The sequence below is a fragment of the Haemaphysalis longicornis genome, unplaced genomic scaffold (assembly GCF_048455015.1).
Source record: "Haemaphysalis longicornis isolate Haplotype H1 unplaced genomic scaffold, Haemaphysalis longicornis Haplotype H1 scaffold_13, whole genome shotgun sequence".
Taxonomy (NCBI): domain Eukaryota; kingdom Metazoa; phylum Arthropoda; class Arachnida; order Ixodida; family Ixodidae; genus Haemaphysalis; species Haemaphysalis longicornis.
In genome coordinates, this window is record NW_027526233.1 from 96,235,645 (window position 1) to 96,496,119 (window position 260,475).

The 260,475-nt window shown below is 48.4% G+C and overlaps 7 protein-coding genes, 1 non-coding gene and 1 pseudogene across 22 annotated transcripts in view; 4 read left to right on the plus strand and 5 right to left on the minus strand.

Annotated features, from left to right (window-relative positions):
• Positions 1–48,263: 48,263 nt before the first annotated feature.
• Trnal-uaa (transfer RNA leucine (anticodon UAA)) lies at positions 48,264–48,347 on the minus strand. Its single transcript has one exon. It is a non-coding gene; the product is annotated as a tRNA-Leu (tRNA).
• An 89-nt stretch (positions 48,348–48,436) lies between these two features.
• On the plus strand, positions 48,437–64,836 carry LOC144164419 (uncharacterized). 4 transcript variants are annotated; one of them, XM_077694951.1, is made up of 4 exons: positions 48,437–48,598; positions 54,304–54,522; positions 57,905–58,072; positions 64,456–64,836. In XM_077694951.1, exons 2-4 carry the CDS (start codon positions 54,334–54,336, stop codon positions 64,513–64,515), a joined length of 417 nt encoding a protein of 138 aa, XP_077551077.1. In that variant the 5' UTR covers positions 48,437–48,598; positions 54,304–54,333; the 3' UTR covers positions 64,516–64,836. The 4 variants fall into 4 exon arrangements, 3 of the variants coding, with proteins under 3 accessions (XP_077551077.1, XP_077551074.1, XP_077551075.1); XM_077694948.1 differs by lacking the exon at positions 48,437–48,598 and adding an exon at positions 48,605–48,835; XM_077694949.1 differs by lacking the exon at positions 48,437–48,598 and adding an exon at positions 48,605–48,785.
• Positions 64,837–70,159: 5,323 nt separating this feature from the next.
• Positions 70,160–72,548, minus strand: LOC144164184 (uncharacterized; annotated as a pseudogene).
• Positions 72,549–103,092: 30,544 nt separating this feature from the next.
• Positions 103,093–123,550, minus strand: LOC144164422 (uncharacterized). 4 transcript variants are annotated; one of them, XM_077694957.1, is made up of 8 exons: positions 123,325–123,550; positions 123,100–123,225; positions 118,590–118,656; positions 117,824–117,956; positions 116,433–116,545; positions 107,073–107,184; positions 105,432–105,957; positions 103,093–103,439 (listed from the first exon to the last, which is right to left on the minus strand). In XM_077694957.1, exons 1-7 carry the CDS (start codon positions 123,492–123,494, stop codon positions 105,782–105,784), a joined length of 897 nt encoding a protein of 298 aa, XP_077551083.1. In that variant the 5' UTR covers positions 123,495–123,550; the 3' UTR covers positions 103,093–103,439; positions 105,432–105,781. The 4 variants fall into 4 exon arrangements, with proteins under 4 accessions (XP_077551083.1, XP_077551085.1, XP_077551084.1 ...); XM_077694959.1 differs by having other exon boundaries at positions 116,489–116,545; positions 123,325–123,549; XM_077694958.1 differs by having other exon boundaries at positions 123,100–123,220; positions 123,325–123,394.
• Positions 123,551–134,069: 10,519 nt separating this feature from the next.
• LOC144164420 (RNA-binding region-containing protein 3-like) lies at positions 134,070–137,706 on the plus strand. The gene has a single exon (XM_077694952.1). It carries the CDS (start codon positions 134,309–134,311, stop codon positions 135,728–135,730), a length of 1,422 nt encoding a protein of 473 aa, XP_077551078.1. The 5' UTR covers positions 134,070–134,308; the 3' UTR covers positions 135,731–137,706.
• A 2,223-nt stretch (positions 137,707–139,929) lies between these two features.
• On the plus strand, positions 139,930–170,432 carry LOC144164421 (uncharacterized). 4 transcript variants are annotated; one of them, XM_077694954.1, is made up of 10 exons: positions 139,932–140,554; positions 142,202–142,342; positions 144,805–144,875; positions 147,954–148,103; positions 152,139–152,268; positions 158,160–158,216; positions 162,218–162,449; positions 164,843–164,912; positions 165,737–165,808; positions 169,104–170,431. In XM_077694954.1, the coding sequence occupies exons 1-7, from the start codon at positions 140,104–140,106 to the stop codon at positions 162,241–162,243; spliced, it is 1,026 nt and encodes a 341-aa protein (XP_077551080.1). In that variant the 5' UTR covers positions 139,932–140,103; the 3' UTR covers positions 162,244–162,449; positions 164,843–164,912; positions 165,737–165,808; positions 169,104–170,431. The 4 variants fall into 4 exon arrangements, with proteins under 4 accessions (XP_077551082.1, XP_077551081.1, XP_077551080.1 ...); XM_077694953.1 differs by having other exon boundaries at positions 165,740–165,808; positions 169,104–170,430; XM_077694956.1 differs by lacking the exon at positions 162,218–162,449 and having other exon boundaries at positions 139,930–140,554; positions 169,104–170,432.
• Positions 170,433–175,504: 5,072 nt separating this feature from the next.
• On the plus strand, positions 175,505–209,955 carry LOC144164424 (uncharacterized). 5 transcript variants are annotated; one of them, XR_013321193.1, is made up of 7 exons: positions 175,505–177,001; positions 179,027–179,290; positions 179,815–179,881; positions 190,385–190,447; positions 195,492–195,618; positions 202,894–203,369; positions 209,598–209,954. XR_013321193.1 is itself a non-coding variant. In XM_077694961.1 (7 exons), the coding sequence occupies exons 1-7, from the start codon at positions 175,545–175,547 to the stop codon at positions 202,928–202,930; spliced, it is 2,094 nt and encodes a 697-aa protein (XP_077551087.1). In that variant the 5' UTR covers positions 175,505–175,544; the 3' UTR covers positions 202,931–203,063. The 5 variants fall into 5 exon arrangements, 3 of the variants coding, with proteins under 3 accessions (XP_077551087.1, XP_077551090.1, XP_077551089.1); XM_077694961.1 differs by lacking the exon at positions 209,598–209,954 and adding an exon at positions 185,229–185,307 and having other exon boundaries at positions 202,894–203,063; XR_013321194.1 differs by lacking the exon at positions 179,027–179,290 and having other exon boundaries at positions 209,598–209,955.
• Positions 209,956–215,520: 5,565 nt separating this feature from the next.
• On the minus strand, positions 215,521–241,933 carry LOC144164425 (uncharacterized). Of its 2 annotated transcripts, none has more exons than XM_077694965.1 (2): positions 241,527–241,933; positions 215,521–219,025 (listed from the first exon to the last, which is right to left on the minus strand). In XM_077694965.1, exons 1-2 carry the CDS (start codon positions 241,831–241,833, stop codon positions 217,437–217,439), a joined length of 1,896 nt encoding a protein of 631 aa, XP_077551091.1. In that variant the 5' UTR covers positions 241,834–241,933; the 3' UTR covers positions 215,521–217,436. The 2 variants fall into 2 exon arrangements, with proteins under 2 accessions (XP_077551091.1, XP_077551092.1); XM_077694966.1 differs by having other exon boundaries at positions 241,624–241,761.
• A 4,313-nt stretch (positions 241,934–246,246) lies between these two features.
• The window catches only part of LOC144164427 (uncharacterized), a 16,999-nt gene continuing 2,770 nt past the window's right edge, over positions 246,247–260,475 (minus strand). The window contains exons 2-4 of the mRNA XM_077694967.1: positions 259,716–259,968; positions 252,667–252,755; positions 246,247–249,084 (exon numbers count right to left, since the gene is read on the minus strand). Coding sequence (XP_077551093.1) covers positions 248,987–249,084; positions 252,667–252,755; positions 259,716–259,968 — 440 coding nt within the window. The 3' untranslated portion in view covers positions 246,247–248,986. The remainder of the gene's footprint in view (positions 249,085–252,666; positions 252,756–259,715; positions 259,969–260,475) is intronic.

Sequence of the window (260,475 nt, forward strand, 5' to 3'; positions counted from 1 at the left end):
GTAGCCACGTCGCTCATCAATTAAACGCCTCCTACAGAACCGCGAAATGTGCCCGCGAATTCCGCAGTAGAAACACACCGGCCGGTTGAAAGAGGGCTGAGGGCGCTGCGGTCGCCATGCTGGATAGTAAGGCTGCGGCCCAGGGACCGGGTTGTCCGCTGCCACATAGCCAGGAACTGGTTGGGAGGGGGCGCCTGCCACGGACAGAGGCGGCCTGCCAGCAACTTCGGAATAGGATGGCGTGACTGGAGGAGGGGTAACATCTGCTGGGAAGTCTTCCGTGAGTACATGCGGCAAGCTCCTCTCTAATGATATCTCGCAGGTTAGGTGTAGACGAGTAGGGACTGGTAGAAGAGACGTGCACAGAGGTGCGGCCGTCAAGTTCTTCTCGGATGAGTTCGCGTATTAGAGCTCGGAGGTCCTCATCGCCGCTGTTCTGGGCCATGGTACCCTGTTGGAGACGGAGCGACTGAAGGTTGTCCAGGCGTTGGCACGTTGTCCTCACATCCGAAACGGTAGTCGGGTTCTGAAGGGCCAGGGCATTAAAGGCGAACTGGCCGATCCCTTTCAAGATGTGGCGTACGCGATCAGCCTCCGTCATGTCTTTGTTGATCTTTCGGCACAGGGCCACAACATCTTCAATGTACGACGTGTACGTCTCACAAGGATGTTGGAATCGTCCCTCCAGCTTCTTTTTCGCGATGTCTGAGCAGGCCGAGGAAGAGCCAAAAATCTGGCAAGCTGCGTGGTGAAATCGTTCCAGTCATCAATGCGGTGCACATTGTTCCGGAACCACGTTTTGGCCACTTCGTCCAGGGACCACGAGACGTTTTCAAGCTTCGCGCGGTCGTTCCACCTGTTAAAGGCGCTGACGCGTTCGAAGGTATCAAGCCACTCGTCAACGTCCTCATTACGAAGGCCAGCGAACATCGGTGGATCCCGCTGGCGGCTGGTGACGAAGTACGGTGGGACGGCGGCTGAGCCCGCCCCACCGGTTCCGCTGCCGGTTCCACTGCCGGTACCGCTGCCGGTTCCGGTGGCACGTTCCGCTGTCATAGGCATGGCGTCTCGCAGCAAGCGACGACCCGAACGGAGCTCCAGGGGTGCACTCAGAGATGGAGGACGAGGGATCAAGACGCACGCTCCACCACTTGAGAGACGACGGTTTGCGTGGCCGTTTGTTGTTGTTGTTGTTGTTGCGTCTTTAGGTATGGCACATACCCAATCAGGGGATCGGCCAATCAACAGAGGATGGTTAAAATGAATGGAATTCTTTTCTAATCACGCGACTTTTAGGAAAGATAATTTAGACCGGTTTGAAAATTTTTTGAGGAAAAAGGAAAAAAAAAACCTGAAAAATCAAAGCGAGGGTGACCAATCGCAATCATAAAGAGAATCGTTTTGAATTTTCAATGTAGCGCAGGAGGGCAGAGCATACATCCCGGCGGCAGAACCCCGTTTCGGATGCCCCGAACGATAGAATAGCCGGCACTGTTAGGGATATCCCCAAACTGTTGAGCGGCACCTCCAGGGACTGACGTCTGACTCGGGAAAAACGTCGGCATGTCAAAAGGAAGTGATCGACAGACTCGTCTTCGTTGCAATAGCTGCACAGGGCTGTTGGCGCCAGACGAGACCTGTGCAAATACCTGTTTAACTTGGGTACTCGACAACGTAAGGCTGTAATAATCACCTCTAAGTTGCGTGAAGGGCACCATTCAGGTTTCCATGAAAATTTAAGATGATTGAAATCCCTTAATGATAATAAAACCGATTCTTGCTGTACTTGGAGTTTCAGCATCCTACGGTACCTAGCTGCTGTTATTAAAGGTGTCGGCTCTACGACGTCTACTACAGGCCCAGAAAGTGCTACCCTTGCTAGAGAGTCGGCAGTCTCGTTGTATGTGATCCCTGCATGACCAGGAACCCAAAGAAGGTGAATTTCAGTGAAGTGAGGTGGCAGGAGTGACCGAAACGTCCGCAGAAGGGGAGTGTCTTTAGGGGAAGAAAGGGCTAGGCATACAGAAAAAGAATCGGAAATTATCATTGGAGATGTAATTGACACATCCAGCTTTCGTAGCGCCAGGACAATTGCCAGGAATTCCGCAAAGAATATGGGGATAAAATCACGCAGACGAACCGAAAAGGTCCAGTTAAGGGAAAGGGAAAATATTCCGATACCGGATTTTTCTTCTCGTTGAGAGGCATCTGTATAAATTATAGCACCTGGCTGCATAGAGGCCAAATTATCTTCGAGAAGGCGATTGAGTAGCCGGGCTGGTAAAAGTTTAGCATTTTTGGGGAAAATGTTCCGGAAATTGATAGAAAGAGGTGAACTCCTGTCAGTATATGGAATAATCTGATTTATTGCTACACCCAATGGAGAAAGGAAGCTCTGTATCAAAGTGCTTTGTGGACATAAGGACCTGGGCCATTGGTGCACCATAAACGCACTTGGTTCTGCAATAAAAATAAACTGCTCCCTGTTCACCTCAGAGCTATAAGCTCTCAGAAAAGTTTCAACCGTCAGAATCCGGAACCTATTAAGCAGAGGAGGAACGCGCGCTTCCAAGTAAACTACTGCATTTGCTGCATTCTTAGGCAACCCTAAACAGCAGCGAAGAGCCTGGCGCTCCAGAATAACCAGACGATGAAGCTTATACGCGGCGCACCCAGAGAATAACACGCACCCAAACTCTAAAATGGGGCGAACGTACATTCTATATATCATAAGAAGGGTCTCTCTGCGCATGCCCTTCTTCCTATGACTGAGACTTCTCAACATCCCAACAGCACGTGCACCTTTGGCCTCAATGAGGGCTATATGTGGGGTCCAGTCAAGTTCACTGGTGTAAATAATCCCGAGGTACTTTAAAGAAGGAACCTGAGGAATTATGCACTGTCGGTAACTGAGAGTAATGTTAACAGGACCTGAGATTGGAAAAACTAATAAGGAACATTTGTTCACATTGATAGAGAGACAAATACTGTCCAACCACGAGGCAATAATATTCAGATAAGACTGCAATAATTTGTGAAGAGATTGAATGTCAGGTGCAGATGCAAAAAACGCAATATCGTCGGCATATACACATGTAGAAACACCAGAAACCACCGGAATAGCGCTTACAAGGATGTTAAAAAGAACAGGGGAAAGGACCGCCCCTTGCGGTACGCCCCTAGACTGTGGCCGCTGTGAGGAGGTAACATTAAATTTTACACAACTGAACTGCCTGTCTCTCAGAAATTCACAAATCCAAGCTATGATATACCTTGGGAAGTTTAAGACTTGTAACCGGGACAACAACACAGGGTATTCGACGCTATCAAAAGCTTTTGCTACATCTAGGGTTACTAGGGCCGAAAACTGGTTAGTGCGACGGGCAAGTTTAATCCGGCTTTCAAGGTCCATATGCGCACTCCAAATCGAACACCCAGGGCGGAAACCAATTTGTCTTGGGCTAAAGATTCTAGAACTGGACACCAATTGCATTATGCGCTGCTGCAAAATCCGCTCGATTAATTTAACCACATTAGATGTCAACGCAATAGGCCTGACGTTTTCAATCGAGAGGCCCTGACCAGCATTCTTAAGTACCGGAAGTATTTTGGCGAGACGCCAGACATCGGGGATCCATGCATGTCGAATAGAATAATTGATCATGTTAAGTAAATGATTGGGAGCCTCGTCAAATAATAACTTCAGCATTTCAGTTGTAATGCCATCTGGGCCAGGAGCTGCAGCAGTCAATTTAGTCATGACGTCAGCGAGCTCTGATAGCGTTACCTCTATGAAGTCGTCTACCACGTCTGGCGGAGTAAATGACATCGCTAAGAAGGATGAAAAACGAGCTTGAAGCCCATCAGCTATCGACTCTAGGGACTCTGAGAGTTCACCTGACGATAGCACCACGGAGTCTGTATTATCTGGAGAGGGTACTGCTTTCCGCGATCGAAGAAAGCGAAAAAGCGCACGCTTATTGTTAGGCTTGGAGAGACACAGAGATCGATCTGTGTCATAAGTCTGTTTAGCATTAGAAACAGCGCGTTTGAATACCGCTGAAAAATATTTGTAGTTGCACCAGTTAAGCGGGGATAGGTTACGGCAAAGTTTCTTCCAGGCCGCCTTTCTACGTCTAAAGCAGCGCGAACATTCTTCGTCCCACCAGGGACTCGGCAATACTGACTTCTTCGACATCACTTCAAATAATGACGACTGAGCTGAAGAGGAAAGGGCGGAACAAAGGCCTGTCGCACATCCAGCTTCATTTTGTGTGACCAGAGAGGACAGGGACTCCTTCAGAGAGGTTTGAAACCTTTTATAGTTAACAAAAGAACGGATCTGGCGGTTAACGGAACGGATGGGACACCCAATGTCAGAAACTATTGGGATGTGGTCACTACTCGACCCGCCATCAATGGTCGACCAAGAAGGCACTGAAACACCTCGAGAAGATATAGTTAAATCCAAAACAGATTGCGTTTGTCCCTTATGGTAGGTTGGAGAATCCGAATTTATGCATGTTAAGTTGTTATCTGTAATCCAATCCAACAAGCGATTACCGCAAGAATCCGTCCGGAAGCCCCAAGTAACGTGGTGGGAATTAAAGTCTCCTGCAAAGATAATGGGAGGTACAGCCGAAGCAATAGCCAAATCAAGTGGTTCGGAATCAACGACGCCACTAGGAAAGTACACGTTGGCCAATGAGAAGGGGAGGCAACCAGGTAGCTTTAATTCCAGCACTAAAATTTCACAGTCTGGGCGTTGAAGTTGGAAGGACACCTTAGCGGTGTGGGCAAACTTTGTAGATATCAAACTTAACAGACCGCCACCTCGGGTTGGCCTGTCTAGTCGAAAAGTGCGGTAATTATAAAGTCCAAATTTTTGGTTGCTACTAAGCCAGGTTTCCTGTAGCAAAATTACGTCTGGGGAAAATTGGGAGCACAAACAAAGTAAATCCGCAAAGCCTGCCGATTCGGAGCGACAATTCCACTGAACGACTTTTAGAACCCCTATGATTCAGAGAGACCGGCTGCAACAACTGCAGCTTGTAATATCTGATTCTTGGGCTTTGAAACAGATTTACCTTTCTTGGATTTTGCTTTTGGCTGCACTTCCAGGGTTTCGGTACTAGGTGATCCGGAACGTTTACTAGACTGAAGAACAGTCTCCATAGGCCAAGCCTGAAGCTCCATGTCCGAGTCTGAAGAGGGCGAAAGGGGAGGAATATACTCGTTGTCGGCCGTAGGACCACGAACAGACGAAGTACCGGCCTCAGCGTAAGTAGGATGTTCCGAACCACGCACCGAAGTAGCGAGAGTAGACGAGACTTTAACAGAATCCGAGGCAAGATTAGCTGCTGAGAGCAGCGGACCTTCAGGGACGGTGGAAACTTGCTGGATCACTTGGGGAGAGGGGGTACACAAAAGGGGAGCGGGCTGCAAATGTGGCGCCAGCTGAGTCACCACTGTGCGAGACACGCACTCGATTATGGTGGAAGTTAACTGGGTGATTACTGAAGAGACACCCTTCTCTACAGCCGCTGCTACAACGGAAGCAAAAGCTGGGTCAGCGAGGGAAGACTGTTGGAGCTTGGCAACGGCTTGTTCAACCGCTGCAACAATGGTATTCACTACGGCTGCATCAGCGAGTGATGGAGAGTGTTTGGCTGTAACTCCAGCATAACCATGTGTCCTTTCTTTGACAATTGTAACAGCATCCCCGCGCGAGCAGCGACGCTTACCCATGACCTCGACAACTTGGACTTCTTGAGCTCTCGCAGGGCAATTAGAATAGTCAGCTGGGTGTGCCGCTCCACACAAACAACATTTGGCATCTTGGGCAGTACATAGCTCGACAGAATGGCCGTTTATTCCAACGCTCGGGACAAGGAAGAAGATCAAGCGGTGATGATGATTACTTACAAGTGATGATGATGCCGAGCCCATAGGGGCTAGCACTGATGATAGTGGGTGATTACGAAGAAGCGCCGGTAACATAACCCAAAGTACTGGGAGTGTAGTCACTGGGTCTCACAATATTCTCTATCCCAAATGAAAGGGCATCACTTAAAGCACCTTGACGAGAAACGGTTTTGCTGATAACGCCCTAGACCTTTTTAAATCGAAATTTTTATATCTGCGAGCCGTATGTGTCCCTCCCAAAAATGATGCTGGCAACCATGACATAGAGTAGCTCGGCAATATACTTTTGTCTGCATGCGAAATGAAAAACAATATTTGAAAACTTGTCCCCAGCTAAAAAAGTTTGAATCGCAGGCATTCCTGTACCGTTATGTGTTTTTTAATGCAACGGTCTATTGTGCACGCATGCGCCATCTGTTGGGATAGACGATAGGTAGAATCTGATTCATTGATTGTAGGGTTTAACGCGCCGACGCAACGCAGGCGATGAGGCGCGCCGTAGTGGAGCACTCCGGATTAATTTTTACCACCTGGGGATCTTTAACGTGCGCCGAAATCTCGTGCACACGGGCGTTTTTGCTTTTCGCCTCCATCAGAAAAGCGGCCGCCGCGGCCGGGAATCGAACCCGCGACCTCGTGCTCAGCAGCGCAACGCCTATAGGTAGAATCTGGCTTCGCGTTCTGGAGGTGAGAAGTTCGATTCTCCCCGGGCGCGACGGTTTTTTTTGTTTGTTTGTTTTTTTAAGCTGCCGGTGGCGTATTTGGAAACCGAAATCAAATATTTTGGCAGAACAAATGCCTCTGCCTCAGGCAGAATCGTCAAAGCTCCTTCAGTGGGTCTGTTTACTAAACGCTGCCGTTGATTCTGGGCATTGTGGCTCAGTTAGCCACACTAAGAGCAACCCAGCGGTGGCGGCGGCGTGTCTTTAAAATTTTCAAAATAATGTTTAGAAATACATGCACAATTTAACCTTGTACAAATCCTTATGTTAAATAGTTTTCAATACGCAAATAAACGTTTCAGCAGTTACAGTAGCTGCTAGGTTTGCAGGTCACGTGACAGGGACACGTATTGTAGTGCCAAGTTTCGACACAACGAACCGCCACCCTTCTGATTTCAGGTAGTTTGCTGCCAAATTAAAATTATTTCCGCCGATTTGTTTAGAAATTGCTTGTAGTTACCGGGCTATATAAAACGCTGGCTTTCATATGAGCTAGAGAACTTATACGCGATAAAAATCGGTTGTCTGTCCCTTTAATGAAGAGCAAAACGCAGTCCATTGGGAGCGCCTTATATGATCGTATAGCACCGGATAGCGCATTTTTTTCTGGGGAAGGTGGTCTTGAGTGTTGGATCGTCCTTTCTTCCCTTAAGCTGCCCGTCGGCTCTGCGCCTCGCGGCACACCGGTTCTTCAGCTTGAAATTTGGCGCTGGGAAGTGTCGCGGTAGCTTACGTATTGTTGTTGCCTTCTCTTTACTTCCTCACATATCCTTGAACAGGTCGTCTGATACAACACTTAGCTCCTCTCTATACCCGTGCCATTTGACAATTAACACGGGCAGTTTTCACTTCACTGTGGTGGAAGATATCAGCGTTATGAAGATGGGAAAGTGGTCACTGCCCATATTGTCGGGCGCTGTGCAGCCCTGGATCTGTATATCACTGGTATATGAGAGTGCGATAAATAGGGCTTGCCGACGCAGGCGGTCGGAAAAATGTGGGAGCCCCATCATTCGCAACACACACGTTGAAACAGTCCATGACGTTGATATGATGTTTGCCCCTTGAATCCGTTTTTTTTTTGTCACCCCACATACAATAATGGGCATTAAACTCCCCAGAGATGATCCTAGGGGCGGGACAGCGATAACACAGCTGTTCTAAGAGAAGAGAACTCCGCAGTCGCTTGGTCTTCCTGGGCACGCACACACAGATGCAACCATAAGTCTGTGCTTGTTCAGATGAATGCTCACCACAGCCACTTCGACTACGTTCGAGCAAAGATCCCTAACCTGCAAAGATACATGAGTGACCTCACGCCGTATGTACAGTGAGGCACTGCCATTCGGAAATGTTTGGAGACACAAATTTTTGTGAGCCACATAGCGAGGTATTGATCTTCTACCCGGTAATCCAGCTTCCGAGAAAGCCAGGATAGGGATCGGGTGCTCTTAACAAATGCAATACTTTTGACAAGAGGACATGCTACGCCAGCACAGTTCCATCACATAATTACGGGCACTTTTCGTTATACTTTTCCAGAGCTACGGCTTCAGGACGCCATATTATTGTTGCAGGAACGGAACCCGAGGCTCTACAATGTCTGGCTCAAAGGAGAGCACTGCCTCCAGGATGATTTGGTTGTGCCAGAGTTTATTGACGCGAGATACTACCAAAGAGGGAGCGCATATTATAAACTGGGTTTCCACTTTTTGCCGCTTCCTGTCTATTATGGCGCTCTTTCAATACTTGACAGTACTGAGCTCTTCTACGCTGCTTTGTCTCTACATCCTCAGGTGACTAGGAGGAACTGGCGGCGTCAGTAACACTGAGCATGTTGAGTCTAGGGCACGGTCTCTTATATTTGCAGGTTCTAAAGGTGACAACGCTGGGAATTGTTGTTCATCCAATGGCTTCGGAGCTTCTGGAAGGTGTTCCGACCCAGAGATGAGCGCCTTCTGTCGATGTAATGCACTCACTCTAAACGGGCATCAACTACAGCTTGCTGGATAACCACCACAATTTGTACAAGAAACCTCTTTTTTCAAGTCCACAAAATCGTGTGAACCTCCGCAGCGCTTGCCGCTCTGCTCACCACTCTAGAATTTGCCGCCTAAAACAGCGCGGAGGTGACTCCGTATATCCGGCCACACCACACTTGGAGCCTCTTGAAGCCAAGGTTGATCGCCTCTGGACGTTCGGAGTTCGGAGCAAATGTAAGCACAAGCGCGTTGGTCGGGAAGACTTTGCAGTTATCGGGCGAAGAATTGTCTGGACGCACAATGCTCTTAGGTAGGTTAGAAACTCCTCTTGCATGGTCCACTCCGGGACTCCTCTAATAACGCACGCGTTCTGCACATAAGAGTGTAGAATTCGAGCAGATACAGCAACACCGCCCAAACGGTCGCATCGCAATCGGGCGTTCATTTCTTTGGGCGTCACGCCAAGTAGCAAGGCGCCTTGAGCTATGATCCGACTGCGGTTGGGTGCTCTGCCCAGCAAAGCCGAAAGAGCAGAAAGACTGGTAATTGGATTTGCACGCCTGAAATCTGTGCCCCTTTCCACGGTAGATAACAGAACGGGTATGCCAACAGTTCTCTGGTTCCGATGGCTCACAACCTTGAAGCCCTCCTTGTCTACGTCGCCCGTCTCCGCAGCGGTATCATCACTTGCACCGGTAACTGAAACGTGCTCCGTGGCCGAAAAGAGCGGTATCAGAATCGCCGTTTTCACACTGATTAGGTCGCCAACAAGTTGGCTTAATTGTTAACGACCACCTCTGACTTTATTATTTTCATTTTATTTATTAGTTAGTGCCTTGCGTAAACCATGCCTGTGGTCAAGTACGAAGAGCACCACATTCAAAACAAATTGTTTGACAACGGTGTTTGAGATACATATTTACAAAACGGTAGTGAAACCTGTAAAAAAAGAAAAACAAGGACATGATAACACGCCTTGGCGGGAAAGGCATACACCAGTGAAAGCGGCAGGGCGTAAATGCTAAAGCAGTGCAATAGGATTTTTTTTTTCGAAATCGGCAACATCACGAGAAGAAAACACTTCTGCAGGCAAAACATTCCATTAATCGGTTGATCGGGAGAAAAATATTTTATAGTGTTAGTGCGAACGAAAATTGGTGTTCAAGTGGTCGCCTGGGTGCATCTAGTATGGCGAAATAAACGGGGCTGTGCGTAAAATTCTGGAATATTATTGAATTCATGTGAGATAAGTAAAAAGAGAAACTTAAGCGCCGCAGTCTGTCTCCTCTTTGCCAGGGTTATTATATTGTTGTTATCCATAAGAAGGGAAGGCGACGTACTCCTACTATAAGAGTTGTAGATAAATCTGACAGCTCTTCTTTGTACCATTTCTAGTTTATTAATCTTTTTGGTCGCTGGGACCTTCTCAAAGTGGATTACTGCAATGGAACCCCATGCGTCGCTTAGCGATTACACCTCCGTGAGGAGGCTGCTGTTCTTGAAGACATATTGGGAGGAAAAGCGAGAAACGCCGAAAATAAGAGAGCTGAACTGGGCAGCAGCTGACCAGCAAGCGTAGCCTTCTTCCTTTGTTTCCAGCATCGACACGTTAGGCCATCAATAGACCTTATGCAAAAACTGGCGCCCTCTTGCGGGAACCGCGTGCACTTCCGCCATGTTGGGGGATTCCCGGATCTTGGGATACCGCTGTGTACATGATAGCCCGGAATTAGCGACGCGCACGTCGGCATTTATTGTTGTCCACACACTAAACTTTTTTACACCCTTTTTGACCGAAAAGGGTGTAAAAATCTTGTCCCATGGCTAACACCCTTAAAAGGTGTTTTGGCAAAAAAAGGGTGTATCGATGAAAAAATGGTGTTGAGCTCAAAACCTTTAAAAAATGGTGTTGAGGATGCTCAACACCCTAAAACAAGGGTGTTGAGTCTCACACCCCCCTTTTTTTGAGGTGATGGCATGCGCAGATGCAATGTCAAACGGCGGAACGCGCAGCATTCAACACAAACAGCCAATACGTACAAGTTACAGTGGGAATACGGGATGCAAGCGGTACAGGGAGTGCACACTTACTTAGCCATACATGTGCTGTTCTTGCTTTTATACCCAGCAGAGGAAAGCCCCCAGATGGAGTCGGTGGGCTTGTCGCAAAAAACTGATATTTTAGCGCTAATTTTGGAAGTATGGATTTTACTACGAGAATATACAAATCAACACGCGGATTTGCAAAAACTTTTTAATTACGCGGTTGTTTTTTTGATCCGTAACTTATAGAATTTAATTAAATACCATACAAATCTTCCCTGCCACCTCAACACCCTTCAAAAAGGGTGTTCATTATTTCAACACCCTTTTTCCCAGAAGGGTGTAAAGCTACAAATTAGGGTGTTCGAAACTAAGAAAAAGGGCGTAAAGAAAAAAAAGGGTGTAAGAAAAGACCACCGACGATGAAAAAAGGTGGAGAGACCTCCAATTTTGGAGGCATTTTGTACCTGTTTACACGGGTGGACTGAACATTCTCTACAAGCGGGGGGGGGGTTGTACCTCACGACGTTTACAGCAATATGAATTGGCATAATTTATTACCAGTGAAGCTATTGAAGCTTCAGGAGGTAGTTTCGGTGGCATTAGCAAAAAATACAAAGAAAAAGAACTGGGGCACCTGTACCACCGCAGATAGGGTATTATAACAGTGAAGTCGGCTTTCGAGCTTGTTAGAGCGTGATCACAAGGGGCGTATGCGTATGCGCACCTCTTACTGTACCATTTCAAAGGTACTAGTCTTTTTTGGATTCTAAAAAGTAAAAAAATTCGCGCAGCTTGCAATAGTGGTTCAAGGCTGGAGAAACAGCAACGCTGGGGGCCGACTTACCTTGTTTCCCTCTTGGATCTCCTGGAAATAGGGAGGGGGGGAAGGAGGGCACACTGGAACAGCCTTGTAAAATCCGGTTAAATTTGGCCTCATCCCTGAGCGGTCATTCTGGCTTAGCAAGAACATTGTAAATCTTAGCAAAGATAACAAAATTTAGCAACACCGGAAGAAACTAGGTCGGCCCCCAGCTCCGCTGTTGTTTTTTTGCAACTGAACACCTATTTCACACCGTTTCAACAACCTACAGAAAGCCAAGCGTGTTGCAGTTGGTAAACATCCTTTTCACCACACGACTACAGTCTTCTTAATTTTGGAGGTTCAAATTGGTGTTTCACGTGCCAAAGCATAACTTGGCGCATGTGGTGCAGCGAATAAGGAAACGAGCGATCATTGCATAAGAGCAATTATTTTTTTTGCGCTTGGAAATTTCTTGTGAGTAGAGGAGTATATGAGGGGATGTCTTCTTCTTTACAGTGCTATTATGCATCCGAACATGGCCTTATTCAATGAACAGCTGAACACCTTTTCCACACCCTTTCAACACCCTAAGAAAAACCAAGGGTGTTGAAGTTGATCAACACCCTTTTTTTGAAACAAAAAGGGCGTAGAGCTAGGAAAAGGGTGTTGAGACTCAAGAAAAAGGGTGTAAAGGCCTCCCAACACCCTTTTTCCACTTATGCTACACCCTTTTTGGCTAAAAGGGTGTAAAAAAGTTTAGTGTGCAAGATGCCCAAATACTCCCGTGTAACTTGCTGTCCACAAAGATGATACGAGAACGACCACGTAAATAGCGGACACATCTTTTTTTTTCTCAACGGAAGATCGCCGCTGGGGGGCCGCGCCGAGCGGACGTGTTCCAAACGTGCTCCAGTTTTTTTTCGCAGGTTCTGCCGTTTTAAGCGACGTTGGCCCTTCTTCCTGTGTTTACCCGTCTTCATGGACATGTTGTGACCCCGCCGAACCCAAAATTCGGCCCTTCGGAACCACCACGCGTCCCAGTCTGTTTCCCCGAACCGTCGGTTAGGCCTAACCCAACGGCCTCCACGACGTGTTCGCCTGTACCGCCGGCCGAAGCTGTCGGCGTGGCGGCTGCTTGTGTGGCTTTCGCAGCAGCTGCGGATGGAAAGTCTCCCACTCACTCGGACCTCACTCCTATGCACGCTGAAGACGGACATACTCCTACCATGGACGGGAAGGCGAACTCCAACGAACCTCAGCTACCCCAGACTTCTTTCACTCTACAGTCATCGGACGTGAACGCCTATGAAGGAGAAGAGCTCGAAGACAACGGCATGGAAGAAACCGAAGAGGATGCCGCCACCGAGGAGGCTGAAGGCTGGCAACGAGCTCGCCTTTCCAAGAAGCGCAGACCTATGCGCACAGACAGGGTAAGTCGGTCACGCCACATTCTTCATTTGAGACCATTAGCCACACTTAAAATCAAATATCCCTCGACATGCCATAGCCAGTGTAATTGGCCGAACAGCGCCAAGTGCAGAGCTCGCCGAAATGGCCGCCGTTACCTTCGATGACGCCGCTAACAGTGCGCACATTGCTGTATGCGATGAAGGCCACGCAACCCGGCTCACCAAAATCAACCATCTCACTTTTCGCCAGAACAGGAAGTTAGAAACCATCGAAGTAGTCATTGGACTTATTCCCTCATCTAAGAACACCATCAGAGGAGTCATCCAAATAGATCCAAACGATAGTAACGAAACTATCCACAGTTGGATTCGTTGCGAGCAGGCTGAAGTACTTCGAGTGCAAAAAATAGGAAAAACAGACCGAGCGATCGTTACTCTTGACTGTACTACTCTCCCCCGTGTGGTGAAATATTATATGGAACTCGTAAGAGTCACCGAGTACCGTCTCAAACGGTTAGTGTGTTTCAACTGCCACTGTTTGGGCCACATGGCCAAATTCTGCCCATCCCCCAGTGTGTGTACGGAGTGCGGCCGTGCTCATGCACAAGAAGACGAATGTGAATCTGCACCCTTTTGTGTCCCGTGCCAGGCCGTTGGTCCTCTTGCTGTAAGCAAAGTCTGTCCCAGCCGGCTTCCAAAGAAGGAGGAAAAGTCTCCAAAGGCCGATTCACAAAAAGAGTCTGAGGCAAATCGTGGAACAAAGCAAACAAGCCGTCCCAACAATAACAATGTTTCCTGGGCAGCCACTGTCACAGGACACCAGCAGATGATTGGTCGTAACCCCACCCCCACTTTACGAGAAAACCACCCGGTCATGATCGAAAATATTCAACTCAAGAAGATCCTTCTAGAACTTCGTTCAGAACTTCAGGCGATGTGTAAAGAACTCACCTCCCTCCGCAAAGCCAGCACACGGCGTCAATCTGTTTCACCCCAATCACGTGGCACGGAGTCGGTGCGCCAAAGCCGTTCGCGCACCTCTCGTCGCCCCGCAGCAGATTCTTCGCAGATAGCAAGCAGAAAACCCACGAGCTATGTCACTGAACAGATGTTGAAACAACGGGAGGCGCAAATCTAGTTTGAGGTGTGCAAGGAATGGCAGAAAGCCAGCTGCAATATTGCAGACTTACAGGGGCAATACGCCATTCTTAAGCAGTACATGCAACAGGTCATGGACCAAATGCGCAAGTTTCTTGAGACGGTCGCCCCTAGCGAATCCAAGCGCAAGAAGAAGCAATGTTCCTAAATGAACTCTTTAGTTCCTCCTAATCGTATTATAATTCAATGGAACTGCCGAAGCTTCGCTCAAAATGGCCCCTTACTGAAATCACAGGTATCCTCCACCCGACCTCTAGCCCTACTGCTACAGGAGACTAGAGGCCCTAGCAAAATTCCTCACTACACCACCTACATGGACCCCAAAATCCCACATACTTAGAGATAAAGCCAAGTCTCCCTCCACCCCTGGTCAGGCGGCAGTTCTGGTGCACAAGTCGTGCCATTCAGTTCAACATCGATGGGATAAAGCAAGCAATACAAATCGAGAAGTAATTATCGTCCGCGTTCAACCCCCTAGTGGGAAACCTGTGCTTATAGTCTCGGTATATTACAGACCTCAATGCAACTCCCGGGCTAGGGATTCCTATGACTGGATATTGCATATATTTTCGCTAAACTTTTCTAGTCCAGTTATTATTGGAGGCGACTTCAACGCGAAAAGTACTCTCTGGGGTTATTCACACTCCGATCTACGCGGGAAACTCCTAGAAGAAGCACTGGAGTATAGCCCCCTCCGACTCGGCAATGAGCCTTTCCATCCTACCCGGATAGGTCTCCACAGCTCACACCAAGACACCACACCGGATCTAACCCTTACCACACCCGGAGTCATTAAAAAATGGCGAACTCTGGATTGTACATGGGGCAGTGATCACTTCCTTATTCTGCTCCACTTGAACAGCCAAAAATTCCGCTCCAAGACTGCGTACACAAACATCAACTGGGATCTTTTTCGCTCGCAATTCCACGTGAGCGCACAACCTGAGCTGTCCGAGTTTGTTGCCTCTGTGAATGAAGCGCGTATCCTTTCCACGGAGACGGTAACAAGCACAGCTGAGGTCAACAATCCGGACGCCCACATGCACAAACTGCTTCGTACCGCTGAACGCCTTACCAAAAGGTATAGAGAACGCGGTAAACGTCACCAAGACCTTATGAGACTAAAATGCCATTACAAAGCTATAAACGAATATCAAAAAATCCTGCAATCTGAAAACTGGCATAACCTCTGCGAACGACTTGGGCAAGAACGCGGTCTCTCACATCTGTGGAGCCTCTTTTGGGGCCTGAGTGGACGGGCGAAAGTAAAACTGCCGATTCTAGAAGTAATGTGCCTCCATACAAACTACTCTCAAGTGGAAGATACTCTTGTGAAGACTCTCTTCCCGCACGCCACGGCTGACATCTCGACCCTCTTAACTCTGCCTGAAATCGATATACGAGCACCGCTCGCGGAGCTCGACTCTCCGTTTACCGAGAGCGAACGGCATATAGCCATCTCCCAAGGAAAACCCAAATCTACACCGGGCCACGACCAAATAAAATGGCAAGACCTTCGAAATCTTCCCTCATCGGGTCAAGCGGCCCACCTAACTCTCATCAATCGATCCTGGGATACTGGGCAAATTCCTGACCACTTGAAAATGAGTATCATCCATCCCATCCCAAAACCTGGCAGATTCTCAAAAACCCGAGAATTTCCGACCCATCGCATTAACTCTTGTTATTTGCAAGTTGACAGAACGTCTCATAAACAACAGGCTTCAACACCACCTGGAACACACAGGATGGTTCCACCCGGCTCTCACGGGATTTCGCCCCAATTTAAGCACCCATGATTACCTCTGGCTTCTTGGTCGAGTCATAAACCGGACATCCCGAAAGAGCCTGCCCGACTACGTCCTGGCCCTTGATATGCACAAGGCATTCGATAACGTCAGCCAAGAAGGCATCCTGCAAAAACTAGCCGCTGCCTTCCCCAGTCAGAAGGCTCAGAGGTGGATTCCTGGCTTCCTAACGCACAGACCCATTCGCCTAAACCCAAAGGAAGCAACACCGACTACCTACTACCTTGACAGAGGAGTTCCCCAAGGTTCAATTCTCGGACCTTTACTCTTCAATCTGGTCATGAATCGTGTAGCCCGCACCCTTGAAGTGGACTCAGCGGCCCGTTTCGCCTTCTATGCTGATGATATAGTTGTGTGGACCGAGGCTGCTGATTATGACTCAAAAGAATCTGTGCAGGCCGAACTCCAGGCTGCTGTTTTTAGCTTGGAGCGCACCCTCTCCCGATTCCAGCTGCAATTATCCCCCAACAAGACCGAATTTCTCAGCGTCGACGGCAAGAGATCGACCAACCCTGACCAAGTTCTACACCTCAATATCGCCAATTCTATTCTTGAATCAAGAAATGGTACCATCAAATTACTTGGCCTCCAGATTAGCAGCTGCAATAGCCCCACTACATGGATCCGTCATCTTCGGACAACATGGCGCTCCACCTTGCACCTCATTACCCGTCTATCAAATAAATACGGCGGCAACGCCAAGACGCCTGTCTCAAGCTTGCGCGCGCCGTTGCGCACGGCCGGCTGTCTTACGGATTTCCGTATATGAATTCCGTCCCCGGCATCTCAGGGAACTAACCATATTAAACAGACACCTGATTCGTACCATAACAGGCCTACCACTCCACACTAGGACGGACGTGCTAGAACAAGCAGTGCCACTTCCTCTGATCACCAATCTAGTCGAAGAAGTCAAGCTGCGATTCCAGAACCACTTCAAATACATGCCACAGGGACGATCCATTCTTAAATGGGACACCTTAAACAGCAATTTTGACCCTGAAATCTTTCCTAAATCCATCCCACCTTGAGAGAGACCTGCAATCGGCCCTATCCGACGACGACCCATTCCCCGACGTCAACGAGCAGCTAGGGAACAGTACGTCCGCACTCTGGAGCAAGTCACACACATGCTCAAGCGCATAACAACTAAGGCAAGGGGCATGGGTGAATCCGATACACTCCGACTCGTACAGGCGTTCGTCATCTCGCGGATCACTTACGCAATACCCTATGCTCTGCTCTCAACAACGGAATTGAAGACACTGGACACCATTATACGAAAAGCCTACAAGCAGGCTCTGAGCCTACCATTCAGCACCTCGACAGACAAACTGCTTCGTCTCGGACTCAACAATACAGCTGATGAACTCATAGAGGCACATCTATCCCACCAGAGGGCAAGATTAGGCACTACAGAAACCGCAGATCCATCCTTTCGAGACTTGGACTATCGATTCCGCTTCAACACCCAACACCCCAAGTCACAGACATCCCGCGTGATATCAGGCGCCACATTACAGTACCTGTGCTACCGCGAAACATGCACCCAGTGCATCACGCCGACCGCAGAGAAGCAAGAGCCCGTGCTATCTCAAAGCGGTATGGAAGCCATCGTGCCGTGGCGTACACGGACGCGGCCCTCTATCCCGGAAGGTGGGCCTCAGTTGCAACAATTATTATAGGCCAAGAGCACCGCACCAGCGTATCACTGGACCGAGCCAACCCTCTACTCGCCGAGGAAGCGGCCATTGCCTTGGCGCTTACCCAAACTCAGGTTGAGACCGTAATTACTGACTATCAACAGGCTTGTCGCAACTTTTCCAGCGGGAGAATACACAAAACTGCACTTAAAATACTTCAACAGAAGCCACTAAGAAGACCCGCCAAGATAATCTGGGCGCCTGCGCACATTGGACTCTCAGGGAACGAGATTGCCCATCTCACAGCTCGAGAATTGACCGGCCGAGCACCTGAAGAAGAAGATCTGCGTCCGCTTCCTCTCGTCTCGTTTCATGAGATTACCACGCACTATCGGCTACAAAGACAAACGTACGACCCACCGCACAAACAACTACCCAAGGGTCACGATAGAATACTTCGTGCCCTGCAAACTAATACTTACCCCCACCCTAGCAGAAACCACTACATATCCCCCCCCTGTATCCCCGTTTGTGCCGCTTCTCCGGGGAGTTTGGAACACTTTTTCACATGGTCGGCGGCTGTACACAAAGCCCACTTGACCCGCCCAATCCCTTCCACACCTATGAGCTTTGGGAGAGCGCCTTGGCCAGCTCTTCCCTCGACGTCCAGCACAAGTTGGTGGAGAGGGCAGAAGACGCGGCCCGTGCCAATGGACTCCTGGAATGAGGAGGCCACACTAAGGACTCTTTAATAAGAAACAATAAACATGTTTAGTCTCTCTCTCTCCGCACTCTGGTCAATGACAAAGCCCACGATGAAGTTGATGTATTCACCGATGCCGCTATCCAAGACATAACAACCGCTGTTGCTTGGACTTACCCCGAGGTTCCGCAACTAGGTGGTTCTCGCAACATTACGAACACCTACGGCCTCTCGGATGAAGTGGAACTCTTTGGAATTCTGGGCGCAGTTCAAAGCATCCAGACCCATTGTTCAACCATCCACACAAGAAGTTCCGCATCATCACTGACTCGCACGTTGCCCTCCGGGAAGTGAATAGGACCTTCACGCCTAACTCTACGGCCACGAACATCCTCTACTTAGTACGGGACCTGTCTCATGAAGGAATCACGATACGCATTGTCTGGACACCTGCCCACACGTCTGGAGCGGACGGCAACCGAACGGCGCACAACGCTGCCCGGGAGTGTTTACTAAATCCTCCCACGGTTCTCGACACCACTCCAGCACAATCTGACCCACCGAGCACAGTTCAACAACACTGCCAACAAAAACTTCGTCAAGCTAGAGCTCTCAGTCGGCAGCGGCTAGCCGAAGCCTCACCCCCTGGTTTCCTCGCACCACTAAAGACCCTTTCAAGAACAGGAGAGGTCTTCGCGAACAAAGTTTATGCCAACTCGGCCTATACCCCTGATGTGATATCGAAGTGGACGAACCCAAGGCGTCCCTCCTTACCAAGCTGCCGCCACTGTGGCAGCAACGAGAAACCCAACCTTTTCCACCTTATTTGGTCATGTGCAGCCTTCTCAGACGGCCGTACGCAGTTGCTAGCAAGCGCCACGGTTGCGACGTCGGCGTTAGAGCATGTCGAGTATGTTAGGGTCAACCCAGAAATGTTAGAAAAAATCACAGACTTTGCCCTAAAAAATGGTCTCTATAAGATGGTTTAATGGCTGACCGACTACCTGTTCAAGTTCACCAGTCACAAATGAACTCCGGTGCGCATCCGTCTTGCCCCACCAACCGTAATGTGCCATCAAGAACTATGCCGGACACCGCCTGCCCTCAGGGGAAGGCCAGTGTGTGTGTGTTGCTCCAACGGAACCTCGAGAGACAGCTACAGTGACCGCTACAGTGAAGCTTGAACATTACTTAGTTGTACTACTACTTTCCCAATCCTACTTTCCATTCCCTACCCACAGGGCTTTATAGCCTCCTCCCTGAAATAAAGTCATTCATTCATTCATTCTCAACGGAAGCATGACTCGAGCCTTGCCTGAAGTCGCTTGCGGGTGTCGAATTCCTATCGCGCAGTAATATTGTTGCGTGGCAAAGACGCGTAAATTGGAGCTATTTATAAGTCAGAATAAGCTGGGAAGCACTGAATTAGGCCGCAGCGCGAGTCCGGGTCCAAGCGTTGTCATCCTCGTCGTCTTCTATCAGCGGCGCAGCGCCCACCGCATGTTTGGCGCGAACAGAGATTGCCCCGTCACATGACCCCCGGCGGAAGAGGCACCGTCTCGGTGCTGCCTAAGGAGAATCGGTCGGCAGGGGCTGACATGGCTTGAGGCGGGCGACGTGGACAACACTGCTAGGCGGGACAGTAGAGGACGAGGCCCAAGTAGAGACGGTAGGAGCAACCTCATACGTCACATCTGTGACGCGACGCAACACTTTGTAGGGACCAGAATAGGGTTGGAGCAGTTTTTCGGACAGTACGTGCATGGGACCAGAGCAGGACGAGAGATCCCGGAGGAAAGTGGACCGCGCGGTGACGTTCGTCGTACTGTGTCTTTTGTGAGACTTGCGAAGCAAGAAGGTGGTCGCGAGCCAGTTGACGAGCTTGAAGGGCGCGAGTGAGAGCATCGCGAGCGTATTCAGAGGAGCAGGCAGGAAGGAGCGAGTCCAAAGGCAAAGCCGGTTCACGGCCAAACAATAGATAAACCGGACGTGTCATGGCGGGAGGTGTTGTACGCGAAAGTTACGAATAGTAAAGCAAGGTCCCAGTCTCGGTGGTCAGAAGACACGTACATAGGCAGCATGTCGGTCAGCGTCCGGTTCAAGTGTTCGGTGAGGCCATGAGTTTGCGGGTGATAGGCCGTGGCAAGCTTGTGTTTCGTCGAGCAAGAGCGGCGGATGTTGTCGATAACTTTGGACAGAAAGGTTTTCCCGCGGTCAGTGAGAAGCTGGCGGGGAGCGCCGTGGTGCAGAAGGACGTCGTAGAGAAGAAAGTCAGCCTCACCCGGAAGAACGGCTCTTGGGGAATGTCGATGGGTTGAAGTTCTCCAGAAGGAAGTGTGGGAGGCTTTTTCCGACGCTGGCAGCTGTCACACGAGGCAACGTAGCGGCGTACAGATTGGTAAAGGCCAGGCCAGAAGAACCTACGCCGCACTCGATCATAGGTTCTGGTTATCCCTAGGTGGCCTGCGGTGGGTGCGTCGTGTAGCTGGTACAGGACGGTCGAACGCAGGTGGCTGAGCACAACGGGGAGGATGTCCGGACCGTCAGCACGGAAGTTATGGCGGTATAAGGCGCCATTTCGTAGGGTGAAGTTGCGCGTGGAAGAATCGGGTGATGAAGAGGTAAGGCGTTGAATGAGGGAACGGAGCGACGGGTCACGGCGCTGCTCGTCACCGATGTGAAGAAAGTCAGATATTGCGAACACGCAAGCGACATCAGAAGGTGGGGTGGCCTCAGGAGGCTCAACAGGGTGACGTGAGAGGCTGTCAGCATCCTTATGCATACGACCCGACTTATAGGTGACGGAAAACGTATATTCCTGCAGGCGTAATGCCCAGCGACCAAGACTTCCGGTGGGGTCTTTCAAGTTGGTAAGCCAGCACAGCGCATGGTGATCTGCAACGACTTTAAAATGTCTGCCGTACAAGTAGGGACGAAATTCTGCGAGGGCCCAGACAAGAGCAAGGCACTCGCGCTCTGCAATTGAATAATTGCGCTCGGACTTTGACAGCAAACGGCTGGCGTACACAATCACGCGGTTTTGGCCGGCTTGAAATTGGGCTAATACGGCGCCGATCCCGTGGCCGCTTGCGTCGGTACGCACTTCGGTGGGAGCGGAAGCGTCGAAGTGACCCAAAATTGACGGTGACGTTAGGAGGGAAATCAAAGTGCTGAATGCTTGGGCTTGATCGGGACCCCATGTAAAAGTGGCACCGTTCTTCAAAAGGTCCGTAAGAGGACGAGCGACGTGGGCAAAATTTTCTATAAAACGGCGAAAATAGGAGCAAAGTCCGACAAAGCTACGGACATCGTGAGTCGAGCGCGGCACGGGGAAATCGGTGACGGCTCGAACTTTGTCGGGGTCGGGCTGAACTCCAGAGGCGTCGACCAGGTGCCCAAGAATTGTTATCTGGCGGTGGCCAAAGCGACACTTCCTGGAATCTAGTTGGAGACCAGCGCGTCGAAATATTTCAAGGATATCTGACAGGCGCTCCAGGTGTGTCTCAAATGTGGGTGAGAAGATGATGACGTCGTCTAGATAACATAAGCACCTGGTCCACTTAAAACCGCGCAAAAGAGAGTTCATCATTCTCTCGAATGTGGCCGGAGCATTGCACAGACCAAATGGCATAACCCGGAATTGGTAAAGGCCATCAGGGGTCACAAATGCAGTCTTTTCGCGGTCTTTCTCATCAACGGCTATCTACCAGTAACCAGATCTCAGATCAATCGACGAAAAGTATCTGGCACCATGCAGGCAGTCGAGGGCGTCGTCTATGCGCGGAAGCGGATAGACATCTTTTCTCATGATCTTGTTTAAATGCCGATAATCCACGCAAAAACGCCACGTGCCGTCTTTCTTCTTGACTAAAACGACAGGGGAAGCCCACGGACTAGAAGACGGTTCAATGGTGTCCTTGCTGAGCATTTTCTCGACCTCTTGTTGGATCACGAGGCGTTCAGAATGAGATACGCGATATGGCCGTCTTCGCACCGGTGCTACATCCCCAGTGATGATGCGGTGCGTCACAGCGTGTGTCGTACTCAGTGGACGGCTGCATAAATCGAAGATGTCTTTATAGGACGTTAAGAGAGAACGAAGAGCGTCGGCGTCCATTTGCGAAAGATCGGGTGCGATCATAGCTGCGACTTCATTCGCTGGGAGTGATGACTGCACAGTGGGACCCAAACAAAGCGTCACGGGCTCTAACGGGGTAGTAGAGGTATGTTCTTCCAAAGGGCACAGTGATGAAAGTGCCATTTCTTTCGGTGAAACTTGAGGGAAGGAAGGAACCGAAGTTGAGAAACGGGAGACAGGTCTTGTTGTCAACAATAGTGACTATAGTATGCGGCATAGTAACATTGCGTGACAAAAGCACATCCAGAAGAGGTGAAACGACGTAGTCGCCGTTTGCAACAGGGCAGCAGCGTGAGCCCGGGGTCAATGTTGTTGTTGTTGTTGTTGTTGTTCCTTGATATTATTGGCGCATATCCAATCAGGGGATCAGCCAAAGATCAGTCGTTAATTCGAATGAGGTTACTGCCTAGGTGGATGATTCAAAGAAAATTAGAAAAATTTGGAAGCTTTTTTTTTCTTGTGTTGGAGTAATTGAGTTTGGTATTTAGTCAATATTGAAACAAAAAAGGAAATAAATAAATAAATAACTAAATAAAGAAAAATAAGAAGAACAAGGAGAAGAAGAGAAAGGGAGAGGAGGAGGAGAATAAAAAAAATCAGAAATGGATGATTTTGGAGGGCTCAGGTGAGGTGCCAGAATAAGATGCAAATTAGGTTGTAAATCTTTTGAAATTTTCTATGAAGCGCAGAAGAGCAGAACAAACATCCCGGCGGCAATATCCCGTTTCTGAAGCCCCAAATGATAAGACAGCCGGCACTGATAATGCCAACCCCAGGCGATGAAGCGGCACTTCAAGGAGCTGACGTCTGAGGCTTGAATATCGTCGACATGACAAAAGGAAATGGTCGACAGACTCTTCTTGATTACAGTAACTACACATGGCAGACTGCGCCAGACGAGACCTGTGGAGGTATCTATTCAACTGGGGCACACGACAGCGAAGGCTCGTTACAATCGCCTCCAGGTCGCGTGAGGGGCACCAATTCGGATTCCAGGAGAATTTTAGATTAGAGAAATCTTGCAATGACAATAAGACTGATTCGTGCTGCCCTTGCAGCTTCAACAGTCTGCGGAATCTTACGGCGGCTAATAAAGGCGTTGTCTCAATGACATCGACAACAGGCCCGGAGAGTGCTACCCTTGCCAGTGAATCCGCGGTCTCATTAAAGGTGATTCCCGCATGCCCAGAGACCCAAAGAAGGTCAACTTCAGTAATATGAGGGGGCAGAAGGGATCGAAATGTCCGTAGAAGATGTGAGTCTTTCGGAGAAAGTCTTTCGGAAAGACTTTCGGAGAAAGCCCTTAAGCCTACGGATAGGGAATCTGTAATTAAAAGTGGAGACGACACCGATATGTCAAGCTTACGTAGTGCCAAGACAATTGCCAAGAATTCCGCATAGAATATAGGGATATAATCCACCAGACGAACCGAAAAGTACCAATTTAGGGAAGGGGAAACTATACCTATTCCGGATTTTTCATCTCGTTGAGAAGCATCTGTATATATGATAGTACCTTGGTGAATTGAGGACAAATGATCTTGTAGGATACTATTGAGCAATCGGGCAGGTAGCATTTTAGCATTTTGGGGAAAGATGTTCCGGTAGTTGACCGTTATCGTATGACCCCTATCAAGAGATGGAAGTATGTTATTGAGCGCAACCCCTAATGGAGACACCAAGCTTTGTGCTAGAGTAACTTGCGGTCGATAGGACCTGGGCCACTGGGCCGCCAAAAACACAGCTGGCTCAGCACCAAAGATAAATTGTGCCCTGTTCACCCCCGCGCCATAGGCTCTCAATAAAGTATCCACAGTGAGTATTCGAAATCGGTGTATCAGAGGGGGAACTCGGGCTTCCAAATAAAGTAACGCATTAGATGCGTTTTTAGGTAGCCCTAAACAGCAGCGAAGAGCCTGGCGTTCCAGAAGAACTAGGCGATGGATCTTATACGTAGCAGCACCCGAGAACAGAACACACCCGAACTCTAAAATAGGCCGCACGTACATACGGTATATCATCAGAAGAGATTCACGGCGCATTCCCCTCTTTCTATGGCTGAGGCGCCTGAACATGCCCACAGCACGTGCTCCTTTAGTAGCTATACGCTCTATATGTGGACTCCAGTCAAGCTGGCTGGTGTATACTACCCCAAGGTATTTTAAAGAATCAACCTGGGGTATGAGGTGCTGACGGTAACAGAGAGTGATATTAAAAGAAAAAGTGGACTGAAAAGCTAGCACAGAGCATTTCCTGGCATTTATAGTGAGAGAGATGCTGTCTAGCCAGGAATCTGAAGTATTCAGATACGACTGCATTAATACATACAGTTCGTTTATGTCAGAAGCAGACGCGAAAAACGCGATATCGTCGGCATAAACATAAGTCTTGACACCCGAAACCAAAGGGACCGAGCTTAACAGGATATTAAAAAGAACCGGCGAAAGGACAGCTCCCTGTGGTACACCTCTTTTCTGCCAGTGCCGAGAGGAACAAATGTTACCCCTCACGCACCAGAACTGCCTGTCCTTTAGGAATTCACACAGCCATGCTATAATGTATCTAGGGAAATTTAATTTCTCTAAGCGAGCCAATAGCACCGCGTACTCCACGCTGTCGCATGCTTTTGCTATATCCAAGGTCACTAGAGCCGCAACCTGTTTATATCGACGGGCAAGTTTTATATGACTTTCAAGGTCGATGTGGGCACTCCAAATAGACCAACCTGGGCGAAATCCAATTTGACTTGGACTGAGGATATTATACTCAGACAAAAATTTCATAATTCGGTGAAGCAAAATCCGCTCAATTAGTTTTACTACGTTAGAAGTCAGAGAGATAGGCCTGATAATATCAACAGCGAGGCCCTGACCAACATTCTTCGGTATAGGAAGTATTTTAGCTAACCGCCACCCATCGGGAATCCATGCATTCCTGAGAGAATAATTAATCATACTCAGCAAGTCATCCGGTGCCTGATCGTATAGTAGTTGTAACATTTCAGTAGTAATATGATTCGGACCAGGGGCCGCAGCTGGCATTTTCGACATAGCATCGAAAACCTCCGCATGCGTAATTTCTGCGAAGTCCTCTACCACTATAAATGGAGGAGACGAGGTAGCTAGAGAAGACCGAAAACGCATTTGCAGACCCCTAGCAATCAGTTCTAGAGACTCGGAGATTTCACTGGAAGATAATACTATAGAGTCTGAATTTTCAGATTGGGAAACCGCTTTCCTTGACCGAAGAAATCGAACAAGGGCCCGCTTATTAGTGGGTTCAGAAAGAATTGAGCAGCGGTGACAGTCGTAGGCCTGTTTGGCATTAGAAACTGCTCGTTTGAACATCGCGGAATGATACTTATAATTGCTCCAGTTCAGCGGGCAATGGTTAAGGCTGCCTTCCTGCGTCTAAAGCAGCGTGTACATTCTTCATTCCACCAGGGGCTAGGTGACACAGCTCCCTTAGACCGAACTTCAAATAACGAGGACTGTGCCGAAGTGGTTAGGGCAGCACAAAGATCCGTCACCCGTCCAGTTGTGTCTTCTGCGGACAGAGAAGATATGGCCTGCTTAAGAGAGATCTGGAATTTCTTATAATCTACAAAAGTGCAACTTCGCCGGACGAGAGAGCGAACAGGGCACTGAATATCAAACAATATTGGAATGTGGTCACTGCTAGTCCCGCTGTCAACAGTAGACCATGAAGAAACTTCAACACCCCTAGAACAAATAGTTAAATCTAAAACCGATCGAGTTAGTCCCTGTATGTAAGTAGGAGAACTCGAATTTATACATGCCAAATTGTTGTCCGTCATCCAATCTAGCAAGCGAAGACCGCAGGCATCCGTTCGGTAACCCCAAGAAATATGGTGGGAATTTAAGTCTCCCGTAACAACAACGGGAGGTACAGTCGCAGCAAGAGCGAGATCTAGGGGTTCTGAATCAATATCCCCAAGTGGAAAGTAAACGTTCCCCAAAGAGAAAGGAAGACAACTAGGAAGTCTGATCTCCAATACCAAAACTTCACAATCTGATCTTCGAAGCTGGAAGGATACTTTGGCCTTATGAGCGAAGTTTGTTGAAACTAAAATCAAGAGGCCACCCCCTCGTGAAAGTCTGTCTAGTCTGAACATGTGGTAATTACATAAGCTAAAGCTTTGATTGCTATTGAGCCAGGTTTCCTGAAGCAAGATTAGATCTGGATTGAACTGGGAGCTTAGACAAAGCAAGTCCGCGAATCCGGCTGTAACAGATCTGCAGTTTCATTGGAGGACTTTAAGGGACCCTATGACTCGGAGAGACCCGCCGCTGCAACTGCAGCGTCTAATATGCTTTCTTTGATCACTGTTCGCGGTTTATTTTTCTTGCTCTTTGGTTTCGGTTGAGTGCCTAGGGACCCGGTACCTGGAGAGCCCGATCGTTTACTGGAATGAGAGATTGAACCCAGGGGCCAACTTTGACATTCCATGTCCGAGTCTGAAGTGGGGGAAGCCGGAGGTAAGCACTCCGAGCCAGTTTTGGGATAAGGCGAGGGGCCTGCATCTGAACAAGGAAGCTGCTCGGATTCATCTCTTGGAGGTGTGACAACCAGTACATCGTTATTGGAACTGGGGGCAGAACACTCTGCAGGGGGTAACAAACTGTTCGCAATAGAGGACACCTGTGAAATGGTATTTAGAGGAGAGTTGAACGTGGCCGGAGCCAGCGGCAGGAATGGCGCCATCTGAGCCACTACCGTCCGGGACACACATTCCGTGATGCTAGCTGTTAACTGAGTCACAACTGAGGACACAACTTTCTCCACAGCCGCTGCTATAAGCGAAGCAAAAGCTGGGTCAGCTAGCGAAGGCTGTTGAGCCTTGGACACCGCTTTTTCAACTGCCGTAACGATGGCGTTCAACACAGCGGGCTCGGTCAGCGATGTAGTCTGCTTGGCGGCTACCCCAGCGTAGCCATGCGCCCTTTCTTTAATAATGCCGAACGCTTCCTTACGTGAGCAGCGGCGCTTTTCTATGATGTCAAGCATTTGGGCTTCTTGCGCCCTCACAGGACAATTGGAGTATTCTGCTGGATGACCAGAGCCGCACAAACAGCATTTGACGTTATCAGAGGAGCACGAGTCGGCAGAATGGCTGTCACCGCACGAACGACAGCGGGTAGACGATTTGCACGCCTTTGCAGTGTGGCCAAAACGCCAGCAACTGAGATACTGAAGAGGCCGAGGAGAGAGGCGCTCGACTCGGTAAACCAGAGGCCAAACTTTAATCTCAGTGGGGCATGAGGAGCCCACAAATGTGGCGATCACGGACTCTGTTGGGACCCTGTTGCTATCCACAACGCGGCTGCAACGGTACACTGATGTCACTCCTGCCACCGCAAACTCATCGAGAATCTCGTGCGGAGTCATCTGGACATCGACACCGCGAATAATGCCCTTCACGCATGCCAGGTGGGGGGGAACAAATGCACTCACCTGGTGAGAAGCAAATGTTGTGCATTTGAGGAGGTCTGCCACACAGGTCTCATCTGATGACTTACAGAGGACGCCGCCCTTCCCAAACGGCCGAACCTCGGATATGTGTTCAAACCTCTCGGTAGCAGCCCGAAGTGCCGCCTGCACGATCCGGGGGTTCTTTAACCGGATGGCTCCGCCGCTCACTGGGACCAGAGCTACCGGGATGCAAGTCACTCCACTGCGCTTTAGAGTCTCCACCGGCAAGTCCTGAGGTCGAATGGAGGCCGCCCAGGGGGAACTCCCCCAGCGCGGCGAGTCACGAGACATCCCTGCGCAGCTAAGTGCACCTGGAAGGCAATAAAGAGGAGCGACAAACGACCAAAGAAACGAAAACCGCCTGACGGTTGGCCGATCACCTGAAGCACCAAACCCCTAGGGCAAAACTACGTCCTAGCAAGCAACCACGCTGGCAGACACGTCAGCCGCTGGCTGGCAATGACACTTCTTCCTTCCTAACAGTCCTTTCGTTGTCGTTCTCGTCGTCTTCTATCAGCGGCGCAGCGCCCACCGCATGTTTGGCGCGAACAGCGATTGCCCCGTCACAATATTAGACAATACAGGTCCACTGTTGACATGTCGACCTTTTGGGTACAGCTTGACGCACATCGGCAATGAAAACAATACAGCTGTTCGTCATCTAGAACAGTCAACGTCACGCACGGCCCCTTCCCACTGAATACCTCTATCCCACAAAAGAAAAAAAGAAGCGTTCACAAACGATAACAATGCTGCGCAGTGCTTTTGTCTTTTGGAGGCACGCAGCTAAGCCACTGCCATGGGGATGTCTGTCAAGCCATTCATTCCTTCATTTCAGAGACGGCTCGTCTGCCTTGTTAAAATGATTCTGATCAGGCTCTCTCGCTCCTCTTTCTCGTTCTATTTCTGTCTTTAACCTATATACTAAATTCTTTCTTCGACTGCACCTTTTTGCCTATCTGGTTTTTAGTAATAAAAAAACTCTTCTTGGCCAATCCCCCTGAGTGGGTATGCGCCACTTTATGGGCCACCACCACCACCACCACCGCTTTTTCAGGAGTCACGAAGCACGATATTTGGCTTTCCACAACTGTCGGTAAGATGCTCACCCACCAACAGTTGCTTGGCAAAGCTGGCACACTGCATTCCAATTCCCGGACAGAAAGCAGACAGCTTACCAACAGTCAAATTACACGCCTGAAGCAACAGAAACTGGGACGACACAACGGCTCCCACCGCAGGCATGCCACCGCAGCCGAAAGCCTCGTAGCACGCGTGTTAACGCAACCGCATTTTCGCAAAAAGCTACTAATACATTGTTATTAGAAACTTTACGCAATTTAAAAAGGAAACAAAGGCATATCCAAAACTGGAAAATTGTGCAATATATTTGAATTAAACAAGTGTGTTTGCTACAATACGAAAAACAGCGGCGCCGGCGTCGGCATTATCTTTTAATTTAGGTAGTACTACACGCTATTTTTCGTCTTAAATGCATTGTTAAAGGCATTATTGAACGTATTCAACCAGTGGGAACCTTGTACGCTTGATTAGCCTGAGATGATAAGCTTTGTTTGATGCTTGCAGAGCGGATAAACGAACACAGTGCCACTCCGCCTTGGTCGGTAAGAAAACCAAAAGATAAGCGGCGATGCGCTTAGGCATACGAAACATGTTTGTTCAGGCGTCGAGCACACCGTATTGCGTAGATAAAAATAAAAAAAGAAACTAACACATGAAGCCACGCAGTAAATCCTCTGACGATGAAATGGAAGACCGCAGGTTCAGAAAGTTGGGCTGGGAATCTCGCATGGTTTATCTGCACCTCACGATACAACGGCTTATGACGCACACGGCGCACTTTCATCACAGTCACCACCACCCACGCAACCCAGCGAGGGGTTATGTGGTAGCACAGCTCAGCGAAACTTTACCACGGCGCAGCAGCGACAGTGTATCCCAGCTTGTTAATCGCGCACAGTGACCGACATTTTTTTTCGCTCAGCGGATCGGCTAGGCTAGAGCATGACTTCGCAATGGATGCGGGCGTGGATTGGAAAATTTTTAGGCGCCTAACGTAATCATCTCAAAAGCGCCCATGTTCCCCTTTACAGTTTGGAAGTTTTATAGGTAGATCGTAAAATTTATTTGGAGCAGCTCCGTTGCTTCCACTGCCCCTGCAAAGCGTGCAGCGGATGTGACGGCAGCGCGCCGTCGACGTCAGAGATGTCAGCGGCCCCGAAGGCCACGCCCCCGTTGGAAAGTAGACGAAACGTAATATCGCTTCCCGGCCATGCCCGGGTGTGTCAGTACACATAACAATGGGTATAACACATACTGAGTACACCGTTAAGGGCGTTATTTTTCCCCAAATCTAGATTCGCCTCAGTAGGTATAGTTTAGAACAAAGTCTGAAATTACCTCTAAGACATGAAATTACTTCGAAGAATTTCCGAAAGAATCATTTTAGTCTTTGAGTGAAACTATACCAATACTCCTCTACAGCACAAATAACTCAATCATGTACGGCGTCCATAGACGAAAGCAAACAGAATACGCTTTTCGGCAAAGCCAACTTCCCCACGAATGCTCTGTAGCTCTCAGTCTAACTGACGATTTTTAAAGGCGAAAGCCTGATGTTCCCCATTGGGCGAACAACCGGCGTTGTTGTTGGTGAAGTTGTTGTTATCATCCTGCACAGAAAACGGCCGCCGCGGAAAATAATAAATAAAAAAAAATCCCCGCAACTCCCCGAGGGGGATTGTGAGGATGCAGAAATGCATTGGGTGCACCGATGAGTGTGATGCGATTAATGGCGAAGAGAGAGGTGAGAGTGTGAGCGTAATCATTTATTTTTTTCTTTTCCCACACCCGTCATTTCCGCTTCGTTATAGAGAAGCGTCTTCGAGACCGCGTTGAACGCAACCGCCAACTGCAGAGGATCGTTCACGTCAAAGTCGTCGGGAATCGTTTCGAACTCACCGTCAGCATTATCAACGTCGTCTTCCTGCGGTTCCTCTCGTTCGCCGCCGTCATCGAAGTGATCGAGCCGACTCCAATCGACCAGAACGTTGATGGCGCGATACAGCGGGGTGTGTTCCAGGTGCTTGAGCCAAGCCAGGATGTTGCCGCGCTTCACCAACCCGCGCTTGTACGTTGCCGGACTCATCAGCCTCCGCTTGATGTGAACGTCGAACTCAACGCCCTCGGGTACCATGCGAGGAAGGCACCGCACAACCTTCGATACGTCGATGGGCACGTTCACCGCCTGTCCCTTGATTCCAAACTGCCCGTTGCCTCGAGTCAGCCGCCTGATGCTCATGAAGGGGAGTCGAGGCGCGATGAGCCGCTCTTCGACTGGGTTCAGATCGGGAAGATGCGCCGGCCGAGGAGGATAACGGTAGCCAAAACTCACGCAGCCCTCCTCTTCGCAGCTTTGTCTTCTTCTCCTTCTTCTTCTTCAGCGGTTCCCCTACGGGAAGATGACGATGGTGGTTGAACGCGAAGCTATCTCGTGATGGATTGTTTGGTTGGCCAATCCCTAGGGGCATCATGCCACAATCATCATCAGACGCGCTGCGCACGCCGGCCAAGGGACGCACGACAACCCCCGACTATGATGCATTTCTGCGTAAAACACATTTCCGAGCGATTGGGAATCGAGCCTGGATCTCCGGAGTATGAGCTGAGTGCGTTACCACCGCGCTACCACAACTTCTTTTTTTTTTTATTGCCGGACTTCGACATGCACAAAAGCAACAGATTGCAACACAAGACAACACGAGTTACCTAATACAAAGCCACAATCTGGTTCTTCCCGCACAATGGCGCAACACTGAGGGAACACTGGGCAGCGACCACTGCATCCTAGAAATTCTGGTGCCGCTCCGCTACGGGGGGCGCCGCCCCTACGCTCCTCAGAACACACACGCCGTCACGGAATGGAGCGAGTTCAGAGCCAAGCTCAAAGAATACGGCGAGGAAGACACGGCAGAGAACGACATCGAAACGTGGACCCAGAGAATCATCGAAGCGAGGAAGGGCGCAACCACGTCGATCGAAACCGACGAACACCTTCCCCAAGTCGACAGTCACCTCGCACACATGCTCGAGGCAAAGCAGTCCCTGCAACGGCGATGGAGGGCCCAGAAGCACAACCGTAAGCTACGCAAACGCATCGCCCTACTCAACATCGCCAGCGACCGCCACAGCGCCGCCCTCTCACGCCAGCAGTGGAACGCAGTGTGCCAACAGGCGGACGGGCAGCTACACAAAGGCCGCCCCTGGAACCTCTTACGCCACCTACTAGACGAGTCCAAGAGAAAGGGGACGCAGCGACACTCGCTCCACAGAACGCTGCACAAAGCAATCAAAGATCAGGGTGAGGCCGAGTTGCGTAAAAGCCTTGACGCCAGATACCTGCCGTCCACGCCACGGACCCCACTCCCTGACTACACCGGTGCGGACAACCCCCAACTCGACGCCGACATCGAGGAATGGGAAATCAGATCCGTATTACAAACGCTCAACTGCAGCTCTGCAGCCGGCCCAGACCGCGTCACCAACAAGGAACTCCGCAACCTGCCGGACACGACAATCGCAGCCCTCGCCAAGCACTACAATGCCTGCTGGCGCGCAGGCACCTTACCTAAGGCCTGGAAGACAGCGAAAACAGTCCTCATACCTAAGCCCGGCAAGCCCCCACACACCGACAACCTCCGACCCATCTCGCTCACGTCATGCGTCGGCAAAGTACTCGAGCACGTGCTGATGAACCGATGGAAGAGATACCTAGAGGACAACGAGCTCTACCCCCACACCATGATCGGATTCCGGGAAAAGCTGAGTACACAAGACGCCATGCTCCTCCTGAAGCGAGACATTTTAAGTGCGAATGCACTTTATAAGCGACCCCAAACCATCCACCGCCGGCGTCGGCGGCGGCGTCGGCGTCCGCAGTGCTCCTCTATATTTAAAAAAGAAACAGCATCCGGCGCCAGGTTTCGATCCGAGGACTTTGCGGCCGCAGCGCGACGCTTTACCGACCAAGCCACGGACGCGACGGTGACATCAGTGTTAGTGACGCGTCTTATATCTTTAACGCATTCAAACTACGTCGTCAGCGGCGTGCGTTGGCGACTCAGCGGCGTTATAGCGGCTTGATAACTGCGTGGTGTACACGTGATACTACAAACCCGATGGAAGAGAAGGCGGCGAGGCGGTGGGCTGCGGGGGCCGAGCGCAAGCGCCGCAAGCGGGCCGACAACCGTGCATTCGCACTTTCACATTCTCCCCCTCGGGGAAATGCAGGGGAATTTTGGATCGCCCGCCGGGGTGCCGGGACACCTGCGCTGTGCTGGGCCTAGATCTCCAAAGCGCATTCGACAAGATACACCACAAGGCCATCCTGGAGCAAGTATCGGCACTCCACATGGGAACGCGAGCATTCGCCTACATAAAGGACTTCCTAACAGAACGCACCGTTACCATCCACGCCGGCGACATCGAGCTCACCCCCAAGACCCTCGGCTCTGAAGGCACTCCCCAAGGCTCGGTTATCTCGCCGCTCTTGTTCAACTTGGTCATGATACGGGTAGCCACGGCCCTGCACACTGTTCCCGACATCCGGCACACCATATATGCCGATGACATCACCATTTGGACAAGAGGCGGCAGCGACGGTCAGACCGAAAATGCACTTCAGCAAGCAATAGAGGCGGTCGAGTTCAGCCTCGAGGGCACAGGACTCAAGTGCTCTCCTGCGAAGTCTGAGCTGCTTATCCTACCACCAGGACCAAACCGGAAAGATGGCAACGCCGCAGCCAACATAGCACTACATACACGCGACGGCGGAAGCATACCCCAAGTCCCTAAAATCCGCGTCCTCGGCATGCACATCGAAGCGCACAGACGCAACGGATTCACAGTCAACAAGCTCCTCACCAAGATCACCGCGGCCACGCAGCTGATCCGCCGGGTCTCATCGAGACACGCCGGCATGAAAGAAGCACATGTACTGAGACTCCTGCAGTCTTTCGCTATCAGCCACGTCGCCTACATAGCCCCGTACCACAACTGGAGCAAGGCCGAGCGTGAGAAAATTGACGCGGCAATACGCAAAGCCTACCGAACAGCGATCGGCCTCTACCAGCACTCACGCACAGACCGGCTTCTCGACCTCGGCGTCCACAACACTCTGGCAGAAATAGCAGAAGCCCAAAACACGTCCCAGATAGCCCGGCTGTCGACCACACGCTCTGGACGACACATCCTGCAACAAGTGAATATCAGGCCCCGCAACCAGCCCGCCGAGGGCACGACCACCCTATCCGAACCCATGCTCAGACTCCTCCGAGTCCGCCCACTTCCCAAGAATACGAACCCGGAACACCATCCAGAACGCCGGCTGGCTAGAGCCCGATCGCTAGCCTCCACGTACGCCGCGGATAACACCGCATACTACGTCGACGCGGCGGAAGACCGCGCCCGGCCCAACTACTACACGGCAGTCGCAATCGCAGCATCTGATGGAACAATCCGCACGGCCGGCAGCTTCAAGGCCACGGACTCGCATCACGCAGAAGAGCTCGCGATCGCCCTCGCCGCGACCGACCCTCGATGTAGAACGATACTCAGCGACTCACGAACAGCGATCCTCCGCTTTGCGAACAACACAACAAGCACCAGTACGGCCCGCTTCCTCCACAGGACGGGCCAAACCCGCCAGCACCCGATCTTTATCAGTTGGTATCCTGCACACGTGGGACCGCTCGACCCGGAGGGGCGGATCCGTAACCGGAACGAGGAGGCTGACCGCGCAGCGCGAGGACTTACGTACCGCGCGACGCACACCAGCCAACACTCGGACCGCAATCGGAACAGCCAACTGCGAGCCGAAGAGAGCGAACCAGTACCACTGGAGACGTACGGAGACATCCTGAGATGGTACCGCCACAACAGGCAGCGACTCCCTGCCCCACACCCGCAACTACCGCGCCGCGAAGGCGTGCTATACCGCCAGCTACAGACGGACTCAATCCTGACACCCGTGCTCGCCAGATACATCTACCCAACGCTATACAACACCGACCGTTGCATCATCTGCAAGACCGCCCCCGCTACGACAGCGCACATCCTCAACGATTGCACTCACCTACAAACACACTCTGAAGCACAAGAATTGCCACCAAAAGTGCGTGAAGCCATCACCTCCTCAGACTACAACACACAACTCCAGGCCGTCCGGCAGGTGGAGGAAGCCCTGACCCGACAGCGGGAAGGACCTGCGGTGGCGCAAACCATTACGGGCTCGACCCGCCCGGGATCGGGGCCGACCCCCACGGCCTAATTCACTCTGCCGGACACGCAATAAAGTTTCTCTCTCTCTCTCTCTCTCTCTCTGGTTCTTCCAGATGGTGTTGTCATTAAAAAGTCATTTCAGTGCGGTCAGTGGTTCCACGCGTGCCAACCATTCAGGCGCATACTCTTGGACTTTAAGCCCTTCAACATAAAGCGTCACACTCTCACGAAACAACTGTTGCGCCGGCCTAGCATCCACATCACCGTGAAGCCATGCCATGCGCACCCTCCAAATACTGTACAGGCCCAGTAGCATTAGCATATCGTACGGCACGCCCTCTTAACTTTCGGTTGGGAGGTACCGAATGCCGTGTGGGTTCAACTGAAATTCTTCGTGGAATGTTGGCTGTAGGACTTCCCAAAAGTGGACTGCCATCCAGCAGTGTATGAGCACGTGGTCTATTGTTGCCGGTTGCTTACAAATTGTGTAGTCTGTACCCCACATAACTTCAAACCCCTTATCTTGAAGCCACGTTTGAACTGCGAGTGTCCCGGTATGGAGTTTAAAGAAATAAGACTTCGCCCCACCCTGAACTAGCTTCCTTTTGACCCTTTTAAGAACATCTTGCCCTGGGCCTGCAATGTACAATGTTCTGTACCGTGGCACAAGGAATAGGTTATCACATAAGTCCTTGTACAAGTTTTTTGCGGGAAATATCTATCACGTACTGCACTGGAAAGCGTGCCGTCCAAAATCGTATCGCCAACACGATTTCTCTAAAATACCCGAAAATTCTCCCCTCCATCCTTCTTGTAGACACCACAAACTGCGGTAGCACTTCACCAAAAGCGCACCTAGCACACGGTTCTTAAAAAAGGGTGTGACAAGTGTGTGGCGCCCCCCATCCCTGATATTCGTTGGCCGCTAAGTTCAGTGGCCCCACCAGGCTCGGTGGGCAACCTTGTGTGTGGCCGGGCAATAAACACCTCCGAGCACGGCTGCTCGGGGGTCAGTCACCGTCACCACCAGCACGCTGCATGTCGTCTCTCGGCTGGAGGGTACCCCTACCCTCCCAGGTTCACGAACGCGGGACTAAATCGTGACACTGGCGACGAGGATGGGATTCGTCGCCACTCGTCGCCACTGACACTGGCGACGAGGGAAGAAGCCCGCGGAGCGGCCGAAGCCACCGTGAACGCCGCCACCGAGAACGCCGAGACACCGCCCCCTCAAGCCAGCCGCCATTACGCCATGCCGCTGTACGGGAGGCTCGAGCCGTTCGAGGGTGAAGGGTCCGCCTGGCCGGTCTACGAGGAGCAAGTCGGCGTGTTTTTCCGGGCGAACGACACACCCGAGGCAAAACAGCGCGACATCTTCCTGGCCAGCTGCGGGACCCGCGTCTTCGCTCTCCTGCTCGACCTGCTCAAGCCGGCCACGCCGCACGAGAAGTCGCTGGGTGAGCTGCTCGCGACGCTACGCTCGCACTACAGCCCGGCTCCGTCGACGTTAATGGAGCGTTTTCGCTTCAATAACCGGAGCCGCCGAGACGGAGAGACGCTCGGGCAGTTCGTCGCAGCGCTGCGAGGGTTGGCGAGCGGCTGCGCCTTCGGGGAGCAGCTCGACTCGCTGCTCCGGGACCGTTTCGTCTGCGGCATCAACGACCCCGCCATGCAGACGCGACTCCTGGAGCTTCCCGACCCCTCGCTGGACGACGCCGTGAAGGCAGCGCTGGCGATGGAGGCTGCGGCCAAGGGCGCGGGCGAGCTAGCGCGTGCGGCCGGCGCACCGTCGGCGGAGGCGGCGGTGAACAAGATGGCGGCACGGCATGGCAGGTGCGTTCGCTGCGGTGGTGACCACCCCCCCCTCCCAGTGCCAGTTCGCGCAAGCGGAGTGCTTTGCGTGCGGAAGAACTGGGCACATTGCTCGGGCGTGCCGAGGGGGGACGACGGCGGACGGACGGAAGCAGCAGCCGGCGCCGAGCACAGGTTCCGCGCCAGCCCACGGCCGAGGGAGTCGGCGCAAGGGTAGGCGGCGGGGGCGTGCGGCAGCAGCTTCGGGTGCAGCGGCTAGGCTTCACGCCGTGGCCGAAGACCCGCAGATTTTCGACATGTGGCACGCGGCCACAGTGCAGCCGCCGGTGCCACCATACTGGCTGACTGTCGAAGTCTGCGGGCGCCCCATCTCCATGGAGCTGGACACAGGGGCCAGTGTGTCGGTCATGGCCGGGAAAGCCTTCAAGCGCACCTTCCCTGGCGTGGCCGTCGAGGCGTCGGGCGTCATGCTGCGCAGCTACTCCGGACAGCTCGCCCAAGTCGAGGGTCAAGCCCAGGTCAGCGTCCGCCTTGGCGACAGGGAGGCCACCCTTCCCCTGTACCTGACCAAGGGGCCGTCACCGACGCTGCTGGGCCGGAACTGGATCCAGGCGTTGGGCGTGAGGCTGCCGGAGTACCAGGAAGCAGTGCATGCAGTGGCAGACGTCCCCGGCCTCCTGACCAAGGTCGAGGCCCTGTTCCAGCCCGAGGTGGGGACATTCACCGGCACGGCGGCAAGCATTCAGGTGCCAGAGGGAGCACTGCCCCGTCCAGCCCGACTGCATGGATGGTGTCATCGGGCAGCTGCTGCACCGGCGAGAGGCCGGCACCAACGGCGGCGGGGTGCTGGGCACCAACGGCCGCCTGCTGCACCTGGGGGTGCTGTGTGCCAGGGCCAGCGCCCAACAGGTGGCGCAGGCTATGCGTCAGGCGCGGCTCGACGACAAGGCCCAGTACGCGCTGGACTTCAGGATCATCGACGGCGACGTGGGCCTGCCGCACAACTCGTTCCACACGGAGCCCCTGCCCCACAGCTGCCTGTGCGTGTACGCCAGCCAGCCGGGGCTGGAGTACATCCGCGAGAGCCTCGAGAAGACCCTGCTGGCCAACCTGGAGCAGGAGGACCGGCTGCCCTTCCACGGCCTGCCCCTGGTCATGGTGTTTGCGGGCCAGGGGGACTTCATGTGCGAGGAGGGCATCAACCGGGCCAAGAGCCTGCAGTGCCCCTTCGGGGACGACGGCGGCGGCCTGGACCCCGTGCGGCTGGAGCAGGCGCTGTGCGCGCTGGTGGAGAGCATCGAGCGGCTGCACATCTACCAGGCGCTGCCCGCGGTCGCGGGGCCCCGGCTGGACATGCGGCTGATGCTGTGCATGCTGTGCGGGGACCCGTACGCGCCCGAGTAGGTGCTTGCGCCCCTGCTGGCGCAGCCGGGCTGCCTGGCCACGGGCCCGCTGCACTGCCTCAGCCTGGACTCCTTCAAGGGGAGCCAGCTTCACCGACCGCTGCCAGCACAGCACCAGGGGCTGGTGCTACTCGCGCCACTGCGGCACCACGCGCAAGTCCTTCGACACCGGGAAGGCTGACAGCTGGTGCGAGTGTGAACCAGGCAGCACCTAATGCTGCCACAACGGCCTCGACACCTGTGCTCCGGCGGAGTGAGAGACTGCGGAGACCTCCGGACCGGTACTTGCCGGGGGGACAGGTGTTGTTTTGTGTTTGTGTAGGACAAGCAAACTTGGGGGTGAGGGGTGTGACAAGTGTGTGGCGCCCCCCATCCCTGATATTCGTTGGCCGCTAAGTTCAGTGGCCCCACCAGGCTCGGTGGGCAACCTTCTGTGTGGCCGGGCAATAAACACCTCCGAGCACGGCTGCTCGGGGGTCAGTCACCGTCACCACCAGCACGCTGCATGTCGTCTCTCGGCTGGAGGGTACCCCTACCCTCCCAGGTTCACGAACGCGGGACTAAATCGTGACAAAGGGTCGCTTGTGTCCCCCCGAAACAGAACCCGATTACCTAACTGGCGCACGAACAAATGCGCCAGTCCCAGTCTACCGTCTCGTACACTTCTAAAGAGGTTTGTTCTTGCACACCTTCCCCACGTCGACGACCATGTAAACACTGCAAATATCCGCTGCAATTTCTGAACATTCATACGCGAGCAACGCATCACTTGCATTACAAACCATAACTTTGAAACAAAAAATAAATGGCATACATTTGCCCTGGCAAACATCGACAAGTTGATCCCTTTCCAGTTTCTCCTCTATCCCGTATTTGCCGTTGCACACACCAGTATGGATCAATATCCCTGTAGTTCTCGAGTGCTGTTCCAAGATACTTGACCGGTTTGTTTTCCCAACTGACACCTGCAAATAAGCCTGGTGTCGTCGGCCAACTGCCATGCCAGACCCCAGGCACTTGGACCAGTTCACCATACTGCCTGACACCATACTAAACGCTTTGATCCTCTACAGCAATAGTGACACTTCCTTTGTCTTTTCAGAATAGTGCGATGTCGTCGGCGTAGGCTAACAATTTGACTTCAGACTGGTGCAGCTTAAAGGAGCCGTGAAGACAAAATACAAGTGGGGTTTATTACAAAGACTGCTTAGCCCCGATAACAATGATACCAATATTATCGCAATCATCGAACAAATAACGGAGATACTGAAGAAAACGTGTGAAGCAGTCGCGACCCCCTAACCAATTTCCCGCAACTTTTCTATGACGTCACTGAAACTTGTTTGTGCAATTGGCGGCCGCCTAACTGACCTGTCGCGATGACACGTCTGTAATGGGGCCTCTAGTTTAATTTGACCGCATCACTTGAATGCTAACGGGCAGTTAACGCGCTGAAAATTGCGTTTTATTGTTGGCCCCTATGACGTCATTCTTGCACATAACACGTCACTGTGGCGCAAAATCTGAAAGTTTTTAAATACTTCTCGCGTTTTTTTCGTTAAAAAAACGTCTTTTGTGGCTGTAATGTAGCTGAGTGAGATACTGAATTCTAGTTCTTTCAAATTAAACAAAGTTGTATTTTCTCTTCATGGCTCCTTTCAAACCACTGATTTGCTCGTTTCCCATTATTTTCAAACACAACGTCTCGATGTAAAGACAAAAAAAGGGTGGGGGGGGGGGCTTGAGGGCAGCCCTGGCGCACCGAATGTTCCACACTAATCGGGGCCCCCAGACTTTCCTTAACTAGTGGATCAATCCTGTACGCCAGAACTACACCCTCCTGCACACAATCGAACGCTTTCTCGAGGTCGAGTTTAAGAACTGCGACCCCGTCACGTGTCGCGTCGCAACACTCCAGTACGCACCTATCTTTATGTATATTAGCAAATATTGTACGGCCCTTGATACCACATGTCTGGTGTGATCCGATTAGTTGCTGAATTACTGTTTGTGTTCTCTGGGCAAGCACTTTCATGAAAATTTTATAGTCTACATTGGATTGGTCAAGGAAATGGGGCGGTATGATGTAACTTGCTTGAGTTTTTCAGCTTTGTCGGTTTTCGGTATCAATATCGTGTGTGCCTCGCTGAAAGACGTGGTAAAGACTTTAGTTTGAAGGCCTCGTTGAACAGTGCGGCTAACAGAAGCGCTAACACGCCTACATATGCTTTATAGAAAACCCCGCTTAACCCATCTGGGCCAGGGGACTTGCCCGGGTTCAGGTTCTGGATTGCTTTTTAGATGCGGGGCATCTCTTGGTCTGAGGCGCGTCCCTCCTGCGTCGGCGTCGGCGGCGTCCGCATGCCACCTACGCATGCGCGACTATCCTCCGCTCTTATCTCCGACAGCTGTGCGCAACACTCTCACTCCGTCTCATTATCATAAACAACAGCTGCGTGCGCGCGCTTCGCCAACACCCTCTTGCCTTCGCTCGCTTCGCTCCGCTCCGCTCCCGTCGCGCAAGTGCGCGCATGCGCGACTCTCCTCCGCTGTCTCCTCTCCTTCAGGCGCTGTGAATATAAAGCGGGTAGCGGGCTGCGGCGGTTCAGTCAGCGCTCGCTCTCGTTCGACTTACTTCGCGTCACATCACGTTTCACCCGATTTAGAGAATCAATCCAACGGAAACACCAATTGAACCCCCCCGATGCGTCGCATCACACCAGGGTTCCCTCGGGGGAAGATGGGCGTAATTTTTTACTTCAGCGGTTATTTCCTGTTCTTAATCTGTGTTTAGTTTCATCATCCAGTTTGGGTAATGCACTAACAAATTCTTTTTTAAAAACCTCTAAATCAACCTTTCGGCGACCGCGGCGGCCGCTTTTCTGATGGAGGCGAAGAGCAAAAACGCCCGTGTGTACGAGATTTCGGAGCACGATAAAGATCCCCAGGTGGTCAAAATTAATCCGGAGCCCTCCACTACGGCGCGCCTCATCGCCTGCGTTGCGTCGGCGCGTTAAAACCCCACAATCAATCAAACCTTTCGGCGAGCAAACAGTTGTTGGTAGAATTCAAAAAACGCATGCTCGGTGTCCTCTTTCTGTGTCACTACTCGGCCTTCCCAATCCATCTCGCTAATCAAGTTACGTCGAGCATGCGCCTTTTCTAAGCCAAGCGCCCGCTTGGTGGGCGTTTCGCTTGCGGCTAGCTGATCCGCTCTTGCGCGCGCACGTGCACCGCGGTAGCGGTCTGCATCCAGCACCTCTAGTTCTTGCTTTATTTTTTGGATGTCATCTTTAAACAGACCTGGCGCGTTGCACTCTTCACCAATAAGCCTTTCCAAGTTTGATCGCAGCGTATTTTCTTGAAGCTTTTGCTCATATCTAATACAACTAGACGTTTCAATAGCCTTTAGTTTTATGCTTTGCTTACATATCTCCCATTGCTCGCCTATGCAGTTTTGCTGCGGTTCTATTTCTCGGATCCTTTCGTTCACACTTTTAAATGAAGAGCATTTCTTAGCCTCGCCTCTTCCTGCGTCGGACGGCGTCCACAGATCCGCGTCCGCAGCAGGTGCGCCTCTCCTCCTTCCCTCCTCTCTCTCAACAGCAGCTGTCGCACGCATGCGTCGTAGTCAGCCCGTTCGCTCCGTCGCGGTCTCGGCGTAACAGGTGCGTGATAGCAGCGCGGTGGGGCGTGGAAGGGCGCGCGCTGCTTGCGCATGCGTGCTCTCCCCCCCCCCCCGTACTGCTCTCCCTCTACTGCGCGCGCTGCAAATATAAAGCGGCTAGCGGTCGCTCGTGCTTCAGTCACTGCGTTGCTCGTTCCTTCCTTGGTTGACGCTCGCTGCACCCTAACTAACGCGACTTTACTCTCCTCTCTCTACCCCAAACCAACACCAACGCAACTACGACCCAACTACCCACCCTAACGCGACTTTACGCGGCGTTAACGACCCCCAATGCTCTGCATTTACTCGTGTTCCCCTCGCGGGAAGGCGCGGGAATTTTTTTTATAAAGTCCTCATCATGAAGCAGTTTGCTATTTAATTTCCACAAATCCCATTTGAATGAGTTCTTTTTGCTTTTTATACCCTAGTGTGCACACTGCACACTACGAGGCAGCTTCACAATATAGTCTTCACAATTGTCAATTAGACCAAACGGGACGTATATTCGGTCCAATCAGGCGTGGCTCGTACCTTGAAAATGCGTGTACGTTACTTGCCTTCCTCCAACACGTTGCAAGGCGTGGAACAAGAGTTAGCCTAGTACGTGCTCGCTGACGACAACTCGCGTGACGCGTGAATAGAGAATGTGCACACCAGCCGCGGAGAGCTACGATTCTGCGGAAGGTGGGGCTGGAAGTGTCGCAGTTGTTTGTTATAGTTATTCGCGCCAAAAGACGAAGTTTTTGATAAGTAGACAGCTCGATCTCCACGGGGTCCTTACTTACCCCCGTGTTAGCTAAGTGCGTGTGCCCCAGTGTTTGTGAAAGTGATGTGTGCAAACTGTGTGCGAAGCAGAGAGCCACCGCGGCTCACATCCTGTGGCACTGCAGAGTGAAGCAAAGAGAAGCAAGCAAGATGACGTTTTCGCCGCAAATTGAGGCGGCGATGAAAACCTACGATCAAGAAGCACAGCTCCAGGCCGTGCAGCAGGTCTCGGCAGCTCTGGAAAGGCAGCGACCGAGAGAAACTGAGGGGAATGTGGGAAGCACCCTCAGGAAGGGGGCGGAGGCCCTCTTGACCCGAAGGAGTAGCAAGTGAGCAAGGGCTCGAGGAGCACGACGCCCGAGATAGACGTTATGGCCGCGTCGCGGTGAAGACCCGTCTTCCTAGTGGGGAGACATCTTAACCGACTTAACCGAATGAAGTTGTTCTCTCTCTCTCTCTTCAAAGCCCGCAAGTAGACTTAAAGAGACCGACAAATACTTTTCTACAACATAACAAAAGCCTTGTGATGCCTCAAGGAATCAATGTAGAAACTGTGAGATATGTGAGGGGTTCCTCGGGGACCTTGCCAGCACTCTGGGGTAGGCCCCCACGCTAGCTCCCGGCGGGTCAACCACGCGGGCTCCCATGCCTACGGCAGCCCAGCGAGGTTCGCCGATACGAGAACACAGTAGGCAGTAGTGCCGAAGCACAGCCGTTTATTTGGGGAATCCCAAATCATGCGAGCACAAGGCTCGACGGAGTTCACGAATCACGCCGTCCGGGTCGTGACCGAGAACGGGAGGCAGGCACTCACGGCGCGCGACAAACAAAGCTCCCACCTGAGATGCATGTATCCGCCGACATCGCCGCGATGTTCCGCCGAACCAGCCCCGACCGGGTCTCGAGCCTCCGACGGGACTCCCCCGTCTCCCGCGCGCACACTTTCGCGCCGCCCGCGCCCGCCCGCCTATGCCCACACGATGATGATGATGATGATGATGATGATGTACACACATCGGATCGGTGGTACCATCTCTCGGGGGACGCCGACGAACCAGCGGAGCGCCGGACCGGTTTCAGCGCACAAGCGTCTCTCCCGAAGCGCGCGCCGGCTCGGGATCGCGGGCCGTGGTTCTCCGCGATTTCCACACTCCTCCCCCCTAAAGACTGGACGCCCTTTGAGCTCAAGTGACGCCACATTACACACGTCACCACGCCTCAAATCAGCAAACTGCCACCAAACGCCACTCCATGCCAGTCCACACCAAGGTTCGCCACACGATGCCGTCGTCGCGATGCTCGCCTCACAAACCCGCAAACACATTGCAATGGTTCCGAGTCTCTCGCGGTTGAGCAGCACAGCAGGTTGGCAGGCCCGGGGGTAGCCTGCAGCCGCAGCCGACGAACGCCGGGGTCGCGCTGTGATGCGACCCCAACTCCCAGCTCGAGGCGGTGACAGGAACGGCCTGTAGTGTTAAATTTCGCTGTGAATAGAGCATTGCTTGGTGTAGCACAGGGGAGTGAAGAACCGCCGCTCTGTTCGCGCTCAAACTTGCCACGAAGGTCGCAATTTGTGGTCTATTTTGTTTGATACCGGGAGCAACGATGGTACTTACCTGTGTATTCTGAAAATAAATAAAAACGATTTTCGCCTACGGGAAAATGGCGGCTGATTTGGACGTGCGAGCCAGAGCATAGCCTCCTCTATAACTTCTGTGCCCGCGCAATCGGTCCCTCAACGCCGTCCCCGCTTCTCTCGTTGTACGCCGCGGCGCACCGCTAGGGGCGCTCGCATCCCATAATAGCTCCCGCAGTGCTCGCTGCAACAGCAGACGATCCGCTACGCCGCGGTTTTCCCGCCGCGCGCGAAATTTGTTTACCGTATTCGTTCGAAAGCTTTGCTTAGTTGTGATATTATTTCTAGCGTGATAATAATAATAATAATAATAATCTTTGTTGCACAGCACTGAATACATAAGCGGGCGAGCCCAAGCAAAAAAAAAAAAAAAAAGCTTGGCAGTTGCTGCCCATTACGGACGCAGCGATACGCATTTATTGTCGTCTGCGACACAAATATTGTCGATGCTTGCTCTCCAAGTGCTTTGCTAATGCAGCGCTTGTCGAGACAGCCAGGCCAGTGCCATGCGCATGTTCTTCAAACTTTTCGTCGACCCGGGTAAGTTCTTAGTAAAACATATCGTTAAGAAACGGCGCTTGCTTCAAGGCATAATACTTAAACGTGGTATTTTTGTTCTCTGCAGCACTACCAGAAGAAAGGCGGCTGTCTAGGCCCCGAACGCTGCACAATGCCGTACTGCTGCGTACCGCTCTGTAAATCATGGAGCGGCCGGAAAATGAACTGGAGTGTCGTTCCACGAAATTCCCAGTGACCAAGAACTTCGCGAAAAGTGGCTTAAGGTGATCTCGAGAGACAACTGAACCCTGAATAGCACATCTTGTTATTCCACTAGTGTTTGTAGCCGACACTTCGACGCGAAGCCGAAACCATTTGCTGTGATGAATGCTTCGCCCTAGTGACGAAACCCAACTGTTCAGCGCCATCGGATGCCTTAATTAGGCACCAGGACAGAGGTGGACTCCTCTACCCGTCTGCTTAGCTTGTGATGGTTCTCCATTGACTAAAGAAGTACGTTGAGGTTTTCCTCGCGAAAGCTAGGAAGATGAACCAGCCACTAAAGGCTGCCGTTAACAACGCCGCGTAAGTAGTTCAGAAACGTGAACAACTGAAGTGCTCAACCCAAGGCCACCATAAAAAAACTCGTGAACCTTGTGCTCGTCAAGTTTTTCCGGCCACTTTTTGTGAACTTCGCGACGAGTGTGACTGACAGACACGACATTGCAAAAGTATTGCATGCGAAACCACTGCCTCGGAAAGTGCTGAAGCTGTAAGCGCAAAATCAAATAGAAAGCTCGTGTCACCTTCTGATTAAAGGTTTTATGTTCAAAATCTTGTGTAAGATTACTTTTTACTGTCGACGGATAACCCTTTATGAAACGGAGACGTTTTAAACCCTCATCCCCGCAAGCGTGCATAGGCTGCGTCGTCTGCTGCTATTATGGGATAGGCGCGGCTTCTGGCGGCATGCTCCAGAACTATGAGGGACCGACGCCGCCTCTGTATTCCGCGCCAACGCGCGGGCACAGAAGTTATATAGGAGGCTATGGCCAGAGCAAGTTGATGTTGGAACGACGGAACCACCTGCAGAGTGAAACGCACGTTTGGGATTCACGTACGGAGCCAAATGGGGCAGCAGACGATCAGAAAATGCTCCTAGAAATGAGCTAGCAGACGATCAGAAAACCCGGTTTTCGAGCTCGCACGTCCAAATCGCCGCCATTTTCCCATGGGCGAAAATCGTTTTTATTTGTCTTCAGAATAAACAGGTAAGTACCGTACCATTGTTCCCGGCGTCAAGCAAAATAGACCACAAAATGCGACCTTCGTGTGAAGTTTGAATGCGAACAGAGCGGCGGTTCGCTCAGGAAATTTTTTGAAGTGTTCCAATTACTGTCGCAACACACTGTAGGTCTCTTCGATTTGGCCTGCACTTTCTGCACGAGTTCCGAATGAGTTCAGCCAGTTCAGCGCAGGCGCCGCCACTGCAGTACCGGTCCTGCACTTTTGTCGTCTGCTTCTGCACCTCCTCTCGGGGAAGTGCAGGGAAATCCGTGAACTCATCCTGCACTCTCTGCACCGTCGGTAAATCGAAGAGAAAAGTGCAGGCGGTGCGCGCTGCGCTCGAAAATCGAAGAGTATGTACAGGGTGTTGCAACAATAACTGGAACACTTTAAAAAATTTTCCTGAGCGATCCGCCGCTCTGTTCACGCTCAAACTTCACACAAAGGTCGCATTTTGTGGTCTATTTTGTTTGACACCGGGAACAACAACGGTACTTACCTGTTTATTCTGAAAATAAATAAAAACGATTTTCGCCTATGGGAAAATGGCGGCGATTTGGACGTGCGAGCCCGAAAACCGGGTTTTCTGATCGTCTGTTAGCTCATTTCTAGGTGCATTTTCTGATCGTCTGCTGCACCATTTGGCTCCGTACGTGAATCCCAAAAGTGCATTTCACACTGCAGGTGGTTCCGTCGTTCCAACATCAACTTGCGCTGGCTCGCACGTTCAAATCAGCGGCTATTTTCCCATAGGCGAAAATCGTTTTTATTTATTTTCAGAATAAACAGGTAAGTACCATTGTTGTTCCCGGTGTCAAACAAAATAGACCACAAAATGCGACCTTTGTGTGAAGTTTGAGCGCGAACAGAGCGGCGGATCGCTCAGGAAAAATTTTTAGTGTTCCAGTTATCGTTGCAACACCCTGTATGTATGTATGTATGTATGTATGTATGTATGTATGTATGTATGTATGTATGTGCGCGTATGTATGTATGCACATGATGATGATGGGTACATCCTGACTATGAGCTGCAAATCGGGGGTCGAGCCCCGGGAAAAAATGAAAACTGTCCGTTTCCGAATTCAGTAACTGTGCACTAACAAATTACGACAACCGAGTGAAACTCAGCCATGATACATGGTTGTCCTAGCGGCCAATTACAGTATAATTTTTCCCAAGGTACCTACATTAGAATGAGGCGAGCACTTTACATTCTACGCGGCTCTGTCGACGGGCGAACGTTTGGTCAGAACCTAGCCGTATCCAGCTTCGCTGTAAGAAACCGTTGGCGCAAGCTTGCATTTCTGCCGAGCGAGACGTAACAACATTTTCTCACCAGGATACATGTCGAACTGTACGTGCGCAATCACATGACTACGACACTCCCTGTCCGCATGAACAGATATCCATATTTTTTAAATATTTTTGCTTTAAATTTGTACCTCCACGGCCCATATACTGGATAACTATGTGCCTTTGTATCTCTTAAAATTTTTATTCCCTCCTAGCATTTTGCTTTTGGCTTGATCGTTCATAAATTTTGCAGGATATTTTTTTATTAAAAATGTGCAATGATGCATCTGACAATCTGATATTGCCCTTTCCCGTGTGTTGGCTTTATGCTCTCAAGCTTTACCTATGCTCCACCTCGAGTCTGTAAGGTTTTCCTAAAGGCTGCGTCTGCTGTTCCAAATAACATAATAAAACTCCAATGGGTGCGTCCTGGTGAGAGCAGGCAGGCTTGGTCGAGAGAGCCCTTTACAGATCGCACTGCCAAGACTGATAAATTACTCACCACACTTTGAATTATAGATGACGCAATGCCGAATCCATCCCACTCCTCCCTTAGAAACAGGCCACAAATATCGGAGTGCAAATAAAGCCGGCTGCACCTCAAACTCCCCTGCCATAGCAGATACGGACAAACTTTTGAGTTGAAAAACGCGCGCAATTAATCTGCTGAAAAGCATCCCTCACGCTCTTGCGCCCCGTGCTATCAGAAGAAATCCGCACCTTGCCAGATCATTTCCATCCTATCTGTTCACTGGAAAAAAAAAAAAATGTATGTCAGAAGTGGGGTTCGAACCCACGCCCTCTTACGAGGACCAGAGCTTAAATCTGGCGCCTTAGACCACTCGGCCATCCTGACAGGGACGACAGGGATGCATTTCGAGTTGTATATAAGCGTTAAGATACCATTTTGTTATGTCATCTTGCGTGATTGTTGCTGTGGTGTGCGCCACGCTGTTAGTTGCCACCGGCCGTTTCGTGCGTGTCACGCCGTCCGAACCCAGTCGAGGAGCTGTTATCAGTCTGTTATAGGTGGCATTACTGCTTCCGCCACTCACGCCAGCCACAATTCGGCGCATTTGAGCGCAGCTGCGGTCGCCAGTGAAAAAGGTGAGCGGTAAATGTGTACTGGCAGCTGTTCATTTGCGGTGGTGCCAGCACAGAGCGGCATCGGAGTTGTTTTTGTGGTGCTGTTGCTTTTGCCTGCGGTGACCTGCGGCCGATGAAGCCGTGCCCCTGAGGGCAAATATCGTTGCAGTTCGTATGAAAGCGTGCCTGCTGGACGGGCGCGGTCAAGGTAGAGCGTTGCAGACTTGGAAGAGTCATTTGTTGCTTGCATGTGGAAACGTGAGTGTCAAAGTATCCGGCCAACGTCGGAAAATGTGCCGGCAGAACAGTGTACTCGTGTACTGTTGTAGCTAGGTTTGAATTTCGGCCCTTTTACGATGTAGCCTAACCCTTCAGTGCGGTGTTTATGTGTAGGCCTGTAAGGGAATCGTTGGCCACGGTGATAAGCTAGCGCCGGTTTTGAGTTTTTCAGTAGGAATAACTGTAGGTTTTTAGGTCGCACGTGGCGTACGAACGTTATCGAAGTTCGTCTGATGATAAAGCCGGCGTAGCCTTGCGTCAGTGGGCGAGCATAGTTTTTGCACAGCTTCAATTCGTTGACATGGTTGGTGAGTGGTGCTGGGGCGTCAACGCTTGCGCACACAAGCGAGGGTGGTTTGAACGAGTGTGTGTAGTTGGTCGTGGCACGACCGCTGGATTCTCGAGAGCGCACGCCAGTTTACGTCCAGCGGCCCAAATTCCTGTTCCGTCGTTAGAGATGCGTCGCTCAGGAGTGATCCGGTTCTTTTGAGCCGCTCTTTTTGAAGAACGAGTGAGCCGTGGCTCAGTAAAAGTGAGCGGCGGTTCTTTTGGAGAGAGGGAGACCCTTCTCGCCCCCTCAGTGATCAGTGTCGAACGGGGCGAGCCACAGCACTGCAAACCATGGAGAAAGAGCCAACGGAGCCTAAAAGCCGGGTCAACGCTCTCTCGCGCCAGCTATTGCCGGCGCGAGAAAGCAACTCCACTGCCGGGCCAGCTGGGGCTAATTTTCCAAATTTCTCCAGCGCCCCCTGTCGTGGGAGCAGACAATTCGAGCCAGGAGAACCGGATGCAGTTTTGACCCGTTCATCGGCTCTTCCGGTGAGCGGATCCGCTCAGTTACTGAGCGAAAGAACCGAAGACCCGGGTCAAATGAGCCGTCGCTCTGCGCCATCTGTTATCGGCGCGGGAAAGCAACTGTACTGCCGGGCCGGCTGGGGCTAATTTTTCAAATTCCTCCAGCGCGCCCCCTGTCGTGGGAGCAGACAATTCGAGCCAGGAGAACCGGATGCAGTTTTGACCCGTTCATCGGCTCTTCCGGTGAGCGGATCCGCTCAGTTACTGAGCGAAAGAACCGAAGACCCGGGTCAAATGAGCCGTCGCTCTGCGCCATCTGTTATCGGAGCGGGAAAGCAACTGTACTGCCGGGCCGGCTGGGGCTAATTTTTCAAACTCCTCCAGCGCGCCTCCTGTCGTGGGAGCAGACAATTCGAGCCAGGAGAACCGGATGCAGTTTTGACCCGTTCATCGGCTCTTCCGGCTCTTTCCGCTCAGTTACTGAACCGAAGAACGGCTCCCGCTCTTTTCGAGAGCCGCTCCTCGCGAAGCGGATCTTCTGAGGCGCCATTTGGGAACCGCGATGGCGGCGGCGGTGAATGACAGATCGGGAGGCCGCAATGGCAGCAGTGAACGAACTGCGTCTGTATTTTCAAAGTAATAGGAGAATAAACTCCTGTGACCATATAATTCACTAGAATCACTACAGTTACATTTGTGCGTGTAGCTGTTGTCCGAATCAGGAACGAGCCGCATCTTCTTAACCGCTCAGTTCCGCGGCGATTATCGGCTCCCGGCGGTTCTTTGGCAGAGCGGCTCTCCTAAGAACCGACGTTCAGCGGCTGCTCGCTCGATTAGAGAATCGTGCTGAGCATGGCTCTGAAGGAGTCGTGTCGGCACGTTCCGGTAGAGTTATTAGAGGCGTATCGGCCGACCCAGCTGGGTCTTGTGTGCAACTTTCGCGTCATCTATTATCGCTGCCAGAAAGCGGACCCGTCGACCTCGCTTCGAATAAACTGAACAAAGTGTTGTTCACCACCACAATATTAAAATTAGTTTCTTGTATTATGTCCAGAATCATTTTTTCTGGCGTCACAGCTCACTAGTAGAGATCATATTTGTGAGGTTATAAAGTTGACAAAAAGTTGCATTTTCTTCTATATATATCGACCGAGAGTGATTCTGAAATACCACTGACACATAAAAACCTTTGTAATGATGGTGAGGCGAATTCTTTTCAGCACAAATACAGCGGATGTTGTTACAAAAAAAATGACTAAATAACAATTGAGTAATAGTTTAGATTATGCATGCTTAACACAGGTTACAAACCTAAATGAACCGCTGAACCGTTCAAAAGAACCGGTACACTTCAGTGAACTGAGCCGTTCTGAGCCGCTCACTGAAGTGAGCCGTTTTGCCCATCTCTATCCGTCGTAACGCAGAAACTTGTACTTCCGTGGGTACTCGACTCGGTGCTGTGAATTCTAGCTGTTTGTAGGATAGGGGTTAGTTCATGGGCTCTATGCAGGCTAGAGCACTGCACGGGCCCGGGCCGGCCCGAAAGCCCGGGCCCGACCCGGCCCGCGGGCCGGGCCGGGCCGGGCCGCCCGAAGTCGATTATCGGCGGGCCCGGGCCGGGCCCGGGCTCAGTGCCGCGGGCCCGGGCTGGGCTCGGGCTCAGTGCCGCGGGCCCGGGCCGGGCTCGGGCTCGACGCCACGGGCCCGGGCCGGGCTCGGGCTTGAATTCACAGGCCCGGCCGTTAATAGTTCCGACGGGAAGTGTAGAAAATAGCATAAAATTGAATATTCTGAGTGTACTTTTACGCGCTTCTTGATGTTATTATACACATTGTTTTAAAAACGTGTTTTGCTAGGGCTGATAGTCATTATGGTGTAACTTTAATGACATTTCATGTACAGCATCAATATTTTATATTTTGGTGTATAACATATCAAAGATACGGTTCCAAGGAATGCCCTAGCGGGGAAGGAATTAATTAAGCCACCCTGGAGCTGTGCACCTATGTCTATGTACGTGTATTTTAGATGTCGAACCAATCTAAATGCGGCTGCCGTGGCTGGAAATCAAACTCGCGTGCTAGAGAAGCGCCACCACTTAGCAACCACTCCAGGGAAAATATTTCAACGCACGCACATATTCGTGGATTCAAATGGACAGCAAGAAATTTCATTAATACCAACTTGTGACCGAAACAACCACATGAAGTTGCCAAGAGTCTGGTCATCAAAGGTGATGGTGTCTCTCGTGTAAGAATACGAGCTATTATTACACCCATGTGGCGTGAACTGCAGATGATGTGAGCTAAACTACGTGTACTTATAAACCCTTATTTTTTGCGTTACAATTCAGGGCGGGCTTGTACAGACTAGATGCTCCGTCTGATTTCCCGCTACGAAGACACTCGACCAAATATAATAAACAAATGTTCTTCAACGTCTAAGACCAGGCCTGGTCACACACATGCGGGCCCTCCCTAGGCTCAAAAAAAAAAGACCGTGCCCTGGCTGAGCGTGGGCTTGATTCGACGGGCCCGGGCCGGGCCTGGGATTGAAACGACGGGCCCGGGCCGGGCCTGGGCTTGAGACGATGGGCCCGGGCCGGGCCTGGGCTTGAGACGACGGGCCCGGGCCGGGCCCGGGCTAGGCTCACTTATGAATGCCCGGGTCCGGGCCGGGCCCGGTCTCGGTGTTACGGGCCCGGGTCGGGCTCGGGTTTCAGAAAGCAGGCTCGGGCCGGGCTCGGGCCTTAAAATCAGGCCCGTGCAGTGCTCTAATGCAGGCGCAAGTGATCAACGTTTCTTTGAGGGAAAGATACCCTTCTGGCGGGAGTTCAACGAAAAAAATCTAAGGGTAGACGACCGGTGAAGATTTTTGGCACGCGGCATTACGCACAATTTAGGGAGAAGGTATGAGCAAATTTTATCTTTCTCCAGAGGTGACGGCGGTCATACCTAAACGCGCACACGTTTTCACTTTGGCGACTCAACTTGGCAGTGGTGTTTGTTAGTGACTACTAATTCATTTCAAAGCTAATGCAAGTCATTGAGATGTGTAAGCTTGAAGTCTGTCAGCTTTTGAACGGTGTGCGGCTGTGGTGGTGATTGGGTGCTAATAGCATACGCATGCACACTAGGTTGTACGTTTTGATTTGATTGTAGGGTTTAACGCGCCGACGCAACGCAGGCGACGAGGCGCGCCGTAGTGGAGGGCTCCGGATTAATTTTGACCACCTGGGGATCTTTAACGTGCGCCGAAATCTCGTACACACGGGCGTTTTTGCTTTTCGCCTCCATCAGAAAAGCGGCCGCCGCGGCCGGGAATCGAACCCGCGACCTTGTGCTCAGCAGCGTGGGTGTACGTTTTCTAATGCCTCCCACTTGTATGACGAATCTTGGAAGATTTTGTTTGCGAACACGAAAAATACATGGAGCCCCAGCAGTATAAGCTTTGCTTAAAAAATATTCCCCTTGGTGAGTTCAGCCGTGGAATTGCCAATGAAAGCTATACAGCTTTCTGTGAAGCTGGAAATGTGTGTTGTCAACATCCGACCCCCCTCCGCTGTGAGTTGTCGATTCATTATGCGTCTTTTGCTGGCTGGAGCAGCTTGCTGGCTTCCAAGGTGGTTATACCCCTGTCACACGGGCACTTTCAATCGCGATTGAGTCGATCCGGATCGGGCGCATGCTACACGGCAGTTTCAATCGCGATCGAGCTTGATCCCGCTCGAACTCGATCCTTGTTTCTCAAGCGCAATCGAGGCTTCCAAGCGCGATCGAACAAAAGCGGCGATACTCTCGTCCCTGCTCAGTAATGACACAGAAGGTGAAAACTTCAACTAACGCCACAAACTGTGTCAAATATTAACTTGACCCAAATGAGCATGAGGTAACATTTACATAGTTACGTATTCCTACTACAGCGAGAAGTTACCAGACGTCGGTCGCAAGTACATTGGTTAGCGCCATCTGACGTACGCCAGTGCAACCGGTGCAACTTTTCGATCACAATTGAAACGGGCCGTGTAGCAGCGGCAGTGCGTCGAGCGCGCTCGAAAACTCGATCGCGATTCACTTCAATCGCGATTGATAGTGCCCGTGTGACAGGGGTATCAGTCCCCTCGATAAAGCAGTTTCCCGCATTTACAATTTCAACCTGTTGTGTTTGTAGCTGAGTGTCTATGCCGTGATTACGTGCATACTGGAGTGGGTGAATCTTTTATTGCATCAAGGAGGGGATGTGGAGCTTCTGATCAAGCACCGTAGGCAAGGAGGGTGTTCTTGTTGATGTTTGGGCCGGAAGTCTTCAGCGGAGTCGGCCCCGGCTAGACTTCTCCTGCCAGACCGCTCTTAGCTGCAACAGTGGCAGTTTCTCATAATGAAGATTGTTCGCCTAATTCAGTGGTGTGGGGTGTTTGTACTGATGTTTGTTAGGCTTTCTGGGCAATGTTTGGCAAAGTGTGGGCGTGTCCATACTGGGGGGTGGAGATCTCATTTAGCGTCAGTGTTACAGAGGGTGTTTTGCACGACTTTATGTGATGTACAGAGCGTAGGCTGCATTTGCGCATAGTTTGTTGGTGGAGATGGCTTCAGATCCGCTGCAGAAGATTATGTATGCTGGGCGAGGAATTAGAACTCTGTTGGCTTTCTCAGGTGCGGATTCCTGGCTGCCCGTGGTTGCCGATGGACTCTGTGGCGAGGCTGGCACCGCAAATTCTACAGTCAAAGGTCAAGTCTGCGGGGGAGGTCGGCTCGGTCTCTACGGTCAACTGGCTTCAGGGGCAGTCGATACTGCTTCCTGTGCCACAATGCTACCGTGGTTCACTGCACCTGGCGAGTTGCTTCTCGGCGTCGCCACTTGTGCCACATCAGGTGCGTCATCTGTTGCATCATTCAACATGTGACCAATAATATGACCAATCTTTTGCCTTATCCACCAGAAAACAGCCCATATCAGACAGTAAAACACACAGAAGGCAAAGTTTTTCGCCCATTATTTGCTCGGCCGTTATCAAAACCGTAATTTGCAGTTAAGTTAGGACTCGCGCATGTGTTATGCGTGGCAGTCACATTTTGGATTCAGCTATACTTCTAGCAATAATTGCGGCTAGTTTCGTACATAATGCAGTACAAGTGCTTTACCAATCCGAACTTTCTCGCAGCAAAGCAATGTCACTTTTGCCAAGACGTTAGCGAGAAGCTGGTGCCACTGTATTATCCTTGCAGAGAGGGTTTGTGAGACCTCTCGTCAAGATGCGAAGATAGAATGACGTTAATGAGGAGTGAGCCTCGGCCTTTGCAGTTCATTGTACCACCATTTGATCGCAGGTGAATGTCTTATCGCTTCTCGGCCTTTTCACTAAGATCAAAGTGCTCTCTCACGAAGCCAACGTGTAGGTGAGTGAATGCCAATCCACAATTAAGCTTTTCCTCCCTTTTTTTTTCTAATCAGGTTTCAGTGCACAATAGCATCTAGAAAAGACTCCTCAAGGAACAGATGTTTTCCTCTTTCATACAAGCCCTCAGTTAATAAAACTGCACAAAAAAAAAAAGCGGGAATCTTTCAGGGAGGAGATCTTGAAAGAACATAATTGCTATTTTCATAGCCTCGTAGCTCAAATTTTTCCGTGGTGTTAATGTTACCGAACTACTCCAACCAGTATTCTTGGATAAAGTAAATAACTTCTACAGTGCGGTCCACTGTTAAAGGGAAACGGCGTTCGCGTGGCCGCTGCACTCCGTGAAGCGCCAGCGCCGAGAAGTGGCGAGAATGGGAGGCAGCCGGCGCATGCGCACTGACCGCACAAAGGCAGGAGAAGCCGCTCTGTTGTCTGCTACGGCGCCTCGCCGTGCTGCTCAGATTCTTGGAATGCGAAATTCCTTGGCTATCGCAAGCTGAACGGCCCGGAGAAGAGCCGTAGCAGACAACAGAGCGGCTTCTCCTGCCTTTGTGCGGTCAGTGCGCATGCGCCGGCTGTCTCCGATTCTAGCCACTTCTCGGCGCTGGCGCTTCACAGAGTGCAGCGGCCGCGCGATCGCCGTTTCCCTTTGACAGTGGACCGCACTGTACATATAATTGTTTTTTATGTTTTATATTGTATATGTTTATTCATTAATATTGTTTTATTATTTTATATTTTATTTGATTTTTATATTATATTTTATTTTATTTTAATAATTTTATGCACATGAGCGGGACAAGCAATTCAAGAATAAAACAAATAATTGATCTGCACTTAACATCGTCTAATCCACGTACTTACAATATGGAATGATAACGATATTGCCCGAACGCTTGTTCTACATTTACAACACAACACTTCAAGCACGAAAGCACTTCACTCACTTCACGTCAATCTCTGAATCAACTTTGCGCGCGTTCTTGCCGCCTGCACTTGAATGCTCGCAATCTCGTGCTGGTTCAGGAACTTTTTCCAAAAGTGCATCCGTGTCGCTGGGTAAAAGTTCAAGACGCGGTCACTAACCTCTTCAAAGTGGGCGTTACGTCCAACCCAGGCTATTGTGTTCTGGGATAGCTCCTCCACGATAACCCAAAAGAGGTCGCCGAAAACTTCCTTTTATTGCGGAGCAGTATATGTCCAACCGCCCCAGTTTTCATTCCGGTGAAGCTGATTTACTCAGCGCTGCTGGGGTGCTCCACCTCGCCCCGCCGACAGCGCTTTAAACAACTGCTGTTCTCCTCGCCACCACTGATGCCTCTTTCACAAGCCACACAATCATCTGATAAAGGCGGTAGCGCCCTTATCAGGCGTTACCGGAGCAACTTGCCCGCTTTAAACGCTAAATGTGAGCCAATAATCCTTTTTCAGCATGAAAGGCTTTCCGCATGACATTTGCACCCGCGTATTTCATGCTTAAAGGAGCCATGAAGAGAAAATGCAAGTTTGGTTCGTTCAAAAGATTGCCTAGTTAGAACTTCACTCAAATAAGCTACATAATTAGGAGAAAAGGGAATGGCCATGCGGCCCACTAACTCATTTCCCGCAGCAGAACCTATGATGTCGTACGAGACAGCCCTGCGATTGGCGGAGGGCGGCAAAAGCAAATTAGGCAGAGCTTATAAGCTTGCCGAACGAGCTATTTGCGCCTACATTGAGGGCACATTTATTGTAAAGCCCTAAGAATGGTGGGACAAACAGTGGAAGTTACGAAAGCACACGTGAACACGGAAGTACTGATGCGTACTGCTGTTGGTACTGCGCGCACTGTGCTTGGTTAGATGCACAGCACTGCGGGGCTTTGGGGTTGTCTGAGACGACACTGGCTGATTGACGCAAGCGACGGTGTCTTACGTGGCCATATTTGTCGAGCGAGCACCATGTTTCCCGAAACGATTATTTTCTCCGGAAACAAAAACAAGCCATGTTTGAATACGGTCACAAACAAACCGAAGGCAGAAAACTGTTGTCGCGGTGTGGTGGTGCCATCTGGGTTCACTAATGGTAAGCAAGCCTCGCTTCCACACCCGGACACGACTTGGGAGGAGCAGAGTCGAGTTTGGCCGTGCCGCTCCACACCAAGTTTAGCTGAAAGACCTGCTCTCATGATGTCATTGCAAGCGTCGTTCAAATGCAGGTTTTGGCGTGAGAATCAAAATGTTAGCTTAAATTGATTAATTTCGCAGTGAGTAAAGCATCTTTTGCTTCCGGACAAACGCTGTGGGCACTGTAGAATACAAAATCTTTTGAATAAAACAAACTTGTATTTTCTCTTCATGGCTCCTTTAAGCACGTCGGAGCACGAGGTCGCAGGTTCGATTCCCGGCCGCGGCGGTCGCTTTTCTGATGGAGGCGAAAAGCAAAAACGCCCGTGTGTTCGAGATTTCGGCGCACGTTAAAGATCCCCAGGTGGTCAAAATTAATCCGGAGCCCTCCACTACGGCGCGCCTCATCGCCAGCGTTGTGTCGGCGCGTTAAACCCTACAATCAATCAATCCTTTAAGCACGTGTCCATCACCGGTTGCCGGTTTATCAGAGCACTGCTTGGTGGTGAAAGCTATGGGGCGTGCATGCACAGCTAGTCTTCATGTCGCTACCGATGGCATGCACGTTGTGCTGGCGGGAAATTTAAACGTGGAAGTCTCGCGGCTCAAGGCGACCTGCCAGCTGTCCTCATTGGTGGAGCGGTTTGGGTTTGGGTTGGTGTGTTATGCAGACAATGAGATGCCTACGATGAGGGACGCAAATGGACGGCAACACAGTTGTCTGCTAGAATAAAGCTGGATTCCTTCCAGGTGCCGTTGGCTCGGAGGGAGAGCAGCGGGAAACGAAGGAGTGTCTGCCGGAACGGAAGCGCGAACGGGTGCGAAGACAACAGAAAGCCGCTGACGCCGCCGTTTCCACTGCAAGCTCCAGCTCGCCGAGTAGCTTGGAACCTCTCCTGGATGCGCAGCGACGTTGCCGTGAGACCATAATTGTTTTCAGCTTTGAAAGTGACAATTTTGGCGGTACCTTTCACTTGTAAGCTTGCACACATACTTGGTTGCCGGTTTATCAGGCACGCGCAGATGTAGTTTTATGCTCTCCCTGATGACATGTCCATTGTGCTGGCGGGAGGTTTAAACGTGTACGTTCACCGCCCCATTGCAAACCTTCCTCCGGTGTCGTCAGTGGACGAGTGGATTCGGTTGGTGTGTTACGCGGACAGTTAGATGCCTACCACGCAGGAGGGAAATGGACAGCTCCATGCTTGTCCTCTGGAATTAATCTCAAGTCTTTCAAAGTTTGATTTGGCTAAGTGCTAATTCTCCAATCGCAAATTACAAACCGTGTTTTGTTCTGTGCATTTCGTGTACTGCGTCGAGCTTCGCAGGCCATCTTCTTCACCGAGTGGAAGGGCACTACTTTTTCTGTCCTCTTCTCAATGACACATTTGATGCCATCAAGCATACTACCACAGGCATACGACCATAGGCACTTGCAGTAGCCGACTTGCCGTTGCAAACTACACATTTTTCAATCTGTGGAGCCTCCTCTGGTGGATCCAAAGGGAAGAACGAGGTGAGCTCACCATTTCTGCTATCCAGCGGGATCACACGCCCACGGGCAGGCATTTGCATAGATTTCATGTCGTTAACAGTTACAGCTGACCCGTCAGGAGCCGTATGCAAATCATCTGAGTCGTCGCAGTGGCCGACCTGGGATTCATCCTGGGCTTGGGCGGCTGCTCCTTGGGGTTTTCCGCTTCCCTCCCTCCATCTCTTCTCTCACGGCTTCCAAAAATAAACGGGGAGATTCGGAAACGCCTTTGGGACAGCATTTTTGGTCAAACTCCACTTTCCACGAGGGATTCTACTCTTTTTTTTTTTCCCCTCAATGACGTGAATGTACGTCTTGTCGATGTCTTGTTTGTGAAAATGCAAATCCCATACCCTTGACTTGCTAGTAAGGCTCTTGTACGCACGTGGAATCGCTGTATCCCACGTGGAGTGCAGTCCTTCGTCGCTTGGTGCACAAAAGAAATGCCGCTGCGAGCGGTTTGGATCATTTCTCTAGCCACTCGTGCAGCCGGGCATGCAGCACGTCGGCCTGTCTCTAACAGGGAAGGTTACGGCCCACACTTTCCCAAAATAAACTACAACACCAAACAGCAATCGCTGACTAACCATACCGCATTTGCGACGAGACTATACTGTCGATACCAGACGATGTGACCAGCCTGTCCAGGCTGCCGCGACGACTGGCAATCAGGATCCACTTGCGACTGCAGTGCTACCGGCTCCCGCGTGAGGTGGCGGTCCCGTGAAATGAGGCGTAGTTTGGCAACTGAACCTATCTAGTTACGTTGAGTAAAGGCACTCTGTCGCGGAGTTGCGGGGTTTTTCCCATCATCATATGGGGGCGCCACCTATATTTGGCATCGTGGCTGTGCCGGTAAGCCAGAAAGTAACACAACCAAGGAAAACCAAATACACAGGGTGGCCACTATGACTACACTCGATCCGCCGTGGCCTACGCCTTAACCACCTCCGACCCCGAACTTATAACTCGGGCAGCTGTACGCGACACGCGAAACACTCTAGAGGCAAACACTTGTTTAAACCTCGACAATGCAACAACAACAAAAAATACTAACACGTACGCAACACGCAAAACACTCTAGGGGACAAGCATCGTTACCCCCCCCCCAACAACAGCACTTACTATAAGAAAAAATCTAGCAGCTCTGCAAGCTGTACCCGACACGTGAAATGCCCTCAAACATCGTTACCCTTGATAACGACAATTACGACACCCAGCTCACAAAAAACCAACTCTCAGCTCGTTAGCTACGAGTGACGCTAGAAGAAACCCAAAGGAGGCGGATATCTTAATCCCATCCAACAAACAATTACGAAGGGGAGGCGCGGCAAAAGAAAATCTCTACGAGGCAAGGAGAACCCGCCGATTCACTAGCGGAACGTCGCGACGAGGTGGAGCCAGCCTCGCCGGGCAGCCGCTTACGTGTTTCGGGGATTCGGGGTGCGGCAGCTGGTCGGCCATGGGACTCGCGGCGACGGGCGAACTCGAGCGTTAGGCCGTAGTCGTTCTGTTGCGGGAGGGCCTGGCCGGCAGTTTGTGACAGTTTGTGTGTTTCATTACAACACGTGCAATGTAGCCACTGACATCATAACAGTTGCTGATATTGTCGGGAGGCTTGCACGAACCTTTTCCACCTTCAGACGCTGCAGATTCCACTTCATTGCAACCCAAAAGCCCCTGCTTCTGCACACGACATTACCATACCCAATTCTGCCTAAGGTAATGGAGTTCCTTTTTTGACGAGGCTAGTGAAGCGGTTCTTACACATCTCTACACCTCCATCTCTCCTCCTCCTCCAAGTAATTCTCTGTCTGTGTATAGATAGAAGCTGCCCTAGACGTTTGAAACTCTGGTGTGCACATGCAGTGATTGGCCAAGTGTCCATTTCCCCCGCAACTGATTGTACGGCTGCTCTGTGCTCCTTGAGTCGGTGGTTTAAGCACCGCCCTGTTAGGCCGATGTAGCGTTTGCCGGTAGATGTCTAGTGTCTCTGCCGTCCACATTCTTCCCCTGTGTTGACTTGAGTCGGGTAAAATTTTAGTGAAGCCCAATACAGCTCAGCGTCTCCGGAGGCGAACCAGTCGGGGGTGTCCTTAGTCCAGGCATCCCTGGATCTGGTTGCGATGGAATCGGGGTGTGTGGGAGCATCTCCATACGATGTGGTAGAAAGTGCTTTCTCATAGCAAAACTTGTGCTGTGGCGAGTGATAGGGAAGGGACGGTCAGGTCAGGTTTTGTGAGGGAAGTCTTGAGTTCGAAATTGACGGAGAGTGATTTCATTGCCCTTTTTTGCGGAGTGAAGGGGGGGGGTAGCATTTCAAGTTCGAGCCGCTTCATCTCTAGCTCATCTGCACAAGGTTGTGCTTCCCAGGGGTGAGACAGCTGCGCATATTGCGCAGTTTTGATACAAGCGTGTTTTCCTGTGCCAGGCTGCTCCAAAAGCTTGAAAATCGCAAAAATTGCGCCAAACTGCTCCAAACCAGTCTGAGAGCCAAGAATTTTAACGCTTCCGCTTTCTTTCTCCCTAGCTCATCCTCTGCTTTGTTTTTCTTATCTTGCTCCCGTTCTTTCATAAGCTCCAGGCACTCTGAGTGCTCACCGTCGTCTGCCCCCACTGCTTCGATGGCCTCGATGATTTCTGGCTTTCTTTTCTCTTCGCCCAAGCTTAACCCCAACATTTTTGCCAACTCTAGGAGTTGCGGCTTTCGTAGCGACTTAAAATTCACGTCTGTCTCGAGTGCTTTACCCCGACGCACCAAAGTAACCTCGCGTCAAAAGAGTAATGCACTTTACCTCACTCGCTACAGTTTGTAAGCAGAGCCTGGTAATCCCTCAATCAGAATGGCGTCGCACTCACCAAACTTCACCAAACTTGGCGTCGCACTCACCACTCACCAATGGCGTCACCACTCTCCAAACGCGATCGCAGGCAAGAAACTGCGATCGCGCGTTTCCCTATATGAGGCAGTAGTCGAAGCTCAAAAAAAAAATAATAAAAGGTGCCTATTGAGGTCACATGGATGCCTGGTACTCTAGGTAAGAAACTTACCACAGGGGTCCTTCGTGGCACCGACGTCTACTTTGTGGTTGTTAGTGTTGAGGCGAATAGCCTTGAAACGAACTTGTTCCACCTTCTTCACGCTGTACTGATTCAACTTTGGGAGCTGGAAACCATTGAGGCTTTTCGTAAAAAGGGTAGGGTACTGGTATCTTTTTGGACATGGCAAGCCCATTAATCGCCAAGCAAAGCAAGGAACGGGCAAGCGCAGTCTTGCTCTCAGGTTCATTGGCAGACGTGGCCAGCAAAGCAGTCTTGGTCCTTATTGCACCGAAGCTTTGGCTTTAGGCGCATTTTGTCCGCTCGAAGAACCAGCCTTTGACTGGTGCGCATCAAGCTTGTCAAGTTCAGCTTTCAGCAGAGCTTGGTTAAAGTTATTGATGCCTGTTTCTCTTGAACTGCGTTCGATGTAATTTTGCGGGGTTTTTTGACATTGGAGCTTAAGCGCCATTTCTCTCCTTGCATGCTGGGCTCTTGCGTCTGAAATTGGTAATCTGGTTCAGTAGAGAGGCAGTGGGGAGGTGCCTCCTCGCTTTTGCTTGGTCACGGATGTACTTTGGGTCAGCGAAATGGCGCTCATCCTTTAATCTCTTGAGTTCCGCTTTGTGGTGGCCAGCCGTCTGGCAAAGCCTTTCTGCCTGCTTTTTCAAATCTCCCCCCCCATTCTGTTCAATTTCGCTTACTTCGTTGCAAAGAGGCTGGATCTTGCATAGACTTGTGTTGCCAATCTGCGCCCGTTGCACGAGTACAACATGTTGCCCCATCTATCGCACTTCTGCATGGGTCATTCACTGCAGCTTCATTACCACTGTTAGTGTACGTGTCTCCTCAAGGACACAGCGGTCAATATATCTCAATTTGACCCTTCAGTACCTCTGCCTTTTTCAAACCTCTTGTTTTCTTGTTGGCCCGTTTTCTTTATATTCACACCCTGCAGTTGATTGCTTCTCGGATGTTTTCGCTCGTTATTTTTTTTTTTTTTTCCGAGGGGTGTGATCTTGGGTAGGACAGATAGTCCGAAAGTGCAGACGGAACAGCTCTTTTCGCCAGGCGGCACCGTTTCCCCTCGGGGAGGTCCGTTTCTTTAAAGTGCTGGCTACGTTCCCTTGAGTAGTTAAACGTAGTGTTAAGCTCCCAGTCTTCCCTTTGAATTGCTCTCATCCAATGTTGTCATGCCGTCTTGTTTGCAACGCGATGCCCTTCCGAAACTGGCCGAACCTCTCGACAGCCCATGTCACAGCCAAAGCCTCTTTTTCCATTTGACTTTAGCGGCTCTCAGTATCCGTTAGAGAACATTAGGTGTAAGCAAGCACTCATTGTTCTCCCTATGGTTGATCTTGAAGCAATACGGTTCCGAGACCGTGTGAACTTTCGTAGCCTGACACAAGTGTGGGAGACGCATTTAGTCATGTGGACCTTTCAACTGTGCAAGCTTTTGAGCTTGTTGAAAGCAGCTTGCTGACACGGTCCCCAAAGCCACGAGTTTGTCTTTCGCAGCCATGCCCTGATCGGTGCTGTGATGTCGGAAAGATGAGGAACGAAGCGGCCCACATGGTTCGCCGTTTCCGGCAGTCTTGGGGCACCACTGACATCCGATGGCGTTGGCAGCATGCCGCTAGCACAGCCGTATCCGAAGCCGGAACTAACCAAAGCTGCCGGCCAGTGGCAGCAGCAGCAGAACATGTGACCCCTGTGAGCGGAATTTTTGCGCATCGTTGAAATTTAAACGCGAACAAAAACAGGCACAAGGAAGGGGACATCAGTGATGCATGTTTACCAACTAGCTTGTCCCCCCATTCTACATCAGAATTGTTGTAGCCCCAAGACGAGCACATTGTTGGTGTGCCACTAGGTTGCAACGAGTTAAAGGTGGAAAGTTGGGCTGGTTGGTTAGATGATAGTGGTTTCATTTTACTAGCGCAAAGGACGGACCACACGAGCAAGAAAATCACAGGACGAACGCTAGACATCAACTGAATTCATTACAAAGTACACATACACACTATGACAACGGCGCACGTGCCAAGGTTAATCTTTGCTGTAGGAACATCACTTCTTTAGTGGACAGTGCCACAGAAGGGGCGCTGGTACACTCGTCACCTTCTTGATCAATGCAATATGCCTCGTAGATTGCACGTTCGCGTTGGGAGTGTGACCTGCGCAGGACCGGTGTTTTTTTTTTCGAATGCTGGAGTGCATTTGCACTTGGGACAATGGTCGGCCAAGTGCCCCCCCTCCCATTACAGCCAATACTGCTGAGCGATGCTCTCTAAGTCTGTCATTCAGGCATCGCCCCGTCTGGCCAATGTAACATTTACGGCAGGCCAGCGGAATGCGATAAACTACACCAGTGCTGCATGGCACAAAGCATGTGGCGTGCTTGTTTGAGCACTCAGGTCTTTTCGTTTCGCTGTTGACTTTCGCTTTTGAAAAGGTTCAGATGCTTCTGGATAAATTTAGACAATGCTCCCTGTGACGACAGTGGTTGTCGTTAACACGGGTTTCATGAACGATAGATTACATGTGGATTACATGTCTGTCAAGATGGCGTCTTCGGACGTCGGGAACATCCGGGTACAGCCTGAGGCGATGCATCTGACGATGCGGCTTTCGTCGCATCCCCTTTTTTTTGTTTTTATAAATCGAGTCTCACAACTGGCTTGACGACTGGATCTGCACTTCCTCTAATCCTTTCTCTTCACTGCAGTGCGGGGTCTCGTCAATGTCACAGCTGGTCTGGTTGGCTGATGCCAGGAAGTCCAACTGAACCATCTTTTGTGGATAGCCTTCTCTAAGTCCAGTTGCAGCTCATGCTTGCGACACATTCAGCTAGAAAGTGACGACACAACAGACCTGTTCTTAAAAATGTGGTGCAGCTGCAGGTCTCATCTACCACAGATACTTCGTGCAGTGCATCACTTGCCCCTGATGCAACCGTGTACCTATCCTCCGAGACTTGTTGCACATCAAGACTTGACGCCTTCAGTTTTTTTCCGTCTTCTTGCTTACCAAGTTGCAAAGCGTATGGCATGAGAACTTGCGCGCACATGCGTTCCACTTCCTGGGATCTGTTGTGCGAATAAAACGTAGTACAGTCGAATCCCGCTACAACGAAATTGACGGGACGTGCGAAAAATTTCATTGAAGCGAAAATTCGTTGAGGCGAAATCTGCCGCAACACACCACGGAAAGGCCAGAAAAATAGCCCCGTATGCTTCCGCATCATTGGCAGCATAATACAATGTTTAGAAAAAGGAGTGACGCGCAATAACGTCATGTTTATTCGGATAACAAAGATACCAATGGTTATCTGTTCTTTCACTGCACGCGAAGAACGCGTTGCGGAGTGGGGTGAAGAAATGCAGGCGCAAAACGTATTGCTGTACAACAAGGCGTGTCCACCGAGCTGATTACTTGCAGATAGCTGCTAGGCCATTGGAAGCCCCCCTCTCACTTGTAGCAGGAGCAGTGCCGTTATCTTATCATCTGACACGGCGCGGCAGCTACTGACCTTGGCAGGTTAGACGCGCGCGCTTGCATTTAACACAACTGCGCGCTCATGACTAAGATAGGATGACTTGGCTTCAAGACCAAACACGCAAACATGATTTTTGCTCTTGGCTATGAAGAATGGTAGACGGAAAACGGCAAGGACAGCTGCTCACAACGCATACATGACGGCGCCGCGCCAACAGCGGAGCACATTTGTGCGATTTCAACTGGATACGGATTGGCTGTAGCTCCGGCTTGGTGAACCGGGCTTGCGCCTCATGTAAAGACGGCCAGCCACATCGTTATCACCATCAAACAATGGCGTCCGCCTATGGGTTTTTTTTTTTTTTTTTTTTTTGTTGCGATGTGGTCGCACCGCGCATGTTTTCGGTGAAACTAGGCGTCCTGAATGTATAAAAAGTTACATAAAGCTGGCGCTATGCTTATTTTATTGTAAAATAATTGTTCAAACCCAGCCCAAATCATTGAAAATTTCGTTGAAGCGAAACCAAGCCTGACAAATGGTTCGTTGTGGCGAGGACTTTGTTGCATGGACTTCTATGGCTGGCTGACGGGGAATTGGAAATATTTCGTTGAAGCGGCGTTCGTTGTAGCGGGGTTCGACTGTACACGTTTTGAGCAGCGTGGTTTTGTGCGTTCCTTCGGGCTTCGAGTCGGCGAGGCTCAAACTGCTGTGCAAAGCTTCATGCAGTTTGCTGGTTGATGTCGGGACATTCTCTATCTTCCCATTGTGCGACTCCACGCGATTTGTAGTGTTGTTGCCACCAGTGAAGTGTTGGTCACAAATGTGTCGGGCCCATATCTCCGTTGTGTTCTCCCAGTTCTTTTTTTTATAGTAATCGAGTGCCTCTGGATTAGCAACTCTTTCAAACTCTTGCTTGCATTGCTGAAACTGTTTGCTGGTGGGAGCGTGCACCAAACCGGCAAAGCATGCAATAAGGGGGTCACGCTCCCTGGCAGATTTGGAAAAATTGCTAGCAGCAGTCCTAAAGGCTTTCGTCACATGAAACTGACAGAGCTGGATTGCCGGTGAACTTGAAAATGCTGCCTCGATTGCAGAAATTTCCGTGAAATCTTTGTCGACGATTACCACCTTAGTGTGTGCACTCTCCGGGTTTTCGTCATCAAACATGTCCAACAGCCGTGACGCAACATGTAGCTGCCCCCGCATGCCACAAAAGCATATGCCGCAACTTGACTACTGCCAGTTCCATTTTGGATTACAAAGACTAAAAGGGGCATACGGAGCTTGTTGGTGCGATAAGTAGCGTCCAGCAGCAGCACTTCGGGAAACGAACGAAACGCTTGGCGCATGTGTGCAGTTTGAATGAACAAAATCTGCAGTTCCTCGTTTTCATCAGTTACCAGGATGACTTTGCTCAATAAATTGGGGGGAAGAATCTGGCGGACGGTAGCAGATCCCGACAGCACAACTTACAGAGGCAGATACGGATCTCTGTACATGGAATTGTATCGACTAAATGGGCTTGCAAATTCTTTTTAACGGCCACAATAACGCCACCACCGCGAGACACTGTTTTATCTTTCCCAAATACAGAAAAGTGTTTAGCCAATGACGACTCGCAATCACTAACATCAGAGGAAAGCCGCGTTTCATTTCCAAGCACAATATCTGCCAAACATGATTCAGTGAACGAGCATAGGAGGTCCTGTTTATTAAATAGGCTGCGAAAATTTGCCAGGAGGGGGAGGATTGACAGCTTTGAAGACTAACGATTTTTCAGTCCCTTTTCTTTAGCAGCCGTGGCGCTTGACTCCTGCAAAAGTGTCACTGTTCCGTAGCAGGGATTCCGCGCCTCGGCAAGGGCACGACAATATTAGTTACCGAGTCGAGGTGGTAAAGTCGGCCATTCAGGACAAGCTTATCAGAAAGCACCTTGTATTTTTCACCTGGTTGCTTCGTTGCGTGGGCAAAGTCTCTGAGCTGTTTTCTGATTAATTGCATTCTTGGCGAAAAGTCCTCCTCGATCCATACACGTGGTGCAAATACGTCTTTCAGCTTCCATGCATTCTTTAGGATGTTATGTTTCTATTTAAAGTTGAGAAATTTGACAACTACAGAACGGACAGTTCCCGCTTCCCATTCACCTACTCTGCGTGCCCGCTCGATCTCACCGACGTGCATGTCCAAGTTTTCGCCAACAAACTTGGTAACCGTTTCTTCAGTTTCGGCCCACTTTTCCCGACTGGTCTCAGAAAGGCCCTTAAAATAAAGGTTATTGCGCCGTATGCAGTTGTCTAGGCCGTCAACAACAAGGCTCGATCGCTGAGTTTGCTTTGAGTCAACGTTCCCGAGCTGATCGCATGATTCCTTTAGAAGGGAGCTGACCCTACTGACGTCTACACGGAGGTCCCTGACAGAATCGGATTGCTCGAGCTCAAAGAGGAGTCTCTTGACATCCGTCGCATTGAGCTGGAGGTCTTTCAGTTTGCCAGATACCTCCTCCTGAAGTTTGTCGTTTGATGTTATCAGTTCCCTAACAAGTGTCAACACCTGGTCTAATTTCTCCGGCCCGGGGTTTGTTTCCACGTCACCAGCGCAGACAAGCAAGTGGGCCAGACAAAACAGGACCAGCGAGAACCTTGCCCCAGTACTCGGATGTCGAGTAAGACTTCCGGCTTGAAGCCACACCGGACAATCATTACGCGTGGAGCAACCGCCGGGGCGAACAAAGCAACCTACTCGAATACGGTACGTGCACAGATCAACGCCCATCGCGAAGCATTCGGCGGTCAATCGTCTACCTTTGAGCCACTTTTGTGAAAAGCATCATGCCAGGAGCTTGTGTTGCTTTGGAATCTTCATCTCCAACCCCCTTCAGGTTCAGGAAATGCCAGAAGGCAGCTGCAAGTACAGCGGTGCTACAATACTTCCTGCTTGGCCACAAGCTAAATACTGAAGGGGCTGTAGCACTTGACATTACACTGTGGATTATAAGACACGGTACCGCCTCTTTTTCACTTGCAATGTAACCACGCACAAGTGCTGGTAAGCAATTCTCTTCACTGGATAGGTCAGAGGGGCCTCAATACAGTACAACCCCGTTCACACGTTTTCAAACACCAGACCGGGAAAATACAACCGGGAAAACGAAAAAGCGAGGAAAGCTCCAAAAATAAATGAACGGATTAATGCTTCTGCAGTGGAAACAGCAACGGCTACGACACAATTAAAATATGAAGATTTAAATATAAACAAATACGTACAATTATAATATGACACGTAATTAAGAACAATGTCATTACGCATTGCACTGCTTCATGATTGGATAGGTCATAAATTAAAAAGTACGTCTGCTGCTGAAGGCACACAGGACTACGGCCACCGCAGTTTCCTGGAAAAAGAAGAAAAAGACGTACATTGCAGTGGCGTTATATCGGGTAGGATACACCAGACCGGGAAAATACAACCGGGAAAACGAAAAAGCGAGGAAAGCTCCAAAACTAAATGAACAGATTGTAGCTCTGACTCTTGGCGATTTATTTCTGCAACTTTGGCTTTCAAGCCTAAAAAAAAATCAAGAATGGAGGATTGCTGCCTTTTGCGATCGCTGCCAAATTCCGCACGTTTATCAATAGCCTGAAACGTCTCATTGCTGTCGGCGGCGCTGTCAGGAGTGACGTACCTGCGCAAAAGGTCTAGAGCTGGGACTGCTTCTCTAAAGCTTGAATCTGCTGTCTCCTCAGAATCTTGTGGGTCATACTCATTGTCATAGCAGGCGGGTTACGTATGAATAATGGCTAGTTCTCTCTCTCTCTCTCTCTCTCTCTCTCTCTCTCTCTCTCTCTCTCTCTCTCTCTCTCTCTCTCTCTCTCTCTCTCTCTCTCTCTCTCTCTCTCTCTCTCTCTCTCTCTCTCTCTCTCTCTCTCTCTCTCTCTCTCTCTCTCTCTCTCTCTCTCTCTCCCCCCAAAAAAATGTGCCGCACAAGGCTTTCACGCATGCTGACATAACAAAACACTCACCGTAGTCGGGGTACGTATGACTAATGGCCAATTTTCTCTCATGCCCCTCCGCCACGTTATCTCTCTCTCTCTCTCTTGCTCCTAGTTTGCTGCTTAATTAAGGCTTTCATAAAACGGAAGAACGCCGCCATCCTCATGCAACTCCTGCAGTACTGTACCCTTCTCCCCTCCACTTTCCTGGCACAGTTTGTCCGTCTACATCCTCCCTGTCAATGTTTCCAGGGGCGCAACAATTGAAGTGATGCTGTTCTTTTGCATTGCACATTCGAAGGTAATTATGACGCAGTGCCATAGCCCATACCGTTCTATTAATCGTGTTCCATTAATCGAGGTGCTCGGAGAACGTAGCTGCCTGGAAGGCGGTCGCGTATTTTGTAACAGGCCGCGAGTGGCTTTGTCACAGACATGGCATTGTCACATCACTTTCAAAATAACAATAAAACAAAGCCTACTGCTGGTGATAACATGCGGTAAAAACTTAAAAAAAAAATGTGGTGTTGCCCGTCGCTAGGAATCACAAGTCACAGATGTCATGCCCTTAGCTATGTATAGAAGGACTACTTATGTGGGTATTAATGTCTGATAACGGTACCTTTATTATAGTTAGCACTCCAATTTACTCGAGCAAACTTGTCATTCCCTTGGAGTTTGAAATAACAATGTTCACTTGTGCATTTACCTTGAAATGGTTGAAACATCATTACCGTCCCATGATCTGCTGGGGTTGTTGAGTTTTCGTTGTGAGTGAATTTTCTTGAGTCAACGAAGCCTTCAACTGCTCCTGAAATTAAATCAAAACCGAAAGGGTCACCATTGCAGCGAAAACAAGCATTCATCGTACATCAAGAAAGCTGCTATAACTTCCCTAAAATATGAGAAATAAAGAGGCTCTGATGCAATAAAATCGTATTAATTCAACAGGACTTGCAAAGTGCTAACTCACCCTCTGCGTTGACACTGAAATGCTCAGACAACTTCAATTCATCGAAGATGATTCCACCATGTGGACAGATTCTGTTCATTTCCTCTGTTTTCACAGTCGGTGCCTTGAAAAAAAAAACGTTCTCATTAAAGCCAAAGCCACTCTTAAACCGGATATAGCGCTGTAATCAAGTGCGACTCGGTAGAATGAGAATTTTTCGCTTGCGGAGATGCTCACATAGTTTAGGGCTTCTCATTCGCAGGAGCACGCATTCAAGGATCCACTCTTTTTCATACAACATCCCAGATGTTGACTTGCTCTTGCGGCCTTAAAACATGTCCTTACGACCAGCTGTTGCTTTAATTAAAAGCAAGCATTTAATGCACTCGTTCAGGACCTCGTCGGCAATTGCTTCATTTTCTTGCCGCATCCCTGCAAGTTCTCGCTCTGCATTTAGCAGCTTTTTTTGCGCGCAGTGCGCAAGCTACGCCGTGTGTTTGCGCGCCTTTTCAGACGCTTTGATGAAGCTCCCCGGTTCCGTCTCTTTCGGGGCAGCTGATTTTGCCGCAATTTCCGGAGGTATTTACAGTGAATGCACGGCTCTTTGGATTCGCGTCCGTATGCGCATTTCACGGAATAGTAGCTCTGCCAGCATACGAAACATATCGTTCTTCGTTGCCTGGCTTCGTGCCACGACCTCCACACAGCACAAGCGAGTTTGTGCTGTCAAGCACTGTCTGCGCTTCCTCCGGCGGCGAAGCAGTGCGCTGTGAGTAGAGGAGGCCCCTCAAGAACACACAGTGGCATAACGATTTCGGTTGGTTGGATGCTGTCTTGAATTTCGCCAACTTGGGCAACAGCATCTGGTCGGCCTGTTCACCGTCAAGCTCGCATAGGCCAAAGTAAACCGCATCTTGTTCGGTAGCAAATGTCAGCTTATTCAAGGATGAACTAGGCAGGAGGAGATTCCCGCAAACATGTTCTGCTGTCACGGCCTTCAGTACCTCTGCTCCAAGATGGCCGGCACCTTGCTGCTTCTTTGCGTCGGGTGTGGCGTCTTGTGGCAGTTCGCCTTCCGTGGCACTGTCGTTCACCTTTTGCTTTTTTGTAGGACGGCCACGCTGCTCACACAATTTTCTTTCTTTCCTTTTGATGGGTGCTTTTGTAGTGATGTACTCCGGCGCGCCGGGGAATACTGTTGGGGATACTGCGTCCTCTCTCAACTGCGGCCGACGATCCCTCAGTGCTTCAACCGCTTCACCGTTGAGGATGTGTCGGTATGTCTTCTCGACAAATCTTTCGTCGAAATGATGCTCGCAAACCACACAGTTGTGTGTCAGCTCCTCGTCAGCCCGTTTGATATTTCGGGCCCATTGCTCCCTTCTTGAGGCATCCTTCGGAGCTCTAAACACTGACAGCTTGTCTACGCATGACCTGTACCCGCTTTTGCAGCCGGGTACAAAGCGCATACTTGACCTGGACGACGGCGTTGTGTGGTTACATCCTCCAGCGAACGATCTCGTTCGGCGAACTAGGTGACTTACAGATCACAACGAAGCAAGAGAACGCGTACCGACGCCGCACGCAGTGCTCGGAGAGGCGAGCGTCGGCACTTCTCTGTCGACTGCAGCGCCCCTAGCGGCGCAAAAATTTTCATTGCAACTCGCGCACTCCTCCCTCGAGGCGCAAATGCGGCGCCCGTCACACTTCCCCCTTCTAGCCACCATATACCTGCTTTTGCGTAATCCGCTGAATGACCAGCTCTGAAGAATTGTCGACTGCCCGCGTTTTAAAATAGCCGTTTCGGTGTACCGAAACGGCACATGCCCTGTACCTGCAGCGTGAAGCTTTCCAAGGCGCTCCACTCACCGTGTCAGGACCTCGGGGGGGGCTACCGCACACTCGTAAAAGTAGGCAGTAGAGTAATGCGGGTAATATCTCCTCCTCCCAAAACTTCTTGTCAAAACTGATTCTTCCAACGGAGGTGTCACGACCTGGCCCTCCGTGAGCAGTGTGGACTACGAAGTCGCACCATAGCAGGCCTGTAACTGCAGGTAGTCCCTGCACCTGGTAGTACTAGGGGTGGCATTTCTTTATTGTTTCCTACAAGCTCACAGCAGAACTTCCTATCAGTGCAAGCGACCTCGGGTGTCTCTCCCTTGTGAGTGGAAGGGCGTTTCCCCTCGAGGAGCCCTGTGCCACTTGGCTCTCGGACAGTGCCATCAGGTGAGGCAGCCAGGAAAGCGTACTTGTCGTGGATATGTAAGCCTGGGGGCTCTACAGTGATGTCTACGTCGTAGACTCCTGGTCTCTACGTAGCGTCGAATTGCAACGGGCTCCGTTTCTTTCCCAAAGCTACGCGGATCCTCGTTTGAGGAGACGCTGTAGCTGTAGTACTGGGAAATTTTTTTAGCCGGACGTTGGGCTTCCTGCACTGCACGGCACGCTTAAGAAGGGATGCGGTCCCTCCTTTCCTCCAACCGCACACTGTTATCGACGTCGGAAACTGTCGCCAGGCACACTGCCTCCCTCGCTTCGACACACACAGGGGCACTGGTTTAGCGACGTGGGCTCGAAAGAGTCCCCTGTTTTCCGCGGAAGTGAGCTCAACCCTATCCGGGACAACAGGGGGGTGAACGGACCAGCGTTTTCTTGGCCGGCCACAGCCGCATGATCAAGAGTGTCGCCACAGGACGCCCGGGTTGTTGGTGTCGAGGTTGGTCCGCCAGGCCAGCAAGATCCCGAGGGCCAGCGGTTGGCAAGGGGCAGTTAGTGGTCCCTCTTTCGCTTCTCCAGCCTTGGCTGTCCAGCCTTCAGCTTCCAGGAGGAGGTCTCCTCCTGCAGTGGCATTGGGTTGGGCCGGTTGCGTCCTGCATAAAATGCACCGAGTTAACAAGCAGTAAGTGCAGTCAACAAGTGTAGGAGGGACTGGACAAGGACTGTTGGTGCCGATGAGATGTGCTAGACCTCCTTAAGCAGGAAGCATGCAGATTTCACATTCTTGACACAGTGGCTGGTTATTCGTGGGTATGGGTTTGGAATGTTCCACAACGTGGACTGCTGCTCACAGAAAACGTCACGGCCATGGCTAACACGTAATCTCTCGGCGCGAGATAGTAACGCAGTACATTTTGAACCAACAGTGAAAAGTAGTGTAGGGCACGATGTCGAGGGGAAATAAAGGATCCCCGGCCAGGACGGGTGTTTGTCGACAAGACAAAGCAGATTCTCTTTTGGCAGCACTGAATGAGACTCCACATTAATGTCGGAATGCTGATGGTTATCGAGCAAGGAGTGGTTGGTGTTCAAAATTCTGAGGCACGGGTGTGGCGTGGGAAAACCATTGCTGTATAGAGAACCGTTGGATTGCAAGTTTAAAAAAAAATACAGATTTTAAATACTGTTATTCAATTTTTGCCAACAGAAACATTTATGCTGCTAGTTTAAAAGTAATGGGCAGACTGCAATATGGTAGTGAGTGTCAGTGTAAGGGTAGGTACTTAATAGAGCTGCACGGGCAGTGACAAGAAATGAAACGTAGAGCTTCGTCGGCGCATTCCTGTTTTAATTGGACAACAGAACAGTTTTCAGTTTGCGTGTAGCTGTAAACACTGGCCTAGACAGATATGAGATCTGTTATTTCTACGCAAACAAGGTGAATCTTACCCATTTGAGGGATTAAATCCATAACACCGTCAGGCAACATTTCAGCAGGATACAGTTAGGAATACTTGCCCTGCAAGGGCATTTGCAGCGGGCTGCTTGTAGTGCGCCTACTTCATGGACGGGGGGACGCACGTGCTCTGGAAGTAGATGCCAGCTTCGGCCTCCCGCCACACCACATTCCTGATGAAGTGCTCAACTTTAAAGTTCCAGCCGCGAGACAGTTGTCAGTCCCAGAATCCGGCGGCCTCATCGCCGAAGTGCCGGTCTAGCTGCGTCTTGGTGAACGGAAGTGCGTCGCGGAAACCGATGTCCGTTAACACCTTCATTGTAACAACTACGAAATGTCTCGCACGCCGCAGAAGGCAGATTGCTTGCGCTAGCCATCCTTGCACTCGCAGGGACGCGTGAGAAACACGTATTCGGCGTTTGAAAAACGTATGTCCGTCGGCCACAGCAAGCGGAAAAAACATGCACGCCAACCGCGCTGCGAGCAGTGGCGGTCGGGGCAGCCTATTATACTGTACAGGATGTATACAGGACAACTGGACCAGCACAAATCTTCCAAATCTTTTTCCAACTTCCCCCCCTCCTAAAAATATATATATCGTTCTTTCTCCGCTGCACTGATCGCGCTGGCGTCCAACGCCTGTTGGTACACTTCGAAGCTGCCCCCAACGGCGGCGTGCGCTTCTTTCCATCAGACGAAGCTCCTCTCAGCGGCGACATGGATCGCAGCCGCAACGTAGGGCATGGCCAGCAAGGAGTGGGCGTACATCTTGATGGTACGGTCGGTGAACTCGTAAACTCCCAGAGCGATCGAACTCACGGTGCGGATGTCTGGCTGGGGGAGAGTCCAGTCCGCGCATGGCCGCCAGTCTGTCCAGTTGGTTCCTGGAGGCACGTGTGCCATGCGGTCCCCGACGTCTCGCCAGCACCTCATGATGATCGGCACCGGATCGTCGCGCGTGTCTCGGAGGGTCGTCGGCTGGTTGACAGGCTCAGTTGCAACCTCGCCGGGGCAGACGGGCCCTGTAGCCATCACTCCTGCATGATTGGAGAAGAGCGTCAGAGCGTCCACCGCCCAGCGCTCAGTCAGGTCGATCAGTCCATTTTTCTCGAGGATGCCGAGGAGTGTTTCGACATGAGATGGTCTGATCCCACTAATCCAGGAGACGCAGAAATCTGACAGATAGATTCTTCTCCGATTCAGGTTGTCCTGGAACACCACAGGCAGGGGGGCGTAGGGCAGGTAGTGGTGCACTGCTGTCAGGCCGAAGGTGGGATAGAACAGCAATGTCCACTTCGGGGCGGCCAAGTTGGCGGCGGTGGGGCATGGCACGACAACTGCGATGTTCAGTTCACCCGGCAGTGCCAACGTTGTGCCGTACCAAGAGAAGCACTGCACACTGGGGTACCCCTCCTCCATGCTGCGGGTGGTGATCCCGAGTGACAAGTTGCCGCACGGCCAGGGTGCGAACATCATCACGTACGCGGCCACAATGGCCATCTCTTGAGTGGACCAGACCGCCCACGGGATGATCAGTGGTTCTTCATTGTTAGCCACGGGTATTTGGGGGTCTGCGTAGAAGGTGATCGTGCCCCGTTGGCGGCCGGCATGGAACGGGAAGACCGGGCGCGCAGTGCCGCCACAATCCTCGAGAGCCAGGCCCGATGCGTTCAGGAGTCGGCGAAACCTGAAGCCTGGCTCCATCGTGGTGTTTGGCTCATGGACCTGGGCCTGTCCGCTCATGACCACTGTGCGTTCAGGGGACTGGCTAGCAAAGCACCCCCATCTGTGAGTCGAGGCCAGTTTCAGCAGCGCCAGGGCCATGGTAGTGCGAGGGGGGGCCGGGCTCAAAGCTACCTGCAGGACGTACGACTGAAGATATCCGGACATGAGAACATCAGGACGGGAGCCGATTGCCTTCTCGGGCCCCGGGAGAGCTGCGGCCACCAAGGCCTTGACATACTCTGTCATGCGCACAGTCATGCCGATGTTGCCGACGGGCGCGACCCCTATGACCGGGGGCCCCCAGGTTCGGTACTCCAACGAAGCACGGCATCCATTGCCCGCCAGAGGCGTGTGGTAGCCTACCATGACTGACTTGAGCTCAGAGTCCTTCATGAGCCCCTTCCCCGTCATCTTCTTGGGTACCACGCCTTCCTTGGCCTTGAAGTACTCCAGCGGTTTCCGTACCCCGTTGATGGCCCATCCGAGGATGTTGCCCTCTCCGTCAACGATGGCACAGAAGGGCGTCATCACGGCGACAGTACCAGTTGACGTCTCCAGATGCTTCCGGTTGAAGATGAGGGTGCGGGTCGTACCCGCCGATGCCATCGGGGACCAGAAAAACTCCTCAGTTTGTGTGCGCACAAACAGTCCACGGTTACCACAAGCCGCGACTCGAATCGGGCGGCTGCCCGCGTACTCGACGACGTAGTTCACCTCGCCATCCGATGGAATGCGAAAGTGATCGTTGCCAGTCTCAGCACACAAAGTGATGAGCGAGGCGACCAGCTGGGCGTCGGGTGCCATGGTCCTTGTCTGCAGCTGCGTCTGGTAGTACTCGGTAGTGTACGGGCACGCGCGGTAGATGTAGCGGTCGTTGGAGCCGGCAGGGAAGTAACTGTAGGAGAAGTCGAGGGTGTCGTTGCATCCGAAGTTCTGCCGGTCTGTCACTGTATTGTTCTTCTCCAAATAGACACGAGCAGATTCCACAAACGACCAGCTCGCAGACGAGCTCTTGAGAATCCACTCCTGTCTGGGCTTGGCTTGTCGCACCTCTTCAATGGTCTTGGGTGCCGAAACAGGCCCTGGGTTGGCCTCGACGTCTCCATCATCCGTGAGGTCTCGGACCCAGGTTGAGTCCGGCGAGGCGAGGGCCAGTCTTTCCAGCTGAGGGAATGCGCTGCAGAACCCCCTGAGAGCGGTGAACTTCGACACGTGATTAAAAACGCATGCGGCTATCCAGGCAGTTGCCCCCAATTCGAATGCTTCATTGGGGTCAACAAGCCACGGCGCGTCTTGTATCAGCAGGGAACAGGTGAAGCGACTGAGAACGTGAGTCGTGACGTAGGTTGCCAAACTGCCGACGTCTCTTGCCAGCTCGCGTATCTTTGCCCGAATCTCCCAAAAATAAAAAGAATAACCTGGGGAACAACACCCGCCCGAGCAACGCTATGGCAGGTTTGCAGCCAATCAAAAATAAATGAACGGGGGTTATAACCCAAACATACTTTTTTGTAGTAAAAGCCAATTTGTAGGATGCAAAATTAAATACACCCGCAAGAGTCAAGCCCACAGTATTATCTGTCCGCAAATCTCGGCCGAGGCTAAGAAACAGGGCAGGTAGTACCACTAGCGTCGATCGCGTCTTGCTCCAAAACGTGTCATGGTCCTGGAACAGCAGGGCCACCACTTTGTGCCGCACACTGTCAGTCCATGGCATCCAAGTGGTGGACACACTTGGGTACTGCTGCTGCACTTTGTGTTGCTCCACTCCGGGGATGCGCCTCCAAGTGTCCGGTCGCCGAATGAGAGGCACGGGGGCCTGGCCGGGCGCCTGCCGCCTCTTGGCCAGTGTCAAATTCAGCGAGGAAGTACCTCGGCGCAAAGTGAGCGAGGCGGTTAAGCCAGATGTCAGCAGAGGTGGGGTCTGCCAACAGCTGCCTCCCACTGCTGTGCTTCTCCTATGGAGGTGTACTGCGTGTTCATGTCCCCAAAATTTCCGGGATCTGGAAGCTGCAGCACCGCCCTACTAACCGACGAAGAGTTTTATACGGCGCGAGGCTCCTTTGCCTTTAAATCAGTGCCGATCGATCGCCAGCCTAGTACGGTAGCGCTTCGATCCGCTCGCTAACCACGCACAGCCGCTAACGGACAGCCTCTGTCCGGACCAGCCCACTTTAGAGCTTAGAAAATGTATGCCAGGGTCCTTCCCGTGACCTACAGCAAGGTTGGCAGCAAAACACCCTCTTCCTCTCACCGGGCCGAACGTCTATACCCTCAGTGAGAAAGGGGGAAATATTAAGCAGAAGAAGGTGCTCTGAGAATGTACCTGCGGGTGGTCCGCTACCTATGACTGAAAGGCAGTCTCGTATTTTGTGACAGGCCAGACCCACTCGAACTTGATCGGACGCGGCCCCACTAGTTTTTGCGGGCACCTCATGTCCGGGAGTTTTAATTGTCAGCAGCCCCTTTTACGGGTGAAGACGTTTCTGTGTTGGCATCGTGGACGGGTGCAAGCAGTACAACCAGCTCTGTGGTCAAACCTTACAGGCAGTTAGGCACAGGTTTAGCCTTGTTGTTTGGATTGAACACTAGACACCTTTTCCCTGTGGCCTCGATCTCTCCCTTTGATGCCATATCGTTTATAGTTGTGCCGAATACAAGGTTACTATTCAGACATGGTTAAACTGAAATGGGGCTAGACTCAGTGTTGTCGTCACTGCGGTATCATTTGGACACCTGGCCACGCGGAGATGTTCGGCAACGTTTGGGTAGGCACGCTCGCCCGCGATCTAAGCATCCGGGCACCAAACATCTCCCTGGAGAGGACCAATGATCGCCGCACTGTGAACAGTATAAAGATAGGTCTTTGGCTGCTGGAAAGAGCATTACTCCCGCCTCACCCTATCCTTCGTGTGCAGCAAGCACATCTCCTTCCGGACCCTGTAGCTCTGCTGCATTGTAGAAGCTGAGCAAAATAGCAGTGTGGTTGCTAGATTTTTTGGCCGTGTCTGGTATGATGCTCTGTGTGGAATGCGGGCTTTCTCTTATACTTCTATTTGGAACAAGTGCGGTCGCCCTTCAACGTGATTTATTATGGAAGGAATATGTTCACGAAACGAAACTGCTGCCAATGTGTGCAAAGCAATGTTGGCAAAAAACACTCAGTGGCAGCACCGTGTGGTAGTACAGTCTAGTCCACTTATAACAATATCCAAGGAAATCGCATTGTTATAATTGATAATTGTTATAAGTGGGCTTGGAAAAAAAGACTAAACAGAGACTGAAACATTTTATTTTCATGCAAGGAAGTTCGTACTGTAGTGTACTTATTTGCGGAAAAGAAGCCAAATGCAAAACTGGTGCACAATTGCAAAATCAAGGACGAAGTCAGTGTTGCGTGCATAAGCCACTGTCAATATGTCCATAGCCATAGAAGGTTCTCAAAAGTTCGTTTAAACATCTCTTGGAGAAAGCAACAGGTTGTCCTTTTTTACTGTGGACGTTTGCTGTAGAAAATTTTCAGCTGCTGGCACATTCGGAGCCGAACCATGTCTCCTGTTTTGGAGCGGGCTTGATTCCAAGGCAGCTGTAGTGGAACCATTTATATTTGCACTGCCTCCCACATTAACTCTTGCGTGCAGATCTTCATTAACGATTTACTCACCTTGTCTGTTGGCCAACCCAGCCACAGCAGCGATGACTTCATCGTACACGTCGACCACTGTGGTATGTACAGTGTCAGTCATAATCCGCCCCTTCTTCGAGTGCCCAATGGCCCTTTCAGCAATGGTGCGCGACGAGGATATTCTCCTTGATGTCGTCACTTCCTGACCAGACAGTTGCACTCGGTTTTTGGTGAAACTGGGTGTAATGAGTTGGCAGTTCTGCTCGAGGAACTCTTCAAGCGGCGGGAAAACCCTGTCAGCCAGGACTTGGTCGCCATCTTCACGGAGGCCCATAAATCTTCCTGTGCAAAAAAAAAAAAAAAAAAAAAAAAGTAAAAGTACACGGGGGAGGGCAATAAACATGTTGAGTCACTATGTTGCTAAGCTTAGCAATGCCAAACCATTTCTTTAGAAGGGACCAGCTAAGCACGAACCCTACTCGACTTCGTTGCGACTCGGGGATGCAAAGTGCGGATGACACGCTGACGTGAAGTGGAAGCCTTGTCAGGGCAGCCTGATTTCCATCATGCTCCTGACTTTTATGAGGGAAGGGAAGAGGTGTATAATTGTGTTTGGCTCTTTAAGAAGACTTCTCTGTACCGATAACGACGACGCCAACTTTTTGTACGCTTTGAGCAAATAATTTACAATTAAGGGGGCACACTGGGTTTAAAACGAGAGAGTTTATTTTTACAGTTATGATGATAAAAATTGGGGTTTCTCGTCTCTCACATGAGACGACGGGACACAGTACGTCTCGGTTACATCCTGCCAAGTCGCTCCAGTTTATGGTAGTGTTCTGCCCATACGCGGTGCCGTCCAGACGGTAGACGATACCGTACCGGAGCCGTTTTTTCGATCTGCCAGTGCTAAGCCATCATGCGGATCGACAGTTGAGCGTGATTTGAGGGTTATCCTGGGAGCGCCGACCATGAGCAGAAGCGGTACCACTGTCCAGAATCTTCTTTCGCGAAGAGAACGGATCAGACCAGCCCGTCACACTCTTTATGTTGTTCCTTGAGCGGTCACTCCCCCTTCATGTGGGATGTTTATATTTTATGCAACTGGATGCTGCTGCCAGACCACCGGGAATATTTTTGATTTCCACTTGACTTTTGTTTTGCCAGCACAGCACTATAAGCAGGTGATCTGTTCAATATTACGTCTCCACAACACGCTGCATGCCCCTTCCACACGTACGAACATTGCGTGAAAAAGTTGAGGCAAGTAATAGTCGCAGTTATCTTACTTGGCTGTCTAGCTGGCAGATGATGCTGTTGGCGCACATGACTGCCTGGTATTTCACCACATGACAGCGTTTGTGGCCCAAGGATGTTGGTCCACTGTCGGTCGGCAAATACGGCGTGCCGTCCCGTCAATGAAGGCCCAGCAACTCCCGAGTGGGGCACCCCTCTGCGAGGGAAAACCCTGCAGGTTTTGGGTTATTCAGTGGCGACTGGGACTGGCCTCAGTGCCAATAACCAGACGAGGGCGTTTGCAAGGAACATAACAAAATATCTGTTCTCGAACGAACACGCACACGGTAGCCAATTACAGGTCAAAACTAAACAACACCTACATAGCCCTAAGAAATGCCGAACCTGAGGAAAACACAAGGAATAGTCACCACCAAGCGTTCAGTTCAGGGCGAAGAGGCATTGTCGATAGGGCGATGTGGATTCTAGTGATGATTGCGAGGTGAGGCGGGGCCACGATGATGTCGCCACCAAGCTGGAACGCAAGTCTCGCTCTTGGATACTACTTGCCTCGGGCTTGAAACATAGTACTCTACTGATCAGTCTTGCTATGCACCCCGCTGTTCCGTCAGAGAGCTCGCTGTCTTAGTCAGGCTGGTGGCGATCTCTGTTCACGGGGTGTCTTTTCCTGAGGAGGGGGAGCTCCGGCTCGCTTCCTTTCCCCTTTGCTTTGCGTCGGCCACTCGGCCCCAATCTTACCAAAGAGTACGAGGGTGTGGGCATCTTGCTTGGCAAGTCTTGGGGAGCGTGGGGAGGAGAGGTCGGGGGCTTTGTCAGTTGCCTGGGAAAGTACTTGGTGCTGTCAGCAGATGGAGAAGTCCTTGGATGTTCCTCAAGCTTTTTTCCCCGGAGACGTTGAGGCAGTTATCTCTGTAGCGACCAATAGAAGAATTTAACAAAAGATGTAGGCCCGGAAGGGTTGTTTGTCAATGCTTCTGATGGTCGGGGTCATGGTCTTTCTCGCTAGGGCAGCCGCCGCATGGGCGTTCGGCTCCCTGATGGGGCGGAATGGCTTCCGGTGCGCGGGGGCGGTCCAACAGGGGCGACAATCTTGGGGGGGTTCCTGGTTCTTCAGTCTGAGGAGGGTTTGGGGGGAGCGGGATCTGGACATCATGAGGCAGCGCGGTCTCGTACTTCGGTAGTGTAACACAGGCTCGTCCACGGGGTTGCCGTTCGGGTCCGCCAGGGGGTCGTAGGGGTGAAGAGGTCATTCCGCATGATGGTGAGCACTGCCTTGAGCTCCGGATGTGTCATAGCAAAAGACGCAAGGGGAATGCAGTGCTGAATACGTGGAGAGTCTCGGCACTTTTTGCATTGATCACATTGCGCAAAGACACTGCGACTGGAGCCCTGCCCCGTGGGGTGCGGACTCGAAAGGTTTTTTGACGAACGATGGAAGTCCAGTCAAAGGGCGAGGAGCCGAAAGGAAAATGGGCTCTGGATCTTGGGAAGAGCCGGAGAAAGTTGCGTAGGTTTTTAAGTCGGGAAACTTCGAGCCGTGAAAAAGGTCGACTTAAGAAGCTCCCGGCGGGAATCGCATCGCAAGATCAAAAAACCTAGCGCTGCACTCCTGCGTTTGGGAGGATTTGGGCATGGCGGGTTTCAAGTTGGAAGATCCCGGGTTTACCTAGTGTGGGGAAGACGATCCGATAAGGGGCAGAGATACGGAGCCCGTGTATTTGTCCTCAGAGACCCTCGCATGGACAGCCTGAAACAGACGACCGTTAATTAGAAGTCCCCTCCGTGCACAAACAACGGTGATTTCTCACCTCGGCAAACTCTTGCAGTCGGGACGGATTCATTCATCGGTGACTGGTCATGTCTGAGAGCAAGTGCGCGAAATAGTACTCGATGTGCGCGAGCACCTTGTTCGCCACGCTTGAAATGATCCTGTCCCGTGGCACCCGAACTCCACTTCCAGTTGGCACAGCCTCATGGGGTATGCGTGGCACCACAGGGTCGTGCACAGGGCCTCCATGCCGTATACCCTTACACGTTCAGCGCTCACGAATTCCTCCGGCACTTCGAGCAGCGCGGAAAGCTCGTTGATGCCCTCCCAGTCAAAGCACTGGAACGTCGCCCGTCGGATACTGGCAACACCCAGCAGGCTCGGCCTGTTCGAACTCCGACACGAGGAAACAGATTGTCTTCTATCTCAAGCCTGTGAGAGCATTGAGCAGCAGTTGCTGTACGGCATGGCAGCGGTTGACAAAGCTCCCACGTGAAAGGCCACAGCGCACGATAACACTATTGGTTCTACGCACAGAACGCAAGGTTGTCCGCGAAACCAAAACACAGTGAGCTCGCAAGGGCGACGCCAACACTAGAAGCAAGGCGAAAGTCGGAACGGATTGAAGGCACCAAATTCACAGGTCTGAGATGGCAGTGGGCATGACACACGCACGACGCCATTTTTTGACGTCTTGCTGCAAATTTGGATGCGGTGACGCTTCGTCGAGCATAATCACGCACACTTGATCCTGTCTGGACCAATCTGTTACTGCACCTTTTAGAGGATTCATAACTGTGGGAATAATGCCGGGTGTCATTGGTTGTTTGGACAACCACTTTCGGAGAGGCCGCTGTTTACGGAGGAGGAGGAGGAAAATCTTTTATTGTTGGAGGTAAGGGGTTGAAAGTAGGAGAGGTGGGAGTCCTCGCCCATTCCCCCTCAGCCGTCAGCCAGGAGTCCTTGGTCCCTGGCGGCGGCTTTGGCCATCCGGACTACTTGTAGCTGGATGTCAGCTTCCGGGCTGAGCAAGGCTGCCTCCCACTGCTCGGGTGTGTTTATAATGAGTGTTCTGTGATCACTTTCATCTATTTTGGAGCAGGGCCAGATGATGTGTTCCAAATCCACTCTCTGCTTGCAGTGTTTGCACTTGTCGTCTTGTATGCCTGGGTAGTAATAGCTATGCAAGACTGGGCTTGCGTACATCCCATTTTGAATTCGTCTCCAAGCTGTGGCCTGCTGCTTGTTGAGGGTTTTATGCGCTTCCGGGTAATAAAGCCTGCCTTTTCTGTAATCAAGTATTTCTCTATAGGTTACCATGCGATCCCTGTCTGCTCTGCGGAAAGTGAGTGGCTCGGCAGTTGCATTGGTGCTGGCCTGGTCGGCGAGTCCTGGGGCTAGCTGGTGAGCGTTCTCGTTTCCGGGTAGACCAGAGTGCGCTGGGGCCGAAACTAGTTGAACGTTTCCGATGTTGGTAGTGCCGTTGCTGGAAGCTGGCATGAAAAGTGGGGAGCTTTCTGGTCACATGAAAGTTTATTAGCCATGAAGGGAACTTCTCGCCCTGTTTGCGCTGAACAAAATGTGTGCAGACAACATAGAATACCTGCTGCCCGACATTTTAGAGCCCGCGATATGAACAGTTGCTGCTGAGTCTGCTTGCTGCGTCGGCTATCTTGTAATGGTCTTCCAGTCTACCGTGGCCCTCGTAACCGGACGAGCACTTCGCACAGTCATTTTTGCTAATTGTGTGTGCCCAGGTTTCATGTAGTCCCGTGGTGTAGTCGATACAAATGTCCTACGTTCTGTGCAGTAGGCCGATTGGCGAGCCTTGTGCTGGCTTGCCTCTGAACAGGCCTTTGGTAAGTAAGACAAAACTCGGTAGAATCGAAATGCACTTCCGCTGCTCATGCACAAGCATACGTACTCGGAGGTTTAGTGCCCTTTTTGAAAAAAAACTTGAATGCAGCATGTTGTTGAGTAGCTTAAATAATCATCACTTATTCCGTTCGGTAGCGTAGGAATCTCAGCTGGTCATAGTGAGACCACCTGGATCGATTCGAGTTTTGTGTTCAACTTCGACGCCATTGCCGCTCTGCTGCTCCTCCCTTTGGTTGTTAAGTGTCCGCCGAAATCTATCGCGCAGTGTCGGTGCAGCAAACACTGGGAATGAAGCAGGTGACGACAATTATTTCAGCCAACAGTAATAACCAACACCAGACATTCTTTTCTCGAGGATTTCCTGGCAGCACGACAGCTGCGACGTAAGCCCAATGGGCATACTTATTTATTTATTTATTTATTTTGAACATACTGCTAGCCTAACAAAGGCTTTGGCAGGAAAGGGTACAGTAGTGAAAGATCAAAAACGTGCATGAACATTCAGACATTTTTCAACAAGAGTAGCAAGAGGCATTTGCCTTGATTGAAGCAATCATAACGATAAGGCCCATGCTGCGACATACACAATGCGACATTTTCTCGCGAAGCAAATTCAAAAGCGAAAAACAAGTGTACAATATTACGTAGTAACAAAGTAATAATTAGACAATCCGGACAGAAAAGAGTCACGGGACGTACAATCAACAAGTTCTTGGGGTAACATATTCCATTCTCTGATGGCCTGCGGAAAAAAGGAATACCTGAAGGTGTCGTTGTGAAATCTGTATTCTAGTAATTGTTTATTGTGTTTTGTTCTAAAATTCCGTGTATCGGAACGTGTTAGGAACCGGTTTTTGTCTATTTTTAGAGAATTGCTCTGGAGAAGAAACAGGAATTTCACTCGAAGGTACCTTGCGCGGTCACTGATTGTTGGGAGCCCAGCTAATCTTAACAGTTCAGTTGGTGAATCACGACGGCGGTATTTGTTATAGATGAATCTGGCTGCTCTTCTTTGCACACCCTCTAACTTTGCTATTGCACACTTGGTATGTGGGAACCAGCATATGACGCCATATTCGATGATAGATCGAACGAGTGATGTGTATGCAAGTAGCTTGGTTTTTGCCGAAGCGTATCGGAGGGACCGTTTGAGGGAAAGAAGCTCCGAGAGGGATTTAGTTGAAATGTATGACACGTGCTTGTTCCATTTGAGATCAGAAGAAAGAATGATACCCAAGTGTTTGTGTTCATTGACCCTTTGTAGTACACTTTGGTGAATTTGGTACGGAAAAGATAAAGGGTTTTTCTTTCTCGTGACAGACATGCAAACAGTTTTTTCTACATTTATCGTCATCTGCCAGTCCTGGCACCACTTGTCAATTTTTTTGAGAGCATTGTTCAAAACTAACTGATCATTCACGGTGTGTATTTCTTTGTAGATGATACAATCGTCTGCGAACATGCGCACTGTTGCTTCTATATTTTTTGCTATGTCGTTGATGAAAAGAAGGAAAAGAATAGGAGCCAGAACTGTGCCCTGAGGCACACCAGATAAGACGTCAACACATTGTGATGATTGGCCTTCGAAGTGAACGAACTGCTTACGTCCGGACAAATAGTCTTTTAGCCATTTGGTTAGAACGCCGTGCCCGAAAATGCTTTGCAACTTATAAACTAGTTTTTGGTGCGAAACGCGGTCGAAGGCTTTCGATAGATCCAAGAATACAATGTCGACCTGACCACGCTTATCAATCGTTAGGGCTAGGTCATGTACAGTCTCTACTAACTGAGTTACTGTCGACAATCCGCTCCTAAATCCATGTTGGTTAGGGTCAATTAGTGAATGGTTTTCAACGAAAGTTACGATGTGTTTTAGTATTAAATGCTCTAAGATTTTGCCTGCTGAACAAGTCAGCGAAATCGGACGAAAGTTAGAAGGATTTGAAGCATCACCAGACTTGTGTATTGGAATTATTTTAGCAATTTTCCACTCTTGTGGGACTTCGCATGTTTTTAACGATTTTGTGAAAATCAAGAGTAAGTATCTAGAAACCCATTCAGCATACCTTCTGAGAAAGGCGTTTGGAATATTGTCAGGACCACTGGATGTTTTTGTATCGAGACTGAGTAATAGAGACAGAATTCCTGCTTCCGTTATGGAAAGTTCACCTGGTACCTCACCTATGCACTGTGTGGTCACATTATCTGGGATAATGTTATTGTCGATGGTAAATACTGTTTGGAAAAAATTATTAAACTGAGTAGCCTTGGTTAAGGCTTCCGTTGGCAACAAGTTGCTTCGCTTAGTATCCTTAGATTTGAGATAGTGCCAAAATTTATGAGGGGCTGTTTTAATGAAGTTACTTAACGTGACATCCAAGTACTTTTGTTTAGCCGTTTTCACTGCTGTCTTCATCGTGCGAGACAATTCGCTAATTAGTTTTGAGTAGTGCATATGAGAAGTTCTTTTGTGTCTGAGCTTTCTGAGCCTTGAAATTTTGCGTTTTAAGTGTATAATTTCTCTTGATATCCATGGGCTCGATTTGCGTACGGTCTTAATTTTTTGGGGAATGAATTTTACGAGACAGTGGTGAACATTGGTCTTGAAAAGCATCCATAGGTCATTAGTTGACATTTTTTCATCGTTATGACACCGAAGGAATTCAGGATAAGATTCTTCTAAGAAGTCGAGGACACTGACGTCATCCGCGTTTGTCCAGTCATATATCTGGGTATTTTTCTTTCGGGCCTGTGGCGGGTTATATAGCATTAAAGAGCATGTGGTTGCTTTGTGATCCGCAATCCCAGTGACTGTTTCCCAAAAAATTGTGTTATCTGGAACACTGTCACTTAAGAAAGTAAGGTCTAATATACTGCTGCTGTTCTGAGTGACTCGTGTTGGGGCGTGTATAATCTGTTTAAGTCCAAAGTTAAAAGCAATTTCCAGCAATGCTTCTGCGCAGTACGAATCGGCAGTTCCGTGATCTAGTGTTGCCCAGTTTATTGAAGGTAAGTTGAAGTCGCCCGTGAGTATTATTTTTTTAGTTTCATGAACATAACGTTGCATATAATCTACCAGTGCGTGCAGTGTACTGCAATCGGCATTTGGGGGGCGATACATAACTCCGACGAAAAATACAAACCTCCCGACGCTAATCTTACACCACAGCGCTTCAATACCTTCAACGTCAGGCATGGGCATCGTTGGAATATCATCCCTCACCAGAATTGCAACACCACCCCCTCGAGAGCATCTATCTTTGCGCAAAACAATGTAGCCTGGTGGGAAGACATCGCTGCTCGGAATTCGCGACGACAGCCATGTTTCCGTGATTGTGACTACATGCGGGGAATGCTCGAGAAGAAATGCTTCTAATTCTTCTGTTTTGTTCACTACGCTTCTTGAATTAAGGTTAATTATAATTAGTTGCTCTGGCTGGTCGGGCTGTTCCCGTTTTTTGCAAAACTCATTTTCTTTCTGTTCATGGGTACTTTGTCGCCATTTTCTTCGTCCCAAACGAACACTTCGTCATTGATTTTAACTTTATCGAAGATCAGTTTGACTTTGTCTTTGTTGTCGCGATTCGACTTGCAACTGTCCCACAGCTGCTTCCGGATATTACGTACCCTTAGGGAAAAATCTTCGCTGACCGAGATGTTAGATCCTTTAAGTTTGGTGCAATTCTTGAAAATTTTGGATTTGTCTCTAGAATCAAGTAGTTTAAAGATTACAGGCCTGGTTTTGTTTTCCTTTTTAGCGCCGAGTCTGTGAATCCTTTCAATTCCGGAGATATTTACCTTAAGCGTATTTTCAATTAGTTTTACACGTATTTCATTTTCAAGGCTTTCTGTAGTCTCGTCGTCTTCTTCAGGAATACCGTAAACGATAAGGTTAGATCGCCTACTTCTGTTTTCGAGGTCGTCGACCTGCCGTGCTAGGTTAGTTACGGTTTGTTCCAAACAAACGATTTTGTCTTCTACCTCTACTACCCTACTCTCTATGTTAGACAGAGCATCCAGTTTAGCGTGAATAGTTGCCAGAGATTCTGTTGTTGCTTTGTTCTCCTGTTTCATTTCTTTGATATCGGCAGCTATTTTGCGCACTTCATTCATGACTTCTTGAAGAGTGGGGCCGGGGTTGGTTTCGATGTCACCAGACAATAGTAATAAATCTTTCAAAGAAAGAACATAACCAGTAACAAGTGAGCACATTTGCCATGGGCACGGCAGCACCACAAGAAAGACATTGCTACTACGAAAACATTTTCCATATTGCTTTCTCACCTGAACACAAAAGACGAAATGGTTGGTGAGCGTCATGCTCTCTGTGGTGCAGCCGTGCCCAATGCCGATGGTCGATGCGTTGCTCCATTTATACATAGCTGGTATCAGTTGAATCTCGGTTGTCGAAGTGAAGCGGTAGGGCGCGCTTTCCAGCCAGTGCATCCCGGTGAGGGCTGCGCCGGACAGGATGCGCACATTTTCGGTTCCATCGAAGCCAGCAAGGGGACGATCCCGCAGAGAAACTGGTGTGAAATCCTGGTCGAAGGCGTACTGGGGCAGCAAAGAACCGATGAATTGAACACAAAAGACGAAATGGTTGGTGAGCGTCATGCTCCCTGCGGTGCAGCCGTGCCCAATACTTCTTGGGCTTGTTCTTGCGATCCGGGTGCTTCGATTCCCAAAGTGGTACTTTGACAAACACTTTCAATACCAAAAGGTCGTTGTCAATTTCCGACAGTGGGAAAGTTTTGGTAGACATTGCTCAGTCGCTAGAGAATCTCAGAAGTTGTTGCGATTTCCGTGCGGTTCCGCGCCTATAGCCGGTGGTCATGTGACCAGCAGATCACATGACACTGAATGAATTTGTCGATTAGTATTTCACACCGCTTATTTATCAGTGAGCATTACTTGCTATGTGACCTGACGTGCGCTGATTTTATGGGCTCTTTAAGCCAAGCTATGTCGATGCGAGAGTGTGTCGATTTTGCACGTCCATGTGGTTGAGCCGTGATGGCACAGCAAGCAATGGTTGAGGCACAATGCCCTCAATCATTGCGGTCCATGAAACAGCGGCCACCATTTCCACTCACTCACTTTCGTTCTCTTAAAAGAACCGAGACATCATCATGAACCACTGCGATGGGGATGCATAGCAGCCCCCTGTGCACTTAGTTGAGAGAGAGAGAGAGAGTAAACTTCATTCAGTTTGCCAGGGGCCCGATTCTCCAAAACGGCGCCGTCGTTTCGCGTGTGACGTCATTTTGACGTAAAATTGGAGCAAGACCCCGGCCTTCCAAGGTGTCGGGGAGAACGGAGGAGAGGAACTAGCCAATCAAAGAGCAAGCTACGTTCCCTAGCGTTGTCCCTTTTGAGACTTCTAGGGAACGTTGCCCGTTGAGGTTCGAGACGGAGCCGCAACTCGCCACAGAGGGTGCGCGCCGCGACCTTGGAAAGGCGAAATTTGCGCGCAAACTCCTCGTCGCTCAGGGCGAACGCGTCGCGCGGCCTGTGTTGTCGCCTTGGCCATCGCATTTGTCGTCTCGGAGCTTGCGGAGATTGCTGTGCCACTAACGAGTGAAGCCCCGCCATGTCGAGATACATCATTTTAGGCGCGGTTTACGGCAGCGTTCTATTTACCGTGTACGGGCGCTGGGGCAGCTTAAGTGCGCCTGGCGGAAAAATGTGCGGCATATGTTTGTTCCGTGCGCCCGCGCTGTTATTATTGGGGCGTCAGAGTTGACAGACGGGTACATCCATCGGCGACAGCGTGAAAATGTTGGTTGAAATCACGCTAAGCTACGTCGCCGAACGATTTGGCGCGAACGAGCTTCGAGTTTTACAAAAAACAGGGGTAAAACAATTAGCAGACGACAAGGCGCGAACGCAACCGCCTCTGCACCGCGCAGGAGCCTCGCACGCTTTAGCCGTGAAGGGAGCGCCGTTTGAAACGACGCACTTCCCCCCGCATCGTTTCTGGCCGCCTTTCGGCGTGCGGTTGATTGACAGGTGACGTAATCAATTACGGCCTTTTGTCTTTCAAACCATATAAAACGGCGTAGTAAGTAGGTCACGGGCTATGAGCGACTGCTCCGCGGTACTTTTCCGGATGACGCAAGGCGTGACGACATTTTGCACACGGCCAATCACGTGCGCCCTCAAGGTCGCCGTTTCAAAACGAGGGGCAAGCGGCGCGCGCCGTTTCCTTAGAGAATTCGGCCCCAGCTGTGTTGCTTAGTCGTCGGCCGTGAGCCCCTGGGCTCTGGCAGCGTCCTCAGCCAGCGTGACGGCCCAGGCTGAGGACACTTTGTTGAACTTGTCGTTTTCTGTAGTGAATCCTACGTGGCTTCCTTCTCTGAGCCACAACCCCAGAGCTTGAGTCATTGTACCGTATTTATTTGATTATAAGGTGGTCGCCATATATATATATATATATATATATATATATATATATATATATATATATATATATATATATATCAGTGTGTCGAACCGAAAAAAATACGGGTTCGGTTACGGTTCAGGTTCAGGTAAATTTATTTTGTTCCGGTTCAGTTCCGGTTCGATTAATTTGATCCGCGAACCGGTTCGCGAACCGGTTCGGGGGGCTGAACCGGTTCGCGAACCGGTTCGGAAATTATAAATGACAAATTGCAACATCAAAATAAATTACAAATAAAACATCTGAAATCAGCACATACGAAACGGGATACATCGTAGTGGAAGGCTCAGAGATTTCTACCAGGAATGGTCTTTTTATGCGCACTCAAAGGTTACCTCACCGACGTTTTCGCATTCGGACTTCATCTAATTGGGTCCAACGCAGTGGCTGTAAAATCCGCGACCTCCTTAAAAACCCACTTACAAGTAGAACTCGCTAACTATCCCGCCACCTTGGCGTGTAAGCAATTGAAGGAACCGTGGGGAGAAAATACAGCTTTCTTTATTTGAACTAGCCTTCGGTAACTCAAATTAGACCCTTAAAGAACTTTTCATTAAACAAGATACGGAATATGAAAAACACTTCACCGAACGCAACGCCAGAAGGACGTAATAGGATAAATGTTAAAAAAGAAGAGTTCGCTGTCTCACAAATATGTTAGCTTCCAAGTGCCTATACGAAACCGGATGCATCGTGGTGCTGGCTTTCGTCAGCGGCCGCCACTCGCACAAAGCTAACTACACCGCACACTATATTACCTGGACGTCTAAAGGGATGCGGGAGAAGGTAATCACTTCTGTTCCAGTGACCATGTGGTTACTATGAGGTGCTGCTTTATGACGCAGGTTATTTTCTCGCAAAAAAAATTAATTGCCACTGGTTGATCTTTTTCAAAAATAAATACATAATTGTATTTAAGTGGCGTTAACATTGGTATCATTGTTATTCTTATAAAGCAGTTTTCTTTTAAATTCCAGCTAGTTTTTGTTTTCATGGCCCCTTCAACAGCTTCTGCAGCAATCAAACTAAGCACTAGTCTGCAACTACAAAAAGGTTAAGGATACCACAAAGCGTAGGACGACCCGGGAAATTTTCCATTTCCCGCTTTTGTTCTCTACTGCGCAACAAATTTGCAGTTTAGGCAAAGTCGTAAAATTAGAAACGCACGGAATGCGCAGGAGAATAAATCCCAAATTCCGGAGGGCACTCTGAAAACGGTACAAAACAAACGGCCTCCTGGAAAGATTACGACAGAAACGGAAGTTCGAAACGAAGTTGTGTATTTATTCACTCAAATCGTTAACCACGAAAGGATCATATCGCAATGAAATATCCCTTTCAATCCGTTATAGCCAACGTACATCTGACTGGCAAAACATTAGTTATACAATAACGCAATATTGGTAAAAACCAAACTTGGTATTAAGTTCGTTACAGTGCTACCGAGCTTTAAAGATATCCACAATTACATATAATTATACAGTTTCAACTTGGTTACCAAAACGGCCCGCAGGGTCAGGTGTAACATCATCAGTCGTGGATCATCACAATTGTTACGATGTAGCTTAAGAGGGCTGCTACAGATCCCGTGGTGACGGCGCTACTGGTGTTAAGAAACCTTTACGGTCAAACAATAGGAAATTTTAACATTGTTATTGTGCAGCCATATAAAATTGGCACTTTCAAAAAAAGTACTCACACAGCAAGGAAATTGTGTGACGATGACTACAAACCTCGAACCCGTCACTCTACGGCACAAATAGGCTGCACTGCACGACTCGGCGGACAGAACACGGCCGAATAAGCATCTGGAAGCATTATACTCAGCTGCCATTTAAAAAAATAGGAGAAAACATCCTGAATGCACATTTAAGGCATAGCACCACTCCCACTAACACAGACAAAAAAAAAAAACGACGACAAACAATTTTTTTGTTGTTACATCAATCAACAAAAATGCAGAAGCAGAACTGTTGCTATTTTACTTTTTTTTCTCCCCAGTTAGCACGGATCAGCAAAATATTGTCAAGAGTATTCTCTGACAAGTGAACGCGTTGAGGCGAAAGTATGAACTTTAAGCTAGAAAAAGTCCTCTCTACGCTCACTTGAGTTGCCGGGCACGCCAGCACAACTTTAGCCAGTTCATGAAGCTCGGGGCGTTCCAGTCGTTGCGTCTCCCAATAGGCAAGGACGTTTTCATCCTTCTTCAGTCTCTTTTCTCTTTCGAAGTCGCTCAATGCTGCCGCTATCGACTTCAGTGCTCTTCTTTTTTCGTAATTTTCAGCCACTTGTGACTTTTCCTTTTCCTTCAGAAGAGCGTCTAGTTCATCATCACTGCCTAGAGAGGATGTCGGACTTTCTCGGCAGTCGTTGGCGTCACGGCTGACGCGTACAATGCTAGCCCACGTGTTGCTCAAGTGAACGCGAGCTTGTTGCTTGTCGTCTTCAGACAGCAGAATGTTGTACCTCGGATCAAGAAAGACCGCCGCCCTGAACGCGTCATTCTGAAGAAGCAAAGTCTCCCTTGCCTTGAGTGCATCAACAACAGAGCGTGCAAATGTGGAATCCACTTTCCCTGTGTCTATAACGCATTTCATCCAAGCGCCGTAGAAATCACCGACTGTCAACTGTTGTGACTGCAGGGTGAGCGTTGTCTTCTTTGCCGGGTGGAGAGCTCGTACAATGCCCTCTATTCTACTCCATTCGTCACCGGAAAGGAACAAGTCACGATTTGTGGCAGACATCTCCACACAAAACCCCCGAAGTTCGAGCAAACGTTCCAACATATCATGGGTGGAGTGCCAGCGAGTTGGGCAGTTCAGGATGGGCTTCCTTAAGTTTAGTTTTTTTATCATCATCATTACATTTGGGCACCGAAGTTTCTTGCAAACTTCTCTTGCTTTCGCAACAGTGGCCTTGACGGAGGCCTTCTTCATCGCGTCGTCAACTGCTAGCTGCAAAGTATGCGCTGCGCATCGCACTCCCCTCAGTACACCAGGCCACGGTCCCGTGTCGTCGAACGAGTCATCACTTGTCAACAGCAGCTCGGCATTCTGATCCCCAGTGACCTCCCCTTCGTCATCACTTCCCGACTGCTGCTGCTGATCTTCCATGAGCGACTTGACTGACTTCACTAGGTTGGTGCCGTTGTCTGTAATGATGCTGTACACTTGGCATAGCTCGACATTGTACGCCGCCAGTACCTCAAGCAGGATACTCTGCAAATAGCCAGCTGTGTGCCCCTCCTTCAATTCTTTGATCGCGAGCGTCCGGAGGACAATTTTTCCATCGGAAACGAACTGCAGGTTGACACCAAGCATTGATCTGTCCATACGGGTGACACAATCAACTTTAAGCGATATCAGTCTTCCCTTCACTTGCTGCCGGATTTCTTCGCGCATTTCATCGGCCAAAAGAGATACTCTTGTCCGAATGTTTTCGGCGTTTATGACAGTCTTTGTGCTAAGACCATCGAGCAGGGGATCAAGAATTTTTCGGAAACCGGAGTCTTCCATCAGCGCAAACGGTCTGCCATTCACAGTGCACAGCTCGACACAAGCGCTAACAATTATTTGATCACTTATAGACACTCTAGCCGTGCCAGTTGGTAGCATAGCAGTGAGCTTCTGTTGCCCAGATGAACGTGGTCGTTTTGCCGAGCTTGCTTCTGCACCTGTAGGGGCCATGGAGGAGTCCGCAACGACCTTCCTGTAGATCTCGTAATGGTACCTCTGCAGGTGTCGTTGGAGATTAGCAGCATGGTTGCCCTTAATTTGCGCAGAACAACTTCCAACACCGCATTTTGACATCTCGGTTACATCATCATACGAGAAGTACTTCCTCGCTGTGTTTTTTCTTCTTCTGCCCATGCCGCTGTGTGCTGTAATATGAAAATTATTCTGGTAAATTTATGATCCTATTTGCAAGCTCTGTACTTGAAACATGTACTGGCTCTCAATAGCTACAAATGCTTTCCGAAAACTATTCTGGATAAACTCCTATATGGGGTAATAACCGACCTCATGGAGCTGTGCCGCGGTACCAAAACGCCCCGAATTTTCATCGGCCCCAAAACGTTAACACAGGAGAATTTACATTTTTCTTTGAAATCGCGAAAATTATACTGGACGAGAAATGTAGTGAACGGCCGCGGTCTTTCTTCCCTTTGCAACGGCGTGAAAGACTAAGGAAAATTAAACTGACTATTCTGCATGACAGCAACCACTCTGAAGCCAAATTATCATGATAAACCTTTATGCCTCTTGAATCGCTAGTAGTTCATTGGTAGCTGTTGTAAGCCATCGAAGGCTCATCGAAGTTTCGGTTCCCTTGAACAACTTGGGCTTACATCGCGGTCCATTATGTCACAATTAAAGACAACGAAACAGGGCTGGCATCCACTATACGCTGCTTCCTCAATGGCCACATACCTTCAAATATCGAAATGAATCTTCCCTATAAATGGAAATGAACACAGAATCCTTCAAAAAACGAAGGCATTCAATTTGCCGCCTTTCTCTAGACTACGAAACAAAGCCGTTGCATAACTTTAAACGATTTCACAAAGGCAGTAACTACCATATTTTAGCATTTGCACGCGTGAATGCGGAGTTCAAGAAGAAAACGTCGTTCAAAAAACCAAAATGGAACACCTTGACTTACCTCGGGTTGGGGCAACACACTCGTTGACAGCCTGACTCTACCGGAGCCGGCGCACGGAAGCAGATCCACACAGCGCTACAAGTGCTACAAGCGCCTGTGCTTCTGCCCGTAGGCAACCCTCTCTCTGCCTCGGCTCCAGTGCGGCGGGACTGCAAGGCGCCGTATTCCCGGGGACGAGCGGTGTCGGGCACGGGGAGTCGGAAAGCCAGCGCGAAATAAGTACAGACAGACGGTGTGTTTGTGAGAGAGAAAAAAAAAGAGGGTGCACACCCCAAAGGTGTACGGGTCACGGCAAGCGTACATAGAATTCGATTCGCTCTGGCGTGTTTATTCATGTATAATACGGACACCGATGAAAACAAATGAAAAGTAGTCGAAACTAGTAGTGCATAACGTTTATAAAAGCCTGTAGCGAATGCAAGCGGCAAACAACGACTGCCTGATGACAGGGCTGTCTGTCACGGGAGCTAACTCCAGCGTCGGCTGAGCTTTGGTTTGAGCGCACGCGCCCGCTTGAGTCCCATGGCTACGCTGGGCAGGCGACGGAAGCAACAGAAGCTCGGCAGATCCTTTGTCAAATTCGAAAGTACGCGCAGCTTCGCTTCTCCGCGAGCGACTAGGGTTTGTATCCCGATTTTTTTCCCCGCATTTATCGAGTTTCCGGTACGAAAACATACGGCATGTAAATCTTGACACTTCATAGCTCGATATACTCTGACCGGTGGCTGGGGCAGCGAAGAGCAGATATAATTCATGAACGCTCATTTCAACTGTAAATAAAATTTCTTTCTGTCCCTCAAACATTATCAAACTCCACAGCCTTTTCTTTTCTCATTCCGATGGAAGCAAGCTTCAAGAACTCGCGCGTTCTAGAAACGTGTTATGAAATGAGCACACCGCAGCATTTAGGATTTACGAGATTGTAGGAAAATGAAATCCCGTGACGCGATATTTTTTTTTTTTTTTTGCACAGCCTTCCAATTCTCTTTCTTCCGTGCAATCCGCGACCAGCGCAATACTGGTTCCTATGTCAAGATTCATGGATGCAGCGTTTATATTCCTAAGACTGAGTGGAGAAGAAAAATATGTAAGCGAGGTGTGTGTCAGTTGAAGGCACTTAAAAACAAATAGCATTGATAGCACATTCATTGTCAACAGCGCGTGGCCGAACCGTTTTGACATGAGCCGGTAACCGTTATTTTTTTTCCGGTTCAGTTCCGGTTCGGGTTCATCGCGATAACAATATAACGGTTCGGGTTCGGGTTCAGTTCCGGAAAAATACTGGTTCGGTTCCGGTTTTCGGTTCGGTTCGGTTCCGGTTCGACACCCTGATATATATATATATATATAATATGGTACTGAGCTTCGAATATAAGGCGTGGTATGACTTCGAGAGACCACAGATTTTTGAAGAAAAAAAACTCGCCTTGTATTCGAACATACGGTATTTGTGTGATGTAGGTGCACACCATTTTATGAACATTCCTGCCACTCACTGGTCTGCTCACCTGCTGTTTCAAATGCCCCGATTAGAGCAGCTTGAGTCTACGGCTGCGCCACTGGTCAGGTTGGGAAGGTGTGTGTGTGTGTGTGTGTCCCCCGCAGCATCGTGTGGCAGAAGATTTCTGGCTGGAGTGAGCAGGCACTGGGCCCGTCTGCAGCGTCGTGATCACTATCGAAAAACCAAGCATCCATGAATTTTTTAGTGAAGGAACACTGCAAATATCACATATGTATTGATGTTCTGCCTCACGTTTGCGTAATGTCTTGTTCTTGTTCAGCAATGTTGACAAGTGTGAACATTGACACCGGACTTAGACATTTAGATTTGGCTGTGGGTATATAAGACTATTGCATGCAGTTTGTTTCACTTCAGCCGGGTGGCTAAATCGAGTCACAGACAGACAGACCAAAATTTCTGGGTTTAATAACTAGCCCAAGCCTTTTCTAACACAGCCCTTGCGTTTGTTGTTGCAGGATTTCTTTCCACCAGTGCCTGTAATGAAAGGCGTGCGACAATGTGCGGCTGTCCTGATGACACAAAGGTGTTTGTGCTGTAGCGTGGCTTATGAAACCAGAATGGCCCTTTTGTTGGTAGGGCATAAGTCGTCATAACCATCTTTTGTTCTCTTTTTTTGGGTCGTTCACACAAAGAGAGTTCGTGATGTACTGGAAGACATCACTTGGGCAATTTATTCGCAGTGGAACTGAGCGTCACACGACTCCAGTAGTGGCAAAAGTGATGTTGCGGTGACACAATTGCTAGAAGCAGCAATCCAAAATGCGCACGCAGCTCGTGTCTAAACACAGCGCACCTCTGAGATCGCGTCGAGCGTGTCCTCGTTGAAATAGCCGAACAATTTGCTGCGCACAGTACAGGCTTTGTTGGGTGTTGAGACTTTCGTGATTTTGGATTCCTAATGTGGATCTGTGGTTCATTCTGTGGACTTCCTCTCTACGGCACGCAGCGAGGCGCACTGCAGTTCTCCAATGCAATCGTTTACTTATTCTGGGTACACCGTCTTTGATGCATCAGAGGTCGCCAGTTGTCGGGTCCAAAGGGGTAAACAAGACTCTGCCCACATGCGTGACTCCTCCAGTGGTGGTCTACGGCTCCGCCCCCGACGTCTGCAGCCGCAGCATAGGCTGTTCAATGCTGTCAAGCAGATCTTCTGCCAAGCCAGCATGAAGACTGTCGGGAACCAGGGTGCGGAGACGAATGATACGAGGAAGAACAGAAGATGAAGTGAGAAATTTCTGGAAGCTGGGGGAGTAAAGAAGAGGATGGAGAAGGAAGACGAAGAGCAGGTGGAAGGAGAGATCGTGATTCGAGGCGACCGAAAGAGGCGGGACCCGAGGTCTGGGAACCCGCAAGGCACCGGCGGCACTGCCTCGTTGGCCTCCTCAAGCAGTCGACGCGGGTGCTCCTGGACAACAGCGGCTCCTCTCCGCTGGTCTCAACCAGTGGCTTCGTCCCACTGGCCCCGTCACCACCTTCACGGTGCTGCGCTCGGGGAGCCACCTCAGTGACAACTGACGCCCGACTGCCTCAACGATCGGGTGCAATGCAACAACAGAAGGTGCGGTGGGAAAATGGCCTTTAGGAACCTATAGGGACCAATAGACAGAGCGTGAGGACACTATTGTAGTTTAAGGACTGAAAGCCATTTGGGGTTTTTTTCTGTGTGTAGTGTATTTCCAACACTTTTATTGTCTTTTCTCTCTTACCTTCACAGTACCTTTACCTACCTTAAAAGTCTCGTCTCAACTTGATCCCTTTGTGCCCGGAATCCGTTGTTTTGCCGAGGTGACGCGTGACAAAGACCCAAGTCCTGGACCTTGTCGCCTTGAACTTGCAACAATGAGTTGTATACCTAGGTATCATCCAGCACTTACGCCCCTTGAAGGAAACGTCTGCACCTCTCCAATTTCATCAATCTGGAAGACTGTGCCTACTACCTCAACTTCAAGACCCTCAAGTCTGTGTGTGTGCGTGTGTGTGTTCAGTGCATTCAGTGCCAACAACGGGAAAAAGTATCCAGTCTGCACGTCAGGCCATCGACCAGTGAGCTGCTTGCATTTCGAAATGATCGGCCGACTTCATTGAAGTGGTTTTAGTGCATGTGTGGTGAATAAGAGCACTGTAAGTGTTTCTTTGCACAATTTTTGTTACCAGTGCTTTCATTGTTTTATTAAGAGTGTATGAACATTGAGATGCGATTAGAGCGCTTGGCAGTCGATTGACAAATTTGGTATGTTCTTATGGAATATCTTGGAATGTTCATTTCCGGCTGAAATTTTTAATACACTAGAAACATTCGGGTTGCATTGACTGCCAAAATGTCCTGTAGCCTCAAAACTCTCTCTCTGCAATTTTGTTACATTGTGTAAATGCAAACTAACCTTCTGTAATTTTTTTTTCCCCGCTTTCATCTATTGTGTCCTATGAATAGACTTGTGAGGGATGTTGCCTTCTGAGAGCCATGTTTTGATTCGACATTTCCAGCCACCTTGTTAAAATACTCATAATGTGTTATACAAGTTTTGCTGTTTGAGCAACCATGAGCAACTTGGGGGTTTTTGTTTTTAGTGTTTTCGTGCGAGTGCTGCATTTTTGACGACTTCGTAAAACCTGCTGTAGTTGTCATATTCTCACCAAGTCATTGTCATGGTTACTATTTTGGGCTGTTCTTGTGTAATTGTAGTAGTCCCACGGTGTTTCCGTGCACTGTTTGCATTTATTTGTGTTATTTTGATTCTAGTGCGTTTTGTTTTTAATTAAAGAGGGAAGATGCAATAGTTTAAAAGGGGTTGTAATTTCCACTGTTTCAACAATTGAGCCTGTCTCCAGTGATGCTGCTGTCTTCCACTCTGCCTATAGGGAACAATAAATGATTCTTCAAGTTTTCCTTGTGTCCGGTCGTGTCTTCTTTGGCCTTAGCCCACGGTGGCCACCACACGGGCGGTTTGCGAAGGCACAGGAATAAAAAGATTAGTCGCGAGACACGCTCACTAGGTGGTAAAGGTTTTTAACCAAAAGCCAAGTGATAAAATGCTGTTCCATGGAATTTATGAGCTTTGAAAGCTTATTTCAGTGTTTCAGAAGGACTTCATTCGAGCCAGTAACTTTGCAGCATGCTTGAGGCGTTTATCTGCACAATTCTTTGCTGGGAGCACCAGTGCATTTATCAGCTTCCACCAAAATTTATGCTGTTGGACCACAGTTAGGCAACTGAAGGGTTTGGGAGCCTATAGATATGCAGCCTACTGGGCCTTCTTGCCATAGATGGCATCGATGCAAGTAAAACCATACGGGCAATTTCAAAATTGCTTTGGGCTTAAGAAGTGTAGGAGAAGCCTTCTTGGACCAAATATGCTTTCGTACTGACTGGCCAGGTCGTGACTGTGTGCAAGGATAAAGGACTGTAAACGTGAGGTAAGTATTCCCAATTTCAGTTGAGTAAACCAACCTAGCACATTTTATTGCATCTGTAATACGACATGTTAAGCGTAAGCCTGTTGGAATATTTGTCCTCGTTAGGCAATTACTGTCATAGGAGGCAGGCAGACGAAAAAAACGGCTGACTGAAACTTGCTGCGGTAAAAATTTACAATTTGGCACCACCCTCTGAGGGCTAGATAGCTCGCTTTATAATAAAGTTTTATACTACTACTACTTGGGGTATCTTAATGCTAATTTCTCTTATAAAAACGCAACCAGTGTCTGACGACCGCCCAGGTGTCTTGGCATCGTAGCAACACAGCCTGCACCATGCAGTTAAGACAAACACAACCAGGTAAGTATTCTTTTGTGAGGGGAGATGTGGCAAGTAAGACTTTTTTTATGAACTAAATTTAATGAAATTAGGAGCACCTATGTAATTTGCCACCCTCGTAATAAAGACAAATTTATTTCAAAATAGTCTTCTGCACTTTTTAGTTAATAAACTTCACAAGACTAGTTGCCTTCACAAAGACAAGATTAATTAGTCAAAACGCAAGATTGTTGCGTCGGTGTTGTGATCAGGAAGGTCTGTTCTGTGCAAGGAAGCTCCCAAATAAGTGCTTCACTTCTTTTGGGTATCCATGCAACTATGTCTCATTTCAGAAAGAAGGTGAAGCCGTCTTTGTTCTTTTCCAATACCTAAAGGATATAAAACAACAATCTAATAGCTTCATTGCACAGAATACACATGCCTGATCACACTGGGATCGTACGGATCGTACAGGGCAAAAACCTGGAGTCTCACTAAGAGGGTTCAACTTAAATTGAGAATGACTCAGCGAGCAATGGAACGAAAGATGATAGGTGTAACATTAAGGGACAAGAAGAGAGCGGAGTGGGTCAGGGAACAAACACGTGTTAAGGACATATTAGTGGAAATTAGGAAGAAATGGACGTGGGCAGGGCATGTAATGTGAAGGCAAGACAACTGTTGGTCATGAAGGGTAACAGAGTGGATCCCTAGAGAAGGCAAGCGTGGCAGGGGGTGGCAGAGAGTTAGATGGGCAGATGAGATCAAGAAGTTTGCGGGGATAAATTGGTCGCAGTTAGCACAAGACGGGGATAATTGGAGATTAATGTAAGAGGCCTTTTCCCTGCAGTGGGCATAGAAAGGCTGATGATGAGGAAGCCAGCTTTAGCACTGTTGCTAAGATGCACCACGAGTGACCTCCGATAAGTTTGAAAAAAACCACGTCACTTCCTCCCCACTCCTCCCAATGCGCTGGTGACCACCAGGGCCTCTCTTAAGCTCTCGTTCTTCCACGAGTTGAAGTCTAACGTTGTCCTCTGCCTCTTTATGTTCTTGTGCAGCAATGCTAGCAATCGTGAATCATTATGCTAAATACCAGCTAGCCCAACTTTCTCAAAGCAATACTGAATGTCTTACGGAGGCAAATCTGAAAACTAATGGATGTTTGCAATGTGCTTGCTAACTCGGGTCCACACCAGTTACCCAAAGTGATGGTGAGCTAGAACGTGCCTGTCCTCTGAGTAGAGGCATCAGCGAGGAAAAAATGCCCCTTCACTCTGCTTCCACTGACATTGCTTGCCACTGGCCAACATCTTTCAGCAACTTGTGAGTCTACAACTGGTTCCTTGCACCCGAAATATGTTGGGGAACCTGCATTTTTTAAAGCGAGCTTGCATCCCCTCACTGGTGTTGTCTGTATAGTCCACCCAAAATGCTCTGCACGAAAGCCAACTTTCTCTGACGATGATGATGATTGTGGGTGAAGTGAAAGGAAAATTAACACACTTCTCGTAGGCGAAATAGGGCCTGGGTCACTCATAATATGCCTATCCGATTGCGCCATTCCGGCACGTTTGAAGCACTTTGGAGTTGGAGAGGAGTGCATAAACGTGCGCAATTAGACACTGCAATCATGTACGCCTGTAACGAAGATGATGGTTGAGCACTAGGACAAGCCGTGGAGTGCCCGTATCAGTAATGCACTGGGGAGCACAATCGCAGTGCAGTAAACCGTCCCGACAGGAGATACCTTATGTGTATGGTAAGCTGGTGAACAGACAGACAGCGAACTACATGTAATAAAGCCACACTTGGGATGGTACACAGCTGACTCGCACAACAGACACACGGAAGTCGCCTTGGCTAGGCTACGGATAGGGCACGCCCATGCAACGCACTCGCATCTGCTCACGGGATCTTCTAGACCCCAGTGCAGCAATGCAAGGCACTCAACACCCCCGCTACACCCATCACACTTCTTGGCCGACAACCCAATGTTTTCTAACAAGCGTGTTTTTCAGTGTTTATCAGGCGTCAAGTTTTTACAGCTTCTTTCATATCATGCATAATCACACTGGCCCTATACACCAGCCATCATGCATTCGCTTCACTTTTGTTTTTACTCGACAATTTCATATTTATTTGCACATCTGTCCTCATCAAATAACTGTCTTTGGCACTCTTTGCACTTGTCGGCCGTGCGCCATTAAACTGAAAACATCATCATCAAGCTGGTGTGGTGTGGATCCGCTCGGTTCTGGGTTGGTTCCTACGGTGTTGGACTTGCTTTCAGAAAGCTTTGTGTTCCCCATTGCTGTCGTTTTGACACAGGGTTAGTTGTCTTTTTTCATGACATTCTGGCATGTTTCTTTAAGGCCAAGCCTCATGTGCTTCGTAAGGCAAAAAAAAATCACTGTGAGCAAGTGGATGGCCACAGTATCAAATGGACGCATTACCTGCAGTACTGCGAGTGAAAATTGGCACCCAATTTAAGCGGACGTGGAAACGAATATGTCTCAGGGTGCAGTGCAGACTCGTAAGCATTTGATTTTTTTGTTGTTTTTCTTGCATCACTAAGTTACTAGTTTTCTTTCACCTGCACTTAGCATCGATGTTTCTCAGAAACCGCCATACATGTCCTTAAAAAATAAAAATGTCTGCTTTTACTTTTTTGCTCTCCAACATTCTCGCTGTTTACTTTGCACAACAAAAAGGAAACAGAACGGCTTTTTCCTCCTCAACGTGTTGTGTCCTCACGTGCCTATGATCTACACATCTCTGGAGCAGAAACGTCACACACGATGGTCTTGGTTCTTGTGAAGCGTTGATTTCCACATGCATGCTCAGGTGGGTTCTCAGTTGTCGCTCTGGTGCTTGTCCAGTGTGTCGACATCAGGTGCCTAGCCAGGTTATTAGGCCTTGTTGGTTGAACCCCTGCTGTGGACGGAGTAGGCAAAGAGGACTTCTTTCCATTTTGTGGTGTTTTCCTGGACAAGAAAAGGTGGAGAACAGGGTTAGCAGCTTTCCAGGTTCTAGTTCAGATGCGACATATCAACCATTGAAATGCAGTTGGTTGCGCTAATGAGGCCATCTACAACAGCCTCGGTATGTTTGCTCACATTTGCTCATGCTTGCAGCAGACGCATGCCAATCGGTACATCCAACAGCTGTTCAAGAAGAAAATGAGGCAGTGCACAATTTGTTTATCAGCTAGAAGTGCCAGAAAAAGTTCACTGCTGAGAGCCCTAAGCATGCTTTGCATCCTCGTCCTCGGAGATTTTGCAACGTCGGACGCAATTACACTCCTACAAGCTGTACACCAAAACATTGTCAACCTTGAAATGGACGAAAATGGAAATTTTAAAAGCTAAAATGGCACCACAGCACGCGACGCGGCATCACTGGAGAAAAACTTGGGCGGTGTTTTCTGTTCTGATCTGCACGAGTACAGTAAGGAGCCCAATTACTGCTACATGGCCAAATAAGGGATCACTTCGGCCTGGGTTTCTCAAACAGATGGCGCTGATCATGACTGTCTTCGGACCTTCTGGGCTTTCCAAATAAACTGTTGCCTACTGAACTCCCTTCCCGGCACATTACGGTCGCCAGTTCACACTGTGTCTTGTGCCTAAGGGCTGGCTAGGCCATTTCGAAAACCAAGTTCCACATTTCATCTTGGTTTGACCATCGCTTGCAGGTTCCCCAGAATGCATCGGTGACGCACCCAGCCAGTGTAATAATAGGGAGCACTTAAAATGCCAGTGGTAACCTTTCCTATGTCTGTTGTGTTCTTGCCTATTCACCAGGCCTGCAGACTGGACCCAAGAGCCAGGCCAGGTCATTAAAAGAGCCTTCAGGCAACCCTCCACAAGAACACCTATTTTCGCTCGAACAGATGCTTCAAAAATAGTTTTTTCCCCGGGACTGTTGCAGACTGCAATTCGTTACCTCTTGATGTTTTAAAAGCAAAAGATTTTGCAGAAGCATTACAGCATCATCTTTTTTTCAAATTAATGTGTTCTGTCGTGTTGCTCTTGTAATACGTGTGTATAAGATGAATTGTTTCTCATTTATTTATTGCCTGTGTTCCCTTTCGTACTCGTTTCATTCCTATGTTTTGCATAAGCCCCTCCTGCTTGGGTCAAAGTTTTGACCTGCAGTATCTGTAAATAAATAAATAAAATAAATAAAAATCGCGAGTACATGTCTCTCTGTAGATGGGTGCAAGGGATAGTGTGCTGCACCCACTGCAAGAAAAAAAAAAGGGGGAAGAAACACTGCCCGTTCAAGCACTATTGCTCCTGAATCGCCCCTGCACTCCTCTTTCCCTAGCGAAAGACAGGCTGACTGTGGAGTAGGCGTGACTAGAACTGACTTTAGCCAAGAACACTTTGGATGGACTTTGGCAGTTCCAGACAAGCGGCTTTGAAAGAGGTAGTCGTTCTCCCTTACACGTTGTGGACACCAGTGAGAAATTACTGGGTGCCGGCAAGAAGCGGACTGATGTTTGCAGACACGTCTCAGAACCAAGTTCATCCATGATGGGAGCACAAGACGGCACTTGTAATTCCGGTGTTCCATGTTCTCAATGGGACATACAAGCCAAAGAGCACAAACACGTGCCGCAGAGGCTGAAAAGTGGAAAACACAGTCGACCACGGTTGGAGAATGATAGACAGAAAGGAGGACAAAAAGATTCAGCTTGTGCAGTTTGACACGTTGAAGCAATACCAGGGCTATAAGAACATGATGTAGTGGCTGAGGGCTCTGGATTAATTGCAATTAATTGGGGATTTTTGACGAGGGCCAAAACCGCAATGCTTGGAGGGTGTTTTCACTTTTCGCCTCCATCAGAAAAGCAGCTGGCACGGCCGAGATCAAAACCGCAATGTCTTTGGGCTGAGCGGCACAATGCCTTGGCCACTGAGATACCGCGGTGAGTAGCGGGCACGCAAAGTCGATAGGGAGGAAAGCCTCACCAGCAGGTCGGCCCGTGACAGGTGGCGCTGCGTCGGAGAACAGCAATGCTGCCCACATCACCCGACGACCCGCACTGGAGCCACGTTGCGAAGCACCCTCACTGCAACCAGGTTGGTTCTTGCATCACTGTCCGACGTTGACTGACACAGGAGCCACAGCAGCAGCAGCCGTCCAGCTAAGACGTCCTTCGACACATTCTCTCGTGCTTGTTTTTCGTCCAGCCACGTCCTTTCTCGTCTCTGCCCTCTCTTCCGCGAGACCTTGCGATAGCGTTTCCCATTTCCCTACCAAGGCACTACTGGCACAGTGGTCACACAGCACACCACCACTGCTGCTGTCTCCGGCAGGCCTAACGTGTTTTCAGAGTGCAGTTAAGCACTAACGTGCGCTGCTGTGGTGGTCTTGAAGCATCGGGGTGAAGGTCACTGCACTTTGTCAAAGGTCTTGTCCTGCTTTGCCCGAGACATCCAGGCGCTTGGCGAGACGCTTGGCGATGGCTGGCCACAAGGCATGGTAGGCTCCATACTGCAGGAAGAGAAAAAGGCCAGAACTATGCTGAAGAACCGAGCTGAAAAGGGCTGCTACTGAACAATGGATAACATTACGGCCGTCAAAGAGGTCACGGAGAAATGCCCAGAGTGTAACAACACCCTTTCAATGGCATGCACAGATTACAAAGAAAGCCTTTGATTGAGGGGGCCTTTGATTGGTGTCAGACGAGGGGACACCATTTCACCAAAAGTATTACGGCATGCCTGAGGCAGTACTTGGGAAGCTTGGTTGGGGATGCCAGTGATTTGAGTAAAAGAAGAATAGCAGAAAGCCCCACAGACATGCAGGAAGCCCCAGTTTTGGCCAAGGCAGGGAAATCCTGCAAGAGGTGGACGAATGTAGCTATCCTGGCCCATGGAAAGAATGACAGGGGTAGCAGCGCAGGACAGAAAGTGAGCGCAATGCAATTGGGAGTAAACTCAGTGGTAGACATATTCCAGTTCAAATAAAGAGAAAGAGGTGGACTTGCTGGGCTGGGCAAGTGATGCCAATAAGCGATTGATTGATTGATTGATTGATTGATTGACTGATTGATTGATTGATTGATGAATTCTTTTGTTCGGAACAAGCGGTGGAATACAAGCATAACAGAGTGGCTAATGAGAAACAGGACTAGAAACACACAAAAAACAGAAGACTTCATGGAGAGATGAGGTAAGGAAAATTCGTGGCAAAGAACAGATTTGGACAGAGCAGCGTAGGAGCAGTCGGAAATGTAAGGGCGAATTTTTCACCTCACAGTGGACATACATCAGTTCATGATGATTACATCCTTCTTCAAACGGTGCTTTTTTTTTTTTTGCAAGAAAATACTGTTAGCAGGCCCTCCACATGTTCACTCTGAGCAACTTGCTCCGTTTTTGGGGCATTCCCTTCTATAGCAGGATTACCTTCTTAAACTTCGTCAGTATAAATTATATCATTCACACAACGAAATGAAAACGCTTGCTTGCTTGACTTCACACCCCCTGAGCCACACGCAAATCTGGCCTTGCTACGACGAAACAAATGTTTATGCAATTTCTGTACAACAATGCCTGTCGCAGCAAATGCGCACACAAAAGCGCGAGACCGGGGTTTAAGTTCACCTCTTCTCGGCCGAGTACAGATACTGGGAACCACCGTGAAGTCTCCCCGGTGGCTTCCATTTGTGCGTGTGTTGCCTCTGCTGCTTCCGGCTGTAGGTCCCCCCTGCATCACCTGGCAAAAGAGCGAAGCAAAAAATTCAACCACCTTCGCAACCGAGATGCGAAGATTGAGGAAACAGCGCAGCTGGTGGTCTTCGCTAGCTCTGACTTGGCTTTCCCGAGGTCTGCCCCTTTCGTTAGAGAAAGACGATTAGAAAGCGAAGCTTTCTTCATGCAAACATTGTCAAATCGAAACCCACAACCCACGCTTCTAAGGTCCAAAACACAAACTGCCAAAGTCCGAAGCCAACACCCGGGCTACAAACCCAAACGAAAAGCTGAGCGCCCCCGAAAGCAATCATAGCGCAATTCCGACCATTGCAAGAATTTTTTTTCTTGACGCACGCACTCCCCACACCTCTTCGGCTCTTGCCTCCTCACTGCTTTCTCGCACACTTCTTGGCCTAGCACTTTCCCCCCTCCACTTTGCCGAACGGAGTTTTCTGTTAATTATTTCCACGCACACAGCTTAAGCTTTTAAACAGCTCTGCTGTGAAATATATGCCTAGAGTGAACCCAAAAAGGGGTGGGGGGGGCACCAATGTTCACACTCTGATGGGTAAGCAGGGCATGAAAGGCATTTGCCTTTTTTTGTGCGTGTGTGTTTGTTATCCATTACTGGGTGTTCTGAAAGAGGAAAGGGATTAACAGCATGGGTGACAATGCTGTTCACAGCTACTCTCTCGTGGTACTGCAAAGGAAGAGGTCGCACGGCTGACAGCAGTCAGAACAAAACTGACTTCTCACCCACTGGTTGAAAGAAAGGTGAACTACAATGTGGCTTAAAGGGGTCCTGAAATACCTTCCGCCGATGCATGGATGTACATGTACCCAAATAAAGCAATGTATTTGCAATCTCCTCCCGCAAAAATTTTGTTAAAGCGATGAGTATTAGCTGAGAAATCGTAAATCAAAAACGGCGCATTATCGTCGCTCCGCGTTTCCTCCTCCTTTCGACTTACTCTCCGTTGTTGACTGTGCGCGAGCCTTGCCTCCCATGATGCTTCGCTCCGCAGCGGTGACGTACTTCCGCTATTGCGCTGCTCAGACTGTCGTCTGCTACGGGCAAGCTTTGTTGACACCATGAATCCCGCACTCCGATCAAGGCTGGAAAAGCGAACGAAAAATCTTGCTGCATGTATGCGGCGGCCTGGCCTTGCCCTTTCGCGGTGTACGTTGCTGGCGGCACATGACCTTTTATCAGCGGCGAACTCGCAGCCGCGCGAGGAGGGTCATGCGCTCGTTCCCTTGATGCACCGCGCACTGTTTATCCAAAAAGCGCCGTATCAGATGTGGCCCCGCTGGTGCCGGATCTTATTTTGCAGCGGTCGTAATTCCTGCCGGCGGCATGTGAAAAAGTCATATTTAAACCGATACAGAACCCGTGCACAAAACGCTTCAATCATGTGACCAGTTTAGCTTGGGGTGACGCGTGGTGGAGAGCGGCAACGTTGGCAAAACATGCTCCTCCGCGGCTCTGAGCTTTCTAACGCTGGACCGAGCGCCATTTCTTTGACAATCTCAAACATCGGTTGCCTTGGCGACAAGGCACAAACCGCTTTAGAAGTCAGTTACGGTTGCGTGATCCCGGTTCAGCTTGGGGCCCCACTTCGCGACATGTGGGCACTGCAGGCGTACCACTCACTCCCATTGGGAAGTGCGAGATGCGTTTGGCATTACAGGAGGCGATGGTGTATGTGTTGTGGACGCCTTTGTTTCGCGATGAAATGCGACGTTGTGCTTCTGCGGGTGGATACCTCGCATGGGTATGTGCAGTGTGCGTGGCTAAAAGCCTGGTGCGCCAGAGTTAAGTGACTTGCTGTTCGTCCCCGCAAAGTGCGCGCGAGGTGAGTACCGAATTTACGACTGGCAGGAGGCAACCCATCCTCTGTCAATCGTGGTTCAGACTTTCAACGCATTTTGTGACATTTTGTTCGTTAGAAACGCATCTCTGGATTGTTTTGAAGTTGAATAAAATGTATGCGTCAAACCCGGGCCTTCGGCTCAGGGCGTTCTCTGCAATTGCACGAAAGAAGTGCCACGGGGATTCAACGCTTTCTTTATGGAACGTACTCAGGTAACAGAATATCCATGTCGTGTTATGGCCGTGTAGCATTCAATAAAAACGGTTAAGCGTTTGTTTTACACTTGTTTCGTTTGTCGTAAAATGCCCAAACACTCCGGCACTCCGCTGGCAGATCAGCCGGCGAGCCGACGCTGAGCAGACGACTCATCTCTTTGCCGGAAGTGCGTGAAAAAGCCGCCCAATAGCAGGATGTCTAGCTCATGACGAACATCTGGGAATCGGTGATGTAGACATGTGAAGATGGCGGTGTCCAAAAACACGAAGGAAAGGGTGAGAAAAAAACGACAAACTTAGCAACAAAAGTGTGAGCTTTCCGCTGCTCGTGAAAGAGTAATACAGTCGAATCCCGCTACAACGAAATTGGCGGGACGTGCGAAAAATTTCGTTGAAGCGAAAATTCGTTGAGGCGAAATCTGCCGCAACACACCACGGAAAGGCCAGAAAAATAGCCCCGTATGCTTCCGCATCATTGGCAGCATAATACAATGTTTAGAAAAAGGAGTGACGCGCAATAACATCATGTTTATTCGGATAACAAACATACCAATGGTTATCTGTTCTTTCACTGCACGCGAAGAACGCGTTGCGGAGTGGGGTGAAGAAATGCAGGCGCAAAACGTATTGCTGTACAACAAGGCGTGTCCACCGAGCTGATTACTTGCAGATAGCTGCTAGGCCGTCGGAAGCCCCCCTCTCACTTGTAGCAGGAGCAGTGCCGTTATCTTATCATCTGACACGGCACGGCAGCTACTGACCTTGGCAGGTTAGACGCGCGCGCTTGCATTTAACACAACTGCGCGCTCATGACTAAGATAGGATGACTTGGCTTAAAGACCAAACACGCAAACATGATTTTTGCTCTTGGCTATTAAGAATGGTAGAAGGAAAACGGCAAGGACAGCTGCTCACAAAGCATACATGACGGCGCCGCGCCAGCAGCGGAGCACATTTGTGCGATTTCAACTGGATACGGATTGGCTGTAGCTCCGGCTTGGCGAACCGGGCCTGCGCCTCATGTAAAGACGGCCAGCCACATCGTTATCACCATCAAACAATGGCGTCCGCCTATGAGATTTTTTTTTTTTTTTTTTTTTTTTTTTTGTGGCGGTGTGGCCGCACCCCGCGCATGTTTTCGGTGAAACTAAGCGCCCTGAATGTATAAAAAGTTACAGATAGCTGGCGCTATGCTTATTTTATTGTAAAATAATTGTTCAAACCCAGCCCAAATCATCGAAAATTTCGTTGAAGCGAAAGCAAGCCTGACAAATGGTTCGTTGTGGCGAGGACTTCGTTGCATGGACTTCTATGGCTGGCTGACGGGGAATTGGAAATATTTCGTTGAAGCGGAAATTTCGTTGAAGCGGCGTTCGTTGTAGCGGGGTTCGACTGTACTTGGCACAGAGGACGTTGACGACCCAATCTAACGGTTGCGCTAGTTCATTTAGTGTGCTCAAAATGCCTTTCAGGGCCCCTTTAAACCCCATGGGAGGATCTCGTATATGTGTGGCACATAAAAACCACCACGAAAACTTTTGCCAGAAATCAAACACAGGAAATGATTGTTGCACACCTGAAAGAACAATACCGGCCCATGCACTCAGCAGACCGGGCAGATCTGTGCTGAATGCCGTAAGGAATCAACTTCGTGTTTCAGGCACGACTCGAATCTTACAAAATGTAATGAAGCCATCTTTGAAAGAGGTCTTGAAACCGGTTTAAGCTAGGATCAAAGGAAAGTGCGGCCACCCAGCCGCGGAAGCACACAAACGTGCATTTCACAACATTTCTGTCAACAACCAGTTTATCGGGAAAGAAAAAAACATTTCGGCCAACCGCAATCCTGAGCGACAGTACTGGCAAATGTTTCATTGTGGTTTTCCGACAGACACTGACACTTCGTTTTATGCCACACCATATGACGTACTTACGTCCTGTGTACATGACAGTAATTACAAACCAGCCTTTCAAAATAGGGGTGTGCAAATATACAAAGCTCTCAAACATTGAAGCGCATAGCAAGATATTCAATTCTGCCTCGAATCGAATAATGCGACATGAAGATTTTGAACTAATTTTCGAAGTTCAATTTTCCAAGTTTGAAAACAGGCACCGGCGTTTTCCGTCTCTGGTGCCAGGCTTTCCTGCACTGCTCCTGTTGGTGCGGCCAAGTGGTGAAAGAAGGGTGGTAAGATCAACAAAGAAATAAAATCCCTAGTAGCCCATGCATTGCACCTGTTTACAGCTACACATTATTTACCTTGTGAGGCAAGACATTTAAGCATTCGAACAGTGGTCTACAGAAATTGCCAAAAATTTTGATCTCTTTTGTGCAGCTGACAGCAGGCTGGGATAACACGCATGTTGATGACTTCCAGGCTTCTCATTTCATGTCACTGATTTGACAACTCAGCTGCACTCGTGTCCTCTGGGCGCAGCCCTGAACCAGTACCGTGTTTTCGCGCGTATAAGCTGCCCCTGCATATAATACGCACCCCCACTTTCAGAACACCAGTAACGAAAAAAAGATAACTCCTCGTATGTTGCTCGCGCCTTTGATACGGGAAAGGCTGCACCAAAACTACTGCTCAAGCAACATATCACATACTACGTAGACAGAAAAAGCGCATATTTAGCAAGTAGAATACACTGACTGCAAGGCAAAACTCACACCTCACTAATAAAACTCAGTTGTTAGAGTGTGCACGTCCTTGTTATTATCCGCGTATTTATCCACACCCCTACTTTCCCACTGAAATTTTCATACTTTTGGTGTGGGTTATACACGCGAAAATACGGTACAGTTCTGAAATACGAGAAACAGGTCACCTCCAGACGTTCCCACCAAGCATTGGAACGGAATGGCAATCAGGCCATCCCGAGTTTAAAATTACCCACACGCTCGAAGTTTATGAGACAAGGTATGGTGCCATCTCGCTTAAAGAAGCCATGAAGACAAAATACAAGTTGGGTTTATTGGAAAGTCTGCTTAGTCCCGATAACAATGATACCAATATCATCGCAATCTTCGAACAAATAACAGAGATATGAAAGAAAATGTGTGAAGCAGTGGCGACCCCCAGCCAATTTCCCTCAACTTTTCTGTGACGTCACGGAACCTTGTTTGTGCGATTGGCGGCCGCCTTATAACTGACCTGTCACGACGACACATGACCGGACATCTGTAATGGGGGGCCTCTAGTTCCATTTGACTGCATCACTTGAATGATAACGTGCAGTTAACGCGCCGAAAACTATGTTTTATTGTTGGCCCGTATGACGTCATTCTTGCTCATAACACGTCACTGTGGCGCAAAATTTGAACGTTTTTAAATACTTCTTGCTTTTTTTCTGTTAAAAAAACATCTTTTGTGGCAGTAATGAAGCTGAGTGAGATACTGAATCTTAGTTCTTTCAAATTAAACGAAGTTGTATTTTCTCTTCATGGCTCCTTTAAAAAGAGCCTTCATCAAACTGGATGCAAGTTTCAGTCGTCTTTCTGCAGTGGGTCACACAAAATGGGTTCTACTTTCATAGCCAAGGGCCAATTTTATCACGATTAGTTTACAACACGAGACGAGGAGAGAGCAGTTGCACAACACGCGCGCAAGGGAGCATATTTCGTGATCTGAAAAACAGGCAATCACAGGAGAGTGCGGTTAGCCACTTCCGATGCTTAAATTGTCGGCCATGTCTTCACAAACGAGCTAACCTTGAAACCATGAAGCGAACACTGGAGAGGAGACAGTATCTGTGAAAACAACAAAAGTATTCCGAAGAACAGGATCGACTGACGTTTGATTGAAACGGCTTATTCCGTTGGACATTTCGTAAAGTGCAGACCAATCGCTATACGCGAGGTGAATTTCAGCATCAGAAGAAACGATTGGTTGAAGGTGTTCACTTCATTAATCAAACATCGGCCAATTCCCCAAGTTCACACAGCCTCAGCCCACGCTCTCACCACGACCATTAGCCACTAGCAGCGGCTCCAAAGAAAAAAAAACTGTACTCTCTGCACACTCTGTAAAGCGCAGCTACATACTGCACCCCGAGGTTTGTAAATTTGATGCAACGAACTTGGGCCAGCCACAAGAGCACAGGCGAGTGCTACCTTTGCGCCTGTTTGCCTACCCTGTTTGCATGTCTCAAGCAGCAACTTTCGGCCTGGTGAACGAGCCACCCACCGTGCAGTAAACTGTGCTGTGGTCAACTCCTGTGTGCTTGACCGAACTGGGTGCTAGCTTTTGACGCACTGGCCGTGCTTCTGCCATACCAATGGCCACGCACCAATGTTTGCTGGTGAAGGAACGTAACCCAATGCAGAGCTGAAGCCCAGGCATTTGCTTAAGGGTGTTCATGCCTTATGCAACAAGCTGAGGTCAGACAGCGAGACAAGCCAAGCCGGTGGCAGAAAACAGCAGCGCTTCGGTTCTGCAAGCAGTGGTTTTGTGTTCTGCAGCCACCAATTGTTGTGTACTTATGTATGGTGGCTACAAAGTTGATGCGTCAAGAGCTAGCAGGGTGGACTGTGCCAAAGAGCCCCTACTCATATTACCCAGAGCACAGTCAATGTTTCTGCTAGTGCCACACGTAGTGGTAATAAAACAATCCCGGCATTGACAGTCGATGCAACAGAAATTGCCGTCAGCTGTAGCCCCACCCCTTGCAGGTGTGCCATTATTCTAGCCTGCGGCTTGTGGGGGCCCGTGTTCCCCTACGCCTCGCCTGCACATGTTTCCGCGAGCTGGGAGCCGCCATTTTGGGTAGCCGGCGCGTCACGTAGGTCGTGTCCTCTTCATGACCCCGCGCGACGCGCCGAACCGGCTTGCCGCGAACGTGTGCGCGAGGGCGCGAGGGAAGGAGGACCAGTTTGTCACCTTCCTTAGCGCCACCCTCTCCCCGACCTGGGGAAGATCTCCTCTCCCCTCCGAGCTGACCTGCGGGACGAACGAGCGCTCCGGCGGGGAGTCGACTGGGCGATTTGGTCGGAGTCGGTTGGCTCGGCTGTGCCTACGCCGAATGCCCCGATGACGGTGAACCCAGTTGGCTCCACGGACTCTGCCGAGAGATTCTGCCCTGATCGGTCGCCTCGGGATGCCTCCCCTGCTCCCGCGGCCGTGATGACGGATATCGAGGTCTGAGCCCAGCGGCTAGAGCGAGCGACAGGAGCCACTGTCTCCCCGCGAGCGATAGTCGTGTTGTCTGGTGTATGCACTGTATCTGCCAGGCAATAAAGCCTCACTTTGGATTGCCGGAGCCTGTCTACTGCATGTGAGTACTCGAACCCGTGCGTGAGTCTTCGGATTCCGCAGGGCTAGTGTACGGCGCGTAGCGTTCTCTAGCAAAGCTAGCCGGGGTCCTCTGCTATCCCGTACGTTAGCCCACAGGCTAAAACACTTTCAAAGGACACAGGCATGCATTAAAGGGAAAGAATCAAAGTGCACCACTGCAACGTCACAAAGCCCTAATCGGGTCGTTTTGGGAATATATGCTGCAGTTGGTGCTGGAAGCGTGGTTTGGCACAAAAGCTGAGACAAGCTCGCAGAAGGCGTGCTCAACATAGAATTTCTTTTTTTAATTCTAGAAGGCGTAGGCAGGCCAATGTTGCTCTTGTCTGACAACTTGAGAAAAGAGACTAAAACTTGCCATCACGAGAAAAAAATTAAGTTGCTTATTTGTAAGCATACACTGAACAAAATAAAAAGAACAGCGTACAACTGATGTAAAAAAAATGAAGGAAGCTCACACTAATACACACGTATTGAAGGTAGTGAACCTGTACACAACCTTTATGTACATCATGAAGGTTTAAGCGCATGATTGCAGCTGATTTGCTTCATCATCGCTGCCACAAAGACTTTGACTCCATCATCATTGCTATACCGTATTTTCGCGCATATAACCCGCACCAAAAATGCAAAAATTTCAGTGGTAAAGTACGAGTGCGAGTAATACGCGGGGTTTTTCCTTTAGTGCAGCTTCACGGCAATGCGCGTTGTGCCGTGACGCTCCTACGTAGTGACACTGACTAAGCCTTCCCTGGCAGCGACTGCGCAAAACATACAAGGACAAGGAAGAAAAAAACAAGGACGAGCGCACTCTAACTTAAACTGAATTTTATTAGTAAATTGTGCCTTCGCTTTGCAGTAAGTACATTCAACAAATACGCTTTTTCTGTCTACATAATATGTGATGTGTTGCTCGAGCAGTAGCTTTGGTGCAGCATTTCCTGTATCAAATGTGCGGACAATACGCGAGGATTTTTTTTTTTTTTTCCAGCGGGCTGAAAGTGGGGGTGCGGATGATATGCAGGGGTGGGTTATACGCGCGAAAATACGGTAACTGCGAGCTGCTTTCATCTTTTTTGGAAGCGATACTCAATGGACGTGATCACCTTGGAGGGGCGTACACTTTGACGTGTCTTTCCCGTCCCGAGCAGGTGTTGACACGATTATGGCAGACGCTGGAGCTCTTTTTTTTTTTTTTTTTTTGACAATCTTGGCGCCAATCTCCATAAGTGGGTCTGCTTGCCTTAACAAACGTGCACCAGGGACACTGGGCGGTCATCGCGAGGCGCGCACACATGAGCGCTGGGCATTTTCTTAGTTTTGTTATTAACAGCTGCCGGCCGATCACCGAGAGGCCCACGCTCCCACGTGCGCGCTGGGAAATTTCTTGGTATTTTCAACAGTGGACACGAAAAATTACGATTTGTTAAACAGCTTCAATGTTAATATATTACACAATTTTTCTGCCGCATACACTTCCGAATTATTCTTTTGAAAGAATTAGTTAGTACATGAAGGGCAGGTCCTCACCGGGTCCGCGTGTTGTGGGACCCAACAAGTCCCCCATGAAAATGGAAAGAGCATTTCTAGCAAGAAATTGTGATTTCCGGCTTCATTTCTGACTAGATTATTAGATTCGAGCTGGAATCGACAGCGCCTAACTAGAAAGATTCTTAGTCTAGCTAGAGACGATTATTTCCAGCTTGCGGGGGTTTTTTTTCTTCCAGCTGGATTGACAAATGCTAGCTGGAAGTAAATCTCAATCCAGCTAGAAATGAACTAGAAACTGAATTTCTAGCTAGAAATTCCACCTATTTCTAGCTAGAATATTTCTAGCGAGAAGAAATTTCTGGTTCAATAATCCAGCTAGAAAAAACATATTTTTACCTGGGATGCTGAGGCACGTTGGAAGAACAAAGCAACGTAGTGTTGGAAATGCACACCTGCAAAGGTTGTCTGGCAGCCGACATCATGGGAGAACTTCAGCTTGCACTGTACACCTGGAAAGGAAGATGCGGATTAGCAGGGCCAAATGAACCCACAGCTAGTTGGTCACTAAATGAACGATCACTAAATGATCACTAAATATGTTCACTAAATGAATGAATGAACATTCTGATGATGCAGCTGCTCATTTGATGGGACACTGAAGTAAAGTCATAGACGTCTTATTTGGGCCTGAATTTTTCGTCTAATGCAAGTAATTCACTAGACTATTAGCCTGAAAGCACCTCATGCCATCTGCGGCCGCCACTCAAACTACCATAAATGCACGACACTGGTTTGCAGTGTGGTTTCACGCCTTTTCAGCCTACCAGAATTTTCACGCTCCCCTCTTCTGCGGTGAAGACCAACTTTTCGTTTGTTCAAGCACGCATCGTACAAGTTCAGTGTGGTGGCCAATTGTAGAACGCGGGCCTGTGAACTTGTGATCGTGTCGTCATCAACCAGTGTCAGAAAACTGGCCACAGGAACAATGCAGCAGAAATGAAGCATACATGCACACTCAATCATTTCTGTAAAAATGGAAAAAAAAAAAAAGACTCATAACACAGTTCTGACGCAGTTCTGGCATCAGACTGTGTAGCCTGGTCGAAACCAAACAATGTCTCGTCATTATTCGTTATCAGTTGCACAACAAGTGCTTTTTTCACCAACATATTGCAGACAACCACGGGACCGGTTTAAAAAACGCTTCCTCCTCGCTGCCCCACCAACACTCTTTGAAGGAGACAAATTGGTTGGGGTAAAAAAGCGATAGCACACCCCCACTAAGGCGGAGGTTGCGTTAGCCAATGTCACGCTTAATTAACAAGAAGTTTCAGTTGAGGGGTGCCTTGCTCACCGCGGGCAGCAATGGTCCCCACTGTGTTGCCTAAAAAATTACACGTGCCAGAAAATCAGTTTCAAGGGGTGTGGAATGGGGGCGGATTAGTAAATGCCCCCCCCCCTCCCCCCTGGATCTACCACTGCACACAATAAGCTTTTCAGAAGCACATGCCTTCACCTACCCATAACACAGCAGCTTGCTGCACAAGAATGCACCCCAGCACACTCAACAATGCAAGCCATCTTGGACAAACACTGCCTGTGTGAGCGCTGCAGCAGTACAAACTGCGTCCTGCATCCATCAGTTATACACACGGCACGCTGCAATCCTTCCAGACGAAACTAAGCTGTGAATCGGCACAGTCACATCATCTCCCTCCACAACATATCCCGCCTCGCACCCCACTTGCAGGACATCAGCCACAGCTAGTAAAGAACATGGTGCTCACCTCTGTTAATTGCACGAATCCGGAATTGTGTGCCCCTCCTCCGGAGTCCACTTCCGCCGCAGCGGCGACGGACTCCTCGTGTGGGCGCACTGCGGCGGCCGCTCCTCGATGGACTCGCTCTGGTCCGCAGGGCCTGCACAATGTTCGAGTTAATTGGACAAATGAAATCGACACCATCTGGCTTGGGCAGAAAAAATTTGCAGAAACCTAGCTGCATACAGATCCGTTGTAAAAACTAGCAGCAGCAACATATATAGTTATCGTCAAAGTATAAACTTCATCGAGAAATGTTACTGCTCCATTTATCCCAGGCTTTCCAAGACCTCAGTGTAGCAGGTGTGGAGAGGGCCTATTCGTAATCCACATCCTCATTCAGTGCACACTCGACACAGCACGATGCAAACACTTCTCGCAACTACACACAACACATTCCACTGCACCTATTCCCCTTTCCAGGCGATGATAATCATGGCGGTGACCCCATGATTCCCCGTTAGCGCATTTTTCAGTTCCTTTATTACTTCACATTTCTTATCGTGCACCTTGATAACCTGCCTGGCCCTTCACACCAGTCATTTTCGCGGCCGTTTGTTTTTGTATTTTTTTACTGAAATGTACCGTCACTTCACTTTCATAAAAAAGCTTTTCTTTGGTGCTCTTTGCCCATAGCCGGCCTTGTGTTATAAAAACACAATCATCATCATAACCTGCTCGATTTCTGCATTGTTTATGCGCAATGATTCCAATGAACCAAAGTCAACCTTACCTGCGCGCTTCCTCCCTGCCTCCCTCGTGTCGTCACACGGAGCTTCCTGGTTGGCCGTTTCCCGACCCTGCAAGTCCAACATGAGCAAAGAAGTTAGGAAAACTATTGTGGCTGACGTAACGTAACATAAGTACAGACGTGACTGAAGGTCGACGCTGCACAATCTTTTGGAATGCACTTAAAATGCCCTGCATGCAGGCTTGCTCACAAACAGTTTGCGGGTGCACTGTTATTGCCGCGGGAAAACAAATCACGAGATCGTTCTACAGCTGATGATTGCAAGGTTAAATGGGAGCCGTAAATTCATTCCACACATGGCGTGGTCATTAGAAATTTTGTGGTTCAGATGTATTACAGTAGAATCTCGATAAACGGAAATCGCTTAAACAGAATTGCTGCTTAAACGGAACAGCAACTTGTAAGTTGGTTGGTTTTGTAATGAGATGACGTAAAAAAACTGTCGGTAATCGGAACTAAAATTTCCGCGTCTCCGTGTAAACGGAACTGAAAATGGAACTTATTGTCAGACCAATTGCCATGAGCATCGACTTTTTCCGGTTCTGGCTGTTTCGTATTTTTATTTATTTATTTATAAAATACTGCAGGCCATAAAAATGGCCCAAGCAGGAGTGGGAGGTGGTACAACGATAATGATATGACCAATTACACAGTCGTACAGGTGTAGAGAAAAAAAAAAAAAAAAAACGGGAAAAATGGAAAAAACAGACAGGTATACAAAATATTCACAAGTAACATAAATCACACTTCAAAGTAATTTTCCAGAGATTTTATTACATTTGCAGACTCGAAAATATGGTGCGGCAGTTCGTTCCAGTCTGTTATTGTGCGAGGGAAAAAAGAGTACCTAAGTTGCTAGTGCGTGCAAACATAGGTGTGAATTTGTAAGAATGGTATCCTCTAGTAGGACGTGAAGGTAACGGAGTGAGGACGTGCGAAAGGTCCATGATGCTGTCTTTCCTGGATAGTTGAAAACGAAATTTAAGTCTCGCTAGTTTCCTTCGGGATTCTAAAGTTGGAATTTTGTTATTAATTATTAGTTCTGTCGGGGAGTCAGACTGGCGGAAGCGATTGTAAATAAACCGAACAGCTAATCTTTGGACTATATCAAGATTGTTAATATCTTTTTTAGTGTGCGGATCCCAGACTTCAGACGCGTACTCTAAACAAGGCCGGACTATTGTGTTAAATGCGAGGCTCATTGACGTCGTAAAGTCTAGTTAGTGGTCAGCCGTGTTAGCGTGATGAATAAATACAACATCGCAGTTCTTGCTCTAGTCGTGTGATCTCGAATCAAGTCGCCGAGGTTACAGGGCTCAGCTCCTGCCGCTTCGTTCGTGCCATCGTGGTGCTATTCAAGGTCTTGCACACTGCCATTCTGTCGACTTGACGTTGTTCACATATACAAACTTCTGTCCGCTGTTTATTTCATTCAAGCGGTAGATGACACTCAAGCTATGTCGGTGGTGGCCAGGTAGCGTCCTTTTCGGGGCAGCAGGCAACATCAAGTTGTCCTTCAGGCAGGCTTCGGAAGTGTTTTGAAAGGGGCGGGCAGTTGGAGGCTGAAGGCAATCGTGATGGTGATACTTTTTTTTAACTTACAACCACCTTTTGCTCCATTCCCGTTTTTCTGATGCGCAGATTTCATGCATGCCAACTTTTTGCTTCTCAGAAAACAGGCTCGTGGACAGGACTCAAAAAAAGGATACCAGGACAAAGTGCTCTTGTCTTTCCCTTAGTCCTTCCGGTTAGCGCATTTGGCTTTTGGAAGCCAATCTTCTAGAAGCGTCTTTCGGATCGACGTAATCTATAGCCCCGCTGCATTCATTGCCTTCAGTGAGGTCCCAGTCAGAGTAAGTATCGATGAGTGCTTTTCATCATTGGTGAGTTTCTTGCATGCGTGTTCAGGAAAAAAATCGAAGCCTTTTTCTTAAATGACAGACAACCAATTTTTGTCGAGTATATGTTCTCTATCCCAAATGAAAGAGCATCCCTTAAAGCACCTTAACGAGAAACGGTTTCACTGATAAAGCCCTCAAACTTTTTAAATCGAAATTTCTAGGTCTACGAGCTGCATGTGTCCTCCGAAAAATCATGCTGGCAACCATGACATAGAGTAGCTCGGCAACATACTTTTGTCTGTATGCCAGATGAAAAACGATATTTAAAAACTTGTCCCCAGATAAAAAAGTGTGGATCACAGGCTTTCTTATTCCTTTGTGTGTTTTTTTTTAATTCAGTAGTCTATTTTGCATGAAGGCGCCATCTGTTGGAATGGACGATAGGTAGAATCTGGCTTCACGTTGTGGACGTCTGCAGTTCGATTCTCCCCAGGTGCGTCGTTTTTTTTTTTTTTTTTTTTTAGAGTTGCTGTTGGCGTATTTGGAAACTGAAATAAAATATTTCGGCAGAAGAAACGCCCCTGACTCAGGTAGAATTGTCAAAGCTCCTTCACTGATTCTGTTTACTGAACGCTGCCATTGATTCTGGGCATGGAGGCTCAGTTAGCCATACTGAAACCAACCCAGCAGCGGCACGCATTATGTCTTAAAAATGTTCAAAATAATGTTAAAAAATACACATACAATCCAAACTTATACAAATACTTGTGTTCAAAGGTTTTCAATAAGTGAATAGACGTTTTGACAGTCATAGAAGGTGCTAGGTTTGCAGGTCACGTGACCGGGACACATTGTAGTATCAAGTTTCTACACTACGAACCACCACCCTCCCGATTCAGAAAGTTCAGTGCCAAATTAATATTATTTCCGCCAATTTGTTTATAAATTGCTTGTGCTTAGCGGACTATTTAGAACGCTGCCTTTCATTTGGGATAACACATACTCGACAAAAATCGGTTGTCAGTCCCTTTAAGATAAACACGGTTAAAACACGAAGCTTTCTCCCACGCAACCTGAATTAAAGTAAAAAATCCAAACTGCTCTGACCATGTTGCAATCGGATAGATGTCGGGTTCATAACATGAGGGCCCAGGTTGGATTTTGTGCTGTGTTGTGTACGAAGTTCCGCTGTCCTGGGGGAAGACCTATATTGGTCAAACCGGGCGCTGTTTAAATGATCGACTGCGCGAACACGTTAAAAACGGGCACTGGCAGCAACCTTGCCACACATTGTCACGACCACGGGAGCTCACCCAGATTCCACGATACGCATGTTGCACGAATGTATAAGGGTCAGCGTGAAATTTATAAAGCGTACCTCATTTACAACGCAGGCGAAGACTGCGTTAGTAAGCCTTCCGTTGAATTACGTGAATTACGTTGAATTACCACAAAGGAAATTCGTTATTTGGATTCATAAAAAAAAAAGAACCCCAAGTTGCACTGTTCAGTTGCACCTATGGCCACGTGTTAGATCGCTGCACTGGATTAGCGCTGCTCATTTTTGGTCATTGCACGTGTATAGATCCTGCGTTTTATGTTTGTTTGATGTACTTGCTTTTTATCATGATTCCTTCTCGCCTCCCTTCCTTGGGTATATTTCGCAAGGCGCAGAATAAACCAACCAGCTGCTAGTCAGCGCCGTGTGTCGTCGTCTCTTGTCCCGTCTTTTTTGCGCTGTTTTGAATCCAAGCGAGTTTTAAAACGGCGGCGCCAAACGAGTGTGGAACTTCGCGGAGCACTTCATGAACCGCGGTGGGGTTTTTGTCGGGAAAGGAGACTAATATATAATATAGTTAATTATATCCATTGACAGGTCAGTTTTTCTTCATTACAACAAGGCTTCAAATGCGTAGTTCTCTATGGAGATTTCGTTGGGAATTTCATTTACTTCGTTTATCCATTATTTAGTTATACCCCGTTACGTTTTATAACGAGGTTGGGGTGTATTCCAATTATTCGTGGCCTCAGGTAACTTTACTTCTAATTGTATTTTTTCTGTTATGCTGGGGTCAATCCTATGTTTTCTATCAAATGTGTCTTATTTTTATCAGATGTTCTAAAATTCCAGCTCCACATTTCATATTACACGTGATCACTACCTGCCCCTTACACCAGCTGTCCTTGCTGTCTTGATTGACCTTATTTCTGTTCTACTAACCAATTTTAGTAGTCACCTACTCACCTCGGTTGTCTAACCACTTTCTTGGCGCTCTTTGCCTCATCATCATCACGAATGGCTTCAAACTCAAATTAACCTATCCATCCGGCTTCTAGGTTAGCAATTTCCACAGCATTTTCATCTGTTGAGTTAATCTCTATAAGGTTGTTTAATTCACTGGTTCAGTCACCCCACAACTTGCTCAGTGTTCAGCTGAACAGTGGTGTTGAAATCCAATATACAGCGAGCGCCGCCTCACTCGGTAGTCATTCAAAACACACACACACACACACACACACACACACGCACGCACATGTGCACACACACGCACGCACACGCACCCACACGCACACACACACACACACACACACAGTGCTGTATTTCAAACACCCTCGGCAATCTATCGGTTCGGGCCTCGTTTTCTACTTACACACATGGGAAAATGCTGGGGTTGTAGCTCGGGCTGCAGGATTCCTCCGACTTCCGATTGCCGATGAAATGGCGACTACAGATCCGGGAGTGCGGCTTCGGCTCCCAGGCTTCCGCGCCGTCTGTCCTGACAGACACAAGGCACAAAGAAGCTTCCGGTATACTTCCATTCATACCAAAATCTTGCAAACTGCTGCAGCGGTTCTACGACCGCGCAGTCTCTTACCTCTCTCCTCGAACCAATCGTATCCAAGTCTCCCGCCGCTCATGCTGGTGCGCATATCGTAGTGATGGAAACCTGTAGAAACAAATTTCCGACGAGTTTGCGTAGCTGTTTGTGCAGTGCTGAACACAGCACAACTGCCGAGACTTTCCCGACTTCGTTTCACCAAACATATTCACGCAGGGCACCAAACTTGACAAAAAACTACTACCACAGAACAGGGAGGATTTTAGAGAAGCAAAGGTCTAGCTTTGCCTGTAGTGCCAGAAAAAGCGTAGTGGCGGCGTCGTGAACTACCCAGTACGCCCGCTTGATGGCGCTGTAAACACGGCTTTGTAAACATGGCGGATGCTTTTTGCACAGGCCGCTTGAGCTCCTTAATAACATGGCTGCCCTCGCACGGCGGCCGCCGGCTCGCTGCTCCACGGCCGGACTCGACTCTCCTCCTCCCGCGCGCGAAAGGGGCGTCGAGTCCGGCCGTGGCTGCTCCTGCTGGCTCCTGGCTGGCACGCTGGTCGCGTGTTTACTTGCGCCGCGCTAGTGAAGTGATGTTACGCCAGGTGACCAGATGGCCTCGACTGGCACAGACCACAGTGAGCAGCAAGTGAGAACAAATCGTTTATTGACATCCGCAAGTTTACAGAGGCCAGGACATCATTTCATTTCGATCGCTGCAATTGTACGTCGCTTTCGTGACAACATTTTTTTTTTTTGCCATAACAACTCGTTCACTTGCGCTAAGATTTCGAACGAAGGGCACAAATGAAGTATTGACGGCGACAACGGTTTCCTTTGCACCGTCTTTCTAGCGGAGTGCATAACACTCACCTTCTGTTTGAAGAATCGAATATTCTGGCCTCGACAGCTGCCTTCCGATGCGGAATTTCCCACATTTGTCATTCCACAAGCACTCAATTCTCGTGTTTTGCCAGTCCTCTCAACAACTGATGGACGCAAAAGCACATAACAGCAATAACAGTCACGAAACCGGTGCTCCGCGCACATTGAAACGGTCGGCCGTTGCAGCGGTTTCAATTTGAATTGGCGGCTTTGTGGTTGCGAATTCAGAAACAAGGTGGTGCACCAGTCGGCTGTTCGTAAAAAGTTGCGTACATTTTTGCTCAACGGATGTTTGATGCGGAACTTGTTAATAGTATTTTTAAATAACACATTGTAAGCGAACTGTGTGGGCTCTTTGAGTCACGGAATGAATGTTTTGTATTCTATACCAAAAGTAACATTTTGCCTGCGCCGTCTGGTGGGCTTGATGGTCGAAAACAGCGCTTTAGGTTGGTCAAGGTTGGTCACGTGGGGCGTCGATTTTTACGCCGCCTATAGGGAAGACAGGGAACGTCCAAGCTTGCGAGCCCTGCTACTACGGGCGAAAACCACTAACGAGGGGAGCGCCGAGTGGCGGCGCCACCCATTGAGCTGCCATAAGCTGCCACAGAAGAATAGAAAATATAAAAAGGAAAGTCGCTTGTTCTCGCTATTACAATATCTGAATGATCTGAATAGTGTTAAAAGTCTGCTCAATCATTTGTTTCCCCATGCATGACAAAAAGTTGGTACAGGCATAGAGTTTCTTACGATACAACTAGAGGGGAAACTGGCGCTGCGATCGTACGCCTCAATGGGCGTGATGGGTAGTTGTGGATTCGGATTGGCGCTTGATGGCTCGTGGAACTTACTGTGGATTTTAGGCAGTTTCGTTTTCGTTTTGGATTTGCATGAACGCATTTGCCTAGGCGGGGTGTTGGGTGGAGTGATCAAAAATACGTTTCTTCTTAAACTGCATGCCTCGCGTGCACTGACGCCGCCCTGAGTGGAATGTTTTACAACCTGAGTTGCGAATTGGGTGGGTTATCAATGCTTTGCCGCACAGCGAGCATGAAAACACAAATGACGGCGCTCTGCGCGGCGAAGTTGTCTGCTAATTAGGAGTTGCGGCGCTGCTCATTCGGCAGAGCAATGTATTGTAAAAGCTGACGCCGGTTGCGAATCGCTTGGAACAGCCACACCTTTCGTGCGAACGCCGGCTCCTACGGCGTAGAACAGCAGTACCGGCGGCTGATAGGAACGCAGCTTGATGGATGTCACTAATTCACGCAAGAATAACTTCTCCAAAGGTCATCTGTTTCTTTTTTCTTATGAGCACAAAACTTCTCTTACTATTACAAACCACCAGCGCCGAAACTTTTACAAGTAGTTTTTACAGAAGTCCGCGTCCTGCTGTAGTTGGCGGAAAATGGCAAACCTGCTCCACAAACCTTCTCGACTCCGCGTCTGCTTTTTATTTAAACGCGGCGTTTTATTTCGCACAAAACCATTTTTTCGTCACTAACGTTTTTGTTCGCCATGTAATTTGTAAACGGAGAACCGGGCAATAAGAGCTTTTTTGTCAGAAAACACAATTTGCGCAGCCATAAGGCCGTTTTGATCCTACGCAATCCGGTTCCAAAACTACCCATCATTCCCATTGAAGCGTAAGCGCCGCTGCCATGTTCGCGTTGACACTAGCGCCAGTTTCCCCTCTAGTTATTTGTATGAAACTCTATGGGTACAGGTACCGGTGCAGGAATCTGATAGGGGTAAAGCGAGCTCCGAGACCGTACGAATCGTGGGCGCTGACATGATACAATTTCCATGGTTGCCAGATCAATTGTATTCAGTCTTCTAAAAAGTTGTTCCGTAATTATTTAACTTAAAGAAAAAATTGAAGCAAAATAGTTACAAATAATTGCTTCAGTACTTAAAACTAGCTTTATAAAAAACTTTTAGTGTAATTAAGCTCTTATTAGCGGTGAAAGAGTAACTATGTAGTTCAGTTTTGGTTTCGATTTTCTTTAAGTGTGCTATGAAGTGGCGAGGCCCTTGCGCCTGACTTGCGTAGTGTGTGTGTGCAGCCTTCAGCTCAGATCTGCGTGCGTGCAAAACGAGTACAACTGGTACAACTCGGATGCACGCGCTGAGCAAGTGCGTCCCCGGGCGCTTGCGAGGCTGTCATTCTTTTTTCACGTTAAGCACCCTATCTATTGCCCCTGAACTGACGCCGGAACAGCGATTCTGATCTGACCTTGACTACCGCAAGTTCACTACAGGCTACGGAGTGGCAGCCAGCGATCGTTCCCGTTGGAAGAGAAATAAAAGGAGCTTTTATAATCGTTCGGTTCCAGTTGTTTTATTCATGCAACTTGTTAAAGCTCTTCGTGCTTCGAACTTTCGCGCAAACGTTCGTGAAGGTAGAACGAAAAAATAGGTAACGAAATGCGGTTTCTTTTTTAATCAGTCAATGTTCTCTCCTCGCGCGCTCTGTGAGGTAAATTACTGCCATTCAATACTGCGCATTCAGTCCCGCAAGCTTTCTCTTTGAAGTGGTGGAAAGCAGCTAGAACTTGACGAATACAGACAGAAAGGAAAACGGGACATGCCGCGGACTATATTTCGCTACTCCCTTGCATGCGATCGACGGCGCTCTTTCGTTCCTGTGCTTCAAAGCGCCGCGACTCACCGGAAATATCAGCGTTGGCCCATGCGATGTCTTTTTTGCGTGTGTCAATATAGGTTTTACATTGAGCTAAAGCCACAGTCAGTTCACTACACTTCGTTTGAAAAGCATTGAGCGACTCGCAAAATGTTACAGAACGGCAAATAAAGCGGCACAGCACAAAAATGCACGGAGATCATACGGATATTCATTTTCTGTGCACCCAGTACGGATCAGCTGACTCCTTGGCGTCCTCGCGCATGCGATCAGTCGCATTCGAGCTTGCGCGCAAGTGTTGCGTGAGCGTTGCCACATCTTGCTCAAATAGTCTCAGTACATACAAGTCGCACGTACGCTAAACCGAAAACACGTCGGTTACCTACCCACAGGAGATAAACTACGCAATGCTGTCGACGCCGCCCACCAAAATCCGCCTGGCCAGCGGTCCGCCATGTTACAATTTCTCCCGGCATGCTTCGCTAGCCGGACGCGGAAACACTGCAGTAGCACGTTGCCAGATTACAACCCATCGCTTTCGCCGTTTTTAGCAAGCAAAAGCTCATCTGGCAACATTCAAATCGTTGTATCATGTCTGCCACCGTGTGTCGTACGGCATAGAGTTTCATACTAATGAAACTAGAGGGGACACTGGCGCTGCAATCGTTCAACCCCCATGGAGCTGATTGTGTGACGTAGACTCGTGATTTTCGAACTTGGCTTAACTTGAGGCTTGACGATTGTTATATGTACTAGGCTTCGTACTTTTCCGCCCCGTCAGTTTCGGTTTCGGCGTCGAAAGCGTCGGTGGGTCATTCCGGGGCAGAATTGCTGTTGGCGTTCGATTCCAGCGGCTGCAGTGCGCAAATACTGCACGGCTGGAATGAATGGATACGGGAAGCACTCCACGCCGGGTAGTGCGTTCCATCCTAGCCACGTTCGTGACTACGCTTGCGATTATAACACGAGCACGGTAGCGCCGAAGACAAATAAAAATCCTTTATCAGCAGTAAGTATGTGTGCACAGCCGGTGATTTTTTTTTTAATGTTGCGGGAGCGTCCACCAGCGGGTGGGTCGGCACCCTATCGTGGGAGAAAGCGGCGAAACAAGTGAGGGTAGGCCGCTTGCATAGGACGATTCCGCCAGTGCAACCGTCGTCTGCTAGGCTGTTCCCGCAAGCACAACACAGCCGACACAGTCCCTTTCCGTTGCTGATCAGCTGCGTGTATTCACCTGTGTAACCAAGGCTCACGCGCAGTCGCTGTGACCGCCCGCAACCATGGACGCATATGGGGTGTTTGAAGCTGAAGGTAAAAACAATGTAATGAAATGAATACTCTGTATATGCAGTGCAATATCAGACAGGGAAAGAAAATGTACCTCTGCAACGGTAGAATGGCTTTACCTATTGCAACAGAACGTGGCCAAATGATTGCCTGGGGCCTACCAGTACTTTTGGGGCATAAACTATGGCTTACATAGCTATGTACTGGTGAAGCCATATGAGGCGATCACCGGCATGCATGCTTGCTATTCAATGAAGTCGCTGTGAGTCTACATTGGTCATAGTGTTCCCCATCCAGTGGCAGGTGTTGCTGTAGCAACTGTTTGCGTTAGTGGAACCCTGACTCAGCGCCTGGAGACAGGCATATTGAGCACAGAGAAAAAGTTGGCGACTGCACTAGGCGAGTACTGTGTGAATTTATTGTGCCAACAGCAAAGTGCAGAGTTCCGTTTCACTCATTTATAAAAAAGCCCTCACCACAGTCATACTCTGTAACACTAATAAAAAAAGCACAGCATTGCTTAATACATCAAAAACAAGAGTGCAAGCTTACCTTGAGGAAGTTGTTTTGAACTTTTGAAGGCTGGTAAACAGCAAACATGCAAACTATGCAGCGAAAATGAGTGAAGGCATAAGCATGTCGCATCAATCTATTTATTGTCCCATCCAAGAGCCAGCATTGCTTAATACAACAAAAGCAAGAGTGCAAGCTTACCTTGAGGAAGTTGTTTTAAAATTTTGAAGGCTGGTAAACAGCAAACATGCAAACTATGCAGTGAAAATGAGTGAAGGCATAAGCATGTCGCATCAATGTATTTATTGTCCCATCTAAGAGCCACTGTGAACATACCAGGATTTAGTTTGTAGCTGCCTACCAGCATTGCCATTTTCGCAACCAGCATACTGATGTACGCAGGCTGCTTTATGCAGGAATCAACAAAATGGTTACTGTAAGTGGCGAACAAATGCGACGTTAGGTTACGGTAAAAAGATTGCATGAAAGGAACCCTAGAAAAGCTTATAGCTGTAGAGCAGAAGTGTTTCGATCAGCATCTGCCAGCACAGTAGAAGCAGGGCAACAATATCTGATCAACGAACAAAACAAGGGTCTTAAAACAGCGTACACTCGGCATGACAATATACAGCCACAGTGAACAGCAGTGGGTGGATACAATCTGCAACTTGATAACAGCCAGAAGTAGGTGAAGCAGCCTTCTACCCCACTGATCAGAACCTTTTGAGCCATACTGACAGTGCAAGTTGGGAAAGGGCAGCTTAACATTTTTCAATCCATTGTTTGGGCAGACATCAATGGTGCATAAACAAAACACTGCAGCCACAACGTACAATGTAAGTTTTAACTGACATTCACGTGGTGAAAGCTGATCCCCTACGTCACACCTTCATGAATATGTTGCTGGAGGAGGTGGCGGCGCCACAAAAAGTTTGTGAAAGGTGCACAATAGAACCTGGCTTCAATAGAGATTTACATGGGCAGTGAGGACGCGCCAGCTCTCTCACAGTCATTGGCGCCACACACAGTCCTCCTCAGCAGGGTCCCTCAAGTGAATACCCCTTTGGAACACAGTGGGCTAAAATACCACGCAGAATACTTCCACTTCATTCTTTCAGTTCAATAAGCACGTACACAAGTCTTCAAATGGCTGCTCATAGTAGTTAAATGAAGTTGGTTTCATGCTGTGCCAAGGCTATCGCAAATGAAGCCACTGCTATAAGTCACATTTATGCATACAATGGATGGTTTCGAACAACTAATTTTCTTGCACCCGAGAAAAATCGTTTGAATCTTGAGTGCCTAACAAGCAAGATTCAAAGAACATCTTCCATGCACTACAAGGCACTTTCCTCACCACTTGTTTTTCTCTTTATTGTGCAGCTGAATGTACAGGATTGTTTTTACTATTTACATATCGTAGGCTGCAATCAACCTCTCCCCAAGCCCTTTTGCCTTTTCAACGGTGGCCCTTGCTAGAATTTTTGTGTTTTTGGCAGCTTGGTGGCATGCCTGCCTTGTCTTGCGCTGCTGATGATCCATCCAATGATCCTGACTTGGAAACTGGTTGCATGCCTGGTGCAGCTTCTTGTGTTGCCTGCTGTCTGCTCCTTGCACTGCTGACACAGCTGGGACCTGTATCGAAATGGATGGCATCATTGAAGGTTTTGCAAGACTTTTGTACAGATATTAAGAGCACAAGTATGTACTCTTAAAATCCAGCACACTAGCATGCTTATTTACAAAAGGGTTCCAGCAACATAACATATTTAATGACTCTGGCTTTCTCATAAAAACACAGTTACGATCAGCTGCGCGCTGCCGTGTTGACACTGAAGTCATTACTTAAACCAAAGAGAAGGCACATAAAATGAACTCACAGGACGCCAACAATGTTTTCAGAGGTTGTGCTTTAACAAGACATGACTTTAGCAGTTGGATTATTCAAGACTGAACAACCACACAAAATGAGTAAATGTTTTGAACTTAATGTGGAACAGCTACGGAACAACGAATGCATGAACACAGCTTGTGTATTATGAAAATGGTACCGCAGAGGCACTATTTAGTTGCTATTTAGGCAAGCACCGTCTGATCAGCAACATTTACGCTGTTTGACACCTTCGCACGTAATTTCAAACTGTTCCTGCGCTTCGGCACGCTTGTATAGAGGCACTGGAAAAAATAGAGAGCCTTCAATTTCACACGCGTACCTGGTTATATCTGGGCGTGAGACCTCGGTTAGACAGGTGATGACTGGTACTTGTGGGCGTGTAATGTACACACACGGTGCTTAGATATATCAGTGCGCGTTATTGGTCATCTAATAGAAACATTCTACACGGGAATTTTCACAAAATTAGGAACTCCCGTAAAATGCAGCCCACTGCTCCAGAACGCCCTGCATGCCTGCCGCTCTTAGCAAGACGAGGCCGTTTTCTGGAAGGTTAACACGAATGAAGTACGAGAATTTTTTCGCTGTGTGGCCTGATAAGATACCCTGTTTCCTACGTTTGTCGCTCTCAACATATAAAATTAACATTTGCTCACAGAAACAGCTCTACAGTGCGTCAAGACATCAAGAATACACGAATAGTACAACAAAGAAAGAACCCGATTAACCATCCGGTCAGTAAAACATCGTCTGCGTGTTAGCGACGAACAGAGGTGATATGGTCGAGTTGGCCGTTATGGCTTGTTTAAGGCACCAAAGCAAACGATCAGCTGTTACTCAGCGTCCTTTCACGATTTTGTCAGCATGCCGACCGCACGTCGGGTAAGGCGACAACAGTTACACTTATGAGTGGAAATGAACAACAACCGTGTATACTTACTTGGGGTTATATGACGCGTCGCTCCGCTACTCGTAGTCTTCCAGAACGAAATTTAACGCTGTACAGTGGCCCTTCAGCAGACACATGCCACCGCCGACTCGCAAGCAAAAAAAAAAAAAAAACGAAAAAAAATACGCTTCGCCGCCGAATCACCGGCTCCGCTAAACTCAGCCGCGTATGCCGTTCACAAATCACTTCCCCTCTTATAAAAGAGTACTTCTAAACCTTAATTAAAACTTAACGTATAGTACAAGTTGTTTATGCGACTAATAATTTATACTGTAATAAACATTAGTTGTAGCTTTTCAACTTAAAAACAGATATTTCGAGTCAAGTCAAGATGTTGGCATAGTCAAGCCAAGTTCGAAAATCACACGTCTATCTGGCATGGCCGCCCTCATGGGGGTTGAAGCAGACGATCAACGGCTCGCATAGACACTAGCGCCAGTGTCCCCTCTAGTGTATATTAGTATGAAACTCTATGTCGTACGGTTCCAATTATAGTGAACTAGAATGATCTAGTGGCGCGAACGGCGAGGAAGGGGTGTGCTCTTCTGTGTAGAAAACACCAGGTGGCGCTGCTGCGCTCTCTTCGAAAGGCGCCGCCGTGGCACTCGCTGTACTTCAGGCGATCTGCAGTTGTTGTGGCTGTCGTTGTTCCGATGTTGGGTAGTAATTACCTTTACAAAAAAAAAGCTACTCGCGTCTGGCATCCCCGTACCTTGCTAGGAACGTTTTATTGCAAATCTGCCCGTTTGAGCGGTAGGGAAATGGCTATAAATCGTGTTGTTTGGTGTCGTCTGCTACCTGCGCTGATGATCGATACGAGCGTACGCGTTCGATGTGCTGCCGGCGGACAACTGGTATGTTTAATTCTTTACGAATGGATTTACTTTTTTTGTATTTACTGTAATAAAGTCCCGGCATGAACCTACTCGTGAATTTGCCTCTACAGAAGCAAATTATACCCAGTATTCACGCGTCCAGTAGCACCCGGCTGATTTTTTCAGCAGCAAAGTTTGCAATGAACAAATTACCTTTAGAGGAAGCTTTCCCCAGGCACTTAGGGCTGAATGCGGCGTTAGCACGTGCAATACATCACTAAACGCCGTAGCCGTCATGGCCCCTTTGCAGGCCGAACTGCTGTCAGCTTCTTGCAGCACACTGTTTGCAACAGCTGGGGAATCTATTTCACCAAGAACGTTTTGATCGCCGGCAAAATTTTGCCGGCACCAGAGCTTTGAAGGAAGCTTGACTTCTTGAAGATGGCTAATTCTGAAAGCATCCCATTCCACAGAACTTGCGCCTTCATTTGATGAGCCCTGCGGAGAGAGTCTCGGTGGCTGGCGCACCTCATCTTTTTCGGCTCTTCGGCTTTGTCGCTTCTTGCTGACTACCGAAACTGGAACTCTTTTTTTTTTTTTGCCCGCCTTTTTCTTTGCGGCTTCCGCCTGCATGCTCCGTACAGAATTCGACGCACAGTAGGCAGGATGGTAGGTACAGCACCTGGAGCCAGTGACAGCTTCCCGCGTGCAAGTCGCACTTCACAGCCGTTTATTACGTGGATTTAATCCCGCAATATATATGCACTCGGGCCCAAAGTGGCGCTCACCGACGGCTAAAGATATGGTCAAGAGTTTGTCCAGTCTTCCCCAATTTTGTTCCCACTTTTTGCGCAGTTCATCGTCCATTGGAGCGGCGAACAAAGACGCCTTGGGAGCACCTGGGTAACCACTGGGACAACCCGGAGCAAAGGAATAGGTGTCCGTCCTTCGTTTTGACATCGCGGTTACCCGGCGCCTGTCCAACCTCTATTCGACAGCACTCGCAATAACTATTTTTCTGACGATTAGATACCCCTTGCTTCTGTAGGGGAACATCACGGAAACGTAAAACACGCAGAAAATGAAAGGCCGGCCTCGACCATAAACAGACGGAGAGTCTGCCCGACCGAGCGCCGCCAACGCATCGCACATCCCCTCGTGTCGTCTGCGCCGCTAGCAGACGACACAGCGCTACTTTGTTTGTAGCCGTTGCCCGATGGCTCAAACGGGTCTGATAAGCAACAAAACGTTCCTAGAAAGGTACAGGGACAACAAAAGTGAGCATCTTTCTTCCGTAAAGGTTAATTACTGTACCACACTAAAAAACGGCAGCGGTAATAGCTGGCGAGCCCCCAAGCATGCGGCCCGTTCAACCACGGTACCGTTTTCGGAGAAGGCGCAGTGGCGCCCCTGGCGGCGGTAGACGCGCTTTGCTTCAGCCGAACGCGGCAGAGCGCTCCCGTTCGCGCCACTGGATCAAGACATTCTAGTTCACTGTAGCTCTATGGTTCCAATGCATTGGCTCAGCGGCGCGCTTTCCCTCTAGAGTCAGTATATTATCTCTATGTCCTATCACTTCGAAACCGAAACCTTGATGATGATCGTCAATAAAGTTGTACAAACAGTGTAAAATCCCGTTCACAGAGTTAATAATATTCAGAGTTCTTTATTACACATGTTTTTGCACTAATATCTAAAAACTTCTACGCTTTACCCTTGGTACAATCGGATACGATGCTCAAGTTTCAATCCAATCCAAATACAAACATGCGCCAACTCTAGCCGCCCCAACTCAAGTTTCGCGCTGTTTCGTGCTCTAACTAGTGCTGTTACCGCTTGTCATTGACTGAATTGACTTAAATGTGGCCACAGGGAGAGCACCGACCATAACGCGCAGTCGCATGAGTTGCGGACTACACTTACTCCGTTGGCGGCAACCCCGCAAAGTACGGTCTCATCCAACGTTCATGATTAGCGCGCAAACGTGTTCGCTGGTCGGCACAGCGCAACTTACGACCCGTGTTTAGGCGTCGACCGGTGCAAACATGCGTAGCAAGTGTGAAACGTTGCTGGTGCGCCACTTGCCGAGCGCCCTGAGTGACGCCGAGAAAGTCGACCTCCTGAAGTACTTCGGCGCCGACACAGTACGATGCATGCGCACGGCCGGCAAGCTGAGGAACGCCGCGTTTGCGACCTTCCCGACAGTGGACTCCGCGGAGTCCGCTCTCTCGCGCCTGCACCAGGCCGAACTCCTTGGCAGTCGCCTGGTCGTCGAATACGCCTCGGAGAAACAGCTGGACCGGCATTTCCCCAACAAGGCCGAACAGTTCCCCCGGGCGAGCGCGGACGACGCCGAAGCCTGTAAGCCGGCGGCAGCGCCCAAGGACGAGTACAAGTCCAAGATGGAGTCGTTCGCCATCAAGCTGCACGCCCTGTCGTCGGACTTGGGCCTCGACTACGTCATGAACCCGATGCTGACGTACGCCTACCCTCCGCCGTCGCCGTCCGTCGTGGCCAACATCGCCACCATGCTCCTCTCGGTCCCCAAGTTCTACAATCAAGTCTTGCACCTAATGAACAAGATGAATCTCCCCGCGCCCTTCGGACCTTTACTGCCGCAGCCTCCCATGATGCAACACGCCATGGGTCTTCTAAGCGGTGGCGAAGCACCTCCCAACGCCGCTGCAACTGAAACAGCGGTCGCCGACCACGAATCGAGTCCGGAAGAATCCGAGATGGAGAGTGACGAAGAGGATCACGTGACCGTAAAGTTTCCCAGCGTAGTCCCGCAGAAGCGCAAGTCAAAGACGACGATCCGGAGGCCCAAGCTTCAAAAGCTGCTTCCGCCGCCTCCAGCGCAAGAGCACGCTCCCAAGGTGTCGGACGTGTTTGAGCCAGTAGTCGAAGAGAAGCCGAAGCCGATTGCCATCAACATACGCCATGAAATGGTCGACACGATGGAAGCCGAACCGACAGCAGGGGTGCAGGAAGGTGGCTTCGGAGTGCTGGAAGCCAAGCCGAAGCCGACAGAAGCCACAGAGGCGGAGTCTAGGGAAGAGGACACATACGACTGGAGCGGCACACAGTTCCTCCAGAGGGAGGAGGTGAGGTCGGGACGAATATCCAGCGACGAGATGGATCGGGCGTCGGTGTTCAGGAACTACCAGGCAGGAGAGGTGGCTTCGAGGCTTTACATCAAGAACGTGGCCAAGGCAGCCACTGTTGAGGACCTGTTCCAGATCTACGGAGGGTACATCGATGCCGGCTCTGAGCAGCAGCGCAACGCTTTTGACATACGACTCATGAAAGAGGGCCGCATGAAAGGACAGGCGTTCTTGACTCTTGCGAGCGAGTCTCAGGCTGACAGGGCTCGTAGAGACACCAATGGCTACCTGCTGAAAGGGAAGCCCCTTGTGGTTCAGTTTGCGAGGTCAGCCAAGGCCAAGAAAGCACCGCCTGCGAGTTGAAGTTTGGACATCTCCTCATGACCCTTGAATATTGCGCAACAATGCATCTTGTTCACGTGTGCAACCATGGTACTGCAGGATTTGAATTGCTGGCATGTGTGGCGTGTTCCAACTGTGACTAGTTTTTCCGTGTGGTTCAATTCTGTTTTTTTTTTTTTTTCTTTCTTTGACCTTCGGACCATTGTTCGGTTCTTTTTATTTTCCCTTATGCAGGCGTAATTTCACGAGAAATTCAGATTCTTGGCGAGCGTGAAATTATTTGTAAATACAAGTTTCAGTGGAGCAATTTTCGATGAGAAGGTTTTCTTACAACGTGAAGTACAAATTAATAAAACTACTCAGCTAGATGAGTATCAATAAAATGCGCAAAGAAGCCTGCATGTTGGATTGGCAAAGAGGGTTACAACACTGGCAGGTGCCATAAATTTTCACTCATAAAATTTTTTGCAAGAGGAAACCTTAGCAAGGCTTGAAGCAGCACCTGAATGCCACCTTCAAATTGGGCAAGCAATTTTAGTTGTTGCTTTTTATGAAAGTGGTTTTTGCGATTGTTTACCAATCTTAAATGACTCGAGTTTATACCATCGTACAGAGCTGGTAGCACTAAACAGGTTGACCCTAATTTTTAGATTTAAAATTTAAACTGGTGCACAGCTGGTGCACTTTAGTGCAGGTTGGTGCAGGAGTTGTTCAGTGCTAAATTGAATTCATTGATAACTATGGGCCTGCCTAGTGCAGATTTGTACTAAGTGCAAGCCTTATACCCGTGCTACACGAGCGTTTCAAAGGCCTTCGAGTCGAATGTCATTTGGCTCAAATGACACCTTTGAGCTGCTACACGACGTTTTTCAAAGGCATTTGGTTCAAATGGAATTTGAGTCAAAGGAGCACGACAACTGACCTTTAAGGGTCTCAAAGGCCTTTGAAACACGAACGGTCGTACCCTCGGGCTCAGTTTCTGCAAGCCGCAATAACAAAAACAATTATTTACGAGTAAAACTTTGTTTGAAGTGCAAGATCTTCATAATTTTTCACTTGTTTTCGTTCTCTATCACTCGCTCTACGATTACGAGGTAACTTGGTACTCTCAACACTGGCGATGCGAAAAAAGAAACTGGCTGCCTTGTGCATGTTTTGTGCGCGATTGTAGATCGCGATCAGTTTGATCACTAATAATTGCTTTTTTACCCATTTTAACTCTAAACTTAAATTTTCGCCAAGAACGAAACATGGCAGTAGTGGCGACGCTGAAACATGGCGGGCGAACGCGGACACTTTCAACTGCCTTTGAGAATGGTCGTATAGGTCGACAGAACTTCTTTCAGTTAGAATGACATTTGAGATTTCGAAGGTCATTCGACTAAAATGTCCTTCCAAACGCTCGTGTAGCACAGGTATTAATTGGTTCATTGGCATCGCTAAGCAGGCCCAAATACATTTGGCTTGTTTCTTTACATTTGGGAGTTCAGTGCGTGCACTCAGATTTCTTGTCGCCAAACCTTTGAATGCTTGCATGCCAATACAAGCTTGAAGTGTTAATTTTTGCCCAAGTCTGTTAGAATATACAGGGTGTTGCAACGATAACTGGAACACTTTAAAAAATTTTCCTGAGCGATCCGCCGCTCTGTTCACGCTCAAACTTCACACAAAGGTCGCATTTTGTGGTCTATTTTGTTTGACACCGGGAACAACAACGGTACTTACCTGTTTATTCTGAAAATAAATAAAAACGATTTTCGCCTATGGGAAAATGGCGGCGATTTGGACGTGCGAGCCCGAAAACCGGGTTTTCTGATCGTCTGTTAGCTCATTTCTAGGTGCATTTTCTGATCGTCTGCTGCACCATTTGGCTCAGTACGTGAATCCCAAACGTGCGTTTCACTCTGCAGGTGGTTCCGTCGTTCCGACATCAACTTGCGCTGGCTCGCACGTTCAAATCAGCGGCCATTTTCCCATAGGCGAAAATCGTTTTTATTTATTTTCAGAATAAACAGGTAAGTACCATTGTTGTTCCCGGTGTCAAACAAAATAGACCACAAAATGCGACCTTTGTGTGAAGTTTGAGCGTGAACAGAGCGGCGGATCGCTCAGGAAAAATTTTTAAAGTGTTCCAGTTATCGTTGCAACACCCTGTATTGGGAATTTTAAGGACATGATAAAATCGGCACCCGAGGCTAGCCCTGCAGTCCAGGTAGAACCGTGAAATGTGGTTGCAAGTGTGCTGAAAGTTTGCCAGTTTGTGAAAAAAACTGGGATGATCAAATTTTAGGGTTTTACAATACATGAGGAGAAAAACGGGACACTAAAGTATAAAATTAAGTGGTTGCAATGCTAAGAATGCAAATACACTGGCCTCTCCTCATTAAGCTGAACTCAAGGGGACCGCAGAAATGCATTCGACGAATCGTGTTAACAGAAGTGCTCAGTGTGTGAGCAAGTTGACAACATGTTCTCCGTTATGGTGATTTATGATACAAAGAGCGAAGGGCATACCACAAACGATCACCAATCGTGCCATTTTCAGCCTGTGTAGTGTACATGCTTTGTACTTGGCTTTTTTTTTTTTTTTCGGTCTTTCAAGGAGCACTGGTCTTGTGTGCTAATTAAACTTGTGCAAATATCAAATTCAAGATTGTGAACTGAATGTGAATAGTGAAACCTTAGTGCGAGTCGGATATTTTTTTAATGTGAATAACTTTGCTTTAAAGGAGAATTACAGAGCAGAATTACAGACGAAAGATGTTCAATTAGGCCTTGTGGTAAAAAAACACAAAAGAAGAAAATGCACGCTGACCTTCTCATTGCTGTGTCTTTTTGTTTATTTCCCACCTTTTGTAAATAAACTTTTTTTTTGACGTTTTTGCTGCACCTAACGTGTTTTCCGCAATCACTAAATCGTTACAGGGATTCGCAAAGCTGGTGCAAATCCATTGCCCATAATTACCGTGGTTACATGGACAATATCGTGTGAGCTGCATCGACGCTAGTGCCGCAATATTATTACATGCCCCATATGACGAGTCGAAAAACCCACTATTGCGACCCGCAGATGGCCCCAAAATTCTGCTTGCCCGTAACTAACAAGAAAAACATTACGGGGGACACGTAAGTTGGTTAGGTAATCTGAATGGGAAAGCAATGTGGCAGCGGCAAGCAGGTATGTGGGAGTGCTGGGTGGTTGCACTGCTGTTGCAGCGGAACAGAAATTGGTGAACTCGTGAGCTTCTTAATAAAACCCCCTCCTGTCTGGTTTTAGAGAACGATGGAAAGCTCGGTGAGCTACGAGCCAGGTACCCTACCCCAGACAAAAGCCTCAGGGATGTAGAAGCCCAACCACTCGGAAAATTGCTAACACATTCCCTAACAAGACACGGCTAGCCATAAACTTCAGTAAACGCGTAAGGCCTTCTATAAGCCTTCCTACTTGGGGTTGCCACCAAATATGACCTTCAGCACTGCTATCCCAGGTGAGAATGTATGTTTCTTTCTAGCTGGATTATTGAACCAGAAATTTCTTCTAGCTAGAAAAGGCACATTTCTAGCTAGAAATAGCAGAATTTCTAGCTAGAAATTCAGTTTCTGGTTCATTTCTAGCTGGATTGAGATTTACTTCTAGCTAGCATTTGTCAGTCCAGCTAGAAGGAAAAAAACCGCAAGCTGGAAGTAATCGTTTCTAGCTAGACAAAGAATTTTTCTAGTTAGAAAGTTGTTGATTCGGGCTAGAATCAAATAATCTAGTCAGAAATGAAGCTGGATATTATGATTTCTTTCTAGAAATGCTCTTTCCATTTTCACGGGGGATGGGAGGCAGCTCTAGGCAGCCCCGGCCCAGAGATCCAGAGGGACCTGACCCTTAGGGCCTGGAGGGCAGCAAAGGAGAGAGGAGCTCTGGACATACGGCCTCACATAATGCTTGAGGTTAACCTTTTGTGGACTGCTGAATAAATGTTTCTCTCCCTCTCGCGAGACACGCTGCCTGCCTGTATACGTGCGGGGTAGCATCGGTTTTCTTTGTGGGTACAACCTTGGCATTACCTGCTTGTTACCTGTGCGCAGGGCCATCTGCCGTTTTTCTTGGAATACTCCTGTTCTCTTAATGCACATGTTAAAATGTCTCCGCTTTTATGCCTCGGTGACGTATGCAGTATGGTGTAATCTGCATTTGAAACAGGGAGGGATGCGTAGCGGTAGAGTGGTTTGGTGGCCTTGGTCACGGAAATTCTACGTAACGCAGTTTCCTATGTCGACCGAAGCTCCCGCGCGGCGGCGCTACGAGCGCGGTGAGGGCGAGACGCGATCTTGCTGTTTGGTTTTGCGATATACCTTTGTTCGCTCGTCGTTAAGGGAAAGCTGTGTGAACGCGTACTACCACCATGCCCATGACGTGCTGCGTGCCTGGTTGCCGCTCTGGTTATCGAAGTTCGAAGGAAAAAGCTTCACTGTTCTCACTACCGAGCGACCGCGAACGGCGCGACATGTGGATACGAGCCATTCCCCGACAGGAGACGGGCGCCTTCAGCTTCGAGTCGAAGAACGTGCGCGTGTGCGAGAAGCATTTCGACCCGGCGGATGTTATTCGAGCCGATGGGTTCATCGTGCACGGCCAAGCTGTGTCTCTCCTGCGCCATAAGGTCAAGCTCCGCGATGGCGCCATGCCCCGAGTATTCCAAGACCTGCCGGCGCGCCTGGCCAAGCCCAAACCACCTAAACCACGGGCGCGCTCACAAAAAGTGAACACACCTGCAAAACGACGTCGGGTGGCGTCGGGAGCTACTGTGAAGTCCAACGCAGAGATCTGCGATGCTGACACAGCCGGAGGCGATGGTAAGCTGCCCTTCGCGTTGCCTGCCTTGTCTCGTGAGAGCCTGTGTGCCGCGTCGCGTCTCTTTCTCGGAATTAACGGACTTATTCGTTTGGAAAGTGTGGCGATAAGGACTTGAAGCGGCACAGAGACGGTGTGCCAGACTTCGTGAGCCAGACTAGAGGGGAAAGTCGCTCCTTCTCAGAGCACCGAACATATAAAGGGCCAGCCTAATTGAAAGCGCTAATCAAGCGGCAACTTCGTTTGTGCCAGGTACGAAGCTTGCGAGATTGCATCAGTCGAGCAGGTTACTGTCATCTGTGCTGGGATCCCGAAATCTGCGGTGGATGCGCGCTATTTGACAAGCCAATCAACTATTTCGAGTTCTGAAAAGCGGAGTATCGCTAGTTTTTCCTGCATGTTTTATCTTCTAACTGCCCCTCTGTGTGGGTGGTAGGCGCTGTGCGGGTGAGCTCTTTCCCGATGTCCTCATTTTAGCTCGCGGTCACGCAAGTCTGTTCTAGCTACGCACGTCCATTGTGCTGCTTTGATTTCCTTAGCGTTTTTTTTTTTTTTCTGCTATCCATGCTCACTGTCCAACTGTAGATTTCTTTTATTACAACATGATCGCCTCTCTATAAAATCACACGTGCAGCACTAAACCAACACGCTCATGAGGGTTTGTGTGCCTAATTGCTCAGCACAGCAGGTCCACCCAGGGCTGTACAGTAGTGCTTGTATCATCTAGGTGGCAAAGCAAAAGGCTACTTAAAAACCGAAAACGCCAGATGTCCGCCCTTCGAAAGCAAAAACTTAGCCGCAACTATCGTAACTAGCCAACACCGCTACATGCCTTCTTTACACATGTGGTATTACTTCTATCTCGAAGCTAAGCTGCCTGACAGCGTGCTGATGTTTTTGCTGGGGGAAAGGACAAGCAGGAGAATGTAGCCCAGGTGAAAATATGTTTTTTTGTAGCTGGATTCTTAAACCATAAATTTCTTCTGGCTAGAAATACTCTAGCTAGAAATAGGCAGACTTTCTAGCTAGAAATTCAATTTCTAGTTCATTTCTAGCTGGATTGAGATTCACTTCCAGCTAGCATTTGTCAATCCAGCTAGAAGAAAAAAAAAAAAACCCGCAAGCTGGAAATAATCGTCCCTAGCTAGGCTAATAATTTTTCTAGTTAGACGCTGTCGATTCCAGCTAGAATCTAATTCCAGCTAGAAGCCGGAAATCATGATTTCTTGCTGGAAATACTCCTTCCATTTTCATGGGGGGGGGGGGGGGGGGGGGAGGGGGGGGGGGGGGGAGTGCGTTGCCGACAGAGAAACAGCCGGCCAGCAAGCATTGCTGAAGGCTGGTGCAGCCTCCCTATGATAGGGGCAGGGAAAGTTTGGCCAGAGTTTTAGGGCCAGAAAAAGCATAGAAGGACTCTGGCACAAGTAACCAGTGCATTCTGCAAGCTGGCCGCAGTTAGTGATTGTTAGTATACCAGCTAATGAATGATTGACAGTCAGCAAGCAGGGCATGATGGGTACGATAGGAAAAGCGTGACAGTAACATTTCATCAATATTCGCGAGTCTTACTCCTTATCAGGCAATGATTAGCTGGCCTTAAAGAGTGGAGGTGAGTGTTTTATCATTGGTTTGCTTGGTTTTTCTCCCAGATCCCAACGGCTTGACGCAGCGCCAAAAGCGGCTGGGGAAGACGGCTGCGCCATCAAAATGCATCTCCACTCGCACGCACGATTCTGTAGAACCTGCAAGAAGGCAGGTGTCTTTAGAAAGAGTGTCTCGGGCAGCATCAGGTATGTTGTCACCTATGTTATCAAGATGCCAAATGTGGCAAGCTGAATTGACAATGTCTGAGGTTTATTTACTGCTGTTTTTGCCCTAGTTCACTTAGTGTAAGAAGCAGACACCCCAACTTGAGCATGATGGACGCAAAAAAGTGAAAGTTTCTGTGTGTTGAGATTTCGATCAGCGCACATGAAAGGGGCCGTGAAAGCAAAATGGAACTTTGTTCAGTTTGGAAAAACCGGCCTTTGCTGACTCACTCAGGTCCATTGGGACCACGAGAGATGTTTCTTTACCGTCAAAAATCCGAGAAACGTTGAAAAACCTTCAAATTTCGGGCTACAGTGGTGTAAAAATTATGCACCCCTCCATGTAACAATGACGATGGTTGAATGCAAAGCTTTCTCGTGAGGGCTGTCATCCAAGTGTGGACTTGAAGTGGCAGACAATTTTGATTTTGACTTTAACTTGCATACAATTTGGACCTTTGATGGCAGCAGCCTTGACTTTGACCCTCTGCCATTTCATTTCGCACAAACCAAGCTTCATGTTCGACCGTTGTCATTGTTAGCTGGATTTTTTTGTTTGAACGTTGTGGATTTTTCTGCCTGATTTTTCTGTCACATTTTGCATGACCATGCACCCCCTTCAAACCCAAACTGCTTTCGCTGTGTCGGAATGGCGTAATAGGATAGACGTTGGCTTCATAACACGAGAAACCCAGTTTCGATTGTGACCACGGCAAGCGTTTTTTTTTTTATCATTGTCAGAGAAGGCCGACCTTTCTGCAATGCATTTTCGACGCGACATGAGCCATCAGTGATGCATAGAAAACTTCACTTTAATATGAGCAGGAGTGATGGAAAATTGCATTGCAGCAAGTATTCAGGCAATATGAGCACGCAAAACTAGAGGCCACATTTCAATCGCCCAGCCATAGAAAAATCGTCAGGTCACCACTGTTTGATATGTTTTCTTTAACAGCATCTCGATTATTTTTTTGATGTCCCGAGGTGGTCGAGATTAATCCGTACCCTCTACCCTCTACTGCAGAGCACCTCATAGCTCATGAGTAGCTTCGACTTGGAAAACCCTCAGAGTTCGAATTTCTTTGATTACACCGTGCCTTAAAGGAGCCATGAAGAGAAAATGCAAGTTGGTTTTATTCGAAAGATTTCGTGTTTTATAGTGCCCCCAGCGCTTGTCCGGATACAAACCCTGCTTTATTCACTGAGAAATTAAACAATTTAGGTTAAAATTTTGATTTTCCCGCTCAATCGTGCGTTTTCGTGGTCCCAAATGACATCACTGAAACCGACCGCTCTGCAGCCTAGAGTACCTTCATTCACGCATCCACCGTACAGGGTAGAGACACGTATACGCTGGCGCCGCCATTTTTGGTTGCTCGCTCGCTGCCGAAGCAAGTCATTGTGTCAAAACCGCGCTAAAATTATCTCCGCAACGCGGTTTACTGAAGAAGTTTGAATCATATTGTCTGTTTCGCGTTGCTAGGTCTCGTGGGAAACGAAAAGAATAACGCGCTGAGCCCGTTGGCCCAATTGCGGCGGCACGGGACCGTTCGAAGGTTGTCTCCACCCTGTACAGCGGTGTTGGTTTGTTCCCGCGTTTCTTTACGTTCCGTGGCCTAGATGGCGCCACCATACCGTGGCAAACGTTTGGTTTGTTTTTGCCCGCATTTAAACCTGGCTTGTTTTTGTTCTGGGAGAAAATATTCGTTCCCTGAAACAGTGCTCGCTCGACAAATGGGGTCACGTAAGACACCGTTGCTTGCGTCAATCGGCCAGTGTCGTCTGAGACAACCCCAAGCCCCGTAGTGCTGTGCAAGCGAAACCAGGCATGCTGTGCGCAGTACGAACAGCAGAACGCATCAGTACTTCTATGTTTACATGTGCTTTCGTAACTTCCACTGTTTGTCCCATCATTCTTATTGCTTTGTAAAGAATGTGCCCTGAATTTAAGCGCAAATCGCTCGTTCGTCTAGTTTGTAAGTTCTACCTAATTTGCGTCTGCTTCTGCCAGCCTCCGCCAATCGCAGAGCTTAGCCCATGTGACGACATAGGTTCTGTTGCGGGAAATGAGCTGGTGGGTGGCATGACCATTCCCGTTTTTCCTAATTATGTAGCTTATTTGAGTGAAGTGTGCGTTAAGAGTGGTGTCACTATGATTCTAATGAGACAATCTTTTGAATGAACCAAACTTGTGTTTTCTCTTCATGGCTCCTTTAAAGAACAACGCAAAGTTGCTGATGCTTGGAACGTTACTCGTTGACATTTCAACTCATTTACCTTCCGTTCTTTGTGCAACCGCTCGGCTAGCACATTTCATACGCCGAGAAATTTAATTTCAACTTTGTAATTTCTCCGGCCTGCTTTTGGCTGCAAACGTGGTGCCGAGCTGTGGCGAACTTGCTTTTTTTCCGCCCCCCCCCCCCCCCCCCCCCTGTTATTTTCAGCCGTGGGCAGACGGCAAGCCGGTCTCCGGGTGTCACCAAAAAAGTTGAACGGCCAAAGAAGTGCACAGACGGTAAGTTCGAAAGTTACCCGCCGCGGTGGCTCAGTGGCTAAGGCGTTGTTGCGCTGCTGAGCACGAGGATGCGGGTTCGATTCCCGGCCGGGGCGGCCGCTTTTCTGATGGAGGCGAAAAGAGAAAACGCCCATGTGTGTACGAGGTTTCGGCGCACGTTAAAGATCCCCAGGTGGTCGAAATTAATCTGGAGCCCACCACCACAGCACGCCTCATCGCCTGCGTTGCGTCGGCACGTTAAACCGCACAATTAATCAAGTTCGAAAGTCGACCTTGATTCAGGCGACCAAGCTTTTGGTGGGGTGAGAGGCTAGGTTACAGTGACAGTGTGTGGGTCCACATGTGTGTTGCAAAGGGTAGGGTGGAAACACTGCCAGATAATAGTTTTGGACTGGCTGTGGCGTAGACATTTACAGGAGGCTCACATCTGACGTTCTGACGTTTAGAGGGGGGGGTGGGGAGAAGGCTCTTAAAACTATTTATTTTCTTAAATTTTTAAGTAAACTCTCTGAAACTTGTCAGTCTTGCTGCTTTTTCCGCACTGATTTCAAATATGGCATTATTTTTTTGAGTAAGCCAATTAGTTGCCAGGATAATTAGGGAAAATTAGCCATTTTTGGAGGAACAATAGACAAAACAGTGTTAGCCATAAAAGTATAATCTTTACATTTTCCAATGCTTTGAACCCTGGTGAGTGCAGTAACAGAATCGGTTTTTTGATGCACCGCTTGGAACTAGTTTTACGCCTCATTAAACTGTGGTGTTTGAAATGGGCATTCGAAATGGTTCCTTGCCACTGGTGCCACCAAGGTTTAATGAGCTGTAAAACTAGTTCCAAGTGGTGCATCAAAAAACCGATTCTGTTACTGCACCCACCAGGGTTCATATAGCACTGGAAAATGTAAAGATTATAGTTTCATGGCTAACACTGTTTTGTCTATTGTTCCTCCAAAAATGGCTAATTTTCTCTAATTATCCTGGCAACTAATTGACTTACTCAAAAAAATAATGCCATATTTGAAATAAGTGGGGGAAAAGCAGCAAGACTGACAAGTTTCACAGAGTTTACTTAAAACTTTAAAAAGTTTTTTTAAGAGCAGTGTCCCCCCTTAAAGGGACCCTGCAACACTCTTTGAACAGTGTTAGTAAACCTGCGCAACGTTTAGATTACACTGCCAGGAATACCTGAGCCAAATATTACACGTGCACGTGAAGCGGTGAGCGCGCAAATCGATGTGAAAGACGCGGAAAAACAAACCGCTCTCTCTTCAGTTGTCCTCATTATGCATGGCCGGAGGGACGTCACATAGGCCATGGCTGCCCGATCGGCTGTCACTGGTCAACTTCGCGGGTAGATTCTCCCATTTCCGTCGTCGTCATCGCTGTGTACGAACCTCTTCTATGCCTGAACCTGTAGGCACAGTTTTGCTGTTTCTTTTGTGTTTTGAGTGCGCGCGGAGTTTGAGTGATGAGCTCAATACTTCCCTTTCAACGGGACCACTCGACTACAAACGTTTATTGCTTCAAAAACGCCCTACCAGCCCGAGCGCGCACTTGCGAGCAGGCACCCATGCCTGCTTTTTTGTGGCACCAGACCGGAAATAGGCCCCTCCGCGTTGCGGAGAAAAGGAGAAAACTACCCGGCATGGGATATATCGAAGGCCGCCGAAGAGAACGCCGCGAGCCACCCCCCTCTCCGGGAGAGAGTGCGCAGCTTTCGTCGCGTTGCCCGCGGTCGAGTTGAGAGGGAACGATTATGCGCGATTTCTCATCGCGCGTAGTTTCGTTAATTGTGAACGGATTTTCATATTTCTTGCGGGAGAAGATTTCTGGGACAATAGACTTTATCCCAAAATACATTACTAGTAGTCGATGGCAAGTGTTACAGGGTCCCTTTAAGGGTGTCTCCCTCCCAGACAAGCGATGGGTACATGCCTGGAACTGGAGCAACACTGAGGTAAACTGTATTTGAATAATGTAACCCTGTTGAATCAATGTCATCGAATCAGAAAGGGGGGATGGGGGGACCAACATAACAGTGTTGTTTTCTGTTTAGCACTCAGAAACATGATTGTACTGACGCGTTAGAATTCGCCGTATGTGTACAACGAAACAATGTGCAGAGGGATTGCGAGACGTTGCTCGATAACCGCTGTAAACACAACAAAGAAGAGGCCAAAAGAAAAAATGTAGGCCAAGTGCTGGGCTGACAGCAAATGTTAATTACGAAATCAGAGTACAGAGGGTCACACACTTGTCTATAACACAGGTTTCGTACTTTAGCCTCATCTTGCCTCGGCCGAAAAGCATTTGAAGAAATCTGTTGCGTCATTCTGAAGCCTTAACCGTATATTTTGACCTCAATGTTTTTGTGAACAATTTGTGTCCGCAGTCTTGAGAGGTATTTAGTTGAAGTTGAACTCAGTGTTATAGACAAGAGTGTTGCGCACTGTACATGTACACTGAAACGAAGGCAAAGGCAGCAGTACACACGTTCGAACACAAGTAAAACGCCGCGCTACAAATACCCACTGCGCTACTGAGAGGCTGAAACATTGTGTAGTTGAGCCCAAGGACCTGGGTTCGATCCCGTCCGCGGTGGGTGCTTTTCTGATGGAGGCGGAAAGTGGATGCACCCGTGGGCTGAGACTTTGATGCACGTTAAAAATCCCCAGGTTGTGCGAATTAGTCTGGAGCCCTCCAGCACAGTGGCTTTGGCCCATCCAACCACCCAAAATTTGAAACTGCTTTATTAAGTCGAACTGCAGGTTTGGCGCTTGAATTTCGGTGATGTGGGAACGTCCTACTAAAGTCCCTTTGCGTTAAGTGCTCCGAATGTCTGCCTAAGCTGAGTGGTTGGTCCTCCGCCTGTTGCTTGTTGTGCGATGATTTTGTTATGAGCATTTTGAAAGTCAGATAGTGTCGAGGAAAGTTGAGCAGGTGAACGTGAAAAGGTTTGCGTCATTTGCTGGATGATCACCACCACCGAACCACAGGCGTCTAGTTTTTTTCCTTGCACAAATTGTTTGAAGCAGTCCGCTTGTCGCCATTCATCTCTGTGGCTAACCTCTCTAACAGGGGAATGCCTACCCTGGTGGCTGCGAAGATGCCGCGGAGACCCTCCTCCTGCTTTGTGCCAGCTTTGGAGCCAGCCAGGAGAGGTCTACCCTGGATGAACTGTTTGCGCTCGGCCAAAGCCGGGCCGAGTCTATGAACCAAGGCATACAGGTGAGCACAGGTTCTGCACCTCGAGTCAAAGCTGCATTGCTTGATCTTTCGTCCAGAAACAGTGCTGTAGAGGCATTCACGGGTGCTGAAACCAGAGAGCTTCAGTTGCCAAAGCAAATGCCAAGCACGTCAACATGAATTCACCACAATCTTGCATTTCAGTTAGTCACACTTGTGCCCATGAAAGGGTTTTAAATGCAGAGCATTTCAGTAACTCACGATGTCACCCGCGTTGACGTCCGTAGTCCGCATCGCTCCCCCTACACTATATAAAAAAAATAATACTTACCGGCGCCAGGTTTCGATCCCACGACTCTGCGGGCGGAACGCAAGGTACACAGTGCTCTACCAACTGCGCCACAAAGCCGACACAGAATGGAAGGTTACGCACGAGCCTTATATCCTTGATTCATTCAACCGTCAGCCACAGGTGCGTCCTCTCCCCCGCGTCCTCCTCGCCTTCTCTCCGCTCGCAACGCCCTCTCTCGCCGCGTTCGGTTCGGACGCACAACAGGTGGGGACGCGCGCAACACCCTCTCTCGCCGCGTTGGGTTCGCGCTGAGCAACAGTCGGTTCGCACGCAAGAACAGGTGGGGGCGCTCGCATCGCACTCTCTCGCCGCGGTCGGTTCGCACTTAAACCACATAGGTCGTTCGCGGGCGCTCCGGTCGCTAACATCTGTGGCGTGATCGTGACGTCAACATCACGCGTTCGTGTGGTGGCGCGATTTTGGCGCTATAACACTCTCTCGTGAGGGGCATTGAATTGGATTCGATTGGCTTGGATTGGCTTGGCTTGGATTGGATTAAAGTGGATTGTGTTGCATCATAGCCGCGCCACGTTGCGTCATAGCCGCGGCAGGGGGTTCACGGCACGTCTCACGTTTCACCATCGACTTCATCGACAATGTCTACGCTGGAAGAAAACAATTACAACAACAACAACCAATACGTAATCCATATGACTCGCAGGCGCGCCCCCCGTGGAAATGCTCTGCATTTGATCGTGCCCCTCGCGAGGGGGATGCTTTTTTGTTCTTCGGCATGCGGCCGCAGTGGCATAAGCCGTGCCATGTTTGTGGCGCTTCGGCCATGTCCGTGGTCATTTAAGTGTTGCGAAATGAAGAAATTGACTGCTGAACTTTTTACCTCTACCCCCCAAGGGTTCTTTCGCGTCCGTTGGTGTCATCAGAAAATCCCGCGAACAAACAAAAGAATTTATGGCACCGCCAGGAATCGAACCTGGAACTAACAGAGTAACAAAGCAAGAGCCCGTAGTTTTACCGATTTAGCTACGAGCCCACGCGCAGACGAAGAAGACAAGTGGTTCACTGACCAAGCACATCTACGGGTTGAACCCCTGCATTCTTGCTAAATGCCACGCGAGAGCGATTAAAGGAAGCTCACACCAACCCATGGCATCTCACTTCTAGTACGCCAATGGGCATGTGTAAGGTCCACTTAGAGATTAGCGGCCAGGCACCCGGGCTGCGCGTGAGAACCCGCCGCTCTGTCTGACGACGTAGCACTGCCAACACTGCAGAGCAGTCGACGCCAATTCGTCACGGCGCGCACGGGAGACGGATCATCTGGCCCACCGCATACCACAGGGTTAGTCCCCCATTGAGAAAGCAGACGGCGCCGCCCGATTCCGGGAACGCGTTGACGCGTGGAGGTGGTGGGATTACCGGCGTCGAAGCGCACGCCGTGCAAGAAACCATTGTTAAAGCGCCCCCGCCGGCTCAGAGCACTGTCGCCGTCTTTCGCTTTTTCTCATTTAAAGGTGCCTGGCTATTTTGTCTGGCATTTGTTTTTTGCCACAACCTTAGATAAGTATTCTTATGCCACATTTTCTGTAATGGCTGCGTAGGAAATTCAAGCTGCTGTGGAAGTGCCCAAGTGTTTCGTGCATTGCTTATTAAAGTGATATTTGTACTGTGTTCAATTTTTCAAAATTTAAACGCTGTCATCATTTTGTATTCGAGAGTACTCCCAGTTTAATTAAGGGCACACACGTCTGAGAAATTCGGCAGGCTTAACTGATGCGTCGCCAAGTGGCGTGGTCACATTTGTAAGTCGCTGTTTCGGTGAAGGGGCATTGGACGCCGCATGTTAGAGCCATTCAAACGTGGTGTCGTGGTAGGCAGGGTCGTCAGCATTCAGGACAAATGCGCTCCACGCGAAATTGGTGTAACCCAACTGCTGCTTCTGTGTAAAGAAGTTCAGTGTTTTCGAGAAGATGCTGGAAAAAGCTGTGCCTAGTGCGTGTGCAAGAGTTCATATTGGAAAAGCCATACAGTGACTGAAGCTGTTCGGAATTGAGAAAGTATCAATGCTGTTGGACATGTCGGCAGTTGTTACTGGTGAGATAATTGCTGTTTGTTATTCCTGGCATCATAAACTTGTCCACTTCATATCCTAGCTGGAGAGCAACTTTCCTCACAAAAGCTCCGAATGTCGGGAAGTAGAAGAGGCAAGGTTGATAGCCTGGTGCTAACATTTTTGTAAAACTAGCAAGCCAGGCTGTATCAAAGTCAAGAAATTGAGGATAGCTCATTATTGAAAGCTGCCCGACGTAAGCTCTAGCATAAACATCCGCGCGAACGCAATTTATTCAACTGGCTGGGAGATCTGAGTTGCTCCACCCTTCTGGCATCGTAGACAAATGAGGGATGTTGAAAGACCACCCGTTCAACATTTGCGCCCGCAAACGTTGGAACGTCAACGTTTGACAATGTGTCAAACATTTTAGCTGGAATCGGAGATTCCCAGGTGGGATCGATTAATCTATACACCTCTGCTACGCTGCACCTCATAGTCTGTGTGCAGTTTCAACAATGCCTGAAACCCACATTCAACATTTGTTGAACGTAATGTTAAAAGACCAAGTGCCACAAAAACCCCTCTTTTGATTGAAGACCATAAATAGTCTGTGGAGCGCTCGTAAACATGCGGAAGTTTTATTTATTCGTGCCGAGTCCTCTATTCACTGTCCAGACAATTGAATGTTGAAAAATGTTTCTGTGCGACTATACATGAGGAGTGTGAGTGGGCATTTCTTGGGTACCACAGACGCGCTAAAAATACTAGCTGTTACCTTTGAGGTCGCATATTCGAGTGAAAGAATGAGTGCAGTCCTTTTATAATTGTATAGAGATTATATGCGTCATCAGTGCAAGCCCTGAATTGTGCCGCATTGAATGTGAAACCAGTTTTTTTGTCCTCTTCACCAGGAACTACTGTCTTTGTCAAAATTTTCTAAGCCAAGCCGGAAACGCGCAGGCCACACAAAATTCAATGTACAAGGTTACGTCCCGAACGAGGCTGCAATTTTTTATGCCGGAAAGCTAGAGAAAACAATTTTCTTTCTTACGGCGATAAAAGATTTTTGTCGCATCTAAATGGGAAGCTTATTTTTTGAATTCTGTGTGGTCGAGAAGTCTTAGGAATGGCCTAGAAAACTTTGACAAAGGACATACAAGCCTATTGTAGCTGGCATTGTTACTTTGCTAGTAATTTTCGTGTTGTGCATTCTAAATCTGTAATAACCAGGGGAGAGGTTATAAAAGAACCAGCAGTAATTAGCTGCAGTTTTACCATTTCACGAGAATTATTTGTGAGTTCTGTTTTTTATTCCTTACGTATGAACATAAACACACTCTTAAATGGGATAACGCAGTGCTGTCACTGTGTGGAGCTTTTAACAACAATGCGCATGTATGGTTGATATTTAATGTGTGCTGAGTTAGTGAATAGGCTATGCCTATGCAGCACCAGCTTATATAGTTTCAACTGAAGCTCACTTCTACATCATCGCACAAGGCATAATTTTTTCATGGTTTATACAACAGCCTTGCGCCATCCTGATGAAGTCTTGAAATCAGGTTTGTTTTCTAGTTACAGGAACAGATACAAAAAGACAGCCACGACTGAAGGGTTGCACAAATAATCTTTGGTACCCCTTTAAACTGATCTGCATGCTTGGGTTGAACATGTGGCCGTATATGTTGTTCGTTTAATTTTGAGCGTTGCGCAGGCTCTGCAGTTTGAAGCGAGTTCATCGAAGACCGCTAGCCACACCGTCCCTACATGGACATACCACCCCGGCGTTGACGATGCATCCTGCAGCCAGGAGACGCAAGTCGGCTTCCCTGCAATGCACAGAGGTGACCACTGTTTCTGACCTTGGAGCTTCGTGCTGGAGTATTGGGGCGGGAAATGTGACTATAGTGCTTACGTGAGCCACATTTCGACTGGCGTAGGAGCTGTGGTGGGGAATGTTCAGTTTTTATTTATTGAATTTTTATTTATTTGTTTGTTTATTTATTCTTTTGTTAGTTTGTTTATTTATCTATTCAGTCTTTCATTCATTCATTCGTTCATTCATTTATTCATAAATACGTTTCAGAACTTAGTGCATAGAGTCGGAGGGAAGGAAAAAAATACAAATTTCAATCAGGACCAATGTTGTTACAAAATATGGATGCGTTATTGTACATGATTCAAGGCGCAACGTATACGGAGCAACGTTTCAAGGCACGTGAACACAGGAAGGAACAATGGCCAAAGAGGCAATGCATGCCTTAGAACTCTTCAGTGGCCTGAAGCATAATGTGTTTGCGTTGCATCACAAAGTGTGTAGAAACCCGGTCATGTGGTTTTAAGTCCACTATTCGCTTGAAGCTGGGCTAAAATTTCTGCTTTTTTTTATACTAAACACTTTCGCCCGGATGGACAAAGCCTTTGGCACGCAAGGTGTCATGAGAGCGGTCTGCAATTTGTGTGTTATTGCGACAGCAGACAATATTTGTGCCCACACCACCACACCTCTGTGGTGGTGCCAGGCTGCAGACTAGGCCTCCATGTAAAAGGCATGCTATGGAACACATTACGGTGTAGAGGTTCGTGCCGCAATGTGTGCCATAGCTTACCAATAACTTGCCCAACAGCAGATTCTTCTGAGAAAAAGACGGTGTACCATGAAGTGGCATAGTAATTTTAAGCAAAGCTGATGTGGCCATGCTTCCCTGGAATTTTCTTGGCTAGCAACAAAAGCTCGTGAGGATTCACATTCTGTAGTGCGAGGCCTACATTTGGAAATGAATGTCCCAGAGTGTCCTCTCATGTTTCAAACAGCCTATGACTTCAGTGGTGAGTGCAAAGTTATAGCAGGCACCGGGATGGCCATTTTACTTGTGAAGGAGCTCAGGATATGGGCCTGAAAGCGACGCATGCCCTGAATGTGTCGAGAGAGCATTTCTTTAAGTAATCCGCTACTTCACGTACAGGATGAAGGGGTTTGAGTGAGGGATGGACTGGGTTCTGGGCTTTTTTGTTCTCCATGTGCAACAATGGCTTGTGGCAAAGCCAACTTTGTCATGAAAGCATAGTAGAAAACGGCTGTAACTGTGTGCATCTTTCTTAAAGTAGCACTGACACCAATTTTCGGCGTTAAAATTATTATACAGTTCGCTTCCTTCACTCAACAGAATACCCTGGCTGAAATATGAGCGGCCTGCGACGCGAAGAACATAGTTCAATTGGATCTCATTTATCGCGCCGACGGAGCAGCGCACGGAAGCAAATGGACATCAACGTGACACCACCCCGTGAAGCCAAAAGAAGTGACGCTACAGTGCTTGTCAAAAACTTGCGACGTCACTTCACGCGCGCGGCCCCACGAGCGGCGAGCGGGCACAACACCCTCTCAAGCGGGCGCCGCTGACGTCCGCACAAAGCGGTGAGGCTGAGGCCGGGATTCTGTCATATGCGCCGTTCTGGATGAAAGCGCGGGAATTTAAAACAAACGATTTTCAGGCCGTCTAATGTAATTACCTATCGCGCGCTGAAGTATTTGAAGTGCTGTTTCAGGTTCGCCAGATCATTAAGCTTCGATAAAAGCAATAAAAGTGTAACATAAAATTTTCGTGTCAGTGCTCCTTTAAAGGGGCACTGACACAAAAATTTTGCATCTTGTTTTTTTTTGTTGCGATAAGTAGCTAGTGACCTACTTATAACCTGTAGAAACCTCATTTGCTTCAGCGTGCGACGGTTGTTTAATTAGAGGCATTTTCAATGCGGCCAGTCGCAGTTTCGGTTTCAGCGAGTGCCGCGAAACGATGGATTTTATGGATTTTGTGTGAACAAAGCTGACCACGTGACCGTCGGAGGGATATCACAAAGCAGAGCCGCTGTAGCACTGTCGAATCCGCATCGACGGCAGTTTCTGCGAATGCCCCCACGTACTGATCTCGTGAGGCGCTTAATTAAAAAGCGACCGTGGATGTGACGCAGGCGCTGCGAGTGCAAATGCTACCCCGGCTAAAGAACGACGCGCGACGCTCGAGACGGTGGGTGGCAAGACGCGCGCTGGGAGCAGCCGGCCGGTCTGCCTACAGGTCCGCCTACAGATGTGTTCGGCTCAGCACTGCGGCGGATATTCGAGTGCCGCTCTCGTAAGCGGCGCAAATGACAATTTTTAATGCAACCCGCCACAGATGTGTTCGGCTCAGCACTGCGGCGGATATTCGAGTGCCGCTCTCGTAAGCGGCGCAAATGACAATTTTTAATGCAACCCGCCATCGCATCTTTAACTTCTTTCTCATGTAAGCCGCCATGGTCGGGACTTGGGGACAATTTCGTGCAGCGGTAACAAGCTATCACTCGAGCTACCTGCGCCGACCTGGGCCACTTCGCGGCTGTGGCCGACGCCTGCACAGCGACCGTGCGGCTAGCTCAGTGGGCTTTTCGTGCCTCCGGCGCAGTGCCTGGAATCGCTGTACAACTTTGGTCGCGGCCAGCTGCCCGATTAGCTGACGAAATCACGGCGCCTCCGCCGCCAACGATCGGGTCGTTCGTTCTCGAGAGCAGAAGCTCCACCCTCCGGCCCTCCGATTGGAGCGGCGAGCCGGCAGTGCGGAAGCGGTAAACACAAACTCGTGACGTGTTTGGATGTTGTTTATTTACACAATGTCCTCGGGATGTCGATTGCGCGTGGTCCTCTGCTGGCTGCTCGGTTGCGTTTCGCACACTTTAAAATTGATTTTTAATATGTTCTAGGCTGTATTCGCCGCTGATATTTTGCAGATGATGTATATGTGTCCCCACCAATCTATCTCCGAAGTTATCTCGCCTTCAAAATTTTGTGTCAGTGCCCCTTTAAGGCATGACTGCCATCACCGATCAAGAAAGATAAAATTTCGTCATAACTTTCACCTGTACTCTACGTCCCTTCTACGTCATGTACTAAAATGTTCACTGGTCATACACCTTCAGAAAGTGGAATGGCGTGTGATTTTTTTTCAGGAGGCTGTTGCTTGCGTTCCTAGTTAAAAAAAAATAGGTTTAGTTATCGTCACCACATATCTGTAGTATTTTCCTTAAAGAAGGACCGGAGCCCACAGTGCATGGTCTACTCCACTTATAACAATGTCCAAGTGCAAAGGAAATGCCATCATTATAACCGACGATTGTTAAATTGCGGGTTGCGAAGTACAAGGGCGAAACAGAGCTCGAAACATTTCACTCGCTTGGAAGCAAGGTCGTGCCACTATTTATTGGCAGAAAAGAAGCCATAGTCGGTCAGCTTTGTTTGCTGCACATGAAGCTGGCACACATCTTTTTCAAGAGCCATGTATAAGTGCATCTATCTATATACCTAGCTGAGCAAAAGGTCCTTGGTGAACTGTGTCATGCATTGGGCCATGAGTTTCATAATAGTGTATACTAGAAGGAAATCTGGCGCCACTGTCTAGGGTAGCCGTGCTTCGGCAAGCGTTCCATGATGTACCAGGAAAGGCACGTTCCACTTGTCCTTGGCATGGCTCATGAACTGGCTGAAAAGTTGGCTCTGGCTGTGAAAAAGCAACAATATTACTGCAGAAGAATAATCGAATTAGTTTTGTTATTGTAAAATGCAACCTCCAGAAAGATTAATTTGTCAGTGATTATGTAGAAGCCTAATGCACGATGAACAAGATAAAAATGTTACCCTTTTTTGCTGATTTTGGCTTCGAGACAAAAAAAAAAGCCATATGGCTAGCTAATCCAAGGAGGCGAGGAATGTTGCTAGCGGCAATGGCGCCGCCCACAGCGGCCCACGACTGCAGCGACAGATTTCTCTCTAGTATATATTAGTACGAAACTCTATGCGTTGGGCCTCCTGCGAAGAATACCCCACCTGAGTAGGCTGTGCAGCTGCATCATCAGAGTCGTTACCTGAGTAAGCTGCGCACCTGCATCGTCACAGTGGTGAGTGTCACAGCTGTCAACAGCACGTATCCATGCAATGATCGCCTCCTTAGTGAGGCACTTGGACAATTCCAAAACATCGGCCCTGACATCCCTTCTATGGGAAAACTGTGGCAGTTGAAGAGGCACCTGGCCAAATGGACCTTTTTCCAGTAGGGATCTACGCATGCGCGGGCTTCCGGTCCGCTATTCTTGGCAGGCGCCTCCGGCAAAATAAACAAAACGGCCCCCTCAGCTTTCTGGTTGGGGGGCGGCTATGCTGTCTAGCGCTGCACGTTTTTATTTTTTCCATTTCGACCCCTCGTGGTGGGTTCGTGCGTGCACACAAAAAAGGGGCAAACACGTTTTAGCCTGACCACGCTGCGAGCATATGGCTGCTATGGTTGGAGGGTAACGAAAATAAAAAAAAAAGGTATAAAAAACGGGGCGCTTTGACCACTGCAGATTAGTCACGGGAACGTGCACAAGGTTCGGCTGACATGTGGGTGCGGGAGGGACTGCAGGACCAGGGTATTTCGTGCACGAGTTCTCCTAAAGCCAAACTTTTCGGGGGGCGTGTCTTACTGCCATTTTTAGTTCTCCGTGGTGGCCTCTAAGAGGACCAGTACTAAAAAAATTGGCCGCGTATCTGCTCCTTTTGTTGCAAATGTCGTCAAGAGATGATAGTCTTTATCGACTTTTGCCAAGTAAATGCCTCCTTTCGCCTTCCTGCTCACCTATCATTTTGTTCCTCTTGTGTCGCGCTCCTCCCAAGGTTTCCTTAAATCATTTTAAATTTCCCGCGTTCCACTGCTCCGAACCGGGTGCCTCGATGCCAACGCTGCTGTACGGCGAAGACGCGCGTTAATCGAGGTGCCGTACTTCAATGTTTATAGAACCGCATTTCCCTACTCCACGTGCGTTGCAAGAAGAACGTGGAACCTATCTAGTGGAACCTTTCGTAACTGTTGCCGGTTCATTTCTTAAAATGGCACCAGAAGCTATAGTGGCGCAGACGACAGCAGGCGACGGCGGAGTAAATTTTTTTTCTGCAGTTGATCAAGTACGTATTTATAATTTCGCAAAAATAAAGCATGTATGATTTTCTTATAAAGGAACTGTGCAAATATCACTTCTGTATTAATTTGTTGTCTTACATTTGTGTAATGTCTTCTTCTTCAACAATGTTGACAAGTATGAACATTACACCGGTCTTAGACAGGCAGATTTAGCTGTGACTATATAAGACTATTGCGCAGGCGTTGTTTTACTTTGGCCGGGTGGCTGAATCGAGTCACAGACAGACAGACAGACCAAAATTTCTGGGTTTAAGTAGCCCAAGAAAGACTATCGTTTTTAAAAAGGTCCATCCAGAGCGGTGCGCACGTGACACAACAAGCAAACGCACGACGCGAGCGAGCGGGTGCAGGGACATTGCAAGCAAAACTGCTCCCCTCCTGCTCTTGCTTGCTGGTAAGCAGCGCAGTCGACTCGCTTTCCAAGGGGTCAACAGGATGCGAGGCACATAGCAGCGAATGCCGTCGGCGTTGAGAGCCAGTTGCTGCTTGCATTTTCGGAGCATGCTGTAACTGGATTCAGGTGTGTCGCGGCACTGGAGTGTCGTAATAAGCGTTTGATTTTACCATAGAACGCATGCAAATGTGGACGGTGCCATAGTTGTTCATCGTTACATCCAATATATTGTTATAAATGGTATCGTTATAAGTAGACTCGACTGTAGTACGAATTAATTTTTTCGTTCGTTAAAGCAGGCCAGCTATGCAATGGGTTGGATTTGCTGACGTTGCCTTCTTTTTTTTTTTTACAGGTGTACAGTGCACACTCAGGCCCTTGTGCGATGCGGGCTGCCAAACCACGTTTCCAGGTGGGAATTTTTATGTACCTTGTGCGGCACTTATAGAGCATTCACTTGTACTCTGGTCATGTGAAGGCACTTATTTCTGCCGTCAGTTTCTACCCATTATCAGTGTGCAAGCTGGGACTTTCAGCAGTTACACTGTCTTGAGTTGTCTTTGATGCAACAGTTCATTTGAGTTTAATCAGAACATAAACTATTTACAGCTTTGAATGAACAAGTGAACTTGAAGCTGTGCAGCCTCGCTGCTTCCGGCAAGGGATGTATGCCGAAACGGTGGTTCAGCAACACAGTGGTTTTTTTCGCTTTTCATGGCAATTAAGGCTGCATGGTTGAAGACTGGTGCCACGGACGATCTTGAGATTTTTTTTTTTTTTCTTAGTTTGGGTGTGGATGTAATGTAGGATAGATGTAGCGGAGGATTTGTCTGGGAATGTGACTGTAATTGTCGTCATAATCTGTCGTCCAGGGGTGAAGAAAGAGATGTGTGAGGGGCGTTGTAGCGCGGTAGTGTGTGGTAATGTCGCTAAAAGCAAGCAAGGGATCGTGGGCTGTTTTTGCACCGCCAAAGCCCATGTGGCTGGGGGTCCAGTGCAGGGTTACGATTTTGTTGGGAGGAGGGCAGGATAGGAGAATTTGGCGAGCAGTGCGGGAGATGTGTCCCTGTGTGAAATTTTGTACAGCTGCCTTAGAATCGAAGCATATGTGAGTTGTTGCGGTGGGCGTGTTATGGCCAGTGCTATAGCCACTTCCTCGACCTCGTGGGGGTGGCTGCCGCCGCTGGCATCGGTCCGACTCCTGTAATAATAGTGGCAGCGAAAGCTGGTCAGTGTCTATATTCTGCGGCGTCTACGTAAATGGAGTTAGGAGATGGGGGGGAGTAGGCATAAGTGAGCCAAAGCTCGGGCCCCCTTCCGCAAGGTCCTTCCCAAAGTATCAGCGACAGCGCATTCACAGCTGGTGCAAGCTGCCCTTGACGGCGGTCAATTGTGCTCTCGTCACGAAGCTTGCGGGGAGACAAGTACCGTTCTCAACAGCTCCCAGGGCTCAGGCTGTGCGGCAGTAGACTGGTGCCATAGACATCTTAAAACCCGGTGGTCCTTGTGGAAGGTCCAGAAGTGGCAGAGTCACGTCCGTATATTGTGCTCCGTGGTAGCGGTGTCCGGTTAAGTCGTTGGCAGCTGTCTCTGAAATAAACAGAGCCCCCCCGGGCAGGTGCGCACGGCTGTTATAAACAATTGTTCAGTCCATGGCGCATAGCTTTGAGCAGGCGTAGTCGCGCAACGAATTCCTGGCATGTGCAATCATGAAGACAGGCCGGTCGCGCTGCTTTCACACTTGCACGTAAACAAAAGCACGAGGCCAAGCATTGATTGGCAACTTGGTTCCTACAAAATTAACTGTCTGCAACGTTTTCATTAAAGAAAAGTGGAAGAGGTGTGCAAATATTCAAATACTTTGCAAATAGCGTTTGCTATTCAATTTGATTTGCAGCACAGCTTTATGGTGAAAGCATTCGAAGTTTTTGATTTTTAAAATTTACATGTGGTAATGGAGCTGTAATAGTAGTTGGTTTCGTTGAACAAGACTCCAATTTTCAGGCTTCTTCAAGTTGACTTTTTAGCGCAGCTTCGGCGGCATGCAAAAAAGCCTAACACTTGTAAGCCTTCACTAGAGAACTGTTTGCTAACTCGGGTTGTAGTGGAGCGTCAGCTGTAGCGGAATGCTGCTCGTGCGAAATTTATGAGCCGGAAAGAAGTTTTCTGCCAGTATTGTGGTGTGAGTAAGTAAGGAACCAAGCGTTGTTGCCTGCTGGCTTGCAGTGAAGCCACTACCGTGCGTGGCCTCTTTTAGTGACTGGAGGGACCAGCCAAATAGATACTCCCTCTATTCACAGCACATTTAGGAGGAACCCACACATCTTTGCGGCAACGCGTGGCAAATATATTTCCGCTACTTTGCCGTCCTACCCTAATCTTTCATATATATTTTAATACAATTTTTTACAGCAAAGCTGTATACCTCTACCCCCCAACGGTTTTATCGCCGTGGTATAAAACAATATCCGTGGGCAAAAACACCGATGCGCCAAGGCCCAAGACACCGAGCGCATCTGTCACGCTAGTGAGGCATACAACATAGAGCTCAGAATTCGTTCAAGGAAACCACAAACCAAGCATTGTAACCACATTCTGGATGCTAAGGCCCCTGTGAACTATGGGACTATGTGTTCCAGGTAAAGATATGTTTGCAGATTATCTTTGAAGGCTGGGCAGGACTAGCATCACTAAACGGAGCAGTATTTGACCAAAACGCCGAGCGCACGCGTCAGGCTAGGGAGGACCCAGCATTTGCTGCTGCCAAAGAAGCCGAGTGTAGTGTCAGTAGATAAGGTATTAGAGTACCACACTGAGGCACGCAGGCAAGCAACGGCGGCCATTTGGGCCTTGATCAGTGTAGCGAGATTTCCGCATCTCCGGCCTCGCTGTTAAGATCGACCGGGTCGTTTGTTAACAACACTATTGAAGGTGCAGCAAGACGGCATCTTTGACACACTTCTGCCGCTGAAATGCTGTTACACGGGTCATCTTTGGTTCGCGTTCGGAACGACATCAATTGCACGCAGCCGCAGAGCAGGGAGGGCAAGGTAAGCTAAGCCTACCAGAGTTGACCGACGAAAATGCATAAACAACCGAATGGCAGCGCCCATGAACCGTCGCACTGTGAACAAAGGTCACTTGATGCGGACTGACCAAAGATCATAACGGCAGTACGGAACAATAGGAGTAATGAGTGCCGATACTGTGTACCATTGCCTAGTGACACTAGCTGGACGCACACGACAAGGCTGCCCGGACGACAAGGGACATCTCTTACCTTCCTACATCACCATTTGGCTTACAGCAGCTTTGCCGGACATCCGCTTCCCCAGGGCAGGAAGGATGGTGACCAATTTTTTTGATCAAGCACAAATACATGAACGCTCGCTCACGTGGGTGAAGTCCTTACCACCGAAGTTGTCTTTTTTTTTTTTTTTGGTAGTGGTGCTTTAGTAGCTGTATATACCCACAAAAGCAAAGACACGTTCAAACGTGGGTGTATGAAACGCAGGTATACTGGATGACTCCGTATGTCAATCAGTTTAAGCATCTTTTTGGAAATCCCATGCCAAGGATTAGGGTAGTGTGGTTGCATGCCAGCATCAAATGCCCATTCGCCGTCACATTCAATGTAGTATGAAACATCACAAGTTCCTCAGCAAGCGCACTTCTCCTTGGGGACAGGGGGTTCAGTTAATGACTTCTCGCACGCACTGAGTGAGAGGCTAAAAGTGAAAGCACCCATGCGGCAACACCCATGTGGTCGGAAGGTAATCCTTAGCCTTCCCTTACAGTGCGCCTTTTAGCCAATCTCGATTTGATTTTTCGATTACGAAACTTTTTCGAAAAAGTTTCTATTTCTTTTTATGATTTGCATGGTGCGGCGAGTGGCGACATTGCGTGCTGCGCTAACTGAAACCTTGAAGCAACGCAGGTAGCTGTGGCTGGAGTCTGTTACCCCTTGCCAAAATGTAACAAGGCTAAACGTGCAAGAAAACAGCCGGTAATTGTTACACGGGGAGCTAACAGATGGCGCCACACAGCCGAGCTGAGTGCGTCGTAGATGGCAGACCCCCAACCAAATCACCGAGACGGAAACGGCTCCCAACATGTGGCCCAATGATTGGAATTCCTCTCCATTTCACATCGGTTGGGTGCGGTGAACTTTGACCTCTGCTTTACTTTCTCTTTTCTCCTTCAGCCATGTACTCACTAACTCTAAGCTTCAATAAACCCAGTTAACCACCCTCGAGTATAACCAAGGTCCAATGTTCAATGCGTGAACTTCAAATGAAAAAGTAATGGGGGTGGAAGCTGTGCCGTTCGCTTTCATCCAGGCTGGTATTCAGTGAAAGCAGCCATAGAGTGAAAGCGACCACCTGCATCACAATCCTGTACCTTTCTATGCAGGGAAGCCTGGCTGCTCAGCGTTCTGAAACTGCTGCCATTGGTGTGTGCAAGTAGTTGCACTACTTGCACTACTGGCGTGTGCAAGTGGTTGGCTTTTGGCCACGCGTCATGCTTTCATTAGTGCACCACTCATCATCGTGTGTCCTCCTCCTTTATAAGAAGCAGAAACCACCATTTGGACGAAATCATCAAAGCTGAAACACCAGAAGAGCTTCGAGGCTTCACTTCAGCAGTAAGTGAAACGGGAAACTTTGCGTGACCTCTTGGCGAATGGTGCGTGGTAAAAGCACGAGTGACAGTGCAGCTGTATCATAGGTAAATGTGAAAGATGACACGTTTCAACAAGACTTGTTGCTGAGATAGTTGGTTCATGACTTACAGAAAGTAGTAGAAAACGCAGATAAGAAGAAAAGACAGATACAGACACCTGTACAGTGCAAGCTCGTTAATTGGAACCCGGTTAATTTTTTATTCGAACTGACGCCCTGGCGCCGGCACAGCCGTGTGGGGACCACGGGTCCCCACAGGCCTGTGTAGTCGGTCCAGAAGTTGGTCCAGAGTGATTGCAATGTGTGGCAAATCCAAAACAAACCAAATTTACTATAGGTGAAAAACAACAAAAATCAAAAACAACAGCTGTGACAGTTCATTTCGCTTCCGCAGCACGCACCGCCATTGCAGGTTTTCTTTGTGCCGCGGTCACTGTTGTGATCCTGCGATCACGTGGCATGTGCAACAAACGCGTAGTAGCTTATCATTTCCGGTAACGTGTCGAGACATGGCTTCTTTGTGTTCTTCCCGTGAAGTGTGGCGCAAAGTTCATTCATTCTAGCTTCCACCCGGTAATTCGAACTCCGCTTAATTCGAACAACTTTATCGTCCCCTTCGAGGTAGAATTAACGACCTTTTACTGTATCTGTTTTTTTTATTTGTCCTTGTCTGTATGGAGCCACTCGTTATTTAATGCGCAGCACTTAGGCATCCGCTGCGGTGGTTTGGCGGCGTTGCCGGCTTTGTAACCAATCAAATGAAGGCAACACCGAAGGAAGATGGAGGAGGAAAGTGTGAGGGGGAGGGGGGCGGTATGCCGAGGCATCGCCACAGAGTCCCTTCACACGCCGTGTGCTGCACACACAGTGGTCCTCTGGCGCCCTCTTTGTTGCAAGGCTCATCCGAACCATGTGACGTTGGCGTGGGAGTTTCAAACACGATTTGCAACGACGCACTGGCCGGCGAGATAACGGCAGAGTAGTGCGCGCCACCGTCCGTTTGTTCATCACGGAATCACTTACTGAGACGCAGCAGATATGTGCCGTGACCGACAAGAGTGAAGTTTGCATTAGGGAGTGCAGTAATCGTGAGCTGCTTTCGTGGGCAGCACCTCTCAGCTTCCCGCCACACATATCTGATTGCTTTCCAAGTTTTTTACCAGCCAAACTGGGCGAATATGTCAAAACCACACTTCGGCCACAACTCAACGGTGGGATAGAGGAATTAGACATGTGCTCCGCTGGTTTAAGAACTTTTAGAGCGAAATCTCTGCCGCACCGTGTCTTTCAAGGTCATTCATCATGTCGCAATGACCTTGAGCCGCTGGTACGAGAGTGTGGCAGGTGTGACCACGTGATTAGGCAAGGGTTGAACAGCTGCTTTGCCGTCACTTGATCACTCAGTCTCGCCATGGATGGCGCGCTGGCTGGGTTGTCCATGTGTGTGCTTCAGGGCAAGCGACAGGCTGAATCAAATCAATAATTAGCCTAACTTTCGTGAAGCACAATGCGTATAGCATTTGCAGAACCAAGTCAAACAGACCTTTCACTCAAGATGACTAGGTTTGCCGTGTTTTTGCACCTGACCAGTCTTCATGCACGTACCCTCACATGTGTCTCACACCTCCCGCCACTCATTCTCTGTATCTGGCGAGGAGGAGGGAAGTGGTGGGGGGCATAGAACCTATGATGATGAGGTGTAACAGCAGCTTGATGTGGGCCAGTTGGTACGACATGGTCAAAGGTTTTCAGGAGCAAGAGAAAGCGCTGACGCTAGAAGAAAACAAATTAGACAAATGAACCGCCTTCGTTTGTCTTGTTCGTTCTTGTTTTGGTACCAAGTTAAAACCTTTGATGAGATGAGGTGTAATTATGTGTACTTTTTTTTTTCTTTTTTTTCAGCGATTAGCAGTTGGGAAGGAGGCTGCAATCCCATGCAGTACGTGTCTCGCGCTTTGCATGTGCGAAAAACCGTTTAATTAAGGTGTCGACTGGGAATACCTGCTACAGTCAATTGTTTGCTGTGGCCAAGCTGTGCTATATTTCTCCTGTTTGTTGTTTATGCAACATAATGCCATTTCTTAAAGGTGCCCACCATGTTGGTAATGCCATACTCGTTTGTTGCAACTGGAGCCGTTAAACTGCAGATTTATTTGTTCCTAACGTGTGTCTACAGCAGCTCCAGGAAACTGTCGCAGTCATTTTGAAAGATTTGTGCACAAATTTCAGCAATACTGTGGCTTGAGGTGTGTATGGGGTTGTTATGCAGAATTTCATAAAAATGGTGCCTAATACAATTGAAAAAAAAATATTTTCTCAAAGGTATTGACCGATTTATTTTTTTCTTTTTTTTCAGTGTCATCTTGAACGGGCGTGTTGACCAACAGGTGTTTGCTAGAACCTTTTCTGTGGATAAGTGACACGCAGTGAGTCTTAATTCTCCAAGTTTAAATATTTGCTCAGCTTCCTGGCATGAGACCCGATCATATGTGAAGGTGTCGTGCCACATTTTTCCAAAATTAGAGTGAACTTGCCGCGGTGGCTCAGTGGCTAAGGCGGTGCGTTGCTGAGCACGAGGTCGCGGGTTCGATTCCTGGCCGCGGCGGCCGCTTTTCTGATGGAGGCGAAAAGCAAAAACGCTCGTGTGTACGAGATTTCGGCACACGTTAGAGAGCCCCAGGCGGTCAAAATCATTACAGAGCCCTCCACTACGGTGCGCCTCATCGCCTGTGTTGCATCGGCACGTTAAACACCACAATCAATCAATCAAACTTGGAGGGAAGAGCTCTAAAAAGTTTAGACGAGTGTAGCACACTTGTTTTTAAGCAGAACAGGATATTTGCCTTTCTCTTATGCTGGTAAATGGGATGAACGTTCCTTGTTTTTAGTTTGTGGCACTGTCTTCCAATGAAAGTTCTTTTACAGTGGGTCTTAAACGGTGTGAAATATTTTTGGGGGGCATAAATATTGGCATGGCAGTTCTCATAGGAATTTTCTGAGCAGGCACATTAGAGCTGCTCCCACGGTGTTAGTCTGTCATCAGTCTTAAAATTTCTTCCTGATATTATTAACATTGTGAAATTTCCTCAGAATATAACTGTCGGGGGATTCCTGGTACAACACTGAAATTTCCTCAGAATATATACACATAACTAACTCAGGAGATACCTGAAATTCTCGAAGCCTTAAACTTGTTTTGTTCACCCCCAGAATGTTTTTTTTTTCCTTCCCGCCTTCCCCCTTCCCCCAGTAGGTGGCGCGGAGAAGGTCAACAGATGAAAGCCTCAGCGGGAGCTGCCAGAGAGGCATTTTGATGCACTTGGTAGGTATTTTTAGTCCACACAAAAGGCCTGGTGTTGCACAGGTTATGCCACACCACGGCATGTTAGCGAGGCAGTTTGTGGGACGTAGTGTTGCCGTGTGCATGCGTGTCTGGTTGTGTGGTGCCTCCTAGAGAAGAGCAGCTCGTGGAGGAGGAGGAGGAGGAACATTGTGATGTAGGTGCATCATAGAGTGGCGGTGTGCTGATAGTGATTTTTCGCTTGTGATCTTGTTTGAGTAGTTCTTGTTTGACCTTATTTGTTTGATCTTTGATCTTGTTTGATGTTTTGTTTTATCTTGTTTGAATAGTTGCAAATCACAGTGCCTGCGTTCAAGTAGGAGCAAATGTTTTGCTATTTATGACGAAAGAAACTGAAATTTGCAATTTCTGAAGCTTGCTTTGGTAACTACAGCCTAAAAGCTTGTTTAAAGAGGTTTGCAAGCTTTTTAACAGCATAAAACAAGCGTACAGAAACTATCATCCTGCTGCTTTTGGCTTTATGCTATGCTTTTAGCTTTAGTGCTTTTTATCTGCTCAACGTTCATCTGATGTGGTGGCCTCAACTACAAGTGTTTGAGTGTTACCGCAACGAAGGCACACACTCTGACAGGCTGTAATTAACACATTTTTATTTTTAAAAATTTAGCAGCAGTTTCATGAATATTCATGTCTGCTCTGGGAAGGAAACTTGTGTGTAGGGCAACACCTACTCGTAGGTCTCTTTCTGAGCACGAATTTATTTTTCGTGAAAGAACAAGAAAAAAAAAAAAAGAAATCTGCACCATCAATGGTCCTGCACGCACACACAAGAATCTCAAACATGGCTTCTGCAAAGGGCATTTAATGCCTAATGTAAATGTACAAAAAGTGCAGACCAAAATTAACGCAAGTGGCTTATAACAAAAGTTGCCTCCACAGAGTAGTTTTTGCTTGTGCAGGTTTGTCACTGCCTCCTTGTCAAGAAAGCTTCATTTCGATGTCGAGAAGCTGAAAGGCAGACAAAGTTACCATTTTTCCTATTTCCTATATAGAGAGAAAGAACTTCGGAGGTAAAAAATAAAGAGTTTGTACGCATAATTTAATGGGAAAACGGGGCACTCGGGGAGGCTTTTTTATCGAGAGGGTGCTTGCCGAGACAGCTTGCGTGTAACCCGTTACCAGGGTGCCAAAAGAGCAGTGGGAAGGTGCACTTGGCCCAATGCTAAGGATGCTAGAGGAGCTCGCCCAAAGCACCTCCCCCTTGCCGTTTCGCCGCACGCCACCGGTGCACTGCGGGAAAGCCTGTCGCTGCTAACTGAGGAAGCCATGCATGTTTGCAGAGGTCGATCGCAAGGCATCAAAGTGTGATGCATTTGGAGCCCAAACTGTTCCAACTCTTTCAAAAGAATACATATAGCTTGTGCTTTTAGTGGAGCACTTCTCATACTCAACGAGGCATAACTTTGTGTGTCTAAGTTCATTGAAAAAACTCTCCCTTGCATTGTCGTTCACTGAAACAAGTTTCCATTTTCGAGCTTCAAAATACCTCGCAAATATTTGAAGTTCTCCAGCAGTACTATTTGATTTCAAGCCAAATTGAGTATCGCATTATATGCTACGATAACTGTTCACATGCTGTTAGTATGGACTGTACGTGCATAGATAAGCCCCCTGTAAAGAATATATGCTTATGCACTATGTGACAGTTGCCACTAGGGAGTCTGTGCAACATTATTTTGTCTAATGCATGTCTAAAAGAGAGCCTGAAGCATCTGCCATAGCAGGATGTAATGAAATAATGAATCAAGGCGGGAAGAAAATATGAACGCCATAGTACAGGCTTGTAGTTAGGCTGGTGATATGGTCACTTCCGAACACGGAGCAAGAACAAGACGGGGGGTGAAGCGGTGCTTCTTATGGCAGCTTGATAGCGTCACAAGCGCTCGTCATAGGTTAAGCTAGGAGCATCTGTGGCGTACGTGAGATGAAATTGAGCGGCCGCCGGCATCAGCTTATCACTGCACAGCCCAGGAAAGAACTGTGGCTACCATTTCATCTGTTGGGTTCCGCTACACTCTTCTTCGTTTCCGCGGCTACAAAGCTTTGTAGTTGGCATTGGTTATCGCTGTGACATTACGTGGTCGCTTGCCCACGCTTGGAGCATTAGGCCGCTTCGCCTCCCGAGTATATTCTTGCTCTGTGCTTCAGGAGCAAGTTCCGTTTTGGTGTTCCTGTTTCGCGTACACCTGCAGTGTCATTTTAAATGAGCAAAATGAGCAAAAGAGCTTTCAAATAAAAGGGGCAAGCATGTTTGAGGCTGTCTTTGGTGTGAGCACCTGGCTACCACTAGAAAGTAATCAAAGCAAAAAAAGAAAGTAAAGGCACTTTGCCCACTGCACGTGCTCAATATGCCTTCATGCGGAAGGAAGAGATGAAGTTTCGTGTGCGGGTTTTTTGACTGCAAGATCTTCGGGGGTGTGCTTATGTCTGCTGCTCGGTGCGACCGGTTCTGCAAATGGGTCCATTTCCTATCGAGTGGTGCACTGTCTGTATACCTGCTGGGCAGGCTTATGAGCGAGTAATCAACTGTCAGTCGGAGTAAGTAACCAACTTTCAGCGTAGCACAGGCATCAAACTTAAGTGCAAAAGGTTTACCACAAGGTTGTCCACAATATCGTCAGGAATGTGTACACCTCATTGTCTTATTTGCTGCCGCATTTGAAAGATTATGCTTCAGTTATCTCAATAAAAGTGCTGAAAATAGCATTTGCGCTCGAAATACAAAATAGTGCCAAAGCTGCCTTGCGAACTCGTGCAATGAAGCCACTCAAGTATGCAATTTATTTGGTCCCACCTCGTATTTCTAATGTTTAACGTAAAAACTCCATAATCTAAGCATATTGAGCATATAAGTACCTGGGCGTATTGATGAAGCATCTATGGCTTTTCTGCAAATTGGATAGCTAGATGCCACAGAGGCTTTCGGACGCACTTCTGGAGGAACTTGGAGCATTTTTTCCTCAGGTAATTAGAAGGCGTTCGCAACTTTCTCTAGCATTCCTTTTAAAACCTTGCTTCGCGAAGCAGCACGTTATAAAACTCGCAATTTCGACTTCTTTAAAAAGGTGGTTCGGGAAATACAGCGCGACAATTTCACGCGCACAATTTCCGAGCACAGAGTTTCTGCTGAGAAAAAATCTGCCCGACATTTTATTCGTTTTGCTGAAGTGATAAAATTAGTGCACTGCTTGCGTCAAGCCTGTCACATTCAGTGCTTCAGAAAACCGCACTCTTCTTTTTAAACCCTTTTCTGCAGCATGGAGCCCGGTGCATCTTCAAACTGAACATCGTCACACCAGCTACACATCACAGCTTCGTAGTCTGAGATGGAACAAGTTTGGACCACCGACGGAGTGCGGGAACGTTCTCTCGACGCTTCGAGGTTGTTCCACTCGAATGTTGTGATATCTCCTCGAACATCGTTGGCTGAATGTGTGGAGGAATACGATGAGAGCACCGAGTGAATTGCGTTCAAATGTTGTGCCGCAGTGCCTCTATGGGGAAACGAAAAACATTCATGGGGTGTCAGCATCGAGTACTGTGAGAACCCATCTTGTGGCAGAGGACCTGGTCACTGCATGAACATACCGTCACCATGGTGGCCCCTCCGGTCGTCGATGTGGCACCAGGTGTCGCTGATGCACAGTGCACTGTTGGTGGGGCCGTAGAGTTTCTTAGTAAGTATACTAGAGAGCAAACTGCGACCGGGAATCTATGTCGGCAAAAGATCAGTGCTGCTGGCTTAGGCTTGGCGTGACATTTGGATTCTGAAGCGTTTTTTACGGCTTTGCCTTCTTCACCATGCATTGATATGCCAACACAAACTTTCCGACAGATTCTCGTTAAAAGGAATACGCTTGACTTCCTTTTTCCTTAGCTTTAAAACAGCATGTTTTTTTTTTCTTCGTGTATAACAAAGCACTTTTTTTTTTAACAAAGGCATATATAACAAAGCAGGTTTTTGTGGCTCTGCGCTTGAACGTTTGAATCCAAGCCAACGATGAAAGTAAGGCGAGCATAGGGTATAATAATGGCCCATGACGACACAGACGGTCTTCATGTGAGCCGCATAGATGCTAGCACCAAATTCCTCTCTAGTGTGTATTTTAAGAAACTTTATGGGTGGGGCAACACTGACATTTGTTTCCCCGCGCAATTGCTTGTGGTTGTTGCCATTTTTGTGTTTTTCTTTGCCAATACTTGACTGCGTCTCTCTTTGATTCAAACTTTTATTTTTGTGCTTCCTTGCGCCCATTCACGTAGGTTTCCTTAAAAAACATTTTCTCAGCCAGAATTAGAGTGACACAGACCACGAAAGTTTGTAAAACCAGATATTTCGGCACCCGTATGGGAGCCTTGTTCTTTTTTTTTTTAATCTTTTGAGATCGGTAGCAGTCTCGTGGCAAGTAAAACTGTTTTTGTTAATTATGGACCAAATTTAGCCAAATTAGGAGATTTTATGTAGTTAACTATCCTAATAACAAAACTTAAATCAGTTTTAAAATATCTTCTATACTTTTTGAGTTACCAGACTAATTACCTTCACAGAGCTGTCCCAAGAATAATTAAGTATTCAGGCAAGAACTCAACATTTTTATGTCAGCATCACCAGGAAGGTCTATTCTGTGCAAGGAAGCTATTTGATTAGTGCTTTATTTCCTTTGGGTATCCAAAAAGAAAGACCGAAGTTTCACTTTCTTTTCGACATTAAACTATTTCAGATTTTGAAAGGAAGGTGAAACTTTCCTTGTTCTTTCTTTATGCCTAAAGGATATAACGCAGTAGCCTAATAGCTTGCTTGTACAGAAGATACATTTCTGATCACACTGATGTAAAAATCTTGACATCTTGCCTAATTAGTTAATTATGCTGAATGCAAGTTTCAGGTACTTAGTCTTCTAACTTTTAAAAAAAGGCATAGAAGGTATCTTTAATCTGATTTCTGTATTAGTGTTAAAATGGTTAGCTATTTATGTTAGCTACATAAATGCTCCTAATTTGGTTCAATTTGGTCCATAAATAAAAAAGTCGTTTTACTTGCCACGTCCCCCCTTAATTTTTGTTAGAGTAAAACTTTGTTACAAGAGACACTTGGTCATAAGAGACATTTGAATGAAAATGGCTTGGTTGATTTCCCTGTGTTGGCTACGTTAGCGTCATTATATACAAGAGACCTCGGTTACAAGAGACCATTGTTTCCAGAGTCCCTTGAGTGTCTCTTGCAAGGAGGTCTTGCTGTATGTGCTTTCCTGACCAGACTGGCTTCTGTCCAGCTCTTGATTTCAAAACAGTTTTCTGTTCTCGCGTACAGCCATCTGTGACTGCAATACGCATGAACTTGCTTTCCCGACTGGTTTGCAGATGTGAATACCTAGTGATTTTAATGTAGCCGAATTTGTGTGCCTAGCCAAGTTTCTTAGTTTGACATTCAGCTTTTTTTCCCAGTGTTCAGCTAACACAAAAGAAAGTTGGGCGAGTTTATTGCTGACCAATCCTATCTTTGTATTTAATGCTGCACCACTTAGTTTCACAGCCTTTTTTTTTTTTAATGGCCTGGAAAAGCCATCCAAAATAAAGTTGTGCCATGCAGTATTTTCACAGGAAAAGTTGGTTTGGTCTTCTTTCAGAGTTGGTTGTCAACATAACTTCGTTTTCCTTCATACTGGTTAACATGCAGCATAATAAAACAAAAGGATAAAGATAGAAAGAGTGATTTAATGTATTAACGAGGTAAGCTCGCTATGCTGCCTCATGTGCTACATCAGATCTGATTAAAATTTCCTAATTTTTAAAAGTAGAAATGTAAGAGTTACACAGACATCGATTTGGAATGAGCCCATCTTTCAGTGTGTGTGTGGAGGGTTGACAGGCTTTCATTGTGCGCTACGACATATCAAAGGGTGTTTACAGACCAAGGGAACCTCCTAGCTAGACATGTTTGAGTGTCGATGCACAAAAGCTGCCATTGCTGGTGTTGTAATTTTATAGCGGGGATGCAGTGTACTACAAGAGAGAGGTTGTCATCCAAGGCCCCTTTACGGGGTGGTCCATTAAGGGACTTGTACAATGAGAGCAGCACCCCTGGTTGGTGCTGTTCACCGGTTGGTTTTTTAAAGTTTTGTCTGTTGCAAATCTGTCTTAATTTGTTACCGTAAATGGTGTCGTTTTTCAATCATTTATGGAATAACGTTTCATAAAGTACCTCAAACATCTCTCCAGAATTTAAAGATCAGTTGCTAAAAAGGTGGCGCTGGTTGCAACAGAAGTTCACTGCAGAACTTTTGTGCGTCTTACAATTTTTTTGCTGCAGAAAGGACCTATGGTCTCCATGGGTTCACTTGCCGCATAACACACCTGTGTCTTCCAGTACACCGTAGCGAGGAATCACCTGTGAAACATGCTCAAAAAAGTTGTTTGTGCAGACCACTTTTAAGGGGGAACATGGTTCCTAATAGCCGAGCAAGGAGGGTAAGCAACAATGTACGGAGATTTGGGAGCAAAATGGTAATCTACTGCTCGCTAGGTAAGTTGCAGGCTGTTATCTGACCGGGCAAGTTTGGAGAGAAAATAAGCATTTATCGAAGTCAAGAGGTGGGCTTGTATCGAAGCTCGAAAGATGCGTCCCTAGACCGAGATGGCTTGCACGGGGGCAGCATCGACAGTGCTTTGGGCCCGCTGAAGCTTGTCGTCCAGACCTCTCCCAAAGCTCGGCAGTAGACAGTTGCAGGTTGGGCTGATCAGTGAGGATTGAACACACCCACCTACCATATGGCATAGCGTTCAAGTTCTCCGCAAAATTGGAGAGGTCCGACGGTTGAAAAGGTGGAGTCGGATAGAATGGACGAATGTATTTGCCTGGAGTGTGTGTAAATAGCGTTTGTGCTCTGAAACTTGAGATTTGTGTAAGGGAGCAAGTGTGTGACTCGACAGTGTATTGCTGCGCGATGTCTGCGTAAGAGGTCAAGGGCTGCTTGCGCTCAGGTTTGGCAGCCCTGCTCTCGGCGCCTGCTCTGTGGGTCAATTACCGGGCGATGGCGTGAGCTGCCTCGTTTTTAGGGATGCCGTGAAGTGCCAGAACCCGTACAGTCTTGGTTAGTCTCTTCGGGGGCGATTCTGGATGATACGCAGTGTCGTTGTGCGCAAGCGTCCTTTAGTGGCATTGCGACAAGCCAGTCGGTGACAATGATCAATGCGTTATTTTGTGCAATGGCGAGCACTGGGGTCACTTCCTCCGCTTGAGTAGGATTGTTGCTGGTAAAAGAAAGGCTGCTATGGTGCTCGTTTTAGACTACGGTGGATACCGTTGCAGACTTACCCGGATAAGACACTGCATCTGTATACGCCATTGTTGGTTGGTTACCATAAATCTTGTATGTGGCTTTTGCTCTGGCTTCCCTCCTGTTGACATGGTGCACAGGGTGTACCGTGATGTTCATAAGGATTTCGTGTGGCAAGTTTCCCGTGAATGCAGGCGGGTGATCAAGTGGAGCTGAGAGTCCTGGGTGTGAGAGTATCGCCCTTCTCGTTTCAGTTACCTCCAGCCTTACTCATTTATTGGCATGATTAGCCTCAATTAACTCCCTGGCAGTGTTAAGGATGTTGAGCATAAGAGGCCTTGCAGTGCAGGTGGAGACCGGAAGTCCAAGTGCCTGTTTGTGTGCCTTTCGAATCATGATGTTGAGCAGAACGTAGGGTAATACGTTTATGATACTATGGTACTCAACACTACAAAGACCTGTACAAACCGAAGGAGGTCCACCTCTTCCATGCCACGTGTTTTCGTGGCGATCTGGTGCATCTTGCGTCACCTGGTCTGTCATTGTCTCAATTTTGGTAGTGTTAGTCTTGTATGCTTGAAAGGTCATTCCGAGAATCTTTGTACATTTCTTGTGTTGCGAAACGACCAGCGACTCCGATTTTTGCAGAGCGCAGCAGAGGCCAAACAACTTGACATGCTCGTTTACCACATCTGCTGCTTCTTACAAGCGATCCTCCATTCCCCTATTGGTCCTGTGGACGTCCAGACGGTACTTGGCTGTGGCGTGCACACATACAGATGTGTGAGGGACTTCCTTTCCTACAGGAAAGCTGTCCTAAAAATGGGAGATAGCTCCAACAAATCATTTCTCGTGGGAGGTTGTGGTACACCACAGGGAGGAGTACTCTCCCCCACCTCCTCTTCAACATCTCATCATTAAAGAATGTTGTCGCTGTTGCTGAGGAGTATCGTTGAGGAGGCGTGGCAGTCCTATGAGGGCAATCATAAAAATTGGAGTTCCACAAAATCATTCCTTGTGGGAGGTTGCGGTACGCCACAAGGAACGGTACTCTCCCCCCTCCTCTTTTAATATTGCCCTGATGGGACTTCTGCCTCTCAATAACATTCCGGGGATTAGGCATGGCCCATGAGCAGATGATATCACCATCTGGGCAAGCATAGAGGCCGCCGCTAGTGAAGATGAGGGCATTTATAGATTGTGGCATGTGCATTCTATTCACTCGGGGTAAATCCACAGCCACAGGGTGGCAATTGGGCGCAGGCCTTGGCAATGAATAAAGCCTGAATGAAATTTATTATTGTTATTTGCAATGAACAATGAAATTTATCGGTGTTATATTGGCTACACTTTAATCGTGTTCATCAGCAGAAACATGCTCCAAAAGTAATACACCTCTAATTCTAAAGGGAATGCTGCAAAACACAGCTTGTGCTCACGATGCCGAGAAAGTTCACGCTCGGTTCGATGCTGCACCAACATCATCATCACCAATGTCGCTGCTTTAAATATTGCCAAATCAGGTTGTTTACCATGCCGGTCAAATGCATCAACCAAAATTTTCTATGAACGTTTAAATAACTATTGTTACATCGGTATCGAATTTTTCGGCAGTTATCAAAATTGTCAACGTTGCTTTTCCGACAAGTTTCTCACTTTAAGTACTTTAGTTTTAGTTCTTAACTTTTTCCAACAATGAGGTCACAATCTGACTTGGCCAATCCCCCAGAGTGAGTACGCATAATTGCTATCATGGCTTCAACTAACCAACTAGTACTTTTCATGTTTTCTTTCCTTTATTTTTTTATTTTATTTTATGTTGGTTTCAACACTTCCTGATGCTAGTCTCATGTTTGAGCAGTTTTTTTTTTCTGTATATATTTCCCTAATATTTTATTTACCTCCTTAAATGTCTTTCTTTAATTACCTTGTAATTTCTCTCTGTGAGCGCCCCTTTCCTGGCCAATCCCCCTGAGTGGGTATGAGCCATCTCTTTTGGCACCACCACCACCAAAAGCAGCCGCTGCAGAGCAGCGCGTATACTTACCAAGAGGCGGCAATGAGAACGTCTACAGCGGCGGCAGGCGGTCACCTAGGAAGATCGCGCTCGAGAAGACTCTCGCGTGCGGCGAGCCATGCAAGACGACGGGCGCTGCCAAACTCACAACACAGCAAAAAAACGCAGGTACATACCACAATTAACACTAGAATGTATTCCGAAACATCCGAAACAATCTCGGAAAGCAAGCACCACAATGTTTCGCTCAGAACACGCCGCGGTGTCGTATAAACTGAGGAGCACTTTTGGGACTCGGGACGTCCGTCCAATGTCGTTTGGCGTCACGCACTTCGGCTAATACCTACACCAGTCACCAGAGACCGCCAGGCCCTGCGAGCGAAGGTTGCTTGTCTTTTCCGTCATGGACGCCGAACAGCTGGTGCAGTTGGCTCGGATCGAGCACAAGCGGGCTCTGGCCAGGGAAAAACAGCGACGCCGGAGGGCCGATTCGTCAGTGCGGCAACGTGAAGCAGAAGCCAAGCGTCAACGAAGAAAGGAAACTAAGCAGGCAGCAGTCACCGTCATGGACGCCGAACAGTTGGCGCGGCTAGATAGACGGCGGGCGCTTGCCACCGAAAGACAGCGACGCCGGAGGGCCGATTCGTCAGTGCGACAACGAGAAGCAGAACTCACGCGTCAACGAAGAGAAGAAAATAAAAGGGCAGCAGTCACCAGCGTGGACGCCGAACAGTTGGCGCAGCTAGATCGACAGCGGGTTCTCACCAGCGAAAGACAGCGACGCCGCAGGACCGATTCGTCTGTGCGACAACGAGAAGCTGAACTCAAACGTCAACGAAGAGAGGAAAATAAGCAGGCAGCAGTCACCACCATGGACGCCGAACAGCTGGAGCGGCTAAATCGACAGCGGGCTCTTGCCAGCGAAAGACAGCGGCGCCGCAGGGCCGATTCGTCAGTGCGACTACGTGAAGCAGAACTGAAGCGTCAACGGAGAGAGGAAAATAAACAGGCAGCAGTCACCACCATGGACGCCGAGCAGTTGGCGCGGCTAGATCGACAGCGGGCTCTTGATAGGGAAAAACAGCGACGCCGGAGGGCCGATTCGTCAGTGCGACAACGTGAAGCAGAAGCCAAGCGTCAACGGAGAGAGGTCAGTCGCAAGCTTCGTCCGGCAGTAGTCGCCGCCATGGACGCCGAGCAGTTTGTGCGGCTCAAGCGGCAGCGGGCACTTGCTCGCGAAAGAAAGCGACTCCGGAGGGCCGATTTATCTGTGCAGCAATGTGCAGCAGAAGCCAACTATCAACAAATAGCGGAAAACCCCCTTCGTCAGGCAGCAGTCGCCGCCGTGGACGCCGAACGGTTGGCGCGGCTCGAGCGGCAGCGGGAGCTTGCTCGCGAAAGAAAGCGACTCCGGAGGACCGATTTATCTGTGCAGCAGTGTGCAGCAGAAGCTAACCGCCAACAAATGGAGGACAATCCCCTTCGTCAGGCAGCAGTCGCCGCCATGGACGCCGAACGGTTGGCGCTGCTCGAGCGACAGCGCGCGCTTGCTCGCGAAAGACAGCGACGCTGGAGGGCCTGTTCGTTTGTGCGACAACTTGAAGCAGAAGCTGAGCGTCAACGAATCGAGGAAAATCCTCAGCCTTGTCAGGCAGTAGTCACTGTTACGGACGCCGAGCAGTTTGCACAACTCGAGCTACAGCGGGCGCTTGCTCGCGAAATACAGCGACGACAACTTGAAGCAGAAGCCCAGCGTGAAAATCGCCAGCTTCGTCAGGAAACAGGCAAAGCTCAACAGCATCGAAGTGAAGCGGAACGTGCTCTTGAAGTTCGCGAAGCTCCAGCGAAACCGCAGAACAGGCAAGCGAACCCTAATTTGGTTAAAGTACTCAAAATAATACAAGAAAACACTGTCAAATGAAACACTGCTCCGCACTTCTGAAAGCTTTCACTGCAGTGAACTACAATATGGTCATAGTGGCGAAAGCGGCGCCGGCAATTTGAAGCCAGAAATCCGGAAATCCGCTAGGGGCGCTGCTGTAGAATACTAGAGGGCATGTAGTGTAGTGGATAGTGTGTTTGCTTTTTAGTCGGCGTTCATGGGTTCGAACCCCGCCATAACACTTCTTTTTTTGCATACATACAGGGTGTTGCAACAATAATTGGAACACTTTAAAAACTTTTCCTGAGCGAACCGCCGCTCATTTCGCGCTCAAACTTGCCACGAAGGTCGCAATTTGTGGTCTATTTTGTTTTATACCGGGAGCAACGATGCTACTTACCTGTGTATTCTGAAAATAAATAAAAACGACTTTCGCCTATGGGAAAATGGCGGCAGATTTGGACGGGCGAGCCATCGCAAGTTGATGTTGGAACGACGGAACCACCTGCAGAGTGAAACGCATGTTTGGGATTCACGTACGGAGCCAAATGGTGCAGCAGACGATCACGAAATGCACCTAGAAATGAGCTAACAGACGATCAGAAAACCCGGTTTTCGGTCTCGCACGTCCAAATCGCCACCATTTTCCCATAGGCGAAAATCGTTTTTATTCATTTTCAGGATAAACAGGTAAGTACCGTCGTTGTTCCCGGTGTCAAACATAGACCACAAAATGCGACCTTCGTGTGAAGTTTGAGCGCGAACAGAGCGGCGGTTCGCTCAGGAAAAAAAAAGTGTTCCAATTACCGTCGCAGCACACTGTATGTAGCGCACGCAGAATTTGTTTAAAAGCAGACTCCTGCACCCCCTCCGCACAGGGCACCTTGAGTAATGGTGATGGTATTGGCCACACCTTGGGCCACGGGTCCCCGAACAAGCTATAATCAACCATGGCACGTGTTCATAGAAGGAGGGCAAGAAACCACGAACGGTGGCAGCAGTTCGAGCCTTGTTCAAGCTCTGGCTAATGGGCTCCCTCCCTGTCTTGTCTGTTTACAAGACAGGGAGCTCCGGGACCTTCCTCGGCGTTAGGGTAAACCGAGCGAAGAAAGTACCCCGCCCTGTTCCCTGTTTCACTTACATGCCATATGGTAAATCATAACCCCCACCCCCCAAACATGATCGGCCCCTGAAAAGTTGCCACACCGAAGGTTCATATCTGCCCCTTCCATCCATTTCTTTCCCAAAGCTGGATAACTATCTTCGCTTCTAGGTTATTAAATCCATGGACCAATCCAAGCCTCTGTCCTTTCAATCCATATTTTTTGGTTTCTAAGTTCCTTGAAGGCATCATTGGCAAATCATAGGACGCTAAGAAACTCTGAACTGATGAAATTCTAGTTGAAGTCAAAACCCAGCAGCAAGTCCAAACCCGCATGTCAGATCTGGACATTAGGCTACACCTCACCGCAGCCTCAACAGCTCCCAGGGTGTGGCTTCTGAGCCAGGTATGATGATGGAAACGAATGCCTACCTTCTAGAAGGCCAGAAAGATCAAGATGTCACTACTGTTCGGCCCATCACAATGCGCTGAGACAACAAGGAAGTACCCAACAAGCACATTTGTGGAAAAATTGTGGACTGATTGAAAAATCAGTCCACAATTCCTGAACACATCAATGCAGGTTTCATCCATTGTTCCGTTTGAGCGTACACGCCAAATCAGTGCCACTGTTTTAAGTGCCAGCGGTTCGGGCACAGTACCAACTCCTGTCACGGCAGAACAACGTGCGCCAAATGTGCATAACACGACCACCCAACAGAAACCTGTATACACAACAATTCCTCTGCATCTGCACGAACTGCCAGCGTTCTCACTCAGCATACTCCAGGACTTGTGAGGTTTAAGTTAGGAAAGAATACCGAAACTTGTCAAGAGAGGGAGCCACTGCCCCTCAGAATAATCGACCCTTATTCTCTTATTCCTCCATGCCCTGCTACAGTGACCCTGCGAACGAAGAGCCGGTCTCTCCCGCCGTGGATGTTGAACAGTTGGCACGGCTAGAGCGCAAGCGCGCACTTGCTCGCGAAAGACAGCGGCGGCGGCGGGCCGATTTGTCTGTGCGACAGCGGGAAGCAGAGCTCAAGCGTCGATGGAGAGAGGAAAACCCCCAGCTTCGTCAGGCAGCAGTCGAGGCTCAACAACAGCGGAGGAAGGCAAATCCTGCGGTTAAGGTTCGGGAAGCCCAAGCGAAACGGCGGCAAAGGCGAGCCAACCCTAATTTGGTTAAAGGTCAAATGCACGTCTGCATGCAAACGTAGGCAAGCGAATCTCCAACTTCAGTCCATCAAGCTCGAGCGAAAGTGCAGAAGCAGTGGATGAACACAAGAAAACCTGAATGCAAAAAAAGAAAAGCAAAACACGGAAAAAGAAAAAGAAAGCAAAGCACAAGTAAACAAAATAAACACAAAGTATTCACAACAATAACACAAAGGAAACATTGGCAAATCACTGCATCTATTTTTTTTCTTCACGAGCTGTGGGTGAACCTAGACTCTAACTATTACTAGGGACCATTACTATTACCATTACCATAACAGGGACCATTACTAGGGCTTCAGGACTGAGGAACCACCCATATTTCTCCATGAGGCGTGCCAATTGCAATCACCTTAAAAGGAACAACAAGTTTTGTTATCCAGTTTTGTCTGCACGTGCTTTTTTCTGTTGCAGCGATGTTTTGTCAGTCGCAGTAGTTTTCCTAATTTGTTTGCTCGTTTCATCTTCCAGGTTCCGGGAGCAGCAATCCAGAGAGCTCCGTTTGACGACACAAGCAGGGCAGGAAGACGAGAATGAGGTATGGATACATTAAGGCGAAGCTTTGGGCCAGTGGGCTTAGCCTGGTTGTGCCCAGTCAGAGAAGGCAATTGATTAGTCACATTTCATAGTAAGTCTACTATCTCTCACGATAGGTTCAGTTAGGTAATTCTTTATCTACAGTAACAGGCCTCGTTTACTGAAAGTCGTAAAATCCGCTAAAAATATCGAAATAAGCAGAGTTTCAAGTTAAAAAAGCCGACTGCGCTGAAAATTTCAACATCTTCAAAACCCTATTTCCGTATAGTCTGCACAAAAAGAAAGCAACATGCAACAGCTGAAATACGCGCATGTACGCCGCAAGCGGTCAGCAAAAATCGGCGATTCTGAAACCGAAACCAAGGAGACCTTGGCCATTGCACCGACGTTGTAGCCGTCCAGCGAGTGGCCAGACGGTCAGCCGCTCGGGAGAAAGTCTGTGCGCAAGCTCTACGCGCGCACGGGCCAGCGCGTGGGTGAAGCGTGCACAGCAGAGCTCGACCAGTTCTCCACATGCGTGGCTGGCCAGAGGAAGAAGCCCCCGTCGGCTGGAACGTCACAGGCGCGTCATGGCTGTTTACGCGATCCGCCGGCAGGTGCAGCGTGGTTTGCGGCGGAGCTTTTTTAAACGCTTCTGACTGATTAACGAGGTGTCTCACGGGGCTACCACTCGTGTCCCAGCTGATTTGGGGGTACTTACTACGCATTGAAAATAAATTTGGTCGAGGTGAAATTTGAGTGCAGTTGGCCTTTAAGCCATATGCAGACATACCGACCACACACTACACAGCAAGACTCGGGTCGAGATGCGCCGCACATGTAGCGCAGCGAAAACAATCTCCTTCGTGCACTTGCAAAGGCTGGGTGCGGCCGTGGTCCAACTTAGCGATAAAAAACCCCTGATCACCCGCACACAAGTGGTGCCGCCTGTGGACATTACCACTTCCACTACAGCTTGACGTGTGGGACAGGAAACCACCGCCGCAGCGGCGGGAATTTCAAATTTGGTGTTTCTTGACGGGACAACAACAGATACAAACCGGGTCCCCAACTTTTAAACTGTCGGGCTGCCTGATCGCATAATGTAAATCATTTTAATAACAGCACAGCCAGCTGTGAAAGTACAGTTGTTGATCACATCCTGAACACCATGAGTGGGCAGAACGTAGGCCTAGAGGAAAAAAACACTGAACAGGAGCATTGCAGTGAAACTTCATTGAATAATACACACATAAATTTTGAGCAGCAGTTGTGACGAGCAAAGCGAGGTTAAGCAGTAATAACATTTATTATAATTAAGCACGTTTTAAGTTGTTTGTCGAATGAGTATAATAGTAACAACCAAAGCGAGGTTAAGCAGTAGTAACATTTATTATAATTAAGCTCATTTTAAATAGTGTGTGAAATGAGTATACTGTATAATTGGACTTAATTTCATCGGGTGGTTCCTTGCTAACACGCAGGAAAATGTTGCGGTCACCTTGTGTTCAGGCAAGACAATTTGTGGAGAGCAGGCAATGAAGGGTAATTGGTGTAATATGATCCAGTGGAAGCGCTTCAATACAAGATGGTAATAAAAAAGTTGGTTAAACAGATATCGCGAAAAGGAAGGGGTAAAACAGAGCCCAATCAGTTGGGGAGCCACAATGCGCAGAGGTTGAACTAAAAGTGGAAAAACTTCAGCCATGTTTCACGAATTTTGCTTTTGCTGCATACGGAACGACCAAGCGTGGCAAGGTGAAAAGGACGGCTGCAAAGACAGCCATAAGAAACGTTCTGCAGGTGTTGTGACCAGTGTGTCGTGCGCATGTGTTGAACAAACTTTTGGATTGAAATAAAATCTCGAGCGAATTGAACATTCGACCCAATTTCTAAGTAAACTCTGTGAAACTTGCCAGTCCTGCTTATTTTTTCTCACGGATTTCAAATATGCCATTATTTTTTGAGTGAGTCGATTAGTTCCCAAGATAATTAGAGGTAATTAGTCATTTTTGGAGGAACAATAGACAAAACAGTGCTAGTCACAGAACTGTAATCTTTATATTTTCCAATACTATGAACCTTGGTGAGTGGAGTAAGAGAATCAGTTTTTTGATGCACCGCTTGGAACTAATTTTACAGCTCATTAAACTTAGATGCTTGAAATGGGCATTAAAAGTGATTCCTTGCCACTGGGGCCACTAAGGTTTAATGAGATGTAAAATTGGTTCCAAGCGCTGCATCAAAAAACCAATTCTCTTATTGCATTCACAAGGGTTCATAGTGTTGGAAAATGTAAAGATACAGTTTTATGACTAACACTGCTCTGTCTATTGTTTGACCAAAAATGACCAATTATCTCTAATTACCTTGGGAACTTATTGACCAACTGAAAACATAGTGGGATATTTGAAATCAGTGGGGAAAAAAGCAGCAAGAGTGGCAAGTTTTACAGAGGTTACTTAAAAATTTAAAGGAGCTGTTTTAAGAGCAGTGTCCCCCCTTACAGCGGTTGTGAAGACAAAATACAAGTTTGTTCTGTTTGAAAGAACTCCATCGCAGCCACGAAGGATGTTTTGTTAACCAAAAAAATGCAAGAAGTATCGTAAGTCACTCAAATTTTGCGGTTGTGATGTTTTATATAGCATCAAGATTAGAAAAAGTGCGAAGTTTCATCGAGCTACGGAGGTTAGTTCTCAAGTTATGAGGTTATACCACGGTGGTTTGTATGGGCTTGTTATCCCAGTCCTGGAGAATTAGCCAAGCGTGCTGCGGCTACGAAATTTATTATGATTATTCCTGAATATGTACCTCAGGGCAAGACAAAGCCCTTTTAAGAGCGAATGCTCTTTATAAGCGACCCCAAACCATCCACCGCCGGCGTCGGCGGCGGCGTCCGCAGTGCTCTTTAAAGAAAAAACAGCATCCGGCGCCAGGTTTCGATCCGAGGACTTTGCGGGCCGCAGCGCGACGCGCTACCGACCAAGCCACAGACGCTTTTTTTTTTTTTTTTTTTTTGTAACAGTAACTTTATTTACAAATATACATACAGGGCCAGAAGAATTGGTTACAGAGGTTTCAAAGAACAGTGCAACATCCTTTGCTCACACAGACAAATAATCGCGTTCGGGAACTGAACAAGCCAAGACAAGATTCAGCGTGTTTCGCCAGGGAAACGGAAACTATTCGTAGACAGTGCCAGCAAAGCCACGCAGTGCTGGCTCTCGGCGACGAAGAACTAAGAGTCCTGGCTTACGCGGATGATGTCGCCTTCGTATGTTCATCGAAAGATCAGGTGAGGGAGATCGTCGCGCTCGCGCAATCATTCTGTCAGTTTTCGGGTGCACAGCTGAATCTTTCTAAGTGTGAGGGAGCATGGCTAGGTGAATGGCCCACCAAACCATCACAGCTCTACGGAGTCCGATGGAGGGAGGCCATCACCCGCTACCTCGGAGTCAACCTGGACTGCGGCCGAGCCATTGCCCCCCGCTGGCAGTCAAAGCTGGCAGCCGCGGGTAGGAAGTTGGAGCCCTGGCGAGCGCGACACATCGCCTTTTTCTCAAGGGCACATGTTTGTAATGCCGTGTTATACCCGGCCGTCCTGTACGTGGCCAGAGTATCGACCATTGACGCAGGCTCAGTGGCCAAGCTACACCGGATGTTCGCAGTATTCCTCTGGCGATCCACCTACGAGCCTATGCGTCGCACGAACATTTTCTGGAGTCCGGAAGCGGGTGGCCTCGGGCTTGTTAACGTGGAGCTCAAGCTGACAGTGCAACGTTTTTTGTTCTTCCGGGATCGTCGCGACGGTTTCCTTCGGGCTGCTCTGCAAAACGTAGGCTCCTCACATTTGGCCCCTTGGCTGCCAACAACAGCGGAGTTTACACATAGTAACCGGGCAACGGGCTTTTACAAAGAAGTGGCGGCAGCGGTGGCCCTTTTGCAGGGACTGTTCTCTTGGGAGTACCTGGGCGCAGTGGCCCCGAAGAAGTTGTACTGGGACCTGGTGGAACAGATCCTTCCACCCCCCATGTATCGCTCACCACCTCTTGGGCGCATGAAAAGTGACGTCCTCCGGCGACTGCGGAAGCTCCCCATTCCTTCTGGTTCGAAGGATTTCTTCTTCCGCTTTCACACAGGGGTTCTACCCACTAAGGCAAGACAGGGGGAGAGGGGCTTCTTTCTTCCTGGAGGGACCAACTGCTTGTTGTGTGGAAGGAGGGAGACGGCAGAGCACGTCTTTTTGGAGTGCAACACGGCGTCGTATTTCTGGGACGAGCTGCAGTGCTCTTTCGACACGTACTGGCAGCTCACCTGGATGAACTTGAGGTTCTTGGAGGCAGCCTCGGAGCACCCGCTCCTCCGTGACTGCGTCCACGTCATAGGTCTCCACTCGCTATGGAGGGCGAGAGTCGACGTAGTTGAATGTGCCGAAAACCCGCGGCCAGCGTGGAGGCACTTTGTACAGAAGGCGCAGTGGGCAGTGGCCGCCCTCGACGGGCCCGATTCAGACACTGAACTTCGCGACTCACTGGCGCGGGGCTCACGAGCCCTCATGGAGTTTAAGGTAGAACAGCAAAGGAGATGGGACTCGATCTAGGGTCGGAAGCGGGACAGCACCATGGGCCACTTCTGCCCACTAACGACTTCTACGCCCAACCCCTCGTCCCTATTACAGTACCGTATACTGTAAACAAATGACACCATCGCCCATTTGTAAGTGTTTCTAATAGGAACCAAGCCACAGACGCGACGGTGATATCAGTGTTAGACGTGCCTTATATCTTTAACGCATTCAAACTACGTCGTCAGCGGCGTGCGTTGGCGACTCAGCGGCGTTATAGCGGCTTGATAACTGCGTGGTGTACACGTGATACTACAAACCCGATGGAAGAGATGGAAGAGAAGGCAGCGAGGCGGTGGGCTGCGGGGGCCGAGCGCAAGCGCCGCAAGCGGGCCGACAACCGTGCATTCGCACTTTCACATTCTCCCCCTCGGGGAAATGCGGGGGAATTTTTATTTCTAAATTTTTCACCGGAAAAGTTTAGAAAAGGTGCTTTATGACATGTACAATGCAAATACATGTGTTAAATCTCCCGCTGGCTATGCATTCCCGCTGTTTATGCGCCAGCCATCAATGTCATCACCGTTGTGTAGACTGCGAGATTAAAGTTATCGTCCCTGCTAAGGGCAGCCATGGCCCCGGTCTCCCTTGGGTCGTTTTTCCCCTACAACATAGTTTTCCAAAAATCGAATATTTTGAAATTTTTTCTGTTTTCAAAGGCCGCGTCCCCCTTTAAGGATATAGCCGTATGTTTTGTTCCACACGTGCCGATTTTGTCCGTCCAATTAACTCGAACTTTGCGCAGCCCCTGCAGTCTGGAGCGAGTCCGTCGAGGAGAGGCTGGAGCCGGGGTGTGCAAGCCAGCATTCGCGGAGCTGACAAAGGTGACCACGCTTTCTCCCTAGCCAGGGCTGGTGTCACGAAAATAGCGTGCAAAGCAACGTAGGTTGCACGGAAAGAGCACGTGACTGTGCCGATTCACAACTGCATCATTCAAAGAAAGGTTTGTTGGAGCGAACTTGTGCTCCGCCAATAACTCGAAGCATACGTAAGTGGCGAAGGAGCAGTTAACAAGTGCATGGAGTAGCGTTTCATTTGCCCTGCGAGCGTTCATCTTTCTGCAAGTAAATTTCGAAACTGTTGAAGTAGATTAAGAACGCTCGCAATTAATATTCTAGTCTAGCGATGACAGGGTGAGGCGCTCTCCCTGTCAAATCAGACGTCCTGGCTCCGCTTCGAACGCAGATAACACCACCAAGTGCAGCCAGACACTGGATACAAAAGACACAAGTAAACAAAAGAGAGGCATGGTTTGCGGCAATATGGTTAAGACGTGAAGCATACCCAGCATGCTGCAAGGCATAGTGGCTATGGCACTGGTGCATGCCGCTATCGGAAACAGAAGCTTTGGTGTGGAGAACACGCAACATAGACGCATCGCTGCTGTCACGGGGGCAGTCTCTGGTGATGCTGTTGCTGCCTTGGTGTCTGGCTTGATGTTGTGTAGTGAAATACTTTAAGTTAATGCGCAGAGATCGACCCATTGCAGCGAGATCTCTCTAAGCGGAGAGATTTCATGAAGAAGGGCTAGTGTTGTGGAATACCAACTAGCCCGAACGTATCACCTGTCTTTGTTTTCTTTGTCCGTGTTATTTTTGTGCACTTTTTTGTGCACTTAAAGGGGCCATGCAGACAGAGTACAAGTTTGTTTTATTCGAAAGATTTCGTGTTTTATAGTCACCTGTCCAGATGCAAACGATGCGAAATAATCAATTTAAGTTAAAATTTTCATTCTCCCACCAAATCGTGTGTTTCGTGACGTAGTCTGCGATGTCATCATAAGAACAGGTCTTCAAGTTAAACTTGGTGTGAAGCGGAGACTTGTTTACCATTAGTGAACCCAGATGGCGCCACCGCACCGCAGCGGGCCGTTTTCTGCCTTTGCTTTGCTTTTGACCGTATTTGTACTTGGCTTCATTGTTTCGTGAAACATGGTGCGCGCTCAACAAATATGGTCCCGTAAGACGGCGTCCGTCCCTTATGCCAATCGGCCAGTGTCGTCTGTGACAACCGCAAAGCCCTGCAGTTTTGTGCAGCTAAACCAAGCATAGTGCGCGCAGTACCAACGACAGTGTGCATCGTACTTCTATGTTTACGTGTGCTTTCGTAACTTCCACTGTTTGTCCCACCATTCTTACTATTTTAAAAATAATGTGCTCTAAATGTAGGCGCAAATGGCTTGTTCAGCAAGCTTATAAGCTCTGCCTAATTTGTATTTGCTTTTGCCGGCCTCAGCCAATTGCAGAGCTGGCACATACATACCTGCCAACTCTCCCGATTTACCCGGGAGACTCCCGATTTCTTACCCATTTTCCCGATTGTACAGGCACAGCCATAAATCTTCCAATCAACGGCCCCAACCAAAAAAAGAAAAAAACAAAAAAACTGCGCTATGCAGCACAGCCGCATTGCGATTGCCATCACGAGCTTGGTAGCTAGCCGAAGTCGGATGGGAATCCAAGCCGTTTGTGTGCACGGAGTGTACAAGTCTAACTTTGTTCACATGTGCTCGGGGCAATGCGTTGAGGACTGAACGTAGTAACATTCTGCCTTTCACAGCTCTCTTGACATCATGGCGTCGTCGAAACCCAAGAAGAAGTATACTTTGAATGTTTCTTGAATTGTTATACTTCAGAATTCCCATGTTTCGTGCCGTCCATGAAAGGCAAACAGTTCAAATTTTGCACAACTTGCGTATGGTGTGATGTGCAGTGGGTGCGAAAGGTGCGATGTGCAGTGGTCAGCAGTTGGAGAAATCAGGAACCCAGACGGAAAGCTAAAATTAGGCCGAGTGGCGAAGCTGATGCTTGATGTGCTAGTAAATACCGCAAAGCAATGCACAATGTGAGCGCATTTTCAGCTTAGTAAAGAAGACTCGGACTGAGTTCAGGGCTTCAATGTCCAACTCTGCTCTGCAAAACCTACTGCTGGCGAAAGATTATCAGTCCGGTCCATGCTACGAGAAAACGTAGTTGGCTGCATTCTTGAAGGAAGCGAAGTCTGCCTCTGTCAAGTCACTGCAAAATAAGTAGGTGAAATTGCTGGACATTAGCTATTGCAACCCTCCTCCTCCCACTAGTAAATAAATCCCTTTTGTGAATAAATTTGATTTGCCTGGTATGCGCGACATCAGTGTGGCCATGAGACCTAGTTAAAAACGAAAGATGAATCTTGTATGTAGACTAGACATTGCATGTGCTGCATTAAAAAAAAGTGCCCCCCCCCCCCTTTTCCTCCCCGCTGTGAACCTCCCAATTTTCGAAGTCCCTAGGTTGGCAGGTATGCACATATGACATCATAGATTCTGTTGCGGGAGATGAGCTAGTAGGTCGCATGGCCATTCCGTTTTTTTTCCCGATTATATAAGTTAAACCTCGATATAACGAAGTCGTACTTGGGGCCGCAAATTTCGTTAAATCGAGAATTTCGTAAAATCGAGGTTTCGATTTTACAGTTCATTTAACCAGTTATTGGGGTTTTAACACTTTGGCCCTCGCCAGGCAACAACTGCTATGTAGTTACCTCTCCAATTAAAGCGAAATTTGTACTAAAACTGGCCGCGAAAATTGTGTGAATTAAGAGTTTCAACACTTGGGCAATGGAATTCGGATAGCCGACGGTAGTTCATGTGTCATCGTAAAACCGGTGCTTTTTCCGCAACGCCTCATTAAATATGATAGCAGACTAGGTTTCCACTTTTTCTTTTTTCATTTCGGTCACTACTAAATGCCGCTGTTAGTCAATTGAACCCGCGTCCATGTCCCGTGAACTTCACCCCGCCGAGGTGCTCGTTCGAAGTTACGCCTCTTTTCGTCCATTCAGTGGTAGGCTTAGGCGCGGCGGGCCAATAGCGAAAGGCTGCTATGAAACTTTCGAAAGACTTTTTTCATGTACAAGGGCTCCGCAGTATGGGCGCGTGATTCAACCACAACACTCGAGATAAAACCATGATTGCGAGTTGAGCGGAGTACACGCGGACCGCTTCACTGTGTGGAGCAGCGCTTACGTGATCCGGAAAGCGGAAAGCTTACATTAAAAATCTTCCGGCCAAATTCGATTAAGCAATTACTTTTATGCCCACTGAGCCCTTACGAAACTGATTTCTCCGCACCGCAGCTGTCTAATGAACGCTGGTGAAACGAAGATGACCACGTTCAAAGAGAGCAATTTATTGCCACCAGCACTCGATGTTCAAGCCGTAGTGAAGAAGTCCGTAAGCAGTGCTTGGCGTTTCTTGACCAGGGCGGGCTTTACGTGACGCTCGTATGCTGACAGCGCTAACAAGGTCTTAAACATTCGTGTGCACCTGCGTGCCTCCGCAGAACATCGATGGCATCCATCACACTTCGGTGGCTGTCAGTTTCACCGAGCTTCCTCAGGCTCTTGTTCGGAACACTTTTCTTTCTCTTGGAGTGCTCATGCTGCTTACAAGACTCACCTAACGATGCACGAACAAAATATTAATTTGGTTATCAGCGAGCACAACCTAGCGCAGCAGCACCAGCACCGTGAGCAATGACGCGTAGAAAAAAAAAAAAGCTTGAAGTAGGCTTCGGTAGCCTAAGCATAGAGGGCGCTGGCGTAGGCAACGATGGAGACGTCAAAATAGTGGCTGCACTATTAAACCGTCTATGACCGCTAGCGGTTTGTGCAGCTTCGTTCTTCGCTTTTAATTGTTGTTAACCGTAGATTTCACCGCTTTTCTTTCATTTTAGCCTTCAAGAGTCAATTTGAGTACTGAATTTTTTCAATGTAGGGCCTGAGAGGCAAAATAAAACGTGCCTCGACCGGAATTTCGTTCTTCCTTTCTTGCCGTGACTTTGTTAAATCGAAAGCGCCGCACAAAATTAGTTCGTAAAATCGAGACAAAAATACATGCATTTAGCAAAATTTTGTTAGAAAACTTGAAAAAATTCGTTATATCGCGAATTTCGTTAAATCGAGGTTCGTTATATCGAGGTTCAACTGTAGTTTATTTGAGCGAAGTTTCCGTTAAGAATGGCGTCAGTATGATTCTAACAAAGCAATCTTTCGAATAAACTAAACTTGTGTTTTGTCTGCATGGCCCCTGTAAGGTGAATGTCAGAGAGATTTGGGACGGGGTGTATTGTTGGCTATGAGAAATGCTTCAGTGGGGCTCACACCTTGTCTCGATTGAGTGATTTTTAAACTGACGCTGTAGTCAGTGATAAACATTGTCGGGTTAACTTGCCAGACTACGGTAATGCGCTGGCTGCTTTTTTTTTGTGTTGTTGTTTTGGTGGATCTGCAATCTGAGTGAGCTTGAAGGAAGCCGTCTTTCCCACACCATCGGATTTCCGTATTGACGATTTCTTGACATTGGCTATGAAATTTGTGCAACCTGTCCTCGAACACACAAAACGTCGATGTTAACCGCGAAAGAGGTGAGCATCAAAATTTTGGTAGGTTGAGGTGGTGTAAAACTGCACTGGGAACCAACGCGATGCATTTACGGTAGTGGGGGAACAAGCCATGAAAGGCATACGGTGCTTTCAACGGTCTAATGTAACAGATAACGCAGGTTCACGCAGAATTCTGCCCCAAATGAGACTTCTACAAATGCACTCTAACGTCTGTTTGACGTTTGTTTGTTCATTCGTTCATTCTCTCACTTAGTGACACTAGTCGCAGTGTAAAGAAATGTCACGTGGCGCGAACTGACCAATGATCTTGGCGGTGGCACGGAACAATGGGAGAAAAGAGTGCCGATACTCTAAACCCTTATTTAGTGACACTACTCTCACTGACTTGTTCAAATATTTCATTCATTGACTCATTTGTTCATTCTCTCATTAATTGACTCAGTGAATCAATCAGTCGATAAACGAAATAACTGAGGCCCATGTCTACCTTTGCTGCTCTGTTTCTTCTCCTTTTCAGGTGTGCAGTGCAGAGAGCTCGTGTCCACCTATGACGTGGGCTGCCAGACCACCATCCTTCCAGGTGCGTATTGTTAACTTCAGTTTGCACTGTTGCTCATTTCTTTTGGTTCTACAATGTGGATTGGTTGAGGACATGCCGTTTTGCTCGTAGCATGCTACTGCGTGCTGCTGTACTGCATATCAGCGACCTGCTCAGCTAGGCGTGAGAGGGACAGCGCGTCGCTGGCACGCCTTGCCACGGCTGAAATCTCGGCCGAAGCACTGAGGCACGCCACATGTCCTTACGGTCTTGCCGATTGCCTCGGAAGAGGCATTATGTGAGCTTGACTTTTTTCTCTTTGCTAACTTGGCCACAACTCAGTGATCAAAAGCCCAGAGCAGACTGTACAGCCGACGCCCCATTACTGAAGCTTCCAGGTTTCGAACTTTGTGCGCATATCAGCTGAAACGGAAGAAAAAAAGTGTGCCAGCTGCAGTAATTGTGTGGTGACGTACTTGTGAATGTAATGTGCTGTTGATTTCATTGGATGTGTCCAGCAACAACTTCAGTTTTCGGGTGGTACCAGGTCGGGCCAGGAAATTGCCGTATTTTTGCACGTATAACCCGCCCCTGCATATAATCCACACCCCCATTTTCAGCCCGCTAGAAAAGAAAACAAAATCCTCACGTATTGCCCGCACATTTGATACAGGAAAGGCTTCACCAAAGGTACTGCTCAAGCAACGCATCACATGCTATGTAGACAGAAAAAGCATATGTTTAACAAGTAGAATACACTGACTGCAAGGGGAAAGTCACAATTCGCTTCGGCTCTCGCTAGAGTTATGGAAGGCTTAGTCAGCGTTGCTGCATAGGAGCTTCACGGCACAATGCGTATTGCTGTGAAGCTGCACTAAAGGATCAACCCCGTGTATTATCCGTATTATCCGCACCCCTACTTTGCCACTGAAATTTCTTTGCAATTTTGTGCGGGTTATACGCGTGAAAATATGGTAAGGGGCACAAGTGGGCTGGTGAGGACTAAAGTGGCCACCATCTGAAACAATTAATGGGGCATCAGTAGGGGCTGCATAGGGGACGTGGAAAGCGCTTAAACTTTGAGCAGTGGTAACAGGGGACCGGAGGGACGACGACACGTGATGTGTGCGTTGTCCTGTGTTGATCCTCATTTTCCTGTCCAAAGTTTAAGCATTTTCCACTCCAGCCATTGCTCTGGTACAGAAGACTTCTAAAGTACGTCGCTCAGTGACTTTTTAAAAAGAATCTCCTATTCAACATTAGCATAGGCTAACCCTCTGTGATAATGGCTGTGCTGAGGCCTTGTTTTATTTCTTTTTTTTTTTCTCTACTCGTCAAAAAGTTTCTACTCAAGGCACCCTGGTTTGAAGCCCAAATTGTTTGAGCTTCTCTAAACTGTTCTGTCTTCAATTTTTACTTGCTAATCATTGGCCCAATACACCAATTCTATGTAATCTAATCACCTTTTAACTAAAACATGGCACATCTAACTCGCATGAGACGCAACAGTTTTTATGTCTGGCGCTCTTTTGGCCTAGCAGCCCTTGCGCTGTTAGACACAATCGCCACCACCACCTGTGCTCTGGGGGCTGGCTTATGTTCAAGGGAGTGAGAGGAAATTGGCAGCACCGCTGCTTACCGTATTTACACGATTGTAAGTCGACTCGAATGTAGGTCGACCTCCCCAAAATTGCATCTCTCAAAAAAAGAAAAGAGAGAAAGAAAGAAAGCGAGTGCAGAAAGCAGCCCGTTTGAATGCTGCTGTGAACGAGTGCCGAGAGAGTTCATGACAGAACAGACGGGACGATTCAGCACGACACGGAAGTGACACAAGCACGCGGCCGCCTAGAAAATCGTATCACAAAGACAACCTCTTCTGTCAACTACCATACCCCCCATACGTCGGCTGTTACATCAAAGATCGATGCTCCCACAAGGGCCATGTGCTCGTAGTGCGCGCAGTAGATGTTAAAAAAAAGAAGCTTTTGTATAAGCATGCGCAATAACCATGCATTGTGGGTTGAGCGGGAAACCTTATTCCCAATCATGAGAACCCATTCGCTGCGAGATGACAACCATCGAAGCTACCGGCAGAAACCACTGCTGCGCCATATCAAAACAAACAACATGGCGGCTGACGGAAGCGGCCGCTCGTGATTTCCTTTGATTTGTGAGTACGTTACTCTCATTCAAGAAGCGTTTTGTTCGTCTCTAATAAATAAAATGAGTATTATTGAATCCCTTGAGTCAATGCACAATGCTGACGTAGGCACAATCATATCATGTTCAGTACACTTCCGAACGCACTGGTGGGAGGTTAGCCGCTCTAGGTGCGGTGGACAAAAGGGCACAGATCGGGAATGCCAACTTTCAAAGTCGGCATCACCTTTATTGACGCCAGAATGTGTGCAGTGGTAGATGCTACGCTTCGACCATAACCATAGAAACAAGGGTGTTACGCTTTCCCCAGCTTGTAGCACCCCCGATTTCTCGTTTCTCTTGCCGTTACAAGCGGCACAAAGTTCGATTTCAATTCTAAGTTGACCCCCCAACATTGGATTCTTGAACTTGAAAAAAAGGGTCGACGTACAATCGTGTAAATACGGTGTCGATTTGAATAGCTGTGGGCAAAAAAATGTTAAGGCCTCGCGGCCTAGGCCAGGCCCGTCCCGGGCTCCTTAATGTCTTTCTAAGCCTGGGAAGGCCCGCGTTTGCATGAACGGGCTTGGACTTTGATGGTAAAGGAAAATTGTTTATTATTTTCAGTTAAGTACCCTTTGTAGCAGGAAGTCAGAGGGAACATCTTGTCTGTACAGCTTCCATGGATTAAAACACGAAAATTTAGGGTTAAGTAGTGCACATACTTCAGCTTCTACAGTCTTCAGTTCACGTCAGGTCAGCGTAATAATAGCGCAAATTCTTATGTCATCAGCTTTGTTGACCAGATACTTAACCCTTTGAGGGTCGAATTTTTTCGCCAAATGCGACTCCCCAGGATCGATTTTTGTTCTTGCTGATTTAAATTATTCGGATGAATCTATTTCTAGAAAAAATTATCGTAATTTTTTAGGGCGACGATAAAAGGACAAAAAAATCGTTTGTGTTGTTACATACATGTGGTTTATTCATGAGTAACACAAGAAAAATTCTAAATAAAAACGAGAGTAACAAGCCGGCACCGTTTGAGTGAATCGAAATCAGATAGACATCAGTTTCATAGGCGCGAAGAGCGGGAAGCGCCCGGAGAGCGATACCAAAACCAGCCGCTGCGCGCGCGGCCGGATGCGTGAGCAATAGACAGCGCACCGCTCCTAAAAAAATACAAAAAAAGGAGAAAAGAGCCTCATCAGTTTCGCAGGCGACCTTGGTCTGTGGCAGGCGCAAGAAGCGAGAGGCGCCCGGTGGGCGATGCCCAGCGCGCTCCCTCGTTACCGGATGCGCAAGCGACAGCTGGCGCGCCACTGAAGTAAATCATAAAAAAATAAAAAGAAGAGCCATCGGTGCAAGAAAATGATTTGACATATTTCCGCAGTGTGGCAGCACGTGCGAAGCAAGAGAAGTTGCTGAAAAAGGCACGCTTTTTAAACATACAAGCGATGACGTACATGTACATTATTGACCATATTGAAGGTGTTTGCAGAGGACGTACATCTACGTCCATGACCTGGAAAGGGTTAAAGACATTATGTGGTTGTCTTGGCCACAATTTGCTGTGCTGAAACTTAAAACACCGCGTTTCAATCCACGAGTAGTTTGTGCGCATTGAAATGTTGTACCTGCAGTGGTTACTCAGCGGTGCTGCATTTTGTTGGATGCCACATTTAAAACTCGCATGTACATAGATATAGATGCAGCGCTCCAGTTTCCCTGATTTAGTCTGTAGGAATGAAGTCAGACGGGAAGAAAGGAATAAAGTCCCATGCCTAGAGATGACCAGTTTGATCAGAGCTGCTGTTTCAGAACTACTGAGGTTCAAGAAGGCTGGCTGTCCATAGAACAGAAATGTAGGAGGCTCCTGTGTCGTCGAGCATCTATAAAAACAAAAACGGAAAGTTATCAATATGCTTTTTTTGTCCCTGCTCTGTGCTACTCAAAAGAGATGAATATTTTTGCAACTTCTTGCCTGCTGCTTGAATGTTTACATGGCTTGCAATGTGTGTGCTAGTAGAGATGCATTTTTTGGATGTATACTACCTCTCTGCTGCTTTTTGTAAAGGTAGCCTTTGGATATGTGTGCTGAAATTACAAAACACTAACTGCGACGATTTTAAGACTAGTGCAGTGGTTCACCTATGCTGTCATGTACAGAGGACATAAGGGCATTGCATGGGATTGGATAAAATGAACCCCTAATGCGTGTGGAAAAACCCACACGAATTGGCTGTGAGAATAGTCACGCAGGATTGTCATTAGCTTAGATCTTTTTTCCACCAGAAAGAGGTCGTTGACTGACAGCAGCCACGTGAAATGCATGTTTGTGTATTTTTGCAGCTGAGAATTTCTCGGAAATAGCCACGCCCTTTTCTTTGAAGCTTATTTCAACCAGTTTTTACACCTTGTTCGGAATTTGGGTGTTGCCTGAAACGTGGAGGTCGATTCTTCGAGTCATAACAAGAAATGCACCCCCTGCCTACTGGCATAAGATGTCAGGGATGTCAGCATTCTATCCCAAGCATGCAGCAGCAGTCTTTCTTTCCTTTTTTTTTTGCCTGGTAAAGTTTTTTTACATTGCTGCTTGGTTGCGATGAAGATCCTTCCAAACGTAAACAACGGTGGAGTTTATTTTTTTCTTTTTTGTTTTCCTCTTCAGCCAGTGTGTTGCAAGTGTTGCCAGCTCTGTCTTGATTGCCATAGGCCCTAATACCTCTTCTGCAATACCACGAGAGGCTGCCTCCACTAGTAGCTAACTGTGGAAAGAGAAAGCAGCAATGCCAGCGCTTCCATTTGTTGATCGTTTTGCATTGTGCCCCATCTCATGCACTGTCCTTTTTTATGCCCTGCGTTAGCCTCCAGGGTGTCGACCTTGGTGCCCCTCTTTTCGTTCTTCATTCCGGGCTTCCTTTTTGTTGTCTTGCTGTTTCTGCAGGTGATGCGGAGGAGACCTACAGCGGGAAGCAGCAGCAGCAGCAGCAGCAACACAGGCACAAATGGGAAGAACCGCCAGCAGAGACGATTCTCGGTGGTGACCAGTACCTTTATTCCGCCAAACGGAGGTGAACCTCAGCCCCTGTCTCGCCCTCTTTCCCGTGTGCTGTGACCATTGGAGGGGCAAGCCTTTGGCAACAAACGCTCACTGCTGTCCTGTCCCATCTTGGTGGCATTGGTGTACCGTATTTACACGATTGTAAGTCGGCTCGAATGTAGGTCCCCCAAAAGTTGCATCTCAAAAAAAAAAAAAATGCAAGCGCCGCCTAGAAAATCGTATTACAAAGAGAAGATACCATCAGTGATCGATGCTCCATCAAGAGCCGTGCGCTCGCGGTATGCGCGGTAGATATTAAAGAAGAAAAGCTTTTGTATAAGCACAAGGAATAACCGTGCGCTGTGGGTTGAGCGGGCAGAACACATTCGTTGTTATGTGACAACCATCGAAGCAACCGACAGCGGCCACTGCCGCGTGATACCGAAACAAACAACATGGCGGTTGACGAAAGCAGCCGCGCGCAATTTACTTTTGAGCGACTAACTTCCCACCATTGCGTTCGGAAGTCTACTGAACAATGTGATATGATTTGGGCTACGTTAGCGCCGCGCATTGCATCAAGGGATTTGCTAAAGGTGCGTCCTCACTTGCGGTGCCGCGCGCGCAAAAAGCGGCACCGCAAAATACCCGTTCGCGGCAAGATTCCTCTGCCGCAAAAAAAGCGCCGGGACCCATTTTCCGCGGCAAGGCGCTTTGCGCCAAACTCAACGAACCAATCAGCGCCCGGGTCCCGTGAGCGAGGTCACGTGAGCGAGGTCAGTGCTCTCCTCGGGGAGCTGGGCAGGCGCGGACAGCCGGCGAGCGCGCAGAAATGTTCTTCCCTGCTACACCGTCGGAGAGGGCGAGGACCGGTTTGAGCCACCGCCGCCGCCACCTTTGTGCGCGCGCGCTCCCAGTAGTGTGGCCTCCAAAAAGCGGCGGCGTTCTTGCGCGCGCGGCCCTGCGCACGCGCTGCGCCGCAAGTGAGGACGTACCTTAATACTCATTTTGTTTATTAGAGACGAATGAAACGCTTCTTGGCGCATTTTTGCACGCGATTCGTGCACGTCGGCGTTGCGCGGGCTACTTTTGCTTCTACTGCTTTTAAGCGTTTTAAAGGGGTCCTGAAATACCTTCCACCGATGCATGGATGTACATGTACCCAAATAAAGCAATGTATTTGCAATCTCCTCCCGCAAGAATTTTGTTAAAGCGATGAGTATTAGCTGAGAAATCGTAAATCAAAAACCGCGCATTATCGTCGCTCCGCGTTTCCTCCTCCTTTCGATTACTCTCCACTGTTGACGGCGCACGAGCCTTGCCTCCCATGATGCTGCGCTCCGCAGCGGTGACGTACTTCCGCTATTGCGCTGCTCAGACGGTCGTCTGCTACGGGCAAGCTTTGTTGACACCATGAATCCTGCACTGGCTGGAAAAGCAAAAGAAAAATCTGGCCGCATGTGTGCGGCGGCCTGGCCTTGCCCTTTCGCGGTGTTCGTTGGTGCAGTTGCTATCGGTGGCACGTGACTCCTTATCGGCGGCGAATTCGCAGCCGTACGGGGAAGATCCTGCGCTCGTTCCCTTTGATGCACCGACACTGTTTACCCAAAAAGTGCCGTATCAGATGTGGCCCCGCTGGTGCCGGGTCTTATTTTGCGGCGGTCGTAATTCCTGCCGGCGGCATGTGAAAAAGACATTTTAAATCGATACAGAACCCGTGCACAAAACCCTTCAATCATGTGACCAGTTCAGCTTGGGGCGACGCGTGGTGGAGAGCGGCAACGTTGGCAAAACATGCTCAGGCGCGGCTCTGAGCTTTCTAGCGCTGGAGTGAGCGCCATTTCTTTGACAATCTCGATCTCAAACATCGGTTGCCTTGGCAACAAGGCACAAACCGCTTCAGAAATCAGTTACGGTTGCGTGATCACGGTTCAGCTTGGGGCCCCACCTCGCGACATGTCGGCACTGCAGGCGTACCACTCACTCTCATTGGGAAGTGCGAGATGCGTTTGACATTACAGGAGGCGATGGTGTGTGTGTGTTGTGGACGTCTTTGTTTCGCGATGCAATGCGACGTTGTGCTTCTGCGGGTGGATAGTGCTTCCCATGGTCTGGATTATCTTTCTCGAGCGACGTACGACTCAACTTCGCATGGGGTATGTGCAGTGTGCGTGGCTAAAAGCCAACTCGGCTTGTGCGCCGGAGTTAAGTGACTTGCTGTTCGTCCCAGCAAACCGCGCGCGGGGTGAGTGCCGAATTTACGACGGGCAGGAGGAGGCAATCCATCGTCTTTCAATCGCGGTTCAGACTTGCAACGCATGTTGTGACGTTGTGTTCGTTCGAAACCCATCACTGGATTGTTTTGAAGTAGAATAAAATGTATGCGTCAAACCCGGGCATTCGGCTCAGGGCGTTCTCTGCGATTGCACGAAAGAAGTGCCACGGGGCTTCAACGCTTTCTTTACGGAACGTACTCAGGTAAGGGAATATCCATGTCGTGTTATGGCCGTGCTGCATTTAATACAAACGGTTAAACGTTTGTTTGCACTTGTTTCATTTGTCGTAAAATGTCCAAGCACTTCGGCACTCCGCCGGCAGATCAGCCGGCGAGCCGACGCTGAGCAGACGACTCATCTCTTTGCCGGAAGTGCGTGAAAAAGCCGCCCAATAGCAGGATGTCTAGCTCATGACGAACATCTGGGAATCGACGATGTAGACATGTGAAGATGGCGGCGTCCAAAAACACGAAGGAAAGGGTGAGAAAAAAGCGACAAACTTTGCAACAAAATTGTGAGCTTTCCGCTGCGCGTAAAAGAGTAATACTTGGCACAGATGACGTTGACGACCCAATCTAACGATTGCGCTAGTTCATTTAGTGTGCTCAAAACGCCTTTCAGGGCCCCTTTAAGTTCTACCTCGCTATAACGCGTGATGAGCGCGGCAGCGGGAGGAGCCTGATGACTTGCCCCAATGGGGAGGCGCACTCTTCGTGGTGGCAGTTTGAAAGAACTCGGGACAGCCGGCTGGCGCCGCCGGAGATGTTTAGGCTTACCACGGTGGCGGATATTTGATGGGCACTTTCCCTAGTGGCGTGGATGATGCTTTATAGCATGGTTTCTCAAAGTGGGTTCCGTGGAACCTAGGGGTTCCGCAGGCCCCTCCTCAGGGTTCCGCGAGCCACTGATAAATTTTCTCTGGTTCCGCAGTCGCAAAGTCTTATATGGTGAACTTGAGGTGCGATCGATCTAAGGAACCTCCATTACTCACGCCCGAGTGTCAGTAAGCACATCTTGGCACATAACAGAAACGCGGAAGCTGTGCAATAAATCTCGCCAGCAGCTTGTACCCAGCCAGACTCAGAAAACGGGCCACGTGGTTAAACTATTGCACCTGAATCCCTGCCTTATATTACCCCAATGCGCATTTCTCCTGTTTGGAGATAGGTGCCGCTAGCGTACGCATGCGCGTAAAGTTGACGGGAAAAAAAACGATACGCTTGCTTGCTTTTGAATTTATTGCACGTTAATGTAGCATGAACGGAATGAAAAATGGCAGAAGGGGAAGGGGGGGGGGGGGGGGACCTAGCAGGGTTCCCTGGGACCAACATGCTTGAGAACCCCTGCTTTGTAGTGTCGTTTTCGACCACATTATCAGCTCCTTTCCTGCACAAACGCCTTTGTTTGTGCCTTCTGTGATATCATAAAGAGCGGTTAGAGTTAGAAGCGGTCGCTGGAGCTACACGCACCTCTTCGCGGCTGGTGATGTAGCCATGTTGCTGCCGCCATGTTGCTGCCGCCGATCGCGTAGCGCGCAGCATGCGGGTGGTATTCGCGGCAGTGTCAGCGCAGTGCATTTTCGTGAGCAGAAAACGCCCCATGCGCTTCGCACTTTAGACCATAACCATGGGATCAAGGGTGCAAAGCTGTCCCCACCTCGTATCACCCCCGATTTCTCGTTTCTCTTCCTGTCACTACGGTAGACGTTTCAATTTGGATTCCAAGTCGACCCCCCAACATTGGATTGTCAAATTTGAAAAAAAGGGTCGACCTACAATTGTGTAAATACGGTACTCACTGGGTTAAATTAACGGGGGAAGGAGATCAGAATGGTGAACTAGATACCTATGCTGAAAACTAAGGTGGCCAGCCGTCTTGATTTTGCCACAACACATCTCTGCTACACAGCTGAGCCTGAGGACGTGGGTTCAATTCACGGCGGCGGCCGCCGCTTTTCTGATGGAGGCGAAAAGCAAAAACGCCCGCACGTTAAAGGAGCCATAAAGACAAAACACAAGTTTGGTTCATTCAAAAGATTGCCTCGTTAGAATCATACTGACACCACTTTTATCACACACACTTCGCTCACATAAGCTATATAATCGGGAAAAAAGGGAATGGCCATGCGACCCACCAGCTCATTTCCCGCAACAGAACCTATGATGTCATAAAGCCAGCTCTGCGATTGGCAAAGGGCGGCAAAAGCAAAGGCAAATTAGGCAGAGCTTCTAAGCTTGCCGAATGAACTATTTGCGCTTAAATTTAGGGCACATTCTTTTTAAAGCCCGAAGAATGGTGGGACAAACAGCGGAAGTTACGAAAGCACAAGTGAACATAGAAGTACTGATGCGTACTGCTGTTGGTACTGTGCGAACTATGCTTGGTTTAGCTGCACAGCACTGCGGGGCTTTTGGGATAGTTTTAGACGACACTGGTCGATTGATGCAAGCAACGGTGTCTTACGTGACCATATTTGTCGAGCGAGCACTATCTTTAACGAAACGATTGTTTTCTCCCAGAACAAAAACAAGCCAGGTTCAAATACAGTATAAAAACAAACCAGAAGCACAAAACAGCTTGCGACGGTATGGTTCACTAGGTAAACTAGGTTCACTAATGGTAAACAAGGCTTTCCAATCAGCTGCAGGGCGGTCAGTTCCTGTGATGTCATTGCGCACCACGAAAACTCATGATTTAGCGGGAAAATCAAAATTTTAAAGTAAATTGATTAATTTCTCAGTGAATAAAACATCGTTTGCATCCGGACAGGCACCGAGGACACTATAAAACACGAAATCTTTTGAATAAAACAAACTTGTATTTTGTCTTCATGTCTCCTTTAAAGATCCCCCTTAGGTGGTCAAAACTAATCCGGGGTCGTCCACTACGGTGCACCTCATTGCCTGCGTTGTGTCGGCCCGTTATTAATCCCTACAATCAATAACATCAAAATCAATCAATTAATCAAGCAAGCAATCAATCAATCAATCAATCAATCTCTCTTACACAGTCGTGGTCCCACTGTCCTTGAAGTGCTGCAGTCAAAACCTTGCCAACCATCAAAAATGGCTGCACTACCATCCACAATGGGTAAACATTGCGGCTGAATGCGTTGAGAAGTAACAAGGCCATGACTCGTTTAAAATGAGCATTGCCCTGCTGAAGGCATTTGCTAAGTACGTCCTTTGCAATAATTTTGAACTTTGGAACAGGATGCATCAAATGCTGCCACTGTCGCGGGGCGGTTGGGTCCGAACGAAGAGTTCGCTCTAGTCCGAACGATAGGAGTGGCCGAGACTACAAGGTTTTCCCGCGGCAGGCGTATTCATTACACAGCAAAACACATTCGACAACAGATGACACACCTTCAACGTGTAGAACGCACTTGTAAAATGTTGAAACACGCTCATGACACGCTAAATTTGGGTGATACTACGCCTGCCTGTAAGTCTGGGAGCCTGTGATCAATCGAAGCAAACGTGCATCAATGTTCACCAGTAGTGGCAGCAGGCTTTCCTGCATCGCACAAGTGGCGTGCGGCTAAGGTGTAAAGAGGGAGGTGCTTTTGGGAAGCGCCTTTTGTAATCATACAATTTGGCTGACTGTACTGTCAAACTTCTCTCTTGGCGTCACAAGATAGCGTTTGCACCTGCATTGTCCCGGTCAACACTCTCTAGATAAGAATGCCTTGCAGCGTACTGATATGGTCCCTGCATTTCTGTTCAAATTAAACCAAGAATTGACATTTTTATTTTACCCTGCATTGTCCCCCCCCCCCCCCTTTTTTTTTGTATGTAGGGAAAAATATGATCCCCCAGGTCTATATAGGGACCCAGATCCAACTATCGTGACGAGATGGCGTTGTTGACACCACGTCACTGGTGAAACTAGTTTGCCAACTGTGCGCGGTTATCACCCCACAGTGGCACCAATTAAGTCGAAGCTTTAATGTCTCCACTGACGGCGTCTGTAACGCCAATGTGCCGTGTGGGAAAGCCAACCTTATCTGGCAGCAGTGATTTGTGATCGTGGGTGAAGTCAAAGAGGAGAACACTTCCCGTGGCCGGAGTCGAATGCAAGTCCCTCGCGTCATGAAGTCAGCGTCCATCCGACTGCTCCATTTCGACATGGTCGAAGTGAACGCCAAGCGGCAGGTACCGACTGGAGCCAAACGCCCCAAACGTCAGGCATACAGAGTGCACACCCGATTGTTGCCGTGGGTATTGTAGGAGAGTGTTGCATACCTCCATGCCAGTGTCGCACTTTGTGCCTGAGTACGAACATTTCATGCTGGAAATGTCTCTTTACGCGCGTGAGTATGTTCTGCGTTTTTTCCTGTTATCTTTCCGTTGTGCATACTCGAGACTGCAGAAACTGATTGGTGCACTTCGTCTGTGCATATTTGGGTATCTTTGGTTGTTCTCCAGTTTACGTACTAGCGTGTTAGCGTTCTGTATACTTGCAATGTTTGTGCGCAGTTTACGTGTGTGCGATATGATATTGACTTTTCCTTTTCTTGTTATCGTTTCCGAACTTGCACGTGTATTACGAACCTTGTCGTCATAAGTTGTTCTGATGTTTTTTTTAACTCGTGATTTTGTGATGAATGATCTGTAACTCTTTCCTTTGCTACCCCCCTTACTCAATGCCCTGAACAGGGGCCTGTAAGGTATTTTAAATAAATAAATAAATAAATAAATAGTAGCACGCACTCACAGCGTGGGCATGGCCAACGAAGGAATCCATTGCGAGAAAGCTTCGCGTTCATCCATTGTCGGGAGGTTCAATATTTTTTTTTTTTTTTTCCCAGTCTAACTCTCTTAATCTTTATGTGTGTATATTAGACAGGGAATGATGCGATTCGTGGAGCCCGTACTTCGCATTGTTGTTCTTGCAGGAACAATTGTGACATGAAGTGTTTTCAAGGAATAAAATTCACGAATCGTTAGCTTTGAAAGAGAGGCCCGTGAGTAAAGGCTTGCTGCTGCATACCACAGTGCTGGCCTCTCTCTCTCTCTCTCTCCCTGCAGTGTGGAGCCTGGTGGCGCATCTTCCAGCTGGCCATGACCAAGCTAACTGCGCAGTGGTGCCTGGATGCCTCAGGCAAGGGAAAGCAAAACCTTTCGTGAAACGCGGTGACTTCATCCCGGTGCTCCAAGACCGTCACAGTTGTGCACCCCAGTGTTTCAGTGCACTCTCCAGGTCAGCAGTGAGGTGCTTGGTGACCGCTGTGTCAGCGCCTCGAGCGGGGGAACGGGAAACTGTGTCACAGGGTCTCTCTGGAAGAGATGGCCCTAACACAAATGTGTTCGACAGGACCTCAGCGGGATGACGACTGGCCCGGTCCCAAGGTTCCTGTGCTGGTGGTCAGCTCTGGGACCCAGTGCCACACTAGAGCCGACCTGGCCGCAGTGGTGTAAGTCCAGTGCCAGCCGTTGGATCCCTGTGGCTGCCACTGTTCATCGACAGCGCCATGTGTCGTCGGCTGACGTGGGGTGCACTGCTGGTACTGTTTGTCTCCCTCTTTTCGTATCACTGCGTATCACTGTATGCCTCTTAATCTGTGAACATGCTTGAGACTACGTTCCTCCGTCTCTCGTCCTCTGGGGTGTACGTTTATGCCCGGAAAAATGTTCCAAGTACCGGAACGATTGAACTTTTCACAAGGGGACTGCGTTGGGTGTGCGTAGCGATTCCATCACAGCTAAGTTTCTTGCAAAGTCAATTTGCTTCTCGCTAGCACCCAGCTGACACAAAATGTCTGACAAATGTTTTGTTAGTGTTTATAGCATAGAGGAAGAGAGACTGCACAGGCCCACCTGCTTAAGCCATACCTTTCGATCTTTCTATTCTATGTAATCGTCAAAGTGAGTCTCTCAGTTGTTTTTGGTTTCAAGTTTTAGTCACATCCACAATCTGTCATCAATTGCCAATGCCTGCCATAAGCAGACCATAAGCTGTTTGTTGCAGCCTGCTGCAAAAGAGTGTGTGAGTGTCTTGCACATTGTTCTGATGCCATTGGAATACAGAACTTTGTGCTGCCTTGGCACAATTTCAACAGGATTGCCTTGTTTACACACTCACTTGTGCTGTTGTGTTTGTGAGAGGCCCAATTCCATCTTGGAACAACCGACTGCTTGTAACAATGCGCTTGTTACGTCATCAGTATGATAAATATTTAGCATCAAAACTGCTAGCATCATTATGCGATCCCGAGGTTCTTGATGGAAGGTAACATGGAATGCTTTGTGTATCTCACGAAACTTCCTCCATTCTGTAGAGGGCGATCTCGAACAGGGAGGCAGGAGTGATGTGGCGTTTATTATAAGGGGTTGAAAAGTACTACAGTTTAACCTGGATTAAAACTAAGTTGACTAAAGTTTGCAATTTTCCGTTACATTCAAGTTTTCATTGCATGCAGGTTTCGAGTTAATAAGGCTCGTATGAATGAAGCAGAAACAAAAGCAGAATGCTAGACATCAGTGAAAGTGAACTTGCCCTTCAAGGACTTATTTCACAGTAGCAAACTGCGCGATTTGTGCCTGCTGCTTTCACACGCACTTGGGCGCTACATGGCATTCCAAAGAGGCAAGGTCACTTACCCCTGTATCCACAAGCATAACTTAATTATCACTTTTGCCTTTCGGAACTCTTTGGATCCAAACGCGTTTCAAGAACCAGACTCATGCTGAAAGGGCGTCTTTTGCGAACGTGATGCTCACTTCCGCACTCGATTGCTGAGAGGGTGCTAGCTGGGATACTGTACCGAGTGGCGATGGCATCGAATTGCTTGTCTTCAAAAGAGAAAAGGTTTCGTTTTCTGGCTGCAGAACTCATCACAGACGAAGCTACACACCACAGATAGCAGTGGAGACGCGCGGCTAGACGTGGGCAGGCAGGCCTAGCAGCCGAAATTTAAAGTGTTGAATCGACAGCGCACCCAGACGCTGGAAACGCACGGTCATTTGCAGTGTGGGAAAAAAAAAAAAAAAAAAACACCCTCCCACCTCCCCTCGCGGGAACCCCTGTGTAGATGCGACGCATAGGGGGTTCACGTTGCAGCGTTGGACAGCGGAGGAACGGCGCTGGATTGATGGAGCGGAGCGGTGCAGGCACCGCGTTTTATTGCGCGCATAACGGTGAGGGGACGCGCCGGCGCCAGTGCGTCTGCCGCGGCTATGACGCAACACAATCCACTTTAATCCAATCCAAATCCAATCCAAGCCAGTCCAATTGAATCCAATCCAATGCCCCTCGCGAGAGAGTGTTCGCTATCGGAGAGGAGAGGGGGTAAGCGGCGGAGAGCACGGCTGTTGCGGCGAGGAGAATGGGGGAGAGGCGGACGCCGCCGCCGCCAACGCCGGATGCAGGGACAGGGCGAGTGAATGAGATGCCTTCGCATCTAAAAAAAAGTGAAGTGTCGTTAAACTTGTGACGTGGTGTCACGCTACACAAGCGAAATCTCAAGTGGGTGCTCCGTTAGCCATTGGATGGCGCTAGCCGCTCCATTCATGATCGTCATCACGACTAATTTTGTTTTCAGCGATTTTAGACGTTTTTGTGGCTGTTTGCTCCCTAAAGCAGTGCTAAAATTCGGTAAGTTATAAAGTGCGTTTCGCCAGCCCATTTTTCACTGGAAGTTCAGAAAACAATGGCTGGTCTGCTTAGCGAGTTTGGTACATCCAGGTTAACCACCGCAATAATGCCTTTGTTACTTAGAGCTCGCGAACACATGGGCTTCAAGGGGGGTGGCAGTGGGGAAGGGAAAAACTTCGTTGAATCCAGGAATCCGTTGCATCCGGTTTAACTGTACACATCAGGTTAGCACAGTTAGTGCTCACCTGTGATGACGCTACTCGCTGGGGCAAGGGCAAATTTTAATAGCTTACAACAGATCCGTTTGAAGGAAATTCGTGGTGCTCAGCTACAGGCTAGTGCGCAAGATGTGCTTGAAAATCTTTTAGGAATTTGAAGTTTTCGTTAGGTGCTCGCAAATCATTTGAGCCACAATAAATGGTAAGTGTTTGTAAATTATGCAACGACCGAAGCTACTATGGTGTAGATATGATAGCGTAAGTTCTTAGCAAACATTTCATGCCAGACCGAGTGTTGATGCAGTATTTACTGACACCTGGATCATACATCTTCACGTTGTTCCGAGAAAGTAGTTATAAGTGGGCTCCAAATCCAACGATGCTACACTGGCTTTTCGACGTTTTGAAGCCGGCTCGGCTCCTTCTTCGGGGGTGACAGGGCCCACTCTACAGCATTGTCTTATAGCCATTCAGCGGTGCTGGCCTCGCACAAAGACCTTCAGTGCGGAACACAGCCCATGTGTATGCACAGATGAGAGCGTCCCAAGCTAGCATTTCAGGCGCTGTGGGACTCTCCGTATATGCCACGACTCGGGGAAAAGTTGCTTCCTCCATTTTGTTTCCTTATCGAGAATGGCCGTTCCGGCAAAGTCAGTTTTCTGGTCTGCTGCATCGCAGTGTTCGGCGATGGTGCTGCATCCTTCGTTCTGTTTGCAGACATCGTTTGTGCTGTCTAATCCTCTCGGGGAGATTTTTGTTTCACCAATGTGACGAAGGGACTCGGCGTATGGAATGCAGTACTCCACCGTGGGCGCTTTGCCCATTGTCGCACTGTTATGAGGGCGGGGGATTAGGCGGGCTATTGTCGTCAAAGGCTTGTGAACGATTTGCACCCCTTCTCTTCTGAATACGCAGGCCAGCGCCTCACTAGCTTCTGGAATGTAAGGCACTGGCACACGTCGCAGATTTCCAGTGGTCGATGTCCTCGGGGAAATCGTCGCTCTCTTTTGCTCTGTGCTGTGGAGTACGGAACAGTTTAACTTTTTAGGGTAGCCATCTTTTTCGGAGGTCCGCGATTACCTAGCTCTCATCTCTTTTGTGTTCGTATTCTAAAGTGCAAATGGCTTCCGCTCTGTTGAATAAAGTGGACACAACTGAGGCCTTGTGGTTGACGGGATGAGCCAAATTAAAATAAAGGTAGCGAGCGGTATGTGTCAGCTTCCTGTGAAGGGAGAACTTCAGGTCTCTTCTCGGCACTTGGATGTCAAGGAAAGGGATATTTCCGTTTCGTTGTGTCACTTGAATGCAGCGTCCAGTTATTGAAGGGACAGCGCAGAGAGCCTTTAGCGTTGATTCGGTACCGGAAGACGCCTTCATTGCTAAGAAATCTCTAATCAAACGCCGACCAAACGTGACGCAAACAGCAACTGCAGTCGCTGTTTGCGTCGCGATAAACTGGAAGCGAGCGAGGCAGCGGTGATGCATAGAAGCAGCCAAACACAACGCTACCACGTACCGAGTGGTTTGGTCAGTTAGGAGAAACCAGCCCTGCTTTCCCAAACTCTGGACCACTAAGCAAAATGTTCCTTGACCGGACCCGTGATCAGTATCGACACTTTTTTGGAGAAAAACATAGTGTCCTTTTGAGGGGGTGAAACCAACTGCTCATGTGTAGTTCGCACTTTCTCTCGAAAAGCACCTCTGCCCCAAGTATGGACACGTAGGGATATCCAGCGACATCCAGGAAAGACGTGCACACCAGACGACCTAACCACTTCTGGTGCAAGTTGGGCAGCATAGCCAGCGGCACCTGTCTTTACGTTTTTGATATTTTCTACCTTATTTTTAAAAGAAATACGCCTGAGAGTTAGCAATATTCATGTTCTCGGTAAGCTAATCACCCACCGCGGTGGTTCAGTGGCTAAGGCGTTGCGCTGCCGAGCACAAAGTCGCGGGTTCGACTCGGCCGCGGCGGCCGCTTTTCTGATGGAGGCGAAAAGCAACAGTGCCCGTGTGTACTATATTTCGGCACACGTTAAAGATCCCCAGGTGGTCAAAATTAATCCGGAGCCCTCCACTACCGTGCGCCTCATCGCCTGCGTTGCGTCGGCGCGTTAAACCATATAGTCAATCAATCAATCGGTAAGCTAATCTATCGATCAAGAGCAACTTGTATTGTGACTTCAGTGTCCCTGTAGCACACGGATAGCTCTTCTTTTAGCATTCACCCGATATGACACTGGTGTAGCATGAAATTTAAAAGTTTCTTTAATATGGATCTTGGGTTTAAAAAAAGCATTTCAGGTCTAGATGGATTGAGTTGTGGGGTTTGCGAAAGGATACTTCTTTTCTAATTGAACAAGGTTGTGTTTTGTCTTCAGCATCCATTTTTCGTGTAGCTGTTGCAAATATACGGGCCACCAGACAATGACACCGTCTCAGTCTTGACTAAATTAAATCTAATTTTATCAACCTCACTGCTCTGACGAATAAGCGGGTAATACTGTTGAAGGCTTTCTTTAGCTGGCAAGTAAAGCGTACACCACTGCCTCGTTGTATTCGTAAGTTCCTGAATGCACCAGTCGGTAGGCATTGGTTTGCTGCCATCTTGAGCAAGCATGAAAGGCGTGGTGGGGTCTTGGTAGAAGTCCGTATGAGCATGTGTGCTTGTATTTCAGGTCATTGGTACGTTGCAGTGTTGTTCAACTCCAGCAAAATATGGTAATATACCACATCTGTAACAACTTGGCGTGCAGCTAGGACTTACAACCTCTGTCATTTGTATTTTGCCGACTCTGTTTTAAAGCCAAGCTTTGTTTGTCTCAGTGGCGTATGTTCCATTGAAAATGCACTTCAGGAAGGACAACCTTCTCTGGTGATGATGATCTTGATCGTGGGTGAATTGGGGGAAAGGGAAAAAACGCTTTCAGTTGTTGAAATTGAACCTAATTTTTCGCGTTACGAAGCCGGCGTCTATTTGAGTGGCGCCATTCCGGCTTGCTTGAAGCAGTTTGGATTTGGAGAGGGATGCGTGGACGTGCAAAATTAAACAATCATGCACCCTCCGTCAGTGACGATGATGATTGAATGTGCAACTTTCCTCGTGTGAAATCAAACGGTGGAGAGTCGGTCAAAACCGCAGCAATAAAAAAAAAAAACTGTATGTGCGTCAAAGTCAAAAATCAACAAGTCCAAACCGTTTGTGAGTTGAGAAGTGATTTTAGAGGTGAATAACCTTATGGCCAAGGCTTGTCCAGCGTCCATACAACAAAAGGTTTAGCAAGAACAAAATAAAAGGTTCACAGAAGGTTAGAGAGAGAGAGAGAGAGAAAGAGAGAGGTTGAGCAGTTTCGCGTGGCTCCTGAAGAGCCGTGCTGCGCATGTGCGAGGAGCATTGGATTGGATTGGATTGAATTGGATTTGGATTAAATAGACCCTTTGCAAAATGACCAAATCGTTGGCGGAAAAGCAGCAAGCCACTCTGGCAACGCTGCGCACGCGCTGCGCCGCCATTAGAAAGGAAGCGAAAAGGCTGCGAGCACAGAGTTTCTATGGGGTAGCTGCCGTCCACCGTCCACGTTTTTGCACACGCGTCGTGGGGCAACAGACTCGTGAAGCCGTGGGCGAAAACGTGCAACCGCCACGGCGTTGGTACGACCTGCTTCCTTTCTAATGGCGTCGTCGCGTTCACCACCAGTGTTACCACCGCTGAATTCTCAGTGTTGTCCGCCTTTTTGCAAAGGGTCTATTGTATTGGATTGGAATTGTACATACTGTACACACGCGTTGTCACTCATTCACATGCGCGAGTGGGCAACGCCACGGGTGATTTACGGTAAGAACGATCCCCAGTGGTTCGCCCACTCAACACGGTTCACTTTGTGGAGATGCGTGAATTTTTTTTTTCCACTTTTTCTCAGGTCAAACACGCAAGGCACGAGTGGACGGGAGCACGAGGGAAGCCTGTCCTGTCTGTGGCGGGGGTCCCACCAGCAAGACTGACCAACCTGGCACAAAGGACAAGCCTCAACCAGAGTGGCAACTCTGTACAGTCGATCTTCCTCAGCATGCGTGGACATCAATGCTTGCTAAGAACAGGCATCTCCCCATGTGATGTTTGTGCCCATGTACAAGCCTTGTCTGTGCAGTGAGGGCAGTCACGCGAAATCAAGCTAAGAAAATGTAAACTGGGCATGTGAGACGACAAAAGGCTGAGGAGAAGGCCCATTTGTAAAAATAAAGGAAGAAGAGAGCGCCGAAAAAAGAAAAGTTTGCTTTCTTCAAGATTTCTAGAAACACCTCGTTGTTGAAAAAGTGTTGATGCCATGTGCAGATGGAAAGCAACTGGTGACTTCATAAAGAAAAAAAAAACGCTTATGGGTGCTTGTAATGCACTCCAAGCCACGTATCCATTTTCATGCTTATTTAAGTTGGGTGCTTATTTCTACTCACTTAAATCCAAGCAACGGATCCTTTTGATTCACTCGAACGACGCGAGCTAGTTTAGGTGTTGTAGCACTTCTCCACCGTTTCTTGCAGTGCAGGATCAGTTGAGTTTTTCTGCACTCTCGGCCAAGGAGGTGCAGAAAAGGACAAAAAAAAAAGAGTGCAGTGCCATTTCTACACTGTGAATGCATGAGCAACGAACTGCTCTGAACCAGTTCAGGGGGTGTAGGCTGCGTCGAACAAACCTGTCAGTATGGATTTTCAGGCAACTGGCGCGATGTGTCAGATTGAGACACCGTAACATTCTCTGCTTGGCGAAGCACTGAACTTTGAAGCAGCTTAAATTAGACATATGCGGAGATTGAATTTTCTTGTTCGGCTGCAAATAGCGCATTTTTAATATGAATTGCTTTGCTTTAACTGTGCGAGGAAACTTGAAACATGGCTACTGATTGAATATATAATTGGGGCAGCCATGCACAGCTCTATGTTGACAGACAGTATTAAGGGAAATGATGTGCATAAATTTTTAAGACGCAATAACGGAGCAACCAAACAGGAAAATGCACCAGACATTGGCGCAAAGAAATGCAAGTTCCCCCAACACATTTTGGATACGAGCGTACGTCTAATACTACCTGTGCAACCCAGCCATTTCAAAGGACTTCAAACCAATTCTCTATCAAGTGCCCCATTGCAAATACATAAGCTGCTCTTCCAAGGGAGTGTTCAGCTGTCAATTGAAAGTTTCTGTGCTTCACAGGCATTAGTCTTGTTGCAGATCAGAGTCTCAAGAGACACTTGCGAAACATGTCAAGTGGCTAGTATGACCAGGTATCTCGTTGCAAGCACAGCCAACAGGCAGCAACTTTTCCATCCCAACTGGTGCCACTATTGACAGCCAATATTTTCTGGCCAGGTGATCAAAATTAATTCATAGGAGCCCTCCACTACACTATGCTTCAAGCACAGTTGTGTTGCTTCATCACGTTCAACCCCCAAAACTTGAATTTGGAGAAATTTCACTTTACGTAACTAGCGTACGCAAGGCTTGTGCGTGCTAGGTTTGTGTGTGCTGAAATTGTTCAAACAGTTTGAACTGTGTGCAATTAAGAGTGTGGCAAAGCCAGCCTTCAGTGCTTGTGCAATTTCCGAGCGGTTGAAAAAACATGAATAGTACCGTATTTTCGTGCGTATAACCCGCCCCTGCATATCATCCACACCCTCGCTTTCAGCGTGCCGGAAAAGAAAAAAAAAATTCTCGTGTATTGCCCGCACGTTTGCTACAGGAAAGGCTGCAATCAAAGCTGCTGCTCAAGCAACACATCACATACTATGTAGACAGAAAACAGCATGTAGAATACACCGTCTACAAGGCAAAAGTCAATTCACAAATGAAATTCAATTGTTAGAGTGCGCTCGTCCTTGTTTTTTCTTCCTAGTCCTTGTATGTTTTGCGCAATCGCTGCCACAGAAGGCTTAGTCAGTGTCACTGCGTAGGAGCTTCACGGCACAACACGTATTGCCGTGAAGCTGCACTAAAGGAAAAACCCCGCGTATCATCTGCACACTTACTTTGCCACTGAAATTTTTGCATTTTTGGTGCGGGCTATACGCGAGAAAATACGGTACTTTCAATGGTGAAAGTGAGCTCAGAATTGGATGGGAGACGCTATTTGCGGTTTCAAATATCTGCACGCATCAACCTTGAATGAATAACTATGTCACATTGGTTGTTTTGGAAGACCTAGCTTTGTTTTCATTTGTAAAGCTGTAACTTCTACTTTGGAGCGAAACATAAGAATATTTTTTAAGGAGAGGTTATTTTTGTTTTGAGGACCAAGATCTTCGGGTGGAATACAGTAGTGCATTTACTGAACTTCGATACATACGTACCAAAGAAAATAGTTTTGCGAAAGTGTTTGCAATATGTCAGCTGAAGTATTCAACGAGCTGTCGTATTGCAAAGTCCTCCAAGTTACTACATTCAGTCATGTTTTAAAACTTCTTGCCTTGTTTCGTTTCAACCTCCAATCTTGCCCACAACGTACCATTCTGACTGGTGTAATTTTAGCTGCATCTGAAAGCTCGACGTGCATTGGCCAATGCAATAAAAGTGCAAAAAGAATGTTTTTTTTTTTTTCTTTTGCTTGGGAGCACAGAATATTGCGCATTTCATTTCACCGAATTATTAGCATTTTTTGACCCTATATTTGTTGTGGTTGTTGACGCAACTAAAACTGCTTCTGGCATTGCTGCTGTAACACGAGTGCACTGCCTGGTCGTTTTACAGTGCGCAGGCATATGTCCTATGCTAGTACTTCAAGGTTAGCCTTTCAGGAAACGGAGTAGCTCAATTCTACAGTTCAAAGCTTGGGCCTTGTACGTGAACACTCGTTACATGCCAAACCCAGTAGACCCATAGGGCTTGCCAAACCCAATAGATCCATTGCGTCCTAATTCTCAGATACTGCACATCTTATCCCCTATAACTGTATGTTCTTCGTCATGATCCACCTATCTCTCGGTTGACTTCCCCACCACCTTTTCAAAAAATAACCACTAAACATTATGAACCACATTTTACAAATTCTGCAAGAGCTGCCAACCATTCAAAAAGTGGCTGTGTATCTCCTCCTTCCGTGGCAAATGTCGCCGAAAGACTACAGTCGACTGGCGCCCTTGCCGAGTAAATGCATCCCTTCTCTTTCCTGCTCACCTCTCATGCTGTTCCTCTCCCGTCTCGTTCCTCCCTAGATAACACGCTAGAGGTTTGCTCAAGCCAATTTAAATTTACCGCGTTCTACTGCTCGAAGTCGGGTGCCTCGATGCCAGCGCTGCCGTACGGTGGAGACGCGTGTGAATCGAGGCACCCTACTACAATGTTTATAGAACCACGTTGCCCTACTGCACATGCGTTCTAAGCGGAACGTGGAACCTATCCAGTGGATCCTTTCATTCGTGTTGCCGTTTGATTTCTTAAAATGCCACTAGAAGCTATAGTGGCGCAGTCAACAGCAGGTGACAGTTTTCTGCAGTTGATGCAGTATTGCAATTGCCATAAAAAAAACCAAGCATCCATGAATTTTTTAATAAAGGAACACTGCAAATATCACTCATGCAATGATTTTCTGCCCCACATTTGTGTAATGTCTTGTTCTTGTTCAACAATGTTCACAAGTATGAACACTGCCACCGGACTAGCACGTTTAGGTTTGGGTGTGGGTATGCAAGACTATTACGCAGTTTGTGTTTCTCGTTGGCCTGAATCGAGTCGCAGACAGACAGACCAAAATTTCGGGGTTTAAGTAGCCCAAGAAAGACTATAGTCTTAAAAAAAAAAAAAAACAATGTCGATGCAATATGAGGCCCTCCCCTGCCTCTTTGTACAAGACTTTGGTCGTGGAATCCACTCGTTGAACTCTTGTTGTGGCTTCACAGCGTGGCACTACCATCACGTGTGGCAGCACCCCTTTCAGCTGCGTTTTCACATCAGCCGTTGAAAAAGATTTGAGTCCTTCCCCCAAAATCTTTACCATCCCTTCATAAAGGATGTCGAGAGAAGAGAAGCACGAAAGCCAAAAGTGCACCAAACCTTCGCTTCAATCAATCGCCAACCCTTCGAAAAACCCGAATCGCAAATGAAGAACGAACACATGTGGCAATTTTTCAAGCGCTGAGTAAATGCAGCTACAAATGATCTAAATGTACACCGATACGTGGTTTATGATATAAAGGTACAGTAGCCGACCTTTTTTTTTTTTTTTTTCGGACTCCGAAAATTTGGACTGGCTGGATATTCCGGACCTTCCCGAGAAACCGCTAGTGGTCCTATAGGAGTAATGTATAGTATAAACAACGGATATTTTGGACAAAATTAATTCACAAGTTTGATTTTCCAGACAAAATTTTCCACAACAGAGCCACGGTGAGACTCCACGACAATGCCATTTTGAATCCTGAGCCGCCTGGTTAGCTTCAAATCATATGCGGATTGGCTTGACTCCCGCCGGGGTAACAAACTTGGATCTTGGAGGCCATAATTGTGCATGTAGTCTGCGGTGGAAGCAATCTCGAAAGCCGGAAACGGGTCACACGTGGCCACTTCTCTTTTTAGACACCACTTTTTTTTTAAGCACCCGGTAACGCTGCCTTATAAGCAACATTATCATCAGCTTTTTCCTGAACCATTCATGACTTCTTCAGTCCCATCTAAATGAACCAAAAGTTCGTTTTGCACAGATTTTTCGGACTGTTCTTTTATTCGGACTATTTTTCGTTTCCCACCAGGCCCCAAAAATCAATCGGCTACTGTATAATATTGCACTCCATTGTGATCGATGAGTTTTGGCGTCGGCGAGATTGCGCTGCTTGCAGGCACAACTTCACGTGGCAACATGACCGACAGGCTCACATCGATCACCCAGGCATCATCATTTCCACTGGCAGACATTTTTGACTTTGCTTTACAGATACAGCTGGCTTCGCCTGAAGGTACTTTCAGCGTGTTCCACATTTTCAGGGCACCCAAATAAGACTTCCAATTGCATTTGCTGCAAAATTATTCCAGTTCAGAAACTTCTGAACTGGAATAACTTGTGAACTTCATCGACTAGTCCGCTAGAATTACTTCAAAGCTCGCGAAATAGCTGAAAAGTAAAAGCGCTGCTCTACGCACAGAGGCTGGGGGCAGCACCGATTGCGTTTTATTAAATGTCCTACCTGTTTTTGTCCTACCTACAGGTACATTTTGCAGCAAGTTGTATTTGCTTTGCTTTCATTAGCACGGTCGCTTTTTTTTTGTCTCCACACCCAGTTCATTCTAAGGTGCTTCTCGAGACTATTTGCAATCATTCCCTGGCACGTTAAGTGAATGCCAATTCAATACGTTTTTTTTTTTTTTTCAGCAGCAGCTAAGGTATCCCTTTCTCTTTGTGAGTGCCTTCTGGGTATTTTATTTCTTTCGTCAAGTTTAGTAGTCTGCTGAGCATCTGTTGAAGGTAACAGTACTCCTTACGACAGTACTTAGGCGGCTACAAAGGCGGCTTAGGCTACAGAACAACTGCTACACCCAGTCACCTGTAATTTCTGCCTTTTACCCAGCCCCATACCATCAGGTATGGGACAGCATATACTGGCGACGAGGGCCTGATTAATCTGGACAACCTGGGCATATTTAACGTGCACCAAAATTTAAATGCACAAACATTTATATCAGTCAAATTTTTAGCAGCTCACTTTGGAATTGATTGGCCATCTTTCTTGCACTTGCAACACTTGAAAGTTGTTAGGAAAGAAAAAAAAAAAAAGAAAACTGGTGTTTTAGGTGTGTTTAAAAACTTTGAGGCAAAGCGTGTGGTGTGGAAAACAGCCAACGAAAAGAAGACAGACAACAGGTTTGAAGGTGCTGCTTGCACTGCTCACTCCATACTTTTTTTTCCCGTCATTTTTCGTTTATTCTGTATAGGAAACTGTCATTTGAAAATGCACTTTACTCTAAGGTTTATCCAAGTTCTATGCTGTTCTGATAAGAGTTTAATTAGGTGAAGAAAATAGAAATTTCATCAGCTGCTTTGTGGTACTGCCCAAAACAGAAATCGTAACATTTTTCATGTGGCGACAGCTACGCACTCAATTTTCTTTTGACACGAGATTTCTTTTCCAACTTTACGTGAAAATCAACTCAACATAGTTTTTGTTAGCAAATTCTGTACATGGTTATGGTTTTCAATACTAGCGTCCCTGATGAAAGCTCCCGTGCACCATTTCCAAGGAAACTGGTTATCATTATGCAAGGTAATTCAAGCATCTGCCTCGGTAGCAAATACGGTGAGGGTAACAATATGATGTGGGGCATATTTATATCTGACCTGAAATCAAACCTTCATCATTAAATGTAATCGTACAAAAATTGTGAGATACAAATCGTGGAAAAATGAAATGCCGAGACAAAATCATAAACGAAATCACCAGAGTAAAAAAATTACGGTTTGCAATCGTCAAATAAGGGAGCAGATTCCGTGCAAACAGAAGTTGCCGTTAGCCGTTTGTGTTTTTCCAAACGAGATGCACAATAGTTTGACCTACGTGGAAAGAAATTGCCCAACTTTGCGTGTTGTGCTTCATGCTTTCATATTGCCATTTCATTTCTCAAAGACTGTACATCGACAGAAAACTTGTCCTTCTTCAACTCAGTTTTCTTTCACTGAGGTCCATTCATTCAGGTTTAGAAAATTTCAAGAGTTAACTTTTTGCTTTGTCCTGTAACCTACACCACTTCTCTCATGCATTTTTTCATTCACAACTTAAATACTGAAATAAAATGTGATTGCAGCACTCCTCTGTGCTACCTTCTGGTTTGACAGATAAGACATCCGATTGCCTCAAGGGAGGTAGCAAGATACAAATGCTTTACAGTATGCAATACCAATGGCACAACACAATGTAATTCGCTTCTGACGTTCCTGAAAAAAAAAAAAACCTAATATGGCTTGTTGCAGCTGCTGTAGTAGCTTTGCTCATTGTTAGCACGCTGACTTAATTGATGATGGAAATAGCAAATACAAGCTGAATCCATCAAACTTTACACTAGCAAGAGTGTGTTGAAAAAGGCTCTTCATGTGACATCAGCGTCAAAAGTGTGGGCGTACAAGCCCTCGAGAACAGGCAGATTTGCATCTTTGCTATGGCACTACTCACAAAACAGGTGATTGAGAGATCGGTTCACTAATACTCGTATATGAGAGTGCAAAATCCCAGCCCTCTAGAGCAAAGTCGTTTTCATTTAAAAAGTGCGCTTGCTAAGACAGGTACACAACGAAAGTTAGGCAAGGCAGCACCTTTAAAACACATGCAATGAATATTATTGGAAGCTCATCACTCATGACCAGCCGAGTCGCTAAAAACATTCATCGCAAGCACTTCTTGCAATTGCGTAAGTTCATTTCTGTTATATAAATACTGGAAAGAGTAAAATTTGTGAAGTCAATGCAATGCTTAGAGCTAATTATATGGAGTAGAACATTCGTACACATATTACAAACAGTACACTTTGCATATTGAATGCCACGCTTACAGCTAAGGATACAAATTAAAATTAAAATAGTCGTACAGGCAGACCATTTGGCCACAAAGACAGACTTTGGATTCAACGAACAAAACGAACACTTTGAACTTAAAAAGCTTTGGCACGTACCACAACCAGTGCAGTATATGTATCACAGTGAGATTCTAACCCACGAGGACAGCCTCGTGAGCCGAGCAGGAAACATAAAACACTTTGGGCAGGAAGTCGTCTCAGACGTTTGACAAAGTCACTCGGGCGTCCCGGAGTCCTGTGGAACAGTCTGAGCCGCCGAGGGTTTTTTCCGAAGAGGTCCAGCACCATAGTTGTGGTCGTCTTGCGACGACACCCTTCGCCTCTTCGTCGGATCGGGCGGGAATATGGGGATTTCCTTGTCGGGGTACGCATTCAACAAGTGGTGCATCTCACCGCAGTGCCGAAGCAACGCGTTGGCCCCACGCGTGTCAATCCAATCCTTGTTGATGAGTCGTCGAACCAGGGCTACGAGCGTCTTCGTCAGTGTGGTCACCCGCATCCTGTCTACTCTTGATACTCCGTCGGAACTGTCCATGGACATCTGGGACTCGTCGTCGCTGGTCGACGAAAGAGAAATGACGTCCGCTTCGGATGTGTTTGTCGTATCGGCAGAGACGAGGTTCACCTCCGAGGCAGCTGCACTTGCATCGGCGGCCACGTCGACAGTAGCCAAGTCGCCCGCCGAGCCGATCGACAACAGAAGAGTTTCCGCAGAGCTGGCCGGATCAGCAGCACGGGTTGAGAGACTGCTTCCGGACGGAGCGGTGACGAATCCGGCTTGCGGCCACGGCACGCACTCCACGATGCAGGGTTGACCCCGTGGAGACGGGTACGAAGTGGAGACGACTTCGACGGAGGACGGCACTTCAGTGGGACCTTCCGAGCTTTTCAAGGCGGGATCGGCCAACAGATGAACGGCTTCGTCCATGCTCCGCACATCCGCCGGAAGCGAAGTGAGGTCGGAGCAGTCGTTTGAGCCAAGCCTAGGCGCCGTCATAGAAGGGGCAACTTTGTCAGACGAAGTCGTGGCCGGTGCCGCCGTTCGGACTCGCGACAGCAAGGCGGCACTGCCGGGATCGGCGCCCAATGAAGTCAGAGTCAAACAAGCGGTCGTCGGCGCAGAGAAGGAGTTGGGTGCAGAAGTCACTACGAAAGTGTTCGTAGCCGAGGAAGACGGATCAGCCTTGCACCACAGTGACGGTGATACTGCCACCACCGCCGGACAAGGGGGTGAGAAGAAAATGGAATCACTTGCACTGTGTGAATCCCTAGTGAATGGAGCCAGGGCGGAGCACTCGGTCGCCGAGGGCGCGACAGCGCAGTCAACACTGGGCTTGGGCGTAGAAGACGCCACATAGTAGCTGCGGTCACCCGAAGACTGCGGAGGTCCCGTCCCTTCAAGGATCTGTTCCGGCCTGGTGTCGAAAGCGACGCCAGTGCCGTCGAGGCTTTTGGTCGTCGGAAAGCACAGAAGCTCCTGCCTTGCGTTGTGGGCCTCTGTGAAAATGTCCGCTTCACAGACACCTCGAGGAAATTTCTCGATAACAGCACGCTGTCGGCCCCCCTCCTGATGGCCGTAGTGCGATTCCTGGCAGTTGACAGTCACGAAGCCGCTCTTTGCGTTTTCCGCGACCACCATGTTTGCAAAGCACGGCTTCGCTGAATGCGGCGGCTCTTGCGCTGACAAGTCAGCCGTGCCTGCGCAGACGAGGTTCAACTGGGCTGTCAGCTCCTGCTTGTCAGCGCTGGGAAGATATCGAACTTGGTGCTTCTGTTCTTGCCGCTCCCTCCAGGACTCGAACGCTGTGGAAATTCAGCAGTTGATCACAGGAACAAGTGAATAGGTGGACGGGTTGACACACATCCTAAGTCACGTGGAGAAGCCACAGCAGTACAAACGTCTAGGAGCTACTCACTATACACCGGCTGCGAAGCCCCCCATATGCCCCATGTATCAAAAACTGGTTCCCAGTTAGGCCCCCTGTGCTGGGAACCAGCATGGGGCAAGTTGACCACCCTGCCATCTGTCGGCATAAAGTTGAAGTAGAACTCAAGTGCCTGCGACGTTGTGACATTGCACACATCTTGTGAGGCTGCCATCGCTTTGCCGACTGTCGACAACAAGCCTTCAAAAACGTAGGGTTGGCAAGCCCACCCACTTTTAATGATTAGATTCATCCAAATCGTCTCAATGAGACCGAAAAACAGTGCCTGCTCACCTATCTACGAAAATTCCTCGAGACATCTGGCCTCCACCATTTCCTTTAGTTTCGTGCCCCATTGGATGCATCGCACTCTTTTCCCCAACTCCCATTACCTAATCCCTCTCCCCTAGACACCAAAATTCGCTAAAGCGTAACATGACGTCTTTGTATCCCTTGTACATAAAATAAATGCGGGTTACCACCACCACCACCTGCCATACGTCATAAAGCAAAACTCGAGGAAAGGCAAGTTAACATTAGCTAATTTGAAGTTTCCCGATTTGAAAAGCAAGCTTTATTTTATTAGAGAAGCCATGAAAACAAAATGCAAGTTTGGTTCATTAAAAAGACTGCTCTGTCCTGATAACAATGATACCGATTTCATCGCAAACTTCCAAAAAATAACGGAGATATTAAAGAAAACGTGTGGAGCTGTGGCGACTCGCTAGCCAGTATCCGGCAACTTTTCTATGACGTCAGAGAATCTTGTTTGGGCAATTTACGGCGGCCGAACTAATCAATCGCCAGGACACACGACTGGACGATAGTAGTACCACCACCACCTGCCATACGTCATAAAGCAAAACTCGAGGAAAGGCAAGTTAACATTAGCTAATTTGAGGTTTCCCGATTTGAAAAGCAAGCTTTATTTTATTAGAGGAGCCATGAAAACAAAATGCAAGTTTGGTTCATTAAAAAGACTGCTCTGTCCTGATAACAATGATACCGATTTCATCGCAAACTTCCAAAAAATAACGGAGATATTAAAGAAAACGTGTGGAGCTGTGGCGACTCGCTAGCCAGTATCCGGCAACTTTTCTATGACGTCAGAGAATCTTGTTTGGGCGATTTATGGCGGCCGAACTAATCAATCGCCAGGACACACGACTGGACGATAGTAGTGGGCCGCCGGTTCCGTATGATCGAATCACTCGAATGCTACCGTGCACCTAACCCACTGAAAATTATGCTTTTAGTGCTGGCCCATATGACGTCATTTGCGCTGATAACACGTCACTGTGCCGCGAAATTTGACAGTTCTTAAGTATTTCTTGCGTTTTCATCGGTTAAAAAACGTCTTTCGTGGCCGCAATGGAGCTGAGTGAGGTACTGAAGCCTAACTATTTAAAGTTAAACAAAGTTGTATTTTCTCTTCATGGACCCTTTAAGCCGTGCTACTAAGTAGATTTTCAGCAAGTTCAGTTTTTGTACCCCATAAGTTGCACAAATACACACGCCCCTCAACTTAACGAAACTGGGTTGCTCGCACGGCCCGTATTCTGAGGCGGAGTTTCGCAACTCTGTCAACACCCTGCATGTTCACCGCCCAAAATTTGGTGGAATGGTCTGCGGTAAGTTTTCACGGCTTCAAAGCGACAAAAATGTTGAGAAGCAGAAAACGACCCGGCCAGCATTCTTTGAAGGTTTAGCCCAGCTTCAAATCTTTATGCGAGTGTGTGTGAACACTCTTACCACACACCTGGGAAATAAAATGCTGTTGCCACTTTACAAGCTTTGGGGACCAAGCCCAGGCCCCGCTGCTGATGAAGTGGGAACCAGTCGGCTGTGGGCGTTAGTTGTGAGGAATGCACAAACTTCAGAGTATTCTACAGAAGTTCTACGACCTCAGAGGACCGGGAGAACAAAAAAAAAACTTGCTTTGTGCATTTCAGCGAGCATGTAGAGAGATATTTTCACTAGAGCCCAGCAAACATTGGCTCCACAAAAAACCCACAGGGAACTCGAGTGTGCTTACATGCTTCGAAGGCGAAAGTCTGGCGATACCTGTCTCCCACCTTTGTTTATTCTGCCGTCTTCGCGCCCTTTCCATTATGAATGAATACCAACTTGCCTTCTGTTAATCAATAACTCTTTTAGTTCTGTGCCGTGTTTGCACCTCCTTCTTTGCTTCATTTCCATCGCCTCTAGGCGCGCACTCCGTCAGCAAGCAGACCGGCACACTCAAGAGCTTCCCTAAAATCGGTGTTCTATACGGCTCGTGTGCACCTACCTGTTCTAATCACATCCAAGTGTCGTGTGGCACTCACCATTCTACAACTTTTACACTTCAAAATTCATAGTTTTGTGAAGCAGGCACAACGTACCCTCAAAGCTCCCGGTCCCTGGCCAATTCCCCAAGGTTTTTCCAACTGCAGGCAGTGTGCAAAGCTTGTGCAATGCTCGAGCACGAGGCTTCTACTGCGGTGATCCGGGTTCAAATCTCGTGCAGGTTGAAATGTGTTTTTCATCTACTGTTCGCAGTGGCGGCCTTTTTGACCAGACAAAGACAGTTTTTGCCCAGTACAGCTCTTAAGGCTTTCGCTTTCACGAGACAGCGCTAAGAATCGAGCCACAGAAAGGGGACAGCTCCAATTATGGAAACTTGAAAAAACTGTAGGCATCCAAACAGCGAACGCCTACACTTTCTACACTTTGTTTACAAAGGTGACAGACGTGCATGCGCACCCCCATAGCCGTTGAAAAGAGCTTTACTCGCTTTCTCCGAACCTCACATCTTATTTGCTGCTGATCTTTGTGGAGCCCTGGTGAATGACTGCATACTCTTTCGTGTCGAATGGCAATTGCGAGTGGAATCTTGGCATTCTTTTAAGTTTGGTGGCAATGACTGCATGTTGCATACAAACACTTGCATGTCATAAATCCTGCAGACAGACCACAGGATATCTTGCTAATAGATGTATGCATGGAGACAGAGTTGTATACCTCACTGCTACCAATTTAAAGGAGCCATGAAGACAAAAAAAATACAAGTTTGCGTTATTCGAAAGATTTCGTGTTTTATAGTGCCCCCAGCGCTTGTCCAAATTCAAGCGATGCTTTATTCACCGAGAAATTAATTGATATAATTAAAATTTTGATGGTCTGCAATGACATCACAGGAACCGACCGCTCTGCAGCAAATTGGGAAGCCTTGTTTATCGTTAGTGAACCTAAATGGCACCACCATACTGCGGCAAGCCGTTTTCTGCCTTTGGTTTGTTTTTGACCGTGTTTAAACCTGGCTTGTTTTTGTTCAGGGAGAAAATAATCGTTTCGTTAAACATGGGGCTCGCTCGACAAACATGGTGCCGTAAGACGCCATCTGTCGCTTACGCCAATCGGCCAGTGTTGTCTGAGACAACCCCAAAGCCCTGCAGTCCTGTGCAGCTAAACCAAGCATAGTTCGCGCAGTACTAAAAGCAGTACGCATCGGTACTTGTATGTTTACGTGTGCTTTCGTAACTTCCACTGTTTGTCCCACCATTCTTAGGGCTTTCAAAAGAATGCGCCCTAAATTTAAGCGCAAATAGCCTCTTCGGCAAGCTTATAAGCTCTGCCTAATTTGCCTTTGCTTTTGCCGCCCTTTGCCAATCGCAGAGCTGGCTGGTATGACATCATAGGTTCTGTTGCGGGAAATGAGCTAGTGGGTCACAAGGCCATACCCTTTTTTCCTAATTATGTAGCTTATTTGAGCGAAGTTTACGTTAAAAAAAGTGGTGTCAGTACGATTCTAACGAGGCAATCTCTTGAACGAACCGAACTTGTGTTTTCTCTTTATGGCGGCTCCTTTAAATAAGCTGGTGCAACGAGATTGCCACGATCACCAGCGCATTCTTCTCTGCCGCGGCATCTCACCCCATTCCTTAGTACAGCCATTGTTTTTCATGCTGTTTGCAGTCCCTTCTCAACCTCACTTCTACCTCTCAGTCAGATATAGGATGGTCCCCAAAGTTTGTTTCCTAAACCACAACGCTCATTTCCTCTACCCCTGAGTGTTACTCCTATCACTGCCTTTTCCACAGCAAGTTGTGCAGGCCTTCTGTATGTATACAGCCCTTTCTGTGACAGGCAGCCTAATGAACAGCCTTTGTCAATATTTTCCAGGTCAATCTCAAGCCTTCTTGACCACAAAGAATCAAAAGAGCCAGCTTTACCTTTAAATGTGACAAAAATACTTCACGACAGTAAGAAAGGTATTTTCTCTAGCTCTCCGGCATGAAGTGCTTCAGCCTCACTCGGAGCGTAAGCTTGTACACTTAATTTCTTCAGGCCTGCGCATTTTCGGCTTGGCTCAGAAAATTTTGGCAAAGACCGTACATTCTCAGATGGCAACGGCCGTACTTTCTCAAGACCGCAGTTTTCTCAGATACAAAAAATTGGGCCTAGTTCAAAAACGAGAAATTTCCCACTAAAACATGTGAAAAATGTACTCTTTACAACAAGCCACAACTATTTTGGCACTAGGTGCATCGCACTTAAGTTGCGAACAATCGACCACCACAAACGCGCACTGGCAGTCTCCGCTGTTGGCGTTTGGCTTTCCCGCACTGCTCCGGTGACACGCGGCCAAACAGCAAAAGGAAAACGCTTTTGGGGAGCGCCTCCCTTCACCCCTTTGGCCTGGGACAAACGCTGTCATTGCGCTTTTCTTCTGGCAGCAATGTTGCCACCGCAACACCCCCCATCAACGCTTTTTTAGATAACAATGCCCAGCAGCTTACTGGCATAGTGCCCTGTTCTCTGAGCAAATGATGCAAAAAGTGCACCTTGTTTTTTCTTCTTTTTTTACCTGTAACGTTTCTTTGTTTAGTACAGAGAAAGGGATTACGTGAGCAGAGGATAGGAAAACGAGATGATACCATCACGCCCTACGGGCACGCCCGAGAGGCATAATCAGGGTAATTTTTCACTTCGCCGCGGAAATACGACAAAGACAAGTGGACGTCTTAGCCAATACATGCGCAGTGGGAAAAATGCTATTTTCATTTACAAGTGTGGAGTAGCTCTAGTACACTAAGCCAGTGGTTATCAACCATGGATGCGCTGTTTTTGCAACGTGCGTAAGCAAAAGAGGTTGATGCAACAAAATGAAGCGTGCAGAATGATTGTTGGTGTTGGGCTTGAGTGCGCTCCTTTTGGTTTCCCTTCGTATGGGTTTTTGCAACGTGCATTTTTTACTATACTCGGTTACAACTCAAGAACGGCACCACCTCATATAGTGTATCACTCCACCAAAGCGCCGGACACGTGACGTCAGTGCGCGCGTTTTGAAAGGGGTTTGCTATGGATGCGTGATATCGTCTGCCTTGTTGTCTCACGCAGTTTGTTTGTCGTCACTGGAGTCGCTTATAAGCATATTACGTCCAGAAAATCACGAGAACGGCTCACGCCATGTTCAAAATATTCCCAGTAACGCCCTACTTGCGCCGCGCGGAGAAACATCCGGCTACGGTGATAAGGCATAGCGGCAACTCCGGTGCCGTTCTTAAGTTGTCACCGAGTATACCCGTACTCATTCGTACATGAATACTAAATAAACTCTACCATTTGTTTTGCGATCTATTACTTAGTTTTATACACTAACGGAAAAGTAACGACGTTACTTTTCCACAAAACTGTAACAAGTTACTTTTTTAAAATTTTGTAACTGTAACTGTAACAGAGTTATTTTTTTTTTAGCTTTGGTAACTATAACTGTAACACTGTTACTTTTTGCTAATAACGTGCCCATGACTGCTTCGCAACACAGCCTCCCTTCATGGCCGAGATTACCCCACTCCATTTACACGCCGTTGTATTCACCTGTTGCGTGGCTCCCAGTAGGCTAATTCAGTTCCTGCCAATGGCTGTGGTAGCACGGTGGTAAAGCACTCAGCTTTTAGTTTGGACAGCTGGGGTCAAACCCCATCGGATCACGGATTTGTTTTACAGCAAAGCTGCACTGCAGCTCTCATTCCGGTGAAGCCGCCCTACTCAGCCCAATGCAGTCTGTCTGGCGTCCTCCGTGGTCTGGCTTGTGTCGCAATGTTACCCAGGCAGTAAGATGCCTTGATGCGGGAGAGAACCGCACAGCACCATGTTTGTCCCCTAGAGTAAAGCTCAAGCCAATCAAACTTTCAATCATCTAAGCTAAGTAAGCTCAATTGCAAATTACAAACACGTTTTGTTTTGCACACTGCTTCGACTGCACTAGCCCTGGTTGGTCGTCCTCCTTCGCACAGTGAAAGGGCACTGACTTTTCTTTTTTGCATTTACTACTTACAGCGGTGCCGATTTCCTGCGCTAAACGACGACTCCAGTTTTTCACACGCAGCGGCACTTCAGGCATTTTTCTTAAAACGGCAGACACAGAATGCTAAGATCCCCAGCCACGGGGGTGCCCAAAGTTTGTGCAAGTTGCGAGTGCTGAAAGAGCCAGGGCCGCAACTTAGGGCAAACTAGGTGGCGCTCCACGGCATTTTGGACAGGTAGTGACAGTGGCAAGTGTATGTATGTAAGCAGCTGAGGCACAGAACGCATTGTTTTAGTTGACAACAGTGAGATATCCTGCCAGCAGACGTGGCTCCTGATGTTGATAAATGGCCCTGTGGTATGAGTGCACACTGAAGAATGCACATCAGTAGTTTTAAACAACAGAGTTACTCAGTATAGAGCTGTGAAACTCCCAATAGTCCCCATGAATAAAAAATTGGTCCCTGTTTGCCTGGTTTCACAGCGCGAAAACAGGGGAAAGAAAGGCACAAGTTCACTAGCCTGCCATCTGTCGACAGAAAGTTGATTGATTGATTGCAGGGTTTAAAGTGCCGATGCAACGCAGGCCATGAGGCGCGCCGTAGTGGACGGCTCCTAAGGATTAATTTTTACCACCTGGGGGGACCTTTAACGTGCACCAAAATCTTGAACACAGGGGGCCTTTTTGCTTTTCGCCTCCACCAGAAGAGTGGCCGCCACGGCCGGGAATCGAAGACAGAAAGTTGGGCTTGTTTGACGATTGATTGTAGGGTTTAATGCGCCGACGCAACACAGGCGATGAGGCGCGCTGTAGTGGAGGGCTCCGGGTTAATTTTGACCACCTGGGGATCTTTAACGTGTGCCGAAATATCGTACACACATAGTTGAAGAGGCGCTGAAGTGCTTGCGGCTGCTGCCGCAAGTGCCAAGAGAAATACCGTACGAACATTCTTAAACGCTACTAATTTACTGCTTCATAATTTGAAAAGCAAGTTTATTTCATTAGGTAGCGATGTTGAGAATAAATGTTTGCCCAAGTTCGGGTTTTGTTCCCTCGCCCCTCAGCATCAACAAAGCAGATGATGTCCTCGCAAGGCCTGGAGTTCGAAGTGGACTTTTGAAACTGGTGTACATTGAAGAACTGTGGATTTAAAGGAGCCATGAAGAGAAAATACAACTTCGTTTAATTTGAACGAACTAGGATTCAGTAGCTCACTCAGCTCCATTACAGCCACAAAAGATGTTTCTTTGACGAAAAAAAAGCAAGAAGTACTTAAAAACGTTCAAATTTTGCGCCACAGTGACATGTTATGAGCAAGAATGACGTCATACGGTTCAACAATAAAACATAATTTTCAGTGCGTTAACTGCACGTCAGCATTCAAGTGATGCGGTCAAATGAAACTAGAGTCCCCATTACAGATGTCCAGTCATGTGTTGTCGCAACAGGTCAGTTAGGCGGCCGCCAATCGCACAAACAAGGTTCCGTGACGTCATAGAAAAGTTGCGGGAAATTGGCTAGGCGGGTCGCGACTGCTTCACACGTTTTCTTTAAAATCTCCGTTATTTGTTCGAAGATTGGGATGATATTGGTATCACTGTTATCGGGACTAAGCAGTCTTTCTAATAAACGCAACTTGTATTTTGTCTTCATGGCTCCTTTAAGCGATTAGCGTTTGCAGGGCGCAACCATTGGCACCTCACTGATTGATGTACAGTGCAGTCCCCGTAATGAAAGAACGTTGGCACCACTGGTGCCACAACAGGAGCTGTCGTCACATCAGTGTCAGTGTTGCCAATGCTGTGCAGCCCAGTGAAAGATGTATGAGGAGGAAGTAACAACAGACCTCCCCTTGCATGTAAACAGGGCGATGTCACAAAACGCACGAGTGCGACGAGGCAGTGGTTGGCAAAACATGCCTCGACGGACAACCCGACCGTGGTACACATGGCACACCCGACAGGAGTGATCTGCAATTGCTTTGGGCCACTGCTGGGCACCTAGTCTAGCTAGCTGCAGGCGTTGGACCTTTTCTTTGCACCCACAATCTTCACAACACCACTTCACTACCCCATAATAGCAACAGTGCGTGCACATCATCATCATCATCATCATCAGCCTACTCGGGTACACTGCCGGACGAAGGCCTCTCCCGCTGACCTCCAAACGCTCCCATCCTGCGCTGCTCGAGTCCACAGTTTACCCCTGAATTCTCTTATTTCATCTGTCCATCGCATTAATGGCCTTCCACTTCCTCTAAACCCATCTCCTGGTATCCACTCCATTAACATAACTGTCCACCGGTTGTGGGTTCACCCCACTACGTGGCCAGTCCAAGTCCATTTCCTTTTCTTTATTTGAGCTACGATGTCTTCTCCTCTAGTTTGTTCTCTGATCCAGGTAGCTCATTTCGAGTCCCTGCGTGTTACTCCCAACATTATTCGTTCCATGGCCACACTGAGCTGACCCAAGGCCACAGAACAGTCTAGAAAGTCATTCTGAAGGTTGGCGTTGCTGCGACGCGTTCCAAGAAAGTTCTTGAGAATGCGCTGCATCAGCGGCATGCCGAGGCAGGCCCATTCATTTTTGTTTTGGGGGCCCATCTACGCAGACGGCAGCATCAAGCATTAATAATGTTGTCCTTCTCCTCATGTCACTGTGTTCTTTGTGGTCTAATCTTATTAACGCTGTTTATCCTTGGTCTCCTCGCGTCACCTGAAGGCCAAAACTTCGGAATGCATTCCCTTGGTGCACACTCGTTTTTCGAGTTCAATGTATAGCGACACAGATGCACGAGAAGCACACCTCGTGGCGAACAGACACGGTGGTAAGTGCGGCTGTAACAAGCATCTGTGTTTCGCCGTGGCCTTAAGACAATCATTGATCAAGCATCGTAAACAAGCTTATTGCGCTTACAAGCACGCTTTTCTCTTGAATACGTTTGCCCTGCTCCCATATGATCACATTAGTCATGGTCGATTTGGCGGTAGGCAGCTACTCGGCTCATCTGCTGAAACATTTATTCACAGCTTAGTAGACGTTCAGTGCCTTTGACATAATTACTCTGCTTTGCCCCTTACCCCATTTCCTGGGAACTCCGTTTCACGTGACAAAATTTCTGCCTGTGGTGATCACTAAGAATGGACAAACAGTGTCGTTTCCTGGCTCACTGGAAGCGCACACACTCTCCCTTGTCGATTTCAGCGTCCACTCTTTAACCCTTTCAGGGTCACAAACGTACATGCACGTGCTCTGCAAACACCTTCAAAATGGTCAATAATGTACATGTACGTCATCGCTTGTATGTTTAAAAAGCGCGCCTTTTTCGACGACTTCTCTTGCTTGGCATGTGCTGCCACACGGCGGAAATGCGTCAAATTATTTTCTTCCGCCGATGGCTCTTCTTTTTTATTTTTGGATGATTTACTTCAGTGGTGCGCTGACTATCACTTGTGCATCCGGTAACAAGGGGATGCGCTGGGTATCGCCCACCGGGCGACCAGGCGCCTGCAAAACTGATGAAGCTCTTTTCCCGTTTTTTTTTTTTTGTATTTTATAGGAGCGGTGCACCGTCTATCGCTTGTGCATCCGGCCACGCGCCCGCACACAGCGGCTGGTTTCGGCATCGTCCTCAGGGCGCTTCCCGCTTTTTGCGCCCGCAAAACTGATGTCTATCTGATTTCGATTCACTCAAACGGTGCCGGCTTGTTACTCTTGTTTTTATTTAGAATTTTCCTTGTGTTACGCAAAAATAAACCACATGTATGCAAACACACAAACGATTTTTTTGTCACTTAATGGTCACCCTAAAAAAATTACAATTTTTTCTCGAAACAGATTCATCCGAACATTTTAAATCAGCAATAACAAAAATCGACCCTAGGGGATCGCATTTGGCGAAAAAATTCGACCGTCAAAGGGTTAAAATAGAAACATTAAACCCCCAACCGCTGTGAACTGCCAATGCAAATGGTGCACCTGTGTTTAGGGAAACAGCGGAAGTCTGAAAATGGGAAATGTTGCCATGAGCAAAAGCGGGCACTGTCGCTTCCTGGCTGCCAGTCGTTTCTGCGCGCTGCATCTGTCCAGAACACCCGCCAAACTTTGAAGCTAAAGCCTTAAGTGGAGCTCCATTCTGCGAAAAAGCACGGTTGTCGCAGATACAATGGCATCTGAACCCACTTGGGCACAGCAGTAGCCTAGTGTTCCACCAACTGTGCTACCTCTGCACACTGCCAACAGAGAGAGAGACTAAACATGTTTATTGTTTCTTATTAAAGAGTCCTTCGGGTGGCCTCCTCATTCCAGGAGTCCATTGGCACGGGCCGCGTCTTCTGCCCTCTCCACCAACTTGCGCTGGACGTCGAGGGAAGAGCTGGCCAAGGCGCTCTCCCAAAGCTCATAGGTGTGGAAGGGATTGGGCGGGTCAAGTGGGCTTTGTGTACAGCCGCCGACCATGTGAAAAAGTGTTCCAAACTCCCAGCAGAAGCGGCACAAACGGGGATACAGGGTGGGGGCTATGTGGTGGTTTCTGCTAGGGTGGGGGTAAGTATTAGTTTGCAGGGCACGAAGTATTCTATCGTGGCCCTTGGGTAGTTGTTTGTGCGGTGGGGCGTATGTTTGTCTTTGGAGCCGATAGTGCGTTGTAATCTCATGAAACGAGACTAGAGGAAGCGGACGCAGATCTTCTTCTTCAGGTGCTCGGCCGGTCAATTCTCGAGCTGTGAGATGGGCAATCTCGTTCCCTGCACTGCCAACTGGCAGTGAACATTGTTGTTCCTTTTGTTATGGCATATACCAAAAGTGACCATAATCTTCAGACCCCAAAGTGGGACGGGGGGGTGTAATGACAAACGTGGAACATAGCTTGAAGTGACCCCAAGGCTCAATGTAATTTTGTTTTAACTGAAAGATTAATTGTTTCATAGTTTTCTCGGCCTCTGTTAGACAAGCAACAATGCGTTATTTGCTGAATAAGTAAATAGGCACTGAAGCACATCCACCCACCGTCTATCAAACGCAGAAGGGTGTACTGAACGGTTTATTGGTACACCGCAACTTCAAGAAAACAGCTCAGACATTGGGACTGAGCAAGAAACACACAACACTTTCCTGCTTAGTCCTGTCGTGTGCGCTCTTTTCTTGGAAGTTCCTCAAGCGCTTTCTTTTGGCTCTTTCATTCCTCCAGCTTTTCATTAGTGACACTCGATACCCGTTTTCCATATTTCCGGCCGAAGTCGGGACAAAAGCTGGCTGTGGGACAGCGGGACCACAGCCGCAAAACCGCGACGTGTCCCGCCTAAATTGGGACACCTGGTCACTTTATATAATGCCCACTTTGGGCATTGGCCAGGAATCACGAGCTGATAAAGACTAATAATGTGCCCACTTTGCAAAATTCACAGTACTATGAACTGCAACGTAAAAGTTGTAAAAGTTGCAACGCAACACCCGAACGTGATGGCACGCAAGTTGAAGAGGCGCACATTAGCAACGCAGAAACTTGGTTCCAGGGAAGATGTGGGGTGCCCCAGTCAGCTTGGTGGCGTTAATCGCGCCGTAAGACGAAGAAAAAAATTGTACAGATGCTAACATGCTGTAGGAGAAAAAACAAAAACAATTTGTGCCAAAAGATAAAGAAACAAAACTGAAAAAAAAAAAAAAAAAGAGAGAGATGCAGATACGATGCAGGAGTAAAGCCGTCGACAACAAGTACAACCACACTTTTGCCGTTAGAGGTTGTGAGTACACTTCAGTGCCCCAGGGAACTCTTTTTGGACAAGCAAATGAGTCTGATGACGTTACTTTTGCACGATTTATGTAGCCGATGGCACTACAGCCCACTGGCACCGGAGAGCCAACACACGAAGAAAAACCCCTTTTGAGTGCGTGTTCACGGCAGCCTCACTGCATTTGTATTGCACGCTGGTCCGAATGTTTTTGCAACCACTCGCTTGGCTGCAGTGAGCAGGTGCGCTGGTCATGACACCAGCTACCGCTACGTGATGTATCCCGGGAGATGTTTGTTAGAGGAAGAAGCTAAATGTCCACGTTGTTGGCGCAACGCACTGTTAATTGAACTAAAATTATTTGTACTCCTATCAACATGGGAAAGAAGCAATAATGAGGGCTGTAAGGACAATTCTATCATTCACGAGAGACACTAACCGACGAATATACAGCACCCCTTCTTTCAGAGCGCACTCTCTTACTCTGCTACAGCTTTCTACGTCACCCATCGTTTCCCAATCACCTTCAACCACCGGCACGCCTGCTGCACCTCTCTCACCGCTCCGCTGTGAAACCTCAAGAAAAGGTAAACTTGCACGAAACAATGTGTGCACATCCGTGCTTTCACTCGTGATAATGAGGTTTACAAGGGCTAAACCTGGGCCACGTTTTCAGGACAGTTGCGGTTAGTTAAGTTTGCTGGGAGTGAAACTTCTCCTGTGCACCCGGCCCTTTTTCCTGGGCAATCAACTCTCTTCTGAATGAACCGAAGAATTACAAGCCGTAGCCCAGTGGTTTTCAAATGGGGGTGTGCGGACCGCAAAGGTTCCGCGAAGCTATTTCTAGGGTCCGCAAAGCCCTCGGCCCCCAAAACAAAGGAGTGAAGTTTGGCCGTGACTATGACATCAATCGGCAAAAGATCTTTCCGGTCACCTCCTTTCCCTCTTCCCCACTTTTTCAAATATTCCAGAACTATTTGTCATTACTGCCTATCACGGATTTCCTTGGCATCAGTGGCTTGCATACTTAAAAACACAAACTCTGAAACTGGCTGAATTTGTGGCCGTAGGTAACCTACACTTAACTAAGCACGCCCATGCCACGTATTGATGCACTGCTCAAAATGAAGTGATATGATACATAGCTCATCATCATCATCACCAGCCTATCTACGCCCACTGCAGGGCAAAGGCCTCTCCCATTAATCTCCAATTACCTCGGTCCTGTGCCAACTGTGATCAATTTATCCCCGCAAAATTCTTGATCTCATCTGCCCATCTAACTTTCTGCCGCCCCCTGCCACGCTTGCCTTCTCTAGGGATCCACTCCGTTACCCTTAATGACCAACGGTTATCTTGCCTTCGCATTACATGCCCTGCCCACGTCCATTTCTTCTTATTAATTTCTACTAATATGTCCTTAACACGCGCTTGTTCCCTGACCCACTCCGCTCTTTTCTTGTCCCTTGAAGACAAAACAGAAGTTTGGTTCATTCGAAAGATTACCTCGTTAGAATCATACTGACACCACTGTTAATGCACACTTTGCTCAAATAAGCTTCATAATTAAGGAAAAAAGGCAATGGCCAAGCGACCCGCTAGCTCATTTCCTGCAACAAAACCTACGATGTCATATCCGCAGCTGAGGCCGATAGGCACGGCTTATAAGCTTGCCGGACGAGCTATTTGTGCTTAAACGTACTGCATATTTATTTAACAGCAGTTAGAATGGTGCAGTAAACAATGAAATTTACGAAAATACACGTAAGCATAGAAGTACCGATGCGCCCTGCTGTTGCTACTGGGCACACTATGCCTGTTTTAGCTGCACAGCAGCCGGCCGCTTTGTAGTTGTCTCAGATGACACTGGCCGATTGGTGCAAGCGACGCTGCCTCCCGTGACCCTGTTTGTCGAGCACACCACATGTTTCACGAAACGATTACTTTCTACAGTAACAAACACAGGCCAGGTGCAAATACGGTCAATAACAAAGCAACGGCGGACAACGGTCCGTGGATGAGTATGGTAGCACCATCTGGGAGGACTGACTGCAAGCAAGACTGAAGAGCCGAATGATGCAGCGGAAGTTCACTTGATTACGCGAACTTATGACTTCATTGCTGACGTCGCAAAAACACATGATTTGGCGGGAGAATCGAAATTTTAACCTAAACTGGTTAATTTCTCAGTGCATGCCGCATCATTTGCTGCCGGACAAGCACTGGGGGCACTATAAAACACAAAATCTTTCGAATAAAACAAACTTGTATTTTGTCTGCATGGCATCTTTAATGTTACGCCTATCATCTACGGTTATCTTTCCTTCGCATTACATGCCCTGCCCACGTCCATTTCCTCTTCTTAATTTCTACTAACATGTCCTTAATGCGCGTTTGTTCCCTGACCCACTTCGCTGTCTTCTTGTCCCTTAATGTTACACCTATCGTCTTCCATTCCATTGCCCTCCGAGTCGTTCTCAATTTAAGTTGAACCCTCTTGGTGAGCCTCCAAGTTTCTGCCCCATAGGTGAGTACTGGTAAGATGCAGCTGTCGTACACTTTCTTCTTCAGCGACAACGGTAGGCTACCATTCATTCTGAGAATGCCTGCCGAATGCACCCCACCCCATTCTTATCCTTCTAATTATCTCTGCCTCATGGTTGGAGTCCGGGGTCAACGTGTGGCACATAGCTATGACACTTTTATGATGGCAAGCATTAAAAGGCCCCTCTTTCATGTTCCAGTGGTGTTACTATACTTATGTAGCCCCCTCCCCCCTGTGTAAGGGGTCCCCCATCACTTCCATGGCTCAGAACCACTGCCTTAGAAGCGTTATAACACACATGTCTACGTCGTTATCTACTTGAGAAAAACAGACGTTGCTCCTGTATGGGCGATTCTAAAATGCAATACCCACTACTGCAATGCAGCACTGCAATGCTCATCGGGGTCTTCACACCAAGGCCTCCTTTGGGCACCATAGTGGAGGACTACATGTTTAGATAACCCGGTTCTCTGTAATACGTATTTGAATCTCACACGCACAGCATGCTGAACTGGGGTTTTAAAAGGCAAGCGCCAACGTTACAGCACGGCTTGCTGCCGTTTTCTTTTTTCTTTCTGGGCTGAGTTCAGCATCAGCAGTGGGCTACCTACGCATGCTGGCAACACCTTCTTCGTGTTTCTAACTTCATCCTACTAACTAAAAACTGAGATCTCAAAGTGAAAGGAAGGTTATTGTGGTCTGGCAGAGGTGTTACAAATGTCGTTCACGGTCTAAGATGCAATCGCAAACTATCTTTAGCAAGGTGACCCTTCGCTGTCAAGGTTATTGAAACAAATTATACCTACACCAGTGCGAATGCGTGGCTAAAAATATGTTGTAGCTGTGCCTACAGGCACAACACTTTACTCAAAAGCTTCATGTTCCAATGTGCTGTCAAAAAGTCTGCCAAAATGTTTTTCCACTCGCAAAAAAAAAAATGACATTAAAAATTTAAAAAAAAAAGGGTAAGCTGTGTCTTATATACTGAAAAATACGGTGCTCAGTGAAAGCCCAAGCTCGTTTTGTCACATAAGGGAAACTCACTGAGGCAAATGCCAGGTGTAGCTTGAATACAGGCTGCTACGGCTGTTTTGTGCGCCCTTCACAAGTTGCTCTTGTCCAGACCGCTTCCTTCAAGTAAAATAAAAATAATCTTTCTCTGCGTGCAGCAGCTTTTGACACGGCCAGCTTTACCACCTCGTGGAGTGGTGGCACCCTCTATCGGCTCAAAAACAAAACATTTGGCACCCAGCCACTGGAGGACAGACAGTTCTGTTTTAGTGCAGGATTTGGCACCGATGTTCCAAGAAGTGATAGAAGTGGCGGTTCCACTCTCTGGCCACGCAGGCAAAAAAACAAAAAACTAGCTCAGCTTGCACTAAGTGGTGCGAGGCTGGAGAAGCGGCCGAGCTGGCAGCCCCTCTCCTTCCGTTGGAGGTCCGAATGTTGCACGTTTCATGCGGATTTTCAAAGTTGCCGCTGAAAGGTCGCTGCGACTGGCGGGCCCGGATCGTTTTGTCCACAGGCTTTCACATCTCTCCCAAAGTGGACCGCATTAGCATGCACTAGAACCAACCCACGGCAGCCAGCCTCGTGAACTTGGTGTCTGTGCTCCCCACTTTAGACGCAAACACACGTGAACTGGCGAGGAGAACAGCACGCGGGAGATCACGCCTCAAACACTCGGCAGAGTGTTCTCGAAGGTCGAGCTGGCTGACGCGTGCCGCTCCTCACGGGGCACACGCTTACATGTGCTCAGCTGGGCCGAGCTTTGTAACACTCCACGGCCGAACTAAAAGCTTAAAGGGTCCATGAAGAGAAAATACAACTTTAACTTTAAAGAGTTAGGCTTCAGTACCTCACTCAGCTCCATTGTGGCCACGAAAGACATTTTGAACCGATAAAAACGCAAGAAATACTTAAAGGGACCCCGAAAAGCTTTGTGAAGGTGGCAATCAAATGCATTCAGGTGGTAGAACACATAACGGGGGATTTTTGAGCCAAGTGTGAGCCCCATACGTTGTACGGATAATTTGTAAACAATTTTTGAAGATCGCCTTTCTCAGCCGATGAGCGCGACGCCGCAGCGAGCCGACCGCGGCTGACGCAACGGCGACCGCGGGTGACGCAACGGCGAAGGCGCCCCCTGATTCGCCCAATCGCCGGCAAGGTCGGCCGCCGGCGGCGTCACTGTCATTGGCTTCCGGCTGCTCTTCCTCCTTCCTGCGCGATCCCAAGGCAAGGCGGCAAAGGCGGGTCCGCAGTGATTGATGCGAGTCTAGGCGCAGGAATGTAGCTAGCTGCTTTGAAGGAGGCAGAGAGGGAGGAGGAGTCGATCGGCAAGTGGGGAGAGGTGCATTTAATTGCTTCTGGCGCAGCTAATACTGAATGTAGATCAATAATTCCAACGGCATTGCATCGCTATATTCGTGCTACGTGACAACACAGGCCTTTTGTAACTTTTACAGAAGGCTTTTCTGGGTCCCTTTAAGAACTGTCAAATTTCGCGCCGCAGTGACGCGTTATCAGCACCAGTGACGTCATATGGGCCAGCACTAAAAACAATTTTCAGGGGGTTAGGTGCACTATCGGGACTATCGGCCCCACTACTATCCTCCAGTCAAGTGTCCTGGCGATTGATTAGTTCGACCACCGTCAATCGCCCAAACAAGGTTCTGTGACGTCATAGAAAAGTGGCCGGAAACTGGCTGGCGAGTCGCCACTTCCCCACGCGTTTTCTTTAATATCTCCGTTATTTTTTTGGAAGTTTGCGATGAAATCGGTATCATTTTGATCAGGGCAAAGCAACCTTTCTAATGAACCAAACTTGTATTTTGCCTTCATGGCTCCTTTAAAGGGGCCACGGAGACAAAACACAAGTTTGGCTCATTCGAAAGGCTGCCTCGTTATAGTCATACTGACACCACTTCACTACGTACACTATGCTTCATAGAAAAAAAAAAACAGCACCAAAAACGATATGATAGGAAGACAGACATTGCGCTGAACTGCCAACTGAGATTTATTTAGATGAACAACGAATATATACTAGAATCAAAAACAAAGAAGAGACAAGGAAATCAATAACAGAAACACACTAACAAGGAAGTTGATTGTGGAGGTGGAATGAAAGTAGCCGCGTGTAATGCGTCGATCATGATCCCAGGTATTTTATCTTCCTGTCGTACAGCTCGATAGAGGCTGTGCTCACGCACCTATCTCCCATTGTGTGGATAACGAATGCCTCACCTATCTCCCTCGTGTGCTGCTCACGATACCACTTCAAGACGACGGTGCTATCAAATGCTGGTGGGGAGAGTTGGCACGTTGCACAGTGTGCAGCTAGGTTGCTGCCAGTGCCTGTCTGTAAGGTGTTTGCGTGCTCCCTGAGCCGATCGTAAACGCAGCGGCCAGTTTGCCCTACATAGCTTTTGCCACACATTTCCTTGTTACAGATTTCCTTGTCTCTTCCTTGTTTTTCATTCTAGTATATATTCGTTGTTCATCTAAATAAATCTCAGTTGGCAGTTCAGCGCATTGTTTGTCTTTACTTCACATCGTATCGTTTTTGGCGCTGTTTTTTCCAAGTAGCATCATGCACTAACTAGCCCATCTCAGTTCACTTGTGCACTACGCTTGTTTTAGCTGCACAGCAGCCCGCCGCTTTGGAGTTGTCTCAGACGACACTGGCCGATTGGCACAAGCGACGTTGCCTTACGTGACCCCGTTTGTCGAGCACACCCCACGTTTCACAAAACGATCACTCTCTATAATAGCAGAAACAAGCCAGGAGCAAATACGGTCAAAAACAAAGATATGGTGGACAACAGTCTGTAGATGAGTATGGTAGCACCATCTGGGAGGACTGACGGTAAGCGAAGCTGCACAGCCAAATGACGCAGTGGAAGTTCGTTTGAATACCCGCCCTCATGACTTAATTACTGGCGTCCTGAAAACACACGATTTGGCGGGAGAATCAAAATTTTAACATACATTGATTAATTTCTTAAAGACATATTAGTAGAAATTAAGAAGAAGAAATGGACTTGAGCAGGGCATGTAATGCGAAGGCAAGATAACCGCTGGTCATTAAGGGTAACAGAGTGGATCCCTAGAGAAGGCAAGTGTGGCAGGGGGCGGCAGAAAGTTAGATGGGCAGATGAGATCAAGAAGTTTGCGGGGATAAATTGGTCACAGCTGGCACAGGACCGGGGTAATTGGAGAATAATGGGAGAGGACTTTGCCCTGCAGTGGGCGTAGACAGGCTGGTGATGATGATTAATTTCTAAGTGAATATGGCATCATTTCCTGCCGGACAAGTGCTGTGGGCACTCTAAAACACGAAACCTTTAAAATAAAACAAACTTGCACTTTGCATGCATGGCCCGTCTAAACAGCTCTGCTGTAAAAAATGTTTTTATTCGATTCTGAAATAACCATGTAAGCGTGGCGACTGATTTTTAACCTGCATGCAACAGGTCATAACAAACTCTGAAAGCGCGTATGCGCTTTTGACGAGTTGTGAATGCGAAGGCATTAATGCCCATTTGAATTTTGCTGAGCAGTAATTTGAGTTTTGTGCTTCGAGCAATTTCGCAGCTGCGGGCAATGCTTTCGAGTTAGGCGATTTACATTGGCGGAGTTATTTCCCTAGAGCTAAGCACGTTAGCTGTAGATGGGAATCATTTGGACTGTATTGCTGAGAACTGTACTGCCTCGCACAGAGTGACCTGGCTTGCTGGTGATCGCTGAGCCACGGGGTGAGGCAAGCATGGGTTGTGGAGGATGCCCCACACGAGCACTAAGCATGCACCGTCACTGCTTCCGGCCAATCCACCGAATGTAACGCACATACCCTGTGCAAGAAGCAGTGCTGAGAAAGAAGAGGCGGTAGAGGCAGTTTGTATCATAAAGGCAGCACAATGGCTACCCCTTGCGCCGTAGAGCCTAGGACTATTGCCAATGCTGCCAATCACCCCTGGCGTCTGCCCAATGGCTGAGCAATGCACCAGTGGCACAGGGTGCGGGCATCGAGACCTCGTTGCGGTGCATACCCAATGTGTTTTACCGCTGCTAGCCATCAGCCACTACCACATTTCTGGCCATTTGAACGACACCATAGTGTTGAGGCTCCTCTTTGAATAAATAATTCCTTCATTAAAAAACATCCATCAGCTCTTGTACCAAACTGTCACTGCTCCGTCAACCCACCCCAACCACAATTTCCGTCTTGGCTTTTACCAACTGTTCCTCCTTGCCACACCAGCCATCAACGTACGAAGTGCACTTTCTCGTAGTTTTGCCAGTCTCATTCGCACGCCTTTATTGTGCTTCTTTGCCTTCCCATTATTTTCCGTGCCCTGTGTTTCAATATACCATATTTATTCGATTATAAGGCGGTCGCAATTATAAGGCGAGGGTGCAGTTTGGAGAGCAAAAAAATCGCCACATATATACACTGAGCTTCGAATATAAGGAGGGGTATGACTTTGAGACTACGGATTTTGAAAAACCTTGCCTTATATTCGAATAAATACGATATACTGCGTGCATGTGCTTCTGAGAACCGGTAGAGCAAGGCTCGCGACTTCCTACCTACGGTCTGGCCCATCACTCCTTTATAACAGTAGCACAGTCACATGGGTTTAGGAGCTACCTCGGTGCTACAGACGCCACTGGCTTTTTCACTGACTGGGACAAAAGATTGCCTCAGCTTGCACTATTGGCGTAAGGCTGTTGAACTTCACACGGATTTTCAAACTCGCCGCTAAAAGTACCCCATTAAAATAATATGAAAAAAAAAAAAAAAAGTGCACAGAAATGGAACGGAAGACAAGAAAGAGACAAACACGGGCGCTGGTTTGTTCAGCATTGGTTCAGCAACCATGTTTGTCTCTTTCTCGTCTTCCATTCCGTTTCTGTGCGCTGTTTCTTTTTTGCCATGATTATGAACTAACTAGCCCGCCTTCACACTCCAGCACAATTGAAATGTGAACTTCATGCAAGCTTCCATCACGAACAAGCACGTGGTTCACACAGAGTTATTGTTGAAATTGCTCGTAATAGCGTTTGTGCGACACTTCACGATGACACTTTTGGAGTTTTCTCCACCGAAGCCACACTACGAGTCGTGCTGTAGTGGAGGATGCCGGATCAATCCCAACCACCCGGGGTTATAGTATGCACTGAAATCTCAACATGTGGGCGTTTTTGCTTTCCACCTCCATTTGTCCATTTGGAAAGCGACCACGGTGGCTAGAAGCGACCGCCCAACTGGCCCACCTTAAAACCACCGTGGCCCAAAAATGCAATCCGTGCCCTTGGGCTCAGCAGCACAATGCACAAGCTCAAGGAGTGAAGGCACCTGCCCACTAGGGGACTTGATTGATTGTAGGGTTTAACGCGCCGACGTAATGCAGGCAATGAGGCGCGCCGTAGCGGAGGCCTCCAGATTGATTTTGACCACCTGGGGATCTTTACCGTGCGCCGAAATCTCGTACACACGGGCGTTTTTGCTTTTTGCCTCCATCAGAAAAGCGGCCGCTGCGGCCGGGAATCGAACCCGCACTCTCATGCTCAGCAGCACCAGGGGACTTGTTTCAGTGACTTTGTGCAAAGTGCCATGTGGTCTTGCCTCAAGCATACTAGGCCTGCAACTCTGCCACGCCACGGTGACTTTACGAGTGCATACTAGTACTTAAAACTCAACTTTCATCAGTGCAAGTTGGGTCCTAATGCACTGATGAAAGTTGGCCTCCAAGGGCACACGCTATGTTGCTTGCTTCCTGTCAGACCCGACCCTGTCAGCACACTGCATACAAGGGATGCAATCGCTACAATCATTTTTAATCTGAAAGCAATCAGCGGCTGTTGAGCACGAAATCCGCCGTCAGTGGTACACAAACGGGTCCTGAAATGGCCCACGGCACACTTGTATCCTAAATAAGCAACGCTCTCCTGCCTACGTCAGTGCTGTACATCCCACCACTTTCTTCCCCGAGACACCTTCTAAAGTGTAGGCACTAGTGAGCTACAATGACAACGGTATTGAACACTGTCAAGAAAACATAACAAACGTACTTGCTTGAGATAGCATTTCAACTGCTTACAACCTTTCTTTGCAATAACTCGCTGGACACCTCCTATTTCAACTAGCACTGCTAGTGGACTTACACCTGAATGGTGCGCAGCTTGACTGCACATATTTAATACCAGACCTTTTAGTTATTATCGAGAGGATTTTATTTTCCCCGTTTCCATCTGTCACTAAAGGCCCGTTCACACTGCGACGAAAGCGACGGAAATTCTGTCGCTTTGTCGCGCGACGACGAAAATGGGTCCCGACCATTCGCCAAAAAAAAAAAAACGATCGTCGCGCGACAAAGCGACAGAATTTTCGTCGCTTTCGCTCGCTTTCTTCGCAAGTGTGAACGGGGATGCACAAAAATTCGCAGAGAATGACGTAAAGCGAACGAATTCAAATGAACCAGTAACACACCATGGCACATCAAATATCGCCTTGCAATAGGGCAACGTCGACACCTGAGAGACCAGCAACGGGACATGTGTCGAAAAACATTCGCTTTAAGTCAACCTGTTGAACCCGCCTCGTGTCTAGATGCTGCGTCCATTGTGCGGACGGCGGCCATCAGTTGACAGACATCTCTGTCGGGCACGAAGCCTTGCCGCAAACAAGCTTTCGTAAACAGCCACCAATCAGCCCGAGAAAAAGATCTACAGTTCAACCACATAACGCCGCACTTTGTGCAGTTCGTTAGGTGGTGGAAGCAGCGTCGAAAAACGCACCACCCACCTGAACGAGAGAGAAATTGTAGCGTGCTACGCCTCGCAACAAACCCGTGTTCTAGTTCGTGGTGACGCATCAGATCGTCACGGTGTGGGAACCGTACCCCTTGGCACTGATCGCAGCCGAACGCCGCATCAGGTGGCCTCGTGTCGGCGGAGACGGACGATCTGCGCGTATTCGCGGATAAACGCTTTGCGGTCTTCTGCTGCGCCTTTCCGCCCCGCGCGGCGCCGGATCTCTTCGGATGCACTTGCAGCGTCTGATGCGCCGAGGAGAAGGCTGGCTGTGAAGTTTCCCGAGTCGAGCCATCCATGGCACAGAATAGAAACACGATGTTAAGAAGCTACGGGTTATGAACTACATTGACAAGTTTGCATGTGCAGAGCACGCCGTACACGCCATCGCCATGCCCGTTCGCGCGCGGTACAAAACACGGCGGAAGCGGAAATGCCAAAATGATGATGAGAATCAAGTATAATCATTTTCTGCCAAACCTTGCAAATTGAGTTTGCTATTTTTGTTGTTTTGTGCTGCATAAGTTTTAACTGGCAGTTGCTGAGTTCAAGAAATGCTTAAAAATAAGTAGACTAATGACGTCATGACGTTAATAGCGGGCCTTTTGTTGCGATTCAAATCATGGATAAAACACCACGACAGGTTAAAATGTCCGATGCAACTCGTTGGCTCCAACTGTGGTTTCGCCCGTTAAATGATAAGGAAGGAATATGCTACTGCAGACTATGTTACAGTAAGGCACCTGAGATTGGCTAGAAACCAATTTCTAAAGCTGCAAGACTGCCGAGTAATGCAAGATGGTGGTGATTTCAATCCGTTGGTAACCGCAAGCGTACAGAACTTTAAAAAAGGAAAAAAATAATAATAAGCAGGTCTGTTTGCAATGAATGATACAAATACCCTCTTGAGCGTGCCTCATTTCTTCGTTTTGCGAAGTAGCTGCACCCCCAGGAAGTTCTTGAGGTGCGACCCAACCAATGTTCAAATTTTCTGTGAGCGCATGCGTGCATGCACGAGAAGGGCACCTAATTTTCATCATTGGTTTTGACGAAGAAACCGCACTTACCAATACTGAGGGTAGGAGTCGCACCTACGCGTCTTGAAGCGGGACTTGGAACCACGTAGGCCGCAATTCGACGACAGAAAAACTTAGGTTTTTGTGGTAAAGATTATGTTTGCATGCTCTCCCTAAAAGGGAGTTGACGTCATTCGAGGGCGAGGACGCAAAGCTTTCTCGTGATGGATTCTTTGGTTGGCCAATCCCACACTCCCAGTATGCGCTACTCTGGAGGCACGCACGACTTTTCTAGAGAACCCACTGCAACTCTCGGGTGTGCACTCTGTAGGCCTGATTGAGTTTAGGGTGTACGGTGCGAATCGGCACCTACTGGTTGGCGTACACTTCGACCATGTCGAAATGGAGCAGTTGCATGGACGCCGACTTCATAACACAAGAACCCACGTTCGATTCCAGTCACGGGAAGAGTCTTTCACTTGAACCACGATCATCATCATTGTTGGAAAAAGTTGGCGCTGATAATTGCCAACGTTATATGCCAACGTGCAACATACAACGGCATCAGTAAGGACACTAAAGCTACGCTTAAAAAAAAAAGAAGGGGGACCGGTCAGTGTGTCCGAGATTTGGCACTCCACGAGACAGCTAGAGGAGCGACGGTGTGGCAGACACGTGCGTACAGGCACGTCTTCTTGGGTATCACTAGACCCCCTCTAGATGCCCAGCTTTTATGCGACACTGGTATCATTTACCTGGTGTACCCTCTCTGGTATCTGCTGATCCTATGCCACAGTACCAGGCAGTAACCCAAACCGGGGAATATAACGAAACAAGGGGAGATCCCTCTACGAGATTTGAAGTTATTTAAGGGAAGAATGCAGGGCGCCCAACATCGATGTGTGATCATCTAGATAGCGCAGCTCTCGAAAAACTGCGGGAATGTGCAGGAGTGTCATGCTGAGCCTGTAGATTCTCCTATAAAAAAACCTGAGAGGGACCGCACACGGTTGAATACTTCTCAAAACAAAAGAATTGCGCAGTGCCGGTTTGATGGATGGCACACTCAACTCGGCAGCAGATCGAAAGTTTATTGTCATTCATTTATTGGATGATCACACAGAAAGCATCGACTGACTCACCAGGCGGCTGCATTCAGCGGTGCGCTCAGTGTCTAGTCGATCGAGTATGACCGAAATGATGCACCAAGGGCTGCTCGACTGTGGCGAATGGTTGTGACTGCAGTGCCTATAGTCCTAGCAAAGCAAGCAGGGTCTGCGTCTGCAGTCTTATGACGTAGAGTAACATTCAAACCTTTTGTTTGTCACCTGCAGGGTCAACACCAGACTCCAAGACTTCATCTATGAATGTGTCGATCCACATGCCATTCTCCTGGGTCCATGAAAACAAAGGACCAGCGCTTGGAGTCCAGAAGTGTCCACACAGACGACTGGAACATCTGCGTCACTAGACATGGCTGAACACTTCTGACACCATGTTTGAAGCCCAAGAGTGAAACGACCGGCTCTTTCAGCAGCAAGAGTGGAACTCCTTCATTCCAGCAGGCCACAGAGCACGCGCTCTATGCCCCACTCTCTCACGCACACATGCTAGAGTGGCCAGCGGCCCCTACATCTCCCCTCTTAGACTGTAAAGATGATGTAAGCTTAAGCGCTATTCAGTCTGTGCTTAACGACTGTGCTTGTTCATTTAGTATGCTCAAAGCGCCTTTCAGGACCCCTCTAAGGGCATGTTATCAACTTTGGGTGGGAAAACAAGAAAGTGAGTGACCACTTTGATGCGTAAAAAACTGGCGCAGTAGCCAGTAATTTTGGCCTGTGTCTGTCAAGTGTCAACAGGAATAGTATCCTTGAAGTATGACCTCGTGGAGGCTTCCCAGTCACCTTCAATGTCAACACACTGCCGGTGAAGATGCCTTGGCAATCGAAACCACATGATCACAAGCAGTTCTTCAGTCTATAATGAGGAGCACCCTCCCCAAGCCACGGGGCCTGGCGGCGTTTTCTGGTGCAACTCTCTTCGATGCTGAGTGCTACGGTCTTGCTGCTTAAAGCTACCGAGACAAGGTAGACTTGTCTCTGTTGAAAGTGTCATGTCGATATTTTTCACCCAGAGCTTTCCAGTTCGTTCCACTTTCCTATACCATCACGTCAGTATGCAAAATGCTGGTGTAAGGAAGCTTGCATTATGAAGACAATAGATGCAGCAGCTACACCAAACACTGGTTCTGTTGTATGGTGCACACTTTGCTGTGAAGGAAGTGCAAAGCACCACAAGGAGGCACAGAGTTGGTGCCCTTTAATGTACTATGTGAGGGCTGCAAAGCTACAAGTGGCCACCCTTTTACCTAGGGAGCGTACTTTTTTTTTATGCTGCAGTGGAAATCACGTGAACGCAGGTTTGTAAATGCCCGTGCCGCTAATACTACCGTATTTTCGCATGTATAACCCGCCCCTGCATATAATCCACACCCCCCCTTTCAGCCCGTTGGAAAAGAAAAAAAAATCCTCGTGTATTGCCAGCACATTTGATACAGGAAAGGCTGCACCAAAGCTACTGCTGAATCAACACATCACGTACTGTGTAGACAGAAAAAGCGCATATTGAGCAAGTAGAATACACTGACTGCAAGGCGTAAGTCGCCATTCCGTCAGTGTCACTGCTCTCGCTAGAGCTATCACTTGAGCCGCAGCCGCCACTGTTGTACACAAGGTCATCTTCGGTTCCATCCAGGTTGTTTGTGATGCAGCTGTTTTTGAAGCGTTTCTGCACCATCTAACCTGGAATCGCCCTCCGAGTGGTTGGAAAAACATGAATAGTACCGTATTTTCGTGTGTATAACCCGCCCCTGCATATCATCCGCACCCCCACTTTCAGCCTGCCAGAAAAGAAAAAAAAAATCCGTGTATTGCCCGCACGTTTGATACAGGAAAGGCTGCATTAAAGCTGCTGCTCAAGCAACACATCACATACTGTGTAGACAGAAAAAGCGTGTAGAATACACTGTCTGCAAGGCAAAAGTAACAATTCACTAATAAAATTCAGTTGTTAGAGTGCGCTCGTCTTTGTTTTTTCTTCCTTGCCCTTGTATGTTTTGCACAATCACTGCCATGGAAGGTTTAGTCAGTGTCACTACGTAGGAGCTTCACAACACAACGCGCATTGCCGTGAAGCCGCACCAAAGAAAAAACCCCGCGTATTATCCACACCCTACTTTGCAACTGAAATTTTTGCATTTTTGGTGCGGGTTATACACACGAAAATACAGTACATTCATGGCTTGCTTAGACAGAACATGCACTTTTGTGAATCTACAAGATCAGCTGTAGCCTTTTATCAGAGGCCTGCAATTCACATATGGTTGGATTTCAGCACCATAAACGTAGGAACTAACAGTGGAACAGCAACTGTAGCGGTGGGAAAGTTGCCATCCAGTGTCTGTAGCAGCAAAACGGCTCCTGAATCGGCCAGAAGTGCAAGGAAAACAAAAGTGAAGTATTTGAGTTACAAAAAAAAAACACCTTGGGAAAAGTTGTGAGCATATCGGAATCGAACCCAGGGCCCCCAGAGAATGCAATTTAAGCACCGCATTTTTCAAAGTCAAAGTGAGTTTTATTTACATCACCAAAAAAGAATAATGCAGATAGGCCTGGGCAAAAAAGTGAGACAAAACAAAAAAACCACTTGAGATGCCCGAGCCCCCTGTACAAGGCATAGAGCGAAAACACACAGCACGTAAATGACATTATTATCTTGGATATTTACAGGAACAACACAATTTCAGATGAATTTACGAACAAAGCATACAAATTCAGCCAAAACAACACAGCATAGAACTAACCGGGAAAAAACTGAAACCAACCGGACACCACTACGGCTCAGTGGCTCTAGCTAACTAAAGAGGTTCCCAGGGAATGTGTTGTGACATTTGGCTTAAAATATCGACGACAACAGGTTCAAGCAACTTGTCATACTGTGAGTGACATTTCTTGGCAAGTCACTAAGGTCCGTGTTATTGGGTCCCCCGTTGAACCAAGAAAACATAGCGACAACATCCCCACTTGGGTGAATTGGCCAGTGATGACGACGGCTGCTGTCATGAGCTCGCGGCCGTTTCACTGATTCACACATAATATACATGGCGTGCAGAACTGAGGAAGCCTGATGGAGTTGAAGGCCAATAAAAATGCTGCGGATCTCAACATCTCAACTTTGGTGTCAACAGCTTTCACATTATGTGGAGTTTTATGTGATGGATAAAATTTGTCATTAAAACTTTGTAATGTAAAATTGTGATTGTACACATGTTGACGATGCGGACGGATCAATAATGTGGCCGCTATTGTGGAGGCACAAGCAAAGGTAACTGGCAAACTGAAATAGTCTCTGCAGAGAATTTTACTGCACCACAAATGCCAGTTTTATAGGTTGGATTGAAACAGTGGTGCTCTTAGAAATTACAGGCTGGCCGACTGCAACTCGTCAAATATACTTCACACTCCTGGTGTTCTGAATTGGGCTTGTGAATGCCTATCTGATCACATGTGAAGACTGCCATTAGTGGTAGAGCACATGATTTTGTGCATTCAGCCCAAACTGGTCAAATATAGTCAATTCGACATTGACTGCACACTTCAATTCCGGTGTAATAAACACAAGACCTTAATAACTTCAGTGAAAATACATAACAAGAGTAAACCGTACTAGTCTTACGCAATGCACAGCCTAGTTATAGAATTTAAAATTCCAATTTTCAGGTTTCACGTGACAAAAGGAAACTTGAGCAGGCCCCGAGGTGTATTGTTGTTAATTCAAACAACCTAAAAATATTTGACGCGAACACAAATCTTGGCGCACATCCATTTTGTTTTTTCTACTGCAACAGAAAAGTGGCCAGGGACGCCAGAATCGGGTCCATATCCTCAGGCCACCAGGACACCAAGCTGCCACGGCAGGCTCTATCTAAACCAACGCTTTGGACCTTGGCCAAACAGTTGCGTAATGCTTCATGTGGGTGAAACTGCATAATAAAGCCACAAATAAGAATTGATCCGACTCACTTTGGTGTCCCTTTATGAATCCAGTGCTTGCCTAATATTGAAATTTGTACCCAACGTGCCAGCAATCAGCCCAAGAAATTCACTGTTGTACGTCCAAGGCAGGGCCTCCATTAAAAGTCAGCTTACCTTGACTGCATTCTTTGTTTCATTTTTAAAAATCAGAGACAGTGCAGGGACAACGAAACATGGGTGGGTACAAACAGTCAGTGCTACTTCTGGTCGTACTCTTGTGTTTCTGTTCATATTCTTTGTCTTTCGCTGCTTCTGCACCATTTGTTTTTTTAAAAACGAACCAACTTGCTGAATCTTTTGCGTTTGTTTTATTTGTTTGCTTTTATGCTGTGCTGCTCAGCAAACATTGTAAATTTTATTCGTAAGCAAAAAAAATGACGGAAGCTCACACTAATGCGTAAAACTTGAAGGTAGCGAAGCTGTACGCAACCTTCACGACTGTCACGACGGTTTAAGTCCACGATTGCAGCCAATTTGCTTGTTCTTCACTGCCGCAACGACCATCATTGCTGCTATAGGTGTGAGCTTCCTTCATTTTTTTTTGAAGTGATTATCATAGGACGTCACCTTTGAGGGCCGTACACTATGACGTGTCTTTCTCATTCCGAGCAAGTGCTACTACAATTACGGTGAACACCGGAGTCCTTTCTTTTTTGTCTTAACCACGGCCAATCGCCCTAGGTGTGTATGCTAGGCTTGACAAACACGCGCCGGTGACGCTGGGCGGTCGTCGCGAGGCACGCACACACGAGCGCCTGGAATTTTCTAGTTTTTGTTAACGCCAGGCGATTGCCGCGGGGCCCGTGCTCGCGCCTGGCAATTTCTACGTATTCTTAACTGCGGAAAGGAAAAGTTACGATTTGCCAAACAGCTTCGTCGTTAAAATAAAAATGTCCAGCATTTGTAAATGTATACATCTTGATGGATATGTCTCATCATAACCCCCAAGGTTTCAAAAACCCGGGGATTATGATTAAGGTTCACTTGGGCTACAAGGCGTTGTGCCCTAGTGGAAGGCTTTAGGGGATCTTTCTTGTGTGCCGAAACTCTCGGCACACGAGCATTTTCGCTTGTCGTGCCTCCAGGTCTAAAGCAGCCACTGCGGCTGGGAATTGAACCCGCAATCTGTCCTTGCGCTCCGCTGCAGCACAAAGCATCAGCCACTGAGCAACCACAGTGGATCTTGTGGGAGAACATGCTGCAGATGGGGCTAATAAATATCTATTTGCAAAATGGACGAGCACATAGAATACAAATCGACTCAAAGGTCACAGGCAGAGGGCAAAGTTGGCAGGGTCCACGACGAAAGGCTTAAGGGGTGCAGCTCGAGGAGGGTCTGGAGTCTAGGGCAGCAAGTTCCACAGGTCATCGGCCACGTCGCACGCACTGCGTCCACTTGTGGCCACCCGGAAAGGCTTGTCCCCTCCACGGTGCTGCACCACTGAAAGAAGCGGGAGCAACAGAAGCGGACTGAGCTTGCACCAGGAAACTTGGGCCACATCCACAAAGCAACAGGGAAAAAAAAAAATTCAAGCAGTTCTACTGAACGACAACGCTGTCGCAAGTGCAGAGCAGTGATTCGCCATACGGGCTGTGCAGCCGTTCTCTGCTACCACCCCTCAATGCTCATCCCCTCTCTCCGCCTCATTCGTCTCTCAATGAATTGAACGGAGGTTCCTTCAATGCAATTCTCTTTTCCCGCTTTCGCAGTGATCGAGCAACTTCTCCTGGGACAGCTTGCATCCTTTTCTTTATCTTAAAGGGACACTGAAGTGAATTTGTCACGCTCCTGTTTTTGCTTGCACTGCGTAGACTGGCTCAAATTAGCACACTTTTCATCGTTTATCCAGTTGACAAGTCCGTAATTACTTTGTAAAGGGCGAAAGAAGAAAAACTACCATACGCGGTCTGTGGCGGCCGCACCAACTAAAGGCTGTGACGACTGGAGGAGACACACCGTGATTGGACGATGTCCAAGGTTAGCATTCAAACAAGTTTAGGTTTCGGTTCTGTAAAACAAAATGCTTGACATCCGACGGCACCGTTGGATGGGCATTCTCGATATCTCAGTAATCGTCGTACCGCGCTTCTGCTGTGTCTTCGGCTGTAAAATGCCTAAGATAGGCCTTCCAGGGCGGCTTGGAATCGTAGCAATAACTAGCCGAGGCCTACACAGTAGATGAACACCCTCTGCGTCACAGCAGACGCTCAAATGCCATGCGCTTTTCCCGCATATTCGGAGCTTGCCTCACTCATGCCTGTATCGTAAAAAGCTTGTTCACACCAGGCCAAGGGTCGCTGATTATGGCCTGTGCCGGGCACACTGCCCGACTAGTAGTCGGTGCTTGTGGCAACAGCACGCCAACGAGAACTCACTAGCGCGTCAGTGTCAGTCTGCGTGCGTTCTGCGAACTCGCTTGTCGAGCAGTGAACGTTAGGGCCCAAAAGTGGTGAATTCAGTATAGAAAACGTCGACCGAAAACAAAAAAAAAAAGAAAAAAAAAAAAAAAAAGAAAACAAGAAAAAAAAGAAAAGAAAAGAAGAAAGAAAAAAAAAAAGAAAAGAGAAAACAGAAAACGATGTACTCTAGGGGATTTGAACTTGCCACTTGCAAAATAACGTACCTAGCGCTAGAGACCACTCGGCCACAAGGCAGAGCTGCCGGTGCTGGACATATAGGGTACATTTGTATTTAGTTTTAGCATCTCAAGAGAGCTTAGATGACTATTTCTTGTATAGCGCTCGTGCAGTAAGCGTGCCCCAAATTTCCATAATATCTCACGTATAGCAATGGTACCAGACAGGAAGGCATTCCCATATGTGTGGTCGTGCTGCTGACCACAGTGCTTGTTCACCCAGCGCAAAAAAGTGCTTCCTGCTCCCTAGTGTTATGCAGTGCGGTAAAAGTTTCAGTTGATTTTACTTCCTTAGTACCTATATTGACTTTGCTGACTCTTCTCCCACCTTCAAGAGGCCTTAGATTTTCCTACTAACGTACCTACCAGTCAGCAAAGCTTCGCATGTGCACTTGTGTGGTGTGACCTGGACTTGGAGCTTGATACAGTGTACGAACTAACAAAGTAAAGAAAGGCACATTCTTGCCTTCACAAACATGTTGTGGCTTAGTTTCACCTGAGCAAACAAATTGTGACAACCCGTCGGTGGCCGGCAGACTAAACGCTGGGCCGACTGACTCTGCCGGAAAGTCGGCGAGCCAGGCAGTAGCGCAGTCAAGCGAAGCCATTTTTTTATGACGCCATACAAAACGCCACAGCAAATGGGCGAGGATGTAGAAAGGAGGACAGCATCTTTGAATTGATTTTTCTGGTGAATAAAGTCACATACATGCAGCGAGAGTGGTCGAAACACGGCCTACGGACTCCCGACTACAATTTGCGTTCATAATCCCACAATTTACAAATCACTTCCGTGTCCCTTTAATCTGCCGGGCACAAGTGGGAATTCTGTTTTTTATTCGCGGGCTTTCATTTCGTATGTGCTGGAGCCTTTTTGCGCCATTTTGAACGTGTCACAGGTTTTTTTTTTTTCTTCGAGAGACACTTTTTTTTTGCTTACTATCGTAAAAACCAACCCAATGAGCATTGCTAACTAAATGGATGCGGGGACTGCCGGTAATATACACAGACTTTGCCTCAAATATAATTGTACCTGCAGTCTTCTTTGCACTAAACAATGGGGAGGTGCGTGACAGCTACCGGCAATTCCACGAGTTTCGAACGGTTCTGCCTATGTAAACCTCTTGTTCAAGTACTATGCTGTTAACTCTTGTGCGCAAGACTGAATCGACGGACAAGCAGGTATATTTTCGAAGCCTCTGTTTGGGTGCGCGACGCCTCGTGACTGCGGTGGCTAGATAGCGTGACCGCGGACGAGCTACAACAACAAGCCAGGCCCCTAAAGTGATCTGCACTTAAAGGAGAACAACCGCGTGGAGCGCCTTGTCGGCAGACATGCTTCGAGAGATTTCCCTTTGGCAGAACAGTTTTAGGGGATGTGGGGTTTTGCGGAACGCTTTCATAAGATTCTGACTCGGTGATGAATAAGGGAAACACGCTTCCATGTTTGAAGAACCTGCTTTTGGGTGGCATTCGGCCAATCCTCCTGCAAGATTACATGCCATCGGTTTCCAAACAACACCGCCAGCTTTTGCCTGAAGTTCAGCTGACGCTGTCAGTGCAAGACAGCTAGACTTTGCGCACCTGACCACCATTCAGTGCTCGCACCAATGCCACCATGGCTTGAACTGGTCCCTTCGCGATATCCAAAACCACGCATTTGCATGCAGCCAGACCAGCAGGCACAAACCAAACATGCGCTCCTCTCTCATCTACATTTCACACTGCCACATTTGTGTTTTTTTTTAATTTATTCAAGTTGCACACGCACTGTCCGAGCATACCACACATAGTAACAGTGGACAGTAGGCCAGTTGGTGCATTAACGGATCAATGCTAAGACAACAGACGACATGGTTTCGTGCAAGCTACAATACTAAGTGTGAGTTAGTCCAACTGCTTTTGAAATAGTTGCTACTCGACGCACACGCACCACTGTGCACCACACCTTTGGCAGATGCAAATGCAGTCTCCCAACAGATATAAGCTCGGTCCTTTGTTTCTCGGGTGGCTTTATGCTACCAAAAATTCAGGGGGAAAAATTTAGTGCTATGTTGAAAGTTGCCAGCGGGGGGAAATGCGACGTTTTTTTTTCGTGCACCATAAAAAAAATGCAGGTTTTGTTTTCCTGAATGACAGTTTTTTCATTAAAGACCAATCGCAATGCAAAAAAAAAAAAAAAAAAGCTTTGTCATAGCAACGCGCAACAAAGGAGCAGCACAATACATTCTCAGCATGACCTGAGTGAGGACAAGTAATGTTCATCTTCTGGTCGAGCTTTCCTTCATTTTGGAGGATAAAAATAACATCGCCGCTGAATTTGCTGCGAGCTGGGCGTCTAGTAATGGGGGTACATTGGCGTCACAAATACCCAGGCGAAAACGTACCTCCTGTGAGATCGCCATTGTCCGAGCCCTCCTTCTCCTCCTCCAAGTCCTTGATGCCCATGATCCTCGATGCGAGTCTCTTCTGGTTCCTGAATGAAAATGTGTGAGGGGTGGAACAGGGTACATGGGTCTTGGGGAGCAGTCCTGGGAGCAGGCAAAATTGCCTTTTGTAGAAGGCTTGGAGAAGCCAGAAAGGCATTTTTGGAGCAGGTTTGGGACAGCCCGAGAGGCCGTTTGGTGCAAGCCGCTGGGCCAACACCCCACCAATTAAGTTTAATCTATTCATCAGGCGTTGTCCCATGCACTAGAACAGTGCTTCTCGAATGGGGGTCCGGGGACCCCGGGGAACCCACGAGCACACTTCAGGGGTCCACAAAGCACCCCGCGAAACTCTCCCCCACCTCGTATTTATTGTCTAGTCTTGCTTGATGAAAAATTGGGCCCATCTCCCCGCGAGGGGGACTCGAGTAAATGCGTCGCATAGGGGGTGGGTGTATTGCGTTAACGTTTAGTGTTTGGGGAGTTGGTGGTAGTGAATGCGTTGTATCAGCAGCTTCTTGACGTAGTTTGAATGAGTCAAGGATATAAGGCGCGTTCGTAGCCTTTCATTCTGTGTCGGTTTTGTGGCGCAGTGGGTAGAGCACCATGTACATTGCGTTCCGCCCGCAGGGTCGAGGGATCGAAACCAGGCGCCCGATAGTATTTTTTTTTTATATAGTGTAGGGGGAGGGGTGCGGACTACGACTACGGACGTCAACGCGGGTGACATCGTGAGTTACTGAAATGCTATGCATTTAACAAAGTGGTTTGTACAGTTTCATAGCAGAAGTCCTAAGGTGGGCTTTTTGCACAACACGCCAGCTATGCGGGAAAGCCAGACACACAAAAGGCAGTACAGTAGCCGACAGAGTTTTTTTTTATTTTGATTGTAGGGTTTAACGCGCCAACGCAACGGAGGCGATGAGGCGCGCTGTAGTGGAGGGCTCCGGGTTATTTTGGACCACCTGGGGATCTTTATCGTGCGCCGAAATCTCGAACACACGGGCGTTTTTGCTTTTCGCCTCCATCAGAAAAGCGGCCGCCGCGGCCGGGAATCGAACCCGCGACCTCGTGCTCAGCAGCGCAACGCCTTAGCCACTGAGCCACCGCGGCGGGTACAGAGTTTTCGGACCTAAAGGGGAACGAGAAATAGTCCAAATAAAAGAGCAGTCCGAAAATTCCGCGAGTCTCAAAAATGAACTTTGTTTCATTTAAACAGGACTGAGGAAGTTGCGAATGGTTCCTTGCCGTGCAAGAGTCACGGTTTCTTCGTAAACATTGGACAAAACGCCAAAGCATTGGCAATGTCTTTCCAACCCATTTGCAGCTTCCAAGATTGCTTCTGCCGCAGACTAAGCCCTCCAAGATCCAAGTTTGTTACCTCAACGGTAGTCAACCCAATCTCCACCCAATTCGAAGCTAGCCAGGTGGCTTAGGATTCAAAATGGCATCGTCCTGAAGCACACCGTGGCTCTGTCGCAGAAAATGTACAGAAAATCGAACCCTTGGCTCCATTTGGACCGAAATATCCGTTCATAGATATTACACCTACGGGAGAACTGGCGGTTCCTTGGGAGAGTCCGGAATATCCAGCAAGTCCGAATTTTTGGAGTCCCAAAGAATGGTCGGCTACTGTCTTCAGGTTACTTTCACCAGCAAGAGCAAACTGTTTGACGATAGGACAGGCGTCAGCACAGAAGTCAGACACAAAAGGCCGGCACCAAATAAGTACGTGGGCAAGTCTAGCTGCAAGCACAAATTGTTTGACATTATGACTTGGAACAACATAGTTCATTGGGGGGGGGGGGGGGGGGGGTCGGTCCCCCATTGCTTTTGCAAGCCCGGAAGGGGTCTCCGGCGCACTCATGGTCGAGAGCCACTGCTGTAGAATGTATTCTGAATGGATTTCTTGTACTATACCTCGAAATTTATAATATGTGGAGTTATTCGGACCCAGCAAATACGGTGCGTTATCACCATTCAAAGAGAAAGTGAAAGCGGAAACTTCATTCGGCAGCTCAAGTTTGAGGGTAAACCTCAAGTGCAGAATCAAAGAGGATCAGATAACAGGCCTCGCCTCATGTCCGGTAGGTGGCAGTGTCAAGCCAACTCATGGCGGTATTCCGTAATACAAGGTGTTTGCTCGCATTTTTTCTATCGAACAGCGGTTTCAGTCATCGAACATAGCTTTGCCTTCGCCCGTCACGGGGTTGCGAGAGGCGACGTACGGACGCCGTAGTCTATGTAACGAGAGCGTGTTCGAAGGCGTAATTAATGCTGGACCATCATCCACATAAGAAAAGCCAACTCCATCCAAAGTTCACAGCCAATAATGAGCAATTACCTCCCAACAAAGGAGAACCGAATTGACAAACAAGCGCTAACGCGTCCACGACCCTGTTTGTTCAATACATGCAGCTACGCTCGTCAAAAATGGTCGACTAAATCGAAGTTCACCTCTCATAAACTACAACCTTTGATGCGAATATTATTCTGCTTTCTATCTGTTTTCTATCTATTCTGTTTTCTATCTATTCTATTCTGCTTTCTATCTAGAACTAGGGCGCAGCTCACACTAGTTGCGCAAGGCTGGAGAAACAGCAGAGCTGGCGACCCCTCTCACTTCGTCGGAGGCCCGGCTGTTGCATCTCACACACATTTTCGAACTTGCCGCTGAAAGTTCTCCACGACCGGCAGGCTTGGATTGTTTTGACCGCAGCCTTCCACATCTCTCCTACAGTGGTCCGAGTTAGCAGTCGCTAGGACCCGCTGCAACCGGCCTCGCGAACTCAGCGTCTGTAGCGCAAGCTGTTCTGTTCTCCTTTCACTCCAGGCCCAGACGCACCCGACCTGTTGCCTCGTTTTTTTTTGCGAGCTCCTCACAAGGCGTAAGCTGAGACGACGACGCCAGGCACTCCTCACGGGTCACACGCTGACATGCGCTGGGTACTTTTTGGGTTTTTTGTGCGAACACTTCTCGCGAACGCCACTCGACCCAGCTCAAGCTTAGACAGCTCTACTGTTACAACATTTTGGTCATTTTTCGTTGATTGCGGCGCAACGACCGGCACCGGCAAAAAACCGTGAAAATTCGACGCAAATAAACCCAAACTGAGGGCAGAAAAGGCGCGTTGTGCCCTGCGGCCTTACAGCTAAGCAAAAGCCAACTTTTAAAACCGCTTACATACTATCCTCGGTGAAAACGAAAGCATAGTTGCGTTGAAACCGGAAACGCTCTTTCAGCCAAGTTTTCAGACACAGGGCACCATGGCAGTCGTATCTCGCTGCTCAATTCGGGCTCTCCAGCGCATGACAGCACTGATAAACGAGTTTGGCGCAAAATTGGCGGTTCGGTGCAGGATGGCACAGGCAAACAAGTTTGGCGCTCAATGGTGCCAATTGCACCCCTCACTATTGAACCCTTGGAACAGTGTGACCTGCACCTACTCCCAACTGGTAAACAAGGAGGATTCACTGTTCTATCTTCCGGGACATTCAACTCCACGGCATGCGAGGCCGTGTCTGCAGTTAGCACTTTGTGCGTGTCAACGCCCTTGCTCTTGTTGTCGTAGTGCCCCTGTTCTTCGCATTTGCCCAAAACTTGGCTGCGGTCTCAAGTGTGACATACAACGGCCTTAGTCGAAATTGCGCTTCCCTGCAGTTTAGAGGTGACTGCATGGAAAAAAAAAAGAAAGAAAAAGAAAAACACAGCTACTCCTCTGTTGGAGCGACAACAATTGGGGAACATAAAGCTTCCTAAAATCAACTTCAACACCAAAAGAACCACCCCAGAAGCGAGCGGACCCACATCCCACCACATTACCATACAAATTAGGTAGTATTTCTTACCAGGCCTGCACTGCACTGCAATTGTGCCCTGCAATTGTGCTCTCTAGTGCTTTACTCCTACTTGCATTCCCTGGCGTTCTACCATTGTCATCATTAGACAATTGATTGATTGTAGGGTTTAACGCCCCAACGCAAAGCAGGCGATGACGCGCGCCGTAGTGGAGGGCTCCAGAATAATTTTGACCACCTGGGGATCTTTAACGTGCACTGAAATCTCGTACACACGGGCGTTTTTGCTTTTCGCCTCCATCAGAAAAGCGGCCGCCGTGGCCGGGAATCGAACCCGCGACCTTGTGGATATATAAGCGCGTGAAAATATTTGTGTGGCGTGTGGGCGCTTCGTAAATTTTTTTGTGGCGCTTTATTGGAACCATAATGACTCTTTTTTGCTTAGGAGTCAAATATATGCTTTGAAGCTTGAACGGGATCTGACCAGTTCGCATCGTTCATTAAATAGGCCTCATGGCACGTCGAACGCTGCCTATCTGTTAAATGTAAATGCCGAATAAAAATAATATGATTGTACGCACGCATACGGTGTTTTTGGCCCTTTCAATCAACAGGCAGAAGCTGTGGTACTAGTTTCTATTTTGCGTGCCTGCAATTTTTGTGAATTCCACGATTTGGAAAATTCGCTAACTTGAGGGGTGCGCAAAACTTATTTTTACTAGAATCAGGCTGCCAAACAGCAACTGTGCTTGCATTCTTCATTGCACGGGGCCTTTTTTTTATTGCCCGGATACTCGCAGTGAATCGTGAGACGCACGCAGGGAAAGCAACAAGGGAGAATATTCGCGTTATGGGCAATCATTTTATTTGCGGCTGTTTGAAATTAAGAAGACAAGTTCTTAACCTATATTTATTTCAATGGCCATATGCCTTGCTTTACCCTCCCCCCCTCCTTCAAAGGGGGAGTTGAAGGGCTCGGCCCGAAGTATTTAGGAACAGGTTTTTTTTTTTTTTTTTTTTGGTAAAGCATTTCACTGCAGCTTTTTCTTTCTTTTTCCTCGAGTCAGCCAGGCCGGGTGCATGCCAACCACCTTCAATACATGACGTTCGGAGATAACCCAGCAGTTTTCACAATTAGAACAAACACTGTGTCTGGCGCCGCCGGGCTCTCTTTGAACGTGATCTCACTGTCGCAACAATGCGCGAAATAATGGTTCCAGCGGCGGTAGCGAAACGGCTGCCCTCGTTGCTGCGGTTTCATCCTTTCATCTCACTCGCGAAGGTAAGTGGCCGCAAATAGGCTCCGTAGCCTGATTCGCGAAAAATTCGGGCCGCAAAATAAAAGGTCCTATAGTAGTTCTATCGCAGCTTCAATTGTGAACTGATGTACCTCGAGCCGTTGGATTTCACCGCTCTAACTGGCCGTCAAACCCCCATGCGCGCCCGCTCTCTGCGGCAGTAGCGCGCGGAACAGGGCGGCCGGCGGCCGCTCTCGCTCCGGCCGCTCGGGCACTCCAAATTCTCGCAGCACCCTTAGCGCTGTGCGTGTATCAGCAGTGCGGACACGCCTCCCCATAGAGAAGGCGCGCAGACGGCGGACTAGCAAATATTTCTAGGGACCATAGCCCCAAGTTCGGTTTGATTATGGGAAATGCTTTAATTTCTCTTCACTTCACCCGCAATCATCATCATAGTAAAACAAAGTTGGCTCTTCTGCAGTGCATTTTGGACATACTACAAATGACAACAGTTATACAGTCGAATCCCGCTACAACGAAATTGATGGGATGTGCGAAAAATTTCGTTGAAGCGAAAATTCGTTGAGGCGAAATCTGCCCCAACACACCACGGAAAGGCCAGAAAAATAGCCCCGTACGTTTCCGCAACATTGGCAGCATAATACAATGTTTAGAAAAAGGAGTGACGCGCAAGAACTCATGTTTATTTGGATAACAAACATACCAATGGTTATCTGTTTTTTCACCACCCAAAGAACGCGTTACGGAGGGGGGTGAAGATATGCAGGCGCAAAACGTATCGCTGTACAACAAGGCGTGCCCACCGAGCTGATTACTTGCAGATAACTGCTAGGCCGTCGGAAGCCCCCCTCTCGCTTGTGGCAGGAGCAGTGCCGTTATCTTGTCCTCCGACAGGGCACGGCAGCTACTGACCTTGGCAGGCAAGACGCGCGCGCTTGCATTTAACATGACCGCGCGCCCGCGACTAAGATAGGATGACTAGGCTTCAAGACCAAACACGCAAACATGATTTTTGCTCTTGGCTATGAAGAATGGTAGAAGGAAAACGGCAAGGACAGCTGCTCACAACGCATACATGACGGCACCGCGCCAGCAGCGGAGCACATTCATGCAATTTCAACTGGATACGGATTGGCTGTAGCTCTGGGGCTCCGCCTTGGCGAAGCGGGCCTGCGCCTCGTGTAAAGACGGCCAGCCACATCGTTATCACCATCAAGCAATGGCGTGCACCTATGAGTTATTTTTTGTTTTGTTTTGGGTGACGGTGTGGTCGCAACGCGCATGTTTTCGGTGAAACTAAGCGTCCTGAATGTATAAAAAGTTACAGATAGCTGGCGCTATGCTTATTTTATTGTAAAATAATTGTTCGAACCCAGCCCAAATCATCTAAAATTTCGTTGAAGCGAAAGCAAGCCAGACAAATGGTTCGTTGTGGCGAGGACTTTGTTGCATTGACTTCTATGGCTAGCTGACGGGGAATTGGAAATATTTCGTTGAAGCGGAAATTTCGTTGAAGCGGCGTTCGTTGTAGCGGGGTTCGACTGTATGCTGAAAGCTTCGCTTTAAAAAACTTTGTGAACATCCTCATCCGCGCAAAGCAGCAGGTGCAACCTCTACAGCTCACGCTCCACAGAAATTCGCAGCGGCACCTCCAAGAACGGGGGAGGTTGCTGAAAGGTTGCCAGTGCACAAAGGGTAGCTGCTCTGCTGGGCTCAATAACGGCTCGACGAGGGTGTTCCCCAGGGGTGCGCGCTGTCTCCCCTGCTTTGCCGAAGCTGAGCGACAAGTGTACTGGCACGATAGGGATAAGGATTGGACTTTGGCAAACATTTACACCAAATAACAGAACCTGACAAAATACAGCTTGTGTTTCACATGAGGAAACACTAATCTCAGTACTGTTCACTCGTACATTGCCACGGTTTTCCTTTGTATGACTTGCGGCCCCCTACCTGAGCGACCTGAGGGAGGCGTCCAGCTGTGCGAGGTCGAGTGATTTGCAGGCGCCCACGGCTTCGTGGTCCTCCACCTTGAGGGCCTCCAGGGTGGCCGCGAGGCCCTTCAGCTTGCCGTGGGTGGCCCCCAGGCGCTCCTCGCCACGGGCGCACAGGACCTCCCCCTCCGCCCGCTCCACCTGCACCTCCTTCAGCTTCCACAGCCGCTGATCGCACAGCTCCTGCCTCGCATCACGCAGCTTCTCCAGCGCTGGGGCAACAACACGGAAACAACACTCACAAGTTGAGGAAAAAACAAAATTAATTGAGATTTTGCAGTTTAATGCACCAAACCATAGAGCTTTACACTAATATATACTAGAGAGAAATCTGGCGCTGCAATCGCGGGACGCCGTGGGTGCTGCCATTGCAGCCAGCGACATTCCTCGACTGCTTGGCTTGGTTAGCCACATGGCTTCTTTTTTGTTTCAAAGCCAAAATCAACAAAAAAGGGCAACATTTTTTTTTCCTTCGTCATCTTGCATGAAAGTTCTAAATAATCACTGACAACTAAATCTTTTTGGAGCTTCAATTTTATGATAACAAAACAAATTCGATTAATCTACTACAGTAATACTGTCACTTTTTTGCTGCCAGAGGCAACTTTTAAGCCCGCCCATTAGCCATGCCAAGGCCAAGTGGAATGTGCCTGCCCAGCACAGCAAATGATGAAATGCTCGCTGAAGTGCAGCTTGCCTAGACAGTGGTCCCAGATTTC

Coding starts and splice junctions, on each gene's coding strand:
- LOC144164424 (XM_077694961.1), top strand. CDS start 175,545: ATGGACGCCGAACAGCTGGTGCAGTTGGCTCGGATCGAGCACAAGCGG. Junction 177,002..179,026: donor CCAGCGAAACCGCAGAACAG/GCAAGCGAACCC, acceptor GCCCTGCTACAG/TGACCCTGCGAACGAAGAGC. Junction 190,448..195,491: donor CCAGACCACCATCCTTCCAG/GTGCGTATTGTT, acceptor CTGTTTCTGCAG/GTGATGCGGAGGAGACCTAC.
- LOC144164422 (XM_077694957.1), bottom strand. CDS start 123,494: ATGTTTGGTGAAACGAAGTCGGGAAAGTCTCGGCAGTTGTGCTGTGTT. Junction 107,185..116,432: donor AACGTGCCTCAGCATCCCAG/GTAAAAATATGT, acceptor CTCTTTTGCCAG/GTGATGCAGGGGGGACCTAC. Junction 105,958..107,072: donor CTGTACTCGGCCGAGAAGAG/GTGAACTTAAAC, acceptor CTCTTCCTGCAG/TATGGAGCCTACCATGCCTT.
- LOC144164425 (XM_077694965.1), bottom strand. CDS start 241,833: ATGGATGGCTCGACTCGGGAAACTTCACAGCCAGCCTTCTCCTCGGCG. Junction 219,026..241,526: donor ACAATTTCTCTCTCGTTCAG/GTGGGTGGTGCG, acceptor GAATTTCCACAG/CGTTCGAGTCCTGGAGGGAG.
- LOC144164420 (XM_077694952.1), top strand. CDS start 134,309: ATGCGTAGCAAGTGTGAAACGTTGCTGGTGCGCCACTTGCCGAGCGCC.
- LOC144164421 (XM_077694954.1), top strand. CDS start 140,104: ATGCCCATGACGTGCTGCGTGCCTGGTTGCCGCTCTGGTTATCGAAGT. Junction 152,269..158,159: donor CTTCCCTGCAATGCACAGAG/GTGACCACTGTT, acceptor TTTTTTTTACAG/GTGTACAGTGCACACTCAGG. Junction 158,217..162,217: donor CTGCCAAACCACGTTTCCAG/GTGGGAATTTTT, acceptor CTTTCTATGCAG/GGAAGCCTGGCTGCTCAGCG.
- LOC144164419 (XM_077694948.1), top strand. CDS start 48,752: ATGAAAGCGTGCCTGCTGGACGGGCGCGGTCAAGGTAGAGCGTTGCAG. Junction 54,523..57,904: donor CGCCACTTGTGCCACATCAG/GTGCGTCATCTG, acceptor GATTCCTTCCAG/GTGCCGTTGGCTCGGAGGGA. Junction 58,073..64,455: donor GGATGCGCAGCGACGTTGCC/GTGAGACCATAA, acceptor TCTTCACTGCAG/TGCGGGGTCTCGTCAATGTC.